The following is a 264,711-nucleotide window of genomic DNA, read 5'->3' on the forward strand; positions in this document are numbered from 1 at the left end:
CAGGTGAGTGTGTGTGTTTGTGCAGGTATGTATGTGTGTGTTTGTGCAGGTATGTGTGTGTGTTTGTGCAGGTATGTGTGTGTGTTTGTGCAGGTATGTGTTTGTGCAAGTATGTATGTGTGTTTGTGCAGGTATGTGTTTGTGCAGGTATGTGTTTGTGCAGGTATGTGTTTGTGCAGGTATGTGTGTGTGGGTATGAAGGCCAGAGGTCAACACTGGGTGTCGTCTTCAATAGCATCTCCACATTACTTGTTAAGACAGGGTCTCTGACCAAACCTGGAGCCCATCAGTTTGATTGGATTAACTGACCAGCGAGTCCCAGCAACCCTCCTGTCTCTGCCTCCTCAGCTCTAGGATAACAGTTGTGTACCACCAACCCCAGCTTTTTAGGTGGTTGCTGGCGACTGGAGCGCGGGTCCTCAAATTGACACAGCGAGCATTTATTGAGCAAGCCATTTCTCCGGCTCCGTCATTTCCCTTTGTTTCAGTTTAGTCCCGGAGATGCTGGCAGGGCAGGATTCCTGTTTGGAAGTATCTCCTTTGCTTCCAAAACGTTGCTCTTTCCACCCCCTAGAATGCCAGATCTGAAAGGAGCTTGGGACCCCAATCTTTTTAGGGGTCCTCTGCTTCCGACCGGTGACTTGGTAGCCCAGGCATAGAATAGGTGGGGCATGGCTGTGAAAAGCATGACATTGGGGAGCCACATCTGTGGAGCATGCGCATCATGACTTCCTAGGTCAGTGGGGAAGGAGTGGGAGACCAGGGGAGCCACAACAAGGAGGCTAGGGCAGAGAGTGCATGGAGAGTGGGCAGCTCAGGAAACAGAGTCTCCCTAGGCTGGTGGCTCCATTTGGCTTCCCATTTAAAGGGGGAGGCTTAGATAGCCAAGAAGAAAAGGACTAATAAGAAAAATATTAAACTGCAGTGTGTGTGTCCCCGGGGGCTTCCTGTTGCCATGACTGACCTCCTGGAGAGCGCCATTCGTTCCCAAGCATGGCAGCTTTATAGGCACTTGTAGGCCTGCAAAGAACACCAATTTGCTGCTGCAGTTTGTTTTGATAACTGAAACTTTCAATAAATCTATATTAAAATCAAAGAGAAAATTAACTGGGCCCCAGCGAGGGGCACAAAGATAAGGGAGCACATTACCACCCTGGCCTCCACCACCCCACATCCATCTCTTAGTTCACATTCAGGTCACCAGGGAGATGAATGACGCAGGCTCGTGGGGAACAAGCCTGGGGAGAGCGGGGAGGAGAGGGGATGGCCAGGTTCAGGCCCCACTGATGATCCTGTCCAAGACCGCTGTCAGGGAAGAGGCAGTGGCAAGGGGGCGTGGTCAGAGCAGGACGAGGAGTTGGAGAAAGGGTGGGAGAGGCAAGAACAGTACTGACAGCCTGAACTGTCCATTTCCTGGACTTTTCAATGCCGTGAACTGTGCATCCTGGATTTAATTCTCACAACAGACATTAGTGCTAGCTCCACTCTGGAGATGAATATACGGAAACTTGGAGAGGTATTTGATTTGTCTAAGGTCAAAGCCACAGTCAGGACTCAGACCCTGGCTCTCTAGGAACCCATAGTCCTTATAAATGTACCATGCTGTCCTGTGCAGATTATAGGGACTAGAGCAGTGGTTCTCAACCTTCCTAAGGCTGCGACCCTTAAATACAGTCCCTCGTGTTGTGGTGACCTCCAGCCATAAAATTATTTCATTGCTCCTTCATAACTGTAATTTTGCTACTGCTATGAATCATAATGTAAATATCTGATATGCAGGATATCTGATATGCAACCCCCAAAGGGGTCATGACCCACAGGTTGAGAACCACTTGGACTAGATGGCAGCAGTTTTTACAGCCTCTGGATAAAAGTTCAGATCTGGCCTGGGTTCTCTTAGCTGTACCAAGTTGGGGGCTGCCATGCACTGCGCTTGGGGTCAGCATTTCCTACCCTTTCAATGGTTGGTTGAAGTCTATCGTGTGACTTTTCCTGAAGAGTCTACCTCTGTTCACCCCAGCTATGGAGGGCAAGGACACCCCAAAGAAGCAATTCTATCCGAGTCCCGCTTGGTGCACCAATGAGCTTATCGGGTTACACACAAGAGCATGAATGCAGGGTTAGCTTGGAGTAACACGGACGACTTGGGCAGCTGCCTCACCAAACACCCTGTCCCAGCTTGGGTAACGACTTAGGAAAGCTATGTCACTCTAGTGCCCCTCGGGCAACTTAGGGGCAGCCTCACAGCCAGGCTGGACTCTTCTCAACAATGGCTCCCCCCTCTTCTAGCCCCGGGAAGGGGCAGACCCAGGCGAGACCTCCCCCATCTCTCCAGTGGGAATGTTAACAAGCCGGATCCTGTGAGTGCCTTGGGCAGGTGATCCCAGCAGCCGTGATTCAAGAAGCGAATAATCACAGGCAATCTGGAGGCAATGGCCACACAAAGTCTCAGCCTTGGTGGCCGCTTTGCTGCTGCCTTGTCCTGTCTTGGGGTCTTGTTTTCATTGGTCACTTTAGACTGCCTAGGATGTGCCCAACTTTGTTCATCTGCCACCCCAGCTAAACCTCAACTCCAGGGCCTTGGCCACTTGTTAGTAGAGAGCCCATATGCCGTTCTTACCATGGCATCTGGCTATTTGACCTGCCTTTGGCAGTTAGGTTTGACACAGCTTCCACTGTGCCCGCTGTGCCCGCTGTGCCCGCTGTGTTGGGGTTGCAGTGGACCCAGGTGATCAAACCGGAGGCTTTAACACAGTTTTTAGTCTCAGAGGAGCAGCTGTTCTCCATGGTGTGAGATCTGCCATTCCATTAGCTACTGGAACGGTGGAGACTACAACCTTTTTCTTTTTCCCTGTTTCTTTCTTTGTTTCTTTTTTTGGTTTTTAGAGACAGGGTTTTTCTGTACAGCCCTGGCTGTCCTGGAAAACACTCTGTAGACCAGGCTGGCCTCAAACTCAGAGATCCGCCTGCCTCTGCCTCTCAAGTGCTGGGATTAAGGGCATGTGCCACGACCACCCAGCTTTTTTTCTCTGCTTCTAATGTGATCATTCTATATTATCCATTTTGGATACAATCTACTAAGAGAAACTGTTTTCTTTGCTACCCTGGCAAACTTGGTAATACACTACTTGGTAGTTTCATCCCTCCCTTCCATTACTTCTTTCTTCCTTACTCTCTCTGTTCCCTAGGCTAAGACTTCCCAGTTAAATCTAAGTATATAAGCTTCGTCACCTGCTCGACTCTATTTTCTAGGGCCTGGCTTGTGCTTCCTCCTCCTTTCCTCCTCCCTCCTCCCCCCTTGTTCTTCTAATGTGTATGGGTGTTTTGCCTGCATGCATGTTTGTACACCACAGATTGCTGGGAGCTGGGGATACATACACAAAATGGCAACAGTAAAAAAGTTTCTCAATGTGAAATGGCAAAAAAAAGTAACTCAAAATCCACTATGTGAAGAGTCCCAGGTGTTTCTGGACGTGCCCATTCACGTTGTATTGTAGGACCCCACTGCAGCTGTGGCCTTAAACACACACTGTACAGCTTTGCACTGTGGGGGCTGTCACCCCACTCGACAGCAACCAACGCTGTGTGAAACACCTGGGCTCAGCTTCAAGCCTACTGTCTGTTGTGAACCGCAGTGTTCTTACTGCATGTGTAAAGTATGCTGCTCTTAAAGAAACAGAACGCTTTAATTATGGAAAAAAATCTTTTACTGTTTTCCTATCATCATTCCCTAGTCCATGGAAGTGTCAAAATAGTCTATCTTTGGATTGGATTGTGTTAGAATGTTTGAGTTTTCAAAATTGCTGTTTGAGTTGCTGACTTGAATTTTATGTGTATATAGAAAAAAAATCACTAAGTGAATTTTCAACGATCTCTGAAATGGTGCTAAGCATTATGTCCTGGTGGCTTTTCTGTCAACCTGATACAAGCCAGATCATCTGGGAAAGGAACCTCAGTAGAGAAGATGCCTCCATCAGATGGCCTGTGGGAAAATCTTTGGGGGCACTTTCTTGGTTGATGGTTGATGTGGAAAGGCCCAGCCCACTGGGAATAGTGCCACCCTGGATTGGTGGTCCTGGGCTAATTAGGATTTCTATTGCTGTGAAAAGACACCATGACCACGGCAACTCTTATAAAGGAAAACATTTATTTAATTGGCTGGCTAACAGTTTCAGAGGGTTAGTCCATTATCATCATGGTGAGACATGGTGGCATGCAGGCAGACACTGAAGAAGGAGCAGAGAGGCCTACATCTTGATCCGAAGGCAACAGTAGCAACTTGGTCACTGGGCATGACTTGAGCATATATGAGACCTCTAAGCCTGCCTCCACAGTGACATACTTCCTCCAACAAGACCACATCTACTCCAATAAGGCCACAACTTCCAATAGTGTCATTTCCTATGGCTAAGCATTCAAATGCATGAGATACATGAGGTTTTTTTTGTTTGTTTGTTTGTTTTTGTTTTTTAAGATAGGGTTTCTCTGTATAGCTTGGAGCCTGTCCTGGAACTCACTTTGTAGACCAGGCTGGCCTTGAACTCACAGAGATTTGCCTGGCTCTGCCTCCTGAGTGCTGGGATTAAAGCATACAGCACCACTGCCCAGCTTCAAATACATGGGTTTATGGGGGCTGTATCTATTCAAACTTCCACAGTAGCTGAGCAGGCCATGGTAAGCAGGTCAGTAAGCAACATTTGTCCATGTTCTCTACTTCAGTTTCTACCTTGAGGTTCCTGTCTTGAGTTCCTTCCCTGAATTCCCTTCAGGATGGACTGTGATTGGGATATGTAAACCAAACAAATCATTTCCTCCCCAAGTTGCTTTTGGTCACAGTGTTTCATCACAGCAAGAGAAAGCAACTAGAACAACATATTTCTGCCATTTGTGCTGCATATTTATGCAGAAAGGAGTTCATAGCACTGGTGATTATAAAATCAAAATATCCGTCAACCAAAAATGGTGAAGATGCTCTGTCCTGTAGTATCACATCTTCAGATTTAATTTAATCCCAGCACTTGGGAGGCAGAGGCAGGTTGATCTCTGTGAGTTTGAGGCCAGCCTGGTTTACAGAGCAACTTCCAAGACATCCAGAGATCTACAGAGAAACCATGTCTCAAAAAACTAAAAAACAAAACAAAAAAAAAAAAAGAAAGAAAAAAGAAAAAAAATAATTCTTTGGGTAAAAATAAATACAGCACCTATCTAATTGGTAGTATGCAAACTAGGTTTGTGGGGTTTTGCTTTTTCTTTTCTGAGTTTTTTTTTTTCAGACAGGTTCTCTCTAAAGAGCCCTGACTGTCCTGGAACTGTGTAGACCAGGCCTAGAATTCATAAAGATCATAAAGATTCTCCTGTCTCTGCCTCTCAAGTGCTGGGATTAAAGTCATACACCATCAAGTTTGGCCTAGAAACTGGTTTTTGTTCTTAATAAAAGGTAAAATTATATATATATATATATATATATATATATATATATAATTTATTTATATAATAAAATTTATTTTAAAATAAATTTTCGTGTGGCTTATTATCAGCAAATGTTGACTTGTATACCTATTTTCATTTTAGTTTTTCATTATTGGAGGTTGAATCTTGGACCTCACACATGTTAGGGAAATGATTTACCATTGAGGCCTCTTACTACTTTGTTATTTTGAGACAAAGTCCAGGCTGGCCTTGAACTAGCTCTGTAGCCTAGACAGGCCTTGAACTTTCAATTCTCCTGACTTCCATAGAGCTGGAATTACAGATTTCACCACCAGACATGGCTGTATACCTAGATACCCATGGTCATATAAAAATCCCTCCAGTGATGGGTGGTGGTGGCATATACCTTTAATCCCAACACTTGGGAGCTCTGTGAGTTTGAGGCCAGCCTGGTCTACAGAGTGAGATCCAGGGCACCCAGGACTACACTGAAAAACAAAACAAAACAAAATCCCTCCAGTGAAAAGGGGTCATGAGTGGAAAAAGTTTAAGAAGCCCTGTTCTAGAGCTGTACTGAAGAACCAAGACTTGAGAGAGCCAAAGGCTGCACTGGGTAGCTTTGTAAAACGCTAAATATAATACCAAGTCCTTACAGTGCTCTGTTATTTGAATATAGTTTCATGGTCTTTGTCCAAGGACAGTTCATGGCCTGGAGCTGCCCCTGGAAGCTGTACATTTGAGTCATAGAAGACCACAAAGAGTGCACCCTGGGTGGCAGTCAGAGGACATAGGGAAGGCTGTATGGAGGGTGCCGTTCAGGCTAAATCCTAAAACAAGGCCTCTGATCGATCAATCTCTCTCTCTCTCTCTCTCTCTCTCTCTCTCTCTCTCTCTCTCTCTCTCTCTCTCTCTCTCTCTCTCTGTCTTGATATTTTCTGTATCCTTTTTTAATTTCAGGGACTTGGTTTCCCCATCCTGCATTCTTGTCTGCTAAATTGGTGAATGGCCTTCCTTCCTTCCTTCCCTCCTTCCCTCCTTCCCTCCTTCCCTCCTTCCCTCTTCCTTCCTCCTTCCCTCCTTCCTTCCTTCCTTCCTTCCTTCCTTCCTTTCTTAAGACAGGGTCTCACTGTGTAGCTCAGACTGTCTGGAACTTGCTATTTAGACCAGGCTGGCCTCAAACTTACAGAAATCCACCTGCTTCTGCTTCCCAAGTGCTAAGATTAAAGGTGTGTGCCCCCACTCCTGAAGAAACTCTTACCTTTCTCTTTCTGTGCCGTAGCAGGCTTGGAACTTACTATGAGGCCCAGGCTGCCCGTGAATTCAGGCACCTCGGGCCTCAGCCTATGTGCTGAGAGTGTACTACCACAGCTCGCTTTGCTTACTTTGTTCTTTTTGGGAAAAAAACTGTGTGTGTGTGTGTGTGTGTGTGTGTGTGTGTGTGTGTGTGTGTGTGTGTTCTCTCCTTCAGTCATGCAAATCTTGGTGAATTGAACTCAAGTTGTCAGGTTTGGTGGTGGCAAGTGCCACAAGATACCCAAACCCATTGAGCCCTCTCCCTGGTGCTACTTTATTCTTATAGCCAAGGAAATTTTCTCTGCTTTGTTTTCAGGACAGGCCAGAGACAGGAAAGGCCATCTGTTCTGGATAGTTTTATTGCAACTTGTCACAAGCCAGAGTCATTTGGGAAGAGGGAAACTCAGCTGAGAAAATGCCCCCACCAGATTGGCCTGTGTGGTACATTTTCTTGATTGATGATTGGTAGAGGAGTGCCCAGCTCACCACGAGGGGTGCCGCCTCTGGGCTGGTGACCCTGGGAGCTGTTAGAAAGCAGGCTGAGCTTGGTGGTGGTGGCAATGGCGCACACCTTTAATCCCAACACTTGGGAGGCAGAAGCAGGTGGATTTCTGTGAGTTCCAGGCCAGCCTGGTCTACAGAGTCAGATCCAGGATTGTTAGGATTGTAGTCAGAATTGTTACACAGAGAAACTGTCTCGGAAAAAAGAAAAGAAAAGAAAAGAAAAGAAAAGAAAGCAGGCTGAGCTCAAGCGACAAAGAAATGCCAGTAAGCAGTGTTCCTCCGTGACCTCTGCTTCAGCTCTCTCCAGGTTCTTTCCTTGAGTTCTGCCCTGACTTCCTTCAACGATAAACTGTGGTGTATAAGTACAAGTGAAATCCACTCTTTCCTCCCCAAGTTGTGCTTTGGTCATGGTGTTTTGAAACCCAAAAGAAGACACCATCTAATGGCCTTGTATTTGTCTTACTTAATTTTTAGGTTTGTTTGTATATATTTATTTGTTCATTATTGTCCATCCCTCCCTGTTCCCTCTCCAACAGAAAATCACCTTGAGGATACAGGTTTTGTATGTCTTACTGTTTAATCACCAGCAACAGACAGTGCCTCGTACTGAATTATGAACCATGTTGACCACTGGGCTAACCTAGGTTAATGTTTATGTAACAACAGAAGGAAGAAGCCCCGGTTTCAGTTCCAAGAATTGGGGGATAGGCAAGCATGCCTCCACTTTCCTGACTGGGATGAGTGATATCTGTCTCTGCTTCTGTTTGTTCCCTCATTTGTCACAAACATTTTATTACACAGCTGCTCTGTGCCTGACACCATACTGGGGCTATCTGATGCAGTATGAACAATATGGAAATAATACCTCTCTTAAATGAGTTTAAATTCCCGGGAGACAGAAGGCAAGGAGACGGCAATTGTAAAGCACTGTGATCAGTTCTGTAGGTTCACAAGAGAACCACCTAACCCATTATGTGAATGAGATTAAAGAAGGCATTCCTTGATACGGGGATTACAGGCATTTCCAGCTCAGGCAGGGACCATTATGTTAAGATCTCAGAGGTGGCAGGGTGCAGGACTGATACCAACGGTGGCAGACAGAGGAGCTTGGTAACTCAAGATGGCTTACAAGACGGATCTGACTGACTGAGAGGATGTCAAAATCATCAGTGGCTTGGTTCAGACCGAAGAAGCTGCTTTCCATTTCATAACGTGGTATAATGACTTCCCAGTGAAGCGTAGCTAAGATGGAGACACTCACCCATTGCTTTAGGCGTAAATTCTTCCCAGCTGCCTGGAGAGACCGAGGAAGTCCCCCTACAGCTGTGATCAGAATCCTTTTAACCCCGACATTTCCTCTGAGAGGGCCTGAACAAGCCAGTGGCTTCTTCCTTAGAGAGGCCCTTCAGAAATCTAAGCATTTTTTTTTTTTCTTAGCCGAATTCGCCTCTCTTCTTTCCAGATCTCCCTCAGGCCCGTATCAGAAAGTAATGATTACTTGTTGACGAATGAATCACAGAAGGTGTCGCCTGAAGAGAACATCCCCTAAGCCCAGACTCACCGTGTGCTTACAGTGAACGTGGGGGAAAGAAGTAGAGAATCTGAGTTATTCTAAGCCTGACGAAGTTTTCGGTTTATTTTATTATTAGTACCATTTATTTATTTTTAAGAAAATCCCTTTCACTGTTCAGAAGTGACCCTCCCCTTCTCTTCTGAATACGTGTCTCCTCCAAACTACAAGTCCCACAAGGCCCAGCGCCAACGGTCACCATCTTGACACACCTTAGCGCGCATGTCGGCGGGAGAGAGAGCGTTTGGGGAGAAGAAGCCCCGCCTCACTGTAGTTCATTGGCTAAAGGCGCCAGCGGCGGGCTCAGCGGTTGGCTACTGCGCCCGCCCGTCCACCGCGTCGGTCGGGGTCAGAGTGCGCGGAGGTGAGTCGGTGTGTTGTGGACTCGTGGTGCTGGCTGCCGCTGTTGAGGCGGCCTGGAACGGGCTGTGGGGAGCGGGCGGAGCTGGCCCTGCTTCTGCCTGGTCAGCGCCGCAGGCGGCGCGGGCCGTGCCCGCTGCCATCAACTGCCCCAAGCGCCTGCTGAGGCCGAGGGAGACGTCGGGGCCTGCACCTGGAGAGAGCCTGCCGCGCTGGCCCGGAGGAGGGGGCGTTGCCATGGCGACAGCCTCTCCGGCAGCTGACGGGGGGCGGGGGCGGCCCTGGGAAGGAGGGCTGGTCTCCTGGCCCCCTGCCCCTCCCCTTACGCTCCCTTGGACCTGGATGGGCCCGAGCTGGGGGCAACACCCTGGGGTGGGTGAGATTGAGAGGGGCCCCCAGCTTGGGTCCTGGTTAATGCATGCGGGGTGTGGGTCGTGGCGCGCACACTTAATGCAGCCGGGGATACTGGCCCGTGTGCTCACCCTGTGGATGCATGTTCTAACTCTTGGCGAAGGGGGAGCTGGGGTTGGGGGAGGGGGTGGAGCTGGGCTGTGCAAGATAGGTTGGGTGAGTTGATGAAAGGCCCTGATTTGAGATTACTGAAGAAGAGAGATATATGACCAGAGAAAATAGAAACAGATTAAGGAATTAGTAGATATATAGAGTACCCTCTCTGCATCCCGGCACACGCACACAGCACACACGTTAGCACTTGACTTCCTTGTGAGTTACAAGCCGTGGGTAATAATGATGGCGGACAGAGTGAAGAAAGGGCCTTAACCCGGGTAGCTTTTTATATGCCTTTATTGCAAATGACCCAGCAACAGGTGTTTTCTTAAAACAAAGAAACCATGACTTGGGTTGAGTTCTTGCAAAATGTCAGCTGCTGGATGTTGACCTGGAAGATGCTGGGTATGGGGCCCCTCATCTGGAGATGAGGATTTTGCAGTGACTAGGGCCAACAATTGTCTCTGGCCATTTTTATGGCATTCATTTGCTAGTGCTTTTCATTGGTTTCCCAGTGTAAGGGCAGCAACACGTGAATCCCTTTGACTAAAGACCATACTCTGTTTGACTAGAGTAGGTTGTGATTGGCTGAATGATTTTTGTCTGTAGAGTTTGTACCAGAAACTGGCTTCATCAAATTCAGCTTTATTGTGACTTTATCATGCACCGTAGACCTTGTTTTAGTGGGTTCGTTCTTGGACCTTAAGTATATTATACTTGAATCCCCTACCATTTAAAGGCCAATTTATAAACAGTGACTTGGAGTGTGACTCCACTAATGTGTGCCTGTGATCTTGGTTAGAAACCCACTTGGCTGACGGTCTGCAGGTGCTGAATGGGGGAAGGGAACTGCCGGGAAGTGATTGATAAGGTTTCCTTTATGGATTCTGTGGTGCTTCACTGGAGCTCAGAGCACTTTGGCAACTTAAGCACTCCAAATTAAAAGCTCATTAACAATTCCTGCCCAAAGATCTTGTAAATAATCAGCTAGCTAGGTCTTGGAGCTTGGCTAAGAGCTCTCCCTCCTACTTGAAATTTCCAAAAAGAAGTGCTTTCATTCCATTTCATTTTGGAAAGTTTACTCAGTGGTGGGATAAGTTGGGAATCAGGATAGAATAAAGTCTTATGTGTGGAATGGCAGACAGGAATATATTGGTTCCAGTTGTAGATGTTTGTGCACAGGGCTTCACTATCCTAAAAGATCATGTCTGTGATTTCTGCTCCTTTAGAATATCTGAAGTAGGTGATAAATATGATAGATATTCCTTGATGCTTTTTTTTTTTTTTTTTTTTTTTTTTTTCTTGAGACAGGGTTTCTCTGTGTAGCTTTGCGCCTTTCCTGGGACTCACTCTGTAGACCAGGCTGGCCTCGAACTCACAGAGATCCGCCTGGCTCTGCCTCCCGAGTGCTGGGATTAAAGGTGTGTGCCACGACTGCCCGGCACAGGGTTTTATGACTTTTGTAACAATTTTTTTTTTTTTTTTTTTTCCGGAGCTGAGGACCAAACCCAGGGCCTTGAGCTTGCTAGGCAAGCGCTCTACCACTAAGCTAAATCCCCAACCCCTCCTTGATGCTTTTAAAATATTGTTATTTTTTAGATGGACTTGATGTGTAGCCCTGGCTGGCCTTTCTTGCATGTGCCATCCATGCTTGGCTCCCTTGATGTGTTGATTTGGGATTTGGTTAGCTTGACTTTCCTAGAATTTGAGGCAGACTTGGAAGTATTTTGAAAGTGTTTCCTGATCTGTATTTCCATTCCAGTTACCACCTATAAGTTTGTGGCAATGAACCCTTCTCTTCAGTCCTGGCTCATCCCCAGTTCTTGAATTCTGAATATTGCTAGCCTTGTGTCCTTGTCTGATAGGATTCTGAAGTTATCCAGTGAGCCACCACTTCATGACCATCTTTCTTAGTTGAGGCTCAGATATTATGAGTATTTGGTATTTCTAGAAGATAAACTTCATTAGGGAGAACAATATATCAGAGAACATGAAATCCGTAATTCATATATATACAACACACTTATATATATATGTATATGTATATATATATGTATATGTGTGTATATATATATATATATGTATCTATCAGTTAATGGCATCTGAAAGGTCTTTAGGGCCATTGTCTTCTACAGAGATAGCCATATCCCAAAGTTTGAATTTATGAGTTTGAGCTAAGAGTGACCCTTAATGAGGATTTAAACCTTTGAATTGAAATATACCTGTTGCAGAGATGTGTGTTTGTCCACAGCATTGGGGCTTTCCAGCTCTCACAGACCCTTCAGCGACTCCAGCTGCCAGTCTTGGCATCTTCGAAGTAAGGAGAGGTGAGAATCCTGTTGCATGATCTCGTTTGGTGTCTGACTGTTTGGGTTTGGTGGGTATGTGATGGGGGCCGGTGCAGATTGCATTTTTCTGTAGCTTTTTCCAGTTCTGTCATGATTTGCTTTTTTTAAAATCTCCTTAATACTGGGGAATGAACCCAGGACCTTGCAACATGCTAGGCAAGCATGCCACCATTGAACAAAATTCCTAGTCTTTCCTCTCTCCTCCCCCCCCCCTCTTTTTTCTCTTTTTAAACTTATATTTGATCTTAACTAATTGACCAGACTGGCCTCAGACTTGTAATGCTCCTGCTTCAGACTCTACCTAGTAGCTGGGATTATAAGCATGGACTACCATGCCCAACCATGATTTCTTTAATAGACACCTCATAAGTACCTTGCCTTTAGGGTAACTGAGTAGAGCTAGAATAGCCCTATATTCTGAGAAATACTCATCTTAATTCAACAGTAAGACCACCTCACATACGGCTTTTGTGATATATTTTTGTTTGATATATTTGTGTTACCTCTGAGTGAATGGTCGCTAGTCTCCAAGGTGAACTTTTGATGATTGCTACCCAGGGATTTGGGAGTCATTTGTTCAATAACTAAGGCCCAAACATTTTGCTAGTTGCTGGGATACAGTAGTCAACAAGACTGTCCATGATATCCAAAAGCTTTCAGTTCCATAGGAGAGACCACTAGGAATGCAGCAATTATGATATACCCAATAAGTAAAGTAAGGGACCTAAGTTCTCTGGGACTACAGGAGTGACCTTACCCTGGATTTCTAGACTCTGGGGTGGCTTCCCAGAGGAATCAACCTCCTTCCCTAAAATTAAACACACGAGGGACCGAGTATCAGACCTTTGTTGAGTTTGAGGAAGTCCAGTGTAATTAAAAGGCCGGTGGGAAATGAAGCAGGCAAGGTGAGCAGAGGCTAGGGCCTTAGAAACTCCAGTTAGATGGTGTGAGGGTGAGCAGAAGGGGGGACATAAAAAAGACTAAAGGTTAGCAAGCTTTTCTAGAAAGGACAGGAGTAGATACTTAGGCTTTGTGACTCTTTTACAACTATACAGCTTGTAGTGAGCATTTCAGCAGCTATGGATGGTGTGAAAGTGAACATGACTGTGTTCTAGTAAAACTTTATAAAGGTGGCAGCTGGATTTGGCCCATGGACCATAGTTTGCCTATCTCTAGATCAGAACATTAAGAAGCCACTGAAAGATTGTAAAAAGCTCAGGGTGGTGGTATACTCCTGTAATCAGGAGGCTAAGTCAGGAGGATCACTGATTCAAGCCCAGCCTGTGCTACATACCAAAACAGAAAGAAAAAGGAAAAATATCAAGATTATAATTGTGAGGTTTATGTTGTGGAAAGCTTGTTTTGATATTAGTGTGAAGAATGGATTGAAGGGGCAGATAAAACTGGAAGCAGAGAGAACAGTAGAGAGTCTGGGGTAGCATATTCCTCTTATGTGGCAGTTTTGTGGTCCTTAAGGATCAAACTAAATATAATTGGTGTGTGTGTGTGTGTGTGTGTGTGTGTGTGTGTGTGTGTGTTAGTATTAATTCTCTTTACTAATTTTATGTCTGTCTAATGGCACTTAAAAGGTGTCTATCAGAGAATTTCTTGGAAATGCCAGCCAGCTAGTGTTTTACAGATTGGAAAAGATAAAGGAAGAGAGTCAGCATACAGTGAATTAAAATGTTTTGAAAACTATCTTCTGTTGAAGGAAGTATGGCCTGAATGGAGCCCTTAAAGGGAATCTTCATTTTAGAGTTCCCAGCTTAATAGCTAGGAACTGTTTGAGTTGTATATTTAGAAACTGACGTGTGTTCCTAGACTTTCTAGGCAGTTGTCCTTATTCTGTATGTCCTACTTGGTCTCTTCTTTCCTTGCCTGTAGCAGACTGATAACCCATGCCTGATTTTGGAAATGTCTGTCAGATCAGGTGTGATGGTGTGTCTCAGGCAGGTGGCCAATAAATTTGTTTGTTGAGTGTGAGAAGTTGACAGCCAGAATTCCACTCTGCTCCTTCCCTCTTTCTTCCTCTTCCTCTCTGAGCCCCAGTGTACTCCCAGCAATGGAGGGAAGCACAAATTTCTGAGAGTGGTGTTTCTGGGACCTTGGACAAGTCGACTTACCTCTCTTGAGTTTCACTTTGCTGTCTACAATGGAGATTTGGGATTTAATAGCATTGTTTAAAGGCTTTGGTGATGTAGAGGAAGCTCTTAGTAGTGTATTGTACTGGTTTGTTTCTTTTAATTCTTAGACAGGCTCCCAATGTGGCTGGTCTGAAACTCTCTACGTAGACCAAGCTAGCCTTGATCTCATAGAGATCTGTTTGCCTTTGCCTCCCAAGTGTCAGAACTAAAGGCGGGAGCTACTACTAATATTCTGCACAGAATCAGGAAATAGTTGGGTGATCTGAGTTTTGGCTTCTTAAGCTTTGTGTCCACACAGTTTTCATTGTGTCCATATGGTAAAAGCTTAGTTAGCCTACAGGAGTCAGTTATAACTAAAGCAAGGCATGATTTTACACCGTGGAAAATTTGCACAGAGTAGGAGTTCCATAGTCCACACCATCAGTAGAGTGAATGGATTAAGCATCTTCCCAAGATTTACCCATGTTACTAGCCTTCCTCCCTGTTTGGGGTCATTTATTAGTGTTGGCACATTACTGGCCCTGCATCTTTGTAAAGTGCCTCTTGAATGTTTTTGTTACTTTCCCCTCCCACTCAGGGAAATGAGTCATGAGTGGTCTGTTTTGGTTTTCTTGCTACCATGTGAGGAAACCCAGGCAAAAGAAGGTTGTATTGAGTTGCCTAAGATCACAGTGTAAGGTACTGTTGAAGCTAGTGCAGACTTGCCTCCAGATGAAATTGTGCTAGTTGACTGTTTTGATTTCTCTTCCCTTGAGTGAGAGATGTATAGTTGTTGTACAGTTGATGATGCCCCATCCATTCTGCTAGACTTTGTTTGAATCCTGCTTTATTTATTTGGTTCTGTTGGGTTTTAATTGATGATTTTGAGGACTAGATGTGTTGGGAAGCAGATTCCCTTTGGGTTGTTGTTTTTAGCTTCTTCCTCCTTTGGGGGACATTCCTTGGGGAACCTTGGGTTAGGAGGGATTGCTTTGATATGTTCAAAATTGTGCCTTGTGCCCCACAGCTACAGGTAAAATCAAAAGGCAGATAATTTATGGGAGTGTCAGAGCTGGCCGCTGGCACCTCAGAAGGCCATTAGTATGCCTGTTCAGACCCTCTGTGTCCTTGCGATTGATTCCTTTTTGCATGAGTCTGATTTGGGAAGCTGTAGATTTGTGGGCAGTGATTGGATGTGACAGTCCAAACACCAGACACTAAATTAATCCTTTTAATAGTATTCCTACACCAAGGCAATATTCTCTCTCTCTCTCTCTCTCTCTCTCTCTCTCTCTCTCTCTCTTCTCTCTTTCTCTCTTTCTCTTTGAGAAATGGCAGAAAGAGAAAGAAGGGATGGAAGGAAGCTGACTAGCTTTGTTTGGTGTGCTTTGGCTGTGCTATGTCTAGCATGTTGTACTTCTAGAGTAGTTGGCATTGTGGCTTTGGCATATTAATTCATTTAGCAAGTCTTTATTTTCTTAATTGTGCCTGATTATGTGCTGGGAGCAAAGAAATGAATAAAATGTAGTTGCTGCTTTTAAGAAACTCTGTTTCCAGATTTCTAAAACTCATGTACCATTTAGATTAAAACTTGGTGCTCCTCTTTCAAGCTGTGTGAAAATTTGAAATGCATGAAAATGCCTAACAAGAAAACAGTTACAAAATGTGCTTTTTATGCACACACAATGCTTGTTCTTACATCCACATGTATGCAGAGCTCTGCTGCTGCCCTCCATCCTTCCTCATGGAGTCTTTGACAATTGTTAGTAGCAGAAGAGACAGGTACTTAGTGTATCACCATAGAATGGGAAGACACTGTACTACTGGGTCACATGGAAGCCATTAACTTTATCATGGGGTATCAGAGAAATCTACAAAAAGGGCAGGATTTATCTGGGTTTCAAAGAAAGTGTTAATTTGCTGGTGAAAAATAGCAGTGCTTTCCAAAACAGAAGGAGCAGCATTTTTCAAGGCCCAGATTTGTAGAAAGAAATGCCACATTTGGGGACTTGAGCAAGAGCTAACTGGGCCTGTGCCTCTGCTTCCTTGAGTTTCTCACTCTAAGATGAGAAGAACCACACCTCTGGAATTGTGTGTGTGTATGGAAGAGGCTTGGAGATCCTTGTACTGCACTGCAGTTATTTTAATCCAATATGCCCCTAACTATTGCTGCTGCGTTTGTGCTCAAGCTAAAGTGTATTTTATTTGTTACTTGTTTAGTTTTTTGAGACAGAGTTTCTCTGTGTAGCTCTGGCTGTCCTGGAGCTCACTCTGTAGACCAGGCTGGCCTTTAGAGATCCACCTGCCTCTGCCTCCTGAGGGCTGGGATTAAAGGTGTGCACCACTACCACCCGACTAAAATGTATTTTTTAAAAATAAAATAGACACCTCTCTTTCTCTCTCTCTCTCTCTCTCTCTCTCTCTCTCTCTCTCTCTCTCTCTCTCTCTCCACACACGCACACACGCACAATTTAGATGGTTTAGATTTCATTATTGCTTAAGGTTAAGTTATTTTTACTTAAAAATCACACCTTACCTCAAAAGAAGAATTGAAGTTGATATGAATTATTAGTCCTGTGAAATGGTGAAATCAATCAAGTAGGGAAATGAGAGCCATTGAACATGGAAGAGGAAAGTAGAGCCCACAAGGAATTGGGTGCCCTGAGCCTCAGTTTCCTCATGTGTAAGAAAGGAATACAGTTACTGTTTTGCATGATTATTAGAGGATTAAATGAGACAAAAAATGTAGCTTACTAGCACAGTGCCTGGCTTACAATAGGTTTTCAGAAATTGGCATTTTCCTTTCCTCATTCTCATGTGTTGACAATAGTAACTCCCTTTTATTGAACATGTACTAGTATGGTTGACTTGAACCCAAAGATAGAAGTATCATTACCAAGAGTGGGTAGTAGAATTAGGACTTGAATAAAAGTTTGTCTAATACCAATATTTTAATAACTGTGCTGTCCTGACTCTGCTTCAGCATTAGCTTACCATCTAGAATGAAAGAGACTGGAAGGCTTTGAACAGCCTTGGATACTACTGTTGTAGATAGATTTGCAAGGGTGGGGCATACTTAGAGGATGGCCATACTGTGGCTTCCTCATCTCTGGCTTTATCTTTGTTGTTTTAGGAAAGAAGGTTTGTCATTGAGAGACATCTGATTTGTAGGACTTAGTGAAGAGACATTGTTCAGCTTTGGCCTCCAGAAAGAGTTTGCAAGTGGGCATGGCTGGTGGGTTAGCAAACAGCAGGCAGAGCTTAAAGAATTGCCTCTTGGGTTGCCTTGAGCTGCTGAGATGGCCTGATTGATGTCATCAGAATTTGTGTTCCTGACAGCTTTTGATGAGGACTTCAGTGTTGCTGGTGGCTTGGGGTTAGCATCTGTTTCTGATGTCAGAGAGCTCTGCTAGCCCTGTCTGGAAGCAGCAGTGACTGTGGCTATAGGCCAAGGCAGAGAAGGGGGTGGAGAGGAGAGTGTTCCATTGAGTTCCATTGGAGTTCCTGCTGTTTCCTTCCCACTCTGGAGCTATCAGAAAGTTGAAATTGCAAGGAATTTGAGGCTTGTTGTGTGTAGCCGTTAGCAGACTAGCCAGAATCCTGGGGCTCTTGCTTCTTCTGTGAGAGTGCAGAGAAGCTTGAGTTTGAGGCCTGCTTGTTGCATTGGAGTGAGTAGTGGTCTAAAAGCCTGATGTTGGCATCTTGGGTTTTGTTATTGCTCTTCTCTCCCCCTTTCCCTCCCTTCCTCCATCCATTCTTTCCTTTGTTTGAGACAGGGTCTCACCACATAGCTCTTTTGTTGACCTCCAGCTCACAGAGATCTGCCTTCCTCTACCTCCTGCATGCTGAGATGAAAGGTCTGCACCACCATGCCTGGCTATTTCTCTTTCTTTTTTCTTTTCTTTTTTTTTCTTTTCTTTCCGAGACAGGGTTTCTCTGTGTAGCACTGGCTGTGCTGGAACTCACTCTGTAGACCAGGCTGTCATCGAACTCACAGAGATCCACCTGCCTCTGCCTCTCAAATTCTGGGATTAAATGTGTGCTCCACCACCACCCGGCTCCATTTCTTTCTTGTCTATGAGTCTTGGGATACCTTTCCTCTTTCTGGCTTCTCTCTTGCTGGCTGGCTTGTGTTTGCCTCTAAAGTTTTCTTCCTTTTTGACTGTGATTTTCGCAGAGTGCTCAGGCAGTAAAGGTGCATTCGATTGAATAGTATGACTTTTGTTTTGTTTTGTTTTTTTGAGACAGGGTTTCTCTGTGTAGCCCTGGTTGTCCTGGAACTCACTCTGTAGACCTGGCTGGCCTCAAACTCAGAAATCCCCTGCCTCTGCCTCCTGAGTGCTGGGATTAAAGGTGTGCACCACCACCCTGAATAGTATGACTTTTGAAGGCATGAAGTTTATTTGCATATTTCTTGGACTGTTTTTAGCTGCCTAAGTCAAAACCTGGAACCAAATAGGTTCCAGACAGGTATCTTTGTTGTTTCTATGACTGAGGTACTTGAGTATAATTGCTGAGTCATCCTAGGACAGGGTCTTTCTCCAAGGCTGGGAAGCTAAAGCATGATGGTCCAGGCTTTTGGGTCAGGTGGACTTAACCCTGTGGAGTTTCTTTGGAATGTAGTTCTGTCTCTGGTTTTTAATGGTGTGCATTGGATCCAGGGATGGCATAGACCTGTGTGCTCCTAGAGATTTCAAGTGTGTGTGTGTGTGGCTGAGGAGGTAGTGTGTCAGGAGACCACATGTTTCCTGATGAACTCCTCAGCTTGTCCTATCTGAAGCTCCCCCAGCCAGCGTGTGTGGATGTTGAAGGATGACCCCCTCCCTCCCTCCCTTCCCTTTCCAGTAATGGAGGCTATAAAATGTCTATTTACCCAAGACACCAGAACGACTCCTCTGTGGTTCCACTAATCTGGTGATTTGGTGCTCCTTTGGTCTCTCAGGTAAATACAGATTGAGTCTTTTTATAAAGGCATATTATTTCCCTCATTAAATGTGTGTCTTGGCACATGTGTTATTTACCTGATAGACAGTAATGGCTGCAGAGGAACCATTGGGTCTGTTGTGTAAATACTCTGCACAGAGACCATCCTCCAGGGGCTGTGGCACAGGCCTGTCTCTCCAAATCGGGCTGGCCACAGGGCGGTCCCTATTTACCCCTCCCTGTCCCCACTGGGGAGCTGATCCCTTCATTTTGAGATGAAAGTCATTCATTTTTTCTTATGCTATAGCCTGCTTACTACTTTAATTTGCTATAAGGAAAGGACGTTTGAGAATAAATGTGAATAAATCTTGTTCTCTGATAAAAAATATGTTATGCAGAATACAGAGAATCATAAATTGTTTGAGTTCTCCTCAAACAGATAGCAAAGTCCCAGTTGATATTGGAGCTGTAGAGTTAAATTCTGTACACTTGTAACTAAAGTATAAAGACATCAATGGAAAAGAAATTCCCAAGCTGTTAGCACATGCAAGAGCAGGTGGGTTGCCATTGCAGGAATTATGGGGGTGTTTGTGAGAGTGCTGTGTAAGGCCAGAGTAACAGTTAAAAGGACACTGAGTGGTGTAGCTTTTCCAGTGGCGTTGAGGGCCGAAATGTGATGCTGTGAGAGCTGTCTCTCCCCACCCCACCCTCTGGTCTCGCTGCTAGAGGAGGCTGTGTAGCCTCCTTCTGTAGGCACTGTGAGAAGATCTCTCCCTCATATGCTTTTGTTTGGTTTTTCAAGAGGGTTTCTCTCTGTCGTTTTGGTACCTGTCCTGGATCTTGTTCTGTAGACCAGGCTGGCCTCGAACTCACAGAGATCTGCCTGGCTCTGCCTCCCGAGTGCTAGTATTAAAGTCCTGTGCCCTGGCTCTATTTTTTTTTTTTTTTTAATTACATTGCATGTGGATTTTATTTATTTAACTTACTGTGGGGAATTGAACCCAGGGCCTCATGCATGGGTGGCAAATACTGTACCACAGAGCTACACTCTCAGCCTTATACCTGGATTTTTTATTATTGATTTATTTGGTTTTTCAAGACAAGGTTTCTCTGTGTAGCCCTGACTGTCCTGGGATTCACTTTGTAGGCTAGGCTGGCCTGAACCGGCCTACACCTGGATTTTTAAAAGTATTTAAAAAACAAAAGTTTGAAACAACCCAAATTTACATAAACATTGGAAGTGCAATACAAGATTTCTTTTCGGAACCCTTTGAGAATTAAGGTCCTGAACTGATGTCCCATTGTTAAGGATACTTGATGTGTATTTTCTACAAGCAGGCCCTTTTCTTACCCAACTACAATACAACTATCAAGGTCAGATATGTTATGTTAACCTCTGTCTAGTCCAGAATTCCATTCAAGTTTTGTTCTTTCTAGCAAAAGGGTGTGGTTGATAACTGGTTTGCATTTAGTTATCAAGTCTGTAGTCTCCTTTAGATTTTCCTCAGTACATTTTCCTTGACGATCATGACTTTGATACTTTTGAAGATTATGGGCTGGTTATTGTTTGGATTGTTCCTCTCTTATGGTTTGTCTGATACTTTCTTACAGTTAGGCTCATATTGTGCCTTTTCAGCAGGATATCAGAAATGATCCTTTGTTCTCATTACATCTTGTCAAGTGGCATGTGATTTTGATTTATCCCATTATCGATGCCGTGTGTGTGTGTGTGTGTGTGTGTGTGTGTGTGTGTGTGTGTGTTTTGACTAACCCTGGCTGACCTGGATCTGACTGTGTACAAAGTTGGTCTTGTATTCCTGTCTTGGCCTCCCAAGTGCTGGGATTAAAGGTTCGTGCCACCACATCTAGCAATGATGCTTATTTTTGACTGGTTGTGTAAGATGTCTGCTCATCTTTTTCCATTATAAAATTACTTCTTATTGTAACTAATAAGGGTTCTGTGGAGAAATGCATTGATACCATGTTTATATTCCTCCATATTTTAGTTGTGTTTATTAAATCTTTATGGACTCATGGTTTCTTGGCTTATTCATTGCATTATAATACATTTCCATCCCTCCTATTTGAACAGCAGGATCCCCTCAAGGTGGTTTTTGAGTCCCTTTGATATGTTTCTGTTATTCTTTGAGCATTCCCTTCCTTTCTTGTAGGATAGCTTAGGCTCATCTTGTAGTTTTCTTGCTGTTTCTTCAAGGAGCTCTGGTTCATTTAGTGGACAGTGGTATTTGGAAGGCACCAGTGTGCTAGGTGTGCTTATTGCTGTTAACCCATCCTTAGTCAGTGCTAGAGTGTGAATTTCTATCTTTTTGTGTATGTATACTTTTGGTTTTTTGTTTGTTTTAAGATTTATTTATTTATTATGTATACAGAAGAGGGCGCCAGATCTCATTTCAGATGGTTGTGAGCCACCATGTGGTTGCTGGGAATTGAACTCAGGACCTCTGGAAGAGCAGTCAGTGCTCTTAACCTCTGAGCCATCTCTCTAGCCCACTTTTGTTTTGTTTTGTTGAGACAGGGTTTCTCTGTATAGTCCTGGCTGTCCTCGAACTCACAGAGATTCACCTGCCTCTGCTTCCCAAGTACTGGGATTAAAGGCATGTGCCACCGTCACTTGACTGTTATCTTACTTTTATACTTTTACTTATATATACATTTATATATCCATGTCCACCACATCTATACCAGAAATCATGAATTCAAATTCTTACTGTCAATTCCAAAACAATACCACAGGTTTTGTTTGTTTGTTTGTTTTTATAGTAGTGAGAAACCTGATTTCCATTATCCTTAATATATGCACTCTGCTTATTCGTTTTGTGTGTAATTGTAATTTGTATATATTCTGTTGTTACTGGCCCTTTACCCCTCCCTTGGGAATGACTTTTTTTTTCTTGTCTATGAATCTCATTAAGTTCCTTTTGGCATGAATGCCCTTGGCTCTGACATGGTACAGTACACCTTGCCACCTCTGCATGGATGCCTGTCTCACCTGCCTTGGCCCTTATCCTTCATTTAGACCTCTCCGGTTCTCCCAACTCCAACTGATATTTCTTTATTGCATTTAACAGTTTTAAATTGAAATTGTTACAAAGGAAGAGGAAGAATTACCCTCTGTTCTTTGACTGTTAGTGTTGACATGTGGAAGCCTGACCTCCTAAGATCTATTATTTTTACATATATGGGTGTTTTGCCTGCCTACATGTGTATCTGTGCCCCATGTGCATGCAGTGTCTGCGGAGACCAGAAGAGGGCATCCAATGCCCTGGGACTGGAACAACAGATGACTGTGAGCCACCATGTGGATGCTGGGAATCAAACTCTGGAAGAGTAGCCTGTACTCAAGTGTTGAGCCATCTCTCCAGTCTTTTCTTAAGACTTCTTTCAAGTGGTCCTTCTTGATGTGGATGGAATCAAATGAGAAAGCAAAGCCTGTAAGATAGGAGGCCCTCTAGCTGTCAGTGTGTTGCCCAAGCAGGGGAGGGTAGGGCATGTATACTGTGCCCTTTGGGAGGCCTAGAGAATTATAGGGATGTAGGAGATAACTGAGGGAAGAGCCTGTTTCATAGCTGTAGTAATGATAGTAAACTACCACTTTCTGAGCCATTATGAACTAGACACTGCTCTTGATGTTGTACCTCTGTCCTCATCCCATTCTCACTTTAGAAGTAGAAGCTGTTACTGTCATTTTACAGGCAGGGAATTGAAGAACAGAGTGCCTGCCCATGGTGCCATGGCTAGTACGTGCTGAAGTCAGAAGACATAAACAGGAAATCCTTGTTAGTCGAGACTGTTGCCTGTGGTATTGGCAGGCAGAGTCTGGTTGATTTCTATACTGTGTATACTATAGACACATTAAGAGTTTTGCAAGTCTTTCCACATGGCTCAGGTGGTTAGAAGAGGTCTAAGGTCCTGCAGGACTTGGCATCTAAACTAGAATGGGCAGTGGAGCCGTTATCACCCTGTCGCTTGTTTTCTCAGTACTGGTGAGTGAGTGAGAGAATGGGGTTGTTTGGATTCTGGCTTTCAAAGGGACGCTGGTACTTGTGCCTCTCCTAGAGATTACATAGTGAAACTCAAGCTTGCCTTTGTCTCCCTGGACTAGGAGTTCTGAGGGAGGCTGTAAAGCAATAAAAACAAGCACCATGCTTGTGTAGGATCCAGGAAGACTTTTTTTAGTCTTCACGCAGTCCTCATGATAGCTCATGTTTAGATACAGAAACAGAGGCCCCACACTAGCGTGCATCCTAATAGATATACAGGCAAGTGACTGTAGCTTTTCAGAGTCAGAAGAGAGCTAGGAAGAGAAGTCGTACTTGGCATTGTACTTTTTTGTTCAGTGGTAGTAACCTCATGGTACCCGAGTGTGCTCCACACTTACCAGGGGAGACAGTGGCTCCTTACAGCTAGTCAGAGGCCAGCCTTCGCTTCTCTTGGGATTTGGCGTCAGGAAGCATAAACCGATGGCAATTTGTGTATTAAATGGTAAGATTTCTTGTTTGAGAATTAAAGTTGAGGGGCTCTAATGTGGGGAAGGACTCGTTCCTATATTTCTGCCTTGTTTCCCTCTCTCGGATCAGGTTATTTGTGAGTAAAACTTAGGCTTTGATTTTTATGTTTAGTTAGCCCTTAGAGGAGAGCAGCTATTGTGTGAATTTAAAGGGAAAATGTAAAGGAAAAATGATTCAGACTTTTTTTCCCTTGCACATGTTCCCTCAGAAAGTTTTACTAGACTTTTAGAAATGCTCCCATTACTGCCACATCTGGGTTTTCTCTTCCCCTTTCCTATTTAAAAGGCCTCACAGTCATCGTGGGCCTCTAGGAGAGAGTGAGGCCCAGGGCAGCAAATGAGGAGGCCTGAGACTGTTGCCAGCTGTGCTCTCCAGTTCTCCCAGGGTACTACTTACCAGTGTGGAGGTTGGGAATCATCAGAATGTGATGAGCAAAGTCCCCTGGGATTGGCTGTGTTGGCTTTCATACTTTGTTGCTGGGAGAAGGCAGAGGGTATGTGGAGCTGTCCAGTTACAGGTAGATGAGCCAGGGCAAATGGTGCGTAAGAGAGCTGAAGAGCGTGTCCAGGAAAGTGAGTCCACTTCTAGGACTCACTGTGCAGTTGCTCACCTCAGAGTGCTTTGGAATCCTTTAAAGTTAACTATTGCCACCTGAGAGGTGCCTGCAGAAGTCCTCTGTCTGCTTCCTTTTGAACTAGTGCTCCATTTACAAATGAAGCCATTTTTGTGTGTTGCTTTGAGAAAGGTCTGGGAGACAGAATTGTAGTAATAACACTGCAGGTGCCGGTATTAGGGTCTCAAACTTTAGTAACAAAAATACAGTTCAGAAAATGGGCCTGGAAACCGTGGGTGTGGCTCAGCTTGCATGGATATTCCTGATGACCCGGCCACAGTGGGAGGGGAGTAACCCAGGCTCTCTGTTTTTGTTTTGTTTGTTTTTTGTTTTCTTTTTCTTTTAACTTTCCTCCCCTAAGTTTTAGATGCCTCTGGATGCTCAATGCTAGCACCTTTACAGACTGGAGCAGCTCGATTTTCTTCGTATTTACTTTCAAGAGCAAGAAAAGTGCTGGGCTCCCACTTATTTTCTCCCTGTGGTGTTCCGGAGTTCTGTTCCATATCCACCAGAAAGCTGGCGGCCCACGGCTTTGGCGCATCAATGGCGGCAATGGTGCCCTTCCCTCCCCAGAGGTATCACTACTTTTTAGTGCTGGACTTTGAGGCCACGTGCGACAAGCCACAGATTCATCCTCAGGTAACTGTTGTATCATTGCTTCAGAAAAGGTTGGGTGGGCAAAAGGGAGGGAGGAGAGTCTTGCTTCCTGGAACCCAGAGTTTTCTCCTATCTACTGGCTTTTAGTTACTCTTTGAAATACTTGCCTTCCAAGGCAGGTTGGTTACAAGTGTGCAAGACTAAACTGTGAATGGAGAACTGGATACATTTTTTTTCTCCGTAGTCTCAGCTTTTGGGAATCAAAATCTTTCCTAGCCTTCCTCTTCTCTTTGGGTTCTGTGGCCCCGTCTCCTGCCACTGATGTGTGGTCTTTTGAAAGAGTGCTGTGGTAGTCACTCCTGAGGTGACCTCCTGGTGTTAACACTTGTACACGGAGTCATAGATAACCCTGTCTATGTAGTATGGAATGTAGTAGAAAGACAGTGTGTAATTAAGGTCACAGGCTAGGTTAGAAGACACACTACAGTCTGTTTCATTCCTTTGGATCTTTTGCTCTGGCAGAAGCCAGCTACCACACTATGAGGACACTCAAACAATTGCAGAGACGCACATGGATAGAAACTGAGGCTGGAATCCAACAGCCATCACTAGCTTGCCAGTAGTGAGCTATCCTGGAAGTGAATTTGCCAGTCCAGCACCCACCACATTCCTGACTCAATAACTGTGACAGAGAACAATTGATTCTTGTCTGTTTGTCTTCCTTCCTTCCTTCCTTCCTTCCTTCCTTCCTTCCTTCCTTCCTTCCTTCCTTCTTTCCTTCATTTCTTCCTCCCTCCCTCTCTCTCTCTCTCTCTCTCTCTCTCTCTCTCTCTCTCTCTCTTTCTCTCTTTCTTGCTTTTCAAGACAGGGTTTCTCTGTGTAGCTCTGGCTATCCTGGAACTTACTGTATAGACCAGGCCTCAAACTTGGAGATCCACCTGCCTCTGTCTCCTGAGTGCTGAGACTAAAGGTGTGTGCCACTACTACTGCCTGGCTTGATCAATTGATTCTTAATGCTTTAGGCCACGAATTTTTTGTTTGCTTTTCCATTGTAAAGTATCTCACTGTGTTGTCTAGGGTGTCCTTGAACTTATTTTGTAGCCCAGGCTGGCTTTGAACTTGGTATCCTTTTGTCTCAGCCCACCAAGTGGTGGGATTACGGGTGTGTACTCCCATACCTGCTTTAGTATAATTTGTTATATAGCATTAGATAACCTGGACAGGTACCATTGCTAGTCTGTTGTAAAGGGAAATTTCTTTGCTTTTCTTTCTTAGTTACCAGCTGTACACAAAGACCTTTTATCTTTTAAGGCAGTGTTACCAGGAAGCTTAGATTAGCAGAAGAGAGGTACCTGTGCTGGGTGTGTGATGGAATGGTTGGATGCCAGTGTGATGATAGTTCATTGTAGTGTGGAGGCTTGGGTGTGGGGTGGAGGCTTGAGTGGGTGGCTCTTGGATGGCAGCTCCTCCTGCAGTGCTTAGGCTACAATGTGTAATTTTGGGATATACAGCCCTGTTGCTTTGGTTAGCTAGCTTTCATTAGGAGGCCAGAGGGGAGGAGACCTCACCATTGGAACTTGGGAGGCGGGACCACTGGGAACCACAGAAAGATAAACTTGCTTCATTTCTTTTGGTCAGCTTTTTCTAGAGGGTTTTGTCGGTAGAATGGTAGGTGGTTTTGCCTATCGAAGACACTGCACCCCTTTCCTTTCCTCTCCCCTCTGGATCATTGGAATCAGGCCAGCTTAGATTAGACAAGGACTGTGTCCTAAGGGAAGAAACTGTAGATGAAAGGGAATGTTGCTTAGGAGCTGCCCAACCTACACTTTCTTTCTGCCTCCTGGTCCTACCAGTGGGCATAGGTGGTGGGCTGGGAATTCTGGTTGTGGAATCTTCTGAGTTGAGACTCCAGGATCCACATTCTAATGCTTCATATTATTTCTCTTACAAATTTTCAGTCCCTGAGTAAGCCCTAGTGGAGCATGACTCTAACCCAGCACACCTCTACTGCATGTGATCCGTCTCTCTCTTTGGACTCTGTAATTGCTTGGCACTTCCATCCTTGCGTTTGCTGCTGCTTCCTAGGACATACATGCTTCTGGGTGTGGACTTCCCAGCCTTCCACTTGGATTATAAGCTCAGATAGTTACATAGTGCTGTTCACTTGTCCTGCAGAAGATCTTGCCAGCATTCTTCCAGGTGGAACCTGACTTATGTCTCAGCTGGCTTAGTCAGTGTCATCTTTTACCTCTCTTTCAAAGGGCATGTTCATCTGTCTGTCTGCCTACCTGTCTGTCTATCATCAAGCTGAAGATACTATAGTAGGGATTTAAATCACCTGTGCTACCAACTTGCTTCCCAGACTTAGGCTCGAAGGTTTTCTTTCCCTTTTTTTTTTTCTTCTAGAAAGGGTTTCTCTTTGTAGCTCTGGCAGTCCTGGGACTCGATTTTTATAGACCAGGCTGGCCTCAAACTCAGAGATTTGCTTGCCTCTGCCTCCTGAATGCTGGGATTAAAGGTACACACCACAGCTGGTCTTGCATGGTTTTCATGACCCATACTGAGTTAGAGCTTGATGCTGTTTTCCAGGATCTGCATCTGAAAAGAGAAACTATCTCCAGAATCAATGAACCCTAGTGCCGTGATTCCAGGGCACTTAAGGTGCATTATTAGCTAAGCATTAGCTGTTGCTTTAGAGATCTTGGAGAGAGGCGGCATTGCTGTCTTGCTTACCTTTCAGAGGGGAATACGAATGATCTTGGAAATTATAGACCTGTTGGTTTACTGTGATTCCAGAGAAGATACTTGACCTGATCGTCAGATAATCAATCAGCAAACAGCTGGAAGAATGTGGGATTCTCAGTAATAACTTACATGGGTTTGTGAAGAAGAGCAAATCCTGTCAGATCAATCTAACTTCTTGCTGTGACATAGTGATGGATTTGAGTGGATCTAGGGAAAGTGATAAATGTAATGCAACTCAACCTCATTAGGCTTCTGCAAGGCTGCCATCAACAGGTGAGAAGGCACATTTAAGGCCACACATCCATGTCCTCTGGACCAGTCCTTATATGACCCTCAAGAAAAAGGTGGGGAGCCCAAGACCTGCTATTAATTGCAACTTAAAGCTCCTTTTGGGAGGGAGGAGAATCTTAAAGGTTTTTAGGTACCAATATCCTAATGGAATTCAGAGGAAACTTAGAAGATGACTGAAAGACAATTTCTATCCCAGATAGGATAGTACTTGTAGTGAGATTCTGTGGGTCAGGTTCTCATCAGAGGCCCTGCGGTCTCGGTATTCCAGTCAGTAAGGGGGGGGAGGAAAAGGGGGGGAGGAAACCGAAACAAAATGACCACAGGCGAAAAGCAAGCCTAGTAAGAAAGAAAATGAATGGAAGATAGTTCGGGCCACTGAATTCTTGTTCTTATTAAATGCAATAATATCTTGCTTTACATTTTAAAAAGGACCAAAAAAAAAAAAAAGCCAAGTAAACCCACACAGATTGAAGTAGAAGGAAGAAAGCTTGAGATTTTAGTAGGAAGGACCTTCCAGAAGAAAGAGGGAAAGCATTCGAATACAATGTGCCTTCTTTCAGAGTGGTAGATATCTGTTCTATGACAAGCTTTTTATGGGGAAACCCTGGGTGTTGCCTGGGCCCCACCTGAGCTACAAGGAGGGAGAACTACCCCAGCTCCTCTCCAGTCTCCTGATTGGCTCTTTTGCTTGCAGTCTCTGCCCAAACTGACTTCTAGATCTTTTAGACTTCAAATTTAGAGCATGCCATACCTTCCAGGTGTGTGAGACAGAGACAAGTTTTGGCCGAGGAAAGCCTTGTTGTTTGGAGGCTTGCTATGGAGCTCATTTCTCTCACTGGTCTCATTTCAAAAGTCTCAGAGTCAGCTTCCCAAGACTATCCTAAAGGAATGTCTCCGTGAGAAACTAACAGGTATAGGCTCTGTTGTACTTGGGTGTGTAACAATATTGGTTATAAATACAGTAAAACATCAGCTATTTTTCATCTGTCGTCATCCTTTTGCTGTTTATTTTTGCACTTTGTTCAGCTATGTGAAACTGGAGTGGTTGGCTTGCTAGCAGAAGGCTTGCATGTTCTGATTTTTGTGCTCATTTTATTTGTTTTACTTGTTTCTATTCAGATTAACATGATAGGTATTCATTTAACTTGAGATTTTTTTCATTGAAAACATTTTTTTTTCACTTAAATGTTAATTTAGATGATTTAAAGTATTTTAGAAGCTCTAAATTTCAGCAGTGTGGTTCCTTTCTGTCTTAGGGATTGTTTTCTGATACAGAAGTAGATTTTTATCTGTTTAAGGGCATGGTGGCTCCTTTGTCCTCACTAGCAGGAGTTTGCTTTGCTCATTTTGGTGTGGCTGTGCATGATGTGATAGTTGTTGTGACCCTGGAGCCCGGAGAGCAGCCTGAAAGCTTTGGTGGCTCTTTAATTGTACATCTTTAACCTCAGGGCAAGTTCTCTCACCACCTCAGTGTTCAGAGGAGACCAAAGCAAATGTAAGTGAGGAAAATGAGGTGTAGGCCACAGCTTGTAGGGAGGATGAAGTAACCTCAGCTGTCTGCATGGCTTGGGAGGGAGGGGTGGTCCAGCTCTCTGTGTGTGGGGAGTTAAAGTCCTGGCTGCCGCCTCCATCCTTCCCTTGGTCTTCTGGGTAGTCTTTCTCACTGCTCCAAGCAGTCCTGCCTACTGTTTCCTTCTTATCTGTATTCAGGTGCCCATAATGTTAGGGGTTGAGGTTTTCTACGCTTTGGTCTTTGCCCGTTGCTGCTCCCCCCGCTGTCCCCCCCTTTCAGAAACCTTGGAGAGATTCCATTGGCATTGTGAGTTAGAATTATAACTAAAGGAGTTCTCTTCTATAGAAAATTGTGCAGATGCTGGGTTAATTTTGGAGGGTAGGGTGGGGGACAGGGTTGATAGTGACAGAAGACTAGACTAGGACTAATTAATACAGGAACAGCATTTGGAGGACTTCAGTGTGACCTAGAACTGGCACCATTACTGGTTTTTTTTTGTTTTTTGTTTGTTTGTTTTGGTGAAAGATGTTTTGGAAAAGTTTACAAGAATTTGGTTATGATCATTGTAAATCAAACTATATTGATTCCCTTTCTCCTCCCTTCAAGACTGAACGATGCCCCCCTCCCCCCAAGTATTGCTCTTTGCTCCATAACTGCCTTCTTGTTTTCTGTTTTTGGTTCCTGCAGTCTCTAAGTGGTTAGAAAGAAAGTACCCTGTAGATAAAGACCCTCTCTCTTCCCCGTTTTCTAGCAGGGCTCAGTTGTTAGATGTTGTTCCCTCTGTCTTCTGCTTCAGTCAGCCTGCGTTTTTTTCTGTACAAACAGGCGAAGACGCTGATGCTATTCTAAACTGGGAAATGAAATGCAAAACCGACGTTAATGTAACATTATGGTTGAGATTAAATGCACCAAAATCAGGAAATTCAAAGTTATGCTTCCCCCAGCAACTATAACTCAGCCTCATCTGGCGTGTGTAGTATTTTGTGTGAGTGTGGATGGTGTTATATGTTAAGACATTAAAGTTAACACCATAAGCAGAGCACAAAATGCTTGAGGGGGCTGAGTTATGACGACCATGTGAGCTGTAAGTGTTCTTGTGCAGGCTCCTGACTCCTAGAATAATTTTTTTTCCTACCCATCAGAGCAGTTATTGCCTTTCTTTTCAGTTATATCTCTGCTTTAACACATCTCCTTTTCCAGGGTCACTATGAGTGAATTCCACTATTGGTGGCCAGTAATTGTAGGGAGAATGGGGTGGTCCACTAGACCCTTTTGTCCTTTTGTCCCTGCTTCCATAAAAGTGGCACACACCCCACCCCCCTTACAGGGATGGGCCTCATCCTGACTCCCTGTGGCTCCTTACTAGTGCTCCCTGAATAGAAACAAGCTTCACTGTGTCTGTAACTCCATGTGAGAGCCAAGGGACCCCTTTTTATTTAAAGCAGACCTAGCAATGCAGAAGTAAAATATACATTTCAGGAATGAAGCACTGGTGGATGGTGCTGCTGCTGCCTTGTGTGTTTGGCATAGCAGAGACAAGATCGAAGTGGGTTTATTTGCTCTATTCAGATTGCTTCTCTACCTTCCCCAGGGTTTATACCTTTAAGCTGCCATGATGTGTAGTTAGGCTGTGGAGTTGCCTGGGGGTGGAGCCAGGAATTTTCCTTGGGGAACACTGGGTCATTGGTAACAAAATCACCACATAATTTAGTGCAAATCAGGAAACATCCCCCCTAGCCTCTTATTATCCTGGTGGTCTCCCCAGGGCTGAGACAGCTGTTGGAATGCAGGTTTGTTAGGCACTGGGCTAAGTTTGGTGGTAGGGAAGAGCTCCAAAGAATAGGAGCATTGATACATGCTGAATGAAATCAGGGTCTGTAAATAACAGTGACACTGAACTGCCTTTTAGAGTTTTTGTTGGATGGGACAAATCCAACTAAGTCAGAGAAGGAATGGGGAGGAGCTCATTTAACCACCTTGGAGGCAATGAAAAAGCTGCTCTTTGGATAGCAACTGCTGGAATAAGAACTAGTCCCTACCCTCAAGGAGCTCAGAGTCAAGGGGAGTGGGTGTATGTGTGACCATACATACAGGCAGACAGTGTACTCACTGTCATTACAGAAAGCATGGTGTAGTGGGAACAAGGAACGGCTGGGAGCCATCTGCACACTCACAATGTGCAGGAGGGGCAAACAGGCTTCATGTTAAGAGAAATTTAGGAGACCTGCAGGGCCATGTAGGCCTGCGGCCTCACAACTGTTACAGCAGGGATTTAAAACAAAACAAGACAATCAGAGGGCTTTAACAGAGGAAAGTTGGGTGACTTGGCTTAGTTCTGGGGGGGCCGGGTCTGGGTTTTGGGCTAATTTGTCAGAATGTTAAAAATGAGTGAGAACAGGTGATAACTTTAAGTCCAATGAATAGTTCACTATTGAGTTAGTTGGATTATTTGTATCAGTTACATATTATTTCTCACATTCAAGTTAGACGATCCTATTGGGATGCTTGTAAGAGAGAATATGAAGTGTAGAAGAGGTCTAGGAATATGAACCAGTAAGGTCTGGACACAAAGGTGAGGGTCAAAGTGGGAAAAAGGATAAGAGTTTTTGTTGGATGTGACAAAATCAACTAAGTCAGCAAAGGAATGGTAATGAGGTGGTAGGAGCTCAGGCTGAGACTCTGAGGCATTGTTGGGGAGGCCAAGCTGTTACCAAACGAAGGTAGCATTTGGGTAGGATGCCAGGTCTCAAGGGAAAGGCAGTCTCTGGAGACTGACAGGACATCTTCTACTTAAAATTCTGGGAATTTGGATCTGGATCTGATAGGACACACCTTAAACAGACCCGGAAGGTTTTGACACTTCAAACAGAAAAATGGCTGCTTGGTTAACATTGAGAGGAATGTAAAAGAAGGATTAATGAAGAGGCAGGGGAGCCAGGGTGACTAGAAGACCGGCAAGCACACGGAGAAAGGGTAGGGACGAGAATGTCAGCCAGGGGAATGTTGAGAATGAGCATGCATGCTTTTCATCCCCTTGCTCTAACCTGTCATGTTTTTCTTCTCCCCTGTATTGATTACATTGCTTCTACAGACTCATCTCAGTGGTTTGACATGAGGAAACTGATACTAGGAGATGCTTTCTCCATCACTGTGTCTTGTTGGGAGAAGGATTCTGCATCATTTTGATTAAGATGCCATTGGGATGATTATTTTTTATCTTCTTATCCTGGGTGTTCACAATACTAAAAAGCCCCCACAGCATTACATTTACGTGATGAGTTCTGAGCTTCAGCTGTAAAAATTGAGCCATAGCCTAAAAGCTATGACAAGAGTGTTCCTAGATTGACATTAGGGCTTCCCTTCCCCCAAGGCTGGCAGCCTACAGCAAAATGACGACCAGGCCCTGAGAGACAAACACCAGGGACTCTGATAGTGAAGAAGAGTTACCCTGGAATAGTCTGCTGCTTGTGTCTGTCCCCAGATGATGTAGTCAGTCAGTGGAAGGTGTGCAGGTTTCTGCTTAGCAGAACAACAGCACTATCACATGGGCAGCTCTGCTTTTCTTCTGGGGCTGTGGTTAGTGTCTAGTCCTGGGGAACCATGCCAGCCAAGCACTCATCTGAAGGCTAAATTGGGCTAGGGACTTTTATTTGGAAATACCCAATTTGCTACAAGTAAAGAGTCTACAGTGCAAGATGAGCATAATAGCATAAAACTTTAATCCCAGCACTCAGGAGGCAGAGGCAGGCAGATCTCTCTGAGTTCAAGGCCAGCCAGGACAGCTAGAGCTACATAGTGAGACCCCATCTCAAAGGAGTGAAATAAAAACAAAACAAAAAGCCCATAGTGCAGTGTGCATGGGGAGGTTGAAGCAAAGTTAGTTAGTAAATGAACAGAATGAGCAACTGCAGTCCGTGGGAACAAAAGAAAGGTGTTCCAAGGGTCCAAAAGTAGATGTGGAGAAACCTGTTAGGTACATTACTTAAGAGGGGTGTTAGTGTCCGGGGTTAAGGTAGTAGTGTTAGAAATGAAGAGAGGTTACATGTTATAGCCCTTAGGTGTGCTGACTAAGACACAAGCCTGAGAACCATGCTCTTTCATAGCTCCCAGCTCCATTGGATTCTAGTTCCCTCTGAGTCATAGTGCTAAGTGATTTGGTAGGGAACAGAGTATTCAATCTTAGGTGTCATAAATGGGGTTAACTGTGAGTTAAAGATCCACACCAAGCAGAACATACAAGGACAACAGCTATAGACAAGCTGTCCCTCTGAGATGTATTTGAGGTGCTGTTTGTCATTGAACTAGAAGAGATAGCTAGTGATGATAACCGGCAAGAGAGCTGGGAATCCTGCTCCTCAAAAGTCACTGTAACACTTAGCACCCTGACTTGAGCTCATTCCTCCTTAGTCCAGGGGCAAGTTTTGTTTATTCTCTCAGCACCAGTGGCATTGATAGGGCAACTGGTCAACTGAAAGGGATTGATGATGTAGATAGAGGCAGGCAAGGGTCTCATGAAATCACATGTGCCATTTGGGCAAGGTCTTTCACTGGGAAAGTAGTGTAACTAGTGGTCTGAGAACCAGCAGCACCCCCATCACCCATGGGCTTGTTAGAAATAGTGTGTCAGGCCACACCAGAGCTAAGAAGATTCTGCAGTTTGACAGATCTTCAGACAATTCTGTCTGAGAAGTACCACTGTAGTCTGGACTAAAGGTTTTCAGACTTTAGTGAGGGTTGGAATCAGTTCAGTGGCTGCTGAAAGCCAGGATTGCTGGCCTCAACACCAGGGCTTTGGGCTCACAAATTTGTTTTGTTCTTCTAAATCGGTGGTTCTGAACCTGTGGGTTGCAACCCTTTGTGTGTGTGTGGGGGGGGGGGGGCGTGTCAAATAACCCTTTTACAGGAGTCACCTAAGACCAATCAGAAACACAGATATTTCTGTTACGATTCATAACGGTAGCAAAATACATATATGAAGCAGCAATGAAATAATTTTATGGTTGGGGTCCCCACAACATGAGGAACTGTATTACAGGGTCCCAGCATTAGGAAGGTTGAGAACCCCTGCTCTGAATCATTTTGTTTCCCTTGAAGAAATAACAGAAAAACCCCACAACTCTAATGAAGCGAGGTGGAGAACAAAGCAAGGCTGAGAAGAGCACCCTGCTCTTGGGTACGGGACTGACTCTACCAGGCCCAGTGAAGTGCTCTTGATGATTTCTGTTTGTTTGTAGTGCTGGGACGTGAGTGCAGGGTCTCAACCAGATGAGTGCTCTAGCACCAAGCTACATTGCTAACCCAGAAATGTGCATTTTCAACAAGTTCTCAAGGGATGGGAACTGTCTGAGGTACTAGGGAGTAATTCCTCCCAGCTTAGGGAGATGTAGCATCATCGGCTATCCAGGGAGAAAGGCTTCAGGGCATGATGGTGGGATGGCAGGCTACATATTGCCTGCTAGTTGTCTCAGGTTTTAGGTCTGTTGTGCTAGCACAACTGCCACCCTGTCATGTGTGTGTGTGTGTACAGAGGGCAAGGAACCCATGAGCACTCCTTAGGGATGAAGTCTCCTAGTAGACTTCAGTGGTGCCTGGGGCTGTAGATGGCATTTCTGAGCCACGCTGCCTGAGTGGATCTGATTCTGTCTCAATTACCTATTGCCCTTCATTTCTTCATCCCCAGCTATGGAGTCTTTAGGGCAGTTTAAGATTGATTGGAAAAAGTAAGTCTTTGTGTAACCAAACTCTAATATATCTTGTAATTCTGAACAAGTTACGTGACTTTCCCCCAGTTTATCAGACTAACTGAACAGGATTTGGCTGCATGTGTCCAAGTCCCCAAGTGAGGACTCTGGGCCTCTAGAATGAAAAGAGCTGAGGTAGAGGCTGTTCTGAGCAAGGACACAGTAGCATGGTGGCTGAGAGTGTAGGCTTCAGAACTGAACTGTCTGGATTTGTTTTGTTTCCACCACCTGTGAACAGTATGACCTGGGCTAAGTGACTCACACCCCTTGTCCTTCAGTTTTCAGTTGCCTTATTGGCAAAGTGCAGTTAGTCATAGTTCCGATTTTATAGGACCTGTGGGAGGTACGATGAACTAAAAATACACTAAGTGCTCCAGACAGGGCTTAGCATGCAATGACTGTCTGTACATGTCAGCACTTAGGAGAATGAATTCTAGTGTTCCTCTGCCCCATGGCTTTATCGGAAGCTGTTGGAGTATAACAGGTGACTGGGAGGCCAGCCTTACTTCTCTGCTTCTGTGGAGAGTCTTCAGGCCTTCTGTCCAAGGAGTGGGTAGTGGCAGGGCTCTACCTAGAGAGATTTGCTATTCCCCTTACTGGAGTGTAAGTGGGAATTGGCACCCTGTTCCACTGCCATGACAGACTTAAAACTACTTCAAGGGACTCCTTCTTTACATAACCGAGATCTGTTTTTATGAATTACACGACAGATACATGTATGTATGTATGTATGCCGATTCAAAGAAGTGTTGGGTAGTTTGCTGCCCTAACGGTCAGCTTCACAAGGTCCTGATACTTAACGTTACTGAGAGTATGTAAAAATATTCCAACTGAGGCTGTTTCCGAGTTGTGTGCATATGTAGAGAGACACAGGTGTGCGTACTCCAGGGTGAAGATATGGTTTTTAACACCTTTGATCTCCTTTACTTACTGATACTGTGGGTTCAATTTTGTTTTTTGATTTCAGATTTTAGTAAAGGCAAATTATAACTCAGTCTGTTCTCCCACTCCTTAAAGAATAGCAGTTTCTACTTTCTGCCTTGTTTCTACATTTGAATGGCTTTGGGGGGTCTGTGGAGATCGGTGGAGAGGGACATGTAGGTGAAAAATCAGCCTTTTAAAGCTCTGGGTTTTTTTCCCCCTTCGTTGTCCTGAAACTTGGAGCATCAGCTCTCATCTGTCAAAGTGTAAATCAGCAATTAAAACCCAAACAGCCAAATGCCAAAGATGACCCGAAGCACAAAGCAACTGACAAACAAGTCCGGACAAATCGACGGGTAATTTATAAGCTTTGCCCTAAAATCTAATTATTTGGCAATTCGAATTTGCAGCCAGCCAGGGCTCGGCAATAAATTTAACCCGCCATAAATTATTTAGGAGCCGGCTGTGGTGTAAATCAAAACCACGAGTGTTTGTTTAAGAAATAAGCTCCTTGTGCATAAATGCCCCCCCCCAACTGTTAAGCAAATCATACCCAATGCAACCCTTGCTCCTCCCAGCCCTTTCCCCTCTTCCCAGTGACCAGGAGGAGACTTTTTTCCTCTTGAGAAAGGGTTGGTTACCTTTCTGTCAGTTCAGACCCAAGCATTTGGCTAAGCCTCATGCTTGCTCTTCGTGGTTAGAGGGCCTTGGGTTTTTATCAGACCCTTTGGTACAGGGATAGAAGGAAGGGATTGTTAGTTTTCCTACAGCAAACAACTACAACAGGGATAGATTCCGTTTCCTGTCTCTAAATTGAGGAAATGCCTGTTTGTTCTTCTCAGATTAATTCGGGCAAGACATGAAAATGATCTTCTCAGTCCTTTATTTCAGATGGGACCACAGAAGCATCAGCTGAGGCAGAGAAGAATCTGTGCTTTGGGGAAATGGGCTAGACTACTACTGTATTAACCCTTGCCATCAATCCCAGTAGTCAGCTGAGCCCTTTCCGCTTAATGTCTTTTGTTGTTGCCTTACTCTCTTCCGGTATAACCTAATCTCTACAGATAATTTAGTTGAAGGTAGTTTTCATACCCTAAAAACAAAACCTACAAATTTATTTCCTGTAGTCTTCAAAAGTGGGCATGAACTTTCACTTGAAATGCATTCCAGTTTTGTCCTCAGTTTATTAAGGGAAACACTGGGGTTCTTAGTTGATGAGTTTTAAATCAAATGGTCTGAAAACCTGCGTTCCAGCTCACTTACGTAGGTAAAAAAAAAAAAAAGAATGTTTACTTGGTGCTTCCTTTTTGTTTTCTCTCCCTTCCGGGGAGAAATTGCAGCTAGTGTTTTACTGTGAGAGATAGGAAATAAATGCAGCAGCTGGAGAAACTTGGGGACTTTGGGAAATCCAAATTTGGAGGTGTTTGTCCGTAGTTGCCAGTTATGGCCAGTTTCCAACCATCATCAGCAGACCAGCTGAATTACTTTACTCTGCCCTCAGACAACCGAATAGTGTAGGCACTATGTGCATGGTGTAGGATAACTCCTGTTCAGTTTTGGCACTAACAGTCCTGTGTTTAGAAACCACTGGTCCCAGGGAACTAGACGGTTTGGGTAAACCTGGGGTTAAGTGATTGGTATCATTTGAGGAAGGAAACCATTTAGAGATGCAAGGATGGATGAATCCAGTAGACATTGCTTTGGAGTGCTCCGTGTCTGGGCTTGATCCTGGCTCCACCACCTACATTGTCACCTTAGGCAGATCACCTCCCAGATCCTGTGGAAAATCCCAGAAAGCAGTGTTTTCTGTTTAACAGACACTGGCTCTGTCTCCTGCTTGTTAGCCCCTTCCTGTCTGCACGAAACTGAAGTTAAGAAAGGGAGGACCAAGGGCCAGGACCAGGGCCAGGTGCCAGAGATGCTGACTGAAGGCTCAGGCTCCGTCCCTTTCTGAGCTCAGCCTGGTGCCATCTCTGGCTACAGTGGAGGAGGCTCCTTAGGAACATTTCTCTAGGATGTCTGCCTGGGATGCTGCTGTTGGGATGTGGAGGAGAGTGCTGAGTTCCCTGCAGAGCAGCCAGTCGTACTAGTCGCTTTCCCCCCTCCCTTTTGGAAGTCCCAGCTCCATCCCTTACTAGCAGCATAGTTGCTAGTGACCATCATATCTCTGGGCCTTAATTTATTGTGAAGCAGCAATAGTAATGATCTCTTCTTAATAAGTTGTTTAAGCCGGGCGGTGGTGGCACACGCCTGTAATCCCAGCACTCGGGAGGCAGAGGCAGGCGGATCTCTGAGTTCGAGGCCAGCCTGGGCTACAGAGCGAGTCCAGGACAGGCACCAAAGCTACAGAGAAACCCTGTCTTGAAAAAAAAAACAAAAAACAAAAAAGTTGTTTAGAGGCTTGAGATCATTTCTGTTAGCACATAGCCGAGTATCTACCATAGAGGAAACAAGAAGTAGAGGAACGGGAGGATTCCATTCTCCAAATGGCAGAGAGTGTTGGAGACCATCTCCTTTGTTCCTTTCCCCAGAGTCTTGAGCATGCTAGAGAGAGGTCCACACTTCACTGCTGTGCCTGTGCTTGGGCTCTGTCTGCTAAGTAGTAGGTGCTTTAACAGTATTGGCTTGTGATCTGCTGATGGTGCTGATAACATGACCTTATCTCCTGGGATTAGTAAGCATAAAATAAGAAAATGAATGAAGAGGACAAAAGCCTAACACTTGGTATGTCCCTCCACTGTCCATTGTTTGCTCAGGTGTCGTTTGTTTCTACTTACTAACTAGTTCAAGTACTTCTCCAAGGCACAAATTATCTCTTAAGTCCCACTCTGTCTAACACAGTAGCCCCCTAGTAGATTAAATGAATGTGAGTGGCATAGGAAAACAAAGGAATTATGAAGCTATTCTTAGGAGCCAGAAAGAGGGCTTATAAATACAGACTGGGGCTTCTTCCTCTAGGACAGAAGCACTCATCTGTCTCTGAAAGAAAAACAAAACAAACAACTCTCTTCTTTCTGGGGGAATAATGAAGTTGGGCAGAGGCAAAGGAAGAGGGGCAGGGGTAGTGTTGTATTATCTAAGAGCAGCTAGAGCTAGAAGCTGGCACTCAGGCACATCTTCACCAGTCCTTGGGTTGGAATTGATACCGTCTGCTTGTAGTATTAGAGTAGTGTCTTTGGCCATCATCAGTCAAGGAAATGTTTGGCCCAGCTTAGGCACATCTGCTGCATAGCTGGACCAGCTTGGTGCAGCCTAGGGCTCCTCTCCATGACTGGGCTGTTTGGGCTGGCTCTGGTGGGTGGACTTGCTGGACAGTATGGGAAGGAAAGAAGTATCTAAGTGTGGTCTGTTCTGATTCCCTCAGAGGGTCTTCTAAATTTTACTGTAATTATGTGCAAGTGTGTCTGGGTGTATACAGGTAAGTACAGGTGCCCTGATGGGTCAGAGGCTGTGGCTCCCCTGGAGTTAGTTATAGGTGGCTGTGAGCCACTTGACATGAGTGCTGGGAACTGAACTCAGGTTTTCTGCAGAAGTAGTATAAAACATTTTTTCTTTTTGTTCTTTAAGATTCTTGAGTCTTCTGTCACAAGCTCCTCTTTGCATTTCGGTGGTTCAAAAGAATAGGTCATGTGCAGTCACGTTGTCACAGCTCTTGATGCTGTTGAGGAAAGACTCCAGAGTAGCCATGTTGTGTATCTGGCTCTTAGGAATCCTCCTTGATTTTTGAGGAATAAGCCTGACTGATAGGCCGATCTCATGTGTCCTGAGCATCTGAGGCGTTTGCTTTCTTTCTTTCTTTTCCCCCATGGAGCTGAGACAGGTCTCAGGAGGGTGTCACTGAACTTGGTCACTAGCTCCATGTCCCTCTGCGTGAAGGAACCAGCAACAAGAGAGTTGGAATGCTGAGCTTCAGGGAGACTCGGCTGAGTTTTCAGAGCCTGCTGAGAAAGCTGATTCAGTTCTGGTCAGAGCAAGAGCTCCGCACATTGTGTTTTATAATACTAATGAAATTCCAGATCTGTAATAGCATTTCAAATATCTAAAACAAACCGGGTGCTTGTAAAAAAAGTGGAAGGAGATCAACTTTAAGCCATACATTCTTGGTAATAGAGGTTTTCCCCCTATTTATGTTTGATAGATATTTTTGTTTCCAGAGGAATGTCAACTCCTAATTTCATAATGTATCACAGGCTTAAGAAAATTGAATTTAATAAAAGCCAAAGATGAATGGCATCCTTAAAGGTCCCAACACTTGTCTTTATTAGCAGGACAAACTGCAGGTCTCCAAACACTGTTTCTTTCCAAATGAAAGTTTAAATGAAAAGTACAGTTGTGTCGCAGGTTAAATCTCATTGTGGGCCTAGCTAACATTGTTAGTGAGGAGCTGGCTCGCTCTGTTTCCTTAGACACCAGGGCAGCCAAACTCACCAGGCTGTGGAGTTCTTTCCATTGGGGGAGTATTTCTCCTACTCAGTAGGAGAAGAAGAATTGACTACGAATCCAGGGGTCACAAGGGGGCCTGACTCATGAGCCACAGCTCAGAGCTGACTTGGGAATCGTGGATATGAGAGTTTTTAGGAACAGCAGTGTGTACAGTGTATGTGCATGTGCTCAACTTAGTCGCTGGGCAACACTCTCCTCTGCTTGGTCTCCTGTGTAGTCCTTTGTGGGAACCAGGCCTCGCCAGTTGGAGCATGAGGCTCTCCTCCACTGGGAGGGGAAGTGCCTGTCCCCTGGCCTAAGCAACAGCTCAGCCCCTTGCCCTGCCCTGCAGCCATGAGCCTTTCCTGTGTCTGCTAGAAAGTTCGGTTTCGTCATCTCTGGGGTCAGCCCCGGAGGACCAGGCAAGCTTCCATCAGCTTCCCCATCTTTGGGCACTGCCCCAGCCTAGGGCAGCGAGTCACAGCCTGTGGGTCGTGACCCCTCAGGGGTCAGATAACCCTTTCGTAGGGGTCACCTAACACCATTGGAAAACACAACTATTTACGTTACAGTTCATAACAGGAGCAAAATTACAGTTATGAAGTAGCATTGAAAATAATTTTATGGTTGGGGGTCACCATAACATGAGGAACTGTATTGAAAGGTCACAGCCTTAGGAGGTTGAGAACCACTGGCCTAGGGGCTCCAGGCAGAGCCTTTAAATTTCTCTGATCTGAAATTTAACTGCCTTGATTTGTTTTTCAGCCTTACTGTTATGCTTTGGATTGAAACAAATACTTAAAAATAAAATAAGTCTAGCCGGGCGGAGGTGGCGCACACCTTTAATCCCAGTACTTGGGAGGCAGAGCCAGGCGGATCTCTGTGAGTTCGAGGCCAGCCTGGACTACCAAGTGAGTTCCAGGAAAAAGGCGCAAAGTTACACAGAGAAACCCTGTCTCGAAAAACAACAACAACAACAACAAAAAAAAATAAAATAAAATAAGTCTAGCCCCAGGTGTGGTGGCTTGTGCCTTTAATCCCAGCACTCAGGAGGGAGAGGCAGGTGAATCTGAGTTCAAGGCTAGCCTGGTCTACAGAGTGAGTTCCAAGACAGTCCAGGCTACACAGAAGCCCATAATATTAGTGGATATATTTCTTAAGGATGGCAGTTGTATCCCTTGGGGCGTGAAAGCAATCGACAACTTTCTGTCTTCCACCCACTGATTCCCTGAGTGGGGTCAGTAGTCAGCAGTGGTGAGTTCTATATTGCTTCTCCAGGATCTCTCTGCAGAGAATGAGTTTGCCTTGGTTTTGATGATGCCAGAAGGATCTTCTCTGGAATGAGGGTTCTGGGGTAGGTATGCCCCTGGAGCTGATTGTTGGGGCCCTTGTGTGGGCAAAACTCCTTTTTGTCTCTGCAGTGGAGGCTGTTTTCACATGCTAATTTTACTTGGAAGATTTTGCTTTTATTTATTTTTTTATTATTTCCTATTTGTCTTTTCCAGATGTTTTCAGGGCAGTTTTTTTTTGTGTGTGTGGGTGGGTGTTGTAAACTAATTCCATTCATGTTTTAAAAATTTATGAAAGCGCTAATAAAAATGTCAAAGTGGTAAAAATGTTAGCTTTTCCTCTGCTTTGATTAAATTTTGCAAACTGTTTTTGAATATTAAAAAGCAATATATTTTTTTATTTTCTCCCCTTGGTTTCCCTCTTCTTTCTGGTACGCGTGCTCTCTCCTGCCCTCTCCCCCCTCTGGTGCATCCCTCCCTTTCCAGGAACGATGTATGAGGCGTGCTGCACAGCCAGCGTTCTGCAAGCCTGTTTGCACACCAGGACCTTGGTGCTGTGCATCTCTATTAAATAACGGAGACAAATTAATCTTAGAGACACCAAACAAATTGTCACTCCTCCTCCTTCTCTTCCATTACCTTCCGGCGGACTGGGAAGGGCTTGCTAAGCGGTTGGGCGGATAGGGCAGGCAAAGGGGAATGTGTGGAGCTGGAAGGAAAGGTGGGAGGCACTGGCCTCTATTAACTGGTGTTCTGTTTCCTCCTTCTCTCTGATATCCCCTTTGGCTTTATTTGGGGGGGGGTTCTTCGTTATCTTTTTTTTCCTTTCAAAAACTTAGTGAAGACCCCACCCCCACCCCGCCCGTACTGGCAGTGTTTAAGCTTCATACAAGGAAATCTGTGCCTGTGCTGGTGGCTGCTTGCTTACCTAGAGATCCAGACCTTTCAGGACAGCAGCCTGGGCAAGAGAAGGAAGGCCTTTCTTTCTCTTAGAGGTTCAACTGATGGGCTCCTTTCAGGGAACCTGGCAGGCAGAGTGCGGGCGCTACTGTCTTCCTTCCTAAAAACCATGGGGAGACTTGTTGACATCCCCTCTTCTAGTCTTGGGTTTGGGCTGCAGGAGGAATGAGCCGTTTTTTCTCAGCCTGGCATAGTTTTTTGAAATGGTTGATCATAAGAATGATTTACCTTCTCTTCTGTCTCTTTGGCATTCTAGGAAATCATTGAATTTCCCATCCTGAAGTTAAATGGCCGGACCATGGAAATCGAGTCTACCTTTCACATGTATGTCCAGCCTGTAGTCCACCCACAGCTTACCCCCTTCTGTACAGAGGTAAGAGCTGCTGGGAGAGGAGCTTTGGGATTGTTGGTTCATGCAGGCCACTTAGAGAAAACTAGATCTGATCAGTGATTAAGGCAAGAGCGTAGCAATGGCTTCTTTAGTCTGTGACTGCTTGAGTACCTGTCCCCAGGAACAGCAGCAATACTGTTTGCGCTAGATTTTCCAACATTTCCCTTTCCTTCTTGCCCTCCATATTCCTAACAACTGTACACTTGGAGTCAGGTTCTGAGTAGCATGGGACTCAGGCTCGGTCCTGTTCCATTTTCAGTAGTATAGTGCCGGCTGGGAAGAGGTGAAGATTTTAGCCATTTGGAGAGAATTGTTATGTTCAGGCTTTCTTAGCTTCCTAAGATGCTGATGTTGCTCTGTCCTTCTACAAAGTAAAGCAGGACTCTCCCACCAAGGACAGAGAAGAAAGGCTGGCCAAGGCTCAAGTGTTTTCATCTAGGCTCACACTGTACTTGGCTACCTTGTCTGCAGATTAGCAGACTCTGTTTTACAGACTGCAAAAATGGAGCTGAGGTTTTGATGGTTGCCTGAGGTTTAGAAGAGCTCTCAGCAGAGGCGAGGAGCTCCGGGAGGGCTGGCTCCCAGAGGGTGTAGAGGGGTTTTCTGTGGCTGCTCTCACTGTGGTGTGCCCTGCATGCCATGCGTGCTGTGCTGGGATCACTGGTCAGGCATCCATGGGAGCAAGGTGAGCCTTTGTGCCTTCATGCAAAGACCTACTTTCTACACATAAGTGAAATAGGGGAAAGAAGTCCTTGAGGGATTCCCAAACAATTTTTTGTTGTTGTGGAAGAGACTGGGGGACGGCCTGCTAGATGCAGTGGGTGGTTTGGTGGGCCCTGAAGCTAACTAGCCCAGATATGGGGTCTCCAGAGCTGCTCCTGAACTCATAGTCAGTGTTTGCCGTTTGGCCCAAGTAAGCCTTTTATGGCATGCACCCATCCATCCAGGTATTCAGTCTCCCAAGCCTTTCATTCCAGCTCATGATGTTGAAGCTGTCCCTCATTTTCCCCCTTTTCCTGGAAATTGCCTCTCCCACCAGGGTGAGTGGCTAATTTGCCCTTTGCTCCCTTTTAGAAAGCCATCATTCAACAGTGGAAGGTTACACTAGCTACCACCTAAGACACCCAGTGGCCTGGAAGCCATGCCATGCCCTCTTCCCATCCAGGTACTAACCAGGCCAGCCTGGTTAGCTTAGCTTTGGGGAACAAATGGAATGGGGGCATTTAAACTAGTGTGGTCGTGTGGTCACACTGCCTGGTGTGGACCAGAGGCCCAGATCTTGGAGTGGTTGCTGCCTGCTCAGGAATGGCAGAATGCTTCTGGGGCTGGCCTTTGGCAAGGGTAGGTGCTCCAGAAAGTGGGGATGGGAGGCACCCAGGGAGCATCCTCCAGCACAGAGTTTCTGGTGCAGCTTTGTGAGACTACAAGGAAAGCATGTTTTTTCTTCTTGACAGTTTTACCCAGGAACATCCACAGTTGGAGGGTGGTGGGAGTGGTGTTGGGATCTGGACGGCACAGCTGTTCTGAAGACAAAGGTCTGGTTGTGAGGCATTGGGTTGAGAACTCAGTGCTCTCCAAACTCCTAGCTCCTGCTCTGTCCCCACCTGCTGCGGTGTGCCCTATGCTTTCTTGTGCTCCAGGCCTGCTTAGGGTTGCGTCCTTCCTTGGCGCACAGCCTGGATTGTACTTACCCCCAAATCACATTGATCAGATAGCTTATATTTTGATTATTTATCTGTTTTGCTACTCAGTGATATGTTCCCAAAGTACAGATCCATTTCTGTCCCATTATGAGAGTACCATGTGTGCTCCATAAACAAGGGACTGTTGCCAAGGAGGTGTCTGTGTCTCCTCCATAGCTACTAGATTGTTGACTTGGTCTTTAAAAGAAACAAATCTGTGTTTGGGAGGGAGTGCACACATGCTGTGATGCACGTTGGGCAGAGGACAGCTTGTGGGAGTCAGTTCTCCTTTCACTGTGCAGCCTAGGAATTGAATTCAGGTCCTCAGGCTTGGTGGCAAATGCTCTTATTAGATGAGCCATCTTGGTGACCTCTGACTTGTCCTTCTGAGTGAGTAAAGTCTCTGGAAAACCTCACATTACCTCAGTGTTGCCCTGAGCCCATATCAGCTGTAACTAGGTCTTGAAGAGAATTCTGGGTACAGGGTGAGGCCTCACCTGCCCTGGCAGTAAGCCACTGTTGAGATGGTGGTGGGTGGGTGGGTGGAGTTAACCTACCCGGAGACTCTCATTAATAAATGTGTGAGCAGTGCTCTCGCACCTCTAGACTGGACCCCAGCAGCCCTTCTAGCATCGCTTCTTTCTCCAATGCACAGGAAGTTCTTAAGAACCCTAGTGTGGTAAGGTGCAAAGGCGTGTGTGCCTGTAATCTCAGCACTCTGCAGTCAGAAGCAGGAGGATGAGAGTTCACTGCTAGTCTGGACGACATGAGACTGTCTCAGATAAACCAATAGGGATGCATGATGACTCATGCCTGTAATCTTTGTATGTAGAGGCTAAGACAGCCTTGAGTTCAAGGCTGAAATACCAAGGCCCAGGGCTAGGTGATGAGACCTGGTCTCAAAAAACACCCAAACAAAACCTCCAACCTGTATATGTGCATGTATGTGTGAGCACATGCTTGTATAATGCTGGGCCGCAGAGAAAAGGCTTTGGCCAGAACAGGTCTGTAGTTTCACAAATGCTTATGCTGCTTTGTGAAGAAAGTCTCAGCCTCCTGAGGTACCGCTTCAGTTCATTGACAGCCATCCTGAGCATGGCTCTAGTGGAGACAGGGGTGGATGCTCCTCTCCTGTGGCCTCTGGAATCTGACCCAGCTTGTGAGCTCGCGCCTCAGCAGCTGAGCTGCTGCAGTCCCTGGCCATGTACAGTCTTTTGTTGTTGTTGTCATGAAAAAAAAAAACCAACAGAGAAATGCCCATTTTGCTAAATGCCAGTAAAGGGCTTTGTCTTGCACCTGCACTTGGAAAGAGTGAGATTTATTGGTCTCTTTGTGTGAGGAGAAAGAGTGGGTCTGGTTATCAGATCGCACACCAGAGACAAGTGCTTATGTAATCAGCACACTGTCATGGTGTCGGAATACGATTGTGTTGGAGATAAACTGTGAGAGGAGAGCGCCTGGCCGCTGACATGCTGCTGGCACTGAGTTTCCTGGGCTGCTTCCTGGAGTTGCTACTGTTTCCGATGACGCCAGCTCATCCCTGGACAAAGCCCTCATGTAGGTACGGTCCTTGGGAACCAGCAGTGTGACCGACCAGTCATGTCCAAAGTCCCTGCCTGTGCTTTCCATCTGGAGAAGTGCGAGTTAATCTGTTAATTCCTTGGTGAAAGGAGCCAGAGAACACACATTAATGCTTCCTCTCACCTCTCCTACTTTAAGTGGTTAAGGCCTCTGAGCCCGTTTAGCCTGTGAGCCCTGGTTTTCAGCTTAACAAATACTTGGCTTTGCTCTAGTACCGTTCATTGTAAGGATAAGAAAGCCTTTTGCAAACATATGCTAATCTAAGCAGGGGTGAGCTTAAAACTACAGTATGAAGGATTTAAGTTAGGCCTAAGATAGAACTTCCCAGGTAATTTTATGCAGTTGTCTCTCCTCCTCACCATTCACAGATTGGTAGTATATAAAGTTCGGGGACTAGCTGCCCCAGTTTTAGCCCTCTTCATCGAGTGTGCACTGGCAGCTGCTAAGAGGTGGCTCCTTCTTTGGGTGATGAATCTAACCCTTCAAGAGCTTTCTCAGTCCCTCAAGGGCTTGGAGACTTCCCTTAGGAGACTGTGTCTAGTTGAACTACTGTTCAAGCCTTTGTCTCTGAGACTGACTTCAATCCCAAATGAACTTAGTGGTGAGCCACACTGGCTGGCCACCAGTGGAAACACTTGCCCTCTAGAAAGCATGGCATCACAGTTGACCGACATGTGGGGAGAGGTGGGCCTGGCCTACAGTGAGGAGTCCTACAGCTTTCCAGCAGGACGCCTCTGTGGCCCCTAGTTTTCTTTTTCGGTGACTTTTTTATTGTGTGTATGTGTGTGGTGCTAAAGTTAAAAGCCAGGGTTTGGAGTGTGCTCGGCAAGTACAGGTGTAGTGTGTTTCTTACCTACATCTGCTTTCCCCAGGGCCTAGGTTCTTGTCTGTGCCTTTGTCTGCACATGTAAGACTTTCTGAAGCCTTTCAGTGTTGAGCTGCTCTGAACTCCCCTGGGTGGAGCCAGAGAAGGGGCCTGGCCATCCCTAGGGCTCATACTAGAAGGGAGAGTGAATGTGAGCCTTTCCCACCACAGCCCTGACCCTAACCCACCCCTCCAACCTGGAAGAATTTAGTGGGAATGAGCAAGGCTGGGGTGAGTAGCTATAGTCCGTGGTTGTCAGTCTGTCTTCTGGAAGGTGGACCTGGAGCTGAGAGTCTCTCCCTGAGTCTTGGTCCCTCTGTGCCTGACAGAAAATGTAGGACAACTTCTTGTCTGCTTGGGGTGTGGTTCTGAGCTTGGGTAGGCTCTGGGTGCTAACCGGACTAGACACAGGAGGGCACTGTGGTGAAGAGGGCAAATTCCAAGAAGGCAGAGCTTCCGTGTCCTGTGCGGGCCCCGCTTCTCTGGCACATAGTAGGTGCCAGGAGAATGAAGAAGAGGAGTGCTCTGGTCTCAGATGTAAACCTCCCTCCCGCGCAGCTTCCCCCTCCCCCCCCAGGCTGTAGCAGGAAAGCAGTCTTTTCTTCTTTTGACTCAGGCCCTCCCTCTGCTGGGCAGTTCTTTGGTCTCCCAAGCAAGGAAAGGGTGTGGAGGTGCCAGCCGGGTGGGCATGCTGTGGGTTAAAGCCTTGCGAAACAACAGTGTAGTTAATCTTTCTAATTTATTTTCCTTTTAGACCATGGGAAGTCTGTAGGCAGCAGCTGTTACCCAATTAAAATACAGATTAATATAAAAACAGTTTCTGGAATATAAAATAGAGTGGCTGTGTCCTTACACTTCCTTAAAATACCACCTAATAATGACTTGATGAACTACAGAAACCCACCTAGAGGAACTCAGCATTCTTAAAATGAAAATTTCTTCCCTAAAAGGTGTGTATTACCATTCCATGTAAGTCACTGTGAGAAAATAACCTTCCCTCTTAGAGCCAGCACTTTCTGTGAGTTGGGTGTTTGGTAGTCATTAAATGTAATTATAGTTTAATTGGAGTTTTAAACCCCTTCCCCCACTTCAACAAAAAAGTTGTTTCCAAGCAGCTCGACATAGTACTCTTTGTGAGAATAGCCAGGGACATGATAGCATTGTGAGTTCTAGCTAGTGTCTGGGACAGAGCCTCAGGCTTCAGATACCGATAGGAAGTCTGTGCTTGAGTGATATTTTACTCTAGAAATAGCAAAGCAAAACAAACTTGCTTAAAGCTAGGCCTGACCTGGGCATGGCCTATGCCTGTGAGTCAGTCCCTAGGCCAGAGTCTATCCTTCAGACTTTCTCGTCTGTCTCCCCATTGCTCGTAGGTGGCCTTCCAGCTTGCCTAGGCGGTATTGAGGACTGAGGTGTGCAGATTTCTGAGGAGGTTCACCAGGTTTGGGGAAGTGCTGGATTGACAGAAAGGGAAGGCTCAAACCCAAGTGTGCCAGACTCCACGGGAACTTCTGGGAAGCCGGAGTCTAATGTGCCTTAAGACTAATTTGTGGGAGCTTATTGAACGTGTTGAATACAAAAGACATGTAAAATTAAAAGAAAAAATCCCCCAAAGAACAAACATGGAGCCTGCCCTGTTGTTAGCATGGGTGTGCAGGCCTGTCTCAGGCTACCTGCTGTTGAGGATGTTCATACCGCATCCTAGGATGTGATTCCCAAGCGCCTGGCCTGGCTCTGAGCTTGAAGCAGTGAGGCCCTAGCCCTCGCATTGAGAGGAAGAAGAGGGAACAGAATGGACTGTCCAGCATGAGTCCCTTGAACCTTGGTTTTCCACCCAAAGGCTGTTTTTCTTTTCTTACAGCTCACCGGGATTATTCAAGCCATGGTGGATGGCCAGCCAAGGCTGCAGCAAGTGCTGGAGGTAGGCTGAATGACCTTTAATTCCTGACCTCTGACCTCTTCCTGCTGCCTTTCCCCCCCTCCCCTCCAGAGAATGTAGCCGTATAATTTGACTATGATTATGGCTTGATTAGAATAACATTTGCTGTCACATCAGTGACATGCTGTTGAGAGTATTGAACCATTGATCTGTCATCTCCAGCTGTTCCCGTCAGGGTTACTGACAGGACGTCCAAGTGCTGCCGGGAGTCAGGCAGAGCCCCTCCTTGCCTGGCCTGGGGACGGCCCTGTGCGGCCCTGTGCTGTCTGTCGCCTGCGCTGGGTGGGCTGGGGCAGGAGAGCAGCTTTGCAGCCTTGGGGATTAGCCCCAGGGACTGGAGGTGTTTTTGTTTAGCTTTGGTGTTGGCTTCTTGTGGCATGTGAGCACTTCATTAACTCACCCAGAACTCCCATCGATGCCTTTTGTTTGCTGTCAGCTCCTCCAGGAGCTGCAGCCGGCTGCCAGGCCCACCGCAGCTTGCGGCAGGATGCTGCCGTGTGCCTGTCGGGTGCAGAGGCTGCACTGGGTAATGATTCCTAATCAGAATAATTACAACAATTGCCTATGTGAGGGAAATCAAATTAAAGACTTTAGAACTCTTGGCAGAGACCACACTTCTTAGATATTCTCCTCAGGGAACTGGGAAAGGTTAAGGCGCTGCTCCCTCTGCTCTGGCTTGTGGGAGTAAGGAAGAGGCTGTGCTTGGTCTCAGCCTCCCTCTCCTCTACCCCTCCAGCCTCAGGGTTTTCTAAGAAAAAAGGTTCTTCCCAGCCCTGCTCTGTAGAGGAGGCAGACAAGAGCAAGCCTGTGGATTTCGTTGGGTGCTTTGTTTGTAAGACTCATAAGTCCAAAGCTTAGACCTTATCAGTGTGTAGGAGGAATAGCAAGGCATGTTGGCATGGGAAGTGGACAGCGGAGAAGTGGAATTGTGGGATCAAAAGGGAGACATCCCATCCTCTGAGGGAGCATTGTGGCCTGAACATCCTAGAACCATCGGGATAGAGTAGGTCTGAAAGGCAGACTCAGCTGACCTCAGTGGCAATGAGTACTCTGTATCCCTGGAGTCTAGAGGTCCAGGCATGTCGGCCCAGTTTTGGCCATGGTGAGGGCACTTGCAATAGATGGCAGAAGGCAAGGAAGGGAACTTCTATTTGCTTCCCTTCCCTACTGTCCTGTAGAGAGGTGGTCCATGCTAGGACTGAGGGATCCCCTCAGTATGGTTGCTCCTTGCCAACAGTATCCCCAACCAGCCTTGCTCTAAGAAGGGAGAATGGAGGACTGACTGCGTTCCCCAGGAATGTCTGTTGCTGGAGTCCTGGTAGAATGTTCTGGGTCAGCTCCAAACCAGGGTCATTCAAGTAATGGTTGAATTGAGGGGAGATGTGGTGTTCAAAAGACACCTTCCCGGAGTAGGGTGTTTAGGATGTTCTGAATGTCATCCACTCCTAGGACTTTGTAGGTGAGGAGGAAAGATTTCCAGCATCAATCTGAGTAGTTTCTGGAGAACAAGGACACCATATTAGTCCTGTTAGTCCTGAGTCAGTTACAGAACTAAAATGTCAATTTCTTGTCCCACTCAAAGAAGCCAGCAAGATGCTTACCCGACTCATTTATTCGGAGAAGAGCTCAGGCTGGCCTCACTACCCTGCCGGGGATGGAGGGACTACACAACAGACAGTTGTCTGGTGCCTCCTGTTGCTTTTCTTCATTTAGGCAGAACAAGGGAGGTCAGGCCTGAGTGTCTGGGCAGACTTACACTGAAAGATGCTCACTAAGTTTCTGCCACATGGTGGAGTGTAAATGCCTCTTGTAAATGCCTCTTGGGACAAAGATGGTCATGCTGGCTGAGTCCTTCTGTCGGCCCTGTCCTGTCCTCCTCTCCTTTCCCACCGTGAATTGGGAGGTTAGCATCCTATCAGGTGGGACACTTACTTGAGTGTATAGAGTCAGCCAGCTAACACAAGGTTTTAGGGATTTAGGATTCTCTGGGTTAATCTTATCTCTTCTCTTGAATGAAGTCTGTCTTTTCTTTAGATGACCTTGGGTAAAGATGTGATGGTGTGTGTCTGCACATGTGTGTACATGTGCATAAGGGATTAAGCCAGAGAGCTGAGAAGACAATCAGCAGTGGAATACCCAGCCTCACTGCTTAGGAGGTTCCTGGGCTGGGATTCGTAGGCATAGAAACAGACTATGAAGAGGGTTTAGAGACTGTGGTCTACACAGCTGAACCAGGGAGCAGCTCTGACACTCTGGGTACTAGCCTCCCGTGGAACTTGAGTGGATTCTTGGTCTTCTTATGGGTGCCTCTAGCATCTCAGAAGTGCCAGGGGAGCTAGCTACACCTGCTGGATGGAGGAGTCTCCATCGCAGCCCACATGTGCTCTCCATGACTGCTGAGAACACAGCCCCTCTGCAGGCTGGTCTAACTGCATTTCCAGCCTTGTCTGTACTGTAGGCTTGGCTCACTAAACTGCTGTCTGTTAATGTTCTAGTCATCAAGTATCTGTGGTTTTGAGACAGGGTCTGCTGTGTAGCTCAGGCTGGTTTTGAACTGTCTCTGTAGCTCAGACTGCCTCACACTTGTGATCCTCAACACCACAGCTTCCAAACTGCTGAGATTACAGATGTGTGCCATCATGCCTGGCAACACATTTGTTTGGAATTAAATCCAGGTCTGGGTTTGGGATTAGGACAGTGAATGAAGCAGATGAAGCAGTGCACACACACACACACACACACACACACACACACACACACACACACACAGATTCCCCTTGCATTCTTACAGTCTGCTAGGGAAGACAGACTTGAAGTCACTTCTTATACAGTCATTCCACCATGCCTGTACTGTTGCCAGGAGTATTCTTCCTCTTGGTCCTGCAGCGGTCCAGTCACTTTTCCAACTCCCTTCCTCTTCTCTCAGCCTCCTGTCTATTGTAGGGGAGGCATTGACGCATTATCACAGTTAATTCTCAGAACAACTCAGGAAGGATTGTCATCTTACCCCGTTTTATAGATGAAGGAAACTGAGGTACAGTGGTATTAAATGACTTTTAGATGACTTCCAGTCAACAACATAACCAGGATAAGGAAGAGCCAAGAATTGGAACCTAGATGTGTGTTGCTTTCAATTCTGTGTTTCTAACTACTGTATGATAGAGACTTAAAAAATAATCCTCCCATGCAAGTAGAAGCCATGGTCTTATTGGCTGCACTCCCTCCCTGTGCCTGGGATCTTCTGAAAAATAGGCAATGCTTCATGAATTCTTTATGATAATTCTCTTGTTATATACCGATGCTTGTGTTTGTACTCCAGTGTGAGTGCAAACAGTAAAACCAGCTGAAGGCATGAAGAGAAGGACTTAGGAATGCTTTCTTTGCCTGTGCAGCATTTGAGCTCAATCTTCAAAATACTCTGCTGAATTTGAACCCTTGGAGAAATGCAAAATAGAGCCTGTTTTCCAGTCCATCAGTGGGACCTCCTCTGAAGGGAAAGGGACTCCATCTTTGCTTGATGAATAGCTAGGTTCATAAACACAGTTAGTAAGCACTTACTGTAAGTGTGAAATAGCATGAGTGTGAACAAGACTATAGGTAAGGTACTGCTTGTGGCTTCTTACTGCCCTGTTCTTATGGCCCAGGATAGCCTGTGTTTGTGCTGAGCTGTGCCTTAGTATAACAGTCAAGTCAGAGAAGGGTGTTTGGACTGTCAGTCGGGATCATGGGTAGGCTGTCATACATTGAAGGGTAGAGGGGCTCCCTCTTCCACCACACACAGACTGGTGATGTCTTCTCAAAGGGATCATCCTTTAAGAACCTCTGTGGTCCAGAGCCAGGCCAGGGCTCAGAGCACACAGCTCAGCGCAGCTGCGTGAGATTACCGTTCCTTCTGCTCTGGTTACAAATGGCTTATCTGCATGTCACTGTTGGGGCCATTCATAGGCTCAGAAAAAGGACGATCTCATCTGTTCTTGTGTGCTTTCCAGAGGGTCGATGAGTGGATGGCGAAGGAAGGCCTCTTAGATCCCAACGTCAAGTCGATTTTTGTCACCTGCGGAGACTGGGACTTGAAAGTCATGTGAGTATGTAGAGGGCCTCTTTGCTGCAGGGCTTGGCATCTAAGGGACCAGGCATTGTCTTTTAGGGCTTAAATGTTCAAGCTTGCTGGGCAGCAGGGGTCCCTGGGCCTTTGAGAAAGGCTGGGAGCTGTGACTGCTAGGCGTCTCTAGAACAGGGCGGGGGCCAGCTAGGGCTTTGACAAGTCTTGCCGCCCATGACAGCCCTTCTAATTGCTGGCCTGCATGTTACTGACCCAGGAAGAGCATTAAAAGAGGATGGGGGGGGCGTATATTTGGTTTTTCGAGATAGGGTTTCTGTGTGTAACAGCCCCAAGTGTCCTAGAACTCATTTTGTAGACCAGACTAACCTCGAACTCACAGAGATCCACCTGCCTCTGCCTTCCGAGTAGTGCGATTAAAGGTGTATTTACTATTTGGAGTGCTCTGAAATAAGAACTTATTCATCAGTACTGTGAAGTAGGTACTGTTCTTACTTCTGTTTTATAGTTAAAGAAATTAAGGCACAGAGAAGTTAAGTAACTTTTCCAGAACCACACAGCCAGCATTCAGACACAGCAGTTGGCTCCAGGGTCCTTTCTCTTAACTGTTACTGTGCTGCCCTATTATTTGCATTGTGAGACCTGGTTATCTAGCTGAGAGCCTGGTGGTCTGATTCGAGAGGGCTGCTTCTGGGAATCTGCCCAAGTCACCCTCCTCTCTCTTCCTTTGTCCCCACTGCTTCTCCTTTGTCTTCTGATCCTGTTCTATCTGGTTGTGGAAGACAGGACAGGCTCCTCTGCTGGGCTGACACTTGTGCTTCTTGTCTGTCCTCATGGACACCTGGCTTCAGACAGCCCCTGGGGGACCAAAGGGGTGGGGGCACTGTTTGCTGAGGGTGGAGAGAATCAATATCACTGTGTTCTTTGTGACTAAAGCAGCAGCAGGCAGAGTCCTTTCTCTCTCCCCCCCCTCCCGTGTGTGTGTGTGGGGGTTGTGGATGGGAGGGGGCGTTGGTAGGAGTGAGGTATAGTGACTGCAGAGGCTATTCCTGCCAAATCAGGTAATACATTCTCACCAGGGTGTGTGTGTTTTAGACCCTGGTCATTGAGGTGAGCTTAGGCCCCCAGGTGGGTGTCACATCTGCTTTTGAACCTTAGCTGGATTTGTGGGGGAGTCAGGAAGAATGATCTGCAGAGCACACGGGCACATGGCACTCAAGCGAGTGTACATAGACTAGCTGCACACCTCTAGGTCTGCGCCAGAGTCTCTGTCCTCCCACATGACAGACAAATGGTGCGGACTGCGTCTGGAAGTCTGGAAGCAGATCTGAATCAGAGGCATTGATGGAGATTTGAGAGGGCAAGGGTGTTCCCTTTTTGGTTTTTGTTTTTTTGAGACAGGATCTTGTATATAATTAACCCAGGCTGGCCTTGAACTCACTGCATATGATGACTGCTGATCGTCCTGCCTCCACTTTTCAAGTACTGGGATTGTAGGTGTGTTCCACCACACCTGGTATTTGGGTGCTGGCTACTGAACCCAGCCAGGGCTTTGTGCATGCAAACACCCTACCAACTGAGCTATACCCCAGCCTAGGAAAGCTCTTCTCATTTGTGTATCTTATGTAGCTTTGAAGCCTAGAGAGTCTTATGTGGAGGCTCTGACCCAGGAGAAACCATTCAGATGAGGCAGGCTCAGGCTGATACCCCCAGACTCTGGGGGTCACATGGCCCAAATGGAAGATGCTTTGACCTGGTCCAGGGCCCCAGTTCCTCCAGGTAGCCTCTCCAGGCAGGGCTTCTCCTCTTGCTGTGTTTTCCTCCTGGTATCTTCATTGTCTCAGTGCTGGTGCTTCTGAATCTGCTGCTGTCATTTGTGAGTAGTATGTGCAAGCATGTGTGCAGACAACTTGATGTACATGGGACTCGAGACCTTGCTGCTGGGCCTCCTCAGTTTGGAGTTGTCCTGTGAGATGGAGAGGCAGGGTTCAGAGGGCGCTGTCCTTGGTCTAGCCTCTTCTGGCCTGCAGCACCAGTCCAGCCTTTGGGCCCTGTGATGCCTGGATTGGGTTGCAGAATCCAAGTGTGTATGTCATTTGGTCCTAACCACTGTCTCTGGTAGGAGGCGATGTCTCCCTTTTATAAACACAGCAAACAAATAAAGCAAAGCAGAGCACTTTGGGGCTCACAGAGGTAAAGACTCAACCAAATCGAAAGGAATTCTAAGACTTCACAGTTGCACTTACTTGAGTTTGATGCTGGAGAAGGGTATGCCAGAGGCAGCAGCTGCTGGGTGGCAGGGTGGGGGAGGAGGGCCTTGTGACTGCCTTTTAGAAGCAGGACTCGGCGTAACTGCTGGGAAAGCTCTTAATTAAATGTGTAACAAAATAAAAGCAGCCAGAGAGAAAAGGTAAGCAGTGCAGCGTGACTGTGCACTGCTTATTTGTGTTCTGGAGCCTTGGTCGGGGCCGTCAGTGGCTCTCAGCAGAGCTGCCCTGTACTATGCGCCTGGCAAAGGCTGCTGCTGAGCCTGACAAGGCTGTGTGAAATTGACACTCATAACTTGTTAGTATGGGGCTGACTTCGTATTTTGACATCCATTTCCAGATTTAACTAAGTCGAAGGAATTCAGCCAATGTTTTCATTTCCCACTCTGGTTTCCGGAAGCCACGACTCCTTCTCCTTGCTGTTGTTCCTCCAGCCCCCAAGGCTGCTTCACATCAATGTTGTTGGGAAAGGCCTGATTAGTGCAGCACTGAGAAATGCGAGCTGAAGTGGCGGTAAAAATCCCACCGGAGCAAAGAAATCTGCTCTTGTCCTGACAAAATCGTTTTGTGTCTGCCTTTCTTCAGAGCTGGATGAGGTGTTGCTCTGGGTTTGTAGGGCTTGAGGCTGTAGCCACAGGTACTGTTATGGTGAGTTTTAGTTAGTGGAGGTGGATTTAATTTTCTTTTATACTTTCTTTGTTTTCTTTTGTTTTTTTTTTGAGACAGGGTTTCTCTGGCTGTCCTAGAACTCACTCTGTAGACCAGGCTGGCCTCAAACTCAGAGATCCACCTGCCTCTGCCTCCCGAGTACTGGGATTAAAGGCATGTGCCACCACCGCCTGGCTTCCATACTTCTTATAGAAAAGATATTTATTAGGGTTAGTTTAACTCCCTGCCCTTCCCTGACTGACCTCTCCTCATTTTACCTGTTGTTCCTTGAAGCTCCCCCAAGGGGTTTCTTGTTCCTTTGCTTAGCCAGTGGGAGAATGTCCAACCTTGGGGTGGTGGAGAAGTAGCGTTTGTGGATGATGAGGAGTGAGACCTGCACGGGCAGCCATTTGAAATAATTTGAGTTCTAGCCTCTGGCCTGTATCTCCAGGCTTACCAGCTGAACAGCATATGTTTGAGACGTAGAACAGAGGCTTCCTAGGTGGGCTTTTGATCTAAGAAAGGGGCAAACGAGGTAGGGCAAGACTGGAGGCAGAGCTGGCTGGAAGGAGGCACAGGCCTCCGTGCCATTTGCAGAGAGGCCCATTTTGGATAATCAAGCACTATCCTGAGTTCAGGAGGGGCTGAGGTCTGTTTGGAGTTGGTTCAGGGGACCTTCCTGGAGAGTCAGCTCACCTTTAGTACAGAAAGCTCTCCCGCTACATGTAAGTGCAGGGCTGGCATTGATTGGTCTTAGTTTCTCTCCGTGACTTCTAGGATGTCCATGCTATGCCCTGTGCCTATACTCTATAGAGATGGACCTAGAGAACCGGAGGTTTTCAGAAAGTCTGCAGAGTGAGGGACTTTGCTGACTGTTTGCTGCCCACTGCTGGTGTGGAGAGTGTGCACTGAGTGGCTGTAGTCAAGTTGAAGAGCAAGACTGCTGGTACCTGGAGTGAAGGGACTCACTGATAGACCCATACAGTTAGAGAGCACTGTGGGCCAGGAGTTCTCCTGAGGGTGCTGGTGCTGGGCCAGGCTGGCTCCTCTAGGCTCATTCAGTAGAGCTAATCATGTCATCTTGACATGATAATCTTTAACTGTGTCTTCTGAGTCTTTGGCTCCTCCTTACACATGTTTGCAGTTCACTCTTTCTTAGTTTTTTTCCTAAGTTTGGTGTTTTTGTCCTTGAGACAGGATCTCTCTGTGTAGCCCTGGCTGCCCTGGAACTTACTATGTAGACCAGGCTGGTCTTGAACTCACAGTGATCTGCCTGTTTCTGCCCTCCCTCTATCCAACCAGTGCTGGGATTAAAGGTATGCTCCACACGTGTTGGTGTTCCTAAAGTGTTAGTGTTGCTTTGATCCTGTCCTAGCCTTCATTTACCTTCGTTCTTGCTCTCATCAGAGTGGTCTGGGCTTTTGCTGGAGCTTCACCTGTCTGTGCACTGAGGTCTTCAGTCTTTTTTCCAAGAGAAATTAGAACCAATATGATCCTGCTGGAGACGAGATCTGCTCCATCAGCTCCTTGAGTGCCAAGCCTTGTACACAGATGCCTCCTATCCCTCCACAGGCCAGGAGAACTAACTGTCTGTGTTCCCCCCTCCCCCTCGCATGGTGCCATCACTCAGCTACCTTGTCAGAAGCCTGAGAACCACCCTTGCCTTGCCACAGCCAGTGAGTCTGCAAATCCTGTTGCCCACACTTCCCAGAGGTTCCTCCGGGGATCTGTTGTAGGCTCTGGCTCTGGTCAGGTCACACCTCTGCTTCACTGTACCCTCCAGGTCCAGTCCATACTGCTGGTTCCTTCCCTTAGTGCTCTACCTCCTCTCACTTTCATGTTTACTTATTTTTTTACTGTTTACTGATGCCTTTACGACATTTTATTACAGCCGCCTCTACTTGTCTGTTTCTTTCACTAGATTGTAAACACAATCATCAGACAAAGCTTGATGTATAACAATAGTTTGGTAAATAGTTGGGATTTTTTGTGTGTGGGTGTGGGTGGGGGGGTGCTGGGGACTGTACCCAAGAACTCACACAGTTGGTCACTGAACAATGGCACCTAGCCCATTAGTTTGTTGAACAAAGGACAACTAAGTGGTCCTGTAGAATATCTGCTCTGGAAGGGTGCTGAGTGTTGGGTTGGGGAGAAGGAGCTTGTTCCTGGGCACAGTATGAAGTACTCTAAGAGGTCTGTGCCTCTGGGACTGCAGGCTGGGGCTCCTCAAAGAGTTAAAAGCAAAGAGTAAACACAGCCTTTGTTTATGAGCACGTCCTGTGTATCAGTGATCTTTTGTGCTGCTTACACATTTAACTCTCACCACAGTCCTATCAATTAGGTTATTTTGTGTGTACATGTGCCTGCAAGTGCACATGTGGGGGGTGCACTGCCATGGGGCCAGGAGTCAGAGGAGGACACTGGGGGAATGAGTTCTCTCCTTCATGTGGATTCTGGCAATCAAACTCAGTAAGGCATGGCAGCAAGAGCTGTTCTTGACTTGCTCAGCTATCTTACAATCCTGAAATATTTCTTTTTGTAACGCTTTTTTTTTTTTTTAATTTTAAAAATAAGTTGAGACACCGAGGCTCAGAGGGATAATTATTCTGTCAAGGACACATAACCTGTTTGTTGGCAGAGCAGGGATTTGAGCCTAAGCTTCTGGCTCTAGAACCATGTGTTGAACCATGGTCATTGACCATCTGTTGCAGTCTTCATTTTTATGATCCACACTGTGTGATCTGGTAGGACATCCATCTTCCTTGTCCCTTGTTTGCCCTGAGGGTCAGAGCCTGGGCTGTGATCTTGCCTGGTGTTGGAGCTGTAGGCTTTTATGTTCATTTTGGTATGGGGGCGTAGCTGGCCAGCAGACGTGGAAAGGGGATGATTTGGGGATGCCAGAGAGCTTTCTTGCAAGGCCACAAATAAATGAATCCTTAGAACTGTGTTTTGTTTGTTTTGTTGTGTTGCTTTTAGTTTGAGACAGAGTCTCACTGTTGTAGGCCAAGATGGTCTTGAACTCACTGTCCTCCTGACTCAGCCTCTCAAATATTAGAATTGCAGGTGTGTGCCACTATACCTGAGTCCTCTGGTCTATTAGAAGAAGCCTGCTGTAGGCAATACCGTTTTGGACACCTCATTCTGATGTTTATGTTTAGAAGCACTCATGGCATCTCATCATGCCACTGAGCTTATAAGCCTTGCCACTTACCCATGAGAGTGCCAGTTAGTCCCCAGAACTGAGCTGCATCACCTTTGATTAGCAGCCTGCTGGGGAAATGGGCCTGAGTAACAACTCCCTGCCAGTCCTGACTTGTCTCTTTCCCTGTTACTTTTATCTGTCACTGCAAGCACTTGGGCTCCCCTCCTGAACTAATTAAGTTTGCATGTGTTTAGACACATTGCCAAATAGGGCTTAGCAAAGCGGAACTGAGTTACATCTCTTTCTGAGTAGGGAAGCAAGGGTATATGAACACTTGCTTCATGGACCAGCAAGAAGCATGGCTGACAGTCACCAAGTGTGTATGCAGATGATGGACACCTGCCCTGGCTCTCCTAAGGTTACAGCAGGCCTTCAAAGCAGTCTTTAGCTCACAGGTGCATGTGAAGGCACACCTTCTAGAACTCTTAGTGAATTGCTATTCTAAGGGGATATAGTGGAAAGCACATGAATTCTGAAGCATGCTGTTTCTCCATGCACAAGCAAAATTGAAAGTCAAGTTTAGTGGGATCTTTATAAACAGTAGACAGGGCTGTGTGTGTATAGCCTTAATCTACCTTGCTTCTAGATCCTACCAGTCAAGTACAAGCAGAGTACAGCATGGCCTTCTTTTAAAATGTGTGACAATCTTGTAAACAGTAACATCTCAAAGCCCAAATTTTTTGTCTTTTGCCTGGGAGGTCAGTTCTTCTGTGATCCTGTAAGATAGTACCAGGGAGAGGTGGGAGGAAGGAAAATAGAGTTACTGGGCCAGTAAGGTGACTCAACAGGTAAAGATAGCTGTTTGTAGAGAACAGAGTTGCCCAGAATCTTCCCACACTGGAAATGGGATTCAGCCCAGTGGATCACCATAGTGAAATGATAGCTGTTGGCATGTTTTTATGACAAATTTATGCCTGCCTTTTTCTAGTACCAACTGGTCTGATGTCTGAGATGCTGTGTGGTACAATATACCTGAGTCCTATCCAGACAACAGTTAAGGAGCAAGCCATGTTGTAGACCCCTTTTGTGAAGTAAGGGATCTGTGTATTGCTTACTACAGAAGTCAGAAGAGCCAACTGAAAGCCATAGGGTAGAGCCTCCATCCTTTTCATAGGGGGTAGTGGGTCAGCCTCCCAGCCATGACAAGGCTCTTGATAAGAAAGACTGTTCCGAGTCAGCACAGGCTTCCGAGCACATGAGACGTGTGGGGGCAGGGGAGAGGATGTCTCAGAGGTTGTAGAGGAATTCTGGACCTTGGAGTTGGAGTCGAAGCTCGGAGAGAATGGCATCCAGACCTTGTGCCCTCCTTTCAGTTTCCCTAGAGCACTCTCGTCAGCAGAGGTGCATTGGGTTAGCCTCAAGAAGGCAGCTTGAGTTGATGGGGTCATGTTTCAGCTGCAGCTAATCCAAGTCACTCGATATAAATCTCCCTGCTGCCTCTTCCTCCCTCCCATCCCCAACCCACAGACAGGGAAATGAATCCTGGCCCTCACCCTGAATACATCATGGCAGGCTTGCCTCTAATGAGAGAGGGCCATTCATTGTGGGGTGAAGCTCCCTGCAGAGCCCGGGATGCCATTAATTAAAGAAGAGCCACCTGAAGCCAGTCGTGCGGTGCAGCCTGCCACGCTCAGATGGAGTGGTGGTGGGGTAGCCTCGTTAGCCTGACAGCTCCTTGGGCTGAGAGTTCTTGGGCTTGGAGGAGTGAAGGGTGCTCCCCCCTCTCCCGGCCTGTGAGCACAGACACCCCTGGAGCTGGCCTACTCAGAAACATCTGAAGGTCCCTCCTGTGCGTCTGGGCCTAGAACCAGCGTTAAAGGGATTATCCGTCTCTGAAATGTAGCCAGGGCAACTCCTGGTTCCCAGTCTTTGCTCCTTCTGCACTCTTCATGATATCCTAGAACTGCAGGTTCACTGGCCTCTTACCATGCCACCTTCCCTTGGAGCTTTCACTGGGGTAGTCAGTCTGCGTTGGAAGGAGTTCGTGGGTGGAGGGGCTCTGGAGAAGATCTGCTGTCTGGTAGACAGAGCCTCTGCTGTTCCTTTCTGGGTACTCTGGCTAGGGTGACAGTAAAACTCCTTTGGCAGCCTCATCTTCTCACCCCTGGGAAGGTGCAAGAGGGTTTAAATCACTGTAGGAACTATAGGAACCCCCGAATGGAAGTTTTGCCCAGTTAAAACTGGTTAAAGATAAAGATGTTTGCTTAATGACTGATCAGGCTGTGAGACGTTGAAAGCAATAGTGTCCTCATTGGCCTGCTGCAGAATGGGTGACTGAATGGTTTTTACTATTTAAAAGTGGTCCAGAAGCAAGTGTTGCTGCCCAAATTCTAGCCCTAGGATTTGACCTGTAGAGCTCCCAGGGACCATCTGTGAGAGCATCTTAGCACCTTCTTTGCTGGCAGCAGGCTTGGACCCTCTGAGACCTTCCTCTTAGCCCAGAGTTGGACTAGCCCAGCAAGTCTATGCCTTGGAAAACAAATTGGGTCCTATGTCTGTAGCTCCAGATCAGACTCTTGAAGTCTGGCTTTATTCTCAGTGGCAAAGTCTGACAGATAGGGTGCTTTAGAGGCCTCGAAGCCATCTGGGACATTGCGGGGGCATATGGTTCTCTCTGCCTGTCATCCTGAGCTCACCTGACATGGATTGCAACCTCCCTCCCAGCTACCACCCCTAGACCAAGCCTTGGGCCCTGCTCCTCTTTGTGTGGAACATTTTTAGTCTTCTTGAGTCTTGACATTTCACAGGCATGTGTGTTCTCTGTCAGAATGAAGACTGGAGGGCTTGTCTCCTAAGAAGGAACAACTGCTGCTCCCAGAAAACATTAGTGTTTTCTTTTGTGTGAAATATTAAAACCAGTGTTTCTTTTCTAAGGCTTCACCTATTATTTTTGTGACTCTTGAATATCAATTTTTGTTTTGTTTTTGGTCTTAAACAAACAAACAAACAAACAAACAAACATGATATGAGCCTACAGGCCCTTATGGTCCAGGCCTATAATCCCAGCCACTTAGGAGGTTAAGGTAAGGAAATCACAAGGTCAAGGCTTACCTGGGTGGACTACACAGCAGTTCAAGACCAACCTGGGCAACTTTGTGAGACCTCATGTCAAAATAAAGAGTAGGAAGAGGCCTGGATGTGTAGTTCAATAGCAGATTGCTCGCTTAGCGTGCCTGAAAACCTAGGTTCAGTCCCTGGTATTCCACACCCTCAAATCAAGGCATAAAATAGGTATAATATAGTATGTAAATATAAGCACGTGTCATTTATAACATGATAAGTTTGTATACAAGTATACACTTGTGTCACCATCATCCCAATCAAGACTCTTTTCCATCATCTCAGAAGGTCCCTGTGTGTCCCTCCCAGTCAGTCACGCCTACCCCTGCCACTAACCGTTGTTGTGACTTATATTACTCATGGTTAGTGTCACCTATTCTTGACGAGACCTCATAGAAATTAAGTCATACACATTTGTACACTTCTGTGTTTGACTTATTTTGTACAATGTAATGACAATTTAATTCATGTGGTTGTATAGATCAGCTTGGCCTTTTGTTGTTTAATATTTTATTGTTTTTGTAATACTGCACTTTTATTTTCTTTTTGTTGGAATATCTACCTTCTTTGGATATTTAGCATATGTTTGCTGAATGAGTACATGAATGTTCATTTTGGTATAGAAATATCTCTGCCTATCAACTTGTTTCAATTCCCCTCGTCCTTTAAAACCCATTTCCAGTCCTTTGGCCTTGTGACCTTCCTTCTCTATTCTGGAGCTCATTCTGGCTCATTTATTTCTGCTTTCAGCAGATGAGTGTTAGGTGCCCACAGTGTGCCCTGCACCGTTTCAGGAATTAAGGGCACAGCGGTAAATAAGACATGAGAACTTCTCAAGCAGCCCGCCTTCATCGAGTTGCATTCTCCTGTATGTAACTGGCCTGCCCTCTGCCATTTAGACTCTCATGCCAAAACACTTTTGGTCCTGTCCAGGTTCTTCTGTCTAGTGGGGTTCTGCAGGACCTTGGTGGCAGCGGCTTTAACAGAGCTCTGGCTCTTGTGACCCTCTTCCTTGTCTGTTCATGATGCTAGAGGTGGCACTAGCTGCTGCCACCACCTCTGCTACCATTGCATGACATGAGTTGCTCAGGAGTGGCGCTTCCCTCCACCCTCCTGAAGCTTGATTCCCTCTGTGAGAGGAGGGAATTCATCTCCAACTGTCAGTGCCTGGAAAGGCTAGTGACCTCTGTTTTGTTAGTGCTTGCCAATCTGTCCTCTAATTCCCAGCCAGGGTAATGGAGACATTACCAGTTCTCCCTCGCAGTCCTGAGCTGATCCAGGCCTGGGAAAGGCAGGTCAGCTTGCAGTTGCTCCTCAGAGGCTCTGGCTTAAGGAAGCTAGAAGGGCGTGGTACCTGAGCAGCTTTGCTCTTGAATGCAGTTGGTGGATTTGTAAAGGGAAGATTCTCAGCTGTCCTGTTTTTTCCTACCCCACCCATGCTGAAAGCGTAGCTGTATCAGTCTGGTCAGAATGAGTTTCTTTAGTAAGGCTTCTAAGAGCACCTGCAAAGGACAGACACAGCTGTGAGGCAGAAAAGTCAAGGAGCATGGAGTTCGGGAGTTGAAGGCCAGGGAGCCTTGTGTTTCAATTGGCATGGTGGCCTGTGTTTTGTAAAGGGGCTTAGCTTTGGAGAGAGTTGGGAAGGGCAGCTGTGAGTGGGTTGGATAAATTCTCAGTGTCCCTGGCTAAAGAGTGACACAGCTCAGACTTGATAGTTCTGTAAAACTGATTCTTCCAAAGCCTGCGAAGATGTTGGTTTGGGGAAGAAAGCCAACCCAGAGAATCCCCGGAGTCTGACAGGCCTTTTTCTCTGCGATTCTTTCTTGCAGGCAGCCTGAGGCAGCCTGTCTCTTTGTTAACAGAGTGACAGCAATGTGACACCATGGAAATAATTACTAACAAATCACGGTGCTGACTGCAAACAGCTCTCTGTCTTCAGAGGCGTGTCAGGGTGCATTAGAGCAGGACTGCAGAGTGCCTCTCCGGCTCCCCGTCCTCCCCGACCCTGGCCTCGGGCTGCTCTGTCTCACTTCCATGTTCTTGGCCTCTGCCTCTCAGGTCAGCTAAGGGCCAGCTGGCTCTGCAGGTGGCTGGGGGCCGGTCTGGATTCCTTTGGGCAGGTAGCCAGGGCTCCATCTTTGCCAAGAGCACTGGGGAGTGATGAGAGGTGGAAGGATGTCCCATTTCTCTGATTCGCTCCGCTAGTCAAGACCTGCTTCCCCTGCGACACATGAGGGTTTGAGGGTGGCGGTGCCTGCTCCAGCAGGACCCAGGGGGCAAGGGAAGCCTTGTGTCTGTGTTACTGCAGCACCCTCCCCCACCTACCTGGTTTCTTCCTCAATTGTCATAGTCAATTTTGGGTAAGTCGACTTTGTCCATTCCCTCTTGGTTAGCAGAGTGATTGCTCTGACTGTCAGGGCTGTAAATAATGTTCCTGTTGTGTGTGGCTGGAGGCAGCGCATCGCATCGCCTGGGAAAGGAGGGGAAGGAGGAGCTGCGATGCCTCAGCTCCCTTGCTCGCCCCCTCCTCTCTCATACAATATTTATCTAGGGATGGGAGTCAGATGCAGTGACCTCAGGGGTCACCCAGTTAAATAGCTTCTGAACCTCCCTGCATTCTAATTGCTGCAGTTGTCCTTTGCTCTGGAGACTTCTCCTCCCCATTGTCTGCTGAGGTGCACACTAATGGCTGTCCTCCCTGGCCCTGCTGGGAGGCATGGGAGGGGGCAGTGCTCAGTGCTACCTTCCTTTCCCTGGAGATAAAGGAATCCAGGGCCTGTTAACAAGTGGCTTTAGCCAGAAGGACACCATCTCTTGCTTCCTCTCTACCCCTTGCAAACCTGGCTGGAGGAGTTTCAGGTGGTGTACTTGGTGGTTGGAGCCAAGAACCGTCTTTCATTTCCAGTCCTGTAACCAGAACTGTGGGGCTCATGACTCCTTTTTCTAGGCTGACTGGCTAGGGGATAGACTCTTGACAGGGATGAGATTATTCTGTGCCTCCATGTTCCTACATACAGAATTTGAAAACATCTAGGAAGTGGTATTTACTGTTGTAATATGCTGCATTTGGCTCAAAGATTGGTCAAATGCAGTCTGTTTGGTTCTTTGGATACCAATTTTAGATGATTGATCATAGGAGCAGGTGTGCCCCAATTGTTGATTTAAGAGTGGCATGTGTCAGCCGCATCCATGTTCCTGTAAATGTCAATTCCTTCCACTGTAGTGCTTCTCCCCTAAGAAGACTGTAGGAGACTGCCATGGAAGGCCTGAAATTAGCCCATTGAAACCTATTCTAGGCCAAGGAAGTAGTTAGTGTGCTGAGGACTGTGGGGAGCACAGTCAGAACTAATGACGGGCGAAGTAGACTGAAAATACAGTAAAGAAGACGACAGACACAGTGAGAAGCACTGGAGGGGAGAATAGGCCCGAGTCTTCCCTAGTCCATAAGGTAGCCTGAGCTCTCTCTTGAAACCCCTGGGCCTAGAACTTCCTAGAGCGTGGTTTTAGACTCCCTAAGCTTGTTCCAGTGCTGTTGTGCCAGGAGCAGTACTCTGTACAGACTGAGTGCTTGCACATCTTGAAAGGATCGGGAGAGCTGGAATCAGGGCAGGGAACCAGCCAGAGGTTAAAAGCAACAGCTGTGTCCTTGTACACTTACATGAAGCAGAGGCTGGACTATTATTCCAGACCCTAAGTACCAGGAGCATGTCTCTCTTCAGAGCCTCCAGGGGGCATTGTAGGCCATACAACCATAGTCCAGGCATAGGGTCAGGATAGCCACAGGCCAGGTAGAAACTACACTAGGGATGTGTGGGTTATCTTGGAGACAGCTTGAACTGCTAGGGAGCTCGTTGTTTCCCTAGCCAAAAAGAAATCAGGCCATTAGCAAAGATACTGGCCAAAGTATCCTGGAAGCCTCCTGTCTGGTGCTCAGCCTCCTTCCCTACCCTATTCCCTGATACTCTGTATGGTAAGGATCTCTGTCCAGGTCTTGGTAGCAGCTCTAGCGCTTCCCACACAAGTGAGCACTGTGCCATGGGATGGACACTGGAGAGGTACTTACCTTATTGTTTGCCTAGACAGGCACTGGGAGGTCCAGGTGATAGGATTCCAGGGCATTTCCAGCACCGGAGAGGTGTGTGTTACACTTTCCACAAGGTGTTTGCGGCAGTTACGTGCTTCCTGTGGGTTTGGAGGGAGAACTGGCAGTAGAGCCAGTCAGTAGGTGGGCTGTAAAAGCTAGGCGCTAAAGAGCTGGAGAGATGGCGGCTCAGCGCTGAAGAGCACTGCTGCTCTTCCAGAAGATTCGGTTTTGGTTCCCAGCACCCACTTGGTAGCTCACAGTCTTCTGTAACTCTATTCCTAGGGTATCTGACATACATGCAAGCAAAACACCCATACCCATAAAAAATATAAATTACTGGGGCTGAAGAAATGTCTTATTAGTTAAGAGTACTGACTGCTGGAGAGATGGCTCAGTGGTTGAGAGCACTGGCTGCTCTTCCAGAGGACCTGGGTTTAGTACCTCGCAACCACATGGTGGCTCACAACCTTCTATAACTCCAGTCCCAGAGCATCCTATGCTCCCTTCTGGCCTCCTCAGGCATTACATGCATGTGGTGCATATACATATATGCAGGCCAGACACTCAGACACATAAAATAATACATTCATCCTTTTAATAAAAAGAATGGGAATGGGAAATACTCTGCGTGTAGTTCCTTTAGAGTCTTCAAGCAATGGTTTGGCTCTAGGGATTTGAGGTCTGCTTTCCATGGGAGGACTAGCAGCCTGGCCTGAGGGGTATCCCAGTGCACCCGCCTGCATTCTGGTTCTGTTTGGGAACTCTCCCTAGCAGCATGTCTGGGAACAGTTCCAGCTCTGCTGCCAGACCCAGACGCAGGTGACGGCCTTTCGTCTGTACTGTAGGGAAACCAAGAGGAAATTAAATGTCATCTGCCCCCTGCACAGCAGGTTGTTGCCAGATCAGACACTGTTGATCAGAGTTGTGCAGAGGGCACCCGAGGGAAGGCTTCTGCTGCATCCACGTCCTCTGAGCTGTGGCGACTCCCAGGTGATGACCTGGCTCAGTCCCACAGCTTTCTCTTCCTGGCTGGGTTCACCCTGGCCTGGAGCCCAGCCTAGTGCTATATGGCAGCTGTGGACTGTGCCGTGCCAGAGGGCCATGTACACCCGTGGGAAGGAGTGAGAAGGGCAGGGTCTGGCAGAAGACGAGGATACACAGGAGGCAGCAAATATACCTGAAGTCAAGTCATGGATCTCTTGTTTAGGATCTTGGGAAAGCCTCTGGAAGGTAAGCATCTCTCCGTCTCCTGGACAGAGAGAATTAGCTGCCTATGGAAAGGTGTAGAGTCTTCTCATCCCATCTTCCTCAGGTCCAGAAGGATGGTGTGTAACATGTTCCTTGGGGCCTCCTTGTGGAGTTAGCTACAGTTGCTGTGAAGTGGGATGGGCAGGAAGTTGGCCAGGCTGCCTCTTGCTGTCTGGGGCCCTTCCTTTCCTTGTCCTTCCAGTGGAGCAGCCCAAGGCCTCTGAGATAAGCCTGGGTGATGGTGGGAAAGCAAGGGGTGAGACATGCCAGAGGTCACCCATCTAATGGGGCTTAGCTGGCTCCCTCCAGCCCCCCACTTGTATGTCCCTTCCTATTTTAGAGGACATCAGGATTTGCCCCAGGCTCTCCTCCTCTTGGAGTCCTGGGTGGTCCGTAGTTCTCAGTTCCTCAATAACATATATTAGCAAGGCCTTGGGAAAAGATGGTTTAGTCCTGACAGAGTTCTCCCAGGAAACTCCCCACCCGTCACCTCCCACCCCCCCCCCCAGCTGAATTCAGCATGGCTGCTGGTGGTGAAATTCATTAGTGTTCCCTGACAGCAGTGGCGACAGAGGCGCTCACTGTCTGCTCCCACTCTCTTGCTCTCTCGCTGCTGCTGCTGCTGCTTCACGCACACTGATATTTAAATCTGATGGGCTGCTTATAGACTTCTTGTACCATGACAAGTTTGGGGAGGGGGTTGGGGAGCAGGAGACAGACAAGGAGCCAGCTGTCATGCTGGTATTTCAAACAGTACTCTCTCCTGACCCTTTGCAGGCTCTAGCAAGTGTATCGTCTTTCTGAAGCCTGTGGTTGGAATTGTAACCTGCAGATATCCGAGAGGATGGGAGCAAGTGTGCAGGCAAAGTGGGCCAGTAAGTCAGCAGTGCGTTCTCCCAGTGCTGTGGGCTGGCAGAGGCCAGTGGAGGGGCAGTGCGCATGCTTGTTGAACAGGGACTTGAAGCTGATTCTCTGTCAAGTGCTGCAGGGTATTTCCCTCCATCACCAGGAACAAGGAGGTTCTTCCTCTACTGTGTTTCTGCTGTACTTGTCTTCCAGATGGACCTGGAAGCCTCTGAATATAGGAACCTGGTTTGAGTAGCTCCTGAGTTGAGCATCCTGGGTCTCATCAGTGCTCATAAAACTGTGGTGGTTTTTGTGTTTGGAGTGGGCCCTTGGCTTTTCTACCTGGTATTTGTGTGCTTTGCTTTTAAACTTGAAAGAGGAGTCCTTGGCTTCCTCCTTTATCCATAACTCCTCCCCTCAGTCCATTTTTTGAAGCTACGGAGTGATTCTGAAACTTTCCCTTTGCCATTTACCCCCAGATCACTTTTCTAGTATCTTTCCTTACCTCGCCTCATCTGGCCCAGAAGCATCTCTAAATTGCAAGTTTGATGTCTGCTGACCTTCTATCCAAAACTCTCCTCTGAGCCCCTGGTTTCAAAGTCTGTCTCCCTTGACTGGCTCCTTTAATTCTCATAGAGTAGGAGGTAATGGAGGTGATGTCCTTGCTCAAGGACAATGGCCACTTGATCAAGTTGCCAATTAGTGCAACAGAGCCCTAGAGCAGGATTGGGGTGGGGTATGGTGGTATGGTACACTGCCTGCCCATCGAGGGCCTCTCCAGCTCCAGGTCCCTCCATGGTGGAGGTCACTGAAGAACAGGCCAGGCTCCTCTCTTGCCTCCTCAAGTCTAGTCAGTGTCAGCAGTGCAGCCATTCCCGACGCAATAGACTGGGCTATCTGTCAGAGAGGGGTTACTCTAAGACGTACTACACAGCTTCCATTGGAGGCTGGACCAAGAAGGTTTGGTGGGGTGGGGGGATTCTTTTGTTGTTGTTTGGTTTGTTTGTTTTTCAAGACAGGATTTCTCTGTGTAGCCTTGGCTGTCCTGGAACTTGCTCTGTAGATCAGGTTGACCTTGAACTCAGAGATCTACCTGCCTCTGCCTCCCAAGTGCTGGGATAAAAGGTGTGCTCATAAGTCTGTTCTTGAGCTGTCAAGGACCACTTCTGATGTGATCAGCACCTGTAATCCTACAGTTCCCACTCTTTGCACATCCAGCACTCTCCTGCAACCTGTCCGATAGGCATCTAGCCCTCAGTTTCTGACTAGCATGCCTTTCCCTTATTCCCTGTTCTTGCTGATTCCTGGCCCTGAGTGCTAGACCTGGTTGGGGCAGGCCCGTGTTGTCTTTTGACATAGCATGTCACGCAAGTGAGATGGAGAATAACTAGCTTTGGTAAGTAGGAGGCTTGAGCATTAATTTTTTATACATCAACAGTGGCCAAGTGAGTGAATTCAATTATGAGTCTGCTTTTTCTCCACTCTCCTCCCTATGATGTGGTGGTTCAGAGTTGAGACAAGGAACCTGTTGAAATGAGAAACCCCTATTTCCTAGCTTGACCCCCTTACTAATTCGGGTTAAATTGCTGTGCTATTGCAGTGGTGACACATTGTGTCTGCCTCTGTTTGTATAAGAGGATGCAGTGGGGGAGGAAGGACCAATTTGTGCAGAGATAAAAGGTGTCACAGGCAGATAACTAACGTCCCAGCCTCATGCCTGCTCTCATTGTTGCTCAATTTGCTCCGTCTGGAAGCCCAGCCTTCCCTCTTTCTTCCTTCCCTCCCCTTGGTCATATTTTACCTCTATGCCACAGTGTAATGATGCCCTGCGTAGTGGGGGAGGAGATAGGCACCTCTGGCTGACAGCCCTTCCTGATAACCAAATTCTAGCCCATCCATCACTAGCCACTCTCCTCAACTTGAGGAAAAGTGATCGTGAAAGGCGGGGCTGTTCATCACTCGAGCTCTGTTTATCTCCTATGCGTGGGGAATGGAAGCAGGAGAGACAAAGAGCCACGTCCCCAGCTAAGTGCTGCTCGGGTTGGTGTGGCTGGCATATGCTGGATGCAGACTTTGGTCATGTAGACTGTGGCACCCTGACTAGGTGCTACACTAGACAGGGCTCCAGGGGTGTGGTGTCCTTCCTGGAGCTCAGCCTCTTCACTAACAGTAGTGTAGAGAATTGTGGCAGTTCTGAAATGTGGGACAGCTGGTGACAACACTCTGAGTGTTTGTATTGGAATGGGCAAATGAGGAAGCTGCCTGTACCTCAGAGGTGCCCCTTTGCAGGGTCTTTGCTCTGGCTTCTCTTGACCCCCTCCTTTCCAAAGCTGGGCCTCTGTGTCTTCATGGTCCACTGATGACTTGGAGACATTCCTTGTCTACATGTCACAGGAACACAGTGGTTTCTACAGATGAGTGATGTGTACACATTTCAGTGCTGTTGGCCATCAGGACTGACAATCCAAGTCATTCTGAGATCCATGTGCCATGGCCTTCCCCATGAAACAGAAAGGAGTAGATGATGACTCCAGCCTGCTGGTCCCTCTTCTATAAGGTCTTGAGTCTGCTCCCAAGGTGGGTTTATTGGTTAAAATTGGAAAAGAGCAAAACCTTTAAGGAATAATGTCCACAACCTCTTCCAGCACAGGTGCCTGCTCTCTGGCTGGACCTGCCTTTTGGTATCTGCCTGCCAGTCTGTCTGTCAAACCTCAGTGGTCTCCTCAACTCAAACCTAGAGGCACTCCCCCAAGCTCCGTTCACCAAATCTTCAAAGCTGAGTTCCTGCTTACAATGGTTCTACCTTGGTCATACCCATTAGCAAAGGGTGGGGTGTGGGGGCTCCCTTAATGAGCTACTCCCCTGCTTTGGCTGGCGCCAAGCTAGCCACACCTGTTTGCTATCAAGGCTGTCTGGGCCAAGCTGAACAGCTCAGTTGCAGGTGGTAGGCCTGAATGAGGGCTGGGGTGGGGAAGGTGGGGCTCCCTTTGCTTTGTTGTCTGTTTGTGGGGAGAGACATTTTCTTATGGTCCTACCCTCCCGTATTATCATCTTTCTAAGCAAAAGCTCTCGTTTTGTTATTTAAAAGTACCAGTAGGAAACTTAAGAAGTACCCCATCTTCTCTAATTTCCCCAGTTAGAGAACTTCTGGGGAAGTTAGGGAAGAGAAGAGCCTGGCGAGCATCTGATGCTAGGGAGGGTTTGAAGTTCTGTTCTGTTGACTTGAAGGGCCAGTGTGATAAGAGGAAGAGCACATGGTAAATGCCAAGGTAGAGGCCCTTTCTGGCTCTAGGCCCACAGCATTTGAAGAGTGATCATGTACCTTGCTTTAGAGCCTACAGGCAGGACTGGTGTGCACATGTGGGGGGTGGAGGGTGTCCTTAAAAGGGGCCCCTTGTATTCATGAAACTGAAGGAAGTTTTGATTTGGTGGGGGAAAAAAATCCCATTCCTTTTTATGGCCTGGACATAATTGGGTCTTTTCTATTGGCCATCAGTGATGTCATTCCGACCCCTCATAAAGAAGGGGAAATCACACCTGTGGACTCGGTGCATAAAATTTCATTGGGCAACAGTAATAAGCATGACCAGATGATGTTTGGGCAGTTGGGGAGCTTTGTGCCCAGTGAATCCAGCTGCATGGGGACCTGGGCACCATAAACTTGCCTGCACGTTTATGCCCGCAGGCTAGTTCAGGGCCCACTGCCAGTGGCTCTTTTCCTTGGGATCTGTATCTGGTAGAAACTCAGTATTTGGACCCTTTGTGCCAGGAGCCTTTGCCCTTTTCTTTGCCAGATTAGTGGATCCACGTATCTACTGATAGCCACTAACCTTCGGCTCCTAAGACTGTTGAATAAACATGTGGTCTTGAGCAGTAACTACCATCCTACCCACCTCTACAAGGTTCCAAGCTTTGCCTTCTCAGGGATGAGTCAAGGTCTCTAGGAAAATATGTGCAGTTGGCACCCATGTATTTAGAAGCCTCAGAGTCCATTTCTAGTTCTGTTCTTGGCTTGTTGCATGATTGAGCAAATCCTTTTTCTTCAATGAATCTGTTTCCTCGTCTGTGTAGGGGATGGTGACCACTCTAACTGCCTTGTGTTCTCTATGCTGGGGTAGGATTGAATGATAAAGATGTTTAGCTGTCTTCCCATGAGACACCTGGAAGTTCAAGTTCCAGCTCTTGGTTCTGTCTTTCATGAAGTTGAGTCTGAGCCCTGCTATATTTGTACTGCTTATGCTGGGAGTCAGAAGAGCACTAACAACCCTATTCCTCTCCTTGGATCTGCAAATTTCATGCATGGAGCTCCTGAATAAGATTGATGTTCCCCCTTCATACCTCAAACAGATAGAGAGTACAGAGAGGCACTCAGGATTACTGTTGGACTGTGGTGCTTTGAATGTAATTGGCCCCCATAATCTCATAAGGGGTGGTACTGTTAGGAGGTGTGGCTTTGTTGGAGGAAGTGTGTCACTGTGGGGTCAGACCTTGAGGTTTCCTATGCTCAGAATACCACCCAGTGTTTCAGTCGACTTCCTATTGCCTGAAAGATGTAGGACTCTTCAGCTACTCATGTAGCACCATGTCTGCCTGGACACCACCATGCGCCCCACCTTGATGATAATAGACTGAACAAACCTCTGAAACTGCAAGTGAGCCCCCACAATTCAATGTTTTCCTTTATAAGAGTTGTCGTGGTCATGGTGTTTCTTCACAGCAATAAAAACCCTAACGGAGACGTGCGCTGTGTTCAGCTATGAATGACTGTTGAGACGATCTTTCTTTCCGGTCTGTTCTCACTGTGGCTCCTATGGAGAGGAGCAGGCGGGATCCCGCTGGTCTAGACCCCTCCTAACTGGAGGTGATGTCTATAACTGTCATGTACCATTGAAATCCCACAGAAAAGGGACTCCCTGTTCTCCAGAGCTAGCCAGAACCAACAGGGCTCATGACATACCACCTAAAGTCATTAGAAGGTGGCTGGGGTTGGCTACAGGAAAATAAGACAGGGGCTGCTTCCCTTTTTTGATTAGGCCCCTGTGTTCCTCCTGCTTCAGGTGGCCTCTTTACAACCAGACCTCAGTGTGATTTTTCTGAAACAGTAAGCTTAGCAATCACTATGCAAAGGGTAAGGAACATCAAAGAAAAAGAAGGAAATGATATGGTTCAAATGGTCCAATTACAGTTTGCTTCTCAGGAGACTCCATTCCAGCTGCTCAGGCTACCTCTTACCCTTAGAAGCCTTGTTTGATGGCATCGTGTCCTTGGTCCTTGGCCCTATTTGGGCACACCACCTCTGGGTGCCCCTTCACCAGCCAGAAATTCTCCTCCAGAAAGCTAGTTATAGGTAACGTTGCTGTGCCACCTGTGTTTGAAAGGAACCTGCTTCTCAGGAAAGACAGCCAGGTGTGGTGACACAGCCTTTAATCTCAGCACTCAGGAAGCAGAAGCATGCAGATCTCTGAGAGTTTGAGGCCAGCCTGGTCTACAGAGAGGATTCCAGGACAGCCAGAGCTATGTAGAGAGACCCTATCACAAAAGAAAAGAAAAACATAATGCATTTTGTAAAAGTGAATCCTTAGTTTAATTTCTGAAACTCGGAGGTCAAATTGCTGTTAGTATCTGTCAAATATTTGAAGGGTGATGAAGGAACAGCTGGATTTCCCTTCAGCTTTCTGAGGTGAACCTGTCATTTCAACTGGATTCTCACAGCCCAAGTTCCTAAGAACAGGAGTCTGTGCTTTGTTCTCCATTCCCTTGTCTCTAAGAACAGGAGTCTGTGCTTTGTTCTCCGTTCCCTTGTCTCTAAGAACAGGAGTCTGTGCTTGGTTCTCCGTTCCCTTGTCTCTAAGAACAGGACTCTGTACTTGATCCTCTGTTCCCTTGTCTCTAAGAACAGGAGTCTGTGCTTGGTCCTCCGTTCCCTTGTCTCTAAGAACAGGAGTCTGTGCTTGGTTCTCTGTTCCCTTGTCTCTAAGAACAGGAGTCTGTGCTTGGTTCTCTCGTTCCCTTGTCTCTAAGAACAGGAGTCTGTACTTGGTCCTCCGTTCCCTTGTCTCTAAGAACAGGAGTCTGTCTTGTCTCCGTTCCCTTGTCTCTAAGAACAGGAGTCTGTACTTGGGTTCTCTGTTCCCTTGTCTCTAAGAACAGGAGTCTGTACTTGGTTCTCCTGTTCCCTTGTCTCTAAGAACAGGAGTCTGTGCTTGTTCTCCGTTCCCTTGTCTCTAAGAACAGGAGTCTGTGCTTGGTTCTCCGTTCCCTTGTCTCTAAGAACAGGAGTCTGTGCTTGGTTCTCTGTTCCCTTGTCTCTAAGAACAGTTGTCTTTTTTTTTTTTTTTGTCTTGGTTCTCCGTTCCCTTGTCTCTAAGTGACTCGCTCTCTACCATTCCTTACCTGGCCTGCTGATGTTAACACGCCACTCAGCAAGATCACTTGGGAACCTCCATATTGTGAAGTCCCTTGGGTTTTCTCACCTCTCATCTTGTTTGGCCACTCTAACATTTGACACTAATAACTTGATTTTAAGCTTTAAAAATCAGCTCTAGGCCAGACATGGTGGCGCACACCTTTAGTTCCAGCACTTGGGAGACAGAGGCAGGTGGATCTCTGTGAGTTTGAAGCCAGCCTGGTCTACAAAGTGAATTCCAGGGCAGCCTGAGCTGTTACACAGAGAAACCCTATCTCAAAAGAACAAAACAAACAAAAATATTAGCTCTATGTATTACAGAAAAGGGATGCATGCTTCTAGAATTTAGCCTAACTGCAAGTAATAGGAAGTAGGATCAGAAGGGCATATGTGACCTCAATTCCTGATGTCATGAAAAGGGGTGATGAATTGAGGTAGTCTTGACTCATGAAGCATTGTCTTCTTAGGAACAATGCAGTGATTCAAGACCTGTGGCCTGGAGAAGGGTAGTAGGTGGGAAGCTCTCTAAGCCCTCCGATCTTAGGAAGGTTCTGGGAAGAAGATGTGAAAGTTTTGTTCTCTGTACTTCTTTCCCTTCCCCCTTCCCTTCCCTTCCCTCCCCTCCTTCCTCCTTTTTTTTTTTTTTTCCTTCCTCCCTCCTCCTTTTTCCTTCCTCCCCTCCCCTTTCCTTTCCTTTTTCCTTTCCTTTTTCCTTTCCTTTTTCCTTTCCTTTTTCCTTTCCTTTCCTTTCCTTTCCGTCTTTGTCTTTGTCTTGTCTTGTCTTTTTTTTTCTTTTGAGACAGGGTCTCTCCATTATATAACCTTGGCTGTTCTAGAACTCACTGTGTAGGTCAGGCTGGCATTGAACTCAGAGACCCACTTGCCTCTCTGCCTGCCAAGTGCTAGGATTAAAGGCGTGTCCCACCATGTCAGACTTAATGGTTTCTATAATTTCTGAAGGCTCATTTTCCCTTCTTGGGCCCTGTGTTAGTCAGTTTTCTGTTACTGACACATACCTGAGATACCAGTTTTTAAAAAGTCTTTACGTGCTGCTGCTCTGGAGGACTGGGAATGTAGTTCAGTTGGTAGAAAGCTTGCCTAGCATGCCTGACACCCTGGGTTTGACCCCAACACTGCCAAAAAGTGTAGTGGCACAGGTTTCTAATTCCAGTGTATGGGAATTGGAGTCAAGGGGGCTGCATGAGACCCTGTTTCAAAAAACAAAACAAACACATACCAGGAGCTGAGTGTGGTGGCACGTGCCATTAATTCCAGCACTGAGCAGAAGCAGGGGATCTGTGAGTTTGAAGTCAGCCTGGTCTACATAGTGAGTTCCAGGACAGCCAGGGCTATAGAGTGAGATCCTGTCTCAAACAATCCATCAAACAGGGGCTAGAGATATGTCTCAGCAGTTAAGAGCACTTGTTGCTCTTGCAGAGGACCCAGGTTCAGTTTCCGGCATCCGTATAACAGCTCGCAATCATCTGTAGCTCTAGTTCCAGGGGATCTGAATCCTCTTCTGACCTCTGAGGGCACCAGGCACATGATGCACAGATATCTATCCGAGCAAGACACTCATGAATATAAAATAAAAAATAAATCTAAAGCAAACACCCCTAGGGCAGCTAGGAGACCACAACAGAAAACAGTACTTACCTCACGGGATCACTTTGAGAGAAAATGCGAGTAAGGACCTTAACGTGTTAAAAATAGAATTTAACAAATTAGGAAGTAGTAGCAGCTGATGTTATTCTATGTAATATCTTTTGAAACTCACATTTGGTTCTGAGGAATGGCTCTGAGCCCAGTATCTGTGGTGCTAGAGGTGGGGTGGGATATCTTCCTCAGCTGGGGACCTGCTGATGTTTTAACTCTGTGCTCTCTGTTCTGTAAACGTGGTCTTTTTTTTTTTTTTTTTTTTTACTTTGTAGCTTAAGATTCCAAACTTGGGATGTGTGTTTCCAACTTGTTCTCTCTCTTTTTTGTAGGCTTCCAGGCCAGTGCCATTATTTAGGCTTGCCAGTGGCGGATTACTTCAAGCAGTGGATTAATCTGAAAAAGGTACCACCTGAACTCCACCTAGGGCCTTTGGTTCTCCTGTACTTCAGATATGCCCCCACCAGCACACACCCCAGCTCTTGTCTTTCCTTTTGTTTTATTTTCTCAGTATCCCTTCTTTTTCTTCCCTGGGTAATATGCACTGAAATGTTGATATTTCTGGGAATGGGGAGCTGCTTGAAGGTCAGACCACTGGGTGGAGTCCGATTGGTGTCTTCCAAACATACATAGAAGTCCCAGTTAAAGGGATTTTTTTCCCCTGAATCTCTGGGCTGAGCTGTGCTGTCACTAGGAGAAACATGGTCCTCGTTGATCTTTTTTCTGTGCTCATGAGTGTGGTCCCTGTGCCTCTAGTTTGGAAGAGGGGTTTGCTCAAACTGGCTTTGCTCTCACCTGACCCTAGCAGAGCCTTGTTCATGTAGGAGAGGACAATGGAAGCCAGGCCCCTTGGGACATGAAGGAGGATCTTGGCACTAATAGAGCATGTAGACCTAGGAGAGTTTGTATGGGGGTGTGGGCTTCAGAAGTACCCTGTATAGCTAGGCTAGTTCCCTGATAGAGAATGCATCACCCGGAAAACTAGCCTTCCCTAGCACATGCTGTGCTTCTTAGGTTAACAGAAGAAACTTAAGAAGGATGTAGGAATGGGCTTTTGGTGCCTTGCTCTAGAGAAATTATTGCTCTAAAGGCCCAGGCCACTAGAAGAATGATGCCCACATGCCATGCTACTAGAGAAAAATAGCCCTGGAGCAGGCTCAGGATCTACTTGATGCAACTAGTCAGCTTAGTGATTCTCAGGAATCTTGAAGAAGGGAAGACACCAGGGTCAAGATGGAAGCTCCCTATAGGCTTAGGGAAAAGACTATTGCAAAGTTGCATTAGATACAGTGAAGATGAGGATCTTAGACTGAGTAACCAAGCAAGAGGGGTTTGCCAAGAAGAGTCTGCCTTGTAGGCAGAAAGAGCAGCCTTCTTTTGGTGTATGTGGCCAGGGTTAAACATGGACATGGAAGAACAGTAGGGGAACTAGTTCTGTGAGTATTTGCTCCACACCAAGGATGGCTGTGGACTTGGTCCCATGCTTTGTGTTCCTTTTCCCTCGTGTGCCTCCTTTGCACTCTTTTTTGTTCTCTGCTCCCCACCCCACCCCCACCTCCTGATGATCACTCACATAGCTGAGTCTCCTCTGTCACTACTCATTTTTGACTGAGGAGGCTAGGCTGTCCTACCGTTGAGCCTTGGTCTGACTGTCTCCCTTCATGAAACACACATGAAACACTGATATATCATCAGGCATATTCCCTTTCCTTGAAGATGCAGTTCAGACATCACTTCTGCTAAGCTTCTCTTCCTGTGAGGCTCCCTGGACTTGGGATATTAGTGAACTCAGTTAGAAATAAGTCCATGCTTGTTTACTTCTAGGTGTGTCCATCTGGAGCATAGAGACAGAGTCTGGTTCTTTCTTGTGTCCTCACTGGCTGGACTGGGGTCAGCTAGACTCAGAGTGTATATGCTTGCTGGCCACATCTTTAAGAACTAGCTTCATAGAGACAGACCCTCTTGGGTGGAGCTAGACATGCTGTCCAGGAAACAGTGTGCCAGCTGTCAAAGCTCATCTGAGGCTGCTTGCCAGCCTCAGCAAATGCAATGTGAAGGCCCGGCCAGGCGAGGCAGGCACTGACCATGAACAATTACTCTGTGAAGTTCACTAGACTTTTTGGTGTGGGATAGCTCTCTGCCTTTAGGTTCCTAGGCAGAAGGGCAGGAGAGTAGCTGACCCATATGGTAATTAACACCAGGGTCAGCTTGGTGCTTCAGGCTGTCTTGAGCCTCCTCAGTCAGTTCTCCACTGGACTGCCAAGATGTGGAAGCAAAGAATGGCTATAAAGGGAAACTGAGGACTCTATTCCCAGTTGGCCTTCGTTTTCTTCCTGTGAGGTAATTCAAGCAGGCTTGGGAAAAACAAGGGGTCTGATCCCTTCCTCTCCAGCTCCCAGCTGTTTTGTGTTTCAGGTGTGTGAGTATGTGAGTCACTAGACATGAACTCAGCATCCAGATTTCCTAAGGCCTCTACCCTGAGAAGAAATGAAATACTGTCTTTCCAGCTCTCCTCTCCTTCAGAAACTGAGGGCTGCCTCAGAAAAGAGTAACTTTTCAACAGCCATGTCTGGACATCTCCTACCTCCACCTACTTCCCCGTAGCAGAGCGACAAAAGCCACTGTTGGCTGACATTTGGGATGTTGTTGAATGATCGTAGATTTTTATTGAGCTGTCAACTTAAAGAAGACTTGAAGCTCTGCTCCCAGCTCTTTCCAGATTAGAGATGTTACTAAGGGATAGGAGAGTGTGTGTGTGTGTGTGTGTGTGTGTGTGTGTGTGTGTGTGTGTGTGTGTGTTCACATAAACGTAGTCTTCTGTAGAAATACTTGGAAGTATGTATAGACATAGATCCATAAAGCACAAAGACAGACAGCTCATCTATAAGCACATGTGGACCGCTTTCCTGTGTCAGGTACTGTGTTAAGTTCTGGGACCATAACAGAAAAGGTGAGAGTTGAGCATACCACTTCTCTCTTCTGTTCAGTAACATGTTTAGAACAGTTGAGAGTTGTGGATCACAAAATAAAGAACTAGATTTATTGAGGTAGAGTCTGAGAATAGTTTCCTGAAGAAGGATATCTAAATTACAGTCTGAAGGAGGAATTGGCCAATCTTAGGAAACAGCGTATGGTAAAGCCCTGAGGTGAGGAAAAGCCTGGCATCGTTATAAAAGCTAAGAAGACAGAATTTTTGTCGTTTGTTTGTTTGTTTGTTTGTTTTTGAGACAGGGTTTCTCTGTAGTTTTGGAGCCTGTCCTGGATCTCACTCTGTAGACCAGGCTGGCCTCGAACTCACAGAGATCCGCCTGGCTCTGCCTCCTGAGTGCTGGGATTAAAGGCGTGCGCCACCACCGCCCGGCGAATTTCTGCCTCTTGTTCATTGTTCTACCCCATCACAGTACAGAGAAACTTAATTGCATTTACTGAATGAGTGAGTGCCAAGCATAGGAGATGTGAGAAGAGAAAAGGGGCGTGAGGTGAAGCTGGAAGGCGAGGCCAGGGCTTACGGACCATGTTGTGACCTTGGCCCTTATCTTTAGGATGAAGAGGAGCTACTAAAAGGGTATTAAAAGAAAAATTCCACTCATTTGCTTTTTTGTTTTGTGTTGAGACAGTCTCATGCTGTAGCCTAAGTGGCCTTGAACTTTGGACAGTCCTCCTGCCTTAATAGTCCCAGTGTTGGAATTATAGGCATGAGCCACCATGCTCTTCTCATTTGAGTTTTAAAAAAGATTCTGTGGTCACTGTATAGAGAACTGTAAGAAATCAGCTACTGGTTTTTCTGAACAGGGTTGGATTTGGTGTTTGTAGGTAGGACATTTACATCATTGTTTAGGTAACATTGCTGAACTTGTGGTGTCTCAGGCCTCTGTTTATTGAAGATCAGTTTTGACCCTCTTCTGATGATTGTACAACCAAGTATGTGCATGCACAGACACACAGATCTTTAGTAGCCTATGGAGGGTGCCTGGGAAAGCACTGTTGGTGGCTGAGAGCTGTAAAATAAGACCATCGCCATAGTCCAGGTGGAGCATGGTGGTTACCTGGTTTTTATGGCTAGCTGTGGAAGGTAGAGAACTGGGATGGGCTGGAAAATGTTGAATGGTGTAGTCAATTCTGTTATGATACAAACATACAGGTTCTTAAAAATCCCTGTACTGGCTGGATGTGGCCATCCAGGCCTGTAATCCCAGCATTTGGAAGGCTGAGACAAGAGAATTGCCTTTAATGTAAGGTCAGCCTGAGCTGCAGAGTTAAAGACTAATCTTGCAGAGGATTAGTCTCAGAAACCAAACAACAGAATCTCTTACATGAAGGAAGGGGAGTCGTGCAGTAGAGATGACCTAGGGAGTGCAGTACACAGGAACTCCATCGTAGCATAGCAAAGGAAGATAGACATCTACTGGAACTGATAGTCTCCGAGTTAAATGATGAAGAAATATATAAATACCGTAATAAGTAGAGCACTTTACTTTAGATAAAAACAGTCTAAAGTTTGCATGTAGAAATGGATATAAGAAGGGCCATAGTTGGTGTGTTATTGTGATGGGGGAAGGGGGCTGTCTGAAATCAAATAGGAAATTATAAGCAGAAAGATGTGACTGTAACGTACATGATGAGCTTAGTGGCTGTTAGGTGTTGTAGATGTGTATGCGTGCGTTTTATATGATCTGACAGAGTTCTCTGTTCAACCAAGTTCAGCCTCTTTTATCTCCTCTGTCTTTGTAAGTCAGAATCCCACTATTTAGCCCAGGCTGGCATAGCACTTGGAATGAATTCCTTTGTCTCCACCTCCCAAGGACTGGGATTAGAGGTATACACTGCCATATCTGGCACATCTAGTATATCATCTGGAAAAAATGACAGAACCATGCAAAATGGGCAGTATGCTAAATTATCCTTTAATACATCAGTTACATTGGGACAGATTTGTTCTTTGAAAGTGTTATGGCAGTACCAACTGTGTACCAGACAGGAAGTGGTGATTGGTTGTTAGAGTTAGGGGTGAAAGAAGCGGTCATTATGGCCCTAGAGTTTGTGAGTGAGCACCTAGGTAACAGAATGAATTTTCTCTGCTAGTAGAAGGAGAAGCTTAAGATTTCAAAAAACAAAAAACAAACCAAAAAAACTTTTGGTGTATGGCTATTAAATTTATATGTCTTTGAGCAATTCTGTGACTCTGTTGAAGAGGTAGTTGAATGTAAGTCTAGGGCTAAATAAAGGATGATCTCTGAATAGGAGGTCCCGATTCAGACAAGTTATTGACGTACTAATGACAAGTGAAATCAAGTACGTGGTATTGCCAAAGAAGAGTATATAGGGTAAGAAACAGAAAGTCCAGAGCAGAACACTGAGATACCGCATTAGATAGATAGAAAATGAAGAGTCAGAAGGAAGGAATGGTCCCTAATAGAGATAGTTGCTGTTTAGTGGTTTTCTATTATATTCTAGACCCATTGTTTGCTGTTTTCTGCTGCTTTGACAGAATACTACAGACTTGGTAAGTTATAAACAGTAGAAGTTTATTTGGCTCACAGTTCTGGTGGAGGCTGGGATAGGTGATCTCCAGAGGCATCATCTGGTAAGAACGTTCTTGCTGCATCATGGGACAACGTCACATGACAGGAGAGTACAGGAGACAGAGAGGACAGGGTAGTCCAGCCCCACTCTTCACCCAGTGTCCTCTTGCACGAACAGCATTGATCCATTCATGTGGGTGGTTCCCATGCCCTAATGGTCTCTTAAAGGCCCCGCTTCTCGGTACTGTTTGAGTAGCAATTGAATTTTAACATGAAGTTTGGGAAGGACAGACATTCAGTCATTAGCATCTGTGCTGACCATTAAAGTTTCCACTGGCACATATGGCAGTAGATCACTTGGAATATATCAGGTATGATTGATAGTTCTTTTTTGTTTTTCAGGACAGGGTTTCTCTGTGTAGCTTTAGAGCCTGTCCTGGAACTCACTCTATAGACCAGGCTGGCCTCGAACTCAAAGAGATCCGCCTGGCCCTGCCTCCCGAGTGCTTGGATTAAAGATGTGTACCACCATTGCCCAGCAATTGAGAGATAATTCTTAATTTGTATTAAGCTTGAATCAATTTGAATTAAAAATTTCCTTGAGAAGGGGGGCGACGCTTTACATCAGGAGCAGAGGTGAATCGTGTGAGTTCGAGAGCTCTACAGTGAGTTCAGAAAGGCGCACTAGCAGAGATGTCTCGAACATTTCTTAGAACTGATATGTTAAACTTGATTAAATGTTAATTGTACAAAATGTAAAACATTGTTTCTGATAAAGCTTTTGCTTCCTAGCTGAGATGTGATATAACTATTAATTTACCCATCAGACTTGGTCTGAAAAAAAGCCAAATTATCTCATAATTTTTATACTGCTATCATGTTTAAAATGATATTTGGATCTATTAATTAGATAATTTCATGTTTTATTTGAAACAATTTTAAACCTTTATCATCATCATTTTTTATGTGTTTGGGTGTTTTGCCTTCATGTATGTGTGTCTACCATGGTGTGTGCAGTATCCACAAAGGCCAGAAGAAGGCCTCAGATCCCCTGGAACTAGAGTTACAAATGGTTGTGAGCCACCATGGGGCTGCTGAGAATCAAACCTGGGTCCTCTGGAAGAGCAGCCAGTGTTCTTGACCACTGAACTGCAACATCTCCAGCTCCAACATGTTTTACCTTTTAATGTGACCACTCTAAAACTTCAACTCTTGTATATTTGCATTGTGTTTGTACTGAACAGCCCTGGGCCAGATACTTGGCTGCTCTGCTACATCGTCTAATCCTCACAACCCCCCTGAGCATAGAGTGATGATGCTTTCACACCAGTATGCGGCAGAACTAGAGGTGAAGTTCGTTCTACCCAAATCTTCATGGCCCAGAGACAGAGGGGCCTTGAGGGTGGTGTTCCAGAGGCTGAGATAGCTGTTTACAGCCCAGAGAGAGAGAGTCATAATACCAGGGTGATCAGGTGGACCCTACTGACCTTGGTGAGAGCTTGTGAGTACAAAGTAAGGATGGGGATGAGTAAGAAAACAAGAAGGTAAGAGAAAATTTCATGTTTTCAGAGCTGGATTCTGAAGCAAAGAACAGGCAAGAGATGTGATATGGCCCTTATAGTGCTGAGGTGGGTTTGAGGTGGGCGTTATTTGAAGAAGGCCAGCCAGGCTGAAAGTGCAGGGAGAAGAGGGAATCATCAGGGATACCTCTGAGAAGGGGAGAGAATATGGAATCCTCCCTCCTTGATCGTGACAGGAGAAACGAAAAGATGGGTGCAGATCCATGTCAACAGGCTTGCTGATTTGTTGATGACAAGCTGAGGTAGTTTTCATCTCAGTTCGCTTTCTATTGCTGATGAAGACCATAACTGTGGTGGTTTGAATAAGAATGATCCCCCAAAGGCTCATGTATTTGAATACATCAGGAAGTGGCACTATTTGAGAAGCATTAGGAGGTGTGGCCTTATTGGAGGAAGTATGTCACTAGGGTGGTCTTTGAGGTTTCAAAAGCCCAAGACAGGCTCAGTGTCAGTCTCTCTCTCTCTCAGCCTACAGATCAGGATGTAGCTTTTAGCTACTTATCTAGTACCACACTTGCCTGCCATCATGCTCCCTCCCATGATGATGATGCACTAAACCTCTGAAATATAAACAAGCTCCAATTAAGAACTTTCTTTTAGCCAGGCGGTGGTGGTGCACGCCTTGAATCCCAGCACTAGGGAAGCAGAGCCAGGCTCTGTGAGTTCGAGGCCAGTCTGGTCTACAGAACGAGTTCCAGAAAAGGCTCCAAAACTACATAGAGAAACCCTGTCTTGAGAAACCAAAAAAGAAAAAAACAAACAAACTTTCTTTTAAAAGAGTTGCTTTGGTTGTAGTGTCTCTTCCCAGCAATAGAACGGTGACTAAGACAATGACCAAAAGCAACCTGGGGGAGGAAAGAGTTTATTTGGCTCCCATATCCTGAGTGACAACGGTCCATTGAGGGAAACCAAGGCAGGAATCTACAGGCAGGAACTGAAGCAGGGGCCTTGGAGGAACATGGCTTACAGACATGTTCCCCCTGGCTTGTTCCATCAGCTTTCTTATACACTTCAGGACCACCTGCCCAGGGATGGTACTGCTGCTAGTGGTCTGGGCCCTCCCATATCAATCTTTAATCAAGAAAATGCTCCAGAGACTTGCCTACAGGCTAACCATATGGAGACATTTTCTCAATTCAGATTCCTTTTTCCTAGATAACGTCAGAGTTTGTGTCAAGTTGAGAAAAACCAACCAGTACAACTTGTCAACTTGATACACAAACACATTACTTATTAAACCATGATCTTTCCTTTCTTGTTCACCCCCTCATATTAATATCAATATCATAATAGAAAGTCTTTTAAAAGTTCTACTCTAAAAATTTAAACACTTTAAAAGTTCAGTCTCTTTAAAAAATATTTACAGTTTCTTTAAAAGTCCAAAGTCTCTTTTAACTGTGGGATCCTATAAAATATAAAGTTAGTTACACCTTTCTTATCCCAAGAAGGAAAAACCAGGGCACAGTCACAATAAAAGCAAAACCAAACTCCAGTAGTGTAATAACTCTGTATCCAGGATTCATGATCTTCTGGGCTCTGGGGGCCTTGGCAGTGCCACACCTATGTCTGTCTCTGTCATCCATCCATCCAGCCTGGTAGCCTCAGGCTGGTTCAACTGCACACCTGTCCTTGTTCATCCCACAGCTCTGGCATCTCAGATGTGCTGGGCTCTCTAGTGCAGGTGAGGCTGTCCCTTCACCAGTGACCTCTCTTCAGGGACTCCAACCTTGCCATGCAGTGCCAGGTCTCAGCTGTTTTTCATGACCCCCTCCAGTTCTTCAGCTCCCATGCCACCAAAACATGTAGGAGACTCTTATTAAACATTACCAAGTTTGCCTGCTAGCTTTGGCCCCTCCGGCCACAGTTTCTATGTACTAACCCTGGGGAAATACTCCTAGAAGATTTCACCTCAGTGATGCTTATCTCTTCTTAACTACAGCTGGCTCTTTAGCCCCTGATGATCAGAACTACATATTCTCAACTCAAAATATCACGTGAACAGGGCTGGTGAGATGGCCCAGTGGGTTAAGGCACTTCTGGCCAAGCCTGACTACCCGAGTTTGATCCCCAGGACCCACATGATAAAGGAAAGAACTAATGCTATGTGTTGTCCTCTGGCTGCCCCAAGTGCACACATGTGCACAACACAAATAAGTGAATAAATATAATTTAAGAAAATAATTTTTGAAGTATCACATAAATAGCCCCAATAAAGTTTTTTGAACTCTTAGATTCTGTCTGAAACAAGCTAAGCCTCTGCGTCAGTGCTGTTGTCAACATCTTCCAGGCTCCCACAGAACATGTCAGTGAGTTCTGAATACTCAATGGCTTTTTCAGCCCAAAGTTCCAAAATCCTTCTACAGTCCTCCCCCAAACAGCCTGGTCTGGTCTATCACAGCAGTATCCCATGTTCCTGGTGCCAGTTTCTGCCCTAGTTTGCTTTCTCTGGCTTTGATGATGACTGTGACCAAAAGCAACTTGGGAGAGGAAGGTGTTTATTTGGCTGACACATCCAAGTCCCACAGTCCATTGAGTGAAGCCAAGGCAGGAACTGAAGCAGCGATCATGGAGGAACAATATTGGTTCGTTTGTTTGCATGCCTTGCTCAGTCTGGTTCTCAGACACTTCAGAACCACCTGCCCAGGGATAGCACTTCCCACAATGGGCGAGCCCTCCCATGTCAGTCTTTAATCAAGAAAATATCCCACAGACTTGCTTAAAGGCCAACCTTATGGAAACATTTTCTCAATTAAGATTCCTACTTCTCCATAATGTCGAGGTTTGTGTCAAGCTGACAAAAAAAAAAAAAAAAAAAAAAAAAGGCACACTGTCTGATAGCTTGATGGCTTTTGCTTTTCCCTGTGTGACAAGTAGGTAAACCATTTGCTGGCCACTACTAGGGAGCTCTAGGAAGACTCCCAGAAAGTAGGCGAGGATTACTGTCCCTGTGGGAGACGTTAGGAGCTGACTTGAGGACAGTAGGAGTTCCAGACAGGACATCACATAGCAGAGCCGCTCTGTTCAGAGGTCGATTCTTAGCAGCATTCAGCAGCTGGCTGTGAGTGTGGAGAAAGGAGCCTTAGGTTTGTCTGGGGTGGAGATGTGACAAAAAGATACTGTCAAGACAGCAGTTGACAGTATAGACTGTGGGATCTCAGATAGATATTGAAAAGAGGAAGGATCTGATGGCTAGGGACAAAGCAGGTAGGTAAGTCCTGCTGAAATGAGCAGTAGACACAGCTGAGTGTGCCAGATGGCAGGGGAAGAGATTTTAGTTGAACAGTGCCATGTCTAACCATGTAGAGTGGCTGGTGCTGGTAATCTTATCACTCTGGATGCTGAGGCGGGAGGATTGCTGTGAGTTCCAGGCTATCCTGGGCTATAGAGTGAGACTCTATCTCAGAAAAAATAAAAAAAGGACTAGGGAGGTGGCTCAGTCGATAAAGTGCTTGCCACACAGTGTGAAGATCCCTAGTACCAAGGTAAAAAGCCAAGTATGGCACTGGGTCTCTGTAATTCCAGTGCTAGGGAGGTCAAGGCAAGGAGGATCAGGAGTTGAAGATCAATCTTGACCCCTTGAGTCCATAGCAAGTTTGAGGCTGGCCTAGGCCAAATTAGACTGACTTTTTTTAAAAAAAAAAAAAAAAAAAAAAAAAAAACGTAGGATGTTTGAATTAATGATTTAAGAAATGGGATATTGGCAATTTCTAAAGTACAGCCACAGAAGTGTTGACTAAGACTAGATAGGAAAAATATTGTCCTAAATAAGGAATTATGAAACAGAAAGATTGATTAAAACACATCAGGAAAGATGTGTGTGGAAGAATACAGAAAATGGGTTTTATTCAATGCATGGGACATAGGTACAAATGAATGTATAAATGCATGCTACACATATATAAACCTTCATGTATATGCAGACCAAGCTGTGCGACTGTGTGTACACATAACTGTCAGGAGTTCCCTCTCATGCCACAGTCTGCCTGGGTGGGCTTTGTGGGAAAATAAGCAGGCAGCCTTAGGAGGATTCTGCAGTCCTGCTGGGCATTTGGGGGGTAGGGGCACCTAGAACTGAGCAGTCAGATCAAAGGAGGGTGTCAAGACTGTAGCTCTGCTTTCCCATTGCCACCTGTACTCCACGCCCTGCTATGCTTTCTGTGTGCTCTGAAAGGGGCAGCTTGGGGCCAGATAGCCGAGGGAGAGGAGAGAGGAAGAGGAGAGAGCTTTGGGGGATCTCTCCAAGAAACATTCTCTCTCCCCTAACCTCTGGGAGGGAATAGCAGGAAGGGAGCATTGGAGTCTACGATTGAGTGTGACTTTTCCTGACCTTGGAGCATTCAGAGTCCCAATCAGTGCAGTAATAAATTAAGGGCTTATGGAGGAATAAATTCTTGGCCTTAATGAAGTTCTTTGCTGGGGGCCATCGGCAGGTCAGCAGGTCTTGGTGATGCAGATCTGAGACTTCAGTGAGTGGCTGAGTCAGCTGGGAAGCCAGCAGGCAGGAGTGATCTAGAAGTCTGCTCATCCGGTTGCTGTTTTGGACCATTCATAGAAGAGTGGCTGAGTGGCACTAGCCACGTAGCCCTTTTACTAGGACTGATGAGAAGCTGATTTGGACAAACAAGAACAGACCTCAAGTGCAAATGAAGAGCTGTGACTATCTGGAAGGCCTGCAGTGCTCTGAGAAGGCAGCTTGCACTGCTGGAGACTCTTGAGCTCTGTGGTCAAAACCAGGCGGGGATTGTGCACCATCCAGGTCTTCAGCACCATCCAGAAGCAGTTCACTGTCCACGGGCAGTGTGCAGTCTGGGTTGGATGCCCAAGACCTCTCACCATTTTTGAGGAGCAGGCTCACTAAGCACAGGGTGCAGGACACTTAGCCCCAGGTAGGAATAAGGGCATGATATGCCCAGGTGTCTATCAGGCCAGAAGCTGGCCTGTGAAGAGTTGGAGGGCCTGCTGTGGATCCCCTGGGCTGGTTCAAGCAGGGGGTTGCCTTCCTGCAGGTACAAACTAGAATCCAGGCCTCGGGACTCGAGTTTGTGAGTTCTTTCCTCTCAGTCCACTTTGCACTGTGTGTGCCTCCGGGTAAGCTCTTGAAGTCTAGTCCGGAAGTAGAGGAGGGACAGCAGTGTGTTTAATGTCAGCTGCCAGAGCCATAGGGAATGTCTCCTTTCTTCTTGCCTCCCTGCCCCCATGCTGTAGGGCTCAGCCTGGGCTTTTCCTTTAAATATGTCTTACAGCTGTCTGAACTCTGAAATTTCTTTCACTCCTTCCCTCGCCTTGTTAACATGTGTTGCCTTTGGGGTAATCAGGGAAAAAATATTATGTCCTTTTACAATTACCGGGTTTTGGAATATTAAAATGTCTCGCTGCATCGGCACTGTTATTTTGATTGGTATTCTAACCTTTGACTAGCCCATAAAGCGCGCCGCTCCTGAAGCCAATATTGCAGGACTGAAATTTAATTCCGAAATGATTCCAGATAATAGGGAGACAGATAATATATGCATGAAGGATATTATGTTTGGACTAACTGCAGCAGGGCCAGGGCTGGGGAGCTGAATAATAGCCCAGAGTGAGTTATAATCTGTGGGACAGAAATGCCTTACTGTCAGGGCCAGGAGAGGAACTCTTAAATCAAAGGCACAGGAAACTGTGATCGCAAGGTGCTTGTTCTGACAGGAAGAGCACTGGAGCCAAGAGGGTAGGTACTGAGGCTTTGCCCAGTCTTTCTCTTGAGCTCTATAGCAAGGTCCTGGATGATATAGCTCATTGCAGTATCCTGATGTCCATACTTCTTTCCTTCCCATAACATAGCAAACTTCTTGCTGCTTTTTAAATATACCTAATTGTTCCACCTCTCTGTTTCTCATGCTACTCCATTATGTTTTATTTTCTCCTTTTAGTGTTTTTAGAAAACTCCTGTTCATCCTTCAAAACCCTTTTATGTAAGTCCCTGTATCACACACACCCTCTAATAGAAAAGAATCTGTCACCTCTTCCCCTTAGAACTTTGTACTAAGTGTATCATATGCTTGCACGTTTTCCTACTAGCCTATGAGGTCCTTAAGGTCTATATGTAGACCATCTCTTTTCAATACTCAGCCCTTGACCCTAACAGTAGGCACTGGTGAGTATTAACTGAATCCACACTGAGTCGGGCTGCTATCGACAGATATCTGTCAGATTTTGCCAAGCAAATGGGCTTAGAGAAATTAAACATCTTCCTCTAGGCAAACAGCCAGGAAGAGGCAATCCTGAGTCAAGTGTGTTTCTTAGACAAATGGTCAGGGAGAGCTTAGTGGGAAAGTAGAAAGGCAGTCCTTCACCCCCATCCTCCCTGAGCCCCATACCGGGGTCCTTTTTGCCTTAGGCTCAGGTTTTGAGCATTTGTGGAACTTGAGGCATGGAGGGAACTGTGCTTTCTTGCTATAGTTGACCTTTGGACGGTTACTCCAAGCAAAAGACACTTCTCCTATGAGTTCGTAGCAGGTGTCAGGACAGTGGCTGGGGAAGGACACTTCAGTGTGCTGTGGAGAACTGTGAGGCAGGCAGAATAGCCAGGATCTCAGTGATGTCTGAAAACATTGCAAACCTGGGTTTGCCTGCAGGCCTTGGGCCACAGCGTTTATGGAATGCATGGTAGAGATGTCCACCATGCAGACAAAACCAAGAGGACTTGGCTGTCTCTGTGAGACTTGTCCTTCATTTAGTGCATGTGCTGCATCTTGGGGTGTAGGTGTGTAGCTCATAAGCCAGAGACCATTATGCTGGAAAGAGCTTTGGAGCCCGATGTGTCCGGCCGCGCTCTGTGATGTCATTGCCAACGAGCCTTGTGTGCTGGAGCTGGTCCCTCCCTGAACCAATAGAAAACGGCTGGCTTAGAATCCTGCTTCTCTACTTGGTAGTTGTGGGATTTTAGGAAAATCACTTAACTTGGTTGTGCCTCAGTATCCTCTCTAAAATAAGAAACGTAGTATCCTAGTCTTAGAGTTGACCAAGGGTGAGGCAGGAGCACACTTGCGTTGCCTCCATACTTGGCACACTCAGAAGAGATGAGCAGACTCCAAGGAGGGGAGAGGTCAAGGAGATAAAAACCTAGGTATGCAGTGGGAGTCTGCCTGCAGGCACTGTGGAGAAGAGCTCCCCAGCAGGATCCTGCTGGGGAAGGTGGGCTCAGCACCGCCCTTGCACTGTCCCACCCTCAGAGTGCATGGAGGAGCAGTCTGCTGTCCCAGGCCTGGATGTCCAGTGGACTAGAGTCACATTCAGCTTAGGTACTTGCTAACTCTGTCACCTTCCTATAGACAGGAACCTTCCCTGAACCTTGGTTTTCTTATTCACAGAGTGGAGATAATGAATAATTAACAAAGCCAGATGTGGCTCTAAATGCTTAGTTTGAGCCCCTTGGGTCCCCAGCTGCCCTACAGAGGAAGGAGGAAGTAGAAGCACCAGCGCTCATATGCCTTCCCCAGGCCAGCAGCAGGGAGTGATGGAGTGGGCACTGGAACGTAGGCCATGTGCTCCGGAGTCCTTGCTCTTAAACAGCTTTGCTGCCTCCAGAGCAAAGGCAGGAAGAAGAGATTTTATTGGTGATTAGGTAGTGGGATGGTAGGATGTGAGGATGACCTGGCTGCGACCTGTGTTACCCCATTGATGGCCAGGGTTGATTCGGCTGGTCTGGCTGCCTAGGTGCGTGCCCCCTTCCTCCCTTACTACTCCATGTGTGTCCCTCCTGAAGCTGCACTCTCTTTCAAAGAGGACAACCTTCCCCAAGTGGAGGAGGGCAAGGATATAGGAGGAGACTCCCCTGCTAGAACCTCCAAACAAGCTCTCTAGGTAGTGGGAGGGTAAGTCCAGAAAGGTTTAGCAAGGAGGCTCCTGGGGTGAGTTCTGAAGATGAGTAAGTTTTCATGGGGCAGTAAGAGGAGCTTCCAAAGAAGGATCCTGTGGGGTGTGAAATTGCTGGCTGGATCAAGGAAGTACAACAGTGATTTTCAGGGTTAAAGCTACTGATGTGGGCTCATCCTGTGTACTTTTTACCAAAGAAAATTAGAGAGCATATGAACAAGGGCAGTAGCTCTTGGAAATCACCATGTTCGCATCCATACAAGGGGAGAGCAAGCCTGTGGGCCAGGGATAGCAGTGTGTGGAGGAAGCCACCTGCTTTGAGACATAGCAGCGGTGGACAGCTTGAGATTGCTAGGGAAAAAAGACTGCATCCCTCCAGCATGGGGCTTATAGTTGGAGGAGTCCATTTGAGCATGTCTGTAAAGCTCTTAGAAGAGTGCCATGCCCTGAGTGGAGTGGGCAGCGTGTCAGACCACTGCATCTTTGGAGGGTATGCTTGCAAGAGGGGGATGGGGAAGGGGATTAGCTTAGGGCAGCAGGAGTCTGTCTTCTGCCAAGGTCCCTGCATTCTCTGCAGTGGGCCTCACCCCAGAATTCTTGCAGTGTCCCCTGGCAGGTCACACCAGGCCTACCTCTGGGCCTGGCTGCCTCTATCTGCTGCTCAGTCTGTGTCCTGTCCACTCACAGAGTCTCCTAGCCTTGATCCCTCAGTAGACCTCTTCCTTGTGTCCTTCAGTACATTTTGGGCCTGTTTTGAAGCACAGAGTGAGGAGTTCTGCTTGGTCATTTGGGGACCTTTCTGACACAGACTTTGATATTCTAACCCTTAGGGCCAGCTACCAGAGCATAGCATAACTCTGACTTCATTGTCTTGGTTATTTCATGTGCCCTAGTCCATCTCTGTGAGAGACTGTGAACCACATGAAGAAAGGGACCAGACTGAATATGCTCCACCTTTCACAGAGCTGGTGGCAATGGGGAATCTCAGAAGCCACTCAGGCATCCATGCTGTGGCAGAGTGAAGGACTTTGGGGAGAGAGGTGGGGCATGATTCCAGGAGAGCACCTGGGTGAGATCAGTGCTCTTCCACCTAGTCAGTGCCCTCAGTGCCCTCTCCTCGGGTTTGACTTTTTGTTTTGTTTTGTTTTGTTTTTTGTTTTTCTTTTTTGAGACAGGGTTTCTCTGTGTAGCTTTGCGCCTTTCCTGGAACTCACTCGGTAGCCCAGGCTGGCCTCGAACTCACAGAGATCCGCCTGCCTCTGCCTCCCAAGTGCTGGGATTAAAGGCGTGTGCCACCACCGCCCGACTGGGTTTGGCTTTTGTTTTTCCTTCCTTTGCTTTGTTGCTACCCCAAACCCTGAAAAGTGGGAGGAGTTGTAGAAAAGTCAAGGCTTGAACTTGAGGAGGCACAATCCAGGCTCCTGTCGGTCACACTGTGACTCCTGCGGGTCACCCTACTAAAACAGACTTGAGCATGTCTGTCAGTGTCAATAGTAACAGAGCACTAATGCACTGGGCCCCACTTGGTGCCAGCCTCGGTGCTGCATGTTCAACATACAGCACACAGGATCTTCATGGCTACTCAGCAAGGCAGGGCTTGTCCCTAGTTTATGGTGCTGAAGTAGAGACTTAGATTAAGAAGCATGCCCAAGGCCACATGACCAGGAAGATGGAAATCCAGGCTCTTTCCTTCCGTAGTTTCCCTCTTGTCCCTTGCCTAGTAGCAGATACCACCTGAAGGCAGCTCTGCTATCTAGCCTGATTTAAGCTGGAGACAGACAGACACACAGCAGCCACTAGTTAGACAGTCAATAAAAATCAGTGCTTAGGGAAGGGTAGGGATTGGCCTCACAGTCCAGTCCCTGCAGAGTGATACCTGTTTAAGGGGGATCTTTGTGTATGAGAGGTATGCCCATTTATACATGTGTGTCTGTGTTTAGAGAAGTATGTCTCACCATGTCTACATCTGTGTGTATTCTAATGTGTGCACATGCCCACACAAGGGTTTGTGGTCTGGCTCCAGGTACTGGCAATGGGCAGATGAGGCCCTTGTCTCTAGAGGGCAGCATGGTGCAGCACAAAGAAGCCTGGGTGAAACCTGCAAGTAGAAAAATAAAGACACTGTCTCTGGTGTTGGGTCCCTTGCTCTTGGAGCTTTGGTTCCCTTAGCTAATGAATAAAGATGTTGAAGTGTCTCTTTTCATAGTGTCTTCTGCCCTTGCCAGTGTGAGTATATTCATGGCAACATGAGTTCCTCCTTTTGCTCTAGCAAAGAGACAGTGTCTTAGTTCCGGTTACTATTGCTGAGCTAGAACACCATGACCAAAAGCAAGTTGGGGCGCAAAGGGCTTATTTTGCTTATACTTTCATATCACTGTTCATCATTGAAGGAAGTCAGGGCGGGAACTCAAATAGGATAAGAACCTGGAAGCAGGAGCTGAAGCAGAGGCCATGGAGGAGTGCTGCTTACTGGCTTGCTCCTTAGGGCTTGCTCGGCCTACTTGCTTATAGAACCCAGGACCTCCAACCCTGGAATATACACCCATGATGGGCTGGGCTCTCCCTCATTAATTATGAATTAGGAAAATGCCCCACAAGCTTGCCTACAGCCTGATCTTATAGAGACATTTGCTCAGTTAAGGATCCCTCCTCTCCAGTGCATTGACATAGAACCAGCCAGCACAAGGCAGATCAGAGAAGACCTTCTATCTCCCCTTTCCTACTTTACTCTGTAACCTTGGAACTGCTGCAGGGGAGGCGGGATATAGCCAGATATCTGTCAAGAGCTGGGGCCAAAGGTGGTATAGAAGTTTGGCTAGATGGCACCTATGTCTACATCTGTGTGTATTTGAGGTGGCTGTCAGTGGAGCAGAGAGCCATTAGTTTGGACTTTGCCAGGAACATGGGGGCTAGAAGAAGCTTGTTGTCACCTGTATTCTTTGAGGGGCGGAAGGGATGGAGACAAGGCACTCGGTGCTGTAAATGCAGAGAGCAGATCAGGCCCTCCTCTGGCCTTGGATTCCTTCTGTTGACTGACTTGTTAGATGCTAAGTGGTGGCCAGGTAGAGACTTGGGAAAGTTGGTAGCTATGTGATCACACTCATGGCCTTCTGGCAAGTGTCTTATGGGGGTGGGGATAGTTTTTAGCTTAACTGATCCAGATGACTCCTCGAGGTGGGACTTTGGCTTTTACTGTCTTCAACTGGGATTTTAGCAGTGTTTTGTCCCATTAGCCAGCCTCCAGTTCCCTGACAGTCTGGACTGACAGGCTAGGTCTCTACAGTAGGGATAGGCAGTATGTGTGTGCATTGGTCACCTTGATGTTCTCAGCTCTGTGAGGACTTCTGTCTTGGTTGGACCTAAACCTTGGGTAGCAGGTGGCCTATGCACTGCCTGTTCAGGAACATCTATATTTGTAGTCATCTCCTAGCCACTGGGGACACTGAAGTGTGTTAGGACATCTGGACTGTCTCCACCTGTACAGAGTTCCTGGTCCAGATGGAAAGATGAGTGGGGCTATAGGCAAATGGGAGGTGGTGCAGGCAGTGGAAGTGGTGGGTACAGTGGGAAGAGGTGTGTGTGTGTGTGTGTGTGTGTGTGTGTGTGTGTGTGTGTGTGTGTGTGTACACACCTGTGTCGTTCCTCTCTTGGTTTTCAAGACAGGGTTCTCTGTCCTGGAACTCACTTGTAGACCAGGCTGGCCTCGAACTCAGAGATCTACCTGCTTCTGCTTCCCAAGTGCTGGGATTAAAGGTGTGTGTCACCACTGCCCATGCCTGTGTTTTTAACAACTAATTTATTTATTTGGTTTTTCTTCTTTTTACGACTGAGTTATGTTAACGAAGCTCCTCACTGAGTCAGAGTTTACAGAAGACAGAGGGTCCATGTAGAGCTGCCGTGGGCATGCTCACGTGTCCTCAGAGCCATCCTGCTCTACTAGTCCCTGCTGTGACTTCTTCAAAGGCCTTAGAGTCTTGAGACCCTAGGTTGCCCTATTTGGAAAACAGGAGTGGCATTCCTGGGTATGAGCAGGCATGCTTGTGAGTGTGCACAGGCATATGTGAGTGTGCAGAGGCATGTGCCCTGGTGTACAGACAGGAGCTGTTAGTGCTCTGTCTCTAGCACCGTGACCACCTCTCTTTTGGTGTTAGCCTGGCCTTGGCACTTACTCGCTTGTAAGCAGGCAGGCAGGCTGCAGGCAGATCCCAGAGCAGGCCTGAGGCCTCCCCAGTGGTGTGTTTGCTGTGCCTAATTACCCGGCAGTTGTTTAACTATGCAAGCTGCATGCCTGCCTTTATTGCACTGTGATTGCTGAGCTGCCTATGGGGAGTGTCATAAAAAGATATAAAATGCCCATTATCTGTCTGACGCCCTCCTCCTGGACTGTGGGTGTTTGTGTTTTATTTTATTTTTATGGCTCCAGGGAAGCTCTGCAGGAAGAAAGGGAAGGGATGAGGAAGGGGGGGTATAGGAATTGGGGGTTGGGAGACTGAGGAGCCCCTTCCTACCATGCTCTGAAGACTACTGACCAGAGAAGAGAGAAAAGGCAGGTCTCAAGACTGGTCTTCCCTCCCCCCATCCACCTGCAAATCTTGCAGTTGAGTTTCTCCCTCACCTCTGCTGGCCTCCTCCCTGCATATAAGCCTGCTGCCTGTGGTGCAGAGCATTCCACAGAGAGTTCTGAAAGGCTGGGGATGGTCTCTCATTCTCTAGCTTTATGACTCATGATGTGCTTGCTTCCTAGAGCATCATGGCTGCTTTAAGGTAAAGATCATGGGCACTGCCACCTCCTCTTCTACTCTACTGAAGCCTTTTGTCCCTACAGCTTCACCTGCCCTCCTCCTTCTAGCCACAGTGATGTCCTCTTTGAGCCTTAAGGAGACCCCCCTAGAGCAGAAGAAGGATGTAACTAGATAGAGCATCAGCCCTGTGTGAGATCAGAGGCCATAGGTCAGAACTCAAACAGGAACCTTACATTGAAGGGCTCATGCTGTATAACTAGAGAGCCAGGGTTCGTGGAAAGTGTCTAGTATGTCTACCAAATGAGATTGAGTTTACTGTAGTCAGTTGGTCATTCATTCATTCATTCATTCACTCATTCATTCTGTCAAGCAGCTACTGGGTTAGGCACTCCACCAAGCACTGAGAAAGATGCGCTGAAGAGACAAAATCCTAGCTCTCACTAGTTATTAAGAATTTATTCTGGGAGCTGGAGAGATGGCCCAATAGTTAAGAGCACTGGCTGTTCTCCCAGAGGACCCAGGTTCAATTCCCAGCACCCACATGACAGCTCACAGCTATCTCTGACTCCCAAAATCTGACACCCTCACACAGATACACATGCAAGCAAAACCCCAATGCACATAAAGTAAAAATAAATAAATTGTGAGAAAATAGAATTTATTCTGGGGAACTAGAGAGTTGGTTCAGTGGTTAAAGTGCTTTCTGCACAAGTATGAAGACCTATGTAAATGCTGTGTGGGCCTGGTTGTTCACTTGTAATTTCCAGTCCTTAGACAATATGGACAGGGAATTCCTAGAGAAAGCTTGCCAGAGACACTCTCTATATCAGTTACTCTTCATATGACTGAGAGACTCTGCCTCAAAGAATAAGATATCTCAGCATCAACCTTGGGCCACTTCTACATGCATGTAAACATGTGATGTGCATCCACATACATGTTCCCACACAGACGCAAATATGTATATACACACATGCGTAACACATACACTGAAAAAGGGAAAATGTGTTTATTCTAAGAAAAATAAACCTAAACATTTAAACTCTGGATAGTGTGATCCCCAAACCATGCCCTTCCAACTATGACTTGTTGTTTCTCATTGGAGCCATCCAAACCCCAGACTGTTGTGTACTACCTTTTTTACTTCAGATATCTCAATGTCTGCTGAATGAAGTATAAATTCTCTAGCCTGACCTTGAAGACCCTCCAGTGTAACTTCCAACCACACCAGTGTTGCCTGTGTGGTGTGTGTTCAGGCCTTAAGTTTGCATCTGTTCCATTTGCCTGAAGAAGCCTTCGCTGCATTCCTGCCCAGTGAATTCTTGTTTATCCTCCAAGACCCTGGGTTCTCTGGAAGAACAGCCAATGCTCTTAACTACCGCTCCAGCCCCCCTACTGTACCTTTTTAAAAGTAGCTATATTTGAGATATAAGTTATATACTATTTAATTCACCCATTTAAGACATAGTATTTGTATTTTACTGTCTTTGCATGGTTATATAGCCAATCATTACACTTCATTTGAGAATATTTTTGTCTTCAAAAGAAATTCCACTAGCAGACACTTCCTATCTCCTTCCCCAAACATCCTGTCCTTGAGCAAACCAAAAATTCTACAAGATTCATACATGTGGCCTTATGAGCTTTTTTCACTTAGCATAATTTTCAAGGTTCATCCATATTTTACAGTGCATCAGTCAGTCCTCTATTTCTTTTTACTGCAAATAATTATTCCATTGTATAGACATGCTGCATTTCCTTCCCTCCCTTCCTTATTATTATTATTTTGCTTTATGTGTATGTGTGTTTGCTTGTCTGTATATGCGTCATGTGTGTTAGTGCCCATAGAGGCCAGAAGAAGGTGTCAGATCCCCTGTAACTAGAGTTACAAGTGGTTGTAAGTTACCTAGTTTGGATGCTGGAAACCAAATTTTGGTCTTCTGCAAGAGCAGCAAGTTCTCTTAACTGCTGAGCTAACTCTCCAGCCCTATTTATTTATTCTGAAGTAAGTTCCTAGAAACCACTATGTAAACCATATTTGTAGTTATCCTCCTGCCTCAGCCTTCTGAGTGTGTGAATTACAGTCCCATGCCATTATAATTAGCCTAAATATTATTCATTCATTCATTTATTATTAGACGTTTGGATCTTTGCTACCTTTTGGCTGCTGTAAATAAGTTTGCCTTGAATATTCATGTACAAGTTAACTTTGTTGCTCTCTCCATCTCTCTTTCTGTCCGTCTGTCTCTCTGTCTCTCATGCTTTTCTCTCTCTCTCTCTCTCTCTCTCTCTCTCTCTCTCTCTCTCTCTCTCTCTGTAGATTGTGAGGTCCATGAGAATAGAAATCACTTCTGTATTGTCACTACTGTACCCTCTTCACTTATCTCATGGGTAGAACTTAGTAAATGCCAATGAATAAAAACATGCATACCAGAGCATGGTGGCATATTCTGTAATCTCTTGGGGAAAAGGAAAACATGCTTTTTAATTATCTTCTCCCTTCAGGGTACAATAGCAAATTGTATATTGGCACATGGACCCATGCCAGAGCTCAGATCAGCTTGTTAGGGTCCTAGATGAAGTAATTTCTGTTGCACTGTTGGCCTCTTGCTCAACAATGGGTGGTGTGAGAGCGTCCTCTGAGTTGTCCCCAGTGTGGCAGATAGGGCTTCTGTGTAGCCAGCTGGACAGTGGATTTCCCTGTCCCCTCTCCTCCCCTCTTCTGGGGGGCTCTGGATTATTTTCAGCACAGAGGGTTGGTCTGTGGGATAACCCAGGAAGGGCAGTGCTGAGTTGGGTAGCCTTCTGGCTCAAGGCCAGGCTTACCTTATGATAGCTCCAGATGTCCGGGTTTCCAAGGAGAAGAGGCTGCCCTGGCCATCCCAGACAGTAAGTAGCCAGTGCAAACCAGATCCATGGAGCATCTGAGAGATTAGTAAAGCCAATATTTCTCTTTTCTTTGTACTTACTCACCCTAATAGTTTGAGCCTATAATTAGAATAGGGCTTTATTAGGCTAATTAGGAGGTATGAATGATGGCAGGAGGGCATGTGGAGATGGATCTGGGCGGTGGGCAGTAAATCTAGGGGTTTAATAGGTTTATTCCATGATCAGATGGTTTAGAAAGCTGGCTGAGTGGCTGGGCCCCCTCCCTTTTCTTCTACTCCCACCACTCCTTGAAGTGGCCTTCACACTTTGCCGTCCTTGTCCTCGATGCTGGCAGTGATGCTGGGATATAGGGGCTCACGGAGGGAGGAGACCCCACCCGGAGCTTCATTGCCTATGCACTCGCCGTCCAGCCTGGCGGCGTGATTACCTTGCTGAGAAATCCGTCCAGGCGCAGGGCTGCTGATAGCAATCATTGATTAAGAGGGTAATTGTCCTGAAAATTCAGATTGATCAGAAGGCAGAAATGATAACTTGTGTAACTGTGTTTAAAGCCACGTCCTGTCAATAGAAGAGACTGAGATGTATCGCGCCAAGAGGGGGGCAGAACAGATGGGTGTATGCAGCAGGCGGGTGCTGCCATCCTTCTCTCAGGGCTGAGCAGGATGTTTCTTGTCAGTAACCTGGACTATTGGAGATTCAATCACTTTTATCTCCCCCTCTCTCTCAATCCAAATGCCTTTTCATATTAGGAAATTAGAATTGGCCCTGCTCATGCAAGATTTATTAGCTCTGCTGAGCAGTCGCACCAAAGAGTAAATGATTTTGCTTTGCTGGAGCTTTTCACACATTAAGACCCAACTTCTCCTTCCCTGCTCTGTGTCACTGGCTGCCCGGAGGAGTCAGCTCTAGAACAAGAGAGTAAGGAGAAAATACTGTTCGGGATTGCTTTCTCACCTCCCAGACCCCTCTGTAGACTGACAGCCGTTGGTCCCCAGCAGATCATTTCCTGGCATCTTGGGCCATTTCTCTATGGAAGAGCAAAGCACCCTTAGGAGATGGGTCTCATCCTTCAGACTTAGGTGACTTACCTTGGAAGGAGGGCTCCAAGAAGCCTAGAGGACTTGGAGAAAGCAGGGTGGGGCACAGATTGGCAATTAGAGGCAGAGGATAAAGTGACTGTGTGATTTTTCTTTCTTAGAGCCTTGGCCTGTCCACCTGTCAGAGATGGGCTCCAGGAGATGGAGGACCTTTCCAAGCTCAGAGAAGCCACTCAGTTACTTAGTGGATGAGAGCTTGACTACAGGCAGGTGACAGTTTAGTCACTCAGGGAAGGAAGGGCCTAGGGCCATGCTTCTGGAACTGTTCCATGACCTTGGATTTGAAGGAACTCTGTGTGGCCAGTTGGAAGCCAGGGCACCAGTAGGCTAAGTTAGTTATAGATGATTCATCCCAGCCGGGTGGGCAGCGGTGGCGCCCGCGTTTAATCCCATCACTCAGGAGGCAGAGCCAAGCAGATCTCTGAGTCCGAGGCCAGCCTGAGCTACAGAGCAAGATCCAGGACAGGCACCAAAACTACACAGAGAAACCCTGTCTCAAAAAAAAAAAAAGAGGACAAGAGGACCATCGCCATCACCAGGACTATAGTCCTTCCCCTTGCTGTTTCTCCTCAGACCCTTCTTCCCGTAAGGGAACACCAGTCCCATCATCCTGATACACTTCCTGTTTCAGGTGTCTGATCCAGGGCTCTGGAAGAAAAGTGTGGGGAGTCCTCTGAGGCTGTGGGAAGGCATTAGGGACGTCTAGAGTTTTGTGGAGGGATCACCAACCTCCCTCTGCCCATTTCTGCATTCCTCCCTTAGGGTTTCTTTCTGGGGCCTGCGAAGCTGGGGTTGGTTTCCTTCTTTTGTTTTCTCCCTGAGTTTTCAAGTTATTTCAAGTGACAGTTTAACTGGAAAAATTGGAGAATTGGGGCTAGAAGTGATGGGGTCCCCAGAAATGAATGGTGCATATGAACAGCAGCCATTTGAGTCCTAAAGGACAGTTATGTTTGAGTAGCAATATCAGGGAGAGGGGAGAGAGAGCTTGCTGAAGGAAAGACTTGGAGAAACATCTGTAAGAAATCCCTATAAAAGACTACGGACCAGTTCTCTAAGTATACCAGCCACCAGCTCCTGCCAACAGTCTGCCTTAGTTCTTCCTGGCTACTGCCAGATTCTCTGTTTGTAAAAGGCTTCTTCTACAAGGTTGGGCAGGGCAGGGCAGGGGCAGGACTCCGTTCTGCGTGCACCACCCCATGCTCTTCTCCTTAATTGCCGGGAGTGTTCTGAGAGCTGCAGCAGTCTAAAGAGCTGGCTGCAGCCCTCCTCTGGTTCTGAGGGATTGTGAAAGCGATGGATGTAGGGTGCTCCTGGAGCTTCCTGTCTGGTGTGGTGTGCTTCTGCTCCTGCCTCTCTAAGCCAGGCCAGCCAGCAATCTAGGAATACCGTGTAGCCCAGAGGGCAGGTCAAGACATAGGAGACTAGGGCTAGTTTGGGCAAAGCAAAGAAAGAACTGAAGTGCTTAGGGCAACTTAGACCTGGAAATAGAGGAATTGGGACAATACCCCCAGCCCCCCACCCTACCCCTGAATCAGGGAAGTACTGTCACTAGAGGGTGATGAAACGGTGTTGCCCTACAGAGCCCATAAGAGGGAGGGATTGGATTCCCCTTGTAGAACTTGAATGGGATCTAGGAGAGGACCCTTCAGTGGGGTCTGTGCAGAGAAAAGGGAGTATCCTGTAGAGATCTGCATGGATAAGCTTCCAGGTAGAGACGAAGGGACAGATAAATTATAGTGTAGGACTGGGGCCCAATGAGTTTTCCCTGACACATTTCTCCATAATTTGGAGGTGTGGCCATACTTGTAGTTTAACAAGTCTGAGGGCCATCTACATTTACCATCTGACTGGGCTGCTGGGGGCTAGCGGCCCTGCATTTGGGCCTTATGGTGGCAAGATGCATAGGACAGTGCCTTGAGGATTAGATCCCAGGCCTCCCTTGCTCTTGACCCGTTCTCTTTATGCCTAGACAGCAGGAAAGGGCTCAGGTTCGGATTAAGGGAACAGCCTTGGTGAAACTTGGGGCAAACTTTCTTTCCCCTTATCAGAGCCTTTCCTGGCCCATCATGCACCCAGACTCAGCCTTCCGGAAGGCCAGGCTGGTTCTCTAGGCCTCGTTGGGGAGGCTAGGAGGAGATCAGGAAGCCAGGAGACTCATTTTCACTAGAATTTGACCTAAAGCAGGATTGGAAGGGAAGGAAAGAATTTGAACAAAAGTGCAGGCAGGAAGGAGCTGTTAACGAGCCTTTCTTTCTCTTTGGGGATAGAGCAGAGCATAGCGGGGCGCAGCCGCCAGCTCTCCTCAGAGCGGCTCTCTGAGGTAGCAGCAGTCTCCAGCCGCTGCCTGCTCACGCTCTCTCTCCTTTTTTCCCTCTCCTCTTTCTCGGCTCTCTCTATTATGGGGACTTGCTCCAGCTCTTTCTCTCTCTTCTGTCTCTCCTTTTGTTCTCTCTTTGTCTATTTATCACACTGTGAAGGTTGAAAGAGATGTTATTAATCTGGGAGAATGAAGGCAGGATTAGTGGTATGAATCGGATTTTGAGAGGTGTAATGATAGAAAGACTCGCTCGGCTGGCGGCCTGCGTGAGCTTGATAAATGGGGAGCACTCCAGACTGACTCGCGCCTTCCTCCGCGCTGTGCGCCCTGCCCGCTGGGGCGTGCCGCGCTCTCAGATCTGCCAGCCAGCCCACCCCGCTCCTACCTGAACCGGAGCAAAAAGCCAAGGGTAAAGCAGACACAAATATCTCCCATCGCACTTGGAGACATCATTGCTTTTAGCACCCTTTTCAAGTGGAGGCCTGTGCAGTCCTCAGACTGTGGGCAGAGGGAAGGGGACCTAGACTTCCCACTGGAATAGTACCCGCCTGTCTCTGGAACCTGTGGGTAGAGCTTAGGTCCTGCCCCTAAAATAGCAGTCAGAGATCAAGGGGTAACAAGACAGACTCTAGCAACCAAATCAGAGTATCAGATGTATATGGATGTGCTGAGCAAAGTGCTGTTGGGAAGGTTGGGTTGGGCAGTCCAGAAGGGACAGGGGGGAGTGGGGCAAACGATTAGGAAGCGAGGGAATTAGTAATTACTGAAGGGATCAGTAATTAAGGCCCTTGTTTCCAGGAAGGAACTAAAGGTCCTGAGACTGGAGTTGCCATTTCCTGAAGTGATTTTTCTACTCATGTCCAGCAGGGTGTTTTGTTTTTGTTTTTCTAAAACAATGCTAAGGATCAAACCTAGGACTTTGTGCATGCTAGGCAAGTAAGTATTCAGTGGCTGAGCTCTACCTCCCCACACTACTCTGTGCCCTCTTGCTTGTTCTTAGTTTCTATTTTTAAGCTAGTCTTGCTGTCTTGCCTAGACTGGCCTCAGACTCTAGCCTTCTGTGTCCAGCATCCTGAGTGGCTAGAGTTACAAGAGATTCTCTCTTCTCTCCTCTCCGCTGTGGGACGGGCACACGTCGTGGCACACTCGTAGAGACAGAGGACAACTTTTGGGACTCCTCTCTCTTTCCACCTCTGGGTCCTGGGGATTACATTCGTGCCTTCAGGCTTGGCAACAAGCCCCTTAGCCAGTGACTCGTCTCCATGCATGTCCTGCCCTACACCCAGCTGGACACAAGGTCTCGTGTAGTGTGGAACAAATGATGCGCTTGACCTTCTCATCCTCCTTAGATACATTTGTACACCACTATGCCCAGTTTAGGCAGTGCTGGAGTTTGAACCCAGGGCCTCATACATGCTGGGCTAGTACTCTAACCACTGAGCTACATCCTCAGTTCAGTCTTTTTAGCTTTGTGACCATAAGAGCCCAACTTGGATTTTGTGCTACTTGGTCTCTAGCCTTTCCCCAGGGTCTTTGGCTCAGTGTTCCCTTAACCGTCTCCCACTATTCAGTCTACAGTCTATGTGGGGCATCATGTTCCTGCCCTCCTCCGTCGCAACAGCTTGTGTTTCATCTTGGCGCTCGTATTACAGCTGCAAATTAATGATCAGTCGAGTAGCTTTGTGGTCAGTATCTTCCTTGTCCCGTAGACTTGAATCTCTCTGAGCTTGGAGCTGTCTTTGTTGCTGTGTGCATGCATATAACTTGGCAGATGGACACTCTCAGTAGACGTTGACACCTGGGTAGAGGACAGACTGATTTGACAAGAGAGATCCGGTGGCTCGGCTGGTAGATATGTTTCAGAGAGGAGGTTCTTTGGGCCGCACCTCTGGAGGCCTCATCTGACTCCACAGGCTTCCCTTCTTGAGCAGTCTATCCAACCCCACTTGTGTCTGTAATCAGCTGCTCTCTTAGGACTTTCTTGTCTCACCTAGACAAATCAGCTCTTTGCCTGGATGGTACCCCGCCTGGTAGTCCTAGTGAAGGCCATCTGGGTTCTTCTCTGTGATGTCTTTCCAGGTTTCATCTCTTCACTAAAGCTCTTGGAGGATGTTGGCCATCACTGTTGTTTTGCAAATGTGTTTAAGTGTCTTTTCTTTTGGCTCATGGCTCTTTGAGGGCACTGGCCTAGTCCACTGGACTTAGATATTTCCAGTACCGGGCTTAGCACAAAGCATTTGCTAAAACCAAACAAACAAAACAACAACAACAACAACAAAACACTATATGAGTAGTCCAGCCAAGAGAGGGAGGGGCTATGGGATGGATGTTGTGCACCCTTTTCTGTTGTCCTGGGGAGGAAGAAAGTGAAGGTGTGTATGCTGTGTGTGTGTGAAGGGTGGGCAGAGAGTGGTGGCACCCGCTCAATAAAGGATTATATTTTAATTTGGAAAGCACTTTAGAAAGTTAAAGTGCCTTGCCTAAGTGCTGACTGCTATTAGTGTCTCCTTTTTATTAGGAAAAAGGACATGATTTTTCTCTTTTATCTTCAGGCTTGTCCAACTTCTGAGAGTCAAACTTAGCAAAATGCCTGCCCCTCACTGAGGACTAGTTACATGCCAGGTTCAAAGCTTTGGACTTGAAACACAGAATTCTGCTTTGCAGACTGGTTCTGACACCCCTGAGGGGATTAGCCCTAACAGCTCAGTATCAGGAAGGGGGTGGGAAAAGCAGGCTCGGTCATTTGACATGGTTCAAGCTCAGTCCCCAGCCCTTCCTCTCTCCATCTAGGCTTAGGTGGGGAAGAATAAGAACTTACACTGTTTAGGGGATGGGAGAACAATCCAGTGGTTATCAGAGACCCACTTGGCACGTAATATGAAAGGCAAGTCTTCAGAGAAAGAGAGAACTGAGAAGGAATGGCCCCAGGGAGGGTTGGGTTTGTTCTGTGGTCATCAGGGCTGATGAGACCAACAGGCAAAGACTCCCAGTTGCTGGCCCCAGTGGTATTAGAGCTGTCAGAGGCCAGGTCAGGGCAGTGTGTGCAACAGTAGCCTGGGGCATGGGGGGGGGGGGAGACAGAGACTTGCCCAGGGCCTTATAAGCACCTTCGAGGGCCTTGCTGGTTTGAAGGCAAGGTACCCCCCTTGGTCTGGTGAGGACTTGGTGCCACAGGTTCAGGTAGGAGGTCTAGAAGGCTCAGCTGAGCCGGGTGGCTCTGCCTCTCTGTGTGGGCTCTTTTCTGAGTACCTACAAACTGGACATCCTGATCTCAGTCTGGATTATCTCTGTCAGCCCTGGATGCTGAAGGTTCTGCCTATGGCAGTGGCCCTGGGAAGTAAAACTGGCTCAGCTTGTTAATGCCCTGCAGTCTCCCCATCTCCTAATCTGGCCCTAATCTGGAGGTAACTAAGATGGGGGTGGGGAGAACTACATTGAGCCTACTGCCTTAACTGGATTTCCATACCTCCTGTTGTTAATTATAGAGATGTAATAATGTGATTAGTGCACGATTAAAAAAAATCCCTGATATGATTACCATGGATTTAATATCACATGATATATCATTATATCGTTATACAGTGACAGATGTAATTGAAATACACTTATTGGAGCCGGGGGTGGTGTTTCATTCAATCCCCAGCACCCCAGGGAGGAAAGGGCTGGCTAAAAAGCAGCAGCGAGAAAGGAAATTGTAATGAAAACAAAGAAAACTCGCAGTGTGGCTCTCATTCCAGGCAGGTGGCTCCTACTGACCTATCTGCCTTAGACAATGGCAGTGCACAGGCAGCTCTGGACAGGCTGGCCTCCTCTGCAGGGGTCCGCCCAGGCAGCATAGTCCAGGAGCCTCTTACCCTGTTTCCTTCCCATAAACCTGGTGTCCCCAAGTCCCCTCTGACTCAGCAAGTTACTCCACCTGAAGTACTCAGGACCCTAATGGTATCAGACTGAGCTGGCAGCTGTCTTTCCATCCTTGGACCTCTAGTACCAAATGCTGTGGAATATAGACCTTTGGTACAACTCCTGCTTTTGCTGTGGTGGTGGCGGACTAGCACAGTGTAAGGTCAAGCACATGGAGAAGCTAACTATTCTACGTAAGTTCTGTTGATGGGCAGAGGTGGAGGCAGCTGCAAGGCCCCTGATGTGTGCTGGTAGTCAGCGAGCACGGTGCACCACCAGAGCTCTCAGCTAGGCTGGGGAGGTTTGAGTTCCTGTTGCCTGACTCAGGAGCCCATCATCCTATTGCCGCTGTAGGCATGCTCGCCAAGCTTCTACTGGGCCCAGTGAATGGAATGGGGCTCCCCATAGCTGAGGAGCACCAGAAAGGAGAAGGGAGGCAGGAGTTGTTGTTCACACAGTCAGTTCTAAGAATGGCTGGAGGATTGCTGTTCTGCTGGCTAAGAAGAGAGACGGTTCTTGAAGGGCACTGGGTAGGTGAGAGTTGCAGCCTCCTGCACACACAGAGACTGTATTCTTCTCCTCCTCTCCCTCCCCTTCTCTTGGTGGAGTGTCACGAGATAACGGTCTGGCCATTGCTCATAGAGGTCTCCAGTGGATTTGCAGCAGATTGGTAAAGACCTCTACTGTCGTCACAGGTACTATTCAGACTATAGGTGGATTTTGAGTCAGTTGAGTCAGGAAAGACCAAAGAGGGGTACTTTTGAGTTGAGTAAGTTGAAATAGAAAAGAAAAAAAAAAAAAAGAGGCAAAAGCAGAGGGCATCTTAGACTATCTTAGGTTAGTGCTTACCCTTGCCTGAGTAAGCAGGAGACACAAGCCAACAATCACAGGACTTGGTGGCAGTAAAGAAGAAAATGGGATCCAGGCTGACTCTTCATTTCTGGCTTAGCAGACCAGTTTGGTGATAGAGGTGCCTACACTGCGTTCCAAGAACCCAGGAGAAGGAGCAGCTTAGATAGATGTTGAGCTGTATTCTAAACGTACAAGTGCATGTGTGAAGTCCACATGGAAAGGCTAACTAAGTAGTGTGTGCTTGGCATTTAGGTAGCAATAAGAAATAGAAATGTGGAAGGTAGACAGGTTGAAGACAAAGGAGTTGAAATCCCCAAAGGAGGGTGATAGCAACTAGGAAAAGCTAGGAAAGGAGAACAGAACCTGTCATGTATTAGATGACCAGATGCAGAGGACACTGTGCGGGAGTGTGAGGACTGTGGCAGAGCTAGGGAAACTGAAAGACTCAATGTCAAGGAAAGCCACAGGGAAAGGGCTCCAAAGATGGAGTAGGCTGTGGAGTGCTGAAGCCAGCGAGGAACCCGCAGCTATCCAGACAAGGGCAGCAAGGTGAGGGTTGTTGACCTTAGCAGGCGCTAAGTGACGTGACTGCCGGGGCTTGGGAGGGAGGGGACAGTTCTGATGGATAGGGATGGGGAATAAATGGGAGCTTTCAAAAAGTGTAGTTTTTGAGGAGCTTGGTATCATTTCAACACCTTATATACTAGCTCAGTCCTCCCAGAGCTCTATGGAATTGAAGCTGTTATCCTTCAGAGGAAAGTGGGACTCAGAGAGGTTCTGTGAATATGGTAGAGGTTTAAGCAAATGCTTCATTGCAAAGGGGAAGGAGCTAATTAACGATTAGGTTAAGAATTTTCTTTCTTTCTTTCTTTCTTTTTTTTTTTTGGAAAAAAAAAAAAAAACATCGTTGGCAATATATGTATGTTGGCCATATTCCTGTTACGCCTCTCATCCCCATCCCACTCCCTCTGGACCCCTTCTTCTTTCCAGTAGCCCCCCTCCTACTCTCCTGTTATTTGAAGCTGCAGATTTAGAAAGAACGGAGCAAGAACCTGAGGTGGTGGGAAGGGTTGACAAGTAAAGACCAAGCATGGGACTGGCTGTGGGCAAGAAGTGCTGTGTCTCTATTAGATCTGGAGGCAAAGGGGCAGGTGGGCAAGAGCCTGCCTCTTTAAATGTGGAGCGTATAATCCTGCCAGTGACTTCATTATTTTTGTGAAAATAGGAAAGAGGGTTTGGGGTGCTATGGAGTGTGTGCTAAGATGGCGATCTTGGATCCATGGTGACCACTTCCTACATAGAAGTGTGATTTTGTAAATACTTAGCTCAAGAGCATTGTGGCAAAACACTGTTGTTGGGCATTTTCGGGGGAGGTGTGTAAGACAAGTGGTTAGGAGGGTTGGAGATTGGAGTCAAGGTTCCAGGCCTGCTAGAAAAGGAGGTGAGGCCAGAAGGGATGGACAGGCTGTGGATGGAGTGGAGGCAAAAGCAGAGGGGGAGAGAGGAAGGACAGAAGCTGTCTGAGGTCCGGAGTCTGTCAGGATGAGGGTTCAGAAGGGAAGCAGTTCTGGGGATGGCGAGGCCCCAGATGTGGCTGTGGGGAAAGATAGAAGGAGGCAGAAGTAGCTCATTATAGAAGGTCATTAATGAGAACCAGGAGTCAATAAATTGAGAGGCAAATTTTCTATACTGTGTTATTCTGTAGATATTGAAATTAACCAAAGTGGTGATCATTTGGAATAAAGCCTCACAGGGAAAGAAATAGTCTAGAAGCTACAGGAAAGAAGAATTTGAAGATACCTGCAGAGTATATCCAGAAAAGAGTAGGTACTGGATTTCCAATTATTACCCCACTTCTAATCATCCCAAAATTTAATGATCCTAACAACAAATTCTGGAAAGTTCAGTTATGAAAGCACAGGCTCTCATGTGGCTGTGATCTAGCTCTGATCTGGCACACTGTGTGTCTGGAGCAGCTGGGGGCTGGCTGGCACCTCCTCTTTTATCCAGCCTCATGGCTTCTCTGTATGGCATCTGAGAGTTGTTTTGAACTTCCTCACTGTTTGGCTGTCCTAGGACAGCCTCAGTACTTGATGTGGCTGTCCTGGAATGGTCTCAGTACTTGACAGCAGTTCAGGGCCTGGACAAGTATTCCAGCAACGGGGGTGGAGTCTGCCTACACATTTCTGTAGAAGCCTTGCAGTAACAGCATTTCAGCACTACAGTGGAAATAGTCACAAAAACCCATCCTGTTTCCCAGGAATGGGAGGAGACATAAACTTTTGATGATGGAATGGGAGACAATATGACTGTCTTTGGAAAACGTAATTTTCCACAGCTGGTATTAGGCTGAACCTGTAAAAGGTGAGAGTAGTATTCCTAAAGGGGTGCACATTTGGGTGACGACACCACAAGTGCCTGGAGGTGGCCACAGGTACACCCAGAGAGAGTGTTATCGTCTCTCCTTGTAGTACAGATAACCATGGCTCAGAAAAATGGAGTAAGTCACTCAAGGTTATAGTGCTAACTTGCAGCCCCAGGAGTTGAATGCAGATTTGAGCTCAGAATGCACTGCCTTTCTGCAAGCATGGGCTGCTGAATTTGGCTAAGCACACATGGCACATACCCAGTCTGTGTTTGTGTGTGGCCTGGATACTCACTCACTGGCTGAGTGCTGGTTAAGGCCAGCAATGTATCACAGTGGTAGAATACCTGACTAGCATGCATGTTTTCTGTTTCTGTTGCTCCGGTTTCAATCTCTTATGCCTCAAATAAAGAAGACATGTTGATATTTAGGTAGTGTTTGCATCTGTCCAACTCCCATACTAAAGAATGGCACCTTCACCTTCCTCTCTGGTAGGCATTAAGACAGTGACAGGCTAGATTTGGTCTCTAGTCTTGGGAAAGGGCTCACCAGTCTTGGCTCTGCAGGGTGACAAGTCATCCAGAAGGATCAAAGGCCTGCTCCTCTCCTTGTCAACAGAGAGCCGATATGTTGGTCTATGGTGTTCTGGAAGTTACTGAGTAGTCTACTTTTGTCTGCAGTCTGAGCTAGGTTCCAGCCTTTTACCCAACCCCCTTCCTGCCCTGTCCACCCGCCGTCAGGTAGTGTATGGGTGGGCAGGGACACCAGAGCAGCTGTTGATGCCTCTTCTCTCCTCTTTGAAGGATCTGATGCTGCTGTCGTTGAGGGCTACTTCATCTATTAAACCCAATACACTTGTCGCAGCTGCTAAGCCCCCGTAAGCCGCCGGGCGCCGTGTTTGTGATGGGACTGACAGTGCATGGAGGAGGCTGATTATACACGATTCCATTTCGCGGGCCCAGCAATGTAATTTCACAGGGCGATCAGCGTTTGCATGTAATAGCAGGCTGTGCTGAGGTGTCAGAATATTAAAGGCGCTAATGGCAAAGCTCCCTGTTACACAGGGGGCCACCCGCCGCGCCTACAGCAGGGCTGTGCAGCAGGCCCGTCGCAGATGGCTGGCCACTAAGCTAATGGGGCAGCAGCCAAGGCGGGCAGAGCCACAAGAGGGGAAAGCCAGCCGGGAGCAGCTCGGCACCTGCTTCCCTGCGCATGGAAATTACAGCGGCCCAGGGGAAGGGAAGTGTGCGTGCCTGCCTGACAGGGTAGGGTGGGTTGGTTCAGTGGGTCCAGCATCTTTCAATCCAACTCCACCTGTCCTCCTGGCTCAGCACTAAGTGACTGTCGTGGACAGAACTTAGAAGTCACCTTCCTCTCCTTAGTAGTTCCTCCCACCTCCTCCACCCTCTGGCTGGGGACCCCAAGAGTTAGGTGCTAACTGCACATCTGGGCAGGTAGGCCTTGATGGCAGAGAGGTGCCATGGGAAAGCCTCGACCGTTGGTAAACGGCTCATGTACAAGGGCTTGAAGAGAGCTCTTAAAACAGATTCCTATCCCACACTGATCAAGATTAGGAAGCCTCTAGGCCCTTGCCCCTTCCCCACAGGTTGAGGGAAGGGAGCAAGAAGAGGAAGCCTCTCCCCACTCCTTCCCTTCTCTTTTGTCTTGGCTGCATCTTCTGTGTGGACTTAAGTGCTCCCTATTGGCTATACTCAGGCCTTCCAGTAACACTCCTCCAGGAGGCTTTCCTAGCCTCCTCCAGCCTCACACAGGGCTCAGCCTCCTGGTCTGACTGATTGCCAGGTGGCAGCCTTGACCTTCCAACCAGAATCCTTGCAATATAACTTGTATACCTTGGCCTGAGTGAGACTCCTGGAAGAGCTCTGCTAAGGTTGTTTACAGATGCAGTCTCTTTAGGAGAATAGCAGGATGGGCAGTCACTGGAGGGAGGGGCTGAGGCATGTGAGCACCTACACCAAGGTATGCAGATGTGACGTCCAGAGTACCCGGTGATGGGAACACAAGTTGCATTGCTCTAAGAGCCTCTTGTGTCTCTGTGTTGCCTGTGACTGTGACTGCTAGCTGTGCCTGAGAAATTCCAAAATGACGGAGGTTGGTTTTTTTTTTTTTTTTTTTTTTTTTTTTGGTGTTGTGTGTGTGTGTGTGTGTGTGTGTGTGTGTGTGTGTGTGTGTGTGTGTGTGTGTGTTTTTGCGGGGCCGGGGGGTGGGGGAGAGTGTTGAAGTGCTGTGCCTAGACTGCTTCTGTGAGACTGGTAGCCATGTCAGAAGGTTAAGCTCTGGGGGAGATGTGCCAGTGTTCTCAGCAGGGGCAGCAGGAGGAATCCCAGGCTGAAGGAGAGCAGTTTTAATTAACCGTTTTTAATATCATTTTGGTCTTTGGCTGGTATGTGAAGGCCCCGCTGGAAGCAGCATTTGTAAAAATTAAATCCCTCTTATTAGGAGCTTGGCAGACCCATGTGCACATGCCACCCCCTCCTCCTGGCCCATACCCCCTGAGGAAGTGCTGGATGAGGCCGTGTCTCAGCAACATTGGTTAGCATGCCTTATCTAGGACTGTGAGACTGTGCGGCATGACACCACAGCCACAGTGGAGACGCCAATCCATCTCCCCCTTGCTCTGACAAGCTACACTGCCCTTCCTGAAAGGCATCCGTCAGGCGGGACCAGGCTGCAGCTTGCCTGCTACTTCTCTCCCGCCTGGGGCTCCAGCTTGCCCTGGTCCAGCCTGGCCCTCCATTCCCCCTTCTACACATCCTAGCCTGGGAAGATCTTGGGGAGTCATAATTACAGTAATAATCTAATCATGGTGACGTATGGGGCAAGCATCTAATGTTATCTGAAGTGGTCTTCCCGCTTAGCTGAGATAAGGCTCGGGATGACGTGCAGATAACGTTAAGATGCTCTGTCCCCGAGCCACAAGCAGCGTGGAGGGGCTGCCACAGCCCTGCCGCCCGCCGCTTTAAGCCGGGAAGCGGCAGCACCTGCTAATGCAAGTGTTTAATATTTGATGGGCTGGGATAAAGCAGGATCACCTTCGAATTGAATTGAGTGTCAGCCGAGAATCTATTACTGAAATTCGGGTGTGATTTGACAGCAAAGTAGACGATGTTATTCTTCACTAGTTACTGCAATCTTCTCCCCGACATCACTTAAATATTTTTTTCTTTGCTTGAGTAAACACACATTATCCTTCTTTTTTCCCCCTTCCTTCCCTTTTTCCTTTTTCAAGGGGGGAAAAAAACCCATCCAGCTCGCCTTCTCCAGGCTGATAGAGTAGATTGTTATTTCTTTATTTGTCCTATTAAATGGAATTTCTGATCGTTTAATCCGGCCTTTGTAAGTGATTTTAAAGTACTTGAAAGGCAGCCGCCACTGCTCTCTGGCCCACTGCGCTCCAGCCTCAGCTGGCCATGCTCAGCAGTTCCCCTATCTGTGCCCACCTACTGACTCTGTCCCCTATCCGCCTGCATCTTTTTGCTGCTGCGTGCATCCCTTGTTGCCCATCCTGGCTCTGCCAGCATGCTTTCTTCCAAACCCATCCTTGAGTCCCACACTCAACCTCCGGTTTGTGGCTGTAACTGTGACCTGGGAGAAGAAGGTAGAGAAACGTTGGCTGGCGTCGAGCTTTGGCTGCCCCTCTGTGGTCAAGGAAAATGGCTTTGGGAAGTGCTGAGCTTTAAATTGCATTGGCTCCTAGTCTTCTAGTGTCTATGCGCTGGGTTCCTGAAGCTGGAAAGGAGAGAAACTGGCCCTCTGCCTGCCTAGCCCCTGGGCCCTGGCACAGATACATACTGACAGATACCCCACACACACACACACACACACACACAGACATCTTGTTTCTGGCCCTGGGCTGGGTCTTCTCCTCTGTGGGAGCTGCTGGGCACAGAAGTAGGTGGGCACTGCAATGCGTATCTAAGCATGGCTAGCACGTTTGGGTTCTCTCACCCGATCCACCTCACCCAGGTTTCAGCCCTGTTGCCACTGTCCCACATGCTGTCGCCTTCCTGCCATTAGAAGAAGGCCAGCTTAGTGCTTAGTGACTTCTGAAGTGAAGGGATAGGATAGTTAAATGTTTAGTTTAGTTTTGATTTCAGGCCCACTGGCAGAAGCCCAGGACGTTTTTTGGCAAACAATGAAGAAAGAAATCCCCCTCAGCCACATTGTAGAGGTCTACCCCACGTAGCTCAAAGTCACTTTCTTCTGGGCCTCAGTTTCCTCATCAGTGACATTAGGCCTGTCATGCCAGTGAGGAAAGATGCTGCTGCTGGTCCTGTCCCCAGTGAGGGAAGGCAGATCCTGTCCTGCCATGTGTTCCCCACACATGGAAGTTGCTAGAGGCCAGATGGTGCGATAGAGGCTGGAGGGAGCCGTGGAGCTGCGGGGCCCCTGAACAGATCGATGCCCCCAGCACTTCCTTTCCCAACCCCAGGAAAACAATTAAGTACAGATCAATGGGTGGCCGCTTTGAATATGCATAAGTGAGCACTTGACCTTCAACAGAACACACACACACACACACACACACACACACACACACACACACACACCACCTTGTACTTCCCTCACTGATGCTTGAGTTGACCTGGTGACCTTACTTTCCTTTCATTGAGCTCTAACACAGCACTCATGACCTTCCACAGCCTTGCCTGTGCAGAATCAAAAGCAACTTGACTATAAGCATGTTACTGGCCAGTTCCTGTTTCATTTTTCCTGTTTGTGGAATGAAATTTGGAAATACTAATTTCCTGCGTCCTATCTGAGAACAGTCTTTGTGACCAGTCATATCAAGGGAGGGAGCCCAGCACAGCTGTGGTGTTCCAGGATGGGAATCTGTGGAGGGGTGCATGATGAAGGGATGCTCTGATGAGGGGAGGACCTTAACAAGCCAGACTTCTAGAGAAGAGCCCTGCAAGGGGCTCCCAGGAAGGATGGCAGATGCTGACTGGGAAGGCCCAGGAGAAGGAAGGGATTTTTATGGTGGGGAGAGCCTTGGTGGAAGGGAATGTGGTGAGGGACTCTAATGAGCTGGTATTACAAGTAACTGAAGGGAAGAAGTGGGGACTGGGGGAGACTTGGTGAGTGGGGTTTGCTCAGTGGCCAGGACCTCTGTTAACAACTCTTGCCTCCTGTCTTCCAGGCTTACAGCTTCGCCATGGGCTGCTGGCCCAAGAATGGACTACTAGACATGAACAAGGGTCTCAGCCTGCAACACATAGGCCGGCCCCACAGCGGCATTGGTCAGTCCCTCCACAAATCCCCCTGGCAGCTCTGTCAGTCCCCTGCCCGCATGCCTCAGTCCCCTGGCAAACAGAGGGTTTCCATGTCTCATTCAGTATCCAACCCTATGGAAGGTTCTCACCATTGGCTGGAGGGAGGAGGGTAGGGAGGGCAGATTGAGGATATTATGGATTGGGGCAATTGGAAAGCACCTCTCAAAACATTTCAGAGGAGACTGGAATATAGGCTTTGGGTAAGTCACAGGTGGCCTTAGATTCAAAGTACTGTCCCTTGTCCCCATTGCCTGCACCCCTAGTGAGCAGTGTCTTCAGGGATATGGGCACATGTCAGCTTACTCCCCCCCCCATGGCACCCCCCCGTGGAGCTGGAGGAGGCTGTTTAATATTGTTTCAAGTCTGTGGCCACTAAACTGGACGATCAATGGGAGTTAAGGAGATGAATTATTTAAACCTCACCAGCTTTTAATTAGTCTAGGTCCTTCTGACCGATGACTTCGTCCACAGGGTATTGACTCCCCTGCAGGAGCAGCAGCCTCCACTGAGGAGAGCCTGGGTTGGGAGGGGCCACTTGGGGTAACAGGTGGGGTAACACTCGGGGATTTCTGCTTGAGAGAAACTGGAGTGGCTGCAATTCCACATAGTTGGTGGCTCTGTGAGCTTTGCTACATCAGTGTGAATATGTGTCTGTGTATGACATCTTGCCTGTATATCTGTGTGTCTGAGTATAAAGTGTCCATTCCTTGAACATGTCTGTTAGAAGAAGGTGTCTGCCTAACAATACATCCATGTTTATTTGAGGGCATGTGACTGATTATGGAAACAGCTACCCGTCTGTGTGTGTGTGTATCTGTAGAAGAAAGTCTCTTCCTGTGTTTCTTTTTGTGTGTGTGTGTGTGTGTGTGTGTGTGTGTGTGTGTGTGTGTGTGAAGATGCTTCCAAGGAACACAGATGACCAGCTGTAGGCATTGTTCTAGGGGATGGAGCCAGATTGATGCTGGGTGGCATTATGACCTTATTAGAACTTGATTACTTTTGACAAGGTGTCATTTGTAGGGGCTAGAGACATCAGAATGGTAGAAGGTCCCAGCCACTCGCTACAAATTAGCCCCTCTACCCATTTCACATCTATCAGTGCCCAGTGGGTGCTGAGCATGCTGAGAAGGATCAGAGCCTGGAATGCGTACTTGCTTGTTGTGCCATCAGGGAAGTTTCCCTGTTCTCAGTTGCCAAGGTAGCTTCTACTTCACCTACATTGTAGTGATTCCTGGGATGCCCTTTATCAGTCCTAGGGACCAGGGGGAGAAGGAAGCCTGGGGCTCTGGGACACCCTGCCGTAACTGCTGTTCTTTCCTGCGATAAATCTTGAGGGATCAGCAGGAAATTTACTAGATACTAGATAAAAACACTTGAGTTGGGATCCTTGAAGGATAAATACATTTTCTAGGTAGAAAAACAAAGAAGTAGTATTTAGGTAGGGAAACTGTGTGTACAAAGAAAACCTAAAGATCTGAAAGCACATTAAGAAGATAGGTTTAGACATCTGCAAGTAGTTTCCTAAGACTGGAATAGAAAGTTTAGTTAAGTAAACAGCTAGAAGCAGAGCCTTGAGTGCTTGGTTAAAAGGTGATTCTTCCCTCTCTGAAAATAAGGTCTAGAGGGGATGTTGGAAGATAAAAGAATGCTATGACCAGAGCTCTGATTCAGGATTAGTGCAGCAGTTGGTGTTGCACTCTTTTTTTTTTTTTTTTTTTGTTTTTTCGACAGGTTTCTCTGTGTAGCTTTGCGCCTTTCTGAGCTCACTTGTAGCCAGGCTGGCCTAACTCACAAAGATCGCCTGCTCTGCCTCGAGTGCTGGATTAGGCGTGCGCCCACGCCGCTTGTTTGCACTCTTAGTAGCTGCTCAATAAAATCTTGCGGATGGTGGATGAAAAGCTGGCAAGTAAATGAATCAGTGGAAGACTGATGGGAAAGGGAGAGGCCAAGTTTGGGATAGGACCATTGAGAAGGCTTGCATTCGTGCAAGAGGGCTAGCAGCAGTGGAGTCTGGTGGGTGGGTGGGTGGAACAACAGAACTATGGGAAGGCATCCTCCAGAGCCTTGAGCTAACTGTCCTGCTTCTGTCTGTCTGAACTAGGGTATATCTGTGAGGAGAACAACTCCCTCTCGCCACTCTTTGTTGCCTCTTGAGGCTCAGTGATCCCTCCCTTGTCTCTTCTCCTGGGTTAGGACTCCTGAGGTGGCCTTTCCTTTAAAGAAGAACATTTTTTTCTTCTCTCTGGCCCAGGGGGCAGCTCATGGCTTTGAGTAACAATGAAGCCAGAAATAGTTCTAGCTTTACTGTGCAGAACCCTGAGACCTCAGCTGAGGGGCAGTGCTGCCAGCCTCCTGGGGCAGTGGGAGGGGCCGATGAGCAGCCCAGGGAAAGGCCTGTGTAAGGCCCATCTCAAGGTAGATGCTCAGGAAGCTCCCTCTCCATGGCTTTGCCAATGTCAGAGGCTGCCAGGGCACTGGCCCTTCTTGGCACTTGGTCTCAGCAGTCTGAATGAGGAGGGCAGCCCTGCCAGCTCCTGGCTAGCTCTGAGGTGTGGGTGAGGGTGTTTGGAAGGGAGGGTGGATAGAGGGCATTAATTGGGCTGGGAGAGGCAGGGAGGGGAGGTGTGGGTTTTGAGCAGTGAGGTTAATGGCCCTCGCACCAAAGAGACAGCTTTAATGAGCTTCAGCTGGCGGTGCCCCGAGTTACTGTGCGTGCTAAAAGGGTCGCGCTGTAAGAGTTTGATGTGGACTGCTTCCCAGCCCTGGGGTCAGGGGTCAGCTCCTGTCACTGGCCACTCAGGCTGGTCCTCAGTGACATGGTGCTAATTAACTGTGTGAGGAGCTGCCAGGCTGGAGTAGGGAATGGTATGTATATTGTTGGGTGGGGGTGCGGCAGCATTGGGTGATGCTGGACAAGAATTGTGCAGATCCCACCACTTAGCCATCTCCAGGCTCTGATTGGTTCTTCCACAGTGCCATGATGATGTGACATTGATGGTGGGGAGTTGCTCAGAGTACAAGGAGGCAGGCTTGCTAGAGGGGTGGTGGTGTAGGAAGAGGACGGGGAGAGAGGGTGGGTGGGAGGAAGGCCAGTGAAGTTGTATATCCTGAGGTGTTGAGGGGAAGGACGTGGCCTGACTTGAGCTTTGAGAGTGGTCTGCTGGTTTGTGTGGGAAGGACTGATGGAGAGTCTGCGGGGCAGGGAGGCCAAAAGAAAGGCCATCACAAAAAGGTCGTTGAGAGCCAGGGCGGCACTAAGAATGGGGGCAGGCACCAAGGGAGGCTTTGCTTTAGCCATGAACTGCTTACCTTGCATCCGCTTGTGTCGAGAATTGTGACAGGGCCACGGGTGAATTGGTATAAATTCAGGCTTGGTTCCTGGTACCCACAGAAATTTCAGGTAGACTTTTGGGCTTGGCTGGAGACTGAAGGAGATGACAGTTGAGGGGTGGCTAAGGGAGGGTCCAGAGATGCCAGGGCATTGAGCAGAAGGGCTCTGGAGGTTTGTGAGCAAGACATCTTAGCAGAGTAGAGGTGGGTTTGGTCTTGGAAGCCTGGTGTATAAGGTAGGACTACATGGCAGAGCTACTAATGTAGATCTGCCAGCTTCCAAGGCTCTGTGGCTCTGTCAGGAACCCCAGTTAGCTTGTCTCCAAGACAGGACGGCCTCACAGCTACTTTCACTTCATCCGAGGGCTGGCAAAGTGTTCCTACTGTTTTACATAAACTAATTTCATTGTCATAACAGTCATATGAAGGGAGACGTCACTTTCCCTTCCTAGAGAACAGAAGCTCAGTTGAATGACTTGCTTAAGGTCCCACAGCCAGTTGAACTAAGGAGCTAGGATTAAATAAATACCAAAGACACAGCCTAGCTTCTCAATCCCTGTGCCCTGCCAATGCTGTGCTTTTTAATGTTGAACTTCGTTATTGCTTTAACTTAAAAAAACAAAACAAAACCTGGGTTCTGGAACTCAAACTCAGATCCTCATGCTTGAGAGAAAGCACCTCAGCCACTGAAATAATCTCTTCCACCCTTTCCCTAGTTTCCTTAAGGTCACGTGACCCTTATAGGTTTTTACAAAGCTTGGGCAGCAACAGCTGAAGAAAGGAAGGCAGGTACCGCAGTCCGTCAGTCCTGTTGAAACCACTTTGCCCTGAAGCTAGGGCACTGCACCTGCTGACCTCTGGCCCTGGAAGTTCTTACTCTAATTGCAGTTTGCACTCTACCTCCTGGCCCAGGGAATCCCACCCATCTTCCAGGCCCTCACATTAGGAGTATACAGAAGATTATCCTGGTAAGATTTGTAGTAGACCGTAACTGGGTCCTTTAGGCTAAGGATGCAACTCAGTGGTAGAGCACTTGCCTAGCATGAGCAAGGCCCTGGGTTCAATCTGTAGCAACACACACAACAGCACATGTGCACGCATGTGCGCGCGCGCGCGCGCGCACACACACACACACACACACACACACACACACACACACACACAAAGCCTGAGTCCTCCATACTGGACTCTGCAGCAAACCTGGGTTCCTTCCCTTCTTTTCTTTCTGAAATCTGCACAGCAAATATCAGTCAAAACGGCTATTGCGACAGTCCACAGACTGCTGGTTGTCGCTGACTGGGAGAATAACTGCAACAGTCCCTGATAGCCAGCTGGGTGGTCCTACCCTGTGATCTTAGCCCCTCTGCTCTGAGACCAACCAGGGAGGGTCCTGCTGAGGCCCATGGCACAGGTGGCATGGCCAGAGACCAAATGGACTCTCAGGAGCTTGCTGCCCAGCAGTTCGGCTGAGCTGAGCTGGCAGGTGGTAGCAAGGGGGAGGGGGTGCCCCTGAGGGGGGGGAAGTACTAGCCTGTGGTCTCCCCCACATGAGTGGGGTGTCTATCAGAGTCCAGTCAGAATGCATTAGCTCTGTGGCATGGATCTCATTAGTGCCCGTGAGAGGTGTCACTGCAGGAGAATCGTAGGCTCAGGGAGACGCTTGTACCAAAAGGAAGAAAGGACAGTGACAGCCTTTTCTCTGCCGCCAAGCTCACTGGGCCTCCCGCCCTCCTCCTCGTGGGGAGGGGGTGCTGGCTAATGAGCTCAGCTGCAGTACAGCTTTGGCTTCCCCTCCTTGAAGTTTCCCAGGTCTCTCTGAAGACCTCAGGCCCGGGATTAGCACACAGGGACACCAGCCCCTCCTCTTGCCCAGCAGGGAGTTCCTTCTGATCACCTAGCTCTACCCTAGGAAGGGAAAGGGGGAGAGGCTAAGGTGGGGGAGGGGTGTTGCACCCCAGAGAATGCTCAAATTCCTCTGCATCTCTTAGCAGTGACCATGTTCCCTCTCCAGAGGACTCTTGCTTCCAAGAGCTGCAGTCTTTGCCTCCCTTCCTACCATATCTGCCCTGGCAGTGTTCTTCTCGCTATCCTGAGCCCTCATGAGACGGGAAAATTTAAGGACTGTGACACGGGAGTCTGCAGGGAATATTCGGGCCCAACATGCACACAGCTTTCTGGCTGAGCTAGAGGGCAAAAGCCCAGTATCTAGGCTCCAGATGACCTAAGGCCCCTGTAGATTTTGATGTCCCTCTTCTCATCTGTCCTCAAACATGCCTCACTGCTGCCACCATTGCTGTTTTGGTTCTGGCCACCTTTACTGCTGGGAGGGCCAGCTTTGTGTTCAGACTAAAACAGAACCAGAGTGTCTTTCTCTTGCCCATCTCCTTTCTGGTGTGGCCTTGAGAAAGTGAAGATCCAGAAAGTGGGTGGCTATGAGGGATCATAATCCAGGTGCCAACACGGTCTACACTTCCTGCTGGATGGTCCCCGGGAGTGAGGGGTACTGGCAATTTCCTCCTTGAACAAGACCCTCTTAGGGGAGCCCCTAGGGATGTATGCATGTTGGAACTGGTTCTTGCTACTGGGTCAGGCTGTAGTCTTCAATGACAGTCCCAGACAGAAAAATAGATAGAGGACTGAGTTGATGGATGGAAGAAGGTTCTAGTCTGTGCACATATGTGTTCCGTGTGGGTGATGCAGTGAAAGTACAATCTTTGTTCCCTACCTTCTTAGCCCCAGGCTGGCGTGGCCTCCCCTTGTCTCTCTCTGTATCTCCTGTCAGACCATCGCAGAGGTAAATGACAAAGAAATCAGAAAGACAGATCAATGCTGGCCAAATTAGCACTTGCAGATAGACTGTGTGGGGATGTCAGCGCCCTGACCCCTGGTGATCTTGCAGCCTTCACTGCTGATATTATGCAAATTGCATCCATCTGGCAGGACCTGTGCGTGCTTGCTGCTCCTACTCAGAAGAGTAATGGGCTGGGGGTGGGCGGGAATGTTGGAGCAAGAGTCAGTGGAGTGCCTGTGTTTGTGAGAGCATGTGTGTGTGAGTGTGGTGCCCACTAAGCACTGGGCAGTGATTGAGTGATTGACAGGGCAGATAAGGGACTGCATTGGATTCCTTTGGGCTAGGGGATTAGGAACAGCTACAGATGGGAGATAACTGGACTTCATTGCAGTTTATTTCCTCCTTATCCCTTCTCCCCACCTTCACTCCCTGAAAAACACAATCTCTGGAGTTTGTGTTTTTCATCAATATTTGCAAGTCATTACCACTGGTTTAAGGTGAGAGACAATGTCAGGGCCCCAGAGCAGACAATCCCTCTCCAAGTCCTGAATGGGTCCTGCACCCTGAGAATTAATCTTAAGAGCATCTTACACACCCTCCCTCCAGCCCTTAGTACTCAGGTGACAACCCCATTTCCTCATGACTTGCCTCATCTGACCCAGGACCATAAGGCATTCCTTAAGCTGAGGCCCTGCCCCTCACCTTGGAGTTACTGTGTGACATCCCTGCTCCCACATTTAGGCTACATCCTAGGTGCCTCTGGGTGCCTTGGCATTAGCTAGGTACCCTCAGACAGCTTTCACCCTGCTGCAGAGATATTTGTGAGGAAACTGAATCTCAAAAAGGTTGTCTCTCGCCTCAGGCTGCCTAACAAGAAAACAGGAAAGCTAGAATTTGAACCCAGATCTCACCTCTAGACGCTGGCACCACCCCTCTTCAACACTGCGTGTGTTGCCACAGCTGGATTCACTGAACTAACCATCATGGGGAGTGGGCAGAAGAGTCCCTTCAGCTCCCACATAGACTCAGACCTGGTCTCTGACCCTCTGCCAACCTCCCCTTTCCCATTGCAGGCTAAGAGGATAAAAGCCAAATGGGTCCTGTCCATGGGGACTGTACTGAGACAGTGGGCTAGTGCAAGAAGGACACACGGGAAGAATGTCCCCAGCAAGGGAGCCAGTCCAGGAGCCCACGGATGGGGGCTGATGCATTTGGGCCAGCTAGGGTATAGCTCTTACAGAGGCCCCTCCAAAATTGGATCCCTGCTGTACCCTCCCACCAGGCAGGGTTGGGAGCTAGGAGTGCTGGGGACATGTCCGAGGACATGTGTGCAAGGGGAACTTGTCCTAATGAGGAGAACATGGCTGCTAGTTAGGCAAGGGGCGGGCAGGAGCTGCAGAGCTGATTGAAGGCAGGGGCAGGGGTCAGACAATTAGGCCCAGATCCGGCTGTTTGATGTGAGTTCTGAGGCCTCAAAGCCTCCCTTCAGCCGGCTCCCTCCTCTCCCTCCTCTCCCTCCTCTTTCCTTTCTTCTTCTGCCCAAAGGCAGGCAGGATGGAAACGCTTACACTCACTGTTACTATATTAAACCCTGTGTCAGGCCAGCAGGGCCCCAGGACTCCTGCCCACAGGGGGCACTCTAAGCCCCCAGGAGGCTCCCTGAACCTTAGAGGGAGCATGTGGCCAGAGGCCAAGCCTAGGCCAATGGAGCCCTGGAGTAGAACAGCCTCTCTCCCAGTTAGGAGAGTAAATGGGGCTGCCCAGTGGGAAATGGACTCTAGTCTGTTAAGGCCATGTCCTGTGCCAGCTTTTGCCCATCGTCATCTACAGCCACTTAAGTTATTTCTGTCCTGTTCTGGGGCTGGGGGTGAGAACATGGTTCACCTATACACAAACGTGGTCACACACATCTAAGTAGTCACTCCAGAACCTTCATGGGTAAGATAAAGAAAGACACATAGAGTCTAACAGTACTGTCATCCTGACAACCCAAAAGCAGAGCCTCCTCTACCTCAGTTGTCATGGCCACACATGCCATCACAAGGCTCCATGCTTTAGTCATGCCCACAGGGTCTCTTGCACAGAGCCCTAGGAGCCAAGTCCCACCCCCAGGATAATTGGAAACAGCAGTTGGATGGGGAGGGGAGCGGATAACCAGGCTTTTCCAGTTCCCCACTCCTAGGAAATAAAGAGACCAGGTACTGACCACAGAGAAGAAGCCAGATTGTGGGGGCCAGTGGAGAAAGGGAGGGTGGGAGCAGAGATAAATGTTAGCTCATTTCTTCCGTAATTAGTTACTCCCTCATCCCCTCGTTGTAATTGTGAACAAGCTGTAATGTTTAATTAGTCTGTAAATGAAACCCCAATTTCATAATGGTCTGGCTGACAGGGCTAAGTGAGCAGAGGAGTATCGGAGGAGAGCCAAGAGAGGGCCTAGAGTTGGGGGTGGGTGCAGTGGGATCACCTCTTTTCTGCCCCAGTCTGTCCTGTGGGAGGAGGCTGTGGGAGTGAGGACTGCCCCATGCACACACATGGTCTTCAGTCTCTCCCTGTCCGTCTTATTCTTACCAAGGAGTGGGACAGAGGAAGGCTCCCTCAGAACCTTCTGTTTGCCTCCCTTCGGGTCTCTACTGCAGTGGTTCTCAACCTGTAGGTTGTGACCCCTCATGGGGTTGCATATCAGATATTTACATTATGATTTATAACAGTAGCAAAACTACAATTATGAAGTAGCATTGAAGATAATTTTATGGTTTCAGGTCACCACAGCATGAGGAATTGAATTAAAGGGTCAGAGCATTAGGAAGGTAGAGAACCACTGCTTTGGTGGGCTACACAATCCCAGCCCAACCTGGGTACTTAGTTGGGGGAGCTGACTCAGGGTGACCCCAATCTTGTGACCCTAGCAAGGATCATGCTCACTACTAGATTAGACCTCCCTGTCCTCCCTAATCCTGCTAAGGAACCTGTGCTTAGCACCTAGAACCTCAAGATCTAGTCTTGCACACCCAAGAAAACCAGTATTGGTTTGGGCTCCTCCCCTTCCAGTTCACTGCCAAGCAGAATCCAGCATCCATACTGTGCTGACCCCTGGCCAGACCTGTTTTGGAGGTGTCCTCACTGCAGCCTGTGGTGAGCTGGAGCTGCCGCAGGGGGGAGCCCCAGGCCCCACTGCTGCCTCATTGGTCTCTCTCCCCATCTCCCCCACAACATCCTTACCACTGCATATGCCCCCGCCCACCGGCCCGCCTGCCACAGCCATAAATCTCAATTTACGAGGGCAGCCCTGGTGGGGGAGGGAGGCAGCTCTGCTAATGACGGTTCCTCAGTCGGATTTTTCATGTTGCACAGTCATAAATTTTTAAGAACAGCATGGGCAGCACGTTAGCAAGTTATCGAAGCTGCCTCCAAGCTGGCTGCCTAGCTCTGAGAGCAGAGATAGGCAAAGCAGAGCAAAGGAGGCATTTGCAGCTGGGGTGACCATAGCCATGGACTGAGTCTGAATGAAGGTGGCAAAGGAGGCTAGCCAAGCACCAGGCTAGGGCTAGTATGGGCCCTCCAACAGGTCAGGGTAAGCCAGCCCAGTGAGATCCAAGGAGCTCAGGGTGGGATCCGGAGTGTGCCGACACAGACCATGCATGGCATTCGGAGCTGCTGATGGATGCCTCTGCTCCAGGACTTGACACCATGATGTACGGGGAGCCCGGAGACATATGGATTTTCCAAGTGGCCACTTTGAATAGAATTAGAAACCCTGAGCATGTGCACAGTGAGGCCCATGCATTCACACAGCTGTGTTTGCTTCATAAGCCAGAGGCTTTTAGCATTGTTCTCGGGAGCTAGGACCCTTGATCATCCAGAGAGATCCCTAGAGAAATGTCCACAGAGACGGTGTATCTCATATGTTGAAGAATGGGCCAACCCCATTCTGGTTGAGGCTTGTTTTTTTCCAGGTTGAGTGGTCCTGGGCAAGTCATTCTTGCCATCAGAGCTTGTGTTTGTTCCTCCTTGGGGTTGATAATGACACAAGCCTGTTCTCAGGCTTACTGAGACTAAGTACTGTCAATCCATGAGTTGGCTGCCCCTTCCCTAGTTAGATTTATACAAAGGTTTCTGAGGGAAGTGTCTGGGGAAAGGTCCTTGCAGGAGATGGCTGGCTTTCACTTTGTTCAGTTCATTCAGAAAACATTTGCCAGTGCCTTCTGAACACTGGGTCCACACCAAACTGAGCCTCAGAGACAAGAGTAGTTCTCTCTGAGAGGTAAGGTAAGCATTTTGGGCTGAGTCTCTGGTGTTCTTTTCTGTGCCTGGGACCTCCCCAGGGTTAAAGGACCACATTCAGTCCATCAGTGGGGACTCCCAGCCATCAAGGAGCTGACAGGTGTACGTAAGCTACTTCACAAGGAGCAGGCCGTGCTCACCTGTGTTCCCCGATGTGTATACAGTTGAAGTTTAGTGATCCCGACGGCTTCCAGGGTGCACAAGCAGCCGCCAGTAGAACATCAAAGTCTTTGGAGCAGTGGGCCTCATACCACAGACAGTGTTAAGAGGCCACAAGCACCAAGTCCGGAATCAAGCTGTTGAAATCAGCCCAGGTGTTGTGAATGGGTGTTGATATCAGGGTGTTGGTAGTGAGCATCCTGTTTGGGATTACTCTGGTGATCCAGCAGGATCCAGGCTGACCATGTGCATGGAAGGACCTCCACATACTCTGCTGACTCTTAGCTGTGTACTTGCTGACCTTTCTTACTGCTACACTCCAGACCTTCCCCTACAACTGTCTACTTCACCTGAGTGATTTTTCTAACCTATGCTTTATTTCCCTGAGCTCTACACTGCACCCTCTTGGCCTGATTGACTGCTGGCCATCCTTCAGAGCTCAGTTTGGATTTTCTTCCTCAAGGGAAGCCTTCCTTAACTCCAAGACTTGGCCAGATCCCCTTCTCCCCCATATACTTTCACACGGCACCCTGCACTCGCTCTTTCCAGCATTAATCACCATTATAATTAAGAGTCACTGGCTCAGAAGTTGTTGGATGCCTCTTTCCCACTAGACCAGAAGTTCCCTGAGGGCAAGAGCTAGTGTTTTTTCATCTTGTATCCCCAAAGCATAGCACGCAGCACCTGACAAGGGTATGCAGATAATAAATAAAATGTGCTGTTTTGAATTGAGTTAAATGGAGTTGAGATGGCCCTGGCCCACCCCTGGGTGCTAGCATAAGCAGAGGTGGCTAGGGAAGTGCCTGGAGCTGAGGTGATTCCCATTAGTCCTCATGATTAATTCACAGCCACACTGTGATGGAGTGGGCTTGTCCCCAGTCAGCGCCTCCACTGGGGCCCACCTGTTAGCGACAAACAAACAAAGGGGATAAATAATGCATTGGGAGCCGAGCCAGGCGAGGCAGCGTATTGAAATTAATAAGGATTAGCTGAGCAGCTTGAGGATAAAATATTTAGCAGGTGGGACTGGGCTTAGGGAGGCCAGTCCTTCTCCCCAATGTCCCTAGGCACAGCTAAGCTGTTCTCTAGGGCATCATTGCCTAGGATTGGGGACCCCCAGCACCACCACTCCCACTCTGCTGATGAGGTCCTTCTAGATAGTCTCCTGGCATGGTCTTGGGGAAACCAGGCTGCTAGGAAGGAACAGAGGCAGACAAGAGGCAGCACCTCCAGCACATTAGAAGCTAGAAACAAGGACTATGGCTGACACTCAGCCTTGGCATGTAGAGGCTTTGGATGGTAGATGTGAGGCAGAGAAGTTCATCTGCGATCATGGGCACATGCCTTCCCTGCTTCCTTTTCCAGCCCTTCCTAACCATCTTTCCAGTCAACTTTACCCATCTTCTTGAGGGGCCTCTATGAAAATAACCCCTGAAGTGGTATATTATCTAGCAGGAGGTGACAGAAGCAATCATGATAAGGGGACTCATCTAGGTATTGTGAGAACATACAGAAAAGGTCCTTACACAGATGTGAGGCCAAGGTAGGATAACCCATCGGGAAATGATCAGACCTGAGTCCCAGCAATGAGCAGCATGCCGGATGAGAAGTTGGTTTCTAGACAGAGAAGAAGATGTAAAAGGGGTTGTACCACACAAGAAAGAAGAGATGAAGTAAACAGGGCTAGACCCCCAAAACTGTACAGGAATTTTGATGCTCTCCTAGGAATAACAAGGGGGGGGGACGACAACAGCCATCTGAGGAACTGGTAGTTGCTTTCAAGGTTTCATATAGGCCAGCCCTTGAATTTATGACTTCCTTCCACTTCCCAAATTCTGGGGTTACATCTGGGCACCACCATGCCTGACCTTCATTCTTGTTTTGTTTTGTTTTGTTTGGGGTGAGTGGATTGAGATAAGGTCTTCATAGAGAACTTTGGCTGTCGTAGAACTCACTCTGTAAGACAAGGCCAGCCTTGAACTCACAGAGATCCACCTGCCTCTGCCTCCCGAGTGCTGGGATTAAAGGTGTGTGCCACCATACCAGGCTATGACCTTCATTCTTAATTGTTTTCAGTTGGGTAGTTGTTTTTTGGAGATAGGATCTCATTCTGTAGCCCTGGCTGGCCTGGAACTCCCTATGCAGCCACCTTTAATTCTGATCTGTCCGCCTCCACCTCATGTGTTTGGGGATTTTAGATGTAAGCCACCACCTGGTTCATTCCATGCCCAGATGCTCCTGTGTGCTAGGCAAACACTCCACTGCACTGCATCCCGGGCGCCTTGCAGGCAGTATGTTTCACTTCCCTAGCTTTCTTCCTGGTGACCTCTGGAAACACAGTGCAGATGTCAGCAGTAGCAGTAGCGTTGGCCCTGTGCTGTTAACAAAGGCCCTGTTTGATCGTGGTTCCCATTATCTCCTTTTCTACTCTAGGATCATTGAAGGGGTTCAAGATGGAGTGGAATTACCAGAGTCGTGGTTTAAAAATACACTGTTGTAGAAAGAATGGCAGCGGTGTGGCTTTTACCTTGGTGAGGGATGGTAGTAAGAATGTAGGCCTAGAGATTATTGGAAAATGGACAACTCGGGCTCCTAGGGTGGATAAGGTAGATAATTCTGCTTAAGGAGAGAAAAGGAGAGAGGGTCAGTGACAGTTTTGAGCAGCACACCTGAGAAGTGTTGAGAAGATGGGGTGCTCACAGGAGCCAGTAGGATGGCATAGAAAGAAGTGGTGACGTCACCAAACCACAGCCAGAGAGCGAGTGTGAGTCAAACAGAAAGGCTGGAGAGAGAAGGTAGCTCGGCAGTTAAAGCATGGTCTGCCCTTTTAGAAGACCTCGGTTCAGTTCCTAGAACCCATATGACAGTACATACCCACCTGTAAGTGCAGCTCCAGGGCATCCAATGCCCTCTGCTGGCTTCCATGGGCACCAGGTACACAAGTGATACACAGAGATATAGACAAAAACACATAAAAAATAAAATTTTAACTCAAACTTAAGAAGCCCCACCCCTGCTGGGCAACCCTGGTCATTAGAGAAGACAGCTTTGGTAAAAACAGGTTGTAAGGTGGGAGACAGGAAAAGGAGACCTCAAGCATCAGGCAGGAGTCTGTGGTCTGCCTCTTAAAGGGGCCAGAGTGTGGGTACCAGCCAACTGAGAGAGGCCATTGAATAATGGAGGCTGGCTCCCAGCTGGGAGCTTGGATGAAAGAGTCAGGACTGGAGAACACTAGGGCTGTATCCAAGGGTAAGGGCACTCAAGTCCAGGCCTCTGGGAAGTGTATATGCTGGATTAGACCCCAGATCCCAGGTGAGGTGGACAAATGAGCTTCAGGAGGGATTAGCAGGTTTAGTGCCCTCTTGTGACAGACACAAATAGATCAAGTATCTGCCCATTTGGGCATGAAAGCTGGGGGTACTAGACTGGTAGATTGAGATTTGTGAGGAGGGTGGGAGCTTGTTGACCTGAGGGCTAAAGAAAAGGGCTCACACTGGACAGTAGTCTTGGGATCGCCTAGGTAGTTTATATACCTCAGGGACTGGTGAGGATCTCATGGTGACACTTGTCTGTAAGGTTGTGCTTTTCTCCATTTGCACACAGCCAAGAGGTAGGCCTAGAAGCAGCTAGGCTTCTTCCAGGCCAGGATAGCCAAAATAAAGGGCGTCAGAGTTGAGGATATTGACAAGAAGTCTGACATGATGGACCATGTCCAAGTTGTAAAGGTAGATGCCCATTATGTTGCTGGGACAGAAAGTACCTGGTACACATGTGGAATCAATTCCCCCTTCATCTTCAGACTAGCTGGAACCTTCTGAAACTAGGACATCAACATGTACTGTTTGGTTGTCTGTCAGATTGTCTGTCTGTTTTGAAATGGGATCCTACTTTGTAGACTCAGTCTCCCAAGAGCTGTGCTACCATGCCTGGCTGAAGTCTACTTTTTTAGTTTCTGATTCAGCTAGGCATGGTCATGTCTCTGAGCTCTGCCAGTGTAATAAAAATATAGTTTGTGGGAACTTAGGATGATACTTAAAGGGAAACCGTTTAGGGAAGGATGCTGTTGTTGTCTTTCTGGATTCTTCCTCCTCTTGTCTTGAACATGGCATGGTAGAACTCTAGTCTGGGGAGAGTAAAGCAGAAAAGAGGAGGAAGCCTGAGTCTCGGTAGACTGTGGAGCCAGGGAGTTTCTAGTCAACTGACACGGTAAAACCACAGAGGTAATTCTTCTCTCGGTTGGATTTTTTTACTTTCTTACCTTCTGTTTCCACAAGGGTTTCAGTCAAAGCTAGAGTCCCCTGGCCTTTTTAGTAGCATGTCCTATGTCCTAAGATCAGGAAGAAACAATCCGATTAGGTGTTTCAAGAGCACATAGGGGTTCCAGCCTAAAGTAGCAGTGTCTTTGCTGTCTCCTCCATGCATAGTGCATTCCTCTGCCATTGTTTTCCTGCCTTTCTACTTCATATCAGTTAGTGCAGTAATTATTTTTCTCATTGCTCTGAAAAAAGAGCTGCCAAAATCAAGTTGGCATTTGTTTCCTTTAGTGCTTTGAAAAACAGTACATCATTCTGTTGCTCAGGCTGGCCTTGAGACCACAACAGTCCTCCTGTCTCAGCCTCTCGAGTGCTGCCATACGTGGCAGGAGAGAAACATTGGTTTGGGCCCATACTTTGAGGATACCCTGCACCATCGCTGGGAAGGCATGGTAGCAAAAGCACGAGACAGCCGGTCACACCACACCTCTAGTCGGGAAGCAGGCATGGATGCTAGTGCTCAGGTGGCTTGCTTTCCTCCCTTTTTACTCTGTAGAGGACCCCAGCTCATGGGATGGTGCTGCCCACATTCAGGGTGGGTCTTCCCTTCTCAGTTAAACTTTTCTGGAAACATTGTATGCCCAGAGGTATATCTTCTAGATGATTCCAAATCCAGTCAAGTTGACAATGAAGAGTAATTATGTCTGTATGCTTTCAGCTGCAAGGAAAAGATAGGTCATGGGTTATCTGTTTTAAAACATATTTAGGGGGGGCTAGAAAGTACTGGCTGCTCTTCCAGAGGTCCTGAGTTCATTTCCCAGCAACCACATGGTGGCTCACAACCAGCTCTAATGGAACCTGATGCCCTCTTCTGTCATGCAGGCATTCATGCAAATAGAACACTCATGTATACATAAAATGCATAAGTCAGTCCATTTTTAAAACGTATTTAGTAATAAGGAGGATTTATCATGTAACAAAAGGAATCTAGAGGTAACCGTCAGGCTGACTGATCCAGCCTCCCAGGATTGTCCTCAGAGATCCAAAAATGTTTCCATTTTTTGTTCTACGTTCAGCATAGTCTTTCCGGCTAACTCCCCTCTAGGCTGAGTGATGGAGTCTGCAATCCAGACAGTGTATGCCAAGATCTTCCTTCATGCTTCTCGTCATCAGTATGAAATTTTCATTGAAGGCCTTCCAGTAAACTTACCTCTGTGTCTCAGAAGCCAGACACTTGCCTACCTCTAACCTAGTGGCTGGCAAGGATCATAAGATCACCAAATTAGCTCTAGTCATGTGTTATTGGTTCTGCCAGCATTAGGGAGCGGTATGGCACAGTGATGCATAGATTGGAGGCCCAGGAGAGATGATGCACACAGAGAGGGTAGAGATGTAAATGGTTCCAGGTTCCAGTTCAGTGAAAGAAAATGGGTATACAGTGGTTAGTCTAGGGACGTCTGAATTGTGTCAAAGGTAAGAACAGTAGGATATTTCCAAGGTTAAGTTTGTCACTATAGAAATGGGTAGTAAAAAGGCACAACAGAGAAATGTACTGAGGCCAATGAATGGATAGTCTGACATCACAGTTTCTCAGGTCAAGATGGAGGCTGGGCAGCAGACCTCTAAGGAAGGAGGTGGCCAGAGATGGAGCGACAGTACTTACTCACAGGAAGGCTCCAGCTAGGCCATTACACGTGTCCGGACCTAGGACTCTAGGCTGATGTCTAGGGTAGTGTAAGTCACCTAACTATTCAGTATATCAGTTCCTCCATTTCGGAAAGAACCTGTTCTGGGTCTTCAAGGCTCCTCTTGAAGTGATGAAATGCTGACCTTTTCCTATTAGAGCTGTTGAAGGTTCCAAAGACTGATCCATGTGCAGTCCTTAGGAATAGGACCTTCGTTGTGAAGGTTAGGTCTGCTCAGCTGTTCTGGACTGCCAACTCTTTCCTTCAGACCTCAGCTTGGCCATGGGAACTAGGACACTCTTGCCACTTTAGCTATAGCAGTCCCGGCCACCCAGCCTCTCCACCCGGGCTGGGAATGGGTCGGGGAGGCCCATCTGTTGTAATGGCCAGAGCAGCACCCTGTTACTACAGCGTATTTCACTTTTAATTCTGACATATAATGTAATGATCTTTTTTAAGGCCCGATGATATTATCTGCCTGACTAGATTATTGAGTCTTCATCATCTCCAGATAAATTTACGGCCAGGACGAGGCTCAGGATTTATCATCAGTCAATAGAGCTCGATACTCTAACAAGGCGTGTAATAAGATATACATATTTAATGATCCAAGGGGAGGAGCACTAATGGGAGCCCAGACTGAGTGATCCGGGGGCTGGACTGGGGCTCTGCCTTAGGGCTGCTATGACTGGGGACACGGATGTATTCTTTGGCCCTGTGGTTCCCAACTTGAGTCTTTCCTAGGACTGCGTGTCTCGTTTCTGAGCCCCTGAGAGTGGGCAAGCAGAGATGGGAACAGCACTTGAGCCAGGGCCTGGACTTCTCCAACACTTAGTATCCCACCCCCACTACCACCACCCCACCACACACTTATCCCCCAGGGGATTCTCAGCTAGGGTGTCCTCAGACCCGCCTGCTCAGGTCCCTGAACGACAGGGAGGGCCCACAAGGGAGGGAGTGCCGGGGCTCCATGCCCAGGCCATGCTGATGGTGACGGATGGTTTTTCATTATAGCCTCTCAGGTCCTGCCCGCGCCCTGTGTGGAAATTCTATTTATTCCCTAATTTGTAAAAATTCCCTCTTTATCTGATCCCAATCAGGGCGGGGTAATTGGCTCTCTGGGGCAGCGGCTGGGGTCCTTGATGAAGAGCTATGTGGATGTACCCAGCCAGGCCCCCACCCGGCCTGCCACCAGGGCCCACAATTAATAATGATTTGCAAATGGCAGACAAGCAATAACACAGAAAGATGTGGCGTCCGTTCTGCCTCTTCATTTCCTCCCCTCACAGATATAAATGGCCACAGAACAAAAACCCAGCACTATAAATTCTGGAATTAGTTATTCACCGGGACAAATGGGGGCTGAAGCCTACAGCCCACTCTCCACCCTTGCACTTGCTTTCCCTAACACCGGCTCTGTTTTCAGGTCTTCCTCCTTAGCTGCAAACACAGTTATCGGCTTCCTCTCACCTCTCTGGTGACCCCTTCTTGTGTGGCCTAGACTTGGAAGTGATCATTTGATCTAGACCTGCCACCTCCTCACAGAGACCGCAGCCAGCAAGTGGGGTCCAGCTTCCCCTCCTCTCACTGACCTCTCTGGCTGCTTGACCTGGCTTCTGTCCCTAATCTGCATTGGGTTTGAATGAGTTGATATGTCTTGCCAGGCCTGGGAGTCTGGATCAGAGTTGGTCAGATCATACTTGTCTTCTTTGGCATTTGGGATCAATCCAGTCATTTGCTTGGCCAAGTCTGAGTTGGGCTCGTGACAGCCAAACTCAGTGTAAGTGACTGCGGATGATCTGTGCTTACTGGTCAGGCATCTCTGGGAGGTTGGCAGAGGTATTTCCGGGCACCATGCCCTCTCGGCCAGGCACATCCTCCCCCCGCCCCCTGAGTGGCTGTGAGCTGGCGGGTAATGGGCGTGTAATGGCCTCATTTCCATGCCCGGCCTCCAGGAGCGGCGGTAAGTGTTTGATTGCCTTAATTTCCAAACACATCATTATCCTAGCTTTACCAGCGCTTAATAAACACTTTATGAGGATTTTTTTTAAAAACATCTTCGGTCCGCATACTTCTCTGAAGTGATAAACTCTAATTAAGTCTAATATTTAAAAATATGGTAATGGTGAGTTGTTTGAATAAGTGGACTGCATTTCTGTAATTTCATTATTACGTAAAACACGCTAATTATTTGGAGCACGCTTATTACAGAGAGAGAAATCGCCTGCTAATCAAGATGAAATTGCCTTTTCCCTTATTGTAGAGCCACCGTCATCCTTCACCATCAGCCCTGTGGCACCTCCAGGCACCTCTGTGGGTGGAGGGGGAGACGGGGAGGGGCTGAAAGAAGGGGTCACTTTAGAGTCGGGCCATAAGGACCCTACCTAGGGGAGGGTTGGAAGCTGTCAGAGTGCTGAGTGGAAGGAGAAGGAGTAGATGTCTAGAAAGAGTGTCATGCCGGCCAAGGTGGCCATGAATAGGGGCGGGGCACAAGAGCCTGTGTAGGCCAAGGCTGGTCCTAGGGATGTAGAATGAGTATCAGGAGATCCATTTAAGAATAACAATATTATAGGAGTTAGAATAACTGATAACTAACACAGACACTATTGTTAAACACTTCACAGGTAGTTCATTGCATCTTTTAAATAACCCTTTGAGAGAAGAAGTTGCTATAATTATTCTTCCCATTTTAGACAGGAAACCAAAAATAGAAAAGGTAAAGTTTGGGAACTTGGCTTAAGTTCAGTCATTAAGTAGCTGGGTTTGGATCACAGTCAGACTCTGAGGATAGATAGGACTCTCTACTGTTTGAATTCTGAATTCCCTGCCCCCCCCCCCCCCCCCCCCCCCCGAGCTACCCTATGGTGCTGGATGCTAGGCTGGCCCCATCGTAGAGTTGCCAAACCCAGTGAATAAAAATTAGAGAGCCAGGCATGGAGCACATGCTTTAATTCCAGCACTCAGGAGGCAGAGGCAGGTGGATTCTCTGAGTTCAAGGCCAGCCTGGGCTACAGAGTGAGTTCCAGGACAGCTAAAAACTACATAGAGAAACCCTGTCTCAACATGTAGAGGAGCTGTCAGATTTGAACTTGAGCTGACAAGTAGATTTCAGTGCATGTCCCATGTTGGGCTGGGACAACATCAGTCTGGCCGGCCTTTCATACTGGCCTAGGGTTAACCCACAGCACTTTTGCTCAGGACATTATTGCTGCTGGATGTCCGGACAGATGTGGGCACAAGGCCAGTGAGATTCTAGAATGTCAACTCTCAGAGTTCTTCTTGTGGTCTCCTCTTTCTCATGCACAGGTCCTGCTCCTTGCAGTTTGCCCCCTGCCCATCCCTGCGCCTCAGTTTTGCTGGCCTCTGCTCCATGGGCTCAGGCCCCATCCCTCACCAGTCTCTGGAGATTACCAGACAGGGTGAAGACAGGCCACTGATGCTACACTGGTGGCCTTGGCATCTGTCTGCATGCCCCTTTGACCACACTGCCTCTTAGCCTCATTAATAACGTCAGCAGTTTCCCACACTGATTCCCCAACTTGATTTACCCATTGGTCATTTTATGATTATTCTCTTTACTGGTTCCCACATTATACAGATATGATAGAGTTGTTTTTTCAGAAGGCACAGAAAGAAAAGACAGTTTAGTCCACGTTGATAGGGCAATGGGTTCTGCATCAGAAAAATAATAAAACTAGAGCTATTTCTTACCACACACAAAGCGTAATTCCAGAGAGATTAAACAGCTAAGTAGGAAATATAGCTAAGCAGGGGTGATGGTGTATGCCTTTAGTCCTAGCACTCAGGAAGTAGAGGTGGGCAGATCTCTATAAGTACAAGGCCAGCCTGGTTTACATATTGAAACCCTGCTTCAAAAAACCCAAATAATAGACTAGAGAGATGGCTCAGCTGTTAAAAGTCCTGACTGCTCCTCCAAAGGACCTGGGTTCAGTTCCCAGCACATACAACTGTCTGTAACTTCAGTCCCAGGGGAGTCCTCTGGCCTTCACAAGCACTGCATGCATGTGGTACATAGACATACATGAAGGCAAAATACCCATATACATAAAATAAAAATAAATCTTAAAAAAACAAGTAATAATGATAATAAAATATAGCTGAAAATATGGGGTAACTTTGTGTTGTAGGTTCTGTAGGGGAGGTATACATGTATGAGCTTGATATTGGGTGTATCAATCATTCTCCACCTTATTATTTGAAATGGGGTCTCACCAAACCCTGAACTCTCCCAGTTCAGCTAGACTGGCTGACCAGCAAACCCCAAGGATCCTCTCATCTCTGCCTCTCTCTTGCTGGAATCGCAGGCATGGACTAGCATGCCTGGCTTTTATATAGGTACCCAGGATTATCAACTGAGCCATCTCTTCAGCCCTTTGTTTTTTAACGATAGGATAGAGAAGTGTTTCTCAAACCAGACAGTAAGCCTTGAAATCCTAATAAAATGCCTTATAATTTTAAATGACCCACAAGACTCCTACTTACTTCATCCAAACCTAAATTCATCACTGCCCCCAAATCCACCTTCTCTGAGATTATTTACCTCAGGTGAGTGGCACTGACTCCTATAGTCACTTCTCTCCCAGTCTTCTCCTGGAAGCTTACCTCTTTTCAACAGACATTTTATTTGTGTATGCCCACATTTGCACACTCATGAAACATTTGCACACAGGGAGATGGAAGGGACAGGACAACTTGTGAAGTCGGTTTTCTCTTTCCATCATGAGTTCCAGGGCTCACACTTAGGTAGTCAGGATGGCACAGTTACCCTCGAGTCATCTCACTGGCCCCAAATTTTATTTATTAAAAACTCCCTTGCCTCCAGTCTGTTCTTCACAGTCAGCATCCCCAACCATTACAAGCCTAGTTCTGGGCTAGCCTCTCAGGCATGAGCTGTATTTTAGTCTGCGCACTGATGATTCTGCCCTTAGTCCTGTCCTCACATCTTAGAATGACAACTCTGAAACCCAGGTCTGGTCTGGTCATTCTACTCCGTAAACATAGTAGTGTCTGCACAGTGCCACCAGAATCAAATTCTTGAACTCAGATTGGCATATGGGTTCCTCTGGGTTTCCTCTAGTCAGTCACTGCAGACTTGACCAGCTCCAGTCATACCTTGTCACCGTCTCAGGGTGTCAGCCACCCCCACTCACTTGGTGAGACTAACGTTGACACTCCACAGATCACTTCCAGTCGTGCCTGTATGGCCTCTCCACCTTAATCTTCACGTTCTAGGCCAGCTCCCTCCAACCTTTGCAGAGCTTTGTTCTTCCAGGAATCCATTCCTGAGCTTCAGAAAGAAGCAGGTAGCTTTTCCATGCCGCCTCTTCTCATAGCGCTGCACCTCTTATGGGGCTGTCTTGGAGCTCTGCGAGTGCGGGTTGCTAATCTTGGGTTGATGTCCTCGACCCAGTATGGCCCATATACAGCCAGCATACAGAATGGATTGGCACGCGCTGAAGGAAGTGAGTACCCAAGTGGAAACTCTTGGTGCACTTCCCTAGGGTTTCTTGGACCCTTTCTCCATGAAGGTTTCCCCTGGCCTATTCCAGTTTCCTGTCCTAGGGCTCACTTCCTGTCCTCTACTCGTCAGTTCCCAGACCAGTGTAACTAACAAGCGTGCCGTGCCATCTCAGGTGGGTTCCTTTATGTGGACTCTTACTGTGTGTCCTGAGGGACCTCAGCCACTGTCTCAGTAACAGCTGATTCCCAGGCAGCTCTGATGACTCTGGGGACACCTAACAACCTTAGCCTTCTTTGCTCAGTGCTTTCCCTACCCATCCGCTCTGAGGGTTTGTGGAGCTCTTACCCTTCCATTCTAGTCTGGTCAGTATAAAAATATTTCTAACATTAAGACTATGAAGGTCCTAAAAAAAAGTTCTCAAGCTGATGTGGCTAGCCTTCTAGAACTGGAAAGTAAACACCTATGCTTAAAGGCCTCCCTTATGGACACAACACAGTGCCCTACCATCCCATGTCATAGCACTCTTAGGCTGGCCTGATGAGCTCTGCAAGAGGTGCTAAAAAGACAAGGCTGCCAGCTAACCCAAATGGTCTCGGAGCCTCAAGTCTACCTCTCCCTTCCCTAGTCCCAGGAACCCACAAGGTGTCCTGAATACACCCCTATACACAAGGAAATAAATGTCATTAAAACAACAACAGAGAAGTCTCCAAGAACCCTGGCCTTGCAGTCTGTAGCTGCCAACTTGGACAGTGACCTGAGGCAGATTTTTCCTCATCTCTTTGGGTCTCCATAATAGGAAACCAGTCAACCACAGTTAGACCTCAGGATCTGCCATAAATAGGATCATAAGTGAGCCTATGTAGTGAAGACAATTAGTTTCATCATGTGTGCCAGCCAGTCTGTCATCTAAGCCATACACAATCTGTCACACACTCTCACCTTTGGATAATCAGATCTCCAGCGTACTGGCCACATAAAGAAGCTCTGCAGAGATGCAGGAAGGAGCATTTGCTCAGTGTTCACTGTGCTGCTGTGGCTGTTGTCACCCCTAGTCGGGGAGGGGCGACTGAGGCTAGAGAAACAGCACTCACTGCCAGACATCACCTGACATCGCATTTGCAGTTCAGACTGACTCCATAGCATGCTTTGACATTTTCAGAAAACAGTAGGTGCTCTTGGAAATTGTAGTGTAGAAGTTTGGGGCAGTTTATAGGGGTGAGGCCAGGAGCAACAGGGATCAATTTTTGCTAAGACTGAGTTAGATTAAAGATTTGCCAGGCTTTACCACACTGGCCTGTCATCCCAGCTACAGCAAGGCTGAAGCAGGAAGATTGTGGTTCAAGAACTGCCAGGCCACTGAGTGAGTTCAAGCCTCCCTTGGTGACTTACTGAGACCTGTGTCAAAAAGTAAAAAGGGCTAAGAGCTAGGCAGGTGGCACATACCTGCAACTGTAGCACTCAAGAGTAGAAGCAGGACCAAGAGTTCAAGGTCAGCGTTATCCTCGTCTGTAGTAAGTTAGAGAGCCTGCCTGGGCTAGGAGGCTAAGGCTCTAGCACAGTGGAGAGTGCGTGTCTTGCATGTCCACACCCTAGGGTTAAGCCCCCAGAAGCATTCAAGGAAAGGGGGAGTGCAGGATGAGTGAGATGGCTCATGGGTAAAGGTGCTTGCCACCATGACCTGAGTTTGGTCTCAGACCCACTCAGAAGGAGAGAACCAACTTCCATAAGTTGTCCTATGTCGCCGGGCGGTGGTGGCGCATGCCTTTAATCCCAGCACTCGGGAGGCAGAGGCAGGCGGATCTCTGTGAGTTCGAGGCCAGCCTGGGCTACCAAGTGAGCTCCAGGAAAGGCGCAAAACTACGCAGAGAAACCCTGTCTTGAAAAAAAAAAAAAAAAAGTTGTCCTATGTCCTACACACACAGTTAAAATACGTGTTTGTGTGTGTGTAGACTTTAATCAAGCACGCTAAGTGCACACTTTTAGTCCCAAGCACTGAGAGGCAGAAACAGATCTCTTGAGTTCCAGGCCACCCAGGACTACATTGTGAGACCCTATCTCAAAAACAAAAAGTGCAGAAGGCAGAAGGATGACTGAAGGAATTTAAAGAGGGAAGGACATAAGGTTTGTGAAAAAAAAGACCATGTTGGCTACAAGAGGGTGGATCTGAGGGCTAGGCTGGAGTGGTTAAGCAGAATTACAGGTGACCTGCTGCTAGAGAGTGGAAGCATCTGATTAGCAGTGGTCCTCAACCTTCCTAACCCTTTAGTACAGTTCCTCATGGTGTGGTAACCCCCAACCATACAATTATTTTCATTGCTACTTAGTAGCTGTCATTTTGCTACTGGACAGTGTCTGGTTCCTAAGACCATCAGAAATATGTTTTCTATTGGTCAAGACCCCAGGTTGAGAACCACTGGATTATAGCATAAGGAAACCAAATCTGTAGGTTTCATACCTGGTTAGATCTGGCTGGTGGGTGAGGTGTCAACCTTGGGAGTTCTGAGTAGACTATATATGGTGCCATTTTCTGATTTGAGGATGCACGAGGAGAAAGAGGAAACTTGGGGAGAATATTCAGTATTTGGGGGTGTTTTATCTGTTTATCTGGAGAGAACTGTTTGAACATTTGAGTTTGTGGAGAAACTGGAGGGAAGTCCCGGTTGGGGAGGTGGCCTTCAGGAGCAGCCAGAGCTCGTGACTTGGATGAAGTGCCGTGTATGGCATGGGGAGAGGTCAAGACTGATGGAGGGAGGTATGAAGGCACCTCCCAGCACAGGTAAATGAGCACTTGCTCACTGTTGGCCTGGGGGTCTAGGCTAGGACATTTACTTGGACCAGGGGAGGCAGATTGAGTGATTTGTCCAGCAATGAGGAGGAGCCAGATGAAGTCAATAGAAAACTAATTTTCTTTTCTGCTAGAAGAAATGAGGTGTGTGGCCGCTGGGTAATTGCAGATAACGAGGGGACTTATTCTTAATATGCACAGCAGCCATGGTCTCCAGAGTACTGGAGACAGGAAGGATTTGAGGTGCCCTGACAGGGCTAGGTTTATTTGGGAAGACTGTCTTTTTATTCCAGGTTCCCCCAACTCTCAACAATGCCATCACGGCATCTGGCCCCACCATACCTCCCAGGCCTCTTCCTGTTCTCTTCCCCTGTCAACGGCCTAGCTCCTCCTGTCATGGCCCTCCCTCTGCCCTCTACCCCCACAGGACTGGCGTACTCACTAAGGGAGACAAATGACTGGGCCTCAGCTGAGCGGGGCGCGTGTCCGGCCCATAAACCACGGGGATGGGTCATGTCTGGAGTTGCCATGGCCGCCACTACCCACCCATCTGTCTTCTCCCCATTCTGCCTCAGAGCAGATCAGCCCTCTCGGCTTTCTGAGCCCCTGGAGAGACAAGGTGTCACCCACCTCCTCACACCTCTGTCCACTGCAGGTGCATGCACATTGAACTCTTCTAAGACAGGATTTCATTTGATTGGCCTGCCCTAGGCCCTTGGCTAATGAGACTTTCTTAGCTCAGGGAGTACAGGGGTCCCCTTTCCCTTAGTGAGGGCAAACATAGAGGCTCCACGGAAGGAAAAGAATCAGAGTTCTCCTGAGCTCACCACACCCCCTCACTTGATTATGCCGTCAGTGTATGGTGCCTCTGCATCACAGCTTCGGCCATCTAACGAGGGTAAGGTTGTGGCTGAGGCCATGGCTATGGCCCATGGACAACGAAGGGAGGTGGGAGAGGAATAAAAGCAGACAGTTGGGGACTGCTCTGGGACGCTGAACAGCAACAAAACAGGTAGATGGTTTCTGTACCAGACTTCCTCCAGAGCAGTGGTTCTCAGCCCTCCTAATGTTGCGACCCTTTACTACAGTTCCTCACCTATGGAGACCCCCCAGCCATAAAATTATTTCGTTGCTACTTCATACCTGTAATTTTGCTACTGTTCTGAAGGGGTCACAAAACACAGGTTGAGAACCCCTGCTCTGGTAAACCAAGCTCCAGGTTACTTCCCTTCCTGTATCTTATAGTGGAGCAAGTTCTGTCCTGGCCAGGTCCCCAGAGTCCCTGCAGCCTCCAGTCTACCACAGTAGCTTACTTACAGCATGGAGTAAGCTCCCATGACAAGCTCTCCAAAGGTGGCCAGCAGCCAGCCTACTTGGACAGAGGCGGCAGGATGTAGTTTGCCTAGTGACACGTGTGTCTGGAGGTCTGATAGCACATGAGCCAGGGCCTTCCCCAGCCTGTCGGAGCTACATGGAGAGAGAGCCAGAACAGGTGTTTCCCAGGATTCTGGCACAGTCGTGCCAAGTCTTGTGCCTGGTCACCAGTTGAGTATGGCCTGGACCACAGTTCCCCACACACAAGTGCCGACAAAGTCACCCTGGCCGTGGGTGTGATGAATGGCCGCACAGTAATGAAATGGAGACATCAAGGCGGGTGGCGGGAAGACGGAGTGTGGCGGACAGGCCGTCCCCATGCGGCAGCAACAAGAAGGATCGCCCAGCGGCCAGGGGCCGTCAAGGGAGAAATTACACATTTACTCTGCCTTTTTCTTACTGCGACGGCGCCCATACATCACCGCTGGGGCTGGGATGGGACACAGCGGCCAATTTCCAGCATGAATTATGGGACTGAGAAGCACCGAGTCCAGGCTTCCTGCAGTTCCAGTGTCACCCGGCCCAACCCAAGGCTGGAGATGTTGCCACCAGAGCCAGGGATGTCCTCCTCAGGCCTATGGCTCCTGAATCTGGCCCCTGTCTAAATGTCTTCTCTTCTCTCTAGATGACTGCAAGAACATTGCCAACATCATGAAGACATTGGCATACCGAGGCTTCATCTTCAAGCAGACATCAAAGCCCTTCTGATTGGCAGAGGACGGGATGGGGCATGACAGGGTAGCTGCTTGGCCCAAACCAGAATCCTCTCCCTCACCAGAGGGAAAAGGGAGAGTGGCACAGCTCTGCGCCCAGAGTGTCCCCCAGCTGCCCTGTGGGCTTGCGCCCTGGGGGAGGGCTTGGCCACTTGGCCCCTCTGGAGCAGACACTTTGTGCCCCACCCCCTCCCACTCCTCAGTCTCAGCCCAGTATTAGCCCCTGCCATTACGGGCCTGGGCTAGGGGGAACCCAGGTACTCACTGCCTTCTCCCTTGTACACAGGCTTCTGCTGGGACCACCAAGTCCCCCCTGTGCCCCCTCTCATCCATAGTGCATGGTGTGTGGTGCCCCCCGGGCTCCAGGACAGAACAGGCCCCACCTTGTGTCCACCCCCATCCCTGCTGTGAACGTGCCACTGAATAAAGTCGGGGAAACAAGGTCCTGGTGTGTGTGGAGCCATCCCTGTGTGTGAGGCTGTTGCTATGCTAATGCTCCAGGCTTCCTCTGCATACAAAGCCATCAGCATGTCAGCAGCTGGCGCTCTAGTACCTTCAGTGCCTTCACTAGACCAGGAGCACAAGGACCCGCCAAAGCTGCGGCTATCTGAGTCCCCTGCCTGCCTGCTGTGTGCAAGGCCATCTTAAACACAAAAGCACAGGTGGTGGAGGTGCGGACGGAGTCTAGGCAACAAAGAGGTGGTGAAGGGCGGGCCTGACCGGGCATTGCAAGCCTTCAGGGACTCGCTGGAGTGATCAATCTCTCAGCCTGTCACCCCAGCAAGGATGTGAGGAAGTAAGGAAACAGAACCAGCCCAATCAGCCCAGTCCAATGGAACAGCTCTATTTACACCGTACCACCAACCCTAGTGGCCCCTCATGGTTTCTTGGCTTTCTTCACAGAAGATGAGCTGGAGGCAGATTCCCGTCGTTTCCGCTGAAGAGACAGAAAGTGTTGAGGTTAGTGGCCTCTGAGGTGCGGCTCGGGGCTCAGTGCCTGTCATTCTCAGAGAAGAGGCCCATAGTCAACCCGCTCCTGTCCTCACCCTCTCCCCTCACGGTGGGAACATTCCCTTGAAGGGCCTGGAGGGAGTGGGGACTGTACATACATGCCTTCTCGCCCAGAGCCAGGGCATGCTCCCCAAAGCCTGCCCAGGCTCTTACCGAATTGGGAGTGAGGGGTGCCCCCACGACATCAATGATGGTGTCCTTGGTGGGGTCAAGGCCAAGTCCAGATTCAGACACGGCCGGCTCCGCAGAGGCCGGGGCGGGTCCCACTGCTGGTGTGGCAGGGCCCCCCAGCACCCCTGCCCGGGCCAGGGCCTCGTGCCGGTGCCGCAGCATCTGCAGCTCATACTCGCAGTTGGCGCAGGCCTGCTTGAGCTCGTAGAGCAGCACCAGGTCACTCCGCAGCTCGTTGAACATGTGCACCAGCTCCTCTGTGGGGGTGGGGCTCAGTTCTGCAGGCCAGACAGAGCCAGAGCAGGGCTGAAGGCCTGCAGGATCAACTACCCTCCCTTGCACAGCCCTGGGAGAAGGGGCTATCGAGCCCAGGAGGCTCGGCGTCACTCACCCACACCCAGCTCCAGCAGCATCTGTTCCAGAGCCTTGATCTTCTTCTGACCCACAGAGCTGGGCAGCTTCATCTGCAATGACAGTCAGCTAAGTCCTGCGCCCCTGACGACGCCTACGGTGAAGAGGGTTAAACGGGCTCACGGGGAACCTCTGCCAGGTAGCTATGGCTAAAATGGAACAAGCTGAGAAGTGGGGGATAGGAAAGGCAACCTCAAGCCGGCCGTGTTGTGAGATCCTGGCGAGGCCACCTCTTTCCACAGTCCCCTCGCCCACTGCACTCGCCTCAGCATCTGCAGCACTGAAGCCATGTGGAGCCCAGGGCTTAAACACTGAGGGCGGTAACTCACCCTCTGGCTCCTCAGTGTGACACCTGCCGACTTGAAATCTGGAAACTTGATGCCTGCAGTCTCAGGAACGGCCTGCAGGAAGAGTTAGAGAGCCTAAGATTTCACGGGGAGAGTGGCCCAGGGACCCACTGACTCGGGGCACTCTCAGAATGCCCCCTGCAGCTGGGACCCTGTCCAGATGACCCTTCCACCCTGAGCTTGTTGGGTCAGCCTCCACACCGGCTTCTCAGCCTCCTTCTTCTGGGGTAGTTTTTTCTTGGGGGCCTTGCGTTCTGTGCGCCGCTGCTCTGCGGTGGTGTCTGCTGCTGTAATCAGCTTCTGCAGGTCTTGGCTGCGTTTTTCCCGCTCTTTTTTCCGGGCCTCTATCTTACGAAGCTCCTGTAGCAAGTACTCCTCCTCTGCCACCTGCAAAAGCAAGAAATGCTTTGGCATGTGTGAGGGCTGTGTGGGAGCAGGTGGCCAGGGAGCTCAAGGATACCAGGGTATCTATGAGGGAAGGAACCAGAGGGAAGGAAACTGCAGGGAGGGGAAGAACGGGCACCATGGGAATGGGCTGAAGGGGGAGGGGCTTGGGGGAGATAGTTGAGGCAGTGGAGGGTGGGGAGGCAAAGGGTTTCAGGTATGGAGAAGAGGTCATGACCTGCTCTGGGGTCCGGTTGTAAAGCCGCTCCAACTGTTCCTTCCGCCGTCTCTCATGCCCAGCATCAAATACTGGGATTTTGAGATCTGTGCCTGGCACAGCCCTCACATTGGCAAGCTTGGCACAAATGTGGTAGTACCTCTCTTTCAAATCCTCTACAGAACGCTTCTGAGAATCAAGACACATGGGGATGAACATTGAGAAGCATCCGGAAGGGACGGCAGGAAGGTTGGGCACTCCAGCTCACCTTGAACTGCTGGTGGTCATACCGATCATGAATAACTACAAAGCGCAGATCAAATCGGCGGCTGAGGTCAAAGAGGTGGTCAGTCTCTGCCTTGGTCCACGCATCATCATGAAGGTAGAGTTGGTACTCCTGCTCTGAGTACACGGGCACCTGCACCGTCTACTGGCACAAAGACATGGGGAGCGCATTCCTTTGTCACATGGCCAAGCAGGCTGGCCATGTGGCCACACCCCTTCCTGTTTATTACCAACCCCTGTGTAGGGGCAGCCTGTAGAAGGACTCAGTCTGACTGGCCAGAGGCCCCTCCCTGTAAGACTCTAGGTCAGTGGCCTGTCTGGTTCACTTAAGGACAACTTACCATCTTTGGGAATGGGCCACATGCTCCTACCTGACCTGTAAGCACTTCTATGGCACGCAGGGGTCAACTGTGGAGTCAAAAACCCATCAGACAGAGAAAGGCCCAGTGCCCCTGGGCCAGCGCCACTTGTCTAAGGCACTACTGCCACCCAGTGGTCACAGTGGGATTTGCCAATCTCAGAGCACTTCAAAGTTGGGCATCTCCAGGGAATCCTGCCAATGCCCCTTCCTCTCCTGGCCCACACTCCTCCTCCGGCCCCAGGTCTCTCTCAGAGTTATCAGCATCACAATAAGCTGCGTGTGTAGGTCAGAGACAAGGAAGGAGTCCGTGCTGGGCTGGAACAGTAAGTTTCTTAAGAATTCAAAAATACAGCAGGCTCTTTCCTGCTGCTCTTGGACACTTCCTACTAGAGGTCACCACACATGTCCAACCTTCACATACTCAGTACTGCACTCATCCCTCTTCTTCAAACATCCCCGATCCAGACCTCAGCCACTGTCACCAACAGCCGGCACCAGAACCAACCCTGGGTGTGTTGTTTGGTGATGGTCTGTGTTTCTGTTTTGTTGTTGACACAGGCTCAGGAAGTGGCCTTGGCTAGCCACTACTCTCTGTGGAGGCCAGACTGGCTCTAACTCACAGCAGTCCTCCTGCCTCAGTCTCCCCAGTACTGGATTACAGGCATGCACCACCTCAACTGGCACTGGAAAGTATTTTTTAATTCCTACTTCTTCATCTGTCGCTTCACCTCCATGGCCACACTTGGTCGGCTCACTTAGATTAGCACAGCACCATCACTGGCCTGCATTAGAGAAACAAAACCACCTTCCCCGACCTGGGCTTCCCTCAGTCCTTGTTCTCCGTCTGCAAACAAGATGTGACCTACACCATGCAACTTACAGGGCTGAGCAGCAGGGCTTGTCACAGCTGGTCTACACTAAGAGTGGAAACAGGGAAGCACTTTTATATGTCAACTGTGTGCCCATAAACATAATATAAATATGAACTTGTGTTGCCTTAGAATCCTAGTATCGGTTCCTGGGAAGGGTACTGCCCTCGATCATGACTCCATTAACCTCTAAGATAAAGTGCCTTCTGGCTTGGCCAGTTCATTTCTCAGTTAGGGCTCAGCACACCACAGGACCAGTGAAGAGCACTGCACACTAAAGAGTAGGTGCCCTGACCTGCAGCCACTAGTCCTTGAGGACCCAAATCTCCAGCCTGAAAGTCTGGAACACACCAGGCTCTTTCCCTTTATTCTAAATTCTGTATTCCTTCTACCAACAGAATGTTCTCATCCTTCTGACCTCTCGGGCATCATCTCTGAAGGATTTATCTGGTTTCCCAGGCTTGGCTATATATCCCTCTTAGTACTTTAATTTGTCTGTGTATGTATGACAGGGTCTCACTGTGTAGACCAGGCTGGCCTCAAACTCAGATCTGCCTGCTCTGCCTCTGGAGTGCTGGGATTAAAGGCGTGCGCTACTACAAGGAGATAATTTCATTTGGTTTTAAAATGCCCTGAACTTCTGGCCAATCTCCAATCAGTTCAAAAAGACGAATCAACTCATTCAACAAATACTCATCATGAGCCTGCTAAGCCTATGCTAGGGACACAGTGCTCACCGGGGTCACCTCTCAAAGCCAGCAATCCAACTGGGGGGCGGGGGGGACGGAAAAACAATTTTGATACTCTGTGGTAAGTCTGATGATAAAAATAAACAAGTGACACTGGGTACAGCTGGGCACAGAGCTGGTCAGAGCAAAGGTAAATCAAGCCTAGTCCTTTGCTTTGTGTTTGTTTTGTTTTCGAGACAGGGTTTCTCTATGTATCTAGCTGTCCTGGCACTCAGACCAGGCTGGTCTCGAACTCACAGAGATCCGTCTGGCTCTGCCTCCCTAGTGCTAGGATTAAAGGTGTGCAACACCACTGCCTGGCCAGGCATAGTCTTTTTATTTCTTATTTATTTTGCTCTTGTTTTTAATATGTCTGTGGAGGGGAGGGGGGCTGCCTGTGGAAACCAGAACAAGGCATTGGATGTTCAGAAGAAGCTGCAGTTTGAGGTGGCCCATGAGCTGCCCACTCCAGGTCCTGGGGACCAAACTTGAGTCCCTTGGAAATACTCTTAATCACTAAGTCATCTCTCCAGCCCTGTGCAGGGTTTTGTTTGTTTGTCTGTAGCCCAGGCTAGCCCTGAATTCAGTATGTTCCTGAGGATGACATTGAACTCCTGATCCTCCTGCCTCTGCCTCCTAAGTGCTGGGATTACAAGTGTGCACCATCACACCAGGCTAAATCTTAAAGTTAAGGAGAAGTGAACTAGTGAGGGAGAACAGAGAGGACAACACAGGTACAACATGAGATTAAAAACAAACACACACACACACACACACACACACACACACACACACACACACACCACCCTAATGTGTGGGCCTGCCTTCTGGAACCAGGCTGGGAAGCAGAGTGAGCTGAGAGAAGCCCAAAGGGAGTCTGATAGGGCCCAGAACCAGCTGCACAGGGAGGGAGTGCACGCTTCTGGGAGCCTAGAGTCCACCTGGGGTGTGACAAGATCCAGTATAGCTAGTTTTTTGGTTTTTTAGAGACAGGATTTCTCTGTGTAGTTTTGGTGCCTGTCCTGGATCTCACTCTGTAGACCAGGCTGGCCTCGAACTCACAGAGATCCGCCTGCCTCTGCCTCCGCTGGGATTAAAGGTGTGCACCACCACCGCCAGGCCTAGCTAGTTTTAAAAGAGATTCAAAGTCCTCACTTTCTAGACTTGGGTTCCATCCCCAGCACCCACAGGGCAGCTATAACTATTTACAATTCCAGTTCCAGTGAATCTGACTCCCTCTTCTGGCCTCCATGGGCACTGCACCCATGTGGTGAGACACATGCAAGCAGAACACTGATACACATACAATCATTTTTACAAAGTCCTGTTTCTTGTATCTAAGACCATCTGGCAACAGAGAAGACTCTGGGGTGGAAGATGAGTAGGAGACTGGAGAGCCACCTCAGCAGACACAGAGGCGAGAAGCCATAAGCCCACACTAGAGCGGCAGAGAAGGCACAGGCCTAGAGGCTGAAGTAACAAGAAAGTAAGAACTGGACTCCTGGACTAATGGCCTGAGCAAGAGCAGAGGGGGAGTCACTGAGAGTACGGCCCCTCAAGAGGAGCAGCTGGAGAGGAAGAGCGTGAACTCATTCTCTACCTTGTTATAGTCACCCAGACCTTTCCAAAACTCAGCCAGCCCTGACATGACTACTTTCAAATCTGTGGGTGGCCCAAAGGCATGAGGGCAAAGCCCAAGTTCTTAAGCCTGGTTACCAAGGGCCACCGCATGGTTGCTGTTGACCAGTTGAGCCCAGCTCCACCACATCACCCTACATGGACCTTTACGCTTTATCAGTGTGGGAATGCACATATCATCAAATATACATGAACCCTTAAAAAAAATTTTATCTTTTTGGTTATTTTTTTATTTATTGGAAGGTTTTTTGTTTTGTTTTGTTTTGTTTTTTTGGTGGTTGTTTTTTTGTTTTTTTTTTTTTTTTTTTTTTTTTTTTTTTTTTTTTGAGACAGGGTTTCTCTGTGTAACAACAGCCCTGGCTGTCCTGGATCTCACTCTGTAGACCAGGCTGGGCTCGAACTCACAGAGATCCACCTGCCTCTGTCTCCACAATGCTGGGATTAAAGGCATGCACCACCACCACCCTGCTTCTTTTTCATTTTTACATTACATTTTTGTTTGCAAGTGTATGGGGATGGGGATATTTGGAGGTCAGAGGGCAACATTTAGGGGTCTGTTCTCTCCTTCCACAGTTTGGGTTCCAGGGGTCAAACTCAGCCATAGGCCTAGATTCAGGAACCTCTGGGCCCTTACATTCCTTTCTATTTTCTTTCCTCACCATGTTCCATGTATATGAAGGGGGAAAAAAAAAAATCACTGCACGACCTAGTGACATCATCAAGAAAACTCCCATAACCTTCCAGCCTTCCCAATAGCTCATCCCTACCAGACTGAAATTGTCCCCATCTTCCTTTCCCTCTCAACAATGAAGTTTTTTAAGGACAGACACTTTGTCTGACTTACTTTTATTCTCAAGGTCTAGGCTTCAACATGCTAGAGGCAGTAAAAACTGAGTGTTCTTTTACCTTAACATCAGGCTATCTCATCTACCCTTCCTCAAATACCTTACCTTTTCACTGAGCTTTACCAACTTGTATCTCCAGCTTCTCTAGCCTGGGCCTAAGGTCCTAAGAATGATGATGGGATGGAGGAAAGTCTGGTTTGGGGTGGGGGTAATAGAGTCACATTTGGTTGTGCTCAGTGTGAGAAAGCCTGTAAGCCACCCAGGAGAGGGCACTCAGGTACAGAGAGACACTGGGCTGAGAGGATTCTGAGTTTGAGCCCCTCGTTTTAAGCTCTAATTCTAGACTGTTCTGAGCCACACTGTACAGTGCCTTAGCCATGGGCTATCCAAGCCTATACTACTCTAGCCCTTCCTCTCAGTGGCTGGGTGAGACTGGAAAAGGCCCTGCTTTCTATAAGGCTCAATAATCTAGACCAAAAAAATAACTGATCTTGGTTTAGGGTGCTAGCACAAAGGATGAACAGCACAGGTGGATCTGTCACTGGTAATCGTAACACAATTAGCAAAACTCGGTAAGACATCACGGGCTCGGGGCTGGCAAGGTGGCTCAGGAGGCCAGACAACCTGAGTTTGACCCCTTATGCCCATGTGGTTAAAGCAGAGAAAAAGCTCCCACAGGCTGGCATGTGCATGTACACACAAAAATAAATAAATAAAAAGTAGGCCTCTCCTCCACCCATAAGTGCACCATTGATATCATTTCATGTTCATTCAAATTCTAATTCTAGCATATTGGAGGCACTCAGCTGAAAAAAGTCATTTATTTCTTTACACATGTGCCACCCTCTTCCCTCCTCCTTTCTCTGTTGTTTACAGTGAAGAGAAAAGGCGAAGTCAAGGGTGAGTCCCAAATCTGTAATACAGACAACTGGAAAAATGGTGCCTCTCACTGAGTAGGAATAGAGGAAGGATTTCATTCTGTTCTGTTCGTACCACTGATGGGAGCTACCTGTCGGACACTCAGAAAGGGATGCTAGCAAATCAGAACTTGTGGGCTGGGGTCATGAGCCTGTGAAGAGTAACTGAAGCAGCGGCATTAAATGAGAACAATAGAAACAGACAGAGGAGAAAAGCACCTGGACACAGCTCTGAGGAGCAGCAATGTGAAGAGCCAGGGGAAGCCACTAAAACCCACAGTAGATCCAGGGAAGGAAAGAATCCAGTGGGCAGAAGAGTCAGTCCACAGCACTTGACCTAGGACTGAGTGGGTAACCATAGCTGGGACTGAGCACATTCTAGAGTCAACCCTGGGAGACTAGAAAATTCATTCAGGTGGCTCAGATGGGCTTGGCTTGTGTCTATCAGCAGCTCACCTTATTGAACCTGGCAAAAGGGTAGTCTTTGCCCTCCTCTGCTGCTCGTCGCCAGTGGAAAAACATAGCACCATCCTTTCGAGCTGGGTTGGTAAATGGCATCCACTTCCAAGGCCGAACCTTCTTGGACCCCAATTTAGCCTTCACAGTGCGATACCCCTGACCAGTGTCGCTGGGCAGTAGTGGGGGTGCATCCCTGGCAGTGAAGGTTAGGGAGGTGAAAGGTTAGAATCAGGTGAATGAAGAACCGCTAAGCCCAAGAAGTTCCATCCACCCCTAAATAAGGAAGTCATGTCCTGGAGCAAGACACAAGACTCCTGCCCTGCAGGAGGAGCCCTGGTTGGGGATAAGAGCTGGGGAAAGAAGTGGAAGAGAAAACAGGGAAGTAAGGATATGCCATGTGAGCTAGGGTAATGCACAGGGGACTTGGAATTCCAATACTTGCTTCTTGTCTGAGTAAAGCAAAGCATAGACCTCCCGATGCATGCCCTCAGGCCTCTTGAAGGTCAGTGTCTCCGAGGATTTCTTGGACTTTTTCTGGAAATAAAACCACAGGGAAGAAACGATAGCCTAGGCCTACCCTTACCTGAAAATTTTGACCCAGCACAATCTCTGAACAAACAAATGCTGAACTAAAGTCACAGTAACCTACTCACATGAATAGCACACCCTGTGCTAGCAAAGCATCCCTCTCCCGCCTCATTTCACCTGTCAGGGAAGAAGATCCTTCCCTCACCTGCAGACTGTCGCAATGTCTTTGTCTCTCTTCCCAACAACTTACAAGTGTCACACTCTCTTGGTCCCCACCATCTCCCAGTGTCCTATCTCCTGCATCACATTCACAATGGCATACTTTTCATTTCACGGGAGCACTTCTTTTATCACGAATCTTATGATGGTGGAATTACCACTTCCACCATCTCTCCTGGTGTCACCCCTTCCCATTCCTTCGCCAACACCTTCACCCCCACTCAATGCTCTCAAGGGCCCCAGCTACCTTGTCCGGGTTGATAATATCCTTCTTGCTGATGGTCCCAGAAGTTGCATCTCCCTCTGGACCACCAAGTTCTAGAATGTCCCGTACATCCGCGCCCGTAGCCATCACGCCTGAGAGATGGGGAAGCACCCGGAGATCAAGGGTCAATACCTGCGGAGAGACCTTGCTACCGTCAGGGGGGCGGGGCCCCTGTCACTCCAGCTCCAAACTGGGGGCAGGGTAAAGAGGCAGGCCGCGAGGAGAACGGTCCAAACCAGGTCTGGGTTCTTTCTGCCTGTGTTCTCCGCCTCCCCGCGCGGCTGTCCCTTACGGTCGCACCGTCCTCCCTACCTCACCATCCCCCGGCTCCCACACACACCTGAGAACTCCAGCGGCAACCCACTCCTCAGTTTATCAAGCTCTGCAAACCCACGGATAGAAACTTCCGGCTGTGCGTTGTAGAAACGCGACCGTCAGAAACACTTCCGGTCTGTGCGCGGGCAAAAAGGAGCCGGCTGGCAACCCAGTGTGAAAGCGACTTAGCACACTGAGTCGTTCGCGTGCTGTGCTCGCACGAGTCGGCGCGAGGTGGTGCGCTGCTTGCTTCTGAAAGATTTGCTTTCTATCTCGCTGCCTTGTATCCTGAGCTGAAGAGAAAAGCTCTGTGACATTGGAAAGTCAATTTCTCAAAACGTATCTCAAAAAAATATGTCTTCATTTACGAAATGAAATTGTAACAGTACCTGCTTAAATGAAATACCAATAACCCATGTAAAACATTAGCACAGTGTCTGGGACATTAATTTTTTTTAATTAACTGGATTAATAATGGTAATTGCTTCTGCTCATTAAGTGCCTCTGTATACCTAGCATTGCCGTTGTGCTAAGCTTTCAGGGCAGAGTTAAACTTGCTTCTCCAGGTGCCAAGAGAGTGATAGTACATCTGTCTCTTTCTCTCTGTCTCTCCATCTGTCTGGCTCTCCCGCTCCCTGTCCCGCTTCTTTCCCCACAGCCCACACATACATGTGCATAGTCTGTTGATATTTAGGAGTAACCCGAGACCCTTGTTTTATTTTGACAAGGGAGTCTAAGTAATGCTTCAACTTCCTTAACAATTATCAGCCTATTTACTCTTTTTGGGTTTTGTTAAGACAGGATTTCTCTGTGTAGCCCTGGCGGTCCTGGAACTCGCTCTGTAGACCACGCTGGCCTCGAACTTACAGAAATCTGCTGCCTCTGTCTCCCGAATGCTGGGATTAAAGGCATGAGCCACCACTGCCTGGTATAAATTAACTTTTAGAGCACATAAGATGTTGAAATTTTAAACTGGGTGGTGGTGGCACACACCTTTAATCCCAGCATTCAGGAGGCAGAGGCAGACAGATCTCTGTGAGTTTGAGGTCAGCCTGGTCTACAGAGCAAGTTCCAGGACAGCCAAGGTTACACAGAGAAACCCTGACTTGGGGAGGTGGGGAGATATTGAAATTTTTCCCAGTTCACAACTGAATATAATGATGCATGATTGTGACTTCATCAGGAGGCAGGAGGATCACCATAAAGTTGAGGCCAGCCTGGACTACCCAGTGAGTTCCAGGTGAGCCTGGTCTACAAAATTTAATTCCATCTCAAGAAATGAAACAGAAAGACAGACAGAAGACAGAAAGATCAACAGAAAGTGGGGAGGGAGAAATGATGGATGGATAGATGGACGGACAGACAGACAGACTGACCGATAGACAAATGGGGCTGACTCGTTAGTTAAGAGCACTTACTGCTATAGCAGAGGACTGGAGTTTGGTTCCCAGCATCTACTTCAAGTTGCTCAAGACAGCCTGTGACTTCAGTTCCATGGAATCTGATGCCCTCTTCTGGTCTCTGAGGTCACTGCACACACGTACATACATTCAAATAATAGAATAAATAAATCAGAAAGTGCCCTCATTTCAACCTAGAAAAGCAGCACACACAATGTCAATAGCAGACGTTAGAAAAAAGAATGCCTTGGAAAAACAGAGGACTTTCATGTTGTGTTAACTGGTGTAAGAATCTAAGGAGAGCTAGAAAGTCACCTAGAACATTCTCCTTACATATCTTAAAATCAAAGCCAGACAATAGGAAGAGGAAAAGAGTTCATAAATCAATTCAAACCATGAGGCAAAAAGCCTAAATAAAATGTGAACAAATCAAACTAAGCAATGTATTAAAAGAACAGCCCAATAAATCTAAAGAGGACGTATTCCACTAGTGCTAGGGTGGTTCATCACTAAGACACAAATTGGAGCCCAATACAGTGGCCCACAGCTGTAATCTTAGCACTCTGGAGGAGGCTGAGTTCCAGGCAAGCCTGGCCTACATAGTGAAATGCACACACACACACACACACACACACACACACACACACACACACACACACACAAGACCTGTAATCCGAGTTATTAGGGAGCCTGAGGCAGGAGGATGGTGAGTTCCAGGCCTATCTGTGATACCATGCTCAAGAACAGCCTAAGCAGCATAGTGAGACCCTGTCTCAAAATTTACAACAAGAAAAGAGGGCTAGGAATAGAGTATCAATAGTATGTGTTACCCAATGTTTGCAAGGCCCTTGGTTCAATCCTCAGTAAACCAAAAATATTTCAGTGATGGAGGAGATGTCTTAGAAGTTAAATGTGCTTGCTGTACAAACATTAGGACCTGAGTTTAGGATTACAGCACCCACATAACAAATACATGTGTGCTCAATCCCCAGTAACACACACACACCACGGATCAGCTTATTTATTGCATAAATTCAATGTAAAATATGACTGTCTTGATAAATCCGACTCCCGGTGGTGACATAATGGAAAAGAAATGTCCCAACAAGCTAGAAAAGGAATCGCTGTCGTCTGACAGTGAGACAGGCAGGCGGTAACAAGTGCTGGTAAAAGAGCACAAGCGGGCCGGGTGGTGGTGGCGCACGCCTTTAGTCCCAGCACTCGGGAGGCAGAGGCAGGTGGTTCTCTGTGAGTTCGAGACCAGCCTGGTCTACAGGGTGAGATTCAGGACAGGCTCCAAAACTACACAGAGAAACCCTGTCTTGAAGGAAACAAAACAAACAAACAAACAAAAACCAGCACAAGCGCTCCAGCTGGAGTCAGGAACCAGGCAGGACTGGCCTCAACCACCCCTGCTGCTCAAAGTGGCACCAGGTGTTCTGATAATGCCATCAGAGAAGAGGACTGGTCGGAGGCACGGGCAGCGCAGAAGAGAGAAGCTGTGGTTTGCAGACCTCGCTTTCCCCGGTATAAAGAGCCTAAGAAAATCAATCGACAAACTATTACCACTAATAAGAGAATTCACCAAGGTGACTACATACAAGATCAATGTACAAAAATCAATAGCTTTCCTATATACCAGCCATAGCCAATTAGAAGATGTAATGGGAAATAAGGTTCTATTCACAATAGCAACAAAAACTATTAAGGGCCTAAGAACAAACCTAAAAAGAGAATTTATGTCAGATCCTTAAGGATAGTTCAGTATTAGGAAACCCATCAATCTAATTAATCACACTGGTAAAATAAAATTGAAAGCTACATAATCGTATTATGTAGCAGCATAGAAAACACAAAAGAACCATTTCTGGTTTAAAAAAGAAAGAAAGAAAGAAAAACTACTGAGTAAAATGAGACCATGGGCTGGAGGGATCTTTTTCTTTCAGAATTTAAAAGGCGGCATCATATTAAATGGCTAAACATTAAAGCCACGGCCATTAAATATTTGTAAATGAAGCACAAACAGTTATTATTCTTTGAAACTTATTTATGTAAAAAAAATGCAGTGGAGAATTTGACAGTGGACCTGTCCTCTGGAAGGGCCCTAGTCCAGGGTCTGCCAAAACCAGGAGCCCATCTCCCCCACCACCAAGACTGCTGGATTTCATACCACAAAACAGGATGGAAATTAAAACCCCACCAAAGACAAAGAGGAATTTTGAGGTCTTTCATTTCTCTTCTCAGAGTCCTGAGTAGCCAAAGCTGGCCTCCAACTCACTCTGTTGCTCGAATCTTAAATTGGTCTTTTAATAAAAATCCTGGAGCCAAACATTGAGGTAAATGCTGAAAGATCAGAGACAAAGAAACCAACCACAGCCTCCTCTTACCTCTAGGACTCCTCAGCCTGAAAAGGTCTCCAGCCAAAAAGGCTTCCTCAGGCAAAAAGCCTTGAGTTTCTGTCTCCTCATGCCTTATATACCTATCTCCACCCAGACATCACTTCCTTCCTAGTGCTGGGATTAATGGCGTGTGTGCTTCCCAAATACTGGGATTAAAGGTGTGAGATCTCAAGTGCTGGGATTAAAGGTGTGAGATCTCAAGTGCTGGGATTAAAGGTGTGAGATCTCAAGTGCTGGGATTAAAGGTGTGAGATCTCAAGTACTGGGATTAAAGGTGTGAGATCTCAAGTGCTGGGATTAAAGGTGTGAGATCTCAAGTGCTGGGATTAAAGGTGTGAGATCTCAAGTACTGGGATTAAAGGTGTGAGATCTCAAGTGCTGGGATTAAAGGTGTGAGATCTCAAGTGCTGGGATTAAAGGTGTGAGATCTCAAGTGCTGGGATTAAAGGTGTGAGATCTCAAGTGCTGGGATTAAAGGTGTGAGATCTCAAGTGCTGGGATTAAAGGTGTGAGATCTCAAGTGCTGGGATTAAAGGTGTGAGATCTCAAGTGCTGGGATTAAAGGTGTGAGATCTCAAGTGCTGGGATTAAAGGTGTGAGATCTCAAGTGCTGGGATTAAAGGTGTGAGATCTCAAGTGCTGGGATTAAAGGTGTGAGATCTCAAGTGCTGGGATTAAAGGTGTGTGCCACCACTGCCTGGCTGTTTCTCTTAGACTGACTCAATCTCATGTAATCCAGGGTGGCTTTAAATTCACAGAGATGCAGACGGATCTCTGCCTCCCAAGTGTTAGGATTAAAAATATGTGTCACTATTGCCTGGCCTCTCTGTTTAATCTAGTGGCTTGTTCTGTCCTCCGATCTTTAGGCAAATTTATTTTTTTTCCTAGTTACTGCTTCTTTTTTTTTAATTTTATTTATTTTATTTTACAATACCATTCAGTTCTACATATCAGCCACGGGTTCCCCTATTCTCCCCCTCCCACCCCCTCCCCTTACCCCAGCTCAACCCCAATCCCACCTCCTCCAGGGCAAAGCCTCCCCCGAGGACTGCGATCAACCTGGTAGACTCAGTCCAGGCAGGTCCAGTCCCTTCCTCCCAGACTGAGCCAAGTGTAGGCAAATTTATTAGGGTACACAATATATCACCACATCACTCGGTGATGGAGGGATGACCTTGAGCTTCTGCTGAGCATGCCATCAGCTCACACACACCTGGAATTACAGGCAGGCACCACCATGGGGGGTGTCATGCAGTGCTGGGGTAGAACCCAGGTCTTCATGCACTCTAGGTAAGCCTTCTAGCCACTAGGCTGCTTTCTATTTCTTCTTCCTCGGTAAGACCATCACCAAGCACAATCCAGAAATCGCTTACACTGCGCCCATCCTCAGACTGAAGGAACGCATTTTTAATAGTTCCAGTAATCCTAGGACACCAAACTGATTTTTGCTCCTGTTGTGGTGGGATCTGGTCACGTGGGTGTGGGTATCAGAAACACAGCCAGGCCTCTGTGGACCAAAACAGCTGCCGCACCAATGAGGACAGAATTCTGACACCTGCCATTATTTTCTCGTGCTCCGAAGGGGAACCGTGTTTTAGATAGTATGACAGGCATGCTTGGAGGCTTGTCTCCTAGGTGATGCTAGATCCTTTCACACTGACAGTATTAGCCATCACAGATGGAAAAGGTTGAGCAATGCTTCTCAGTTCATGGGCGGATGTAAGGAGCTCTGATGTTGCAAGGTGGGTGACCACAGGTGATAATCTTGTACTGTTAATACCCATTTCAACAGTTTTTAAGTGTTTTTCAATATAAAAAATGATACGTGGCTTTTCCTGAGGTACCACCACGGGGTTCAGTTCTGAGGAAGCTCCCGCCACACTGGGATGAGGAGGCCCTCCCAGCGATTGGCTCCCCATTTCCTGTACCTACTCAACGCCCTTCCTGCACAGCGATTGGTGACCCTAGCAGAGGACAGGGTCAATGCCCTCCTTAAAGCAGCTGGTGTCGATGGTGAGAGCCTTTTTGGCCTGCTTGCTTGCCCAAGCCCCGGCCCATGTCAACACTGGAAGCCTCGTTGGCAATGGAGGCACTGGTGGACCAGTTCAGCAGCTGGAGCCACACAAGGGGACGGTCGTGCCCTGTCCTCACTGCTGCCCCAGCTGCAGAGGCAAAGAGAAGACTCTGAGGAGGCTAACCATGACAGGCGCTTTGGTCTTTTTTTTTTTTTTTTTTTTTTTTTTTTTTTTTGGCTAAATCTATATTGTTAACATATTACGTAGAAAGATGAAATTATTGGTCTGAGAAAGAAATGAAAAAAAATCTGCGATGTCTAAGCTAATTTAAATATTATATAAAATACATAAATATGCCAGGCGGCGATGGCGCATGCACGCCTTTAATCCCAGCACTCGGGAGGCAGAGCCAGGCGGATCTCTGTGAGTTCGAGGCCAGCCTGGGCTACAGAGCGAGATCCAGGAAAGGCACCAAAACTACACAGAGAAAACCCTGTCTCAAAAAACAAAACAAAACAAAAAAAAAACCCACAAATACAACACTCACATACTCCATAAATAGGCACAATTTTTCCATATGGGGGCATACACCTTTAATCCCAGATGTAGAGGCAGGTGGATCTCTATGAATTCAAGACCAGTCTGGTCTACACAGCAAGTCCAGCACAGCAAGAGCTAATAGTGAGACCCTGTCTCAAAAACAAAAACAAAACCTCCAGCAAAACTTGTCAAAGTGGTGGTGGAAAGCTGGCGCTTGACTTAAAGCGATCGACTGTTGATGGCTGCTGAGGCTGTGAGAGGGTCAGGAGACTTATTATACCGTTCCCTCCAGGTCTGATATGTTTGCAATTTTCCATAATAAAATTGTATGACTTCCCTTATATGTCTTCCCATTTGAAGCCATTGAACTTTAAAGATCAAGTGTCAGATCAAATAAAATTTTATATAAATTACTTTCCTGGAGTTGCTTTCTTTGGTCTTGGAAGCCTTTTAACAGATAAAAGTTCAAATATTGTGGAAAAATAAAAGCCGGTTGTCACAGTCTGTTAATCCCATATGCTTCCCATGAGAAGGGTAAATTGTTACGTGGCAGGTTTATGGGATCTGAGCCCCAACACAGGACAGTTCCCAAAGGGCTCTCTGAACTGTTTTTACTCACAACACTTCAGACACTGGCGTGTAGACTTTTTACACAATCAGCCAGTTCTCCATCCCTCCAAACACCGACCCTGCACCTCAGTCCTCACGAACTACCTGGAGTTAGCTCACACTCAACAAGTGCTCGGGCCACCAGACTGACCCCGCTGCAGGCCACCCTCTGACCTTGCCATCAACCAAATCTAATCAAGGGTCCTCACAGTTCCCTCCTCAGGTTTAATAACTTGTTTAAATGGCTCATAAAACTCAGGGAAACACTTTACTTCTGCTTATTGGCTGGTTAAAAAGGATACAGAGGGCAGGAGAGGCAGGCCTGTAGTCCTAGCACTCAGGAGGAAGAGGCAGGAGGATCAGGAATTCAAAATTATCTTTAGCATCAGAGGGAGTTCAAGGCCAGCCTGGGCTATATGGGACCTTGTGTGGAAGGAAGGGAGGGAGGGAGGGAGGGAGGGAGGGAAGGAGGGAGGAAGGGGGGAGGGAGTGATGGACGGACAGATGGACAGACTGACGGAGAGGCAGGCAGCTCTATGAGTTTGAAGCCAGCCTGGTCTACAGAGCAAGTTCTAGAACAAACCAGGGCTACACAGAGAAACCCTGTCTTGAAAAACCAAATACTGTTTCTTTGGTTTGCTGAAGCGCAATGCTTCTCCATATATATGGGACGACCACACTCATATACGTGAGCACAGGTAAGTTGTCTGAGGTGTCTGCTTACATTCCCATCATAATGTCTGTCATCATTTGCCAGCCATCCTCAGCCCATACCTATCAACCACTAAGAATTCCATGTGTGCCTGATGCCTGAGGAGGCCAGAAGGGGGCGGTAGATCACCCTGTGAGCATGTGAGGTAGAAGCAGGAGGGTCAGGCGTTCCAGACCATCCTTTACTACAAATTGAGTTCCAGGCCAGCCTGGGTTACATGAAACCCTGAGGGGAAGAAAAACAACAACCCTGTAACATAACTTTTGTGCATTAAAAATAAATTACTTTAATTTAAAAAAGAAAGGAAATCTAAGCCAGGAGTTGCCCTGGAAACAAACAGCTGTGTCCTAGCCAGTCATAGCAGCAAGCTTCAGCCAATCAGAGCCAGGCAAGGAACAATGCAAAGTGTGTTCAAATAAGGCCCGCGCCACCCTGGAGTCAGGCCAGCTTTCTCTGTGCTTCACGTCCCTTTGATACCCACCGCTTCCCTTTCTCCATCTGCAAATGCTTTGCAGACATTGTTACAAGTCTCTGTGCATCTGCCTGCATGCACTGCCCAATCTTTCTGCCTTCAATCCAACTGTTAAATGTAACTTGTCTACGTTGTTCTTTCTCAGACTTGTACCCACAGTTGGACCAAAGCCTTTAGATCTTTGGTCTTCCTACACTACAGCCAAGCAAGTCACCCACTAGAGATCTGTTCTCTGTCACTCTCTTGAAATAACTAGAGCCCTAGATGAGTTTGGCTCTGAGTCCAAGCCCACAGACTTGTGTTCCGAGCTCTGGAGGTTTACTTGAACTACGTTTTAGACGCGGCTGGGTTCCGGAGTGGACTGGCTCCAGTAACGGACCGAAGTGGTTGGCTGATGCTGCTCTCACCTTAGCTACGGAGTGTGCAACGCCCAAGACTTGGTGTTTTTAATGCATTTCTATGTGCTTTGATTAAACACCGACCAAAAACAACTCGGGGAGAAAGGGTTTCTTTGACTTGTACATCCCAGTCATGGCTGATCACTGTGAGGAATAAGGGCAGAAACTCAAGCAGGAACCTAGCGGCATGTACTGAAGCAGAGCCTCGGAGGGGTGCTGCTGACTGGCTGCTCCCCATGGTTTGCTCAGCCTGCTTCCTTATAAAATCCAGGAGCAAGCACGTGGGGAGTGGTGTGGCGCTGCCCAGAGTGGGCTGGGCCCTCCCACATAAATCAAGAAAATACCCCACAAGCTTGCCTACAGACTCATCTCATGAAAGCAATTCCTCAATTGACATTCCCTCTTTCCCGATGACCCCAGCTTATGTTATATTGACAATAAAATAATAATAATAATCACACTTGGAAACAGAAAAGTTATATCTAAAAGATATCTACTTCCAAAGGGTCTAGATGGGTACCAGGTCCTTCCTGGGTCCTCAAACCTTTCACTGTTAAAAGCTCTGTACCCCAACACTCCAGGTAAAACAAACCAAATGGTCAAATTTTGAAAAATATTAGTGGGATGACTGCTCTAAAAATTGTTAAAATTATTATAACCCATAATTCTGGGAAGACAATAAAAACTTCAGGTAGGGGCAGGCCAGATGGCTTGGGGGATTAGAAGCATTTCTCTGCCAACCTTGAAGGCCAGGGAAGAGTTTATTTGGGCTTATGGCATCACAGGGAAAAGAGCCCATCATGTCAGGGCAGTATGGCAGCAGACAGCACAGGGGCCTGAGAGGGAAGCAGAGGTCACATCTTCAACCGGAAGCGTGAGGTAGAGAGAGTGAACTGGAAGTCGGTGAGGCCATACTCTCTCAAGACCCGGAGTGGCACACTTCCCCAGCAAGACTGTGCCTCCCAAACAGCTCCAAACAGCACCATCCACTGGGACCCAAGTGTTCAAATGCCTGAGTCTATGGAGGACATTGCTCAGTCAAACCACACAACCTCTCATCATCGAACTTTCTCTGCTCCCTTGAAATCTAATGACTAGACACAACAAAGCTTGATGCCTGTTGCTGAAATTTATTTTCTCCAAGTAAAGAAAGCTGTTTTTTTCTTTGTGAGACCAAGTTTCACATAGCCCAGCTGGCTTTGAACTATGTTTCCAAGGATGATCTTAAACTTCTAATTCTCCCCCTTCCCCTCCTAAGTATAGGGTGGGGGGCTGGGGGGTGACAAGCCTTTGGCCACGCCCAGTTTATGCAATGCTGGGGGTGGGACTCAGGGTCTCCTGCGTGCTAGCCAAGCACTCTCCTAACTGAGCTACATCCCCAAAGAAGGCTTTTCCTGATCCACTGATGGAGGGCAATTGAACACATCACGGCATACAACTCAAAGACTGAGTCCTCTGAAAATGACCCCCTTCAGTGCTATCAAAAGGTACTGAGTCCTACCCACCCCCACTGCAGCAAAACTTCAAAGTCTTAAGCCTTAAGACCACATCTTACAACTCAAAAGGGCCCTCTAAACTCCTGGAACTGCTGGAGACTTTCAGATAGATTTGGCCAGAAAGTTTTCTGTAGCCGAGGCATCCTAGCTGTGGGTGTTTTCCCAAAGATGGTGGACCAAGACTTCTGTTACTTTGAAAGCTGCCTTCTTTTTTTTAAAAAAAAAAATCATCTCCTGATTTGTTAATCTTTCCTCTTTCTTCTTTTTAAAAAGACTTGTTTTTATTTTATGTGCATGTATGTGTGTGTGAGGATGCCCTGGAACGGGAGTTAACAGACAGCTGTGAGCTGTCATGTGGGTGCTAGGAATTGAACCCAGATCCTCTGGAAGAGCAGCCAGTGCTCTTAACCACTGGGCTATCTCTCCAGCCCCCATCTTTCCCTTTTCATACAGGAAAATCATGGGTTCCGTGACTGGCTTTAGCTAAAGGTCATGCCTTAAAAATGAAAACAGGGCAACTGGCGGTTTTCCAGCTGATTCCAAACAATCGGAAAAACACTTCCGGTGGTGCCGGAGCTTCAGTGTGAGGGGGAAGAGGGAAAGTGGTCCTTGACAGGCTTGACATCAGCGCGACTTGCTTCCCTACACCAGCTTTGAAAAGCTATCCAAGACCTGCCAGTTGATCTGCAACCACTACCAAATAGAGAAAATGTAGCGACGCCTGCAACCTACCTGTATACTGTGTTTCCAGGCATCATATCAAGACCTGGCGCCTGTGTGGATGAAAATAATTGCGAGTATAATGGCGTTATATTAAACCCAGCCGGCTCTTTCACTTAATACGGGCCCCTGATACATTCCGTAGGGACCACAAAAAAGAAATCCCGCTAGGTTTTGTTGATACTGTTTCAGCCGGAGGAATTTCATGTAGCCCGGTTTTTCACCACCAGGTGGCGCTCGTTCCCAACGCCCACTTCTAGGGCCTTTGTTGGGTCTATGGCGAATTGGCTCTTTCCTATTTGAATAGCTTCCCAGGGGTTCAGCTAGGAAGGATCCACTCTCAGAAAGAAGGGTAAAATGCGCGTTCAACAGAAACACTCAATGGGACAGCATGCCGCCTCGGATCTTCCCGCTCAAGTTGAGGATTTGTGTTTGGTACTAAACTCATCTTTCCCTAATTGTTTACAGAAAGTGGAAGTTAAAAGGTGCTTGTATTGCCATTTCTTTAGGCTCCGCCACCAAACACATTAAGGAAATGTCTCAAGAGAAAAAAGAATGCGACAGGCTTACAAGCGTAACTAAAGGTTCCAAGAAGGCCCTCAGCAGTCCTGGCAGGACCGGCAAGGCTGAATTTTCTTATGTGTTCATTTGTTTATCTATTTCTTATTTGTTGTTTTTGGAGACAGGGTCTGTGTAGCTCTAGCTGTCCTGGAACTCGTTATGGAGACCTGGCTGGTCTCGAACTCACAGAAATCCACCTGCCTTTGCCTTTTTCTTTCTTTCTTTCTTTCTTTCTTTCTTTCTTTCTTTCTTTCTTTCTTTCTTTCTGTCTGTCTGTCTGTCTGTCTTTCTTTCTTTCTTTCTTTCTTCTTTCTTTCTTTCTTTCTTTTTTTTTTTTAGACAGGGCTTCATGTAGCCCAAGTTGACCTCTAACTTAATTAGCCAAGGATGACTTTCTGATCTTTCTGCCTCCACCTCCATAGTGCTGGGATTATAAGCATTTGGTATCACACCCCCCAGCTGTGTGGTAAATGCTGGTGAGCCGTCTGTCTCCTGAGCTCCAGTACCTCAAGCCCACTTGAGGCTTCTGATACACACCATCACGATCCCTTGTGGGGCATAGCTTTTAGCGTTAGGGAGGGTAGCCCCTGGGAATTGTGCAGGACACACCCAGACACCAAATTTTCAGCACAAAAGGAAACTTGTTACTGGGGGGGGGGTACCACAAAGTCAGACAGCAAGCAGTAAGCAGGCAAGTGTTTTGGGCAGGAGCGGGGATTTAAGGAGAAAAGGGGGAGTCTGCGCTAGGGTGAGCTGGTAAATTCTGATTGAACATGTTAGCCAAATAATGAATTTTTAAAATTTATTTATTTTCATTTTATGTGCACTGGTGTTTAGCCTGCATGTATGTCTGTGTGAGGGTGTCGCATCCCCTGGACCTGGAGTCACAGACAGTTGTGAGCTGCCATGTGGGTGTGGGGAAATTGATCCCAGGTCCTCTGGAAGAGCAGCCGGGGCTCTTAACTGCTGAGCCATCTCTCCAGCCCCCATCATGATTTGTGATTGTTGGACCTCAGTGTTCTGTCTCAGGAATGAGTCAGTGGCTAAATAAGACAATAAACCTTGGTGGCGGCTCGCTCACCGAATACAATCCGACAGTTTTTAGCAAGGGGGGAAGGGCACCTGTGGGCGCCTTGTTTGCCCTTCTAGGGCCTGTGTTTGCCATACTCAGGCCTGTTAGAGATCTTCACTTAGGTCACCAATAAGCCTCTCCCACCAAGCCCTGAATGGTCTCCCTTTGGTTAGATTAAAGTTATTCACCCGACCTGGCACCAAGGTCTGTGAATTCTACACTGAGAAAAATACTTGTGAATCACAAATTGAAACCAAATAAATTCACTGTAGTGAATGAGAGAGGAAATGTTGATACCCAAAGGTGTGGGTCAGTCTCTCCAAATAAACAGGCAGAACAGAAATCAAAAGGTGTTCCACGAAGCTAAAGTTGGCCTAAGCAAGCCTGTGTGCTGCTGTATACTTGAGTCTTTATGAGAGGAACGACAAGAAGAGCCATCTAGCTTTGTACTCAGGAAAGCCCCACGGACAGCAGTGTGTAGCAACCGGTAAGTTACCCGTGTTCTAGTAAATAACCCTGTCCTGATGCTTGGGCCTCCCAAGATCAAACTCGGTGGGTTCAGAAAACTGGCATGGAAGGAGGAGGTCTTGTTGAGACAAAGCAGCACTCCAGGGGAGGGGGTCTAACTGGGGGTGGTGTGGGGTTCAAAACCCAGGATAGAGATGTATGAAGTTGCCGCCAATTTTTTTTTTTAAACCCAACCAGGAATTTGCCCTTGCAACACATAGCCGCGCCCCAGGCATCCACGGGACGCATTCTACTCAAGTCACATTCTGCAAGGCAAATGCCAGACAGAGACACACGGGCTTGTCTCTAGGCTAGCACTTCTTAACCTAAGGGACTTGACCCCTATGGGGATATCAAAAGACCCTTTCAAAGGGGTCATATATCAGATATCCTGAATATCAGATATTTACATTACGATGATTCATAACAGTAGCACAATTACAGTTACGAAGTAGCAACAAAATACTTTTATGGCTGGGGGTCCCCACAACATGAGGAACTGGATTAAAGGGTCACAGCCTTGGGAAGGTGGAGAACCAGTAATACAGGCGTTCTCTGCTTTCTGCATGTCATATCACTTACTGTCTACAAATGGCTTTAGGCCACATTGCAGGTGACCCTTTCTCAGCCTGCTCTAGTGCAGATTGCTGCCCCACTGGCCGATCTGCCCTTGCTCCAGCAGTCCGTTTTGTTGGAGTTTGAGGCAGGCATGAGCCCCGGGCTCCTGAGTGCTGGTATCTCAGGCAGGCAGGCAGGCGGGCCGGCCTCTCCGGAGACACCAGCTTGCTGCCCAAACCTTCCTGTTGTCTGCAGCTGTTACTTTAAGGAATCCTCTTCTGCAGGGGCGGCTTCTTCTCACCTCCCCCCAGGGTTCGCTGGTTTGTGTATTCACAAAGTTGGGGGCCAAGACTTGGCCTTCTCACTCCACATTGCCACACAGTTGTAACAATCTTATAAATTAGTCAACTGTGGCATAATAAACGCCTGCACGCAAGAATTTTTGTGTGGGGGGGGTGGTTTCCAGAAAGAATTTAAAACTGATAGGTCTACTGATATGGCCTTTAATCCCGGCTCCTGCAGGAAGGTTGAGAGCCATTGCTTCAGGCACTCTTTGCTTTAGACAGATGACTCACCAGCCGGCTCAAAACTCCCAGGTTGCTGTGCTCTCCAGAGTGCATTCAAGGCCAATCTTCGGGGGAGGAAAAGTATTTGTTTTGTTTGTTGGAGGTTTTTTTGTTTTGTTTTGTTTTTTTGTTTTTTTTTTTTGTTTTTTTTTTGCCTCATGATTTAAATTTATAGCATTCTGGTTCCATTTCCTCTGGGCCTGTCGTGGATGGAGCAAAGCATGGAGAAAGAGAGCAGAAAGGGACAGAGTGAGAGGAGAGGGAGCGAGAAACAGACGACAGAGACAGACACCAGGGACAAACTACCCCTCAATTGCCCTCCCCCCAGTGACCCTCTTTCTTCAACAAGGCTACAGCCCCTTTCAGCTTCAAGTTCATGAGGATGACATCCTAAATCCTCATACTCTCTTAATTGTGCCACCATTTGGAGACCTTGCCTTCCCCCTCTACCCCCCCCACCCTATCCCACCCCCCCCCACCCTATCCCACCCCCCCACCCTATCCCACCCCCCCCCCCCCCCCCCACCCTATCCCACCCCCCCACCCTATCCCACCCCCCCCACCCTATCCCACCCCACCCCAGCCCCTGAGCCCTTGGCGACTTGTTAGTCATGTGTGGGGATTGGCATGACACCTGAGGGCAGGCCATTCCGTCAAGAACTTGACCCCCCCCCCACACTCCCCAGCACACTACAGTAAACATGCATTCTGATTAAACGCGTTTCCAGTTCATCCCGTCTACACCTCCCGCAGCTCTCCGGACCAAGGCTTGCAAAGTGCTTTTTACAGTTATGCTTATGAATAATGTTTATTGAAATGCAAAAAAAAAATCCACCCCAAAACATATTTTATAAATAAGGAATCCTATTAGTCACGGGTTTATTTTATTATCACACATAAACGGGCAAGGGGAAATTGCCAAATGTGCTCCGTAAACAATGCACCTGCGAAAGTGTATAAGTCTTCAGTCCTCGTCTAGGCCGAGGGACGGCTGCCCCCTGCAGAGCTGCGTTCTGGGCAGAGGACGGAAAACTGAAGGGTTTTTTTTTTCCCCTCACAGAAGCATTGCGGCTCGTGTGGGCTCCCTGGGAGAAGCGGTTGTTTTGTTTGCAGAGCATCTCCTGCAGGAATGAAGAACAGCTCATGGCTAAGATGGACCGGGATGAACTAGCCAGTCAACACACCAAACCCTTCCCACGAATTAGAGGAAGCTGGCAGGTTCTGTGGCAGGGACGGTCGCCCCCCAGTCTCCGGGAAATGTTAGGCTCCAGGTAGTGTGTCAGGCTCTGTGGGGGCTGCACTGGGGGCCATGCTGCTTTACTTCTGTAATCCACCACACACACACACACACACACACACACACACACACACACACACACACACCGCTCGGGAGGCAGAGGCCAGAGGCTCGACACAAGAAGGAAGCCAGTCGGAGTCCCAGGCCAGCAGAGCTACACAGTGAGACGCTGTCTTCAAAAACCAGAAAAAAAGTGACAATTCATTTTAGAGATGAGTTGATTATACAAAAGAGACCATCCTCTGCCTCTAGATGAAAAAAACCAAAGAACTCATTTATCCTCCCAGATGTCTCGACAAAATAAGATGGGTGAGTGGCTTGAACATGTGAATTTTGATTTCTCAGAGTTCTGCAGGCAAGATGGCCAGTCAAGGTGCTGAGAACAGTGTTGGCCTCTCCCAGGGCACTGGGTGCAGATGGCAACCTACTCCCTGGGTGTCCACAGCCTTCCTGTCTTACCCACCTGTCCTACCCACCTACACAGGCATTTCGTGTTCCTACAATGCCAGTCATATTTCTTTTCTTTCCTTTTTTTAAAAATTTTCTTTCTTTCTTTCTTTTTCTTTTTTTTTTTTTTTTTTTTTTTTTTTTTGGTTTTTCAAGACAGGGTTTCTCTGTGTAGCTTTGTGCCTTTCCTGGAGCTCACTTGGTAGCCCAGGCTGGCCTCGAACTCACAGAGATCTGCCTGCTTCTGCCTCCCAAGTGCTGGGATTAAAGGTGTGCACCACCACCACCTGGCTCTTTCTTTCTTTTTCTTTTTTCTTTTTTTGTTTGTTTGTTTGTTGTTTTGTTTTGTTTTGCTTTGCTTTGTTGTTGGTTTTTTGGTTTTTTCTTTTTTTAATTTTTGTTTTGTTTTGTTTTTTCATGACAGGGGTCTCACTATATTGCTCTGACTGTCCTGGATCTCACTCTGTAGACCAGTCTGATTTCAAACTCACAGAGATCCACCTACCTCTGCCTCTCGAGTGCTGGGAATAAAGGCGTGTGCCACCATACCTGGCTCAGTCATGCCCCGGCCAGCAGGGTCTTCAACGGGGACCTAAAGGGAGGGCCGGCGAATGAAAGGGACAAAAGACACAAGAATGAGAGCAAGACAGGAAGTCTGATCAAGCTCCAAAATTGTATTTTACTCTCAAGGCATATATAGATAGGCAAAGGGGGTTGAGAGCAGGAATGAACTTAGTAATGGAGGTTGCAAGCAGGAAGGGACTTAATTATGGGGGTTGCAAGCAGGAAAGGACTTAGTAATGGGCTGTTCAGTCAGCAGGGAATGTGGCTCTGAAGGTTATCTATCTACCCTTGCCTAACTGCCTAATTGCTTGACTGCAGCTCCTTCACCTGATATCTGAGAAGAGGTTCTGGTATCTGTGGGAAGAGGTTCTGGTGCTATGGAGACCTATGCAAGGCCTAGATCTAAGAAAAGAGGAGAGAAACCCAAATATGGCAGCATGTGTGTCAAGGGTCGCTTAGGCTTATGGCTCCCGTCATCTCCTCCCTTTTAATTATTTATGAAGGTCCAAGGTGGCGGTACAAATTTGCCTGGTGGCGATGGGCATTAACCAAGGAGGAGGAACATTGCCCTGATCCTCCCGGTTTATTATAGGTGTCTTTTGCTGGAGGAGGGGCCCTGGATGTATTTTCATCCTTAGACACCAACCCCTATACAATCAGGGATATTCCTCGGGGGACCCAGAGGCAGAAAGCTTGGTCCTCCCCTTGCAGTGCCATTGACCTCACACCTTCCTTGGTACCCAAGCTTTTTCCATGTGGGGCAAGCTTGCATGTTTCTGGGTTTTCATGCAGTTCCCAAAGGACCGTCATCGCCCAAAGGCTCTGTGTGGCCTTGAGCGGCAAGATCAAGCTGATGATAATGGATAGGTTTAGATGCCAGGGAGTCTATTTGTTTTTTGATGAATCGGGTTAGCCTGCCAATTACAAAAGGACCCAAAGTTACGAATAACAAGATGCTGACTATGAGAGGAATCAAAAGGGAGAACATGGATGATCTCCACCAGTCATCTGCCGCGGCAGAGAATCGCTGCTTATGTAGCTCTAGGCTAAGTTTATGTAGCTTATTTATCTGGGTTTCTACCATTCCAGACTCATTAATATAACAACAACACTCTTCCCTCAGAAAAAGGCATGTCCCACCCTTTTCTGCTGTCAGCAGGTTCAAGGCCTGTCGGTTTTGTAGGGCAACCTGTGCACGAGAGGTTAGCTGTCTCTGAAGGGTGGACAAGGATGCTGCAGAAGCCTCAATTGAAGTTGTTGAGATAGGTGAGCCCTTGTTATGAGGGAGTGGCCCAGGGCTCCTCCCGCCAGGCCTGCAGAGACGGAGGTGGCCAGGGAAATTCCGGCCACAAGCGGCCAGAAGACAGCTCTTTTTTGCTTGGGCTGTTCTGTTCTCTCCCAATTACCTGTTCCTTAGCAGGAGAAATGGCATCATGAATTTTGCAGTAAGAATAGGGGCATCCTACGCTTTCCTCCCTCTAATAAATTCTGCAATTGTGGGCAGTCTGACCCCACCCCCAGAGAAGAAAAAGAAAATTTGTAAGTGGGAGATATAAACTGCAGTCAGGTTGTATTCCTCCCAGTCCTTCTTGGCTTGTGGGAGTTGGCAAATGTTGATCTCGTGCCGCCACCACCACCACCACCACCGGCGTGATCTCCTGAAGCTTATAAGAACCTTTCTAATAGACAAAATCTTAGACATGTTAGCAATATAACAGTGGTGAACTTTATCAGAGCAAAATTATGAATCCTTGGAGCCTCAACAAAACATCAGGATAGCCAGAGAATGAAATCTGAAATGTGTCATTTATATATCTCTCAAGTCTTTTGACAAAAATTGATAAATACATTTAGAACAGAATTATTAGTTTTAATCATATTTCTGTAAGTTCTGGTATCATTGATGAACAGTTCTTCAAAAGGGTCTGGAATTGTATCAATTTATTTATACATTCAAAGCTCAATATTAAGAATCTAGAGGTAAATAACAGCCTGTATTTAGACTGGCAGCTTTAGAGCGCCTTTGTCCTGCAGCTGCCAATATATGGTGTGGCCAGGCAATCCAGGATTTATAAAGGCGGGTCAATGTCCTATAAAGACATGTGTCCTCCTCCTGACGTTATGAAAACATCAGGACCTTTTTAAATACCAGTGAGGGGATCATAGAGGCTTAGGTGTAACTTTGTGGCTTGGCCTGGTGGTGATGAGGAATACCTGTCGTGGGGGATACGAAAAATTAAGCACCAATTCTTAAGAGCTCTTGAAGTATATGTAAGGCTGTTGTTTATATATGAGCTCAAGGCATTCCTAAAATTAAAAAGCTGTGAAAGATATGGTGTATTACTTTTTATTTCATAACCATAAATCATAAGGATGTAAGCCTCGTGGGTAAGCTTCCATGGGGAGAGAATTTGTAATTGTTGGACAGACGTAAGAAAAGGTGCCAGTATATCCTGCAGAGCTATTTGCTACTCTATAGACTCCTAAGTTTCATAGTTTGATATAAATATAATATCATCTGTACAATAAATGTATTGTAAGATACATGTATATACATATACATGTATACATACATATAGGTTGGGGGACTGTGAGGAAGCTATAATTGACAGTTCTGATAGTTAATCTCTATCTATAATGAGGAACTTTGCTCAGTGAATGAGTCCTGGATAAATAGAACTCGCATTTCCTGTTCTGTATGCCAGCTTTGGCCTCCATCTCGGCAGGGTGAGCAGGCAAGCTAAAAGTGAAATGCTGACAATCTTTAGGTTGAGAAGGTATGGCAAAGAAGCAATCTTATACATCAATGACGATTATTTTTTTGATTTCTGGGGATGACTTTGGGAGATGGCAAGCCAGGCTGTGAGATTTCCCTTGGCTTTAATAAATTGTATTTAATTTCTTAAGGACTTGTAACAGTCTATGAGCCTGATTTTCCTAAATAAAAAGATATTGGGGTGATTTAAGGGCTGGTGGGAGGCTTTATATGCCCTATTTTTAAGTTTCTCCTCCACCAGACAGGTTACAGTTACAATTCTCTCAGTATTTAAAAGCCATTGTTTGATCCAGATAGGAGCATTAGATTTTTCTGACCTTTTGACTACATTTTTATTTTTATTTTTTTTTATTTTTTATTTATTTATTTATTTATTTATTTATTTATTTGGTTTTTCGAGACAGGGTTTCTCTGTGTAGCTTTGTGCCTTTCCTGAAACTCACTTTGGAGACCAGGCTGGCCTCGAACTCACAGAGATCCGCCTGCCTCTGCCTCCCGAGTGCTGGGATTAAAGGCGTGCGCCACCACTGCCCAGCTTGACTACATTTTTAGCTTGACCTAGGCCTGTAAAAGACGAAGGAGTAATAGTCGTCTTAAGTACTTGGCCAATCTTTTTCTGAAATATAAGAAACATCCATGCAAGCCGGGTGGTGGTGGCGCACACCTTTAATCCCAGCACTCGGGAGGCAGAGGCAGGCGGATCTCTGTGAGTTCGAGCCAGCCTGGGCTACAAGTGAGTCCAGGAAAGGCGCAAAGCTACACAGAGAAACCCTGTCTTGAAAAACCAAAAAGGAAAAAAAAAAAAAGAAACATCCATGCTTATGTCTAGCAAGCCAAATATCTTTTTTTCCCTGTATTTTAAGTGTTTAGTTGGTTTGGAATATTTAATTTCCTGAACCCATAAACCCTAGAATCCAAACTGGTAGCTCCTGTAGGTGTTGCCCTGCATGAATCTGAATTGTTTTTGTAGGTGGTTGTACAATGATCTTAATCTCTTCAGTAAAGTTAGGATCAATCTTTCCTGGGACAGCAGAGGAGCTATGGCCTATAATTAGTCCCAGTGTCCCTTCTGGGGAGGACCATAGACTCTTGTATTAAGGCATACATAAGTTCATTCTTAAAGCCTATATATCTATCTCAGACCTCAATAAAAACTTTATCCATAGATCTAACTTATATATACAGCCTCAGTATCTCTAGGTTATTTAGTGAGATTTATGCATTATTTATAACATATCTAGATGTTTATATGTACATTTTTCTATTTCAATGACTTGCATTACACATATAATAAACTATTTCTTAACGTTCTTAAACATTTTTTTATATCTAATCATTCATATCCTTATAAAAACTTTACATCTAAAAGCATTTTTGTATTTAATTTATCAGGAGATATAGGTGATTGATTACTGAGAGCAGCCAATGTGGTGAAATTCTTTAAACAAAGGAACAGTCAAAGATTATTTTGAAATCTGTTTAGCAAGGTATCTTTTCTATGAATTTGGATAGCAAGGCAGATTATCTTTTAGGCCTGGTAAATAGGGATATAATGTAAATGATCTCAAAGCATAGTTTGGACAAAACCCTGGCAATAAGGGTATGGCAGTTTTGTTCAAAGCTTAAACTTTTAAAATAGTAGGAGGCTAAGTAATGAATTGATTATATGAAATTTAGCATACTCAGCATGTATATAAATATGATTTCGCATACATTAGAAAATTTGATCATAAAATGATCAAGCTTTAATTTGTATCCTAATAATTATCTCTAATAACTTATAGTTTAAGTACAACTTATCCTTAACAGTTTACAGTTTACGTTGGCCAATCAATCAATAACTCTTATTTTTTAAATTATCTTTAACTAAAGTAAACTTATTTAACAATTTATAAGTTAGTTGTCTCTATAAACTTAGAACTTAGGTTTTATATTAAAACAGAGGAGGATTTTTTTTTTTTAGCAGCTGCAGCCGGTTTGTCCAGTCTGTATCAAGCCAGACAGCCACCGGGAATGGCAAGGTGAGGAGAAGGGAAGTGAGGAAGTGAGCTGAGATGCAGATAGCAGATAGTTAGGTTCAGAGGGAAGAAGGCAGATGTTTAGGATTCCAATCCCCAAACGTCTTCGGGGGTCTGACGAATCCATACAGGTCGTAGTAGGGCGTCCCTTAACTAGGACCTGTTTTTTTGAAATGGGTTAACTGAAGTTCTTGTACTTGGCCAAGATTTTTGTAAATTATCCAGAACTTAAAAGTCAACCCAGAAAGAGGAAAGAGAGAAAGGGACACTTTTTTAGGAGAGTTAGAAGTTGCCATTAGTTTTTAAACTGGCTCTGGCTGTGAGGCTTGCATAGTTATTTAAATGAAGGCTGCTGGACCGAGCTTCTAGTTAGCAATTAGAAGTTTACAGCTCAAGTTCGCCTTTGGATTTCAATTAATTTTAGCGAGAAAGGCTGTTTGTAACAAGACGCTGCTGCTAGTATGGAGAACATAGTGAACTTCATTAGTTCTGGTTTACACTCTCAGGAGGTCTGGTAGTGTGAGAATATTGTTACCTCCTTGTAAGACCCTGAATGAAGTAACGGCAGGTTTCTCCCTAAAGGGAGGGGTTAGAATCTCTGCCTCTTAACATAGTCTGACAGTAAATCAATTTCATAAGGTTGGCTGCTTTTAGGGTCTCCTAAATCTTTCCTTACTTTTCTTTTTCTTTCTTTCTTTTTCTTCCTTCCTTCCTTCCTTCCTTCCTTCCTTCCTTTCTTTCTTTCTTTTCTTTATTTTTTTTTCTTTTTTCTTTTTTTTTTTTTGAGAAGGTTTCTCTGTGTAGCTTTGCCTTTCCTGAATCACTTGTACCCAGGCTGGCCTCGACTCACAGAGATCCGCCTGCTCTCTCCGCCCTTTCTTTTTTTTTTTTTTAAAAAAAAAAAAAAAAAAAAAACTTTAGAATATCGTTTATCAAGTTCCAATAAGAAAAGGCCTGAACAGGCACCTTCTCAGGGCCAAAAGTTTGATAATAAACTCTTAAACAATCTCCTATTTGTTTCCATCTTTTTTCTTCTATAGTTCCCTCTTGAGGAAACCAAGGACAAATGTCCCCAATATAGTCAAAAAAAAAAATTTTTTTTAAGATCCTTTTTCTTTACCCTAGTTCCTTGTGTCTTGAGAGAATCTTTCAAACCTGAAATAAACAGGTCCTATTTACTAAATGCTTGTCCCATGGTGACTCACTCACCTTGCGTCGACACCAAAAGTCTCTCCTCGGATCTGTCTCGTGGGGCGGGTGGTCCCACGGCGATCTCTTCTCCGGACCTTCACTGACGACCGTGTGCCGCGGCCGTCCAATGTCACAGATCTGTCTCGTGGGCGGTCCCACGGCGATCTCCTCTCCGGACCTTCACTCACGACCGTGTGCCGCGGCCGTCCAATGTCACAGATCTGTCTCGTGGGGCGGGCGGTCCCACGGCGATCTCCTCTCCGGACCTTCACTGACGACCGTGTGCCGCGGCCGTCCAATGTCACAGATCTGTCTCGTGGGCGGTCCCACGGCGATCTCCTCTCCGGACCTTCACTCACGACCGTGTGCCGCGGCGGTCCAATGTCAGCCGGCTCGCCTGGGTGCGACGTTCGCCAAGCCCTTCCCAGCCTCAGCCCCACCGTTGGGCGCCAGGTGCCCCGGCCAGCGGGGTCCTCAACGGGGACCTAAAGGGAGGGCCGGCGAATGAAAGGGACAAGAGACGCAAAGAAAGAGAGCAAGACAGGACGTCTGAGCAAGCTCCAAAATTTTATTTTACTCTCAAGGCATATATAGGTAGGCAAAGGGGGTTGAGAGCAGGAAGGGACTTAGTAATGGGCTCTTCGGCCAGCAGGGAATGTGGCTCTGAAGGTTATCTATCTACCCTTGCCTAACTGCCTAATTGCTTAACTGCAGCTCCTTCACCTGATATCTGAGAAGAGGTTCTGGTATCTGTGGGAAGAGGTTCTGGTGCTATGGAGACCTATGCAAGGCCTAGATCTAAGAAAAGAGGAGAGAAACCCAAATATGGCAGCATGTGTGTCAAGGGTCGCTTAGGCTTATGGCTCCCGCCACAGTCATATTTTCTCAGTGATAACTTCATTGAAGATCTCTCTAAATACAGTTGTGTGCTTAACTCCTGGGGACCGGGCTCGGAAGAGGACTTGGGGACAGAAAGACATTCTTCCGAAGAGATTTCGTTACAATGAAGTGGTCATACCCAAACACCTTCGGTTCTTCTTGGCCTCGCCCTCTCCTGGGAAAGGCAAAAAGGTGTGAGTTGGGAAGAGCTCACACCTACCCGGGTCGGACTTCTGCATTCTGTTCCCTTACTGGTTCCCCTGGGAGCCTTTCCTTAACGAAATACTTCGACGCTGTTAAAGGAAATGGAAATGGAGGCCGGGGCTGAGGAATCTGAGAGCTGGCAGACCTAGCTACCTCAGGCTTGCTGGACAGGCAAGCTAGGCGACGCTTTGCTTGGGTCATTTTGTACAAAAGCTCATCTGAGGGCTGGAGCAATCCATGCTCCGCGGTTAAGTGGGCTGGCCGCTCCTGCAGAGGACCCGAGTTCCATTCCCAGCACCCACAATGAACAGTTTACAACCACCTGTGTGTAATTCCAGTTCCAAGGAGCCAATGCCCTCTTCTGACTTCTGAGGGCGCCTCCACGTACATATCATATGCACACATACACACGCATGCACGCACATCAATGAATGAAAAAAATCTTAAGAGCCAGGTGAAGCTGGAGGCCGAGGTACTGTTAAGTTTAAGGCCAGCCTGAGCCACATAATGAGACACTGTCTCGAAAAACCAAAACCACCGGAGTGAGCCTTGGCTATGCTGGCACATCATGTGAACTCTACACTCAGGAGGTTGGAGGAGTAGAGCCAAGAATTGAGGGGAACCTGGGCAGAGTCTTAAGACCGCGGCAGAAGGAAACAGACTGAGGACCCAGGTCCCACAGGAGTTCGGAGTTGGAGTCCCAGTTTAACTTCAGGCCCATGGATGAGAGAAGCCAAGCTACTTTGGCTTTTTTTCCCTTCCAAATACTTCTTTGCCTGCAGCAAGGCAGTTTTCCCTGGGTGTGCGAGAGTGTGTGTGTGCGGGGGGGGGGGGGGGGGGCGGGGGGGGGGGGGGGGGGGGGGGGGGGGGGGGGGGGGGGTGTCTGTGTTGAAAGCATTAACTTCCCTCTTCAGATTTCTCTGTTCTCGGCTTCACTATTTGTGTGGCAGATGACCTCAGGCCAGAGGCTTTGGATTCTCAGAGCCAGCCTGCTCCTCCAGCCCCAACTAGGCCACCTCCCTCAGCTGCCCTGCATCCTGGACCAGGCATCTGTTCGGTCCGCCCCATGGTGAAGAAGAAGCCTGCTCACGCTAGGGTTGCCTGTAGCTTTAAGGTTTGAGGCAGTGAAAGCTAGACGTGTCCTTGTAGTTTGCTCTCAAAAGCTCCCAGGTATGTGTGTCCACCCTTCTTCCGCTCCTTCCTGGGAGTACAGTTTACCAAACACTGGCACACCGAAGAAGGCCCCAGGCGAGGCACAGCGCTATCTGTATGCGAGGCTTCTCCCGTCTTTTATCTTCTCAGTGCCTCTCAGCTGTTTCCAGGCCGCCGAGGGACAGAGGCAGCAGCCCTGAGCTGCCAGGCCTATGTATAATAAGTCTGCTATTTTCAGGTTAAAATTATATGAGACCAAACAAATCAATCATATTTATAAATGCAAATGGAGTAATTTACCTATCAAAGAAAGTAAAAACAAAGGCTGGAAAGTGAATTGATCAAACACACAACTCCAAAACTTAAAAAAAGAAACACCAAAGGAAACTGAAAGACTACAGAAGAGTACATTAATAAATATAAAAACAGTAAACACTGTGCGCTCACCTTTGATCTCAGCCCTCAGGAGGCAGAGGCAGGCAGATCTCTTGAGTTCAAGGCCAGCTGAGTTCCAGCACAGCAAGGCCTTCACAGTGAAACCCTGTCATGGAAAAACCAAAACCAACCGAACAAACAAATGCAAATCAGCTAAGCAACCCAGACCCTGCCTTATCACGGTACCCCTGAAGTGACCTGACGTGTTCTCAGTGTTTCAACCAGAAGTTATTTGATGCAGTCTTCATGTTCCAGCGGCTAATACTTTTTTTTTCAGCACAGTAAAAGCAAAAGTTCATAGTCCTTCCTTTATTTTCATTTGGTCATACACACTTTAAAAAAACACACACACATGCAAGCACTCACAAAAGAACCAAATATTAGGAATTAGAAAGTTTAAAACAGGACTTAAGGTGGAAAAAAAATACCTCAGGCATCAGAACGAATCAAATCAACTACTGAAAAAAAGGATGGAACGCTTCACGAATTTGCCGAGTCATCCCTTGCGAAGAGGCCATGCTAATCTTCTCTGTATCGTTCCAATTTTATTTTATTTATTTATTTACACAAGGTTTATTACATTTTATTATTTATTTACAGGTTTATTAACAATATATTCTAATGCTCAGAAAAGTTTTAAACAAGTCATTCTAGGGCTCAAACGAGAATTCACAGCGTTCAGTTTTAACAGAAGAAAATGGTGACTGGGGACCCTGCATGGATGTCTTCAGAGTGAAGTCCCCAAGCTCCTTTGTGGGCGGGTGGGGGTCTGTGTTGATGCCATACCTTCTCCTTGAGAAGCTTCAGCTGCTCCTCCTTCTTCTTGGTGTCCATCTTCTGGAATGCCCGGTTAGCGTTATAATACACCACGAGGTCTCTGTTACACACGTTGAATCTGGATAGATGGTCGCATGCATTCTCAGCATCAAAGATGTTTTCATAGACCACATCGGCTCTTCCTCTGGTCTCAGGTGTATTCCCTACTCTGATTTGACGAAGAGACCCATATTTCCCGAATATATCATACATTTCTTCCACGGTGATTTTGTATGGCAAATTCCTTATATACAAAATCCGATTTACTTTAGGTGGGAGGCGAATATTCGCCCTCTTGGCCGCCTGCATCTCCATCTTAGCGGGCTGCTGGAGGCTACCGTGGGATTCCTCCGAATATCTCTAAAGCTGGGTGACCTTGGAGGGCGACACAGCGTCAGATACAGGGTGTCAACAGCCAGGCAGAACCGAACGCCATTACAGCACTGCCTGAAAGCTGGCGTCTCAAACTAGGATGTGTTGACGTCCTCAAAAAGATGCTCCAGACCCAACTACCAGGAGAGCGAGCGTTCTCAGACCCAGCACCAGCGACTGATTCTTTACTTAAGGTTTATACCATGACAGCAAAATCATTCTGGTTCCAATCTAGAAGCTGTAGGGAATTCTTTTTATTTTTTTGGTTTTTCGAGACAGGGTTTTTCTGTGTAGCCCTGGCTGTCTTAGATCTCGCTCTGTAGCCCGGGCTGGCCTTGAAGTCACAGAGATCTGCCTGCCTCTGCCTCCCGAGTGCTGGGATTGCTATAGGGAATTCTTTAGGACCCTCATTCTCAACTTTCACATCACAAGATGACCACCGTAAACCCACCCACACGGGTAGGCCAACGCACATAGTTGCATCCAGTAAATTGGAGGGAAGAGTGCCTAAGGCAGTGATCCTTATCTTTCCTAAAGCTGACACCTATTCTTTTCCTTCTTTGCTGACACCGTTTTAATACAATTATTTATGTCGTGGCGACTTCCAACCATAAAATTACTGTCGTTGCCGGGCGGTGGTGGCGCACGCCTTTAATCCCAGCACTCGGGAGGCAGAGGCAGGCGGATCTCTGTGAGTTCGAGGCCAGCCTGGTCTCCAAAGCAAGTTCCAGGAAAGGCGCAAAGCTACACAGAGAAACCCTGCCTCGAAAAACAAAACAAAAAAAAAAAAAAAAAAATTACTGTCGTTGCTACTTCATAACTGTAATTTTGCTTCTGTTATGAATTGTAATGTAAATATCTGATATGTGACCCTTGTGAAAAAGTCATTCAACCCTGGAGGGGGTCGAGACCCCAAGATTGAGAATCATCACTTAGGCGTCTTGCTAGACATTTGCGGAGCCAGGCTCCTCCCCTCAAAGGGTGTGGCCCCAAACTAGGGTATATATTAAAGGTCAAGCTCCAGTACTATGGGTCTTTCCACCCGTATGGTCGGGAGTTGACATCCTGAATAGGTAAGTCTGCGGCTCTAATCTGGTCGGGAAAAGTTGCCAGCCTGGGTTGGAAGTTCTAAGGTTGGGGAGGTCAGAAATGCTAGAAAGTAGGGGGGTAGGGGGGGTGTCTCGGCTAATGGGGAATAGTAAGGCAGAAGCTCAGGTTGCTCGAGAAGTATGGAGCTACTTGGTAGGCTGGCCTTAGGGGCGAGTGCTGGATTTTTCTGAGCAGCGGGGCCTGCCCTCTACTAGACAAACGCAGCCTGTACAGGAGACAGGGGTGTGCCTCCTCTGACGGCCTGAGATGTGGTTAGAGTCCAACCCTTAAACGGGCTTCAGGGGTGTATAGAATGCCAGGGCAGATGGATTTCAGGATTAGAGTGTGTTCCGTGTTCCCGGCACTTAGAGATCCACTACCTCTGGCTCCTATTTCAAAGCCAGCCTGATCTAATAATAATTTAAAAGTAATAAAACAAGCCGGGCGGCAGTGGAGCACGCCTTTAATCCCAGCACTGGGGAGGCAGAGGCAGAGGCAGGCGGATCTCTGAGTTCGAGGCCAGCCTGGTCTACAGAGCAAGATCCAGGACAGGCACCAAAACTACACAGAGAAACCATGTCTCGAAAAACAAACAAATAAACAACAACAATAATAATAAAAGCCAGTCATGGTGACACATGCCCTTAATCCCAGTATTGGGGAGCAAGACCAGCCTGATCCACTTGGTAAATTCCAGGACTACCAGGTGTAGACAGACATTGCCTCTAAAGATAAATAATAAAGCCAGGCGGTAGTGGCCCATGCTTTTAATCCCAGCACTCGGGAGGCAGAGTCGGATCTCTGTGAGTTCTAGGCCAGCCTGGTCTACAGAGTGAGTTCCAGGATAGCCAAGACTGTTACTTAGAGAAACCCTGTCTTGAAAAACAAAAATAAAATAATTGTTTTTGTTTTGTTTCGTTTTTTGTGGCAAGGTGTCTCTACATAGGCCTAGCTGTCCTGAAACTCTGACTATGTAGACCAGACTGGCCTGGAACTCACAGAAATCCACCTGCCTCTGCCTCCCCTGTGCTGAAGTGAAAGACGTAAGTCATCACGCCCCGGCCTGTGAAATGATTGTTTCAGTGGTCCTGCCTAGGGGGACAGATCTGTTTGCATTCTCGGGACCTGAAAGTTAAGAGACCAGGGCCTGTACTGCTGCACCAGAAATCCCTCTTTACATTTTTTTCAGGTACTCAACAGTTATTGACCCCGAGGAGCTTCCAGCCTAGCTGTCTGGTAAGGTAAGTGTGGACTCATGAGATAGGAAGTACATTAAGATGCTCTTCCGGGTCTATATTTTAAATTTTTTTTTTTAAATTTATTGTGTATACAGTGTTCTGTCTGCAGGCCAGAAGAGGGCACCAGATCTCATTACAGATGGTTGTGAGCCACCATGTGGTTGCTGGGAATTGAACTCAGGACCTCAGAAAGAACAGGCAGTACTCTTAACCGCTGAGCCATCTCTCCAGCCCTTAAATTTTTTAAAAATCTGTCTAGGTGTGTTCGTAGTCCTGGCTGTCCTGGAACTCAACTGCTATAAACTAGGCTGCCCTCGACTCAGACATCTGCTAGCTTCTGCCTCCCAAGTGCTGGGATTAAAGACACACACCACCATGCCCAGCTATTTATTTTTTAGACAATCCTCTTTATATTTATTTGTTTGTTTCTCTGTAGCCCTGGCTGTCCTGGCATTTGAAATGACACTTTCCATTGGTTTCGTTGTAGCTGGGCATTCCTTGAGGTGTCGTTTGAGATGAGGTTTCTCTATGCAGTCCTTGACTGCTCTGAAACTCTTCTCTGTAGACCAGCCTGGCCTCCAACTCACAGAGATCCACCTGCCTCTGCCTTCCACATGCTGGGTATCAAAGGCCTGTGCCACCACTCCCAGCTTGCTATTGGTTTTTGAGACATCTCTCTGTATAGCTCTGCTTGGCCTCATCCTAGATAAAAACTCTTCACTCCCCTCCCCCGGCCCCTCGGGCAATAGAGAGTCGTCTCCTGTGTGGCTCTGTGGAGGACCTTAAGCCAGACCTCACTGTTGTCTTTGTGACTGCTGTCTTTGCCTGCGCGTAATGTCCTAGAAGTCTACCCATGCTACAGCATTGCCCGAGTGTTTCCTTCCATTGTTCACAATCCTAGATACGTTTCATGTTTGGGTTACCATAATATGTTCAAGTATGAACATAAAGGTACAAATGTGTTTCCAATTCTCTTGGGGCATAGACCCCAAGGGAAGTGGATTGCTGGTGTTGTACACTCAACCGATGTCTGTGTTTTGTCCGGGCTTGTACAGCAGTTGTGTCGTTTTGCGTTTCTAGCGGTATACAAGAATTCCAATCCTCTGTAGCTCAGCAATACCACTGATTGGCTGGCTGGTGGGGCTTGTTTGTTTTCAAATCCCAACGGTTGTATGGTCTCTCATTTTGTTTCCCTGAGTTGACATTGGGTACCCTTTTGCTTGCTATCCATTTGCGTGTCTTCAGTGGAATGTTTTGGGGTCCTTGGCCTCTTTTTGTGTATGGTGCTGAAGATGGAAGCCAGGGCTTCATGCTAGATGAGGGCTCTCCCAATGGGGGCTCTGTTCCATCCCCAGCCCCCCACCCTTATTTTTAGTGTTAAGGCTTGAACACAGGGCTCCACTCATGATAGAGACAGTGTTGTCCTACCACTGATCTACATTCTCTAACCTTTTTATTATTTTTATTTACTATTACTTTTGGGTTTTTTTGGTTTTTTTTCTTTTCAGACCTGAGGACTGAACCCAGGGCCTTGTGCTTGCTAGGCAAGCGCTCTACCACTGAGCTAAATCCCCACCCCATTGTTTGTTTTTCAAGACAGGGTTTTTCCCTGTGTGGTCCTGGCTGTCCTGGAACTTACTCTGGTCGACCAGGGTGGCCTCAAACTCAGATTTGTCTGCTTCTGCCTCCTAAGTGCTGGGACTAAAGGCATGGGCCACCACTGCCTGGCTATTTATTTATTTTTTTAGACACAATCTTTTTCATTTTATTTTATTTTTTAAGATTTATTTATTTAGCTGGGTGGTGGTGGCGGCGGCGGGCGGCGGCGGCGCACGCCTCTAATCCCAGCACTCCGGGTAGCAGAGGCAGGCGGATCTCTGTGAGTTCAAGGCCAGCCTGGCCTACCAAGTGAGTCCCAGGAAAAGCGCAAAGCTACACAGAGAAACCCTGTCTCGAAAAATAAAAAAAAAAAAAAAAAAAGATTTATTTATTTATTGTGTATGCCCTACATATATGCTCGCAGGCCAGAATAGGGCATCAGATTTCATTATGGATGGTTGTGAGCCACCATGTGGTTGCTGGGAATTGAACTCAGGACCTCTGGAAGAGCAGCCAGTGCTCTTAACTGCTGAGCCATCTCTCCAGCTACCTTATTTTATTTTTTAATTCATCATTATTATTTTAGTTCTTCCAGACAGGATTTCTCTGTAGCCCTAGGTGTCCTGGAACGAGCTCTGTAGACCAGGCTGGCCTCATTTCAGGGATCCAATTTGCTTGGGTGTGTGCCACCACTGCCTGGCTATCTATCTATTTATTACTGGGAAATAAAAGTTTTCTTTTCTTTTTTTTCTTTTTAAGATTTATTTATTTATTTATTTATTTATTTATTTATTTATTTATTTATTATGTACACAGAAGAGGGCGCCAGATCTCACTACAGATGATTATTAGCCACCATGTGGGTGCTGGGAACTGAACTCAGAACCTCTGGAAGAGCAGTCAGTGCTCTTAACCTCCGAGCCATCTCTCCAACCCCCCCCCTTTTTTTTAAAGATTTATTTATTTATTATGTATACAGTGTTCTGCCTGCATGTATGCCTGCAGGCCAGAAGAGGGCACTAGATTTCAGTACAGATGGTGGTTGTGAGCCACCATGTGGTTGCTGGGAATTGAACTCAGGATCTCTGGAAGAGCAGTCAGTGTTCTTAACCTCTGAGCCATCTCTCCAGCCCTTCTTTTTCTTTTTTTTTTTTTTTCTTTTTTTTTTTTTTTGGTTTTTCGAGACAGGGTTTCTCTGTGTAGCTTTGCGCCTTTCCTGGGACTCACTTGGTAGCCCAGGCTGGCCTCGAACTCACGGAGATCCGCCTGGCTCTGCCTCCCGAGTGCTGGGATTAAAGGCGTGCGCCACCACCGCCCGGCTTTTTTCTTTTTTTTTAAAGATTTATTTATTTATTATGTATACCATGTTCTGCCTACATGTGTGCCTGCAGGCCAGAAGAGGGCACCAGATCTCATTTTTCTTTTATATTTGACCAAAGTACATTATAAACATGAGTGCAAATGTCATATTGAAAACCATACAGTGAATATATGCTAATATTGAAAGTACATTTTTCTTTTTGGTTTTTCGAGACAGGGTTTCTCTGTGTAGCTTTGTGCCTTTCCTGGAACTCGCTTTGGAGACCAGGCTGGCCTCGGAACTCAAGAGAGATCCACCTGCCTCTGCCTCCCGAGTGCTGGGATTAAAGGCGTGCCCACCACCACCCGGCCTACAACATGTGTCTTTTGGCCGCCCGACTGAAAGTACATTTTATCCAATTTGCAGTAAGGCTCGTTAAGGAAGGGAATGGCTCAATTGCCTTTAGCCTACTGATGTGGGTGGGATAGGACCTCTGTCGGTCTTTTCTGTGTCGAACACACAGATTGCAAGCCCAGTGCCACTTTGAGATCTTTGGCAGCAGTTAACTCTGCAGCTCACACACAATTGAGCCTGTATGATAATGAATATTCAGACAGGTAATACCTGGGGGTGCTCACCAACCTAAGACAGCACCTGTATGGCCTGGGCAGGCGTCTACATGACAGGTAAGGTGACCTGCTGATGTCCCAGGCAACCTAAGTCAGAAACTCATTTATTAGTAAAAGGGGGACCTGTAGGGCCCTGGCTCCCGTTTTGGGTAACTGTTGCCTTGCTTGCTTACCGTGACCTTGATATCCTCCCTATGCTAATTCCCTGCCGGATTCCACCCTCCTGAATGCTTAAGGGAAGTTCCATGTCTGTGTATCCTGCATAACGGGTGTAAACAGCTTAAGATGCAAGATTGTAAAATATCGTAGCGAACTTCTGCCCTCCGGGGTTCTCCCATTGTGCTGTATTTAAAGCCTGTATAAGCCTGTATTTAAAACCTCTTCCCTCCTTCAATAAACAGCATTCAGCATTTTAAATAAATGAAATAAATAAATAAATAATAAATAAATAAATAAATAAATAATAAATAAATAAATAAATAACAGCATTTGGCATTTTAAATAAATAAATAAGAGAGAGAGAGAGAAAAAACCAAAAAGAAAGAAAGAAAGAAAAGAAAGTACATTTTAAAAAGAGGTTGCTTCTTTCTGACTGAGAGTATAAGAACAATCTTTTTTTTTTTTTTTGTTTTTGTTTTTGTTTTTGTTTTTTGTTTTTTTTTTTGAGACAGGGTTTCTCTGTGTAGCTTTGCGCCTTTCCTGGAACTCACTTGGTAGCCCAGACTGGCCTCGAACTCACAGAGATCCGCCTGGCTCTGCCTCCCGAGTGCTGGGATTAAAGGCGTGCGCCACCACCGCCCGGCAAGAACAATCTTGAGATGATGCTTGAATGATCTCTAGAAATTAAGAGGTTGAACTCTGCCAGGCATGGTGGTCAGAAGCAGGCAGATCTCTGTGAGTTCGAGGCCAGCCTAGTCTACAGAGTCAATTCCAGGACAGCTCGGGCTGCTACACAGAGAAGTCCTGTCTCAAAAAACAAAAACAAAAAAACAAACAAAAATGCTTGCCACATTTCTGTATGGCAGCACTCCCAAATGACCTAGTCTTGCCAGTCTTGCTGAAGTTGGTATACAGGTGGATATCCTGTCCCCTGTAGCTCCTGACTCAGCATCATGCTGGTCTCTCTCAACCTGTCAGAAGGACCTAGAGTCTGGGGCGGGGTTAAGGATTTCAGTAATGAAGACCCAAATTTGAGTTCACTGTCTGGAGCCAAATTGAAACAGCAGTTAGAGTTTTGAGTTCTAAGACAACATTCTGGATCTTTAATCATGTTTTCTTTCCCCAGCAAGACAGAAACATTTTATTTCAAAAAGAAAAAGGTGTCAATTGTATAATTTTCATGTAAACCTGTTTAGTTTTTGTTTCTTTGGGTTTGTTTGTTTGTTTGTTTTTGCGATAGGGTTTTGCTAATTATTTAGCCTAGGCAGGTCTCAAACTATCCACCTTGTTCAGCTTTCCAAGTATTGGGGGGTCTCAAGAGTGGGTCACACCTTGCTAAAGCTATTGAGTTATGATGGACTCTGGAGACCTGAGTCTATCTCTCTCTACTCTTTCATGCTCTTTCTTTCCTGAGATATGGTCACCTCCTGGTTCCTGTCCACCCAACCCCCATCTCTCCTCTGAAGTGCCGGGATTCTACGGACACACCACCATGTCTGATTCTGGTTCTACTTCTAACTTACTCTCCGGATCAACAGGATGGTTGAACAAACTCCTCGGTGTTCCTCATCGAACAGAAAAATACTGCTATAGTTAACAGCTTTTCAGGAAGATTTAAGTCCTCTGGAAACTGAAAACGCTAGTAACTTAGTGTGAGTGTTCAAACAATCTGTTTTTCAGTCACTTTAGTAGCTTAACTGGACCTTTCACGTGTGGTAACTGTGTGGTAACAGATGCTCTTCTACCCATCCTGACATGTTACAGGGCAGGCATCATCCTGCCTATTCTGGTTCCTTCAGTGTAGACTTTACCACACTAGTCAGTTCAAGGAACTCTGTTCTGAAAGTGACCACGTCAGTGAATTTTTACAATCTGGCGTCCAGCCTAGCTGCCACTTCTCGTTGTTCCGTCTAGGAAGGAAGGGGTTATCGGTGGAGCTGAACTGTAGAACGTGAGGGCAGTTGGCCTTGAGCTGTCACTGACGGGGGCAGTTGAGTACCCGCTCACTCTACCTTTCTCGTCTCCCAAATCTATGCAGACACCAGTACAAGAGCGTATACCTGGTTTCTCTCTGCCTACCTCATGGCTGCCATGGCCCCCAACTGTGGCCTGTGATGATGGTCTTCTCATCATAGTATAGTTCTGTCTTCATGAAGGGCAACCAGATGCTTTCTGGAGCTGTAATTGGGTTGGGTATGTTTTTAGCCAAACACTAAAAACCAGGAATCTGCTCCAGCCCCTTCCTCACCCAACTGTATGGTGGGTGGCCACATCCCTGTCTCCATTCCAGGGAACAATCACTGCCTTGCTAGGGAACACTGTAAATGCAGACACCAGAGACTGCTGTCCAGCTCAGAACCTATTGGTTTGTTTTGGTTTTTCCAGGCAGGGTTTCTCTGTGTAACGCTATCCTAGAACTCTTTGTAGACCAGACTGGCCTCAAACTCACAGAGATCTGCCTGCCTCTGCCTCCCGAGTACTGGGATTAAAGGCATGCGCCACCACTTTTTTTTTTTAAATAATTGATTTAACTTTATTTTATGTTTGTTGGTATGCAGGTGTCAGATCCCCTGGAACTGGAGTTAGAGACAGTTGTGAGCTACCATGTGGGTGCTGGGAATTGAACCTGGGTCCTCTGGAAGAGCAGCCAGAAACACAATCTTTTTGTTTGTTTGTTTGTTTATTTGTTTGTTTTTACTTTTAAACAGTTTTATTGAGGTAGAATGACATAAAAAATGAGAATATCTTTAAAACAACTTGGCAAATTTTAATACTAGATACATTTGTGAGACATCATCTTAGCCAATATAGTAGACATTGTTGTCACTCACCAAAGTAACCTTGTGTCCTTCTCTAGTCCTTCCTCACCCCACTCCATCTTCTGCTGGCCCCCACACTCCACTATTGAATTTTGAGGGACTTCTGGATAGAAGACTTTTTTTTTTTTTTTTAAATGCCAAATGCTGTTTATTGAAGGAGGGAGGAGGTCTTAAATACAGGCTTACAGCACAATGGGAGAACCCCAGAGGGCAGAAGTTCACTACTGATGTTTTACAATCTTGCATCTAAGCTGTTAACAGCCATTATGCAGGATACACAGACAAGGATCTTCCCTTAAGCATTCAGGAGGGTGGAATCCGGCAGGGAATTAGCATAGGGAGGATATCAAGGTCAAGGTCAGCAAGCAAGGCAACAGTTACCCAAAACGGGAGCCAGGGCCCTACAGGTCCCCCTTTTACTAATAAATGAGCTTCTGACTTAGGTTGCGTGGGACATCAGCAGGTCACCTTACCTGTCATGGAGACCCCTGCCCAGGCCACACAGGTGCTCTGTCTTAGGTTGGTGAGCACCCCCCAGGCATTACCCATCTGAATACTCATTTTTATCATACAGGCTCAATCATGTGTGAGCTGCAGAGTTAACTGCTGCCAAAGATCTCAAAGTGGCACTGGGCTTGCAATCTGTGTGTTCAACACAGAAAAGACCAACAGAGGTCCTATCTCACCCATAGCCAGTAGGCTAAAGGCAACTGAGCCATTCCCTTCCTTAATGAGCCTTCCTGCAAACTGTAGTCCTTGTAAGATGGTATCCCCAAAGCAAATCGAACTTGAGTTTATAAATTTATAATTTTCAAAGTCAATTGAAATGTATATAACTATTGAATTAAATTTATCGTGCCCTATAGAATGAAAGATTAACTAACTGTGGTAGCTACTTTTGCTGCCAGGGTCTCCACTGTGCTAGCTGTAGTAAGCAATTATGAAATGGTAGCAGTGGTGGCTGCCATTGCTATAACAGCAACAACAGCAGCAGCAATGTCAAATTCTCTTCTGGATTGTGTGGACATCCACTGGCATGGATACAACTCCAGGAACACAAACCGTCAAGGCCCATTTTTCTTGATCCCAGCACGACTTAAACTGGCAGCTCTTCTGGAGAATCCAACATCATGGCTACAGTTCCTAGGCTTACATTAATGCTTGCCAAAGCTGGCCATATTGGGCTCTCAATCCCCATTGGCATCAGAAGGGTAGAGTTTTTCATGAAGACCCAATAGGTCTCTGCCATGTTGGGTTTCAGCAGCAGCCACAGGGCAACAGCGCTCAGGAATCCAAAGAGGAACCTCATTGTCCTGAGGAAAGACATAAACAGAACCCTGCACCCACACCAACACTAGATTGGGTTTCCTCCAAGTGCTAGTAGAAAGATCCTTCCATCACTCCAGAGGGTGATTTGCAACAGGAGCCCTCCAGTGCTTATCTGCAGCAGATACTCTAGCAGAATCCACTGATAAAAAATTTTAAATATATAAAACAAGGGAAAGAATAGAATGTGGAGAGGAATGATGAGTCCCTAGTTCCTCCTTTTTTTACTTTGGTAAAATGTGTTTGTTTGTTTGTTTGTTTTTTAATATTTCAAATTTTTCTTTTCTTTTTCTTTTTTTATTTTTTAAAATTAATTTATTTATTTTTCTATTATCAGCTTGATTCAGTATATTATCTTAATAGTGAAATGTTTCATTGAGGCTTGCTCAGTAATTGAGTAAAACCAAAATTTATTATAGGCCACAGTTGTCCTAGGGTCCTCCATGCTATATATATAGCCTCCATGGTTCTGTGGGTTGTAGTCTGATTGTATTTTATTTTATATCTAGAATCCACTTACGATTGAGTACATACCATATTTGTCTTTCTGGGTTTGGGTTACCTCACTCAGGATGATTTTTTTCTAGTTCCATCCATTTGCTTGCAAATTTCATGCTGTCACTGTTTTTCTCTGCTGAGTAGTACTCCATTGTGTATATGTACCACATTTTCTTAATTCATTCTTCAGTTGATGGGCATCTAGGTTGTTTCCAGGTTCTGGCTATTACAAATAGTGCTGCTATGAACATAGTTGAGCATATATCTTTGTGGTACAGAAACACAATCTTTTTAAAAGAATATTCCATTTCATTTCTTTTTTTATTTTTATTTATTTATTTATTTATTTATTTATTTATTTATTTATTTTGGTTTTTCGAGACAGGGTTTTTCTGTGTAGCTTTGTGCCTTTCCTGGAACTCACTTGGTAGCCCAGGCTGGTCTCGAACTCACAGAGATCCACCTGGCTCTGCCTCCTGAGTGCTGGGATTAAAGGCGTGCGCCACCACCGCCCGGCTCATTTCTATTTTATTTGCGTGAGTATTTTGCCTGCCATATGCAACACCTGGGAAGGCCGGAATGGGGCATCCGATCCTCTGGAACTGGAGTTACACAGACAGCGCTGTTAGCAGCCACAGGGGTGCTGGGAACTGAGTTGTTTTCTCTATCACCCACCGTGTGGGTTTGGCTGAGAGGACCTTTACCGGCTGATCCATCTTTCCCCCTCCCTCCCCCTCCCTTTTCCTTTACCTATAGGTTTGCCAATGTTGTTCTTTTCAAAGAATCAGTTTTCATTTTAGCTGACTATATTATTTCTGCTCGGATCTTAATTCCTTCTTTGCCATCTTTGAGTTTATTTTATTTTGATAATTGCCAAGTTGTAAAGTTAGCTTGTTGGTTGTCATGTCTCCAGTCTTTTAATACTTTTGTAGCTATACTTAGGGGTGCGCCACTACGTGGAGCTCTTTTCTCTTTGAAAGCATTAATAGCTGTGACTCCTAGCTCCTGGGGTCACTGGTAGAAATGTTTGAATTCCCTCAAAAGTTGATTTATTCATTTAACTAGATCTCTACTAAAATGTCTGGAGAAACAGGGCATTTGCAACTTTCTGCTTAGATCTGTAGGGATTTGGAAGCTGTTGTTGCTTCCTTTAGATTCCGTCATTGTCTGGTAGATGGGAACAGCACAGGTTCATCCTTTAGAGATGTCACTCATGTGTGTGTGTGTGTGTGTGTGTGTGTGTGTGTGTGTGTGTGTGTCTGTGTGTGTGAAGGATGCAGTGAGCAGTCAACTCGAGTCAGGGAGGCCATTTGAGAGGCAATAACACTCTTCTAAGTAAGAAATGATGGTGGGATGGAGTAACATGGCATTGGTGAGGACGAAGAGTGATGTAAACACTGGGATTTGAGCGAGGACTGCTTGACCTTCTGTTTTTCTTTCTAGGGCCTCACAACTGAAAATCTAGTTCCTCAAAAAGCCTAACTCCACCCCCCAAATATAGGAAGAATTTGATCTTCCTGCCATGTCAGAACCAGGCCAAAGCTCCAGCTCTCAACCTCAGCCCTGCACGCCATTCACTGCCCCCAGCATAAGCCAGCCCAGAGCCATGGCTTCCTGTGGTTCCACCGCAGTGACCTCTGAATCTCCGAGTAACCCCCAGACGGGGCTTACTCACAACTCAACCCACCCTGGAAAAGTCCTTGCTGTGCCTCCTGCAGGGCCAAATAAGGCTGTTCCTATATCATGCCAACAAGCTGTGCCTGCTGATCAGATGGCACCCACAGCAAGCTCTCAGCAAACAGATGCCAGTGATAGCGCCAAGCCACTCCTCGATGATTGGCAGACTGGAACAGCCACAGAAAGCAAGGTGACAGTCTCCAACGAAGGCAGCCAGAGAAACACAATCTGTCATCATCCAACTCCTCAAAACAGAAGCCAGATAGCATCTCTTGAAGAGGGTCACGTGATGAACTTCAGTGGCAACCAAACCCGATTGGAAGACTGTCCAAACGCTTCCTGGGGTGACCAAGCCTTCACCTGGGGTCAGATGATGACCCCCAATGCGGATCAGACTTACCATGGGCATCAGCAGATGGGCCTTAATAGTGACTGGAATGTCTACAGAGATAGAATGAGAACTCTCAGTGTCGATCAAATGATATCCAGTGGTCACCAGCCTCCCTATAGGCATCAAATGACAAGCCACATCTGTGGAGCTCAGACAACACCCCCTGATGGTAACCAGATGACGACCCCCACTGGTCACCAGACCTGCTTTGGGGGTCAGACAATGCCCTTCAATGGTAACCAGGCTCCCGACAGAAGTCAGGGAACAACTTTCTCTGACCAGACCAACTATGGAAGCCAGATGACACCCTCCAGTGCTGATGGAACTCTTTTGGGGGGTCAAATGACGACCCCCACTGGTCACCAGACCTTTGGGGGTCAGACAATGCCCTCCAATGGTAACCAGGCTCCCTACAGAAGTCAGGGAACAACTTTCTCTGACCAGACCAACTATGGAAGCCAGATGACACCCTCCAGTGCTAACGGAACTCTCTTTGGGGGCCAAATGACGACCCCCACTGGTCACCAGACCTTTGGGGGTCAGACGATGCCCTTCAATGGTAACCAGGCTCCCTACAGAAGTCAGGGAACAACTTTCTCTGACCAGACCAACTATGGAAGCCAGATGACACCCTCCAGTGCTAACGGAACTCTCTTTGGGGGCCAAATGACGACCCCCACTGGTCACCAGACCTTTGGGGGTCAGACGATGCCCTTCAATGGTAACCAGGCTCCCTACAGAAGTCAGGGAACAACTTTCTCTGACCAGACCAACTATGGAAGCCAGATGACACCCTCCAGTGCTAACGGAACTCTCTTTGGGGGCCAAATGACGACCCCCACTGGTCACCAGACCTTTGGGGGTCAGACGATGCCCTTCAATGGTAACCAGGCTCCCTACAGAAGTCAGGGAACAACTTTCTCTGACCAGACCAACTATGGAAACCAGATGACACCCTCCAGTGCTAACGGAACTCTCTTTGGGGGCCAAATGACGACCCCCACTGGTCACCAGACCTTTGGGGGTCAGACGATGCCCTTCAATGGTAACCAGGCTCCCTACAGAAGTCAGGGAACAACTTTCTCTCACCAGATCGCCTATGGAAGCCAGATGACACCCTCCAGTGCTAACGGAACTCTCTTTGGGGGCCAAATGACGACCCCCACTGGTCACCAGACCTTTGGGGGTCAGACGATGCCCTTCAATGGTAACCAGGCTCCCTACAGAAGTCAGGGAACAACTTTCTCTGATCAGACCAACTATGAAAGCCAGATGACACCCTCCAATGCTGATGGAACTCTTTTGGGGGATCAAATGACAACCCCCACTGGTCACCAGACCTTTGGGGGTCAGACGATGCCCTTCAATGGTAACCAGGCTCCCTACAGAAGTCAGGGAACAACTTTCTCTCACCAGACCAACTATGGAAGCCAGATGACACCCTCCAGTGCTAACGGAACTCTCTTTGGGGGTCAGATGACAACCCTTACTGGTCACCAGAGTTTCTGTGGCTCGCATATGGCAAACACCAGTGGTGGCCTGACCTATTATTTGGGACAGATGACAACTCCCAGCGGTGGCCTGACCTGTTATGCAGGGCAGATGTCCCTTCAATGTAGCCAGATGCCTTATGAGGACGGATTCCACTGCATTCCAAATTTCCACTCGGCCCAGGGACAACCTCTGGAAGGCTTTTCAAGCTCTCCTTTGGTTCCGAGAAATCTACCAGAGGTGAAGGAGGATCTCAGGACTCCGGCCCCTCAGTCGAAGAGAAGCAGTCAGAAGATGTATGTGTGCAGTCACATAAACTGTGGACAGGCATATTCAAAGTCCTCTCACCTCCGAGCCCATGTCCGCAAACACACTGGTGAGTGAGGGCCTGTGGGGGAGGGGTCAGCGGCTACAGGTCTGCGCCTTTGTAGGGCTTCAACATTATTTGAGATTGTTGCCACTTCCTGGAAGTCTGGGACCCCAGGAGACCCTGGAGAAAGTGGATAAAGAGGTTTTATTGACAGCTCAGGTCTCAGGGCAGTGTCAGACTTAGGCCACAGCCTTCTGTGACGTCCCTGGTACTGCATGATGGGATAAGTGAGGTATTCATTTGGTCCCTTGTGGAGGTTCATGAGCTTTTATTTGTTTTTATCCCCTGGGGAAATGAGGTCTCAGCTTGTTGTCCACACTGGTATTGAACACGCTGGTTCAGGAAATTCTTCCACCTGAGCCCGCAGGTACCTAGGGCTATTGGCATGTGCCCAACTCCGAGACTTCACTCTACCTCTGTGGGGACCGTCTCCTTCCTTCTCTCTTATTCCGTCATTGGCTTTCTTGATCATCCCTTCCTTACCTCCTTTTGCTGTTTTTCTTCCTATCCTTCAAAGATTTCTTGTATTTCCAACTCCTCTTTCTCTCCAGCTGTTCCTTTTCATACTTGAGTCTCCTCTCCATCTTGTCTAACCTTGTCCTTGGTTACTGTCAGAACCCCGGCCCACCTTCCCTGACTGTAACAAGCCTCTCCTTTTCTCTGGTTCAGGGGAGAAGCCCTACGTGTGCACCATGCCTGGATGCCAGTGGAAATTCTCGCGATCCGATGAGCTCAACCGGCACAAGAAAAAGCACACCGGAGCGCGGCCCTACAAATGTTTAAAGTGCGACAAGAACTTTGCACGGTCGGATCACCTAAGGCATCATGAAAAAAGTCACAAACAGGGCCAGGCGGTGGTGGCGCACGCCTTTAGTCCCAGCACTCGGGAAGCAGAGCCAGGTGGATCTCTGTGAGTTCAAGGCCTGCCTGGGCTACAGAGTGAGATCCAGGACAGGCTCCAAAACTACACAGAGAAACTCTGTCTCAAAACAAAAACAAACAAACAAACAAACAAAAAAAAAAACCCACAAAAAAAAACAAAAGCAAAAAAAAAAAACAAAAAAACACAAAGGTTGGGGATTTAGCTCAGTGGTAGAGTGCTTGCCTGGCAAGCCCAAGGCCCTGGGTTCTGTCCTCAGCTCATGAAAAAAAAAAAAAAAAAACCAAAAACCAAAAAAACAAAAAAAAAACAAAAACAAAAAAAAACTGCAGGGAACCATGATTACACCTAAAAGCAACTTTGAAATCTACAAAAGGATGATGGGACCTCACAACAATTGACAATTCCACATGGACTACAATAATACCATTAAGCTGATTAACACCACCCAAAGATTGGCTTTGAACTACAAACTACTCAGGACAATTTCAAGATAGCTAGCTGAGACGATTCAACTTCACAGACTACTGGAGCAAGGACTTGAGACAATCCCAAAATTTTCTTTTCAGGATCCTCAATATTTTAAGACGCTGTCTCAAAAATAAAACAAAACCAAGAACCCTGAAACAAATCTTTTTTATTATTATTATTATACAAGTATTATTTATATTCTTTTTTTTTTTTTTTTTTTTTTTTTTTTTTTTTTTTTTTTTGGTTTTTCGAGACAGGGTTTCTCTGTGTAGCTTTGCGCCTTTCCTGGAACTCACTTGGTAGTTCAGGCTGGCCTCGAACTCACAGAGATCCGCCTGGCTCTGCCTCCCGAGTGCTGGGATTAAAGGCGTGCGCCACCACCGCCCAGCATATTATTTATATTCTTATACAACTATAGTAATTAGTAGTATTATTATTACTACCACTACTAACTAATTTCTGGGTATTTGAAGCATCAGAAGAGTCTTGTCAGGTAAACAATGCCTTTTCAGGAGCTTATTGGATTTGAAAGCCAATGTCATCTTTAATCAGGGACCTGCTATGAGCTCAGGTTGGAGGACTGAGGGCTTGGATCCATAAGCACCAGGAGAAGTGACCCATTGGTGAGCTCTGGGCACTGTGTGAATAAATCCCATTCAAAGGTACATGGCACAGCCATAACTGAATGGAATGACAGAAGTCATAGAGGCAGCAGCTGCTTGACACAGATCCAGCAGAGCTGAGCCCCATGATGGCTGCCATGCCATATTTGGTTCTCACCTCCACCTGTTACATACTTGGGGCACTTTTAATATTCGTACAATTTGAGGACATTGGGTTGATGGAAAATTCCTTATGAATCATTTACACCTTCTCCCAGGAATGCTGCTTCTAAGCTCACCCAGGAAAGTCCTGAACATACTGTTCCTCCACACACACACTTTGAGGGAGATATCCTTATCTCCTTGAAGGTCTTCCTTACGCCTTGGAGGTTGTGACACATAAAGAAGCCAGAGGTCTCTTCATGAGGCTGTGAGACATTCTGGAAACATCTGTCCCTGACTTACACTGAAACAAGATATTCAAAACAAAGTAAATAAAAAGGTCAACAAGATTCAGTGGGCTAGAGGAATTGTCCACAGTTGAGGTTGCAAGGCTCTTCCCACTGTACAGTCAGACAATTACGTGGTATACAACTGCCCTACACAAAGACATATTGGCGAGCAAAGTGTGGAGTGGAAAGATGATAAAAGTATGAGGTGTCAGGACCTCCCTCTCTTAGAAGTTAGCTCATGCAGAGCCACTATAATGTCATATGACCAAGGAACAACAGAATGCCAGGATTAGACATATAAATAAATTCTATAAAGATATAAATGTGAACATTGTATTATGCCAGAATTTGAATAACTACTGCAGCAGCTTTGGCCTGAGTATTTTTCCTGGGCACTCTGACCACTAAGAGTTAATAATACACTGCTTGAGACATGGCAAAATGCTCAGGGTAGTTGCTGCAAGATTCTTCCAACCACCATGGCCTGGCTCACTTCTTTCCCCGCCGCCGCTGCCGACTCCTTACACCCTCTGCCGGACCCATCCACCACCTCCACCACCGGGGATGGCTCCCAGCAGGTACACTCCTGGTTAACCTTAGTCACTGTGACAGACAATGCTTGACTGTTGTTCTTCCTGAATTTGTTGAGTAGCAAAAAGTCCACCAAACACCTCAGTAGGAAATATTGTTACTAAAATGCAAATTTTCTGGTTCTTATAAGCCAATAAACGAGGAGAGACTATACAAAGCTGCACTTTCACTTGTAAGATTCTCATAGAATTTCCCCCCTTTTTCTAAAGGAAGTTTCTTTGTGATGCATTGAACCACTCTGGTTCTGAGACTGAATAGTGACATATTGTTTCAAGTTGTGAGGTTTCTTGTTTGTTTTGTTTTTAAACACCGGTGCTCTCTATTAGTCCTGGCTATCCTGGAACTCCCTTTGTAGACCAGGCTAGTCTCAAATTAAAGGTGATTGGCCTGCCTCTGTCACTCTAGTGCTGGAAGTTAGGCCGTGCACCCCCAAGCCTTGCTTCACTAATATTTTTGTATCGATCTGTGCACTTGTGCACTACCCCTCCACCTGGCATCCAGAATTAATACTACCCACAACTTTACTACATAAATTGTATGAGTTTTCCTTTTCTTCCTTCCTTTTTTTTTTTTTTTTTTTTTTTTGTGTGTGTTTTTTTTTTTTTCTGAGGCAAGGTTTGTCTGTGTAGCTTTGGAACCTGTCCTGTAACTTGCTCTGTAGACCAGCCTGGCCTCGAACTCACAGAGATCCACCTGGCACTGCCTCCCCAGTGCTGGGATTAAAGGTGTGTGCCACTGCTACCAGGCTTAATTATGTATTTAAAAACAACCTGGGGGCTGGAGAGATGAATCAGACTTTACAGGCTAGGCTCACAACCAAAATAAATAAATAAATAACTTGGGACTGGGAATGCAGCTCAGTGGCAGAGCACTTGGTTAGCATGTGCAAGGCACTAGGTTCAATTCCCAGCATGACAAAAGTAAATTTAAAAATGAAAATAATTTCCAAGCAGGGTGGCGATGGCGCACACCTTTAATCCCAGCACTTGGGAGTGTGAGGCCAGCCTGGTCTACAGAGCAAGTTCCAGGACAGCCAGGACTGTTACACATAGAAACCCTGTCTTGAAAAACCTAAAACTAACAAACAAAGAGATAGCAATTTCCAATTTGAGCTTTATACATATTATGCTAAATTATATGTGGGCTTCTGGAACTTTCTTACATTCCACTCACCATTCTATCTTTAACACTCATTCATGGTGTTGATAAGATCAAATGTGTTCGCTTCATTCACTTTGGCAAAAGTCCTAGGTAACTTAAAACGAAGAAATAATGCTGGACTTGGGGATACATGCCTATATCCCGTACTTGGAAGGCAGAGGCAGTGGGACCAGGAGTTCAAAGTTCAAGGCCATGTTTGAGGCCAGCCTGGTCTACAGGAGATCATGTCAAAAAGGGAAAAGGAAAGGGGGCATTTGTTGCTTGTGTTGGTTTATAGTCTCTCGGTGTCAGCCCATGGGGAGTTGGCCCCACTGTCTTTGAGCTTGTGGTTGTCACTGTAGCACTGGGCAGAGGAACCCCAAGATGGAAATGAGAGGAGACCCTGGGGCATGCTGTCAGAGGTCTAACTTCCTCTACTGGGCCCATGGTTCCTTCACCCCCAGCGTCACCTCAGGTTGGAGACAAAGTTTTCAACACAGGGCCATCACAGATGTACATTCCAGATCCAAAACACAAGTGGAACAAACAAGCAAGCAAACAAGCAATCACAAGACACTCTAAGGTAGGGGTAAGACCAGGGGAGTGTTGCACTTGGGTCTTACATTAAATGCAACAACTATAAAAAGAAAAGATAATAGTTATCCCTCATTATCCACAGCTAATCTGTCGGATCATGAATTTTTGGACAAAAGGAGACTATATTCCATTAACTTAAATGGTAACATATTCCAAACCCATCCTAAAACCCCAACCATTTCCCTCAAGTTTCACTAAAACTCATAACAACCCATGAAGTATTTCACATTAAAGCCCCTAATTACATTTTATTTAGAACTTAATGGACTCGTTAACAGACATGGCAGTTTGAAGTCCTGGATGACTTCAAACTGTGTGCCCCGAAACCGCCTCAGTCTGAATCCAGTTAAGAGAGACACAAGAGCAGAAAAGAGACAACCTGTTGTGATTTAAACAGACCAAGTGTTTGGTTCTGTTTTTAATATCCATACACATACGCACATGAGAATGATTTGCCTGAATGTCTGGGTGCCTGGTCCCCAAAGAGGTCAGAAGAGGACATCAGATCCCCTGGAACTGGAGCAGTAGGAGGTTGTGAGCTGTCCTGTGGGTGCTGGGAATAGAACCTGGGTTCTCTGAAAGAGCAGAGGTGCTCCTAACCACTCAGCCATTTCTCCAGCCCCATAAACAGGCAAAGTTTGACACACAGAAAATTTAAAATACAGGAGACTGGGTATAGTGACTCACATCTGTAACCCCAGTACTCAGGAAAGGCAGGAGGATCACTGCAAGTTCAAAGCCAGGCTGGTCCACATATTGAATCCTAGGCCAGCCAGGGCTAACGTTATTTAGTGGTTGGAGGTAGTATCTGACACCTTGTAGAGGCCAGAGGCCAATCGTGGGAGACTGCTCTCTTTCCACCATGTAGTTCCTGGGGACCAAACTCAGGTCATCAGGCTTGGTGACAGGCACCTTTACCCACTGGGTCATCTTGCAGGCTCAGGCAGGGCTACACAGCAAAAGCCTATCTTCATACAAATTTAAAATACTCTAAAAGACCAACACTAGGAAATAAGAGAGTGTGGGCTGAGGATGTGGTTTAGCTGACAGTGTTTGCCTAGCATGCAGGAGTTCCAGAGCTCCACCCCAGCACTGTATGAACCAGGCTTTGGGGTCCATGCCTGTAACCTAGCGCTCAAGAAGTAAAGGCAAGAGATCAGGAGAGCTCAAGGTTGTACTTAGTTGTGGAGTGAACTCCAAGGCAGCCTGGGCTACAGGAGGGCCCTTATCTCAAAGAAAGAAAGAAAAAGGGGGGTGGGGTGCAAGGGGGCGGGAGAGGACAGAGAACCTTTACGTAGTACCCTAGAACTGAAAGAGTACACAGACAGACACTTGGAAAATGAGCCCCTCTAAGGAGTTCCCCTCTCACTGGAGAGTACATGGCTGCAGATCGCAGAGAACTTAGTTGTTTTGTAGCCACTGGGTCAGCGGGGCTGGACAGACAGGAAACAAAACTCCAGGTACAAGGAAGATGGGGGCCGGTGGGAACAAGGAGGGTCAGGAACCAGACGCATGGAACACGGTCTCCAAGACTCCAGAGAAGGGCCGGGTGCTGAGAGTCCAGGGAGACCAGCCTGGGAGAGAGCTGAGGGTCCGCAGAGGCCGCTGTGGGGAGGGCGGGACATGCGCAGTGGCTGATGGAGAGCGCGGCAGAAACGTGACTGCCAGGCAGCACGGTAGCTTCAAAGTCAGTGGATAAGGTGGGACGGGTGGATGTCCAGACACGCAGAGACGCGGACCAAGACGACCTGTAGGCAGATTCAAGTGGTAATCACGGAACACACAAGGAGAGCTGAGCATGGTGTGGCAGGCCTCTAATCACAGCACGCGGGAGGCAGAGACAGGGGGATCTCTGAGTTCTGAGATCTATACCGTGAGACCCTGTCTGGAAAAAATAAAGGTGCGTGTGGGGTGGGGGTGGGGGACTGGCTGAGAGATGGCTCAGCAGTGAAGACCACGTGTTTCTCTTTCAAAGAACTGGGTTCCATTCCCAGCACCCACACGGCCACTCACAACTGTCTGTAGCTCTGGTTCCAGAGAACCTGACACCCTCATCTGACCTGCACAAAAGGTGGACATACATACATGCAGGCAAAACACTCATACACATAAAGATAAAATAAAAAAAAAAAAAAAAAAAAAAAAAGACAAAGCACTGGAGCTTAGAGACAATTGGTTGATCAACTAGCTGAAGCTAGAATCTGCAAACTCCAAAAAAAGTATGGAGCTACAGGCAAGAAGTCTGATGTGTCGCTGGATGAGCCTCAGGCCCATCCGCCTGCCAAGGAGTCCACAGGTGGGCTCCATCTATGGGTCCTGAGGAATCAGGAAGCAAGCGTCACTGCATGGGTCCGTGAAGGGGCAGAATCCTGACGAAGGAGGATTCAGAAGCCATGCCATGAATATCTGCCTGTATATTAAAAACCCTGTCTGCAGAGTGGAGAGGGCTGAGCAAAAACACGCAGCAAAGAGCATCCGGCCAGGACATCTGGGGCACCAGGTTCTGTATAACCTGTAAAGAACTGCATGCCGCCGTCAAAGAGATGGCCAGCCTGTGTTCCGTCCTGGAGCCTTTGCCTGCCAGCTAGTTCTCACTTGTAAGCTGAGGTGGCAGTTTGGAGCCTTCTAGAACTAGACAAGAGACACTATGGGGATCCATGAACTTCCCATAGTTATGGAGTACCCAGGGGTCAGGGGGCTCATCTCCATGTGGGATCTGAGGGGGAAAAATCTACATACACCATGTTCTTATGTCTGTTAACTTTATTCCTCTAAGACAAAATTACATCAATTCAGCTATAGCTCCACTAGGCATTCAAGGCAGGAACAACTCTAGACATAGCAAGCTCTTCATCCGTCTACTTTATTTCTCTGGGATGAAATCTTGTCTCCATAACTACAGTTCTTTCTAGTTCCCTAGCTCATAGTCCAGCTAACGACTAACTCCTATGCTTTCAGCCTCATCTTCGTCCTCTGTCTCCTCTTTCTCCATCTCTGCTGCTCTCTACTCCTGGCTCTCAGAAAACTCTACCCGAGATCTGCTTACCCTCTATGGAACCTCTGTCTTCCTCTCTTCTCTCTCCCCATGCTGTTCTCTCTCTGTCTACAGAAAATACCTGCCCTTTCTTTCCCTGGGCACCTTGTCCCCTGCCTCCTCAGAAATGCTGCTTTACCCTTCACCTTGATATGTAAAAACCTCTTTTGTTCTCACTCAAAATGCTCTAGAGAACCACTAGGCCTCCTCAAGGCGAGGGGATGCTCCGAGTTTCATTAGCACAAGAAACAAAGCTATGGGCCTCCTGCCAGCTTGTCTTCTAAGCTCAGCAGGGGAGTTAATAACTAGTAGGTTCAGCAGGTCTTTACCAATTGGTCTGGGCACACAAGGATTTCATAGCAGAAGACAGATGGAATATTAAAGGCTGGGTAACACCAAATATTCATAATAAATGGCTTTGCCTTTTGACCGACCCTTGGCGGGTCAAAGTTCAGCTTTAATACACAGCTGAATCTCTATGATATATTCTTGCGGCCCGCAAGACATAGTTAACTTCCCTGATTTCTCCAGTAAGAATCGGCCCAGTGTTATCTTAGCAAAGTTTTCCTCTTAGAAGATTTCAGATCATTTTTGTTTGTTTGAAACAAAGTCAGACTCTGCAGCCCAATCTAACCTTGAACTCTGTAATCCTGCCAGTGATGGGATTAAAGATGTGTGCTCTACTCCAGGCCTCCTAGTGCTAAGACGTGAAACAAGAAGTCTGGGGGAGGGGGAGGGGAGATCAGTGTTTCTTGTGAAACTGTATCTTCTCCAAAAAAATATTTATAATTTTAAAAAGGTTAAAAAATAATAAAGGTAAAATACTCAGTTGTACAAGTCCTAGCGGGGGGAAGTAAATTCCGCTAAGAATTTAGAAAAAGGGCCGGGCGGTGGTGGCGCACGCCTTTAGTCCCAGCACTCGGGAGGCAGAGCCAGGCGGATCTCTGTGAGTTCGAGGCCAGCCTGGACTACCAAGTGAGCTCCAGGAAAGGCGCAAAGCTACACAGAGAGACCCTGTCTCGGGAAAAAAAAAAAAAAAAAAAAAAAAAAAAAAAAAAAAAAAAAAGAAGAAGAAGGTGGTGAAGCCCGATGTGGTAAGGGACAGCTCTAATTCCAGCACTCAGGAGGCTGAGGTGGAAGGTTCCAAGCGTGAGGCTCACCTGTCTCCAAACCCCAAGCGATAGGTGTGTGTGATGCAGAGTGCGGAATCCAGGCTTTCTGCGGTGGGAAAGTGCCTGCCCCAGGCAAAACACTTAGATATCTCAACAGAGATAAACACATCTACCGAAACAAAGCTTCAATATCATGGCATTGTTTGACGCAAATGAGCTAAGAGCCTTCCTGAGAGAACTGACTTAATAAGAAGGGTGCATCCATAACGGGGAATCAGAGAAGATTCCGGTAGCTCTAGCTTGACTGACATAAAACAAGTCTCCAAGAAGTGCCAGTGAGTGAAAACAGCAGGAGACTGTCATGGTGGGGATGATGTGCTATTTAGGTACCGTAGGGGGAGGTTTGGCTGCTCAGCACAGCGTTGGGGGATAGGGAGGGGATAACGGATGGATGGACCCAAAGACCACTCAGCACGATCAAAGTCCAGAGTGAGAGTCTGAGCTCAGAGACTGCCCGGAGAGAAACACTTCTCACAGAGCAGCCTCCAGTGCATTTTACAATGGGGCTTTTAAAGGCAAAGAACACACACACACACACACACACACACACAAAAATCCTGGTTAACAGTTGCAGGGGGAAGTCAAGCAAGCCAGCAGTTTAACAGAAGCCGACAGCGTGCAGTCAGCTGGGGCAGTTCAACCCAGCGTTTCTAGAACAAGTTGGTACTTTCTCACCACGTGGGTGGGGTGGGAGGATAAAAGCAGGGGGAGGGGGATCAGTTTTAGGTTAAACCAAAGATGGCTTCATGAGACATGATGGAGGAACCTTTGCCCTGTCACACATACACCTTTGGGAGAGGTTCTGGGGTTGCAAGAGGACATGGAGTTGTCCACTATATGATTACCTTGTAGTAGCTACTCAACCCTATTTCCAAGGAAGGAGGAAAAAGAGACAGGAGAAGAGAAATCGGGGCTGGAGAGATGGCTCACGACTAAGAGCACAGGCTGCTCTTCTAAAGGACTTGGATTCAATTCCCAGCACCCACAGTGTGGCTCACTGTATGTAGTAACTTTAGCTCCAAGAGATCCAAATCCTTTTCTGGCCCCCCCAGGCACCCAGGTGCTCATGAGGTATACAGACATACATTAATTACATGCAGGCAACAACAACAACAACAACAACAACAAAATAATAACTTTTTAGAGTGGAGCATGGTGGCACAGGCCTTTAATCCCAGCACTCAGGAGGCAGAGGCAGGCAGATCTCTTCGAGGCCAGCCTGGTCTACAAAGCGGGCTCCAAAACCTACACAAAGAAACCCTGTCTTGGGCCTGGAGAGATGGCTCAGAGGTTAAGAGCACCAACTGCTCTTCCAGAGGTCCTGAGTTCAATTCCCAGCACCCACATGGTGGCTCACAACCACCTGTAATGAGATCTGGCGCCCTCTCCTATATACATAATAAATAAATAAATAAATCTTTTTTTAAAAAAAAGAAACCCTGTCTCGAAAAACTAAAAACATGAGTGTTTTGCCTTCATGTATGTATGTATGTGTACTGCACTGTGTTTACCTGGTGGTTTCAGGGATGAGAAGAGGGTGTAAGAGCCCCTGGAAATGGAGTTATGGATAGTTACGAGCTGCTGTATGGGTGCTGGTAACCAAACCTGGCTGCTCTGCAAGAGCAAAAAGTACTCTTGGGGTTGGGGCTTTAGCTCAGTGGTAGAGCGCTTGCCTAGCAAGTGCAAAGCCCTGGGTTCAGTCCTCAGCTCCGAGGTTAAAAAAAAAAAAGTACTCTTAACTGATGAACCCTCTCTCCAGGCCCTGGAAGAGAAGGGTAGTTATGGCTAGGTATGGTGGTCTGTAAATCCCAGCCCCTAGGAGTCAGAAGCAGGTTATGACTAACATAAGAAAAACTATATACAAAAGTACAATAACTATATACAATATATAAAAGTAATGAATACCTGAACAATGTCTAGTCCATTTGTATTTGACAAATTCAGAGAAAATAATTCCATTATCTATCCTATTTTGGTAAGTCCAAAACTGTATCTAATTCACTTTCTATCCTAGTTAATCTTCAACTATAACTAACTAATCTTCAACTCCCTCAGAGATGCAAAAAGGAAAATATTACCTAATAAAAAATAAAAACAGGAAGTGCATGCAAGCAACTTCCAAAAAAATTGTGAGTTGACAGAAACAGCCAGCTGCCTGGACAGTCACCTGAGGTTTCTCCACAGTGTTGGGGCATCATCTTCAGCCTATAGGCTTAGCGTATCTGACAGACTCATTTGTGAAGTAGGATATACACAAGGTCAATAGTTCAACCTCACATTGGGTGAAACCAGTCCATGTACCAGAAACACCTGAATTCCACTAGTGTCTTGTCATGATTCAGTATTTTAAATTCTGGAAATTGTTGATGTTTTTTTAATTCAGCTGTCCATTCTTCTTGGCTATGTATATGTGGCTTCATCTCAGCATCCCATTCTTCTTCATATCCCTCTATTAAAAACCAGTCTACTACTGAGAGGCGTGAGCTTAGTTACTCTTCAAGAATAACTGTTTCAGCTGCTGTTCCATTGCACATCAGAAGCCATTGGCCCACTGCCTGTTCAGCTGCCTTCGAAGAAAAGGGCACTGTACCTTTTCCGGATTGCGAAGGCCACTTCAGGGATGGTGCCATATTGTCCTGGCCTCAGAAGATGCCTTTTGATAAAGCCATAACCACACTTGTTTTGGCAAGAATCAGTAGTCCTTTGTTTCGTGTCCTGTCTGTCCTGTTTGTCAGCAGTTGATTCGAGGATACTTTGTTGTCCAGTGGCTAACTTTTGCCACCATGAAAGTTAACTCCAATTGCAGTTTTTTCAATGCCCATATTTTCTCTGAAGTAGAGTGGTACTGCCAGGAGCCGACATGTCTCATAGTCATAACAAAAAGAAAAATCTTCTAAGTTATTAAAACATTTTAAATACCATATTCTGTAGATCTCTGAAGGGTTTGAAGATGACCTGTCTATCTAAAATATATCTGCTCAATCTTGAAAAGGATCAAGAGTTCAAGGTCATCCTCAGTTACATAGCAAGCCTGAGGTCAGCCTGCGACACAGAAGACAAGTCTCAGAGCACAGGCAAACAAAACCAGGAGCTCTGCTTCTTTACTGTATGTGAGGGAGCCTGGTTCTCAAAAACCATTTACACGCCATCCTCCCATTGCCCAGCACACACCTTTCCTGCACCCACTCAGGCGTCAGTTTCACAGATGACATCCATCCCTGTCTCCTCAGCCTCCTCAGTCTGTGGAGAATGGCTGCATTCTATATCAGCCTGACAGAGGAACTCCCAGTGGGACCCCTTAGGAGGGCCCTGTTGCAGCCCTGAGCAGTCAGGACAAATTTACCATCCAAGTTGTCCATCATAGACAACACTGCTCACAATCTGAGTGGCTGTACATCACCTGCCTCTTCTCTGCCCAGCCTCCCATCCACCATCCTCCACACACACACACACACACACACACACACACACACACACACACACGGCGATGCCGCACAAAGCAACCTGAGTGGGGCTGAAATTGTGACCACCCCTATCTCAGGCTTAGGCCTTGTAGCATTAGCTCAGGAGCTGCTGAGATCCACCTGACCCTGTGGTCCCCACGCCAGAATCCCTGAGCACCCGGACACACACAGGAGTTTGAGGAATTAATAAGAATGAATAAAACTGGGGGTTCTGACAACCTTTCCCTCAAAGGACCCCACTCTCCTCTCTAGAACTCCTGACTCACAATCTGAGAATTTCCCTATATCGTCAGTGATTTCCAGGCTCCTCCTTCAGTCCTTCAGTATCTGCCTTGTGGGGACTCTTGAGTTCTCTCCTGTCGGCCTCTGGATCTCTGACAGATGTTGAAAATAAACTCATGACTCTCCACCCCGCCGTGTGCACACATTGCTGCACCCGGAACCAGCACCCTCTCCACTCACATCCCCGCTCACTTGAATTTATTTATTAAAGTGTGCTGTCATCTCCTTGTGTACTCATTTTTTCAGAGTGTCTCACTAGCTGGCCTAGAGCAGACTGCTCTCAACCTCAGAGATCACATGCCTCTGCTGGAATGAAAGATATGTACATCCACACCTGACTTCTAAGACAGGGTCTCATGTAGCCCAGGCTAACCTTGAACTCTCCATGGAGCAAATGGTCTTGGACCACTTTTCTCCGGGAGTCCAGGCTTTTATCACTATGCTCAGCTTCTCCTGTACTCTTTTATCCACTCAACAATTAGCCGTGGTGCTGTGTACCACTCAAGGATAACACCTTAAACCCTACATTCCCAAAATCCTTTACCGCTGGCTGGCTCCAGGCCCCTCATCCTATGGCTACACCCCACATTTTTGTCATTGAAACTCCTACCTATAACATTTATCTTCTCAACTGGGGGTGGGGTGGTGCACACCTTTAATCCCAGCACTCGGGAGGCAGAGGCAGGTGGATCTCTGTGAGTTCGAGGCCAGCATGGTCTACAGAGTGAGTTCCAGGACAGCCAGGACTACTTCATAGAGTAACTCTGTCTCGAAAAACCAAAAAGAAAAGAGGAAAAAAAAAGTACCTTCTGAGCATCCTGGTCCACATCACCTTCCTCTCCTGCTCTGCCGTATTGGCACTTCCAAACTATTGATAGCTCCTGGCTCCATCCCTCAGCAACTCTAGACTTCACATGTCCCTCCTCTAGATTCCATGGTCAACAGCTCCTCCTGCTTGTCCAAAGATACCTCGTGGGTCACTTGCTCCTGCTCACAATTCACCTGACAGACTTCATCCCGAGCTGACTAACCTCTGCCTTCTCCAACCCACACAAGTTACTGACACCACAGGAAAATGTGCTACAGGGTAGACCCAGTGCTACAAAAGATTCTGTGTTCAGCATCAACTCGAGACCTATTAGTGAATCCAGCGGACACCTCTGGAAACTGCCTCATGGTGACTTAGCATGCATGCAGTTGGAGGTTGAGGTAAAGATACTCGGTATTCCAGGTAGCTCAGTTCTTCTTTTTTATTCCTATTTTATATGCATCCGTGTTTTGTCATGAGTGACAGTTGCAAGTTGCCATGTGGGTGCTGGGAATTAAAGCCTCTGGAAGAGCAGTCAGTGCTCTTAACTGCTAAGCCATCTCTCCCGCCCCAGTAGCTCAGTTTTTAACAGAAAACAAGTGTATTAGATCTTTTAGAGTTGACCTACTGGCCTTGGTAGTGCATGCCTGTATCCCAGTACTGAAGATGCTGAGGCAGGAGGATTGTGAATTTGAGGCCAGCCTAGGTTACATAGTGAAACCCTGTCTCAAAAAGTAATAATAAAGTTGGGGGGTGGGGGTGTTGGCAGAGTACTTGAACCAAATAAACAAGATGCATGATACAAGCTCATGGTCCCAGTAGCTAGCTGGTACAGACAGGAGAATCAGAAGTTCAAGGCCATCCTCTATTAATATAAGTTAGAGACCAGCTTGAGATACATGAGACTTTTGTCTCAAAAAAAAATTTTTTAAGTAGGTAGAATTCCTGTTCATACAGGGCTGGGAATAGTTTTATTTCCATTTGCCAGAAAACATCATATACAAAGCATTAGGCAGAAAACAGGATAACTGTGTAAAAAAAAATGTACGAAAAGCTTACTCAGGGTCTATCCATAAAAGATCAAAGTAAGCTGGGTGGTAGTGGCGCATGCCTTTAATCCCAGAACTCCGGAGGCAGAGGCAGACTGATCTCCGAGTTCCAGGACAGCCAGAGCTACAGAGAAACCATCTTTTCCTTTCTAGACTAATTTATTTTTTTTTATGTGAACTGGTGTTTTGCCTGCATGTACATCTCTATGAGGTTGTCGGATCCCCTGGTACTGGAGTTACAGTTGTGAGCTGCCATGTGGGTGCTGGAGATTGAACCCTGGTCCTCTGGAAAAGCAGTCAGTGCTCGTGACCACTTAGCCATCTCTCCAACCCCCAAAAAACCCTGTGTTTAAGAAAAAAAGATTAAAATAAGCTAGGTGTGGTTGCACACCGCTTTAATCCCAGCACCCTGGAGGCAGAGGCAGGCGGGTCTCTGAGAGTCGGCTGTCAGCCAGGCGTACACAGTGAGTTCCATCTGATACTACATTGTGAGACCCTGACTCAAAAAATGAACCAACAAAGAAAGATTAATGCAATCTGGGCCTGGCAGCACAGACGTGCTTCTTGGAAGACTGAGACGGGAATACAGAAAGTGCAAGATGTGATTGAATCCATTTCTCAAACGGCCAGCCTGAGCAAATTAATGAGGCCTGTTTCAAATTTAAAAAGTAAAAACCGAGGATATGGATCAATGGTAGAATTCTTGCTTAGCATGGGCAATGCCCTCAGCTCAATGCCAGCATTGAAATATATATATATATATATATATATATATATATATATATATATATATATATATAAAACAAACAAACAAAAAAAAAACGAAACCTTAGAAGCACATCTCCAAATTCTAATAAAGTAAATTCCATGCCAGCCAGATGTGGCGGTGCATGCCTGGAATCCCAACACTGAGACTGAGGCAGGAGAAATACCTCAAGTTCAAAGCCAGCATGGTCTACATAAGTTCTAGACCAGGCTGGACTACATCTCCTGCCCAAGTCAGAGTCTCAACATAGCTCAGGCTGGCTTCAAGTATGTAACCAAGGGATGACCTTGGATACCTGATCTTCCTGCCTTCATTTCTTCAAGGGCTGGGGTTACAGGTATGTGCCACCATACCCTGCTCCAAATGTGATATTATTCGACTATTGCTGCGATAAAACACGATGACCAAGGCAATTTATAAAAGAAAGCATTTAATTTGGGGTTCACAGTTTCAGAGGGGCCATGTCCACAGGTGGCAGGAGAGAAAGCACAGTGGGAATGTGTGGACTTTTGACACCTCAGAGCCCACCTGAGTGACAGACACACCTCCTCCAACAAGGCTACACCTCCTAATCATTCCCAAAGAGTTCCACCAGCTGGGTGCCAAATACTCAAACACATGAGCCTGTGTGAGCCATCCTCATCCAGACCATGGGAGGGTGGGGGGAGACATAAAACAGTCCAGCCAAAAAATTTCCAGACTCTAAGACAGAAATCTTCATATTAAAATTTATTGGACCTCAGACAGAGTAAAAATATGAAACCATACAAAACCAATTACTGTATTGCTTAGAGATGGATTCATATATGATAAAAACAGTAACAGCACCAGGTTTACCAAGATCCAAGAGTGGTTACATCTCTGGAGGATAAAAAAAGACTCAAAATGTATAAACGAATTCTTTGACTCAAGTGACTTAAAAAGGCAAATTGTTCTTTAAACTTATTCTTTAAATTGCATCATAGATACAAACTTTCAGCTGAGGGTGTAGCTTGGTGCTAGCATGTTCGGTCAGCATTACTAAAGCCCTGGCTTTCGTTCCCAGCACCAACCCATGTAGCTGGCACACACCTGCGATCATGGCATTTGGGAGATAGAATAAACCAAACATCATCCTTGGTGACACACTGAGTTCAGAGCCAGCTTAGGCTACTAAGGCCTTGCTCATACAATTTTTTTTTTTTTTCATCTATGGGCCTGCAACGTGGCTCAGTGGGTCATAAAGTTGCTTGCCACCAAGCCTGAAGACCTGAGTTTGATCCCTGGTACCTACGTTACAGGAGGGAAACTCCTGTAAGCTCACATCTGACCTCCATGCATGCACTCTGGTACACATACAGGCAAAATGTCAAAATAACGTAAGACAGTTTTCATATACGGCAGACAACTGCTCATCTGTCACCTGTCACTTTCGGCCATTTCTCATAATCTGCTTCCATCTCCTGAGTGCTGGGTTTCCAGGCATGTGCCAGCACACCAGGCTAACACTTCTAACGGTAGCTAGCTTCCAACATCTGCAGGCAGAGGTCAGTTCTGGCTGCCACGGCTCTCTGGTTCATCCTTGGCACGTTTTAGCAGAGAGAGGTCTCGTCTTGTATCCTAGCAATCTAGTCTGCTGGTCTCACACATGGTTGTATGGAAGATGGGAGACCAGTTCTGGCCCACTGTTCCCCAAATGTTCCCTAGAAGAGGTTGGTGCTTACTCAGGAACAAGACTCTCCCTAACTCAGTTGTCTAGAACTAGTCAGGGGAGCCCCTCTGAATTTTTAAAATAATGTCCACTCAGAATGCTGGCCCACATATGCTTTGGTTATTAGTGGCCCAGTCAGTGGCCATGTACAACAGGGCCACACACAGTCAAGGCTGCTGGCCTTCACCAGAGGCCCAGGAAAAGTCTGGGTCTGCAGAGTATTGGGCACCTCCTGGCTGCACTGAGCATGTTCACAAGCTTTGCCCATGGTCTTTTCTGCTCACTAACAGTCATGGCGACTGCCAACTCCTCCATGGCTAAGCCAAGCCTCAGTGGATAAGGTCTAGCTGGCACACTGAGGTTTGTTCTTCCTGGTACATCCTTTAGCTGCCCCTACACCACTCATGTCCTGTGGAGGCTTGTGAGTTGACGCCTGAGCACCTAGGTAGGCCCACCATGGTCCCCTAAGTGTAAGATGGAGTCCCCTTCTGTAGTCAACACTTGGCATAGGACTGACCCAGGGCTATGGAACATCTATGGGAGTTGCCAGCTCTTAGGGAAGACACCCACTTTGGGGGCAGGCAGATATTTGGGGGTTTGGCTCTCCCACTGGGTGGCTTGGTCAAGCTCCTTTCTATTAGCTACATGATCAGTAAAATGGCCAACTGAATCCAGAAGTTCTAGACAGCCAGGATGAGTTACCAGGAGAGTTACTGTCCCTCAAAACCAGAAGGCAGGATAAGGGAGGCAACCTGAAGCTGGGTGGGTGCTCACAACTCCAGAAGACAGATGCTAGCCAGCCTGAGCTACATAGTGAACCCCTTTCTCAAAAGCAAAGCCAAATGAAGGCCATCAAGATGGGTCATGAGAGAAAGGTGCTTGCTGCCAAGCCCGGCAGCCTGAGTTCAATCCCAGGCACCCACATGCTGGAAGATCAGTGACTCCCCCAGTTGTTGCTGACCTCCACACATGTGCACATAATAAATGTAACACTTTTTGAATGCACCAATGACAATCTGCAACCGGGTACCTGGGCCAGGTAAGGAAGAAGTTACAGTGAGACTTGTCCTGAGCCTCCCATTGCCCAAGCCATCTGATAAACAGCCTACACACCGCTTTTATTGGGGACATTCAAAGCCAAGGAACAGGCGGGAGAACATCAACGGGGAACGGAAGGAATGAAGTGGTCTAAGGCCACACATTTCCATGATGGGCTCTGCTTCATGACCAACGCTGAAGGGGGTGGGGTGTCTGCGGGCTGCTTGGGGGGTCTCCCACAGACTGCGCTATCAGGGAGCAACAATTCGTGGGGATAGGAGAGGAGAATTGCTACCTGCCTCTCCCCTATCTCACCTCCATTGAAGTTTCCCCATGAGTATTAGTCTCCTCACAAGGCTTGATTTTGGTGGCCCCATGGAATGCCAGATGTCATGTCCTATGTGGGGTATTCTGTCGAAGACTTGGGAAGAGAAACTCTGGGTGGATGAGTGAAGGCCAGAGAGAGTCTGATGTAGAGCACGATGTGTCTAGTACCTTCTAGCACTACGATCTTTCCCATGGTCTGGCCCTGGAAACTGTGGAAGACCCTGGGAGAGAACATGGGTTTCATGGAGCAGGCATGAGAGTGTTTCCTGCTAGGGATTGACAGGAGAAAAGAGCTTTCTAATTAAGTCTAATCTATGACTCATCTTCCATCTGGCTAAGTTGCAGAAGTCAGTAAATCCCTGAGAGGCGGGCACCAGATTTTGAGGACTCCATGATGGTGTCAAAAGCTTCCTGTGGGCTTCCCCACCACTTCCTGTCCATCTGAACTTTCACCTACCCCAGAGATGACCCGGTCTCGGGCAACAGGGTCTTGGGTTGAGAATCCAGGAAAGGGAGCTAAAGCCCCTGACCAGGAGCAAGAGGACCACCTATCTGTCCATCTGTCTGTCCACTGTTGGCCTGAGGCGTCTGGAAATCTGGCAGGCGCTGATGAGTTTGATGAGTTTGATGAGTTTTTTGGTGTTGCTTGAGATGGTCGGATCTCATGAACTGTCGGCCACAGTCCTTGCATTTATGTGGTCGATCCCTGGTGTGGATCCGTCTATGTCGTCCAAGCTCATCAGAGCGAAAGAAAGACCAAGTACAGCCCTCCCAGTCACATACGTAGGGCTTCTCACCTAGGGAGTGACATGGGAGAGTTAAATTGAGTAGAAAAAGCCCCAATGGGAAGGAAGAGTTCTAGTTCTGAGGCAAGAGCATTCAAGGCTGAGAAATCAAAAGAAGAGAAGGAACCAGTGGGAGGCAGGACCACCAGAGAGGATGGCAAGCTGGCGAGAGCAGGACCACTTGGTTCCAAGCTTGGAAGAGAAAGGGTCAATCCCAAAGAAATCACAAATCAGTGGTCCTGCATAAATTAAAAAAAAAAAGATGGGCCGGACAATTGGCTCAGTGTGAAGAGTACTTGTTGCTCTTGGAGAGGGCTGGGGTTCACTTCCCAGCATCCATGTGGTGCCTCACAACCGTCTGTTTAACTCTAGTTCCAGGGCACCCAAGCCTCCTTCTGGCCTCCAAGCTTCCTTCTGGCCTCCATGGGCACTAGACATGCATGTGGTATACAGACATTCATGGAGACAAAAACATTCATTCACATAATAAATCCAAAATTTTAGAGAGAGCAAAGATCCCGACATCCCTTTCTCCACCCAACACCTCACTTACCTGTGTGTTTGCGTTGGTGACTGACCAGGTGAGAACGCTTGGTATAAGCTTTTCCACAGTTGCTGTATGTGCAGACGTAAGGCCTTGACACTGGGGGTAGCCTCCTGGGTGCCCCTCCTGGAACACTAGGGTTCTCTGTTCCCTGTGGAGCAGTTGTGGGCTGCTTGTGTACGAAAGGTTCTTCCAGGCGATTTGACTGGGCCACACGTGAGTCCTGGGATTCTAATGTTAGCAATGGCTGGAGCCGAGGTGTGGCTAGCCCAGGGTTGTAGGGACTTAAGTGCAACATCTGATCCATAGAGGGGGATATGGCATGGGTCACAGTGGAAGGCATGCTGGGAACCAAAAATATTCCATGATTTAAAGAGCCTGTGGTAGCAGGTACTGCTGAGGAGACAGAATAAGGCATTGTTGGGGTACTGCTGTGGGTCATTACTGGGACTCCACCGGAAGCTGAGCCTGGCAGGCTACTGTGAGGAATCAGATTCTCTCTAAAGGCTATGGTCACTCCCAGAGTACCGGGATTCCCTAAGGGCATCATGTGGGATCCCGCGTCAATCATTCTCCCTGGTTGGTGGTTCGATGGCGTCTGATGATACATCTGGGAAGGTGGAGGAGTCAGTTGAGAGGAGTACCTGGCACTATGCTCGGGTAGTGACATAATGAACTGGGACTCCCCTTCACCCGTATTCTGCCTGGACTCCTCAGCAGATAACATAAAAGGCCTTGACATCCCCGATAAATGTCGAGTGGTCGGTGGCTGATGAACTCCACTGTTTCCAGGAGACACAGATACATGCAACGCTGGTGTCGACTGCTCATTATCCTACAAGAAAAGAGTCATCTGAAAGAAAGTCCCCTTCACTCTACTTCTAAGCTGCACACATCTCTCCTTCCCAGTCCTACGAAGCAGGCCATGCATGAACTGACCATGGTTTACCACAAGGAGCTTGAGAGGCTGAGAGAAGAGAATTACCCATGGTTCCATTCTCCACATCAGGCTCGCTGGAATTCACTGTGTTGCCTACTTCCAGCAAGCAATCCCCCTGCCTTGTTCTATTGCTAAGTGCTAAGGTTCAGACACGAAGAGTTATTCCACCTGGCTTACGAAAGGTACACTCAGAGGACCTAAGTTGGTTTTGATGATGTGGCCATTGTGCTATTTAGATCTTTGGAGGTGCAGCTCCATCTGTGAGAGCTCATCATTTTATTGGAATTTTGTCTGGTTATGGAGCTTACCATATCACCAATGACAGCATGGATGTCCAACTGTCAGTTCTCAGCTCTCCCGAACTCCAGAATGGGTACAAGCTTAAGACCAGAACTGGGGAAGGTGTTCCAGTGAATAAATAAAGCATTTGCCACACAAACTGAATTCCAATCCACAGATCCCACATAAAGTCAGGCTTGATAACAAATGCATCTGTAATCCCAATGATATGCCGGGTGGCCTGGCGCACGCCTTTAATCCTAGCGCTTGGGAGGCAGAGCCTGGCGAATCTCTGAGTTGGGCCAGCCTGGGCTACAGAGTGAGATCCAGGACAGGCACCAAAACTACACAGAGAAACCCTGCCTCAGAAAAACAAAAACAAAACAAAACAAAACAAAAAATTTAAGAACTCTATATAGAAAACCTCTCTTCCTGCATGTGGATTCCAGGGATTGAACTCGGGTCGTTAGGCTTGGCAGCACACACCCTTACCTGCTGAGGCACCCCAGACTTCCTTTGTATCTGAGCAAATACCAGCTTCGTCTAATTGTTAAGCACTGTCTCATTAACGGCGCGTGGAATGAGTCATTTTTATGCATGTGAAGTTTTTGTTTTTGATGATTCAAAATACTAATGACTCGATACATTTAAATTAAACTGCAAGTTGTTAGATTAGGGACTTCAGTGGACGTCAGAGAATACTAATGTGGCTATTAGTCACTTGGGTTACATTAGAAATTTTAGGAGAATTAATTCCACTCTTGGCACACTCCATAACCCAACAGAATTCTAATAAGGTATTCAAATAAAAGAAACGAAAGGTGTTTGGGCCACTGCTCAAGAGGTCCGCATCCACACTTGGGTGCTTCCTTCCCTTGGAGCTCTGCTCCATCTACTGCTCCTGGGGCCTAAATCTGTTAAAAATCTCCTGTTAAGGTAGGCACGGGGAGCCAAGTGTAGTTAGTGGCACACGCCTTTGATTGCAGTGGTTGGGAGGCAGAGGCAGGCTGACCTCTAAATCCAATAGAACAGCCTGGTCTCCATAGTGAGTTCCAGGATAAGGCAGGTATACCATCATTTCAGGTGAAGAAATAAGTTCAGGGGTGAAAACTGTCCTGGGCTAAGAGACCATCAGAAACAAAAGAAACCCAAACAAAAACCAAAGTTCCAGGACCTGTTTGATAAGAACTTTAAGTCTCTAAAGAAAGAAATTGAAGAAGATAACAGAAAATGGAAGGATCTCCCATGCTCATGGATAGGTAGGATTAACATAGTAAAAATGGCAATCTTACCAAAAGCAATCTACAGATTCAATGCAATCCCCATCAAAATCCCAACACAATTCTTCACAGACTTGGAAAAAAAAATCAACTTCATATGGAAAAACAAAAGACCCAGAATAGCTAAAAGAATCCTGTATAATAAAGCAACCTCTGGAGGCATCACCATCTGTGACCTCAAGCTCTACTATAGAGCTATAGTAATAAAAACAGCTTGGTACTGGCATAAAAATTGACATGCGGACCAATGGAATCGAATTGAAGACCCTGACATTAATCCACGCACATATGAACACCTGATTTTTGACAAAGAAGCCAAAACTATACAATGGAAAAAAGAAAGTATCTTCAACAAATGGTGCTGGCATAACTGGATGTCAATATGTAAAAGATTACAAATAGATACATCTGTCACCATGCAAAAACTCAAGTCCAAGTGGATCAAAGACCTCAACATAAATCCAGCTACACTAAACTTAATAGAAGAGAAAGTAGGAAGCACTCTTGAACGCATTGGCACAGGAGATCACTTCCTAAATATACACCAGCAGCACAGGCACTGAGCACAACAATTAATAAATGGGACCTCTCGAAACTGAGAAGCTAATTTCACTACTAGGATAAGAATTTATACTGTATCAAGCTGATAATAGAAAAATAAATAAATAAAAAAAGAGAAAAGAAAAAAATTTAAATTAGCCCATTGGTGGTAATTTACATGCCTTTACACTTGAGAGGCAGAGGCAGGCAGATCTCTGTGAGTTCAAGGCCAATCTGGTCTACAGATTGAGTTCCAGGGCAGCTGGGGCTTCAAAAAACCAACAAAACAAATAGCCAATACAAGGGCCAAGAGGAGGGCTCAGCCTGTAAAGTGCTTACAGTTCAAGACTAACAGCCTGAGTTTGGTCACCATAAACATAGTGGAAAGAATCGAATCAACTCCCCAAGCATTGGCTGTCCTCTGACCTCTACACTCATGCTGTGGCACACATGGTCCTGCACATGTGTGTGCAAATAAATTTTAAAAAAGAAAGAAAGTAGGAAGTACTCTTGAACGCACTGGCACAGGAGATCACTTCCTAAATATAACACCAGTAGCACAGGCACTGAGAACAATTAATAAAAAGGACCTACTGAAACTGAGAAGCTTTTGTAGAGCAAAAGACACGGTCAATAAGACCAAAAGACAGCCTACAGAATGGGAAAAGACCTTTACCAACTCCACATCTGACAGAGGACTGATCTCCAACGTATATAAAGAACTCAAGAAACTAGACATCAAAATACTAAACAATCCAATTAAAAAAATTGGCTAAAGAGCTAAACAGAGAATTCTCAAAAGAAGAATCTCAAATGACTGAAAGACATTTAAAGAAATGCTCAACATCTTTAATCATCAGAGAAATGCAAATCAAAACAACTCTGAGATACCACCTTACACCCGTCAGAATGGCTATGATCAAAAACACTAATGACAGTCAATGTTGGAGAGGATGTGGAGCAAAGGGAACACTCTCCACTGTTGGTGGGAATGCAAGCTTGTACAACCACTGTGGAAATCAGTATGGCGGTTTCTCAGAAAATTGGGAATTGATATACCTCAAGACCCAGCCATACCACTCTTGGGCATATACCCAAGGAATGCTCAATCATACCACAAAGATACATGCTCAAAAACCAAAGTTCCTTTCAATAAACCCAAAACAAAACAAAACAAACAAAAACCCACTTTAGGTACTGGGGGCCAAGCTCAGTGGTAGAATGCTTGCCTACCACATGAGAGCATTCAAGACCCTGGATTCAGATCCCAATATTGCAAGAGGTTCGTTGTTTGTTTTGTTTTTTGTTTTTTTGTTTTTTTTCAAGACAGGGTTTCTCTGTGTAGTTTTGGAGCCTGTCTTGGAACTCCCTTTGTAGACCAGGCTGGCCTCATCTCAGATCCTCCTGGCTCTGCCTCCCGAGTGCTGGGATCCAAGGCGTGCGCCACCACCGCTGCCTGGCTAACAGGTTTATTAAGACTTCTTTGTCTTCTTAAGTCTGAGCTGGGCGGTGGTGACACACACCCTTAATCCCAGCACAGCACTAGCCAGGCAGAGGCAGGATGATCACTGTGAGTTCAAGGCCAGCTTGATCTACCGAGTGAGCTCCAGAACAGCAAAGAAACCATGTCTTAAAACACCCACCAAAAAAAAAAAGAAGAAGAAGAAGAATGCTATGCTGTCTGATGGAGGTGAGGTGCACATGCCTGTAATTAGAGTTTCCTCCTAGCCTGGGCTACATGGTGAGTGCACTAGTGCTGCAGAGTGAGAGGCTATTTCAAACAAAGAACAAAGCAAAAATTCTGTATCCAGCAAAACCAGCTACAAACCAGAAACAGGCCGGGCGGCGTTGGTGGTACACGCCTTTAATCCCAGCACTCGGGAGGCAGAGGCAGGTGGATCTCTGTGAGTTCGAGGCCAGCCTGGTCTCCAAAGCAAGTTCCAGGAAAGGCGCAAAGCTACACAGAGAAACCCTGTCTCGAAAAACAAAACAACAACAACAAAAAAAATACAAACCAGAAACAGGAATGCATACCCGATAAACAAAAGTGGAGAAGTTAACTGACTGCCCTGCAAAACGTTCGAATGGGGGCTCCGTTGGAGGCTGAAACGAAAAAGTACAACTAGAAGTATATTACTAGGCACACGCCTTTAATCCCAGCACTTGGGAGGCAGAGGCAGGGGGATCTCTGTGAGTTCGAGGCCAGCCTGGTCTAAACAGGACAGGCTCCAAAGCTACAGAGAAACTGTCTCAAGAAGAAAAAATAAAACAAAACAAAACAAACAAACAAACAAAAAAACAAAGAATGAGATTTAGAGTAGAAATATTAGAAATAAGAAGATCATAAACTTGAATTTAGGATAAATAGATAATACTATATACATATAGAGTATAATACTACAACATGGAAGCTGGGTTGACACCAATTTCCATGAGACCCACAAAGAAAATAGTTACAGAATAAACACAAAAGAAATTGTCGCTGGGCAGTGGTGGCGCAGGCCTTTGATTCCCGCACTCGGGAGGCAGAGGCAGGCAGAGCTCTGTGAGTTCGAGGCCAGCCTGGTCTACAGAGCAGTTTCAGGACAGGCACCAAAGCTATACAGAGAAACCCTGTCTCGAAAAACAAAAAAAAAAAAAAAAAAAAGAAAAAGAAAGAAAGAAATTGTCATTAATTTTAATGTATCTAATAGTATTTCAGCAAGCTGGAAGTGGTGACATATAGGTGGCAGAGGCAGGGGGATCTCTAAGATGAAGGCCAGCCTGGCCTACACAGTGAGTTCCAGGACAGCCAGACTATGTAAAGACTCTGTCTCAGCAGGGTGGTGGTGGTGCATAACTTCAGTCCTAGCACTTGGGAGGCAGGAACAGGCAGATCTCAGTGAGTTTGAGGCCAGCCTAGTCTACAGAGCTGCTACACAGAGAAACCATCTCAAAAAACAAACAAGATTCTGTCTCAAAAAAACAAAAACAAAACCCAACAACAAAAAGCATGTGAGGGATTATTTCTGGGGTACCTAGCCTCTTGACAGGGTTTCTTGGTGTAGTTTTGGTGCCTGTCCTGGATCTCACTCTGTAGACCAGGCTGACCTAGAACTCACAGAGTTCCTCCTGGCTCTGTCTCCCGGGTGCTGGGATTAAAGATGTGTGTTGCCACCGCCGCCCAGCTAAGGTACCTGGCCTCTTCTTTTTCTTTTAACAGGGTTTCTCTGTGTATCCCTGGCTATCTTGCAACTCTGGCCTCTCAAACTCAGAGATCTTGCCTCCCACGTGTTCAACACTTCTCAGCACAAGCACACACGTGCACGCACTTTCCTGGCCTTTTTCCTAGTCTCTGGTCAAGTTACCCCAGCCACAATCCCAATCTGTCTCAGCAAATGTCATTCTTCACACCTAGTCCTGTAAGGGAGAAGTCTGCTGGGCTATCCTAGGCTACTTTCACCGCCTAGATCTGAGAACAGCTGTCCTTCTGTGTCCATGATTTCACCCACTGATGTTCAGATCCCTTGGATAAATTGGTGCTTGTTTTCAGTTTGGAGAAATCCCCTTTACATCTTAAATCACCTCTTGGCTACTTAGTACTTATATGACATCAGGAGAGCTCTGTGCTTTTGGAACCCTCATCCAATCACCAGTTGTGATTGTCTCCTCTCCAACAACTCCCTATGTTCAGTTTCTCCTTTCTACTTAAGGCCTGGCATTTTAACTCACACCTGGTTCCTCACAATGGCTTTCTAATTATTGCCTTGAAGTGAGCATCCCTATTCTCCAAGAGCACTTTTGGAGGGAGTGTTTGAGTTAAAGGCTTTAATTTTTTTTTAGGTTATTTTGGACATGTGTGGCTCTACACAACTTGAATCCTACCAAAAATAAACTGGGCACATTGGTCCACGCCCTTAATCCCAGCACTGGGGAGGCAAAGGCAGGCCAGTCTCGAGTTTGAGGCTAGTCTCGTCTACATAGCCCAGTACAGCATAGACACCTTGTCCCAACATAAATAAAAATAAGATTATTAATGTTTTTAAAAGCAGGACATGGAGCTAGGCGGTGGTGGCACACACTTTTAATCCCAGCACTCTGGAGACAGAGACAGGCAGATCTCTGTGAGTTCAAGCCCAACCTGATCTACAGAGTGAGTTTCAGGACAGTCAAGGATACACAGAGAACCCATCATTGAACTGCGCCACCCCCCCCCCAATTAAGTCATGCCATAATCAGTCGAATCTGGCAAAGGGCACCAATAAATACATTTTTCCTCCCCACCCTTTCTATGGCACACAAATCCCTCTCTCCAATCCTTCTCAAATCCCTGGTCTACAGAATGAGTTCGGGGCAGCCAGGGCTACACAGAGAAACCATCTTTGAACAAAAATTAGCTCACGCTGTAATTGGTGGAGTTTGGCAAAGGCTCAATAAATACGTTTTCCTCCCCACCCTTCCCACGGTACACAAATCCCTCCCTTCACCACCCAACACAGGCTCTAATGCTTGATTCAAAACGTATTATCGACTAAACAAGCCTCCTTGGGCTTGGAGCACAAACTCACCGTGGGAGTCTGATGCACAGCCGGCCACCTATTTTCCTGCTCCATGTCGGCTCAGACCTCACTTCAGACCAGAGGGGAAGCTGACCCGGCTGGTGCCGTCATAGGCGAGTGTGCCACACCACCACTACGCCACAATTCCAGCTGCGTGGACCTTCTAATAGCCTCGGAGCCTGGGCGGAGTCAAGGCCACACCCACCCAACACCCTCCCACTCGGCGCTCATCCAACCCCACAGCTCCTTGCAGGCCTGCTGGGTTCCTGATAGGGTAACCTCTGGACTCTACCCTTTTTTTTTTTTTTTTTTTTTTGGTTTTTCGAGACAGGGTTTCTCTATGTAGCTTTGCGCCTTTCCTGGAACTCACTCGGTAGCCCAGGCTGGCCTCGAACTCACAGCGATCCGCCTGCCTCTGCCTCCCGAGTGCTGGGATTAAAGGCGTGCGCCACCACCGCCCGGTTCTACCACTTTTTAATGACATTGTGTCCGCCCTTCTCTACATACATCTTCCAACCTATAGTCGGAGCAACTGTGACCCACGGGGCAGTTGGGGAAACCACGATCCGAGCATCCAAACAAGTCTCTTTGACCTCAGAGGAATAGAAGAAAGACTTGGTGACCGAGGCAGGGCCAGCGCACAGCCTCTGTTGACAGCAGGGATACCACCCTCCCTCCAGGAGGCTTTTATAGGGCAGGATCCTGCTAAGGCTTAAACCCAAATAAATGGGTCTAATCCTTAACTCTGTGAAGAAAAAGATGCTAATAAACACATGAGCTCAAAGAACAGAAGCTGCAAAGGAGTTCAGGCCATGTGACGCCATTTATGAAAAGTCATTTATTTATTTACTATTGTATCTTTTTTAATATTTTTATTTTATAATTAATTTAATTTTACATATCAGCCTCAGATTCCCCTCTTCTCCCTCCTCCCACCCCTCAGCCTTCCCCTCCCCCCAATCCACCCCCTATTCCCACCTCCTCCAAGGCAAGGTCTCCCCTGGCGAGTCAGCCCAGCCTGGTAGATTCAGTTGAGGCAGGTCCAGTCCCCTCCTCCCTACACCAAGGGTGAGCAGAGTGTCTCAGCATAGGCCCTAGGCTCCAAAACTGTCGTCGTCTTTTGAGACAAGGTCTTTATTATGTAGTCCTGGAACTCACTCTGTAGACTGACCTCAAAATCATAGAGCTCCAGCCGGGCAGTGGTGGCGCACGCCTTTAATCCCAGCACTCGGGAGGCAGAGCCAGGCGGATCTCTGTGAGTTTGAGGCCAGCCTGGGCTACCAAGTGAGTCCTAGGAAAGGTGCAAAGCTACACAGAGAAACCGTCTCGAAAAACCAAAAAAAAAAAAAAAAATCATAGAGATCCACCTGCCTCTGCCTCCCGAGTGCTGGGACTAAAGGCCTGCACCTCCACCATGGCCTGTGAAAAGTTTTAAAACATGCAAAGGAATACTAAGTATTTCTGGATATACACAGCAGATTTACAAAAGATACAAAGTCACTCATGGGAGTGACAAGTGTACCGTTTAAGATGATAAAAGACTGAGCCGGAGCCTGCAACTTGGTTGGAATCTGGGGCCCCGCCATAGCAGGGGCCATAATAGAGATGGGTGGACTGTCCTGTCACCAGGACCACTGTGCCATCTGGGCCCCGGGTGCTGCCCGGGGCCATGTCTGGGTCCGTGGCCCTATAGCAGCCAGGATCCAGATTGACGTATGTGTCTCCTGTTGCCACCAAGTGCCATGAGGATGCCCGGAGTCAGGTCAGCCACCTGAGTCCAGGTTGGTGTCCGAGGGCCAGGATGCATCCAGATCTGAGTGGCCTGCGCTGCTACTCAATGTCTTGGTGACATCTGGGCCAGAGCTGCAGCTGAGGGCCATGTCAGGGTCTGTGGGCCTACTGCAGCCAGGGTCTATGCTGATGTCTGATTCACCTGTTACCATCAGACGACATGAAGACACTCGAGATCGAGGGCCATGTTGGTGTCCCAGGGCCATACTGCCTCTGGGGCAGTAGTGATATCCAGATCCAGCCACTATTGAGGATCGTGTTGGGGTTTATGGTTCTACCGTGGCTGGGGTCTGTGCTGAAGTCCAGGTCCTACATTGCCACCAAAGGTCACATAGAGGCCAAAGATTAGGGCTAGAACCATTCCCACCTGAATGGCCTGTCCCTCTACCCAAAGCCAGAATGTCGACCTGGCCCAAGCTACTGCCAAGGGCCATGTCTGGGTCTGTGGTCAAGTTACAGCTGGAGTCTGTGTGGATGTCTGTAGCTTGTGTCGCCTCAGGAGGCCATAGATGTGAGATGAAATCAGAGGGCCATACTGAGCTGGCCATGCCCTTCCCTGGCCCTGGGAAAGCTGGCCTTGCCTCTCACTGGACACTACAAGAGAGCTGGCCCCTGCATGCTGGAGAGATAGTCCCTACCCCTCACCACAGGCCAGGGTGAACTGACCCTGAGGGCATGCATGTAGAGGAGCTGAATCCACCCCCTTGCCTGAGGTAGGTGGCCCCAGGGACCCAGGACTGACCAACTTGGCTACCATCCAGGCCAACAGCTGGGCCTTGGGTTGATCCGCACTAGCATCTACCCCATCTAGGACCTACTGGAGCTCAAGAAGGGACAGGTCCTGTGGAACAATACCCACAGCATCTCCATGACTCGTGGCAGCCACTGGATATCCCAGAGGAGTTCCGGTGAGGATCCAGTGATGATGGTGTACCAGAAACCAGAGGCCTTGAACCAGACCAATGACTGATTGCAATAAACATTTGCCAGTAAAACTGACGGGGCAATGAGGTACACTATGTGCCAGACTGAAGCCTCCAGTGACCCCAGGACGAGTGAAGAGATGTCGGAGAAGCAGGAAAGAAGGAGACGCAAAGAGATTTTTCACCGGGCGGTGGTGGCGCACGCCTTTAATCCCAGCACTCGGGAGGCAGAGCCAGACGGATCTCTTGTGAGTTCGAGGCCAGCCTGGTCTAGAGATCGAGATCCAGGAAAGGCACAAAGCTACACAGAGAAACCCTGTCTCAAAAAAACCAAGGGGAAAAAAAAAAAAAAAGAAAGAAAAGATTTTTCTGTTGAAGTGGTTTTTGTTTTGTTTTGTTTTTGCTTTTGATGGCTTGTTTTCATACTTTGATTTGTTTCCTTATGGGGGCGTGGCAGGGATGAGGGGAGGATATGGGGGCACCGGGAGGTGAACTGAATTGGGGTGCATCATGTGAAACCCCCAAAGAGTCAATAAAGAAGTTCTATTTATTTATTTTTTTTTATAAAGGATGGTAATAAGAAAATACTGAAATTATGTTCAATTAAATAACATGATTTTAAAACTTTTGTTTTATTTTTGAGACAGGGTTTCTCTGTGTAGCCCTGGCTGTCCTGGAACTCACTCTGTAGGCCAGGCTGGCCTCAGAGAGCCACCTGTCTCTTCCTCCTGAGGGCTGAGATCAAAGGCATATACCGCCACCAGGCTCTAACAGTTTTTTTCCCCCCAAGACAGAGTCTCACATTGTAACGAAAGCTGACCTCAAACCTCACAGAGATTTTCCTGAGGCATGTCCCACCACAGGTGGCTTGAATTATTTGTCAGATCAAATTACTTAAACCTTGTTTTTGTTGTTGCTGTTGTTGTTTTCAAGGCTTTAGGCTCTCTGTTTATGCCCCCTAGGAAGAAGGAAAGCCTTTGTGATCCAGGCTGTCTGTGGCTCTGGCTCACTTGTTAGGGAGGGAACTGGGAAACTGCATCCTGGGGAGAAATAAACCTTAAATCTTATTGTGGACACCTGGGATATTCTGTCTTATTGGAGTATTAAATCAAGGCCCTTTGTAGACATTGGTTTATGGAGACTAATGAGAGATTACATAAATCCAATTTTGCCCTAAACAAAACAAGGAAGCTAAATTTCTAATACTTTAAATGGGATAAACAAAACAGAAACATTTCTTGTAGAAACTGCTAATAAGAAGTGACTTTTTGAGCTGGGCGTGCAGAGGCAGGAGAATATCTGAGTTCGAGGCCAGCCTGGTCTACAGAGTGAATTCCAGGACAGCCAGAACTGTTACACAGAAAAACAACAACAATTAAAAAAAAAAAGTGGTTTGTGCTGGGTGGTAATGCAGGCCTTTAATCCCAGCACTTGGAGGGCAGATGCAGGCAGATCTCTGTGAGTTCGAGGCCAGCCTGGTCTACAGAGAGTTCCAGGACAGGCTCCAAAGCTACACAGAGAAACTCTGTCTGGAAAAAAGAGAAAAAAAGTGCTTTGTTTGTTTGTTGTTGTTGTTTTGATTTGTTGCATTAGACAGAGTCTCACCATGTAGTTCTGGCTGTCCTGGAACTCACTATGTAGACAGGCTGGCCTCAAATTCACAGAGATCTGCCTGCCTCTGCCCCCCAAGTGCTGGGATCAAAGGCGTGGGCCACTTCTGTTGGCTCAGAGTATGTAACTTTTAAAACATTTTGTGTCAGGTGTGGAGGTAGAAGCAAGTGGATCTCTGTGAGTTCGAGGCCCAGCCTGGTCTACAGAGCGAGTTCTGGGACAGCCAGGGCTACACAGAGAAATCCTGTCTCGAAAAACAACAACAACAAAACTTATTAATTGTACCCCGTGGCCCGAGTGCCGGACGCCCACCATTCCTGCCCCACTAACCAATCAATTCATTATTTTCCAAAAGAGAAAAAAGCAGCGTGCCGAGAGCTTGCGCAGGGTGTTGGCTTTTATATGAGGACAGGAAGTAGGGGGCTGCACCTGCCCCATGTGGGGAGAAGGGATCGGAGGCAGCGCCCCTGTGGTGGGAGGGGGTGGGTGTGGGGAGAAGAAGGAGGAGGAGGTTCGAGGAGCAGACTTTCTGTCTAGTTCTGAATTCTTATTTCCTTTTGAGAGTTCCACTGACTGTAAAAGCGATGACTACATGAACACCCGCGCTCCCCAAGCTGTGGTGAAGGTTGGCGCTTCCTAGCCTGGTCTCTCTTGGTTTGCTCCTGCCCAGACCCAGGACAGCAGGGCCGCTGCTTGCCTGGGATGTTGTTTGCCTGCTCCCCCGGCCTCTTCTCATCTTTCTCCTCCTCTCCCTGTGCTTGCCTCAGGAGGCCAAACTTCCTCCTGCTCTCTCCTAACAAACCTTTGTCTGGTTTCTTCTTCAGTCGGTTCTCTCAGGAATTCCGTCAACTTTGCTTCACATTTTTCCTGAAGATTGAAGGGTTTTCTATCAGGATCACAATTAAAAGACTAACAACAACAACAAAACCTTTGAGAAAAGCAAAAAAGGAAAGTGCAAAGGAGAGCTGGAGAGAAGGCTCGGGAGTGAAGAGCGCTGGCTGATCTTGCAAGGGCGGCACTCTGGGCCACCAGGCCTTCTCTCCGCCCCCCTCTCCTGTCTTCTCTGGGTTTGTTTTCCTCTGTGTGTGTGTGTGTGTGTGTGTGTGCGTGTGTGTGTGACAGTAATAAGTGTGCAGGTGCCCTCAGAGGCCAGAAGAGAGACTCAGATCCCTGAGAGCTGGAGTTACAGGTGTTGTGAGCCACTCTTTGTGGGTGCTGGGAATTGAACTCAGGTCCTCTGAAAGGTAAGTCGTCTAAACCACTGAGCCCGCACCACAGCCCCCCACTTCTGTCTTTCAGGGCAAATCTTTCAGCTGCACCCCCTCATTTCTGTGGATGAACTAACATGAATCAACCATTTTCCCCCCTCCCAGTATTCTACAATTGCTTATAGTGATGCAGTGAATAACCTTGCACATAGTGTGTCTTCTAGACAAGGGATAGTAACCTTGCACATAGAGTGTCTTCCATGTGTCCTCCAAGGGCACTAGACATGCACATAGTATACATGTATTCATGCTGGTGAAACACTTACACACATTAAATAACAAATAAATAAATAAACTGGCTCTTGACCTGCTTGACTTTTCATCTTGGTGAGTAGGAGGCTGCAACTCGGAGTAATTCTAACTTAATTTTTCTAGTTACCACTGAGTTCACTTAATCTGTAAGATCAGACCTCTAAGGCTGGGCGGTGGTGGCCCACGCCTTTAATCCCATCACTCAGGAGGCAGAGCCAGACGGATCTTTGCGAGTTCAAGGCAGCCTGGTCTACAGAGTGAGATCCAGGAAAGGCACAAAGCTACACAGAGAAACCTTGTCTCAAAAAACAAACAAAAAAAAGGATCAGACCCCTAATTTCCAGCTATCAATCTTTCCTTTCCTCCCTGTGGTGGTTTGAAGCATACTGGCCCCCATAGGCTCATTTGTTAGAATGCTTGGTCCCCAGTTGTGGAACTGTTTGGGAAGGATTAGGAGGTTTGGCCTTGTTGGAGGAGGTATGCACCAAGGATGGCCTTTGAGGTTCCAAGGCAGACTCCAAGCCCAGGGTTTCTCTCCCTCTGTCTGCCTACAACTTTCAAATGATAAATAAGCTCTCAACTGCTTCTCCAGTACTATGTCTGCCCACCTCCATGCGGGCCTGGAATTCATATCACCCTGCCCTAGAGTCTCAAGAGCCAGAGTCCAGGTTTGAGCCATGACACCAGGGGCAAACCTTAGTCATCTCTAATGTTTTTTTCCTCTAGTGTGTTCAATGGTCCCTTCCTGTGAAGGTGCTTGTTTGTGCTTTTAATTTTTGTTTTGTTTTGTTTCGAGCCAGGGTTTCTCTGTGTAGTTTTGGAGCCTGTCCTGGATCTCACTCTGTAGACCAGACTGGTCTCGAACTCACAGAGATCCGCCTGCTCTGCCTCCTGAGTACTGGGATTAAAGGCATTCACCACTACCACACAGCTTGTGCTTTTAATTTTTGAGTTTCTATTTCAAGAGGATTTGTGTGTGTGTGTTTGTTTCGAGGTAGGATCTCTCTGCATAACCCTAACTGTCCTGGAACTCAGGCCGGCTTCAAACTCACGTCTGCCTTGGCCTCCCCAGTGCTGGGATTAATGGAATGTGCCACCAGCCTGGCTCTCTAGAGGTTTTTTTTTTAAATTCCTTTTAGATTTATTTATTTTATTTTATGTGTATGAATGCTTTGCCTGCATGTGTGTGTCTGGTGCTGGCAGAGGTCAGAAGAGGGTAACGATGTGGGTGCTGGGAATGAAACCCAGGTCCTCTGGAAGAGGAACACATGCTCTTAACCCCCTAAGTCCCCTCCAGTGGTCTCCTGAAGGAGTCTCCAACCATACTGCAGGAGTTTTTGTTTGGTTTTGCAGCAGGGTCTCATGTAGCCCAGGCTGGCCTCAAGGATCTGTGTACAGCTGAAGATGACCTTGAACTCTTGATTTTCCTGCTTCTGTCTTCCAAGCTCTGGTGGTTCACAGTGCCCACCATACCCAGCTTCTCCTTCACCCCCTCAGATGTTTGCAGACAATCCAGTGTGGTGGTTATGCTATCTCTTGCCAGTATGGCTCTGGAAATGTCCACCACCTTCAATATTTTGAGTCTCCTTTTGTTTTCTTGCAGGAAATTTGTTTTCATTTCATTGGATTTCACCACTTTTTGACCTTTTTGATAGATTTTTTTCATGCAATCAGTCCCTCCCTCCCAACTTCCCCCAGTTCCTCCCTGCTACCCCACCCACCCACGTCCACACCCTTTCTTGCTCACTAGAAAATAAACAGGCATCTCAGAAGAAAAAAAGAGTAAGACAAATTAAAAACAAATTTGGATAAGACAAAACAAATAAACAGAAGAAAAGTAAATAAAAAGAACCCAAAAAAACCACATATAGACACAGAGACATACAGAGAGAAATCTCACAAAAACAGAAAACTTTTGGAACTACAATATAAAAGCAAAGTTAAAAAAAAAAAACACCAAAAAACCCAGACAAAGCATTAGACAAAAAAAATAAAAAAATAAAAAAATAAAAATCTCCCAAAATACCAAGTTCGTTTGGCATTGGTCACCTACTGCTGGGCATGGGGCCTTCCCTTGAGTGTGGTTTGTGTACCCGGCGACTCTGTTGGAGAGAACACAGTTTTGCTTTGTGAGCAGTTGTCAATTGGAGAAGATAGCTTCTGGGGTGGGGGTGGGGGGCTTGTTCCCACTTCCCCCTCCCATCAGCCACGGGGTCCATCTGGCTTAGACCTTGGTTTCGCCAGTTTTTGGAAGGAAGGTAGTTTCCGAGATTCTTGGTTCAATGGTGCCCCCTTCTGTCCATATCGTGAAGTACAGCTCTTGAATGTCTCAAAGACTTGAGTGCTGCCTTCAATTTAGAATGCGTCAATGATCTAACACTACAAAGGTGCTGTGTGCCATCCTCCTCCTCTCCTCTCTCTCACCCCTTTATTCTGCCTTCCTTCTCTCACTACCTTCTCTTCTTTGTTCTTTTGAGGCAGAGTCTTTTTTAAAGATTTATTATTTTTTATGTGTATGTCTCTGTGTGTGGTGTGTACACCACATGTGTGTGTGTGGTTGCTGGTGGAGGCCAGAAGAAAGCCTCAGATCCAGTTATCGGTAGTTGTGAGCCACCAGAAGTGGGTGCTGGGACCAACTCCAGTCCTCAGCAAGAGCAGGAAGTACTCTGTACCTCTGAGCCCTCTCTCCAGCCTCTTCAGGGTCCTTTTCAATCTCTCCCTGCACTGCTCTGACTTACCAGGATTCCTTCATCAGACTTGGCTTCCTCTTTTAAGCTAGTTCAAGACAGGGTTTCTCTGTGTAGCTTTGGCTGTCCTGGAACTCACTCTGTAAACCAAGATCCGCCTGCCTCTGCCTCCAGAGTTCTGGGACTAAAGGCGTGCGCCGCCACACCCAGCTAGATATTTTTTGGTTTGTTAACTATGACTTCTCATTAGGTAGCCTAGTTTGGCCCAACAAGGGTGGCTGAGGCAGGAGGCCAGTCTGGGATATATAGTAATTTTCTGACCGACCTGGGCTACAGCATGAGACCTTGTCCTCCAGCCCTCGAAGGACGGACTGTGGGCTCATGTGCCTGCAAACCAGTCTATACGTGTTGGTTTTTGTCCCCCACTGTAACGTGGAAGCAACCATGAGAGCCCTCCGAAGAAAAGTGCCCTTGATGACGTTCTGACAAATCTTCTGCATGTGTTTTTGCCGTGCTGGGCATCGATCCGGGGCCATTGCACAGTCTAGGCAAACTCTCTACCACTGAGCTACCCCTCAGGCCTTTCACCACATCTTTAAAACATGTGCTTGGCCCACAGGGCATGAGTTGTTGACCTTGTTCTACACTGATATTTGGAATGTGAAAGGTTCAGATTCAGGCAGTCATTACTATTCTCAGTAACATAGAAGTTCATATTGATTTCTTGGAGTTCTTTATATATGCAAAGTAAATACCCATCTCTGTGGCAGCCTGGGAGGGGTGGCCAGATCCTCTTCTGATGGAAGAACTCTGGCCCTGCTGCCGGGGATGCACGAAGCAGATGGTGTTTAGCTTCCGGAAATTTTAGGATCCCTCTCATCTGCAGACAGCTGTATCTGGGTCACAGCTTCCAACAGTCCAGTATCTGGTACAGGGTGCTGTGGGGAGACAGGCCTCCCTATCTGCCTGATTTAACACCCTCTGATGTCTGGCATTTGTTCCAGAGTACCCTGCTGGTGACTGAGGACTCCTGGGGCCTGCCTTTCCAGTCTGTCACCAGCCCGGTTCTGCCCCCGACCCCCCACTTTCTTCATAGATGTTTACCCCAGCTAAACTTCCAGCAGGTCCAGTTCCCAATTCTGTCTCAGCTCCAGCTTCTGGAAGATCCAGACTGTGACACTCTTACTGTTGCTGTGGATGGCAGACACCTCCTTCTGTGACTTGAACTTGATTACAATGCAATTTTTTTTCTCAGTAGAGACCTGTCTTCGCCCTCTCTATTTCTCCTCTCTCTCTCTGAGTCAGAGTCTCATGTAGTCTCTAACTTACCTTGTAGCCAAAGATAACACTGAACTTTTTTTTAAGATTTATCTATTTTGTGTGTGGATGTTTTGCCTGCATGTATGTATGTGCATGCCTGGTGCCTGTGGAGGTCAGAAGAGGGTGTCTGAAGCCCTGGATAGGGTTGTGAGCCATCTGTGTGCTGGGAACCGAACCTGTGGTCTCTGCAAGAACAAGTGCTTGTAACCATTGAACCATCTCTGCAGGTTCCCGTTTTCATTTTTATTCCAGTACAAGCCATGTATGTGCAGCCTCCTTCCGAGGCCAAAGAGTATGTCAGATTCCTTAGAGCTGGAGTTACAGACAGTTAGGAGTCTTGTAACATCAGTGCTGGGAACTGAACTTGAGTCCGCTGGTGGAGCAGTACTCTTTCTAAAATTTCTTTCTTTTTTGAGACAGGATCTTTCTACATAGTTCTGGCGGTCCTAGAACTCGCTCTGTAGACAAGGCTGGCTTTTAACTCACAGAGATCTGCCTGTCTCTGTCTCCTGAGTGCTGGGGTAAAGGGTGATGCCACCATGGCCAGCTCTCTTCCTTGATTAAAAAAAAGTTCACTTTTGTTTTTAATCTTACACTATGGGTGTTTTGTCTGTGCACCACATGCATGCAGTAGCTGCAGCAGCCGGAAGAAGGCGTAAGATTCTCCCTGGGGACTGGAATTGCAACCAATTGTTAGCTGCCATGTGGGTGCTGGGAATGGACCCTGGGTCCCTCTGGAAGAGCATCCGGTGCTCTTAACTGAGCCATCTCTCTACCCTCTCGACAAGCTCTCTTAATGGCTGCGCCATCTCAGTAGACCTGACCTTGAACTTCCGATCCTCTTGCCTTCACCCTCAGAATTCTGGGAACACAGGTGTGGGTCACTGTGACTGGCTTTCTGTGGTGCTGAGGATCGAATCCAGGGCATTGTGCACTCTAGGCAAGCTCTCCACCAGCAGGATCTTATTGCCAGCCACCATCACCCCCTTTAAACCCAGCTAACCTGATACTGGAGGTGTCAAGCCTGTGTCTCAGCTTCCAAGTGCCGAGAGTAATAGGGGTACACGACCAAAATCAACCCACCCCCCTCTGGGCCCCACTTCTAAATAAATAAATAATGCATTGATTTTGTGAGTGTGGAGGTCAAAGGACAACTTGCAGGAGTTGGTTTTCTATTCCCACTGTGTGGGTCCCAGGGGTTGAACTTAGGTCTTCAGGCTGGGCAGCAGGCATCTTTGCCCCGGGACCTCTCTCTCTGGCCTTTAATGCCATCTTTATATAACTTAAAGAGGAAGTTTTAGAGAGGAGGTAATTAATACATGAGAGCAGGGACATGGACTTGTCTAAAAGAGAACACACACACACACACACACACACACACACACACACACACACCACCTTCTTCTCCCACTTCTTTGGCTGGCTCTCACTGAGTTACCAGTCTGGCCTCAAACTCATTATGTAGCTCAGACAGGCCTTGAATTCTCTTTTCTCAAGCTTCAGTCTGCTTTGTGTACATGTAGGTTTTTGTGTATGGGGCAGCACATACAGTACATATGTGTGTGCATGTATGTGGAGGCTGAAAAGTAACCTCACATGTCATGGCTCAGGAACTACCTACTTTGCTGGGGCTTTTTGTTTTGTTTTCTTATTTTTTTTGGGGGGGGGCACAAGGTTTCTCTGTGTAGCTCTAGCTGTCCTGGAACTCGCTCTGTAGCCCAGGCTGGCCTCAAACTCACAGAGATCCGCCTGCCTCTGCCTCCACAGTGCTGGGATTAAAGGCGTGAGCCACCATTGCCCGGTCCTACTTTGTTGTTTTGAGATAGGGTCTCAAACTAGGGCTTAGGGCTTGCCAGTTAAGCTAGACTGGCTGGCCAGTGAACCCCAGGAATCCTCAGACTCAGCCTCCCAGGTGCTGGGGGCCACCACTGGGCATGCCTCCACATCCAGCTTTTCACATGCCTGCTGGGGGCAGACTCAGGTTTGCGCTTCACCGCCTGAACTATCCGACCCCCTACCCCACACCTGCGACTAGATCTTCATGTCCGGTTTCCACAACCATGGCGGAATGGTTATGTGGCAAGGAAGCCACCCATTCTCAGTCCTCAGCCTGGCAGCCTTAACTGACCGACAGACAGTACCCTCCTCAGCTCATCCTCTGTCAACCATGGCAGATGCTTTCGCTCCCTTGACTGGGGCTCAGTGTGTAATGCTTGCTTGGTAAAACTGAAACCCAGTTCTTTCTGTCTCTCTAGCTGTGGGGGTCTCTGTGGACCCCCACACCCAGGAGAGTCATGGTCCCAGAGAAGGCAAAAAAGTGGTTTGGTTGAACACAGCTCAGTAGCCAGTGTTGATTCAAACTTTGGGAGTCCGACCCTGAGTCGTTGATTTTAGGAATATTTCAGAACAGCACAATGTGGTGGAAACTTTTCTGGTGATAAGTACCTCAACCCCGTGAGCACGATGAAGCATGCCTAAATCTCCTTGAGGAGCAAAGGAAGCTGAGTAAAGATTGGACTTGACTGCAGGGAAACTCCTTGTAGGACGGGTGGCACTGTCCATCAGAATGGGTTCCGGGGTTGACTGAGAAAAGCAAATGTATGCTACGAGTCTGGTGCGGCCTCCAGCCACACAGATAACGCAAAAGTCACCAGGTTAGAAAACATGTCCACTCCCAGCCTTCTGGGTGGGCAACAGTACCGCATTCCTTCCCTTTTAAGAAACGTCCCTGTGTACTAACATTCCAGGTTCCCTCGAGTCCTTATCTGCTAGCACAGCGACCTCCTCCTGCCTCCTACTTCTATCTCTCTATGTATCTGTCTATCTAGATCTGTCTATCTGGCTGTATTCTGAGGCAGAGTCTCATGTACCCTAGGTTAGCCTCAAGCTCACTCTGCAGCAAAGAATGACTTTGACATTTTTATTACATTTTTGTTTAATTATTTTATGTGCATATGTGTATGCGTGTGGCTATGTACACGGCACAGCACGTGTAGAGGTCAGAGGTCAGTTTTCGGGAGTCAGTGCTTTCCTACCCCGTGTGCCCTGGGACTGGATTCAGGTTGTCAGATTCGGCAGGAAACACCTTACCTGCTGAGCCATCTCACAGGCTGATCCTCCTGCCTCTGTCTCCCGAATGCCAGGGTACAGGTTTGCACCCCATGTCCATCTCAGAAACTCCGTTCTGTCCCATCCACATCAGAGCTACAAACCAAGCTGAAGAAAGCTGCCTCATTGGCTTCGAACCTTTAAATTCATGACGCTCTCCTCAGTGGGCACTTAACTTCCTAGCAATGACTCTACATTTTTTCTAGTCCATTTCCTCTCCTCTCAGAGTTAATTATTTCATCCTTTCCTCCCCCTGGCTCTCCGATGGTCGGCTTCTTCCTTCACTAACAGGCCGCTGGAGAGCACTTCCTCCCAAAGCATCCCCTTCCCATGTGCCCATCGGCAGGCAGCACCAGCACACAGCCCTCAGTCACGGGCTCCCCTCCGGGTATGGACCTCACCCCTCCTTTGCACTTCTCCCCAAACCACTACGCCACTGAGATTCACTGTCTAGGGCAGAAAGATGCTGTTCGGGGCTGAGGTGTGGCGCAATGCAGAGTGCTTGCCTGGTGCATGGAAGGCCCTGGGTTTAATCCTCAGCCCACACATACAGTATGTAAATTAGAGCTTTCTTTTTATGCATATATGTGGGCTTGTGTGTGTACCGGTGTGTGTGTGTGTACTGGTGTGTGTGTGTACTGGTGTGTGTGTGTGTATGGTGTGTGTGTGTGTGTGTGTGTGTGTGTGTGTTCGTGTAGAGGCCAGAGGACAACCTTGGATATCATCCTCAATAATGCCATCCACCTCCTTTCTCATGGACCAGTAACTCAACTATTAGGCTAGACTAGCTAGCCAGCAAGCCCCGGGACCCTCCCATCTCTGCTTCCCAGGAATTATAAGTGTGCTCCTCCATGCCTGGTTTTTTTTTTTTTTTTTTTTTTTTTTTTTTTTTTTTTTTTCGAGACAGGTTTCTCTGTGTAGCTTGCGCCTTTCTGGACTCACTTGTAGTCCAGCTGCCTCGAACTCACAGAGATCGCCTGGCTCTGCTTCCCGAGTGCTGGGATTAAAGGCGTGCGCCACCACCGCCCGGCCATGCCTGGTTTTTACATGAGTACTAGGAATTGAAGTCTAGTAGCTGAGACAGGAGGATGGCAAATTCCAGACCAGGGCTACCATAGCCAAACCTTCTCTTATCATTTTTTTTCCCTTTAATAGATGAGTACCCTTACTTGAACATCACACAATGATACAAGGATCAGAATCTGGGTGTGATGGCATCAGCCTGGAATCCCAGCACTTGCTAAGGGGTGCTAAGGCTGGAAGATCACAGGTCTGAGGTTATGCTGGCTACACGTAAGTCCCAGGCCAGTCTGGGCTGAATAATGAAACCTTATGTTAAAAAAAAAAAAAAAAATAGCGTTGGTCATCCTGGGTTACAAAATGAGTTCCAGGACAGCCAGGGCTACACAGTGAAACCCTGTCTTGGAAGAAGAAGGAGGAGGAGGAGGAGGAGGAGGAGGAGGAGGAGGAGGAGAATGTGAGCTCCATGAGGGAAGGAACTTCTGCTTTTTTAGTTAATATTTAACTCTGGTACCTGGAATATTGCCTGCTACATAGTAAACATTCAATAACCATTTATTAAATGAACAAATGGTAATGTCTACTTGCCTATAAATATAAATAGCTTAGCTTCTACCACAAAAGATATTTGTAAACACTTAGATAATTTCTTTGCAAGAAAAGAAATGCTCAATTGATTATGTGCTCATAATTAATGTGTGTGTTCACAACAGAAAACTTTATCAGGCCATCATTAGTCAAAAACTTTGCTCTCTAGTTTTGGCAACTTTATTTCATTTATTTGTTTATTTGGGCTTGCTTTAGTTTTAAACAGGGTCTCAGGTAGCCAAGGATAACCTGGAACTCTTAATTACTTTGTGTAGGTGGATCTGAGTTCAAGGCCAGCCTGGTCTACAGAGCAAGTTTCAGGACAGCCAGGGCTACACAGAGAAACCCTGTCTCAAAAAACAAAGACAAACAAAAATAATAATTACTTTGCTTTGACTTGTAACTTACGTATATGTGTGTGAGAGAGAACACATGGGTACAGGTGCCTGCAGAGGTTGGCTTGGGGGGTTAGGGGGGGATTGGGGAGAGGGGTCAGATTCTCTGGAGCTGGAGTTTCAGGAGGTTTTGAGCATTGGTGCTGGGAACTGAACTAGGGTTCTTTGCCAAAGCAGTAAGTATTTTTCAACCACTGATTCATTTCTCCAGTCCCTACCTTGAATTTCTGATCCTCCTGCCTCTACCTCCCAAGGGCCGGGATTACAAGCACGCACCACACATCCATCCAGCTCAAATGTTTAAAGACCTAGCAAGTGTGTGGGTCCCTCTGTGCATCCAGACTAAATGGTGGGTTCAGTTCTTCTGCTGGTAGCACTGTAGATGTGCCTGTCTGGTTTGAGATCTCATTTCCAAGGTACAGCAAACATGGCATTCCAAACTGAAAAGGCTCCTCCAGAGAGAAAATGCTAGCTAAAAGATTTAGATCCAGTCCCCTGAGAGCAGGGTCTCTCCTCTGGGAAGATTTTTTTTTTTTAATTTGGGTCACGAATACATTGTTTCTGATTGCTACTGATATAGGGCCATAAACCCTCTGCTGCCCCTTCCCCCACCCCTGCCCACCCCAGATGCCTGCTACTAGCCTCAGTGGCATTTCCAATACCTCCACTCTTTCCACAAATAGCCACCACCATTAAAAGGCTTTAATGTTTCATTCCAAATGGATTAGTTCCTGTGACCAATAGCCAATGTAATTATAATGAATGTCGTGTTAATCCTAGCGCTATTTCCCTGAGTTCAATACATCACTGTATCTCAATCTTTCGCTCTTCGGCTGCTCAATTACCCTATTAGGCTGTTGGTGATCTTTTATTGGGACTTATTTCATCTGTGGTACATGAGCTTACTTTGGGCTCCAAGGAATCGGCCTGGCTGGTGTGATGATGGGGCTATTACCCTGGTTGTGCATCGCCTCCAGTCTCTCCCCTAAGCCACATTACAGAATCCCAGAGAATCAGCTGGAACGGGGAAGCTTTGGACATTAACTTTTCCAATAGATGATGCTGCCAGGTCCATTAAGAAAACGTATCTAACGTTTTAGAACAAGGTGGTGATGTCACATAGAATAATATTCTAGAAGACACTGAAATTAAAAAAAAAAAAAAAAAAAAAAAAACCCTGCCACTAACAGTGTGGTTCACTAGATATTTCAAACAGCCCTCCTGCTTACTTTGGAGGCTGATGCTAACACACTGATGCTAAGTTTAAACACATAAATCTTCACATACTTTATTAGGGCCATGAGAAACTAAGAAAATGTCTAAGAGCCTAAAACAGAACACAAAAAGCTGAGATCAGTGTGTTCTCATGTAGAAGGCAGGCGGCCATGGAGGAATTGTTAGTTAGTATGGGTCCTAGTGTGTGAGAACTGCCCTCCATGGGCTGTGAGACCAGGGGAAGAGGCAGACAGATCTGCGATCACACAGTGCAGTTCATTGGGGAGGTGAGGGTGGGAGTTACCAGCTGGATCCCTGTCACCTGAGCCTGAAGGAAGAGCATAACACTGGTTAGGAGGAAAGTGAACTTAACCTAAATTGGAAGGTATCTGGTTTATCTTAAACTGAGTCCAGCATGTTCCTGCAGCCAAGGTCTGGGCACGGCTCCATCTACCACTCTAATGGTTTTGTCTAGTTATAATCTGCAGGGAAACTATTGGGGATAAACACCCAGAATTACTGTGGGGTGATCATGACAATCACGACCCAAGAGTGCTGTAGTCATGTCAAGCTGAATCCAGATAGGCCCAAAGAAGGCAGAAGGAGCAGCTGGAGAGACTGCCCAGTCAATGAGAGCCCGCTGCGCAAGTATGACGAACAGACAGCAGGTCCCCATCAGCCATGTGAAAAGCTGGGTGGAGTGGCAGGGGGCAGTGTGGGGTGATGGGCATCCTGGGGCTCATTGACCCGCCAGCCTTTAACCAAATTGATGAGTTCCATTTCACTGTAAGATTCTGCTTCAAAACTAGGGTGGAGAGGGATCCAGCAAGACACCCGATGTGCCTTGACCTCCACACAGGGACACAGGCTCACATCATGGGACAAGGTACAAAGGAGAGTGTGGATTGGAGACTCACGACTTCGTCCAGGGCACACAGCATTGTGTGATTCCCCAGTGTACTTATAAAATATAAACCATTGAGAAGTATTTGATCCAGTGCCAGTGAGGAGGGTCAGTAGGTAAAGGCACTCGACACAAAAGCCTGCTGACCTAAGTTCAATGCCCAGACCCAGGTACAAGCAGAAGAGGTGAATGACCTCGACGAAACTGTCCTCTGACCTGTACTTGACCTGTACACATGCACTGTGGCAATACACACACACACACACACACACACACACACACACACACACACACACACACACATTACCGAAGACAGACAGACAGAGAGAAAGAAAGGCAGGAAGGAGGGAAGGAAATAGAAGGGGGTCTGTCACACCAGGAATAAATGCATCATGATACAATCAGCAGAACCACTCACAAGAAAATAGACTAGGAGTTTTAATATGAATCTAATTCACCATAAACCAAAGAAAGCCTACAGTTATTACATTAAAAGCAGCTAGAAATGTTGAAAAGTCCAACACCTTTGGACTGCAGCTCAGTGGTAGAGTTATTACCCCATGTCTGTGAGGCCACGGCTTCAATCCTCAGCACCACAAAATTTAGCCAAAGGGAAGAAAAAAATCTCATACACATTTTGTTTTGGTTTTTGTTTCATTTTGCTTTCTCTTCCTTTCTCTCACTGTGTAGCCCAAGCTAGCCTAGAACTCAGGGCCCTCTTTGTCTCAGCTTCCTAAGTACTAGGAATTACAGGTGTGTGCCGCCATGCCCAGCGGCCAACATAGTTTGAAAAAACTAACAGTGGAAGGCTAGACCTCAGCAGACAGCAGGCTTTGGCATAAAATGAGACAATTCAGCCATGGATGCATGGACCGCAGAGATGGCTCACCAGTGAGGAGCGCTTGTTGCAGCCTGTGGTGGGGTGCGCACCTTTAACCTCAGCACGCTGGAGGCAAAGGCAGGAAGAGCCTGTGAGTTCCAGGTCAGCCAGGGCTACATGGAGAAACCCTGTCTCCTAAAACAAACATGAAAAACAAAACAAAAGAGCACTGCCGTTTTTTCCAGAGGGCCAGGGTTCAATTCTTAGCACCTACATGGCAGCTCACAACTGTCTATGACTCCAGTTCCAGGGGACCCTACACCCTCATCCAGCCTCCTCAGGCACCAAGCATGCGCAGACATACATGCAGACGAAATACCCGCACTCATAAAATAAAAATGAATACACCCTAGACAGTTATTTTAAAAATACACGGAGGTCTTCAAACAACTTTAGACAAACAGAAAAGTGGGCCAGCACACGGGGACAACCTGGACAACAGCATAGCGGAACCGGTGCTCACCTATTGGGTGGGAGCAGAGGAATGGGCTGATGAGCTTTCCAGTAAATGCTTCCGGGTCAAGTGGCTGTCTGTATGGACTCCTGTTTCACACCATGTCAAAAATCTTTTTCAGCCGGGCGGTGGTGGCGCACGCCTTTAATCCCAGCACTCGGGAGGCAGAGGCAGGCGGATCTCTATGAGTTCGAGGCCAGCCTGGGCTACCAAGTGAGCTCCAGGAAAGGCGCAAAGCTACACAGAGAAACCCTGTCTCGAAAAACCAAAAAAACAAAAACAAAAAAAAAAAATCATCTTTTTCAACTCCTCTGTCAGTCTCCCTCCAGCAAGGAAGAAGGAAGCACCCCCAGAATTTGAGTGTGGACAATTTAAAATAAAGAATGACCGTCAGGCCCGATGGCATAGGCCCCTAATCCCAGCCACGCAGGAGGCTGAAGGAGGGGGATTGTGAGTTCAAGTTCTATAGTGTGAGTTCAAGACCACCTTGGGGAGTTTAGCAGTGGTCTGTCTTTTAAAACAAACAAACAAGCTGGCAGGAAGCCGGTGAGGGGCAGGGACTTAAGGCTGTGGAGTGGTTTGCCTAGCATGTGAGAGGCCCTGGGTTCAATCCCCAATGCCATACACTGTAGCTTGAGTTTTCCTGCCTTGCCCACAGTCAGGACAAACCCGTATAATTCAGTTCAAAAATCAGAATTGTATGCTATTCTGTTGGTATTAATGGATTTTTCAGAACCTCTCAACATAGTAACTGACTCTCAGTATGCTGAAAGAGTGGTGTTACATATTGAGACTGCAGAATTTATCCCTGATGCTTCAGAATTAACTTCACTATTTATTCAATTACAAGATACAATCAGGAAAAGGAATCATCCTTTATATATAACTCACATTCGATCCCATACTGGTCTGCCAGGCCCTTTAGCACAAGGCAATGATGAGATTGATAAATTATTGATAGGAAATGTGCTGGAGGTCTCAGAATTTCATAAAAAACATCACGTTAATAGTAAAGGTTTAAAAAAGGATTTTTTCATAACCTGGCAACAAGCCAAAGAAATAGTAAAAAAATGTCCTACTTGTTCCTTCTACAATCAAACGCCATTACCAGCAGGATGTAACCCAAAGGGTACTCAGAGAAATGAAATCTGGCAGATGGACGTGTTTCACTTTGCAGAATTTGGAAAATTGAAATATGTACACCACACTATCGATACTTATTCAGGATTTCAATGGGCAACTGCTTTGAGTTCTGAAAAAGCTGATTCTGTAATCACTCATTTGCTAGAAGTTATGGCCATCATGGGTATACCTGCACAAATCAAAACTGACAATGCTCCATCATATGTCTCTATTAAAATGAAACAGTTTTTTGCTTATTACAATATAAAGTATATTACAGGCATACCACATAATCCTACAGGTCAAGCAGTTATAGAAAGATCAAACAGAACTCTAAAGGATATGCTAAATAAACAGAAATGGGTAACAAAAACCCCCAGAAATAGACTGCATAATGCTCTTCTAACTTTGAATTTTCTGAATGCCAATGAGAAAGGAACAACAGCTGCAGAGAGACATTGGATAATAGAAAAAACTACAGAATTAAATCAGCCTATATACTTTAAGGATGTGCTGACCTCAGAATGGAAACCAGGATATGTATTACATTGGGGACGAGGTTTTGCTTTTGTTTCTACAGGAGAAGATAAGCTGTGGGTACCATCAAAATTGATAAAGGTTCGATTTGAACAAGAGAGACCTCTTAATTGAGGAGGTGATAGTTCATCAACCAGCATGAACATCCAATTTAAACTAACTTGTATCAATAACACATGCCTTTTCATTTAATCAGATAATAACTTGTCAAAAGGAAACATCCCCAAAATTAGTCTTGGGGAAAGGTTTTTGTTTTTGTCTTTTAGGAGAATGAAGGTTAAGGAATCTGAAGAACACTGGACAAATGAGACAACTGAAGAAAAGGGACAAATCATCTATCCCAAGAAACCGAGTGAAACGGTGTATGGGTATATATTATCTAAAAAAATTTTTATGTCTTCCTAAATGTTTGTTTCTGCTTTTCTCTAAAGATTTAACACTATTGGTTTTCTGATAGTCCCAGTTCAATTAAAATTTAAAGCTGACTTTGGAGTTGGAGAATGGCTCTCTCCTTCTTTAAACTCAAGCATGTTGTTAAAAGGAAAATGCAAACTCCCTGTATCATGCCAGAATAAAAGAGCCATCTTCTGCTATGGGACAGGACAAAAGCAAAATTAATTAAGGGACTATTCTATTACTAATCTCAACTCTTTGATTCTATTCTGATTCTTTAAACTTTTCTCAAAGTATAAATTTTATATCAAAATTTACAAGATTTATATATATATACATTTTAAACTTTGTTAAGATATGAATGGTCATATAGAGTACTAACTAATTCTAGAAAAAAGGCTAGCTGCATATATATGTTTTTGTGTTCGAGTCTCTTATCAGTTTTCTGCAGGAAATCATGGCCAGGCCTAACATCAACTGAAGTCTCCAGAAAGAAGATGGGGCCCCACAACAACAACAATTCCACGTGGACAATAATAATATCATTAAGCTGACAAACATCATCCACAGATCAGCTTTGAACTACAAGGTGCTCAGAGCAATTTTGAGATGACTAGTTGAGATGATCCAGTCTCAAAGACTACTTGAATAAGGACTTGAGATAAACCCTGAACTTTGGCATTATACATGGACTGGATAATGAAGGATATAGTTACCTCTCCTAGAATTTGACAATTAACCTAAAATTTTTCTTTCAGGATAAAGAAAACTTCGCCCATACCCAGCAGGAAGCAATTTTAAGAATACGACACCCACATTCCCAAAGAGGTGGTGTGGGGCGGGTGGTTTTTTTGGTCTTTTTAATGGGTTTTGGGTCTGGGATAATTTTCAGTATTTAGGGGGGTTGGTTACAAGTTATTGTCAAGGGTTAAGAAAAAGGCTAAGCAAAGGAGATTAGATTTAAGGTTCTTGTTAAAAAAAAAAAGAAAGAAAGAAAAGAAAAAGACAATTACTAATACTTTACATTGGATTGAATTGTTTTATATTGTATACAAATTTGAAACTGATATTGTTAGAAAATAAATTTCTGATCCTTGAATGTTATTATTACCAACTACTAGGATATAAAGAAATGAAAGTTAGTAGTTAAACATTACAATAGAACTTGTAGTCATATTAGATATGTTTTAAAAATTGAGCAGAGATGTTTTAGACAGGTCATCTTCAAACCCTTCAGAGATCTACAGAATATGGCATTTAAAATGTTTTAATAACTCAGAAAATTTTTCTTTTTTGAGACATGTCAGCTCCTGGCAGTACTAATCTACTTCAGAGAAAATATGGACATTGAAGAAACTGCATATGGAGTCAACTTTCCTTGTGGCAAAAGTTAGCCACTGGACAACAAAGTATCCTCGAATCAACAGGACAAAATGGACAGACAGAACACGAAACAATGGAATACTGATTCTTGCCAAAACAAGTATGGTTATGGCTTTATCAAAAGGCATCTTCTGAGGCCAAGACAATATGGCCCCATCCCTGAAGTGGCCTTCGCATCCGGAAAAGGTACGGTGCCCTTTTCTTCGAAGGCAGCTTAACAGGCAGAGGGCCAATGGCTTCTGATGTGCAATGGAACAGTAGCTGAAAGTTCATGCCTCTCGAAAGTAGACTGGCATTTAATAAAGGGATGTGGAGAAGAAGGGGATGCTGAGATGAAGCCATATATACACAGCCAAGAAGAATGGACGGCTGAATTAAAAAACTGTCAACAATTTCCAGAATTTAAAAATCCTGAATCATGACAGGACACTAGTGGAATTCAGGTGTTTCTGGTACGTGGACTGCTCTCACCCAATGTGAGATTGAACTGTTGACCTTGTATACATCCTACTTCACAAATGAGTCTGTCAGATACACTAAGCCTATAGGCTGAAGATGATGCCCCAACACTGCGGAGAAACCTCAGGTGACTGCCCAGGCAGCTGGCTGTTTCTGTCAACTCACAAATTTTTTGGAAGTTGCTTGCATGCACTTCCTGTTTTTTATTTTTGTTAGCTAATATTATTTCCTTCTTGGGTCTCTGAGGGAGTTGAAGATTAGTTAGTTATGGTTGAAGATTAGTTACTTATAGTTGAAAATTAATTAGGATAGAAAGTGCATTAGATACATCTTGGATTTACCAAAATAGGATAGATAATGGAATTATTTTCTCTGATTTGTCCGATTCCTGTTTAGGTATTTATTATTTGTATATATTGTATATAGTTATTGTACTTTTGTATATAGTTTTTCTTTTGTTAGTTGTAACCTTTTGCTTTTTTTTATTAAAATAGAAAAGGGGAAATGTGGTGGTAATCTAAATTGTACTGAAATGTGATTTTGATTGTATGTTAATAAATAAAGTTGCCCGGGGGTCAGAGCTATTAGAGCCATAGCAAGAGTGTGGCGGTGGTGGTACACGCCTTTAATCCCATAGATATCTGTGTGTTCAGGGATATAGCCAGCATTGGAGACATATGCCTTTAAGACCTAGGGGGCTGTACATTCAGACAGTGACGAGGCAGTCACGTGTTTGGGTTTGCAACCAATGAGAAGGCAGAACAAAATACTTTAAATAGACGAACCGACAGGAAATAGAGTCTCCTTCGGGAAGCTGGGACACCGCAGGCGGAAGGGTGAGATTTTAGCTCTGAGCTCTGACCTCTCGGCTTTCTCTTTTGCATTATTTCTGTGTTTCTTATTTAATAAGACGGTTGGTTACATCTATATCACACAAGAATTACTAACTACAGGGGTAACAGGGCCCCAAGACCTTAGCACACCTGGTGGAAGTCCCATTCAATGTCCGTGTGCTGTGAAACTCCACACACACACACAGACTCACCACCTGCTGAAACCAAAACAAAGACCTAATCCATCAAAGAAAGAAAGAGAGAAAAGAAAAGAAAAAGGTCTGAAAAAAAGGAACAGACACCAGCTGAAGCAGGAAAAGAACAAAAGAGCAGAGGTTGGCCAGGTAGTGCCATCTTTGAGGTTGGAATGTGGTGCCTTGACCCAGGTCATGAGGTGTCTGCCCACCCAAGCAGCCAGGAGGAACAAGACTCTCTCAGCATCTTCTGAGGGGAGGCAGAAGGAGGGATCTCACTGAACCTCCTCTCCCCAGGGTCTCCCCTCCCCAGTGTCTCCCCTCCCTGGGGTCTCCCCTCCCCAGGGTCTCCTCTCCCCTGGGTCTCCTCTCCCCTCCCCAGGGTCTCCCCCCCCCCCTCCCCCCCCTCTCCCCCCCCCCCCCCCCCCCCCCCCCCCCCCCCCCCCCCCCCCCCCCCCCCCCCCCCCCCCCCCCCCCCCCCCCCCCCCCCCCCCCCCCCCCCCCCCCCCCCCCCCCCCCCCCCAGGGTCTCCCTCCCCTCTCCCCTCTCTCTCCTCCTCCCCAGGGTCTCCCCTCCCCAGGTCTCCCCTCCCCAGGGTCTCCTCTCCCCTCCCCCCCCCCCCCCCCAGGGTCTCCCTCCCCAGGGTCTCCCCTCCCCAGGGTCTCCTCTCCCCTCCCCAGGGTCTCCTCTCCCTAGGGTCTTCCCCTCCCCAGGGTCTCCCCTCCCCAGGGTCTCCTCTCCCCTCCCCTCCCCTCCCCCCCGGTCTCCCCTCCCCCCCCCTCCCCGTCTCCCCTCCCCAGTCTCCCCTCCCCAGGGTCTCCTCTCCCCCAGGGTCTCCCCTCCCAGGGTCTCCCTCCCCAGGGTCTCCTCTCCCAGGTCTCCTCTCCCCTCCCCAGGGTCTCCTCTCCCCAGGGTCTCCTCTCCCCAGGGTCTCCCTCCCCAGGGTCTCCCTCCCCAGGGTCCTCCTCCCCAGGGTCTCCCTCCTCCCCAGGGTCTCCTCTCCCTCCCCAGGGTCTCCCTCCCCAGGGTCTCCCTCCCCAGGGTCTCCTCTCCCCAGGGTCTCCCTCCCCCAGGGTCTCCTCTCCCCTCCCCAGGGTCTCCTCTCCCCTCCCCAGGGTCTCCTCTCCTCCCCAGGGTCTCTCTCCCTCCCAGGGTCTCCCCTCCCCAGGGTCTCCCTCCCCAGGTCTCCCTCCCCAGGGTCTCCCCTCCCCAGGGTCTCCTCTCCCCTCCCCAGGGTCTCCTCTCCCCAGGGTCTCCCTCCCCAGGGTCTCCTCCCTCCCCAGGGTCTCCTCTCCCCAGGGTCTCCTCTCCCAGTCTCCCTCCCCAGGGTCTCCTCTCCCCAGGGTCTCCCTCTCCCCAGGGTCTCCTCTCCCCAGGGTCTCCCTCTCCCCAGGGTCTCCTCTCCCCAGGGTCTCCTCTCCCCAGGGTCTCCCTCCCCAGGGTCTCCCCTCCCCAGGGTCTCCCTCTCCCCTCCCCAGGGTCTCCCTCCCCAGGGTCTCCCCTCCCCAGGGTCTCTCCCTCCCCAGGCTCCCTCCCCAGGTCCCTCCCCCTTCCCCTCCCCAGGGTCTCCTCTCCCCTCCCCAGGGTCTCCCTCCCCTAGGTCTCCCCTCCCCAGGGTCTCCTCTCCCAGGGTCTCCTCTCTCCTCTCCCTCAGGGTCTCCTCTCCCCTCCCCAGGGTCTCCTCCTCCCCAGGGTCTCCCCTCCCAGGGTCTCCTCTCCCCAGGGTCTCCCTCCCAGGGTCTCCCTCCCATGGGTCCCTCTCCCCAGGGTCTCCCCTCCCCAGGGTCTCCTCTCCCTCTCCCTGGGTCTTCCCCGCTCCCCCCCAGGGTCTCTCAGGTTCCTTCCCCGGGTCTCCCTCCCAGGCTCCTAGGGTCTCCCTCCCCTCTCCCCTCCCCAGGGTCTCCTCTCTCCCCTCCCCCCCGTCTCCCCTCCCCAGGGTCTCCTCCTCTCCCTCCCCACTCCCTCCGGTCTCTTCAGGGTTCTCGTCTCTCCCAGGGTCTCCCTCCCACGTCCCCCCCCCCCCCCCCTCCCCAGGGTCTCTCCTCCCCAGTCTCTCCTCCCAGGGTCTCCCCTCCCCAGGGTCTCCTCTCCCCTCCCCAGGGTCTCTCCTCCCCAGGGTCTCTCCTCCCCAGGTCTCTCCTCCCAGGGTCTCCTCCTCCCAGGGTCTCCCTCTCCCCTCCCCAGGTCTCTCCTCTCCCTCCCAGGGTCTCCTCTCCCCTCCCCAGGGTCTCCCCTCCCCTAGGTCTTCCCCTCCCCAGGGTCTCCTCTCCCCAGGTCTCCCCTCCCAGGGTCTCCCTCCCCAGGGTCTCTCTCCCCTCCCCGGGGTCTCCCTTCCCCGGGTCTCCCCTCCCCGGGGTCTCCCTTCCCCGGGGTCTCCCTCCCCGGGTTTCCCTCCCCGGGTCTCCCCTCCCGGGTCTCCCCTCCTCGGGTCTCCCCTCCCCCGGGTCTCCCCTCCCCTCCCAGGGTCTCCTCTCCCCTCCCCAGGGTCTCCTCCTCCCCAGGGTCTCCTCTCCCCTCCCCAGGGTCTCCTCTCCCCAGGGTCTCCCTTCCCCAGGGTCTCCTCTCCCAGGGTCTCCCCTCCCCTCCCCAGGGTCTCCCCTCCCCAGGTCTCCTCTCCCAGGGTCTCCCCTCCCCAGGGTCTCCCCTCCCCGGGGTCTCCCCTCCCCGGGTCTCCCCTCCCCTCCCCGGGTCTCCTCTCCCCTCCCCAGGCTCTCCTCTCTGGGAAAGCTCTTGTCCTTGCTCCGTCTCTTCACGCTCACCCAACCAGATGTCCCCTACTTACTGCTTGTAGGCTATGAGATCTGATGACTCTTGTCCCAGAATGTCTCCTACCCAGGCCTGCTTCACTCTATGAGTTTCTGACTGGAGTTGACTGGCTTTGATTTTGGAAGTGAGTTATCGCTGAGATAAAAGTTCCTGGAGGAGTGGATTCTGGCTCCTGAGAGGAAGTCTACGCCTGAGGAGGAGGAAGTGGCTGAAGAAAACACAGGTGAGGGCAGAGGGAGCACTGTGAATTGTCCCACCCTCCTGAATGGGTCCAGGCTTATGAGCACCTTACATGTAGTTAGTTACCACAGAAAGAAAGAGGCTCCTGGTTAAAAAAGGGTGGGCATGGTTGCCTCCATGGCTCACACGCCTGGGCTCCCTCACTGTGTGAAATCTTCAGATTCTGTGACCCAGAAAGAAGACCTCACCAGAGTCTGCCCCTTCGTCTTATCCTTCATAGCCCCCACAACAGGGAGCCTAAGACATTTTCATCCTTTGCAAATGACCAGTTTGGGGTATTTGGCTGTGGGCAGAAAGAAGAGAAGCTTCTCTCTCAGTCTCAGTTTTAAGGTGGATTTGAATCATTCAGTTAATGAGGTCTCACCAGAGGTGACCCCAGAAGGCCTAGATAGAAGAGTCGGAGCGGCAATTGTGTTGCGGAGAGAGATGGGCAAGGGAACACACTATTTTTGCTCAGATTGTTTCTTTGTATTTGTGAGTGTGTGTGAGTGAGTGTGTGTGAGTGTGTGTGAGTGTATGTGTGAGTGTGTGTGAGTGAGTGTGTGTGTATGTGTGTGAGTGTATGTGTGAGTGTGTGTGTGTGAGAGTGTGTGTGAGAGTGTGTGTGTGTGAGTGTGTGTGTGAGTGTGTGTGAGAGTGTGTGTGTGAGTGTGTGTGAGAGTGTGTGTGAGTGAGTGAGTGTGTGTGTGTGTAGATCAGAGAACAACTTGCAGGAGTCAGTTCTCTCCTTCCACACTGTGGTTCCCAGGGACAGGACTTAGGTCTGCAGGTGTAGTGACAGGCATCCTTAACCACTGAGCCATTCCCATGGATTGTTTCTCAGAAGCTTGAGTGGAAAGTCTGTGACCTCATTTTGGTGCCCCTCTGAAGTAAACAATTGTCAAAGCCTGGATTCTGACCTTGGCCAACTTTGCCAGTAGAACAGAGATTAAAACTTCCTGGTGTGTCCTCCTGTGAGGACGGAATGTTCCACTCCAGAGTGAGGCGGTTTAGGGAAATCCACCCATCATCCAGTGAACCACATACCCCCAGAGCATGAGACCAGGGCCAAGGGGGAGGGGCGGGAGGAGGAGGCTGCTGAGAGGGAAGCCTCCATCCTTCTACTTAGGTAACGGAGGATAGTCCAGAGTGCTGGTCAGTAGGCCGGAGTCCCCGGCTCACACAGCTAACAGAGGTCTGTGCCCAGAACTGCCATCCACACCGCAGTGAGACAAGGGGCCTCCAGATGACACAGCCAGACAGTGGAGCACATCCAACACTCAAGAAGGAGAAGCAGGAAAAACAAGAGCTCGGGGCCAACCTCGAGGCAAACTTCGAGGACAGCCAGGGCTATAGGAGACCTTATCTCGAGCTAAATTAAATAAACTGTAAGCCTGACGTGGTGGTTCATGCCTGTAACCCCACCACGTGGAGAGAGGTATGGGGGTGGCTACAATGACATCAGCCAGGTTCACATAATGAGTTCTTGGCTGAGAATCCCAGCTGTAGCCAAGATGAAGAATCAACCAAAATTTCCATTAACGATGGATGAATTCAGCTAGGTGGTGGTGGCACACACCTTTAATCCCAACGCTCCGGAGGTAGAGTTGGATCTCTGTGAGTTCCAGGCCAGCCTGGTCTCCAGGACAGCCAGCCAGTGCTGTCACACAGAGAAGCTCTGTCTTGACAAACAAAAAACCAAAAAGGGTGAATAAAGAAAATGGGAGGGGGCAGGGTTCAGCCTTTTTGTTTTGTTTTGTTTTTGTTTTTGTTTTCAAGACAGTCCTGGCTGTCTGGAACTCACTCTGTAGACCAGGCTGTCCCCAAACTCACTGAGATCCACCTGCCTCTGTCTCCCAAGTGCTGGGATTAAAGGTGTGCACCACCATCATCTACCTAGGATTCAGCTTTGAAAAGAGGAATTTCTGTGATTTGTGATAACAAATGGAGAACACTGTTAAGTGAAATAAGCCAGGCACTGGAAGACCAGTACTTCGCGGATCCTGCTCACACATGGAGACTAAAAGTCTTGAAGTCATAGGAATAGAGAGAATGACAGTTCCAAAGGCTGGGGCTGGAGGGAAATAGTTGGTCAAAGATGAGACAGTTTCAGACAGACCGGAGATAGGAATTTTGAGACCAAACGCACAGTGGGGAGGCCACTGTGCACCTCAAAATAACCAAACAAGTACATACCATGTGTCTCACTACAGAAATGATAAGCATGGAGAGAGAGAGACTTCATCAGTTAAAAGCACATACTGTTCTTGCAGTGAACCTGAAAATGGTTCCTAGCACCCACTTGATCTCCAGCTCCAGGTGAGTCTATGTTCCCTTCTTCAGGCTCCTGCACTCAGCAGCGCGCGCGCACACACACACACACACACACACACACACACACACACACAGGAGTAAAATAAGAAGCTGGCGGGTGGCCTTTAATCCCAGCAGCACTTAGGAGGCAGAGGAAGGCAGATTTCTGAGTTTGAGGACAGCGTGGTCTAAAAAGCGAGTTCCAGGACAGCTAGAGCTACACAGAGAAACCCTGTCTTCAAAAACCAAAAACTGAAAAAAAGGAAAAACAAAACAACAACAAAAAAAAAAAAAAAACTTCAATAAGTGGTTACTTGGGCAGTATCCATTGCTTGTAGTGATGAGTTAATAAAGGCATTTTTGTACCTCATGTACTTGGACCATATTTCTCTTTTCTTCCCTCTCCCATTCTTTCCCTAGTCTCAACTCAACCTTTATGTCCTATATACGTATATAATTTTATGTCTCTATAAAATCTGGGACCCGCCGGGCGGTGGTGGCGCATGCCTTTAATCCCAGCACTCGGGAGGCAAGAGCCAGGTGGATCTCTGTGAGTTGGAGGCCATCCTGGGCTACAGAGTGAGTTCCAGGAAAGGCGCCAACACTACACAGAGAAACCCTGTCTCAAAAAACAAAAACAAAACAACAACAACAAAAAATCTGGGACCTCATCTATTGATTACACCAAAAGGCAATACTGATGAGAGAACTGGATGATTATAAACAGAAGTAACACCCCAATTTCTCACAATAAAAAACAGATCAAAGACTTACATGTAAGACCAAAAACCACTGTGAATCTCTCTCTCTCTCTCTCTCTCTCTCTCTATATATATATATATATATATATATATATATGAATATGTATATATATATCAGTGAAACCACTGATACATATCAGACAATTTTAGATATATAATTAGTCTGTGCAAGGATGTTTTTGGCTATGCCCTCAGGAGAATAAGCTATAAAATGAAAATGGACCATTGATATTAACGGCAAACTAAAATCTTCTGGACAGTGACATCACCATTTCAAGTACAGACAACCTCAGAGGGTAAGAAATACAATGTGCTCACACAACCAACAATCTACTGCTTTCCAAAATATATAAAGAACTCAGGCACTTCAATAGCAAAAACAAATAAGAAATATAATTTGAAACCAGACAAATGACCTAAATAAACATTTCTTAAGAGGATATTCAAATGGCCAACAAGTATATGAAGGAAAATGCTCAGTGTCACTAACCAGGGAAGTAAAAATCAAAACCATTATGAGATATGAGTCCATTCTACTCAGAATGACTGTTATCCAAAAGACAAAGATTGGACCAGATGTGGTGGAGAATGCCTTTGACCCCAGCACTGAAGAGGCAGAGGCAGGCCTATCTCTATGAGTTCAAGGCCAGCCTGGTCTATATAGCAAGTTCCAGGACAGCCAGTGATATATAATTTGACTCTATCCCCCCAACCCCAAAAAATTAAACCAAAACCAAAAGTCAAAAATTAGCAAATACTGGCAAGGACATGGAGAAGGGGAATCTCACTTGCTGGTGGAAATGTAAACCACACAACCATGATAGAAAACAATATGGAGCTCGTTCGCAGAACAGAGCTACCACGTGATCCAGCAACCCCACCAGTGGGTATGCAGAGGAACTGCAATCTGTGCATCGATGACATCTGCACCCCCATGTTTGAGGCAGTAACATAAAGACTCAATCCACGTGTCCCCCAGCTTATGAATGGATGAAGATGCATGTTATATACACAATGGGATACTGTTTGGCTACAGAGGGATGATGTTCTGGTAACTTGGGGTGGGATTCTGGGATATTATTGAGTGAAATAAATCAGTCTAGAAAGAAAAATACTGTGTATTCTCACTTACATGTGGAAAGTTGATTTCAAAAAGTAGAGTAGTGGTTAGTGGTTACCAGAGCCTCAGAAGGAAGGAGTGGAGAGAGGATGTTCAGTGGATGGAGGAATATGCTTGGACTAGAAGAGTGTGTGTGTGTGTGTGTGTGTGTGTGTGTGTGTGTACAAACTCATGTGTGTGTATGTTTGTGGGGTCCCTATAAGCATCACAGACAGTAGGGAAATGATCTAGGTCATAGAAGAAAGAAAACTCAGCCGGGCGCTGGTGGTGCACGCCTTTAATTCCAGCACTTGGGAGGCAGAGCCAGGCGGATCTCTGTGAGTTTGAGGCTAGCCTGGTCTACAAAGCAAGTTCCAGGATAGCCAGGGCTACACAAAGAAACCCTGTCTCAACAAAACTAAAAAAGAAAAACTCAGTTGAGCCAGACTTAGTTGGTGCTGGTTCAAACTTCAGGAGTCTGACTCCAGGACAGTTTATTTTAGACATATTTAAGTAAAATTTAATTTTTGAAAAGAGTTTCCTGATAACAATCATCTCAATCCTATGTGCACAATGAAGCTTAAGACACGGCTACTTCAAAACTCTTTTTTTTTTTTTTTTTTTTTTTTTGGTTTTTCGAGACAGGGTTTCTCTATGTAGCTTTGAGCCTTTCCTGGAACTCACTTGGTAGCCCAGGCTGGCCTCAAACTCACAGAGATCCGCCTGCCTCTGCCTCCCAAGTGCTGGGATTAAAGGCGTGTGCCACCACCACCCGGCCGAGATTAAGGTTTTTTTTTTTTTTTTCTTTTCTTTTCTTTTTTCCAAGACAGGGTTTCTCTGTGTAGCTTTGTGCCTTTCCTGGAGCTCACTTGGTAGCCCAAGGCTGGCCTCGAACTCACAGAGATCTGCCTGGTTCTGCCTCCCGAATGCTGGGATTAAAGGCGTGTGCCACCACCACCCGACTTCAAAACTCTCTTGCAGCAGGCATGGTGGCACACGCCTTTAATCCCAGCACTCGGGAGGCAGAGGGAGAAACCCTGTCTCAAGAAACAAAACAAACAAACAAAAACTCTTTTGCAAAGTATACGTGACCTCTATCATGAAGATGGGTTCTATAGCTTAAGGGCCCAGATCTGGTGTGGTCTCTGAGATAGCTTAGGTATCAGCAGGCTATATAACGTATATATACGTGATAATCTCCCCTAAGGATGAGTTCTGTTGAAACAAAGATAAAGATAAAGGTCTAGGGAGGGAGAGTTTGGGATAAACTGCTAAGGGATTTGGGTGAGCTGGCTCCACAGATAGCCAAGGTCACCAGGCAATTAACACTCCCGGCCTTCTGGGTGGAACTCAGGTATTCCTTCCCTCCATTGAGGAGACACCCATCATGATTAGCATTCCTGGTTTCCTCAGTGCTTAGCTGTGAGCACTTATGCCTTTTTTTTTTTTTTTTTTTTTTTTTTTTTGGTTTTTTCGAACAGGGTTTCTCTGTGTAGCTTTGTGCCTTTCCTGGAACTCACTTGGTAGCCCAGGTTGGCCTCCAACTTACAGAGATCCACCTGGTTCTGCCTCCTGAGTGCTGACACTTGTGTCTTCTACGTATATTCATGTGTGTGTGTGTGCATGTATGCTCGCACTGGGGTTACAGACACATTCCACTGAAACTTGGCTCGTACGTGGGTGTTGGGGATCTGAACTCAGCTCCTCATGCGTGTGCAGCCAGAGATTTACCCACAGAGCCATCTCCCCAGCCCAGGGCCATAGCTTCTAATGCCCTATAGCACAGAAGGGTGACTGTGGTTGGCAACTGTTTATTTCAAACTGGCTAGTAGGGGCTTCAGGGTGTAGCTCGGTGATAAAGCATACACCGAGGCTCTGGGTTCTATCCCCAGCACCCGGTTCCCGAAAGGAAAGAGACAGAAGAAAAAAGAAGAGAAAGTCCCAACGGAAGGAAATGGCATGTGTCTGAGGTGACAGATGTCACCCCAATGTAACCATTTGCACATAGAATATATGCATGGAAATGTCACACTGTACCCCAGATAGAAGTATAATTATTATGTGTCAATTAAAGTTTTTTAAATATAAGCCAGGCAGTGGTGGTGCACCTTTAATCCCAGCACCTGGGAGGCAGAGGCCGGCGGATCTCTGAGTTTGAGGCCAGCCTGGTCTACAGAGTGAGAGACAGTCAGGGCTGCACAAAGAAATCCTGTCGAAAAACAAAAGCAAACAAATAAAAACAACAACAAAACCCCCAACTTTTAAAAGTTTATTGTTTATGTATTATTATTACATGTGTGAGAGATTGTGGGTATATGTGTGAAAACCTTGGACAACTTTCAGGAGTTGGTATTCTCACTCCACTGTGGACTCCCGGGATGGAGCTCAGGCCCTCAGGCGTCCATCGAAAGCGCACTCACTGGGCCAGCTCTCAGGCTCTCATTTTTGTTTTGTTTTTGAGACAGGGTCTCTCTATAAAGCCCTGACTGTCCTGAACTAGGATTTACCCATATTGAACCTGAGTGTGGTGTCGGACACGTATAATCTCAGGAGACTGAGGCAGGAAGGTCATGATTTTGAGAGCAGCCTAGACCGCATAGTGAGACTTATCACGGAAACAAGTGATTATCCACGTTGTGGTGTGTGAGGAATATTATTCATTTTTAAATACAGTCCAGTCTTCTATTCCACACTATACCCATTCTGTGTGGTCCTGCTATTTGAATCATTCCTTCTCTCTCTGTCTCTCTCTCTCTCTCTCTTCTCTCTCTCTCTTCTCTCTCTCTCTCTCTCTCTCTCTCACACACACACACACACACACACACACACACACACACACGCACAGTGCTACCATCAACATTCTTTCATGCACATGCAAGACTTGGGCCCTGCTATGACTTGAATACAAAGCATTCCTTCAAAAGGCTCATCTGTGGAAGGTTTGGCCCCCAGACTAAACCACACGGTGATGGTTTAATTTACACGCCCACCATTAGTACAAAAGAGAGCTCACTGACTAGTATTGTCTTCAGAACACAGTGTCAGCTGGGCACCATGGTACACGCCTTTAATCCCAGCACTTGGGAAGCAGAGTCAGGCAGATCTCTGAGTTCGAGGCCTGCCTTGTCTACAGAGCTAGTTCCAGGACAGTCAGGGCTACAGAGAGACTTTGTCTCAAAATGAAATAAAATAAACCATAAAAAAATAAAGCCAGGTGAATGTGGTGGCATGGGTGTGTAACTCCAGCATTCCTACAGAGGGAAGATAAGCCAGAATTGCTGGGAGCTCACAGATGGGCTAGCCTGGAGTATGCACCTCAAACCACAAACACCGGAGTATGCACCTCAGGAAGCTCACAGACGGGCTAGCCTGGAGTATGCATCACAGCAGAAGCTACCAGAGACTCGAAAAGAAGGCGGGACCAACTAGATGGCTCAGCTGCTAAGGGACTTGCTGCCAAGTCTGACAAGTTGAATTTTATTCTTGGGGCTCACATGTAAGGAAAGTGTTCTCTGGCCTTCACACGCATGCTGCGGGACATAAGCACCTGCACGCACACACAAACATGAACATACACACACAGGCACACTAATGAAATAAACACTTAAAAAAGACTTAGGTTGGCGTGGGAGAGATTGCTCAGTGGCTGTGGAGGACCAGGGCAGCTTCAGTTCTTGGCACAGCAACTACCTGGTAAGTCACAGCTGTCTGGAACTCTCATTTCAGGGGATCTGAACTCTTCTGACCTGAGGGCACTACATGTACATGGTACATTTAAACACACACAAACAAAACACCCATACACATCAATCTGAAAAAAAAAAAAAAAAAAGACTTAGGACGATTTGCTGAAATCTGCACTGCTTTGGGATTGACTTGTCTGGGCATCAGGGAATGAAGGAATAACAGCCACTCAGAAAAGCTGGGGTTGGGTGGTCCTGCTGAGACTCTGAGAGCCACCGGCAGGGGAGACTTAGCCCCTTTATTATATACAGCCAAAGGAGGAGGTGAGCTAGCAGATCTCGGTAGGGGGTCTCTGTAGTGGCTGCCATCGTCAGATGGAGCCCTGAGGCTGATACTTTCTGCACGTACTGTTTTTAGCTAAAGGCCAATCATTCATTACCATCCCGACTCCCACCCAACCCGGGGAAAGCCTTGCCATTCCCATGAACCTGAGGCGTTGGTATCCTTGACATGGTGGTCCTCATTCATACACAGGGGCATTTGCTCCCCACACTGATTATAGCCATCAACACAGAAAACAAGATATTTTAAAACTTGCTCCAGGGGCTGGAGAGATGGCTCAGTGGTTAAGAGGACTAGCTGCTCTTCCAGAGGTCCCAGGTTCCATTCTCAGCACCCACATGGCACTCACAGGCGGCTCCAAGGGGATCTGACGCCCTCTTCTGGCCTCCAAGGGTATTGCATCAACATGTTGCACAGACTTACATTCAGGCAGACACTGATATGCATAAAATAAAAATAAATAAAATTTAAAAAAATAACAAAATGATAAAAAATTCCCCCAGGTGTCAACCCCTCAAAGTAATCACTCTCAGCTAGAAATATTATTCCCATTCTAAGTATTTTTTCTACAGATTTATTTTCTGTATAAGGAGAGTTATGGAGTGTTTTATAATGCACCACATGAAGCAGCATCCTGCAGTCAGTGCATTGCGATTGACTAACAGATTTGATATTTGGTTCACATTTGCTGTTCCATCTGTGACTTTGGCCTGAGCCCTTAGAAGGTTCAGTAGCCAAATGTCTTCAGTCTCGTTTCTGACATCTTAGTCACTAAAGAACATTTTTAATGCTTCAGAGTAAGATGGTATCATACTGCTTATTTTAAACCTGCTAATTGTATGTACAAAGCAATGAGGAAGAATTTTCAAATATGGATTTAATATTTTTTTTTTTTTTTTAGATAGTTGTCATGTGGCCTACTTTGTTCTTGAACTCAACATGTGGCCAGGAAGACCCTGAATTCCTCCCCATCCTCCTTCCTCCAAATTCTGGGATTAGAAACTCGTGCCTCTGTGGCCAGCCTTCCAATACTTAAAAATAAAAAACAGATAAAAATTTACCACATTTTTTCCTTGTGCTGGAGATGAAATCAGGAACTTGAATATGCTTAAGAAGTCCTAAATACCAGCAATTAAAAATGATTAATTATTCCTGTGTGTGTGTAGGTGTAGCACAGTATCGTATGAAGGTCGGAACACAGCTCTGTGGAGCTGGTCCTCTTCTTCCACCTTTGGGCAAGCCCTGGGTATTGAATTCAAGATGCCAGAGAAAGTGTGCTAACCGGGTATCTTTTTTTTTTTTTTTTTTAGACTTATTTATTATGTATACAGTGTTCTGTCTGCATGTCTGCCTGCAGGCCAGAAGAGGGCGCCAGATCTCATTGCAGATGGTTTCAAGCCACCATGTAGGTGCTGGGAATTGAACTCAGGACCTCAGGAGGAACAGCCAGTGAGTGCTCTTAACCTCTGAGCCATCTCTCCAGCCCCTGTATATGTTTTAAAACCGAGAAGTGTTTGCAAGAACTTGAATAATGCAAATCAAAACACCAGAGTTATTATATATCATAATCCCATTTGCCAAATAGTTTGACTAATACTATTCATAAAATTAATGAAATAATCTCAATAGTTATATTGGTCCTGTTTATTATACCTAGAAAAATAAAAATATAGCCTGCACACAAAGGAGAAGGTATTTACACTGTAATCAGTAAAGCCTTAATAATTAGTACATATAGATAATACCCATAAAACAGTAAGAAGGGGCCTGGAGAGATGGCTCAGAGGTTAAGAGCACTAGCTGCTCTTCCAGAGGTCCTGAGTTCAATTCCCAACAACCACATGGTGGCTCACAACCATCTGTAATGAGATCTGGTGTCCTCTTCTGGCCTGCAGTCATACATGCTGTATACATAATAAATAAATAAATTTTAAAAAAAAAAAATTAAGAAAAGGTCAGACGGTGGTGGCGCACGCCTTTAATCCCAGCACTCGGGAGGCAGAGCCAGGTGGATCTCTGTGAGTTCAAGGCCAGCCTGGTCTACAGAGCGAATTCCTGGACAGGCACCAAACCTACACAGAGAAACCCTGTCTCGAAAAACAAACAAACAAAAACAAAAAAGAACCTTGGGGTTGGGGATTTAGCTCAGTGGTAGAGCGCTCGCCTAGCAAGCGCAAGGCCCTGGGTTCGGTCCTCAGCTCTGGAAAAAAAAAAAAGAGAAAATGTTCAATTGAATTCATATCAGAGAAATGTAAATGAAGACTAGAATGAAATATCACATACGTTCACTCAATTATAACTATGATGCTCTATGCATGTATGTATGTATGTATGTATGTATGTATGTATGTATTTTGAGACAGGGTCTCTCTACATAGCTCTGGCTATGCTAGAACTCACTCTGTAGACCAGGCTGGCCTCCGACCATATAGATTCACCTGCCTCTGCTGGGATTAAAGGCTGGTTCTATTTTCTTTAGTTTATTTCTTTATGTTGGTTCTGGGGACAGAGCTTGGTTTATCGGGCTTGCGCAGCAAATGCTTCCCCCCCCCCACCAAGCCATCTTGCAGGCCTCAGCATGTCTTTCAATTAAAGTTTAGTTAAGAGTCTCTCTGCACTTGCTATATTGGTAATTGTTTATTTAACAATACATTTGACTGGTTTTGAGGCTCTTTGCTCTTTAGTCTACTATGACTTCCTCGGTTTCCAGCGACTTTTCTCATTCTTTTTTTTCTATTTATGTATTCATTTATTTGAGACAGGGTCTCACTATGTAGCCCTGGCTAGTCTGGATCCCTGTATGTAGACCAGGCTGTCCTTGGGAGCACACAGAGATCCAGGTGCTAAGACTAAAGGTGTGCGCCCCAGGCCCAACTCTTCATTCTTTTCAGCTGTTCTAGGAAGGACTCATTGGGCAGCTAGGCTGATAGTCTCCATCTGTCCACATGTCACTTTCCACCTTCTCCTAGCCTGCTCTGCGCCCCCACCCCACCCCACCCCGCCCCACACACACTATGATCCCATCATGCTTCCTAACAGCAGCCAAGCGGGTCTGGCTTCTGCTTCTCTGATCAGTATCATCTAACATCAGTCCAAACCCAGTCCCGCTGACTAAGACGCTGACCAGCCAGCCACCTCCGAGGTGTGTGCGCGCCCCGCTCCAGCGGCAAGCCACGTGTGTCCCGCTTTCGTTAACTACAGGTCTGCCCCGAATAGCCTTTCGCCTATTTTGCTGATAAACTTTGATCTACTATGCAAACTCATTCCTCCTGAATCAGTGGATGAAGAAAGAAAACCTCAAACAAAAAACTAGAGTGTGCTTGACCCTTGTCTGTTTGTTTTGGGTCACAGCACTGGGGTCAAATCCAGGGCTTGGCACAAGAGAGGCAAGAACTCTACCTCTGAGCCCCAAACCGCGCCCCACAATAGAGGGTAGTAATCTTGCCAGGCAGTGATGGTGCACCCCTTTAATCCCAGCACTCCAGAGGAAGAGGCAAGTGGATTTTTGTGAGTTCAAGGCCAGGCTGGGCTTCAAAGCAAGAATCTGTTTTGTAAAAAGTAATAAGTGTGTGTGGGGGGTGGGGGGCTCAGCAGATAAAGATGCTTGCTGCCAATCCCAATCACTTGAATTTGATCCCTGGAACTCACATGGAGAAAGGAGAGAACTGACTCCTACAGGTATCTTCTGGTCTGTGCGCCTGCGTGTACACACACACACACACACACACACACACACACACACACACACCCTCCAACCACACACACAAAGTAAACAGATAAACTGGAGTATGGTATATGTGTGTGATGTATAGATCAGATAACAATGTGTGGAAGTCAGTTCTCCCATTCTGCCCTGTGAGTTCCTGGGTCAGGTTGATGACAAGCACCCTTACCTGGTGGGGCATCTTCCTGGCACTCATTTGTTTTTTGGTTGTTTTTTTGTTTGTTTGTTTTTTGATATATATATATTCAGGTTCTCTCTAATGCAGACCAGGCCCATAGAGATCTTCCTGTCTCTGCCTCCTGAGTGCTGGGATCAAAGACATGTACCCCTACTCCTAGTTAATCATTTCATTTTTGAGAGTAAAGTGATAAATGACCAACTGTTAGGTACAGTTGTCTGTTTTCCTCTTCATTGGTTTTTCTTTATAACTTTTGGGGCTATCTAGCCATATCTATTTATTTATAGCTCTCTATATAGCATTGTGGCCATTGCCCATGGATTAGCACTAATCAGTATATAATTTGATTCTATAACATTTTTCATTTAAATGTTTTTTTTTTGAGGTTTATTTATTTTTATTTATGTGTGCCTATTCACTTATGAAGGCCAGAAGGAGTTAGATCCCCTGGAACTGGAGTTACAGACAGTTGCTAGCCACCAGGGGGGTTCTGGGAATCAAACCTGATCCTCTGGAAGAGCAGCCAGTGCTCTTAACCACTGAGCCATCTTTCCAGCCCTTGGTTTAAAATTTTTAAAAAGGAAAAATTGCCTATTTGGCTTTAATGGTCAACTGACACAGCCTAGAGTCATCTAAGAGGAAATTCTAAGGTATTACCTAGATCAGATTGGCTTGTGGGGGCTGTCTTGATTATTAATAGATGCAGTAGGGCCCAGCCCACTGTGAGTGACATCATTCCTAGGAAGGTGGTCCTGGGCTGTATAAGAAAGCTTGAAGGGCTGGAGAGGTGGCTCAGAGGTTAAGAGCACTGGCTGCTCTTCCAGAGGTCCTGAGTTCAAGTCCCAGCAACACATGGTGGCTCACAACCAGCTGAAATGAGATCTGGTGCCCTCTTCTGGCCTGCAGGCTTACTGTATACATAATAAATAAATAAATCTTAAAAAAAAAGAAGCTTGTGAGTGGTTGAGCTTGCAAACAGCATTCCTCCCTGGTTTCTGATTCAAGTTCCCTTTTGAATTTCTGCCCTGACTTCCTTCAGTGACGGACTGTGACCCGGAAATATAAGCCAAATAAACTCTTTCCTCTTCTAAGTTGCTTTCAGTGAGAGTGTTTTTTTTTCTTTTTTTTTCTTTTTTTTTTTTTTTAATCTCAGCCACAAAAAGGAAACCAGAACAATGGTATTTCCATGCTGACATGGGAATGTCAAGTAAACATCGGAAAAAGACAGGGCTGTACCTGACGTAAATAAAGATGAACATCAGTCTGGGTAATTGGCAGCTGTCACTGACGTAAGTCACTCTGAAGAATTGCCAGCTGTATGATTTTTTACAACATCTTATTAGGGCATAATTTAAATACAATAAAACATACAAATCAGTTGTAGCTTCATTTGTCTTCATGTTTCCATCACCTGGATCCAGACTGGAACAATCCCAGCATTCTAGCAGTCTCTCTCCTTTCCTCTGCCAGTCACGGCCACTTGATAGGTCACCCCACCTGGTGTGCCCCCGGTGGACTAGTGGTGTGAGATCTCAGACTATTCATGGTAATCAGCTATGTAGTCTTTTGTGTCTTCGCTTCTTTCTTTCTTTTCTTTTGTTTTATTTTAGTTTTTTTTTCAAGACAGGGTTTCTCTCTGTAGTCTTGGCTGTCCTGGATCTATCTCACTCTGTAGACCAGGCTGGTCTTGAACTCACAGATTCACCTGCCTCCGCCTCCCGGGCTGGGATTAGAGGCAGCATCTTCATTTCTTTCAATCCAAAATAGGTGTTAATCCAATGGAAAGAATAAAACCACTACCACAATTTGAGCCAAATTTGCAGTAAGCTTGATTTTTATTGAGGTTCACCCACAAGCTGGCCAGCAACTGCCTCCTAACACTCTCCTGTTAAAGAGAGCAGGCCTGAATCCATTTCTTGGGATTGGTCAGTTAGATTAGTCCATCCCAAGTATCCTCCATCCATATGGATAATGACTATTCCCCTTCTTTTGTCCAATCTATGGATCCTGGTGGATAAAGGCATGCCTTTTGCATGGCAAGACAATATCAGGGTATTTCCTGTGATAGGGAGCTTTTTATTTCCCCTGTCAAGACACATTTAGGTTCTGTTTGCATAGGTTGAAAACAATATAACAAAACTGTTAGCCACAGGACAATCATGATGCAAATTCTAACAGCAGGAACACAAAGTTATGTTAGAAGTCAAACCCTAGAAAGTTTGTTCTTTAGCTGTCCTTTTTCAGTGACTGTCCACCTTTGGGGGCTGGGCTCCTCTTTCGTGGGTTTCTCAGGTTCCTTCTTGAGGTGTGAGTGATGAACCCAGGCAGAAATATCAGCAACTTTAACAGCAGTAGGAGTAAGGTCCTTTACTTCTAGGTTCAAGCTGGTTGGTTTCAATACAGCATCTCTGGCCTAAAATGGGTGATCAGGCGGGTGGTACTCAACAGGCTGAGCAGCCTGGACCTGAGGTAGAATCTCATCTAACGTTAATGTCAATCCTTTTAAGGACTCAGAGATTAGAATGGGACAATCTGATAAAATCCAGCATGTACCCAAGGGATCATGGGAGGTGATCACCCATAGACTATCTCATATGGGGTGAACTTTTCTAGGTAGGGGGGTACATCGGACTCTAAGAAGGACATAAGGCAAGAGGTCAACCCGGTCACCACCAGTTTCAATAGCGTATTTAGTTAAAAATCTTGACAGTTCTATTCATCCTCTCTATTTTTTCTGAGCTCTGAGGATGATACATACAACGAATTTTCCAACTTATGTTAAGAGCCTTAGTGAGAAATTAAGATAACTTGCCTGTAAAGGCCGGGCCATTGTCAGACCCCAGAGATACGGGTAGGCCAAATCTGGGAATAATTTCCATTATTAATTTCTTAGCTACCAGTTGGGCTATTTCCATTTGGGGTGGAAAGGCCTCTACCCAGTCTGTGACAGTATCAACAAAGACCAGCAGATATTTGTAGTCAAACAGTCCTGGCTTGACTTCAGTGAAGTCCATTTCACAAAATTCACCAGGTACTGTACCTTGACTCTGTTGGCCCGGGGGAAGCATGTCCTTCTTTGTATTTACCTGGGCACAGGTCAGACAGCCGTCTGAAATACTCTGAAGTTTCTCTCAGTGTCCCAGTAGCCAGAAGTAAGGGGAGATGAGTTCTGAGATTCTCTTAGGTGACAATGCATGGCATGATGCAAGACAGCTAGTTTGGACCCAGTACCTTTGTCATGCAGATTCTTCTGTCAGGTGAGATCCACCATCTGATGCAGCTCTTCTGAGCCCCTAAATCAGAATATGACTTGATCTCTTCTGGAACTCTTCTTGATCTCTTCTGTACTCAGGAATATCTTCATTGAGGAAGAATGGGGCTCAGGGACAGCAGATAGTTGCAGGATAGCATGGAGTTTGGGTTCCCCAAGAGCAGCCTCTTTGGCAACTTGATCTGAATGGTTGATACCTTGTGTTTGGGGACTTTTGTCTTTTTGGTGTCCTGGCCAGTGAATAATGGCCAGTTCAGTTGGTAGCCAGATGGCCTCTAGCAACTGGACAATTTCATGTTTATTTTTAATAGTCTTTCTCTCTGAGGTGAGTAAGCCCTTTTGTTTATCTATCTGTCCATGAACATCAGCTGTGGCAAAAGCATGCCCATGTAGATGCTCACCTTTTTTCCCTTCAGTCTATCTTAAAGCCTATGTCAGAGCAATTATTTCTGGGCAGACATGCCCTTTGACAAGGTTTGTGCCCAAATGACCTCCTTCAGGGCCTATGACCACTGCCTCGCCCCCAGAACAACTAGTTCCTTGAATGAAGCTGCTGCCATCCATATAGAAATCTGCATCCCTGGTAGTGAGGGGAACATCTGTCAGGTCAAGTCACACACCTTGGATAATGTCCAGCATCTCCAGGCAGTCATGGATGGGCTCCTCAGGGTCGTCATCCAGAGGGAGGGTGGTAAGATTATCCAAAGTCAGTCTGTCCTCATCTAAAAGAAGGGCTTGGTACTAGGTCAGACGACATTAGACATTCACCAGCTTCCACTGTGTGTGGAGATATTACCCTTAGAATCTACCCCAACATGAGCTTTGTCAGCTTCTTCTACAAGAATTGCAATAACTGTGGTGACTCTTAAACAAGGGGCCATCCAGAGGCTACAGGGTCCAGTCTCTTTGAGACATAAGCTGTGGGCCTTTCCCAGGGACCCAGGGTCTGAGTCAGGATGCCCTTGACAATGCCCTTTCATGAATGTAAAGATGAAAGAGCTTGGAGACATCAGGGAGACTTAGTGTGGGGCCTGTACCAGGGCCTCGTTTAAATTCTTAAGGGCCTGTTCATGTCCCTCAGTCTATTCCAAAGGGATATTGTCCCAACCATAGCACCGTACATGGGATTGGCAACTTCAGCAAACCCAGGGATCCAAAGAGGGCAATATCCAACAGCTCCCGGAAAGTCCTTAACTTGTTTCCTGGTGCTAGGAGTTGGGATTTGCAGTATGCCTGCTAAGAGGGCTTGGGACACTTTTTTACCTTCTCTCAGCTCATGTCCCAAGTAAGTAACCCGGGGTGAGCAAATTTGGGCTTTCCTTTTTGAAACTCTATAGCCTAACTGGGCTAGAGTTTCCAAAAGGCCTCAGGTGGCTCTTGTGGGGGCCCCAAAACAGCTTGACCACACAGCTGCCATGACAGGCTTGCTGGCAGGCAACACCCAGATCCTGGAAAAGCCATAAACTGACACCACCCAGGGATGGGCCAGAGATGGGGAAGTACCTGACATCACAAACATTCCAATCCTTAGATAAGGTTAGATAAGATGGCCAGATGTCCCTGAGCTTAGCACACACCTATTTCTCTTTGACACCCCTAGACAAATGTCAGTCAGTCCGGGTCTTGAACCCTAGAAATCTCCTCACCCCAACTTCTGTTATGATAAAAACCCTACCCTAACCTGGGCTCTGGGCTCTCTGCTCTCAACCCTGTGTCAGACAGACAGAGACACCAAGCTCCGAACTTGAAACAAAGGCTCTTTGCTTTTACATATGAGATTTGGCCTCCGTGGTAGTCTTTTGGGGTCCCTGAAGTCTCAAACAGTCCTCCTCATCCTTAGCAGTCAATAATAAATCATCTACATTTAAAGCAAGGTTACCTCAGGGTACTTACTGTGGAAGACACTTACATCCTGGGTGAGTGCTTCATTGAAGATGGTGGGAGTTTTTGATCCCTTGAGGCAGTCTGGTCCAGGTTAGTTGTCCTGGTATCCTCAGTGCAGAGTCAGCTCATCCAAATGTGAAGGTAGCCTGACTTAATTTTGACAGAGGGATGGAGAAGAATGCATCTTTTAAGTCCAATACAGTGTAAACTTTATGCTCTGGTGGAAATAAACTAAGCAAAGTATAGAGATTTGGAACAGTTGGGTCAATGGATTCGACCCTCTTGGTCACTTCCCTCAAGCCTTGCCTGGTCTATAGTCTCAAGTTCCAGGCAACAAGGGAATATTCCAGGCTGACTGGCAAGGAATATGTATGCCTGCTTCAAGGAGGCACCCGATATGAATCTTAATCCCTTCCCTGGCTTCTGAACTGATGGAGTACCACTTGACTCAAATGGGCATTGCCCTGGATGTTAGTTGCCCCATGATGAGTGGCACACGATTTTGCCAAGCCGAGAGGATTGTCCTCTGCCCAAACTGTAGGAATTTCCTTAGAGCAGCAACTTTTTTCCATTCTCCTTCCAGGGAATGGGTTGGATTTTGGAGGAGCAGATATTCCTTATTTATTGGGTGGGTTATAGTTAAAGCCTTAGCAGAGTCTCCCAATTGCAACCTAGGAGAGTCTCCTGAAAATGATCTTGTTGCCTGGAGCTTGTTCAAGAGGTCCAGCCCAGTAAAGGGTAGGGACATTCGGGAACAACAATAAAAGAGTGAGTCACAGTTCTTGTCCTAGGTTAACAGCCCAGCCAGTGGTCCATCTGTGTTCTTTGACATCCCCTGTTGCCTCTGTATTTCCATTGTTTGGTTGGTAAGGGATCCCAGGGGGTTCTGTAATACTGAATGAGTAATCCCTGTGTCCACAAGTTGGCCCCCTATGGTGAAGGTTACCATAGTCTCAGGGCCTAGTTCAAAGGAGCCTCGGCCTCACTAATCCTCCACAGCTGGGATTGGCTTGGGTGGGGGATGGGGAGCTACCTGCATGGACATTCCTTTTTCCAATGGTCCATTTCTTTGCAGTAGGCACATTGGCCCTTTTACAAAGGTCTCTTCTTTTTGTCATGGTGTGCATGGGCAGAGTTGAGAGTGTCTGGGGCTTGTAGTGCAACACATCCCATCTTCTTTATCAGAAGATCTTCTTGGCTGTCTCTACCGTCAAACACCTTCTGGGCTGTAGGGGAGCAAAGACCAAAAGAGG

The 264,711-nt window shown here is 47.1% G+C and overlaps 3 protein-coding genes, 1 long non-coding RNA gene, 1 other non-coding gene and 1 pseudogene across 12 annotated transcripts; 2 read left to right on the top strand and 4 right to left on the bottom strand.

Annotated features, from left to right (window-relative positions):
* Positions 1-9,128: 9,128 nt before the first annotated feature.
* Eri3 (ERI1 exoribonuclease family member 3) lies at positions 9,129-142,324 on the top strand. 7 transcript variants are annotated; one of them, XM_028893183.2, is made up of 9 exons: positions 9,129-9,161; positions 11,916-11,991; positions 24,562-24,839; positions 42,936-43,052; positions 49,060-49,119; positions 53,127-53,218; positions 76,947-77,019; positions 114,894-114,993; positions 141,792-142,324. In XM_028893183.2, the coding sequence occupies exons 3-9, from the start codon at positions 24,585-24,587 to the stop codon at positions 141,872-141,874; spliced, it is 780 nt and encodes a 259-aa protein (XP_028749016.1). In that variant the 5' UTR covers positions 9,129-9,161; positions 11,916-11,991; positions 24,562-24,584; the 3' UTR covers positions 141,875-142,324. The 7 variants fall into 7 exon arrangements, with proteins under 7 accessions (XP_028749016.1, XP_028749018.1, XP_028749017.1 ...); XM_028893180.2 differs by lacking the exon at positions 9,129-9,161 and adding an exon at positions 9,168-9,529; XM_028893181.2 differs by lacking the exon at positions 9,129-9,161 and adding an exon at positions 9,170-9,529 and having other exon boundaries at positions 24,568-24,839.
* A 378-nt stretch (positions 142,325-142,702) lies between these two features.
* Dmap1 (DNA methyltransferase 1 associated protein 1) lies at positions 142,703-151,985 on the bottom strand. 2 transcript variants are annotated; one of them, XM_028893178.2, is made up of 11 exons: positions 151,875-151,985; positions 151,517-151,666; positions 150,965-151,056; positions 150,520-150,715; positions 144,689-144,847; positions 144,442-144,609; positions 144,021-144,206; positions 143,802-143,873; positions 143,453-143,525; positions 143,044-143,339; positions 142,703-142,816 (listed from the first exon to the last, which is right to left on the bottom strand). In XM_028893178.2, the coding sequence occupies exons 2-11, from the start codon at positions 151,619-151,621 to the stop codon at positions 142,757-142,759; spliced, it is 1,407 nt and encodes a 468-aa protein (XP_028749011.1). In that variant the 5' UTR covers positions 151,622-151,666; positions 151,875-151,985; the 3' UTR covers positions 142,703-142,756. The 2 variants fall into 2 exon arrangements, with proteins under 2 accessions (XP_028749011.1, XP_028749012.1); XM_028893179.2 differs by having other exon boundaries at positions 151,517-151,626; positions 151,875-151,977.
* A 25,316-nt stretch (positions 151,986-177,301) lies between these two features.
* LOC114709411 lies at positions 177,302-177,407 on the bottom strand. Its single transcript, XR_003736926.1, has one exon. It is a non-coding gene; the product is annotated as a U6 spliceosomal RNA (small nuclear RNA).
* An 8,413-nt stretch (positions 177,408-185,820) lies between these two features.
* LOC114709396 lies at positions 185,821-186,917 on the bottom strand (annotated as a pseudogene).
* Positions 186,918-210,687: 23,770 nt separating this feature from the next.
* On the bottom strand, positions 210,688-219,961 carry Klf17 (Kruppel like factor 17). The gene is made up of 3 exons (XM_028893235.2): positions 219,890-219,961; positions 212,313-213,138; positions 210,688-211,771 (listed from the first exon to the last, which is right to left on the bottom strand). The coding sequence occupies exons 1-3, from the start codon at positions 219,932-219,934 to the stop codon at positions 211,491-211,493; spliced, it is 1,152 nt and encodes a 383-aa protein (XP_028749068.1). The 5' UTR covers positions 219,935-219,961; the 3' UTR covers positions 210,688-211,490.
* Positions 219,962-242,989: 23,028 nt separating this feature from the next.
* On the top strand, positions 242,990-248,450 carry LOC119087353. The gene is made up of 3 exons (XR_005090763.1): positions 242,990-243,026; positions 246,054-246,206; positions 248,416-248,450. It is a non-coding gene; the product is annotated as an uncharacterized LOC119087353 (long non-coding RNA).
* The last annotated feature ends 16,261 nt before the right edge of the window (positions 248,451-264,711 follow it).

The sequence above is a fragment of the Peromyscus leucopus genome, chromosome 2, assembly GCF_004664715.2.
Source record: "Peromyscus leucopus breed LL Stock chromosome 2, UCI_PerLeu_2.1, whole genome shotgun sequence".
Lineage (NCBI taxonomy): Eukaryota > Metazoa > Chordata > Mammalia > Rodentia > Cricetidae > Peromyscus > Peromyscus leucopus.

Coding starts and splice junctions, on each gene's coding strand:
- Eri3 (XM_028893180.2), top strand. CDS start 9,395: ATGGCGACAGCCTCTCCGGCAGCTGACGGGGGGCGGGGGCGGCCCTGG. Junction 49,120..53,126: donor GGCTGCAGCAAGTGCTGGAG/GTAGGCTGAATG, acceptor TGTGCTTTCCAG/AGGGTCGATGAGTGGATGGC. Junction 114,994..141,791: donor CCGGCCCCACAGCGGCATTG/GTCAGTCCCTCC, acceptor TCTTCTCTCTAG/ATGACTGCAAGAACATTGCC.
- Klf17 (XM_028893235.2), bottom strand. CDS start 219,934: ATGGAGCAGGAAAATAGGTGGCCGGCTGTGCATCAGACTCCCACG. Junction 213,139..219,889: donor CTGTGCATCAGACTCCCACG/GTGAGTTTGTGC, acceptor CTTTTCTTGTAG/GATAATGAGCAGTCGACACC. Junction 211,772..212,312: donor TCACCAACGCAAACACACAG/GTAAGTGAGGTG, acceptor GTCACTCCCTAG/GTGAGAAGCCCTACGTATGT.
- Dmap1 (XM_028893178.2), bottom strand. CDS start 151,621: ATGGCTACGGGCGCGGATGTACGGGACATTCTAGAACTTGGTGGTCCA. Junction 144,848..150,519: donor CTTTTGCCAGGTTCAATAAG/GTGAGCTGCTGA, acceptor TTGTGCCAGTAG/ACGGTGCAGGTGCCCGTGTA. Junction 142,817..143,043: donor CACCCCTCACTCCCAATTCG/GTAAGAGCCTGG, acceptor CTGTCTCTTCAG/CGGAAACGACGGGAATCTGC.